We start from the raw sequence: 288,358 nt of genomic DNA on the forward strand, positions 1-288,358 counted from the left end.
AAGTCTTCATTTTCCTCCAAAACCCAACTCACAAATAAATATCAGCATTAGTTTTGAACGTCAAGAATTATCCACTGCGGGTTGTTTATTTGATGGAGGAGGGTTGGCAATTATTATGAGTATGGATGCATTATATAGTTGGGTCTATATCAAAGTAAAGTTACATTATAAAGGAATTAAAAGGACTGAAAAAAAGCATGTACTAAGTAGTATTCATAATTCTTGATGGTTATTCTATAATTCCTACCAATGTGGAAAAAAGTTTGAATTCATTCCCTCCACATTTTACCAAATTAAGTGCAACCTTGATGGTGGGAACACCAATATTGTCCCTTATCAATTGGACTAATACATTCTAAAGTTGACATGCTTTGAGATGACACAATTATGTAACTTGTGTTATCCATATAACCAATGTTTCATTTATCTGCCTAACCCATCTTTATGCATATGGCAAATAAAAAAGTTGATGATAGGGATCACACTATAGACTTCAACTATCACCTTCATGAATAAAGATCAGCTGTCTTAGAAGTGTGTCCTTAACCTAGTTTCATTCAATAAAACTTTAACACATATTAAAAAAAATAAGTAATAGAAAACAAAATTAAAATGATATATTATTTTTTTATTAGATATTAAAATTTTATTGGTTGAAACATACTTAAATATACATTCTTGGGGTAATCTATCTCCATTCCACCTCCATGTAAAGAAGAGACCATGGACCACATGGTCATTTAGGCTGGCTCTTAGCCACGTACTCACTTTGGAAGTTTGAAAAAAGTGGCTTTTAGAAAGTACAAATATGAATTGAGATATGATATGACACCATATAAACCAAATTTTAAAAATTAAATAAAAGCACGAAAGGGTAGTTATAAAACTTAGTTGGTAGTTGTGGGACACATAATAAATAACCATTAACCATCATAATGGGTTGTTCTAATTTAATCGGATCTCGAATCGAGTATTTGATAATACTGTTGCATTATATATTCGATTGAGAGTGTTCTTTTTTTGTTCATAGTAATTATATATGGTTCGAACAAGATCATATTTCTCTATATAATATATCTAGATGATAAAAGAGATAAGATATCGTTAGGATAAGTGTCTAAAATTAACACAACAATGGAGAAGTGTCTTCTAAATTTCAAACATGGATATGATAGCTATCTCAAAATGTATGTGATTGATAGAGTAGCTCATTTTTCTCAAAAATCTAAAGAGGGGGCCAAATTTTCTTCCTTTTTTTTTTATTATAGTTAGGCTAGATGCTCTTTTAAATTTGAGTGGAAGCAATTCTTTGTGTTGAAGACTTTTGATGAAAGCCCATATATTTCAAAACAACAGCAATATCACATTAATACGTGAGAGGTTGATCAGTTTTTGGTTCCTACACCTTTTAGAAGTCTTGTCATGTTTGGAAGTAGTGGAATGCTTAAGTGGAAGTTCATGCTTTCTCAAACTTAAACTCAGTCTTTTCATGCCAGGGTTGGTTATTGTACTTTGTGTTGCAAGATCATTCAAAGTATGATTTGACATTTTACTTAATAAGCTATAAGATATTTAGTATTATCACTTCAATTTACAAAATATCTCATATATTATCTTAACACAAGTGCATGACTTTAATAACATATAAGTAGATGAACGAATAGACCTAATATCTTAAAGTGGTTTTGAGTTAATATGTAATATGAAAAATCAACTATATATTTATTTCACTTGGTCCATAACTAAAGATCAACAACTCACACTTTTAAAGTTAAAATCTTAGAATAAATCCTCATTTTGAGAATGACTTTGTCCTAACTACCACTATTGTGACTCAATAGTAAAAAAAAATATTATTTTGATAACTAAATTGTAACAAAATTTAAGTTGCCCTTTAATTTTTATGAGTTCTTAGACATGTATAGAGATAAAAGATGAAAACTAAAATATATAGATAATTTGATCTATCATAAGAGATTTATGAAAGATCAAATTTGGATTGTTGAAATAATATTATAGCAATAATCACTAATCTCATAACTATAATATATAGTTGCTATTCATCCTTCCATAATAATATTGGTCTAATTTTAAGATAATTAAACAAATTATCATGTTTTAACTAAACATCCAATCATAAACCCTAAACATTATAGATTTGAATAATTTTCTATATGAAAAATTTGCCCCACCACCACCCCTTTGCTTTTTTTCAAATGCATCTGGTAGTCAGATTTAACAATACATAGTGGTCACACACATGGGTTTGGAAACTGATAATGACATATACATAGAAGAGGAAGGGCTATACCTATATGTCAAGCTTCCTAGAGGTATCATGTGAATTGAAAATATGGCATATACCATGTTCTAAGCTTTGATCATGTTCTCATAACTTTACCTTATCTGATCCCTAGACTAGAATGGCTACAATGCCAATAATGCTTGGAAATTTCTTATCTTTACTTCTTTAGGTCTCTTCAGGTTCACTATCAAGAGCTATAATCTCAATGTCATTGACTCTTGTGGCATGTGATCATGATCAACTAGTTAACCTCTCCACTAAGGACTTCTATATTGCATTTTTTGCTACTTTGGTCACACTTAATGTAGCACTTCCATGTTCACTCTATCAAGTTAGAAGAATGTTGCATTGTTGTTTATAAACCACCACGACTGCAATATTATGGTTTTCGTAATCTTTGTAATTGCTTCATGATTATAATTGTAGTTATATCGATCATATTTTGATATGATAGTTTGTGATTGCTTTACACACATTGCAACCACAACCAATATAGCCACAATTTTAAAAACTTTGATAAATAAATTTAGAGTATATGTTTTTTTTTATCTTACCAGTTTGGTCCCTCAATATTGAAAAACTCAAAATGGTCCACAAAAATTTCAAATATAGGGTAAATTAGTCATTTAGTATGTTTTACAACATATGATAAAGACTAATTTTACCCTAAAAAGTAAAAATGATTTATTTAACTCACATTTGAAATTTTTATGTTATTTTATGTTTTTCAATTTTTGAGGGACCAAACTGATGAGTTTGAAAAACATGAGGGGTTGAAATGAGAATACACTCATAAATTTAAAATGGATGTAAAATGTATTAAATATTGGCTTAAAAGAAAAAGAGAATGATGTGGCAAAAGAAGTGACTATGGTGAAACCTTCTTGTGGTCAAGTAAAATGAGTGGCTATAATGGAACTTTTTTTGTACCCAATGAGAAGAAGAGGTTGTGGTGAAGCATCTTTGTTTTTGGCCATACAATCCTCAAGGCTTTGGCTATAAATAGGAATGCTCCAAGCCATTGTAAGACACACCAATATTCTAGCCTTAATGTATATTCTCTCTTCTTCTCTTGTTCTAATATTGTGAGGAATATTTTAGTGTTTAAGATATACTTGAGTGAGAGTGATATTGGGTGTACTTGGGTTTTGGGAAGTGGGTGAAACACTTGAATGAACTTGTAATTCTCTTTTATCATAGTGATAATATCATTGTTGCTCTTCAATCGTGGATGTAGGCAAATTGCTGAACCACGTTAATTTCTCAGTATCATTTTCTCTATTATATTTTCTCCATGTGTCTTCCGCTTCAACAAAATGAATGTAGGCAAAAGTGATATTTTCTCCATGTGTCTTCCGCTTCAACAAAATGAATGTAGGCAAAAGTGATATAAGAATATGCTATATTAGTTTCTTCTTTGAGCAAAAGTGCCTTATGTTGTAATCAGTACTTTGAAGATTCTAGCCATTTGATGACCCATCTCTCTCTCTCTATAATAAGACTGGGACATGTATAGTTTGACACAATATATGTTTGATGTTGAACACTCAATGTATTGATAAATTGGTTAGATCATCTACACATGTGATATGCCAACAAAAACAACCATCCATTTGTTAGGTCTTAGCACTCATAACTCATATAGACTAAGTTTTAATAAAAAAAAGGCTATATACAAGAACTTGAAAGCTACAAGCACAAGGTTAACCTTTCACCATCACAAACTTAATTTCAGTCTAGAGACTTTGAATGTAAAGATGCATGTCATCTTCTCACAAAATTGATGTTTTGATACTGATATAAAGCATGATCTAAGTTTTGAATTGTTGTAGTAGTTGGGGTTGTGATTATGTTATAAAAGAGGTAATGACAACAATTGTAGAGACTAGCCAAAATCATAATATTGTTATCTCAATTATATGGTTGCGAATATTCTTACATAACTATGAAACTCAAATATTTTACGTTTATTTAACGTTTGATACCATATTTTAAATTGTGATCAGGATTACATTATGTTTACCACTTTTTATAGAAAATTACGGTGGATGCAATGATGATATTGTTGCATAGAATCTCAAAACTGCAATATTACGACTATAAAGTTTAGTGGTTGACTATAATGTATGACTAGCTAGCAATGCAAGCACTTGCCTGCCAATACCATAGGAGTAGTGTGGGATATATTTGCCAATTACTTTCAGAATAGGTATAGATAGTGCCTCAACTAATTCTAGTCAATTCAACACCTTACCATGACTTCAAACCTTACATATGAGTCATAAGGTCTAACCGTTAAGGTAAAATGTTCAAAAAAATTGAGTGAAAGAAATTGTGGATTCGAATCTCACTCACAATAAAATACCAACGTATTAATATTTACCTATAAAAAATGACTTCAAACCTTACATACAAAAATATTTCCACAAAGGATATATCTGCTCTTAAGTTTATGATTAAGTTTTATTTGCCTGTGAGTATAATACTGTATACGTTTATCATTGGACTATTGTTTTTTATTTTACCTATGGATGAACCCTAATTTAGTCAATTTAAGAAATGGATGAACCCTACCAAATGGATGAATAAGATAACTTAGCATACATAAAAGAATAAAGTATAGTATGTATAAGAAGATAAGTTATCTTCTTTCACTACTAAAATTATAATATGTTATATTTAATTATTTTCTACAATATTATTTCTAAAACTAACTAAAATAGTACACATCTCATACTTTTACTAGTTGTATGAGATAAATTATATCCTCATATGAGGAGATACTTTATGCTCTTTTGAAATGAATTGTCTTCCGTCATTCCCATTATAAAAAAGGTTTGCTTTATAACAAAAATAAGTATAAATAAACATAGGAGAATGTCAGACTTAACCTATTAGTAAAAATCTTTCCTAACAACATAACATATGCTGCATGCATGTAGCAATATAATCCTTTTGATAAAGAATTCAAAGTTTATGCCAAAAACAGTTTCTTTTATTCGACCATGTTGACAATAGTGGAGTAGTACTTCACATACATCACTTTGATTCAATATAGTTAGTGAAATTATAAGTATCTGATTGTTTTTTCAATGGGTGGTTGGTTCCTGTAAGGGATGGACCCAAAAATAATCTGTTCATTTTTATATAATTTTTAGTGTTCATTTTTAATTCTATGCTATTAAATTTGAAATTTTAAAGGCTGTATGAGTTATTGTTGTATTATTATCATGTGGTTATTGAAGATTCTGAAGTTTTTGGTCACTGTCATGCCATTGTTGGATCCACTTATAACCCTCCTTAGCTGTATAACATTAATTCTCATATTTATCCTAAACCAAATTTAATATATGACCTGTAAAATGTAAATATCTTCATAAATATTATTGTAAAGTGTGAGAAAGTACGTACTAAAATAAACATGTATCCATATAAGTAAGATGTGAATCCTTAATTTTTAATCATTCCATTTTTGATGTTCTTCACCTTTACTACTTGATCACCTTATGACTCCCTTTAATAACTTAGGTTATAGGTTATCAAATGGGTTTATAACCTAACAATTCAAATTTATACATTCATAAATCACTAAGGGTACTAGTTGAGTTCCGTGAAGGAAGAGAAATGAACCTCGTAAGTGTATTTTATAGCTTTCAAATTTTTATTTTCTTTTCATTTCTCTCCAAAAAATCAACTCGTAAACGGACTCTAAGTTGCTAAACCGATTTTGAATACAAGTTAAGGGAGCTAAATATAAATCAGCTAAGGATATTATTTTTATTTGAGTTACTCAAGAAAAAAGTTTATTATTATTTTACTCGTTTAACATATAAAATGAGTTACTCTTAATTATTCAATCTTTAGTGTTGTTCTGGTTCACATTTGACATAAAGAGTTCAAACAATCAACAAATAAGGGAGGTTTGAATATTAAGATGAATAAAAGGAAAAGGAAATGAGATCAAGAGAGATAAGAGAAAAAGATGAAAAAAGACTTGAGGGAATGTAGAAACTAAATACACTAAGAATGGATGAAAGGGATAAACTCTTATGTTTGACCAAAAGCTTAAACCTTACACTATTTCATATTTACTCTTTTTGTAATATATGTAATGGTCTCATTGTTTAATGTGGGTTTTTTTAGTACAGAGAAAAAACATTAAAAATTAATAACAACATAGTATTCTAATAAAACAAGATAATGAGATATCATCAAGAAAAAAAAATCACATTGTTAATGTTAATATATTAATATACAAATCACTCAAGCAAGTGTTATTAAATGAAAAATACTTTTAAAGCGTTGTTGAATCTAATCATATATTTGATTGCGCTTATATAGACAACGTCCGAAAGCACTATTAAATGATAATTTTACACGTATTTTATTTTGCATGACATGATGATATAAAAGCAAGCACTTCCCTAGAAGAAGGACCTAGCTTGACTAAAACTCCAAAGACAATAAGCTATAGTAGGGGCCAGAACCTGCAAACACTCTTCAACACCAAAATAAATTTGCTTTCACCTTCACTATGTTCATGCTTCATACTTTTTATATATATAAGCATGTTGATCATAATGGTGGTTATGATTTCATTTTTATTTATATGTCATTTAATCCTTGCAGTTAAACTCTCTAATGAGGAAGGTTTGGTTGTTATTATTATACAGTTTATTAAGTAATTCTTTAGATTTTTTAAGTGTTATTATACATATGTAAAAGTACTTTTAAGCATTATTAATACAATTCATATAATTTTCGATCTTATATATGTCAAATAATATAATAATTTAAGACTTTAAGCACATATTATATCAACCTCAAAAGTCAAATGGTCCTAAAAATTTCAGTCTATGCCATGTGCTTGAAGTGATTGATTCTTGACGTAAAAGGGAAATTGCATCTATTATCATGGACCCTGAATTGCACTCACTATCTCTAAACTTGTCATTATCAAACATATACTCCCTTTAATTTTAAAAATGATATTGACTTCCACAAAAAGATATATGCATTGATAATGTAAGAAATTTTACGCAGTACATTATTTATTATTCATTTTTAATTATTATTAATTTTTAAATAAAAATAATACAAAAGAATGATAAATAATATACTGACTATGATAAATTTTTATAGAAATTATACTAAAAATAATGTTGAAATAATTTTTTAGTCTAGCCACATATATCTTTTTCATGAGTTAATCATGCTCCAGCTTGGAATATTCATCTTATAATGGGATTAGCTCTTCTAGCAATGATTTTCTCTTTACACAACACTCAAACCAAGCCTTATTACTTGTAAGAAATCAGGTGAATATGACTAAAAATATAAGATGGAAGACGTTAATGAATGTAATATCTATACATTAATAGTATAATATTATTTCAATATTAATTTTTAGTAAATATCATTTAATAAATAAACTCTTGTACTCTGATTAATAAGAAATCGATTTATAACTTATCAGTCACCACCATCAATATAATAATATGGTGAAATAAATTAGTTGAATGATATTATTATAAAGTGTGATGAGGTTGGGTGAACCAATTTGAGTGACTTGTGAAGTATAGACAATAGTTGGGAAACTTACAAATGCTTGCTTTAAGAACTCAAGGGGAAATCTATCAACACAATAAAATATATCCTCATTATATAAAATAAATTATTTCTTCCGATTACTAAAATCATGACACGTGTCCTATTTTTTATTTTAGTTTTCATAAATACTTTTGTAAAAAAGGAAAAAATAGGGTCTATGTCATAATTATAGTGACTAAAAAAATAATTTATTTCCTTATATAAAGAGATATTTATTTTCATGTATGAACTAGAATCAAATTACTACTCCATGTTTAAATTAAGAATGAAGTTAGGAATAAAGATGCACATGATAATCATGAAAAACAATTTAATCTCCTTGAAACTTAAGTGACAGGGGAAAGTTTAAATAATGTTAATATATTGGTATATGTTGGGGATGTTTGAAATATGTTATTATATGAAGTCTCACATTGCCTAATATTATAATAGAGTAGAATATCAATATTATATATTGGACTCAAGTCCTTTGTTGTAATGTCCATCATATATAAGCACCAAATAGAAACACCACATGGGCAGGTGGGTCCATGAATGTGCTAGGGTTTGTAATCCTTATTATCTAATAATATATTGGTAGTCGTTCAACGCCTCCGGGGACGTAGGCACAATTGGTTGAATCCCGTTAACAAATTCTCTTGTTTCTTCTCTTCTATTTATTTTATGCCTTTATTTGATTGCTTGCGGCCAATGTTGTGCAACGATCGTTTCCGCTGCACCAACAATTGGTATCAGAGCCAATTGATAGACGACTCTTAACCCAAATGTCAGATAATGGCTAAGAGGTGAAGGCGTGATGGCTAGACAAGGTGCGTCAAATGTAATGGCAAAGATAAAGTAGATGAGTTGAAGGAAAAGGAAAAATGACGGAGTTGTGGTGTGGGCGATGTATGTGTTGATCCAGAACCCCAGAAGTTCATGTATTGGGTTAGGATCAAGGTGTAGATAGGGACTCATGTGTTGAGTTTGACCCAGAAACAAGTGTTGACAATATCTCTCTAGATGTTGAGAGACTGTTCTCATTTGAGATGATAAGTGGAATATCCTAATGGCGTGTCTGGAACGCCATAGTGAAGAATGTTAATTGTTAGCATATCCACAAAAGCACAGAGGCGTTGACTGACTTTGATGTAGGGTGTAACATGGGCATTAGCTTTGATGCAAGTTGTAACACGAGCATTGGTAGAGATGCAAAGGTGTGACATGGGCATTGGCTTGAATGCAAGGATGTGACACAGACATTAGTTAGTATTAATGCAAAGTGTGTTGTGGGTATACTCCTTATGGTGGAATATGATAGTTCTTTTGAACTAGGATTGTCAGTGTAGACAATGGTGGTAGCGGTTGAGGCTTTCCAAGGAAGCTCCAAGGTTCAGTTTGACTAAATATTGAAGAGGACAATTGTTTGTGAACTTTTTGTGTAAATGTTCCAATATATCGAAAGACTTCCTAGCAATAGGTGACTAGGCAACATGTTCCATTTGATGGCGGTACGGGAAGCTCCACTACAAGTTTAGGCTCTTGGTAACATCGTCAAGGATACTCAAAAGGTCTATGTTGTAGGGGAGCAGTTAAAGTGAATTAGACATTGAGCAAGGTGAAGTCATATATTCGTTAAGGTGAAGATTCTTGTATAGATTTCCTAAGGAGCGAGATATTCGTCTATTTCAATCAAGGTGAAGATTGTTGGGGATGTTTGAAATATGTTATTATATGAAGTCTCACATTGCCTAGCATTAAAATATAGTAGAATATCAATGTTATATATTGGACTCAGGTCCTTGTTGTAGTGTGCGCCATATATAAGCACCAAATAGAAATATCTCATGGGCAGGTGCGCTAGGGTTTGTAATCCTTATTATCTAATAATATCTTGGTAGCCGCTCAGCGCTCCTGGGGACGTAGGCACAATTGGCCGAACTCCGTTAACAAATTCTCTTGTTTCTTCTCTTCTATTTATTTTATGCCTTTATTTGATTACTTGTGACCAATGTTGCGCAACGATTGCTTTCGCTGCACCAACAATGTAGTTCTCCAACAAAAACAAAACATATATTACAACTCACCAATAAAAATAGAGAAAAAATATATAATTTTTTTATATATTGTCAGTCTATCATCCACCATTCATTTTTAATCATATTTGACTTTTCAAAAAATAATAATACAAATGAGTGTTGAATAATGCAGTGACCGGATATATATCTTTACACTAACAATACATATTACACTCATAAAAATATAACATATAACTATTATGCCTTGTTCTTGTTGAAAATATGCACAACAAATATTTATAAAACATAAGCTAAGTATTGTGCTGAGTAATGTTGACTAAGTAATAATCCAAAATGAACTTAACCTAATGAATCTCAATCATGTTATTCCCAGCTATAACAATGTAATCAAGATGGTATTCACACTTCAAAATGTTCAGAAAATACACAACAAGGTTATTGGTATCAATATCGAGCATAAGAAGAATGGTTGGTGCTAATATGAGAATCATACTTCCATGCGAACTATTTATTAACCATTAGATAAAAATTGGTAATCAGTCGGATGAGAATTCCTAGAAGTCGTAGTACCATTGACGACTTTTGCACATTACTAATTTTGCATACATAAGTTGTGGAACACTTTAACGATTTCTAAGCCAAGAAGTTGATTACCTCTTTTACAACTTCCAAGTAATTTTTTTTAATATACAAAAGTCGTGTTGCCATATATGACGAGTAAGTTTAATAAACAAAATGCCTTGTAGATCATTTGGTAAAGAGCAAAGCTTTTACGTGTTTGGTTAAGCACGGGGCTCAAACCCACAATCATACACTTCAAAACTTTTTATGTTTAATTAACTTACTCAGAAGTCATAATATTGCAACACGACTTTTGTACATTGAAAAAAAATCACATAGAAGTTGTAAAAGAGGTAAATGACTTATGAGCATGAGCTTTATTTTCACACAAAAGTCGTGGATGTCTTTCACGACTTCTATGTATGAGATTTCTATCCAGTTATCAGTTAAAAATTAATGGCTGAAATTTCTAGGCAAATAATCCAACTACTGGTAATCAGTTCGCATCCATGCGAACTATCTCATAGTTCGCATGTTAACTTTGACCAAGAAGAATATTAGCACCTCTATGGTATCCAAATGAATAAAATTATAAACTTAGGAGATGTGTCTATAAATACTATCTCTCCTTCTTCACTATACCAAAATAAATAATGGAATTAAAATTGAATTTATTCAAGTGTGAAATCTTATATTGGATATAAGATGATAAGTGGAAGAATTTATAAATAAAAAACTCATAAAACCAATATCTTAAGATTTTAGTTTAAAATATAATATATATTTTTATGATTTTTCATTCTTCCCACGTCTCAATAACAATAGTTGGAGCCTCCCCTCTAGTATGGTACAACACTTTCTTTACCTCTCATAATGGTGTTTAGAGTTCCAAACAGATAATAATTATATTGAAATAAAGTAGCAAACTATTTGTAATATTATTGGGCCTGGGCTGAGTAAGAGAAGGTTGTAGCATGGACTGTCATTGTCAAGATGCAAGGTCGTTCTAATATGGAATTTATCACCGCGGACAAAAATCGGTTGCTCTAAATTGTATCCCAAATTATGTTCCAGATTAATGAAATTAAATTAAAAATAAAAAAATAATAAATATTTAATTTTGTAAAATAATTTATGATATATTTTTATTAGTTCATGACATGATTTGGAACAATATATCTTTTTGTTCATGTATAGTTCATCTTTTGTTTTTTTATTGAGTGATTGTACTAAATAAATATCATGAATATCTTGAAATATTTGAGTATGAACATGCATTTCAGAGTCTAACACCAAAAATAAAATAAAAGGCTATGTTGCTAAAATGTCAAACATTAGAAGTGTTAGAGAGGCAATCATTGCGCAAATCATCTTTGCTAAAATGTGTGCCAGTCATGAGAACTAATTGGTTTGGAAAATGATATATTCTCGTACTAAATCTTCATATTAATCTTTATATTTATAAAAAAGTAACATATGTTATATGATGATGCTTTATTTAGTAGTAATTGATTTACAAGTGACATATATCACTATCTTATAAGTAAATGAATTAATAGGAAGATTTAGTAAGAGTAACATTTATTCATTTATTTTTCTTTATTATTGTTTTAGATTTTGGGTTGTTTTTCTTCATTTTCCTATGCAAAAATAATCTTCTCACTCTAATGATAATTATTAGAAAAGTCATTGGTGTACAGTTTTTAGAGCTATATTCATCAGAATCAAAGTTATAATTTTGTTATAATTTTTCTGACAATACTATACGGAAAGTTGTCCCCAATTTAGTAAGAGAAAAAATGACTTTTATGTTTTCTTAAACTAATATTAGCATTTTTCTTCTACCATTCCTCATTTCTTAGCAAAAAAAGTTAACTCTAAACTACTCCAATTTAAAACATATACCACTTAAAATGGGACAAAGATTTGTAGTAACATATCTTGTCTTCTACCAATAACAATGAATTAAAATGCAAGACTTCAGTTATGATATGTGATCTCCTAGGCTATGAATATATTGGAGCATGTCACCAATAACACTTAGTTCTAACATGCGACCTCTTCGACCAATGAATATCTTGATTGTATCATCCTCCACCAGCTTAAATACACGCAATAGTATTTTATTCTCCACAAAGGCAGCCTTCCGCGACTCGAACCGTGACCTCATGGATAAATAATCACTTTACCCATGAGTCGCTATACTCATGGATAAATGGTAGCGACTCACGGGTAAAGTGACTATTTATCAATGAGGTCACGGTTCGAGTCGCGGAAGGCTCATTTGTGGGGAATAAAATACTGCAAGGGATATTTAAGCTGGTAGGTGACACGCTTAGTATATATTCGGACCGAGGAGGGGAGGTCGTATGTCAGGACTGACATGTTACTGGTGACACACTCAGTGTATATTTATGGGCCTAGGAAGTCGCATGTCAGAACTGAAGTCTTACATTAATGGTAGCGATTCATGGAATTAATTACTATTTGTCCCTGGGATCACGGGTTCGAGTCACGGAAGGCTCCCTTTGCTTTGTGGGGAATAAAATTCTACAAGAGGTATTTAAGCTGGTGAGTGGCACCCTTAGTATATTCATGGGCCTGAAAGGTCACATGTCAGAACTTTGGTGTTACAAAAAACTGAAAAAATAAAATAAAAGTTTAAATTTTTTAATTGACATGATAGACTTTTTATTTGTACAAACATGATCTAAGACATAGTTTGGGTAAACAAATATGTCACCTATGAAAAAGTATAGATCGTTTATAAAAAGGGGTCACCCCTTCAAATAATCTTCTCAACCTTCCATTTGTCCATTCTCTTCTACAACTCTCCTTCTACTTCTTCTATACCATCCCTCCAAAACAGTATTCAACACCCTTATCTCCCTTTCTTAAACATCAATTCTCATAACCAAAAAAAACCATGGTGTCAAAACATGCTCATTTATATGAATATATAAACTTTTTATCCTTCAAAATTTTCATAACCATACTAGTACTCCTTAACTTCATTCATAAATCCAACACACTATGCAATAACTCTACATTCACTTCAATAACTCCACCTTATGAGATTCTCTCATCACTTCAAACACTACCTCTTGAAGGTTACTTTAGCCTAAGGAACAATGAGAACACTGCCAAAGACTTTGGCAACATATACCATTTTCCACCTATAGCAGTTCTTCATCCAAAAACAGTTTCTGATATTTCACAAACCATAAAGCATATATATGAAACTGGCTCTTCTTCAGAACTAAAAGTTGCTGCTAGAGGCCATGGTCATTCACTTCAAGGGCAATCACAAGTACATGGAGGGTTGGTTATTAACATGGAGTCACTTAAGGGTCCTGAAATGAGAGTTTATGGTGGAGAATCTTCACCTTATGTTGATGTTTCTGGTGGTGAGTTATGGATAAATATTCTGCATGGTAGTCTTCAACATGGGTTGGCACCAAAATCTTGGACAGATTATCTGCACCTTAGTGTTGGAGGAACTCTATCAAATGGTGGAATAAGTGGACAAGCTTTTAGGCATGGACCACAGATCAATAACATCTTCCAGCTACAAGTGGTCACAGGTAATGCTTATGGAAAATCTATTCCTACACCTACCTAATAGGACTTTCTAGTACTATGGTATTGGCCAAACCCAAAAAAAACTTCTCAATTATTTTTGTTGATCAAATTTCGGTATGAGTATAGTAGTGAAAGTAACTTTCAGACCGAGAGTAGTGGTTAGATAAAGTCTTTCACATAGTGGTGATTTTTGGATCTTTGGCTTTGTAGTTGAAGTTAAGTTGAGATGAGTCGAATGAATTTTAGGAGAAGTAATAAAAAGGACGGCTAGTGATACAAAATTTTCCGTATGGGTATAGTAGTGAAAGTAACTTTTAGAGAGTGACGATTAGGTAAAGCCTTTCCAAAAGTGACGATTTTGGATTCTTGACCTTGTAGTTAAAGTTGAAATGAGTCGAACGAATTTTAAGAGAAGTAATAAAAAGTACGGCTAATAATACAAAATTAATGGTCATAATCAATCACCATTCTTTCTTATATAGAAATAACCATTGGTACTTGTGCATTAAATTTTGTATTGTTAGTGGTATTACTCAATTCTCATTGATTCTACCTTGGATTTTTATGAACCAAATGACAGTAACATTACCCTCTTTTCAGTGTGAATGCTGCAATCAATCAACTAAGGATTTTGTTTCACAATCATTGTTGACTTTTTACACTACAATACATTAATATAGCATGCAAAATGCTTCATTGTAGGAAAAGGAGAGGTAGTAACATGCTCACAGCATCAAAATGCAGACCTTTTTCATGGTGTTCTTGGAGGACTTGGTCAATTTGGCATAATCACAAGGGCTACTATTTCTCTTGAACCAGCACCTAAGATGGTAACTACAAATTCATGTCCATGAAAATGAACACAAATATATACTACAATATTTGTTTATGACATAATCTCTTAACTTTTTATAGGTGAAATGGATTAGAGTGCTATACTCAAAATTCTCTATGTTTGCAAAGGATCAAGAGTATTTGATATCACTTGAAAACACATTTGATTACATTGAAGGATTTGTAATCATAAATAGAAGCAACATTCTAAATAATTGGAGTTCATCTTTCAGTCCTAAATATCCAATTCAAGCAAGCCAATTCAATTCAGATGGAAGGATCTTATATTGTCTTGAGATGGCAAAATATTTCAATCCAGATGAAGCTGAAGTAATGAATCAGGTATAGCATACCAAGGAACTTATTTAATTGCATGTTCATCACTTATATGTTTGGCTTTTTTACTAAAAAGCAGAAGCTGCAAAACAAAACCAAAAAGCTGAAAAACACTTTTTTGATAAGCTATTTTTTAAGTTTCTCTGAAGAAGCTCCTGATTTACTTTAAAAACTTTTACTAAAAGCATTTTTTGTGATTATGGCCAAATAGCAAAATAGCTTCTGATTTACATAAAAGCTATTCAACAAAAATAACTTTTGTACAGTATTTTAAAATCATTTAGTTTTATGCTTAAACAAATGGCCTAAAAGTACAACAAAGTATATAGTCTCCACTTATCAAAGTTCTGATTTTCTCTTAATCAAATGCAGAGTGTTGATCACCTTCTATCAGGATTGAGTTATATTCTACCTACACTCTTTCTATCAGAAGTTCCTTATGTGGAATTCCTTGATAGAGTGCATGCTTCTGAGAAAAAGCTAAGAGAAAAAGGCTTATGGGAAGTTCCTCATCCTTGGCTGAACCTCTTGGTACAAAAGAGTGAGATTCATGACTTTGCTGAACAAGTATTTGGCAAAATCCTTAAGGACACAAATAATGGCCCTATACTCATTTACCCTCTCAACCAAACAAGGTAACATACTTACCAATTATACACTTTAAGTCATATTCAGCTTATACATGGTTCTCTTTGGTACGGGTACGTAGTACGTGGTATGTTACTTTGTGAAATATCGGTATGCTAGCTAGGGGTATATTTAAAAGGGTTTCTATAGTTCTTTGCACAATCGTTTCTAGTGTTGCATCCTGTAGGTTTGAATCAACTTTTGTTTCAGCATAGGATAAAAAAATTTCTTGTTTGTTGCAACTCATTCATGTAAATGAGTGTACATTGCCAATTATTCTTCTTTTCCTTTATTTAAACTGTAGGTAAAAATCTAGTTCTTCCATTAAAGGGAACGAATTTACAAAAGAACCATAAATTAGAGTACGAGAGAACCAATTCACAGTTCTCTACCAAAACGAGAGAATTGTGTTTCAATCCTGTTTAAACTTTAAACAAATAACATTGTATTTGTTTTTTGTACTTTTACTATAAAAAGGTGATATCTTTTTTCAATAATTCAAACAAAACTACACACTTGCTCACTTTTATTCTCATGATCTGAGTCCTTTTCTCTTCCTTTTGTTGTTCCAGATGGAACAGTAAAACATCATTGGTTACCCCAAAGGAAGATGTTTTCTACTTGGTAGCATTCCTTTCCTCTGCAGTCCCATCTTCTACAGGTCCAAACAGTTTAGAATACATTCTAACACAAAATAAAAGAATCCTAGATTTCTGCAAACATGCCAAACTCAAAGTCAAGCAATATCTTCCTCATTACACTACTCAAGAAGAATGGCAAACCCACTTTGGATCTAGTTGGGAAGCATTTGTGAAAAGAAAAACAACATATGACCCACTTGCACTACTTGCCCCTGGTCATAGAATCTTTCAAAAGGCAATGTCTACCGAATAAAGATCTGCTGTCCTAAATCATGTCTCGCGTCAATGAAAACACGTCATGTCAATTAAAAAAATTTAAACAGTCATTGTTTCACTATTATTGGTCTGAGAATACAGAACATGACTTGGGACAACAGATCTTTGTTTTAGTTTTAGGTTGTAAATTATTGGTAAGTAATCATATGTGTTTCCTTGCTCTCAATAATTGTAACCATGCATGGCCCTTGCATTCTCTTTTACAAGAAAATTGATGCTTTCTTTATAGGCTATGATTGGATAAAGAAAACACCAATAATGAGTGAGTGGTGATATTTAAAGTGGTTTACTTATGAGTTTTAAAGTGTAAATGTTAGTGCCATCCTTGTAAGATAAAAACATTAGGATAAATGATCATTAAAAGTAAAGCAAAGGTTACATATTAATAAGTGTTGGGTGCAGTGTGAATAAGTTGCATTCTAAAAGTTATAAGTTGTATTTCTTGCTAGCACTTCACATTTCCATTCACCTAGACTTAAATCATTTCTCCGATACATTGTCGAATGATGCAGTAATAATATATAAAACTCATACATTGTTGGTGCATCCATTGTTCTCTGTGTATTTGAAGATAGAGAAAAATGAATTATTTATTTTTCCAAGCATTTCCCTTTGAAACAAAAAAGATACTCTCTCTTTACTACTTTTCCTTCCTTCCCAATAAGTGAAGCAATGCAATGTCTTTTTCATATTTAAATGTTAGCCAAAGCAAAAAGAGATGTCAAAATTCAATAATAAGTTCATATAATTCAGTAAGAAGAAAGAATGTTTTATTATAATGTAACATCCCACTTCACAAGGACAAACTAATAAGTACTAACCAACCAACCATGCATTTTACAAGAAAGCTTTTAGAGTATATTAGTACCAAAGATTTTTTCCTTAGCATCCCTAGTTACTTACCTGCTTCATGTATCCTACATATTACATATCGAATTCAGTATATTATTATCACACTATATATAATGGGTTCGTCATAAAAAATATCTCATAAAAAGCGCGAGCTGAATGAATTATGTACTCGTACCGCGTATCAGGTAACTTCACCCGAGATAGATCCGTTTCACTGACTTTTGAGTGTCCTAATTTTTTTCCAAACATCTTTGTCTTGAATATAAGGATGGCTAGAGATAGTTCTCTACCATGTATTACAAATTTACAATACAGCTTAACAGGTATGAACATAATAAATTGGTCAAATACATGTCAAGGAACCCTTACTAAGATTACAAAAGGCCAAAACAATGATGAAAAGTTTGGAACTAGTGCAAAAACATTTCCATGAAAAACATGAATAGTCTCAAAGAAAGTTAGCATGCCATTGGCATGTTTTGTGGCTGTATTACATTTTTGTGCTAACAATTGTTCATAGTTCCACGAAAATGAAAACATCTTCTATCCCAAAAAGTGTGTCATTTCATCTACTATTTTTTTGATTGGCTGAAAAATATTTTATTATTAATTGTTTAACTTAAATATAATTTTTCAGCCCATAAGAAGAAATGACACATGAAATATCACATTTTTGTAAGATAACATATCTAGACCATCCAACAAAAGTGAATTGTTTGACATAATTTACATTTCAAAGTGTACTATCAACTTAACATTGTAATGATCAAATATTCGACATGGAAAATGATCAAATTTTGTAAAGTGTACTATCTAGAACAAGATTTGCCACATCATTACAAACTAAAAGAGTTAGTAACACTTAAAAAAATAAAAATTAAAAATTTGGGGTCTATTTACGAGTTTATTTTTAGAGGAGAATGAAGGAAAATGGAGAATTTCAGAATCCTCTCATAATTATATTTCATGCTTTGAAGTGTATCCATTTTCTCTATTATCCTCCGATAACCAATTCGCAAATAGTCTCTTACCAAATATAATCAAATAATTTAATTTTTACTAGAAGTCTATTATTTTCTAAGCTACAATTTTAAGAAAAAATAAATAATTACAATTTTCCATTTTTCTGAAATATATATTTGTCCTAACTAACTTGTCATCCCCTTTCTATCTCTTCCCGCCAGCTATATCAAATATACCGCAAAAGATAATATACACGATAGTAGCGTACGTTAACCTAACTGTCACCTATAGAGTGCACGTTAGCCAACCTCAATGCTTACATACACCGTCTTAGTTTATCATCCTTTATCTTTTTCCTCTCTCTCTCAAACCTTATCCTACGCACACTTCTTCGCTTTCTCTCCAAACTCCTTTTTAGGGTTCGCGTTCTTCTTCATTTTCTTCGTCACGCAAAAATTAGGGTTCCTCTCTTTGCATTTTAGTCACATCACTCTACATGGATCATAGAACTCTTTTCAATCTCGAGGTTTGTCGCGTTCATTTCACTCGATTTTATTTTGTGATTATGCATGTTGCGTTCATCTTTTGTTGAATTCGTGTTTTTTGATTTTTTTTGTATGATTGGCTTGTAGAATTGGTTTGAATTGCTGTTTAGTTATTTGCATTTTAGAAAAATAGATTAATTATATGGAATTTGTTATAGTTTTTCATTTTTTTTGTTTTGTTTTTTTGTTGTTGATTGCATTGTTTTGTAGTCTTTGATGAACTTTCAACTTCCAGAACAAGATGATGATTTTGATTATTATGGAAATAGTAGTCAGGATGAGAGCAGAGATAGCCAAGGTAGGCACTAATCATTTTTTCTTTTCTTTTTGGGATTGTTGTTTGTGCTTCTTTTAGCTTGAGAGGTTCTTATACTATGTAGCACTGATTCTGGTTGTAGTACCTGTCTACCTATTAGATACGTTCGTGCTCTTTAGATGCTATTCGGCTATATATATTTCAAATATTTTGTTTTTTTTCCTTTTCATATCAGCGTATCGGTATTGTTTCATTGTACCTGTATCCGTGCTTCCTAGCTCTTAAATCTTGGGTTTAAGGTTGAGAGACTCTTAGCAACTTGGATTTTTATGATTGTGAATGATGATTCTATTGTAGAAATTAGTGTTTGGCTAGTGGATAACTTTTGTTTGAAGGCATTTTCATTGAGTTATATAAGTTTATTTTGTATTTTGGGTTGCTTGTTTAAGTAGGTAGGACAGATGCAAATCACAGTAATGGGAATATGCATGGAAGGGAGGTGAATTTGCTAAAGAAAAGGAGGTGGTCTCAAAACAGTGACGACGAGGAAACAAACACTTTTAACAGGACACGCATGACAGAGGAGCGATATCGATCAATGCTGGGAGAGCATGTTCTGCAATACAAGAGGAGGGTTAAGGATGCCTCATCTAGTCCTGCCCAAAATCAGGTTTCTGTTCCACTCCTCAAAAGTAATGCTGGCTTAAAAGCCCGCAAGTCTGGGAGTGAGCGCAAGGGAGGATTACATGCTGCAGAAACTACATCTGAATGGATGAATGATTCCAATTCTAAGAAAGTGGGAAATCACCGTGATGCTGATTTCGTGCAGCGATATGGCACTGATAGGTTTCCTTTTCTGCTTGCTTGCCTTTATAGGGTTGGAGTATTTTAGTAATGAATTGTTTGTGTAAATTATGTCAGTTACATATGACCTTACCTTTTGTAATCTCCTTGCAGGACTAACTATGAACCTGCTTCTTTAGATATTGGGGATGGAATCGCTTACAAGATTCCTCCAGTTTATGATAAGTTGGCAGGAATGCTGAACCTTCCAGCCTTCACGGATATCCATGTTGAGGACTCTTATTTAAAGGGTACCTTGGATTTGGGATCCTTGGCTGAAATGATGACATCTGGTAAAAGGTTTGGGAATAGAAACCGAGCAGGCATGGGGGAAACCATATGCCAATATGAATCACTTCAGGCCCGATTGAAGGTCATGTCATCATCTAATTTAGCTCATAAGTTCAGTCTGAAGGTTTCTGATATTGATTTGGATTCATGCATTCCGGAGGGGGCAGCTGGAAGCATAAAGCGATCTATTTTGTCCGAGGGTGGTGTGTTGCAGGTTTATTATGTCAAGGTTTTGGAGAAAGGTGACACCTATGAGGTATCTATCATAACATGACTAAACTCTTTTCTCTTTTATATTTACTCTCTCCCCCGTCCTTTTTATTTAGTTGTCTTTTTACTGCTTCAGATCATTGAACGAAGCCTACCAAAGAAGCAAAAGATAAAGAAAGACCCTGCTTTGATAGAGAAAGAGGAAATGGAAAGGATTGGCAAGATTTGGGTGAATATTGTAAGAAGAGACATACCTAAGCAACATAGGAACTTCACTACTTTTCATCGAAAACAACTCATTGATGCCAAGAGGGTCTCAGAGATCTGTCAGAGAGAGGCATGCCCTGTTTCCCCCCTTAATATGTTGTTTATCTGTTAGTATTTGCATTGGTTTGTGCTGCTTAATCTCGCCATATAGTCTAAAGCTTTTGATTGTTTGTTTTGGATTGCTCTTTTGTAACTATTTAGATCTATTTTTTCTTTCAGGTTAAAATAAAAATTAGTAGATCGCTTAAGTGGCCAAGGACTGCTGGTATGCGCACCCGGAAACTTGCTAGAGACATGTTGCTGTTCTGGAAAAGAATAGACAAGGAGATGGTAATTTCTAATTCCTTGCTGAAGTTTATTGATTATGTGGTTCTGGTTATTGAACTCTGGAAGACATTGTATTTCGAGGAGCAATCCTTGTATAGTTGTATGTGATTACTGATTATGATGAAGATTAGGAACATGATGACTGCAAAGTCTTCTACAGACATGATAGGATTATGAATGAATACATTAGAGAGAAAGTTGAGATATGATAAGAGTTATAGACAAAGAAGACCAAGAAAAACTCTAAACAAAATTACTAAGAATGAATTATAGGTTAATGGTTTGTCTATACAGAGGATAGAATTACTTAGGATTAGGAACGTATGCAATAGAGAGAAACTGAGAAAGTTGAGGTAGCAATATCGTAGAGAAACTATAGGTGAAACTATTGGGGGATTTAGAGGTTAATGATTTGTCTATGGACATAATTTCTGATAGAACATTATGGTGTTGTTTGATGCATGTAGTTTACCCCACTTTGTGGGAAATGGCTTGATTGTTGTTTATAAAAATGTTTGGGTGGTATTGTGTACTTGTTTAAATCATGGACACTTAATTTGCAGAGCCTGATCTGTTCCATTTAAGTGGTTCATAATATTCTCATGAGAAGAATTGTGACAATACTTTGTTGGTTTTGTTGGAATGATCTGTTAAATTGAATATTGTCACGGAGGTGTAAATTTCATTATTACATTAGACTTGAATATGCTGTAATCTTTCAATTCCATCCCATGCAGGCAGAAGTGAAGAAGAGAGAGGAGAAAGAAGCTGCTGAAGCTTTGAGGCGTGAACAGGAGCTTCGTGAAGCAAGGAGGCAGCAGCAACGGCTTAATTTTCTTATACAACAAACTGAGTTGTACAGTCACTTTATGCAGAACAAGTCAAACTTACTATCTTCAGAAGGTTTACCCATGGTAGATGAAAACACAAATGATCATGATGCACTGGTTGACTCTTCAAATGCTGGACCTAACGAGGAGGAAGATCCTGAAGAGGCTGAGTTGAAGAAGGAAGCTTTGAAGGCTGCTCAAGAAGCAGTCTCTAAGCAGAGAAGTTTGACAAATGCTTTTGACACTGAATGCTTGAGGCTGCGCCAGGTTGATGAAACTGATACGCCTCCACCAGAAGTTGCTGGAGCAAGTAATATTGATTTGCAAACCCCGTGAGACCCTCTTTCTCTTTATTTTTTGTACTTAAATGCACATATCTACACTACATTGACATGTATAAATGTACATTTTTTTTAAGTTTTTGGCAATTTTTATGTAGTTAGTGTGGAGGATTGTGACGTAGGAAGTTGTGTTCATTTAATTATGTGTTCATATTGTTATATTGCAGTTCAACCATGCCAGTGGCATCCACAGTTCAGACACCGGAATTATTTAAAGGTTGTCTCAAAGAATATCAGCTCAAGGGTCTTCAGTGGCTAGTTAATTGTTATGAGCAGGTTGTTCTGCAATCCTAAATAAAATTCCACTGATGTTATATTGTTATTTCTTTTGGTTGTTAATTTGAAGGCTTTTGGTACCTTACAGGGTTTAAATGGTATACTTGCTGATGAGATGGGACTTGGAAAAACCATTCAGGCTATGGTTTTTTTAGCTCATTTAGCTGAGGTAGCTATTGACCATGCTGTTTTTGGTAATTTTTTTATAACTTTATTGTAACTTGTTAGTCTTCTGCAGGAGAAGAACATATGGGGACCTTTTCTGGTTGTTGCACCTGCTTCTGTACTCAACAATTGGAATGAGGAACTTGAGCGCTTCTGCCCTGGACTGAGAAGACTTCCTTATTGGGGTGGGATTTCAGAGCGAACAGTGCTCAGGAAAAGTATTAACCCTAAGGATCTTTACCGTAGGTAATGTTAACTTCTTTTGCTTTTTATTTACCTTAAAAAATACATATGACTGTAATAACCTTGCAAATGGCTGTCATAGATGTTTGTGACAGATGAGACTTATTTTAAGTGTTGCTAACTACAAAGATACTTCTATGTGCTTTATATTTGTAGAAAAATTGTCAGAGTAATGGTTTCCTTCTACAACTGATTTATGAATAAAATGGAAGATGATTGGTATTTTTGTCAATTTTTTTACTTCTGTGACTTTTGATCTTCTATAATTTTTGTGAATGGACTAATTAGTAATTAGTAATGATATACAATTAGTGAGGCAAACTTGAGAAAAACATGAAAGAAATAGAATATAATGGCTTCAGATTGCAATGTTATGGACATGAGAGCAAATTCAGATCCAACCCTACATAGTGAGTCAGTGCGGTATTAAGATGCTTTTGAAGGAGTAAAACGTTGGGGGCAAAAAATAATTAAGAACACTTTTTTGTTTATTTTTTATTTAAACAGAACTAGATGATGGAATTGTGTTACGATGCAAGTATTTTTTTCAGATATGTTTATTGATATGGTTGGCATGTTAGTTGTGTTTTAAATTTGCAAACTGAACCTAAATTGGATTGAAATACGCTGTACATTTAAAAAAAATTAGAAGTTCCTAACTGTTAGGAGCTTTATTAAGTGGTTAACATTTGTGATTGAGATGAAATGATGACTTCTCACTTTTCGGATGTAGTTAAGCTAAACAATTGGTTTTTTTTTAGGAAGTAAACAATGGATGTCAAATGGGGGAATCCATATTATAAATGTTCCATCAATGCTAATGCATTGTTCATCTGATTAGTGTCGTCTTGATTTCTAACATATGAAATCGTGAGGTTAATACAATATTGTGCCCTCAGCTCCAATTAGTAAATTCTATTGGCAGTTTATCTTGATTTCTAATCCTATTGTAGATGTTTGGTCAATGTTAATGCATTATTTATTTGCATAGAGTCTTCTTGATTTCTAACTGTTGGAACTGTGAGATTAATACAATTTTGTGGCCCTCAGCTGCCATTAGTAAATTATATTTGCAATTTATCTCTATTTCTAACCCTATTATTAGATGTTTTGGCATGTATTAATGCATTAGTGATCTACGTAGAGGTAACTTGATTTTTAACCCTCAGCTGCCGTTTGTTAATTGTATTTTCCGTTTATCTTTCTGGTCTTCTATTTTCACCCCTTTAATTAATGTTGTTTCCATTACTATCTCATTAACCAGGGAAGCTAAATTCCACATTCTCATTACAAGCTACCAGCTATTAGTAACTGATGAGAAGTATTTTCGTCGTGTGAAATGGCAATACATGGTTTTAGATGAAGCCCAAGCAATCAAAAGTGCAAACAGGTTTGTTATAATCCGTACTTCTGGTGTGCAATGGCTTTTATTATTAATTGGTCATTGTTCCTGCCATTTGTTTATTTCTTGTAGGAAAACTGATTAATTTAATATGGTGCAGTTTTTAAGGATGGACTACTTGTTAATTGTGGTGTGGGGTGAATGAAAATATTAAAGTTATTTTAACATTTTTGTTTGTAATTGCTGCCATTTTTATTTTTTATTTTCCTTCCTGACAGTATAAGATGGAAGACACTCCTCAGCTTTAATTGTCGGAATCGCCTACTATTGACTGGTACACCTGTTCAGAATAATATGGCAGAGTTGTGGGCTCTTCTTCACTTCATTATGCCAACTTTATTTGACAGCCATGAGCAGTTTAATGAGTGGTTTTCAAGAGGGTATGTATTCCTTATTGAAGTCCGTGTTCATTTAGCCAATTAAACTATGGTCTAACTGTCTTCTATGACTTATTAAATGCCAGAATTGAGAACCATGCAGAACACGGGGGTACTTTGAATGAGCATCAACTTAATAGATTGGTAAGTATGTCTTTCCTATCTTATCTTAGTTGTAGAAGATGGTTAAGGTGTGTTACTATATTCTACATAATTCCTTTGTTGTGTAATCTTTGATGTGAAATGAGAGCCTGCTCTGGTTTTTACATTAAGGTAAATTGTTGGTGGCACTAGTCCTTTGTTGGATGTTATATTTTTTCCCCATCTTTGTCACATTCACAATTTGTACATCAGCTTATTACTTGTGTTGCATTAGGAGTATGATGATTAAAGATTTATAGTAACAACAAGATGTCTTTGTCCAAAAGTAAAGTAGTAACAACATGTATTATCATGTTGTGTTAAGTAATGTAGGGAACTAAGTCCTACATTGTTTGCCTCATTCTCCTAGGCATAGTTTAAATACCTGTTGGGCTACTCGTCTTGTTGCTAATTGGTTTTGAGATGGAACCTTAACATGATATTAGAACTAGAGCTCAACTTCTCTCCGATTGTCATGGGCCAAAAGATGCCCTTGCATAATGGGTCAATGGTAGCCCATTGCCTGGTTTGGCATGCTTCTTTGGAGGGGGCATGTTGAGAAGTAAGTCTCACATCGTCTGCCTCATTGGCTCGGGAGTGGTTTAAATACATGTTGTGCTACTACTCTCACTGCTGATTGGTTTTGACATGGAACCTTAACAACTATCTTTATGCTCTACCATGTGAGGACTATGAGGTATGACAGATAAAACAGCAGAAGACTGAGTATAAACACCCCGCATATTAGGTGGAAGTGGAAACTGGAGCAGGATATTCTGTTAGGCTCTTAGGGAGGAGAGGTGTAGGAGATAGGGATAGGAAAGAATTCAGTAAAGGATTGGACTATTGGGAGTGGGAGAAGGGTAGAAGGCTAGTCTAGTTGTTATTATTTTTTCCGTTTGTTATTTTCCATTACACTTTCTGTAAATTCTAGGCTGATTTGTCAGATATCTGTAGTAAACAAGGTGGTTCCTATCATAATGTGACTTCTTTTGATTAAAAAAATGACTTATTTTTGTCATCGATTCTAATTATTGAGCTGGTTTTTGTTAATTATTAAGCTTGTTATAATTATTATCTTTTAAACTTTTCTACTTATATTTGGTTGATCTTCTCCTAACAGCATTCAATTCTAAAGCCTTTCATGCTAAGACGTGTTAAAAAAGATGTAGTTTCTGAGCTGACTTCAAAAACTGAGGTTACAGTTCATTGCAAGTTGAGTTCTCGGCAGCAGGCTTTTTATCAAGCAATTAAGAACAAGATATCTCTTGCAGAGCTATTTGATAGTAATCGTGGGCAGCTCAATGAGAAGAGAATTCTGAATTTAATGAACATTGTTATTCAGCTAAGGAAGGTAGATACTGATATTGTTCAGGCTTTCTTCCCTCCTTTGTTTTTAAATTTAACAGTATAAATTCTGTATCAATCAGTTCATTTTGGCTTACATATTGTTGTGTTTCAATTATATGATGTCTTTTCTTCCTCCCAAGATTGCCCACAACAAATTTTTCTCTTTAAACATGTAGGTATGCAATCATCCAGAATTGTTTGAGAGAAGTGAGGGAAGCACATATCTTTACTTTGGAAATATTCCAAATTCCCTTCCACCTCCTCCATTTGGGGAGTTGGAGGACGTATATTATTCTGGTGGTCACAACCCCATAACATACAAGGTACTTCCTTGTGCCTAATATACTAATAGTTCTCTCTACTTCATTTTTAGTGATGCCCTAGTACTTCTTATTGTTCATGTTATTTTACCCACAAATTTTCAGATACCAAAACTTGTCTATCAAGAAATTTTGCAAAGTTCTGAAGCTCTCAGTTCAGCTGTTGGTCGTGGTGTCAGCAAAGAATCTTTTCAGAAACATTTTAATATTTTTACACCAGAAGCTGTATATCGATCTGTTTTCTCAGATGATATGTACGTTAAAAGTGGAAACTTTGGTTTTACCCATTTGATGGATTTGTCTCCACAAGAGTTCACATTTCTGGCTACCGGTTCTTTTATGGAGCGACTATTATTTTCTATGATGAGGTGGGAACAAAATCTCCTCGATGAAGTAGTAGAATTTCTCACGGAGACCATAGACGATCCAGAATGTAGTCACCTTGAGCAAGGAAAAGTGAGAACTATCACTCGTATGTTATTGACGCCGCCGAGATCTGAGATTAAGTTGCTACAAAGAAAAATTTCAACTGGCCCTCGCTATGCTCCTTTTGAGGCCTTGGTTGTCTCACATCGGGATAGACTTCTATCAAATGCAAGGCTTCTTCACTCTGCTTACACATATATCCCACGGAGTAGAGCTCCCCCGGTATGTTATATTTATTATCAAGTCTTAAGTTAAAATTATCGATATAAGTCGCCTATTTTTTACATAATAATAATTACTCGGTGCTGCTTCTGTTCATCTTTATAGATTGGTGCTCACTGCCCTGATAGAAACTTCTACTATAAAATGATTGAAGAATTGCATGATCCTTGGGTTAAGAGGTTATTTGTGGGATTTGCACGTACATCTGACTGCAATGGGCCTAGAATGCCAGATTCTCCTCCTCATCATTTAATTGAAGAAATAGATTCTAAACTACCTGTCTCTCATCCTGCTCTTCAGTTGACGCACAGTATTTTTGGGTCCTCTCCAGCTATGCGGAATTTTGACCCAGCAAAGTTGCTCACTGTAAGTGTTGTAAATTGTAATTTATTTCTTGTGTTATTTCTATCTCATTTGAGTTCCCCCTTTGCCCTCAACTTTTGTATTGGATTAATTTCTATTTTATGTCATTTTCATATAGGACTCTGGGAAGCTTCAAACACTTGATATATTATTGAAACGCTTGCGGGCAGGAAACCATCGGATTCTCTTATTTGCTCAGATGACTAAGATGCTGAATATTTTGGAGGTATTGTTGAACTTGTCTTGTCACACTGTTAAACCTTTTGATATTGTGTATATAAAAATTCTGGTTTCATGTTTCTGATGTGTTCAAAGAGCCCCTTGGTGTACGGTTTCATTTCCCTTCAATGTAATGGTGACATAAAACCAGCTTGGGAGGATACCTGGAATTTTCATCGTATAATTATTCATTTTTGTTGTAAAAGCAACTAATTGAGTTTGTTCTGATTTTTATTGCGACCTGGGGCTGGGTATAGTCAATGATTGGAAGTGGAAATGTTCCTACCATGTTGAGGATCTTTTCACACATCAACATAGTTCTTGTCTTGGCTCCTTGCTTTAACAATATTTTTTTGTTTTTAAATGCTGATATTGATTTAATCCTTCTTGCAGGACTATATGAACTACAGAAAATATAAGTATTTTAGACTTGATGGATCGTCTACTATTCAGGATCGCAGAGACATGGTTAGAGACTTCCAGCATAGGTATACTCTACTCCAGTTAGACTCCTAAATGTTTTTTTCTTCTGTTAATTGATTTATGATAATTTTAATTGATTTATTGTAGGTCTGATATTTTTGTGTTCTTACTGAGTACGAGAGCGGGTGGATTGGGTATCAACTTGACTGCGGCTGACACAGTCATATTTTACGAGAGTGATTGGAATCCAACATTGGATCTACAGGCAATGGACAGAGCTCATCGTTTGGGTCAGACAAAAGATGTTAGTTCCATCACTCTTCCTCTCCATATGCACACACCTTTTAATTGTTCTAGAAATGCCATATTCCATGAACTGTTGAGATCTTAGCAAATGGTCTCTCTGAATTTTCCATCCTTGCATATCTGGAAGCGTGGCATCTTCTTGCTTTCCTTTCTTTTTCTGAATCTTGCACATTTCTGCTTACTCAGACATGGAAGTACTCATTTTGAATTTCTAAATGCTTAACTTGTTTTAGTTCAAAACTAACTTCAAATGTATTTTAAAACTTGTAGGTTACTGTTTACCGACTTATATGTAAAGATACAGTTGAAGAGAAGATTCTTCTTAGAGCAAGTCAGAAAAGTACTGTACAGAACCTTGTCATGACTGGTGGTTCTGTTGGTGGTGATCTTTTAGCTCCTGAGGATGTTGTATCTTTGCTTCTGGATGATGTTCAGTTACAGAAGAAATTAAAGGAAATTCCTCTTCAGGTTGGTTGTCAATCTGGTCACCGAAATTTATTATTTTACAATATGTTGAACGTATCCAAAATGCCTAAGATCACATAATTTTATTATTATATTTGACTTGATTTGTCATGTCAGGTAAAGGATAGGCAAAAGAAGAAACAACCTACGAAGGGTATTTGGGTAAATGAAGATGGTGATGCTTCTCTGGAAGATCTAACTAACTCTGTACCCCAGGGTGCTGCAGATCTTGATCTTTCCATGGATCCAGAGGGGTCCAAGTCTAGTAATAATAATAAAAAGGTATTGATTCTACTTCTAAACTTACTGAATCTAAAAGGGCTTGAATCTCATTTCAACTAGTTGCGTGATAATAAAAAACTGTTCCATATTGTAATGGAAGTTTGCTGGTCCTTGTCAGCAAGGGAATAAGTGATCTTGTTATTGTGGGTTTCTTGTTCAGTTTTGATCACACTATCTGTTTTGCAGAGAAAAGGTGCCTCAGATAAGCAAACATCAAGGTCAAAGAATTCTCAAAAGATGAATGAGCTCAGTAGTATCACGCCAATGGATGGCGAATTGGATGATACCCTCCTAACTTCCGATCCAGTAAGCCGGAAACCCAAGCGATCAAAGAGGGCATAGAAAATTGTGAATGAAAAGTTCGAAGAGGGTTTTACTGCGACAGCCGCCGTGGTCCCAGGGCACATCCAATCTCAACAACCGCGTGATCTCAGCACCGTTGTTTCTAAAGCATAATCTGGCCAACACACCTGAAGTAGTGACTGAGTCTTGGGTCACATTATTTTGCCTGAAACTGTGGATTGACATTTTTGGGGAGGCTCTGATCTACAGTTTCTAGTTCCATTTTTCTTGGATCTTTTTCTGACAATAGTGGCAACAAATTGAGGCAAGACAAGTGAAGCTGTATATCCTAGGTTGTACATGGTAGTCCTAAATATATCTAATTTGTACAGATTGGGTTATACTTATCAGTGCTGACTTATTTTTGTGCCACAAGCACCATTTATAAGATGATAATTAGTATACCACGTTGGTGCACACAAATGGGTATAACTGGATCAAACATTCATGGGTCAAAAATTTAGGACAAAGTTGAAAACAACTTTAACTCAATCTCACAGAGGGGGACAAAAAATTCATATCAGCTAGGTTTTTGATTGGGTCTAGTTTTTTAAAAGAATGATGCCCTAGACATGATGAGACTCAATTTTATTTAGACTTGATCATAATTGTATCATACTAGGTAAGTGGGTAGGGCTGGGTTTTGCTCACTCCTAGTTTCAGGCAAGTTAATTTATTAATATTCTCATCCATAACATACCATGTACTATTAGATTCATCTATTTTTGCCTCAATCTTAGGGCTAATTAAGAAAATCATATCTAAGTTGCATTAATATTTTAACATAAGTCCCTCTAAAACATGTATTTTGGGATAAAGAAGCTCGCTATAATAGAGATTTAGTGCAAATCACGATTAAGAAATAAGGCATTGCTATTAAGATCTTGAATGATAGTTTTAGTATATTTTTCAATTTAATATTCTATTGTTAACAAATGCTTTTTTTTTTAAGAAGCACACATGTTCCTGGCTTAATACCTTGATATGTATATACGGTTTGTAGGAACAAGTTTAAAAGTGTGATAAAAATATTACTACATTAAAAGAAGTATAAATTAATGCATGAAATATTACTTTGATATATATATATATATATATATATAAATAAGTGCATGAGTCAAATATAATTATGTGAAACTAAAATAAGATAGGGTGAATTAAATCAATGAACTCTAAACATTATTAATAAACTTTGTTAAATACTTGAATCTAATCACATTAGTTAAATGGTATAGATTTTCTTGAATAGGTGCACCTCTAAAGTAGTTGATGAAGCAGAAGACAAAAACTATTTCCTACATAAACACTAACATAATGTTAGATAGTAAAAGAAGTACTTTGAGCATTGATATTTTAGATAAGAAGAACAATTTGCATATCACATATTCACATGGCCAAAGTCACACAATATTAATGACCGATGGGGAAGTTGGCATCACCCATAAATCTTAAATGCAAATTGTGCCACCCATCTCAATTTGATTGTACAATGCATTCCACTTCATTACACCTTTCTTTCCTATATTTTTTTCGATTTAATATTTATATACTGACATTTCAATCATTTTTTTGACATGGTAAGTATATCATGTATTATTAATAAAAATAATATATAAATAAATTGTAAATAATATATTGACTATATAATTTACAGATGTATAGATATTAAACTTTATTTTTGGAAAAAATGTATTAAAACCTATAGAAACTTTTGGCCACTTATAAATTAGTATCATCTTAATTCATATCAATTGATCAGTAACAAAAATGCAAGTGTATACTTTCACTAACATAACAAAATCATACCTACTTGTTTTTTATTTATTTTTCTTATCTCTCTTCAAATTACTTATTTTATAATTGTAATAATTTAATGGTAAATTTGGATGATTTAAAATTTCATAGCGTTAGTACATTTTCCGTATGTCTTATTACAAATTTTACTGAAGGAAAATATTAACCAACTTGAATTCAAAATACAAAATGTATAATGAAAAAGTATACATTCAATATTTTAAAATTCAAAATCTTATCGTAGCTGTACTTTTTAACACATAATTTTTATGTCGGTACTCTTTAATCATTGCATGCATGACCTTTTCTATATTTTTTCATATACGGCCCTATTAATAAATGACCATATACTTTTATATCATCATCTATTATTTATTTTTATTTATTATTAATTGATTCTCGATACAAATAAATGGTAAATAAAATCAATCCTCGTTGAAGAAGGAACATAACCATGTAGTTCCCAGAAGCAAAGTTTTGTTTTTTATTGGTACTACTAGTCGTGTGTTATAATGGGTAGATGAACAAACTCTAGACGGAGAAAACAAAGTTCTAGTTTTGTTTGTTTTTCTTTTTCCCCAATATCTGTTTTTTTTTTGGCATAGCATATATATTATTATTATATATTGTCATGACTCATGCATTTCATGTTGTAGTTAAATTTGGTCAGAAATCCTGCAAAAATCCCAACTAATTTTCACCTTATAAAGCATCACCCACCAATAAAGATTTGATTTTGCTATGCATAATGTATATTTAAGCCAATCTTATACTAAAAATATGAAAATTTGGTAGTTGGGTAAGAAGAATGAATGTATAGTTTTCATACATTATATACATATTCAAAAACTGGACTCATACTTACCATTTGAAGTTCATAGAAAGCCAAAATCACTTAAGATTTTTAAGTCTTTTTTGTTTCTAGATTTTAGCTTTTATACATTTTTTGCTTTCTATAGCATGGTTGGAAGCATTATGGGAATGGTAAATGCATATTCAAATGGATCTGTTCACAATGGTAATGGATTAGAGGAAAAGCTTGATGAGTTAAGAGCACTTATTGGAAAAAGTGATGGTGATCCTTTGAGAATTGTGAGTGTTGGAGCTGGTGCTTGGGGAAGTGTTTTCGCAGCCATATTGCAAGATAGTTATGGCCAATTCCGGGATAAGATACAAATCAGGATTTGGAGGAGATCGGGGAGGGCGGTTGATAGAGGCAGTGCTGAACATCTCTTTGAGGTTATCAATTCAAGGGAGGATGTGTTGAGGAGGTTGATCCGGCGTTGCGCGTATCTGAAATATGTCGAAGCAAGGCTTGGTGATAGGACACTTTTTGCTGATGAGATTCTGAAAGATGGATTTTGCTTGAATATGATTGATACTCCACTTTGTCCATTGAAGGTTGTTACTAACTTGCAGGAAGCTGTTTGGGATGCTGATATTGTGGTGAATGGTTTGCCTTCGACCGAAACTCGGGAGATCTTTGAAGAGATTAGTAAGTTTTGGAATGAGAGGATCACAGTGCCTATAATAATCTCTTTGGCAAAGGGTATAGAGGCTGCATTGAAGCCAGTTCCCCATATTATAACTCCCACAAAAATGATTAACCAAGCAAGTAAGAGCTTTTCTTAATCTTTATTTATGTGTTCATTTATTTCCCATAATTTGGCAGCATCTATGATTATTTGTTGTATTGAGTACTAAATGATTAGAGGGTGAGTTTCGCGCAACGGTAAGATTGTTGCTTAGTAACCTTGAAGTCACAAGTTCAAATCCTGGAAACAGCTCATCTGTTTGCGGGGGTAAGGCTCGTGCACTAGGTCGCACTTTATTGAATACTTCCTGATTAAGCTTAATCTTTTGGTCAGTACTGCTAGAGATTCTCTTGTTTATCAGAGTGCATCTGAAATATATCAATCATCTTGGACTTCTTGACTCATCTTCCCATCCCCTCCTAAAGCATTGAATTTGAGTTTACAAAAAATCCGTAGTTCGTATTCTTATCGAGATATATAACAGATCAATTGTCTAGTACTCTGACTATGTTACTGCAATTTGTCACCTACAACTTATTTCATACCAAACAACAGAAATTTGAATACTACAGTTTGTACTCGGACGTCTTTATATTTTCGTGATAACTCTCTTTTGATTTATTTCATCAGATTTGATATTACGATATCCTGATTTGTTTGAAATCTATTTAGTTCTTCCCTCATTCTCTACTCTTTGTAATGTACACTTGACAGCTGGAGTGCCTATGGAGAACATTTTGTATCTCGGCGGTCCAAATATTGCTTCGGAAATTTACAACAAGGAGTATGCCAATGCTAGAATATGTGGAGCTGAGAAATGGAGGAAACCTCTGGCAAAGTTTCTAAGACAACCTCAGTTTGCTGTCTGGGACAACAGTGATCTTGTCACACATGAGGTCATGGGTGGCTTGAAAAATGTCTATGCAATTGGAGCTGGTAAGGTTCAAATTAGTTCTTATTTGCTTTTCATATTATGTGAAACATTCAGCAATCCATATGGTCATGTTTTGATATGTAAACCGTGTCGATTTCACTAATCGATTCGCACTACCTATTCCGTCCAATTATGCATATACTATGAAAGTGTTTTATTGTAAATTTAATCAAGACTTTTATGTATCCTTCATATGATGTTAGAGACCAGAAATGTTGCACAAACTTGGAACTAAGAGTTTAAAGTACATCTAATTTTTTTAAAGTTATTACTATGAATTACACTTGGTTTCTGATTTGAAATTTATGTATCCGGTTTTTCTTATCAATGCTTTCAGGAATGGTAGCAGCCCTTACAAATGAGAGTGCTACAAGCAAATCTGTGTACTTTGCACACTGTACGTCGGAGATGATATTTATCACTCACTTGCTGGCTGAAAAACCTGAGAAACTTGCAGGGCCATTATTGGCCGACACTTACGTGACCTTGTTAAAAGGTCGTAATGCATGGTATGGCCAGATGCTAGCTAAGGGACAACTCAGCCCCGACATGGGTGACAGCATTAGTGGCAAAGGGATGATTCAGGTATACTTCGTAGTTTTTTCGTATCTTGGTTTCTTCTAAATTCATGCTCTATGTTCCTTACCTGTCCCAAATGCTTCTTAATTTCTTCGAAATTCATGCATGTTCCATGTTCCTTACCTGTCTCAGCTGCATCTTTAGAATGTACAATTAAAATGTGACATTGGTGCTTCAAAGATAATTTGACAGCATCACGGAACTGTTGTTTATCGCATTCTTAGATGGGATAACGAATATGATTTACGATTTTTAGGGAGTGTCTGCGGTCGAGGCATTTTTCGAACTTTTGAGCCAATCGAGCCTGAACGTGTTGCATCCGGAAGAAAACAAGCCTGTTGCTCCTGTTGAGCTCTGTCCTATCTTGAAGACACTATACAAAATATTGATATCTAGGTAATATCCTTGAACATTTAACTACAATACTTTTACTATGTTTTCGAACACTTCCAATTTCATCTCTTGATAATAATGCACTAAACAAGTTTCACATGGTTCTGGTGCATGCTTGATTTCTCAGGGAACAATCATCACAAGCTATTCTAAAAGCTCTGAGGGATGAAAATATGAATGATCCTCGCGAGCGCATTGAAATCGCACAAAGCCATGCTTTTTACAAACCTTCACTTCTTGGACAACAGTGATTTATGTTGAAGCAACCATATATCAGAATCATTTATCTTGGGACATTTTGATGAGAATAAAAATGTACTATTTTGTGATGGATTTTGTATTACATTGTTGTATGTAGATATATATATATGTCAAAATATAAACCACTAAGCAATTGAATGAGTTAAGTTGAGTTAGTCTCTTTGAAATCTACATTACAAGTTCAATTATTATGCACTCTGCAGCAAAAGTTGAATGTCACACTTTGTATGGTTTTTTTCTATCCAAACTGTGTTATGTCATAAAGGCTTATTCAAATTCCAATTCAGTTCAGTCACATATATATACACATAATAATATATACATATTTAAAAACAACATTTTATATCATTATATACATTTTTATATTAATATGTGAATATAAGATTATGTATATTAAAATTAACTTTTTTATTCAAAAGTCACCTTTATATATATAATCTGAGATATAGGCCAGCCATTAACTTTGAACAAGAAGCTTTATTTGTTCACAGGGTTATAGTTCACAACTGCACAAAGGAGACTTAATCTCCAAAAATGAGAAACAAAATCACATTAAAAGGATGCTATTAACATCAAATATCAATCCGAAGTTTGAAGAATCTCCGGAACAATGTTGGCATATGTAACTCGGCAGTTGGAATTTCTTAACTGTTGTATATACTTCTCGACGATGGGTATCAGTTCAACGATCAACGCCTTCAATCTTGTCTTCAACTTCTGAGTACAACTGCCTTAGCTTCTCGATATTTTGTTCGGATGTCTCCCAATAGCCGCGCCCATTGGCTTCCAAGAATGTTTGGATCAGCTTCCGGAAGGAGTTTGGATTTGTGTTCATGAGTTTGTTCAGCATTTGCTCATCTTGAATGAAAGTTGTGTTGGCTTCTTCATACACCCAGTTGTCAACTTGTCCTGAAGTTGCACTCCACCCGACAGTATTAGTAAGTCTCTTCTCAATCTCGCGAACTCCCTCGTAACCACTAGACAACATGCCTTCATACCACTTGGGGTTCAACAATTTGGTACGCGCATCAAGCCTAACTGTCTCGGAAAGGGTACGTACCTGAAAGGAATATATCCATAAGGTAACATGAAATCTAATGACATCTATAATATAGTCAATACTCAATATAAGTTTGAGGATCGTTCTAGTTCGAGAAACTCGTAAACCAAGCTTGGAAATGTGAGAATTATGGAATAATCTATACCTGAGCATTAGCTGTGGTAGTGTCAGCGACGTATGCGCTAGGCTTCTTCCCATCTTTCCTTAGATTTTGAACAAGATTAGTTGGGTCCGAGTCAAAGTAATGACTAACATCAGTGAGTGAAATTTCTGATGAGTCGAGGTTTTGGAATGTGGCATCTGCAGTGCTCAGAGCCATCTCAAAGACTTTTCTTTTTTCAGTCATACCCACACCAGGAGCGTCGCTATCAAAAGCAAAGGACTTTCGGCTAAGGTACATGTCCTGGAGTTGCTTCTCATCATTCCATGAAGAATTCTCCACGGCCAGGTTTATGTTTGACGAGTAGGATCCTGAGGCATTGGAGAAGATCCTTGTTGCTGCTTCGCGAACATCAACTCCAAGGGCTTGAGCTTGCTCTAATGCATGCTTCCTCACATAGTTTTGCTCTGGTGGTTCATCTAATTCAGCTACCATCTTCACTGCTCTATCCAGAAGATTCATCTGCGGAAAAGTTATACAAAAATATGAGCAACCAAAGCAATGGAGAAACAAACATTCTAGTAAAATAAGATGAAAGATAGTTCTTATACGAAACTGTATCCCAAGCATCGTTAGAGTTTGTGATGAATCAATGAATATGCTATGAAGCAAAGATTTTAGTTTTTCAGATGGAGAGAAAATGATGAAGTATTCCTAAGCCAGTTGGAATATGAAGTGTTCAAGTAGCTATTTTGAACAAAGCTGAGAGTACTTCAATCAATGATGGAACACAAAGATTAGTCATTTATTGAAAGCAAAAGTTTACCTGATTGATGAAAAGGTCTCTGAACACTCCTGAGCAATTAACGACAACATCAATCCTAGGCCTTCCGAGCTCTTCGATACTTACAGGTTCCACCCGGTTTACCCTACCAAAGGTATCAGCTACTGGCCTTACACCAATCATCCACAAGACCTGACCCAAAGATTCACCATATGTTTTAATATTATCTGTTCCCCACAATACAAGTGCAACCGTCTCAGGATATTTTCCCCCATTATCGGCTTTCTGCCTCTCAATCAACCTATCTACCACTACCATGGCACTCTGCATTGCTGCGGTCGTAGGAATAGATTGCGGGTCAAGGGCATGAATATTCTTTCCTGTTGGCAGAACTTTAGGATTTCTAATCGGGTCCCCACCGGGGCCAGGCTCCACATATTTACCCTCCAATGCTTGTTTTAAACTTCCCAATTCATTATCAGCCACAATCAACTTCAAACATTCACCCAAGAACTCAAACAAGGTTCTTAGTTTATCCCTATCAGCTCGGTAAAACTTGGTGTCTGACAAGTACTGAATCCATGGCTCATTTATGCCAAATCCAAGGATTGAGCTAAGTCTATCAGCTACATCGACAACTTGACCCTTATCATTAGTAGCGCGCTGCACGAAGGCTGTAATTGCTCCACGTGATGTATCAGTTATTTGACGAAGAAGCTCTACATCCTTTAGTATTCCTTTGTCGCTCCCTCTGTAAAGATCCTCTATATCTCTTCCTTGAGTCGCAGCTAGTATTGCCGGGAGACAAGAAATTCCCTCTTCAGGACGATCAAGTGCAGCAATATTCACAAGTGTAGCAACTGCTTCCAAAGCTGAGGGAGGTTCCCCGATGACATGAAGTCCGCAAGGTAACAGACGAGACTCAATCTCCATGATCTTGGAATATACCTTTCCAACTACAAGGTCGCGCTCTTTGGCTGGGAGCTCCACACTCTCATCTGGCAGTTCCACGTCCTTGTCGAGATTACATTGTCTAGCTGTGCTGATAATCGAACTCACAATTTGTTGGCCACGGCCTGTGTCCTTGAGGGACTGGTATGAGGAGATGAGCTCACTTAACTGCTTAAGACCTTTGTATAGTCCGGCATTTTCTGCTGGAGGAGTCAGATAGCTAATTGTGTTAGCATAGCTCCTGCGCTTAGCTATGGTGGCCTCAGAAGGGTTGTTTGCAGCATAGTAATATACATTTGGAATATTCCCGATCAGACTATCCGGGAAACATACATCACTCATCCCAACCTGCTTTCCAGGCATGAATTCAAGAGAACCATGTGTTCCAAAATGAAGAACAGCATCGGCTTTGAAAATTTTCTCAACAAATGAGTAATATGCTGCAAACCCATGATGCGGGCTGGCAGATTTGGAGAAAAGAAGCCTCATAGGATCCCCTTCGTAGCCAAATGTCGGCTGAACACCTATGAAGACATTACCATACTGTTTCCCATATACCAATAGATTCTCTCCATCTGCATTCAGATTGCCGGGGGGTTTTCCCCAATTTTCTTCTAATGCAGTGGAATAGGGGGTCAGCTTTTGGTACTCGCGAACGTTCATTTTGTAAGCAACATTCAGATTTGGGCTGCTGAATTGAGCTTCTTTGTCATGTATAACTTCTTCGATCAAAGCTTCTGAAGTCTCTGGAAGACCATCGACATTGTAACCGTCCCTCTTGAGGTCTTTCAGAACAGAGTAAATAGAGGAAAAGACATTGAGGTAAGCCGCGGTTCCCACGTTTCCTTTGTCTGGAGGAAAACTGAAGACCGTAATTGCTAGTTTCTTCTCAGCCTGCACGAGTACATGTATTTATCATATGAGAATCTCAATAATCAAAGTCAGACTACTCTAACGGAATATGCTGCAAATGTAAAATGCAGACACATACATACAAACCGATGTTAGTGTACAATGAGAAATAGACGAAATAAAGGAGAAAAAATCTCAAATGTGAACATTTATATAAAAGATCATCAGGTTCGGCTAGATTCTTATAGTTAAGGAAGACAAAGGTTAACAATGAAATGAAAACACGAGTATGCTCCACATTCCACAACATAAAATGTTGAGAAGAAGCTTTTGTTATTCCCTAGTATTATGGTTGGAAAAGCAATTAGCGATATAACATTCTATTCAAAAAGGGAAGAGAAACATAAAGAAAAAGAAAGGAGGAGATTGAACTATTAGAGGTTCAGTCATATATAAGAGTTCAATATACAGCATAGTAGAAATTTTCCTTTCATTATTAGAAAATCTTGGTCCCTGCCTCTCTTTTGGATGCCAAATAAATGAACTAAAAGATTATGTTCTAATTCACTGTAATGGACTCCATAAAAAACATGGAAAACATAACACTATGTCATAGTGAATTTCAGCTTCAATCTTCCTTGTATTATTATTTCCATGTTGAATATATCTTTCCAAACAGGAAAATTAAACAATGAAATAAATATGTGAACAGGATTGTTCTCATTGATCTTTGACAGTTCAACTCCACGATTATCAATTATAATGTCAAAGAACGAAAGTCAAGTTGGTTCGGTTAAGATTGTATTTGAACGGGATATGTATATTTACTGAATCGAAAAACGGTAAAATACCTTTGATTTTCTTGTCAATTCAGCCCATCTGATTGCCCTAGTGCAGAGTTGTTCCACTCTCTTATGAAGAGCATGAGATTTTCCTAAAAACATATCGACAATAAACAGCATAGAATTTTGTCAAAATAAAGTGGTTACTGGCTAGTGTAACAAAGGGTGAAAAATAAAGAAGGATATGCATGCTGCTGAAAGTATGAAAAAGGAAAAAATATGTTGGATTCCTCTTTAATATAAATGTTTATTCGACAAACTTAAGACATTCACAATAGGAGTCATAAATTTAGTAAGTGCAGTTTGTATTGAAGGATGTCGCGTGTTGCTATTGACGCTCCTAATTATCTATTCATACTACTCATTAGATACTCATGAAACTAAGTTTTTGATTGGTTAGTAGGGAATGTAATGAACTATTGAGAATGCTTATAGCACATGATATAAAGAAAAAGCGTTATTGTAACCTGTTCTGGGATCGCGACCAGCAAAAACAATCGGCTCCATGCCTCCATCGAGCTCTGGAAGAGCAACTTGAAGAGCAACCTGTACAGGATGCAGACCAAGTGTACTATTCAGCCACTCTTCTGTTGTCTGAAACACAAGAGGCACTGCAACAATGTAAGGAACATCAAGCTTCCTCAAAGCCTCGATCGCTCTCGGATGATCCTGCCTAGCAGGGCCTCCAACAAGAGCAAACCCTGTAAGCGATATTACAGAATTCACAAATGGTTTCTTCGTCACCGGATCAATCAAGTACCTCTCGACCGGCCCTGAAAAATCAAGACCACCAGCGAAAATTGGAATAACCTTAGCACCTTTAGCCTCAAGTTCCATGATCACAGCCACATAGTGACCATCATCCCCAGTCACAATATGACTCCTTTGCAAAACCAAACCGATCACAGGCGTGTTCGGACTCTTCAGCTTCTCATTGGTGTCCCTTCGAGTTCCATACCAATTCAAATACTCCTTCACATCCTCATACATACAAGGAGCAAGAGGGTGCCAAATACCACTGTCCAAGTACAAAACTGGCTCCGAATACTCAATCTTTGTACCCTTCAGTGCCGGAACATAAGACCCAGTAATCATTTTCAGAAAATTCTGCAAGTTATCAGGTGACCCTCCAAGCCAAAACTGCAGACTCAATATATAGAGCCTAGCATCTTGAGCCTTATCACTTGGCAAATACTTCAAAACCTTTGGTAATGTCCTCACAAGCTTCAACATGCTATCAGCAAACCCTGCAGATTGCTGCTTATTCCTCTTGAAAAGCTGAAAAAAAGGGCTTTTGGATTGTCCAAGCTGTGACATGCTGAAAGAACCCAACTTGTTCAACCTCATCACTTCAGGCATTGATGGAAACACCAAAACTGCATCAAGCCTGTCCCTTTCTTTCTCCACTGCTTCCTTCACCTTAAGGGCAAGCTCCTCCACAAAAATCAATGACCCTATGAAGATATTAGCATCTTCCAAATCCTTGCAGAAGGACTCATAATTTTCTTTGTCTCTAAGCTCCTCTACCAAGTAACCAACAACCTCATATGAAGCATTTTTTCTATTACTATTGAGTGTTCTAACTGCAGCAGTGAGAGATGATTGGTACTGAGCTTCAAGAACCACATATACAATCTTCACTCTTGGCAAGTTTAGATCATTGTCTGGAACAATTCTTCGAACTTCTTGTGTGGTTTGAGTGAAGAGGCCATTGCCAACTGCAACACATTTCACTCCATGTAATGATTTGGAGCTGCCATGGTAATTTGCTTTCTTTGGAAGGAAAGAATGAAGAAAAATATGTTTTTTAGCAAGTGCAGAAAGTTGATCACCCTTAGAACTTGGAATAGTAAATGGTGAAGAAACTAAAGAAGCCATTGATATAATCAACTTTGCATACAAACCCAAGTAAGAAATCAAACAAATTACTCAGTTTCCAAATTGAAAAGAAGAGAAAGATAGAGAAAGAAACAACTTTTCTTCCCTAAGTTAAGCTACTACAATATAAGTTGCAGTCTTATTATTATTATTATGTTTCTCTTTTATGATGTTTTATGTGGTTTGTGTTGATGTTGGTGGAGAGAAAATGACCACATAAGTGACATGAGAAATGAAAAAAATTGGATTTTTATGGTTAGTGGTTATTATAGTTAATAAGTTTGAGGTTGTCTTAGTAGTGTGTATGTGTTGGATGATGAAGTTGTGTGAAATCTATATCTATCTGTTTGAGGTTTTTTGTGATGGAATTTGATGAGTTGTGATTGGTTGAATTGGATTTCATGATAGGGGAGTGATGAAGATCATGTTGATGTGGATCAGAGATATGTTTCAGATTTTGTTTTGGTTTATATGTCATGAAAGTGAAGGACCTTGTACCTTTGCTTCAAGATTCTTTCCCTTTTCAGTTTGTGCTCAAATTCAAAACAGTGTTTGGATATCTTTTTATGTCACACCAAAGGGGTCAAGTGGGACCACATTTTTCGTCATATAATATTGTATCATTTCATATGTCATGAGTTATAATTAGTCAAAAAAATATTTAATGAACTAAAATTGCTTGGAATAAAGATGATGAGATTGAACTTTATTGTTCATTATCTCATATACACATTATTCAACATTATTTATTCATCTACCTAGGATTCTTTCATAATAATGAGACATCAATGCTACTAAAAGCTAATGTCTTACTCAATTTAGAACTTCGTAGATAAAGTTTTATGTGTAGTAATTCTACCTATAAGATGAAAAACTATGATCCACAAAACATACCTATATATAGCAATTATACTTATGAAATTGAGATTTAATGCAATACATCAAATGTACGAATCGTCGTGTGTTGGTCATATTAGTAGCTTATTAATATAGCTCTATGTCTAGCCAATACACTAACAAAATGAAGATTTATGAATCATTAACATATTTCTATGTCTAGCAACAATGTTAACAAATTTAAGAGTTATTTAGTGTTTATACGACTCTATGTCTAGCAACCATACTGACACATACACAAATATGATAGATTTATACAAATAGGATGAGCTACTATATTCAAAATTTTGAATGAGAATTTCTTCATACATTCGTAATTACAAAATCATACAAAAAGGTATTGGTCTTAAAGTAAGCATTAAACATACAACAACTCATAAGAATCAAAGCACGACCAAATCAACATAAATTCGAATCAAATTGTATACATCAAGTTCATATTACTTACAATCTCAACAAAGAAACATTTAGCTACACATTATCATGGCAACTAAACAAAAGATAAAAATGAGAAAAATTAAACTCATAGAAGAAAAATTTACTTCCTCAATGAACATAAATTAGCTCCTCTAGTCTTTCTCATTTGCTTCTATACTTCTATTCCAACTAAATTACCCTAAGAATGAAGAAAACTCTACAAATGTGTTTGCCATATTTGTATATGTAAAATGATCAATTTGATCCCTTTTAAAGAGTCTGATTTTTGCATGATTCGCCTAGTGTATGAATTTTGTTGGTCACGACCTTTCGTCTAATTGAGGCTCGACCTTTCAGCTTGCCTACCTACATTGGGCGAAATTGCCTAATTTCACTCAATGCGGGTGATTCACTAGGAAAATTCAGAATGCCAAAATTTCTCCCCAATTTCTTCCAACGCAGAGGTTACGTTGGGCACAACTTCTGGTGTCTACTATTTTTGACGTAGGGATTGTATTAGGTATGGCTTCTACGATGTTTTTGTCCAGAAATTTGACTTTTTACAATGATTCTTCTGATTTTGGCTTGTTCAAACACTCCAAAAGGTAAAATCCTCTCATTTGCATAATATGTTAAGTTTAAGATCAATTTATCAAGAGTAAATTACACTGACACCCCCTGAGTTTTAGTGAAATTACACAAACCACCCCTCACTTTTCTAAACTTACACAAACCTCCCCTGGTTTTGTACTTTCGTGATAAATGCAATTAAGTTAAACAAAACATGATATATTGTGTAGACAAGTCTAAATAATATACAAATCAATGTATCTTTATTATTTTTTGTTACAAAATGCATCAAGAATTATAAAGAAATATTGTTTAAATCATTCTTATAATGTAGTGTAACGAACCAAAAATAATAAAGATACATTGATTTGTATATTATTTAGACTTGTCTACACAATATATCATGTTTTGTTTAACTTAATTGCATTTATCACATTTTTTGTTTAAAAAATTACACTTATTTCTTATACAGGGGTGGTCAGTGTAATGAAAGTACAAAACTATGGGAGGTTTGTGTAAGCTTAGAAAAGTGAGGGGTAGTTTGTGTTATTTCACTAAAACTCAGGTGTTGTCTGTGTAATTTACTCATTTATCAAAAATTAGACTAAAATACAAGTTAAAATACCATAAAATTGAGAGTTCAAATATTATATTTTGGCAGTTAATAATTCTCTTTAACTTGTAATTTTCTTTGTCTTGAAGTTACAATTTTCATTTTAAGTTCTTCAAGATGGTGATTTTGATAACCTTATTATATTACATATCTTTAACATCAATTCTTATATCTTATAATCGTGAACTTGGGTAAAATTTACAAGTTGGTGACTTTGATAACCTTATTATATTATAAGTTGAGTAAATTACTTATTTCATTCTCATATCCATGGTATGAGACATTTGATCAAACAATTTAAATATTCTCTTCATTTTTAAATTGTATTTTTGGGAAAAATATTTATCCCATTTAAATATCTTACTAGAAAATCAAGGCATCATCAATATGCTCCCATGTCAACAAAGATAAAAAGAAATTTGGAAAAAAGTCAAGAAAAAAAAAGTCAGGAAAAAAAAGGAACAATAAATATAACGTGAGAATGCGTAATTATCTATCACAACAAAAGTGTTGTTTACGAAAATTAAACTCTTAATCTTTCAATATTTTAAGAGATCTAGTAAAACTTTACCCATCTACTAGTTTTATGAATTCTCTTGTAAAAAAAAACTTTATTCACATTGGATATCTAATAGGGATAACAATAAAAACCGAAGTTGTGGGTACTCACCTGAACCACATCCGAATTTAACGGGGAAACCCAATGTGATTGGATTCGAGTTTTACCCGGGTTTAAATTTCGGGTCCAGGTTTGGTATAACAAAAACCCTAACCCGAACCCGCCCCGGAGTAAGGTAATTCAATTTAAAATTGAAATTTCTATCATTTGCCAATTATTTGTAATTTCTAATTTTACTTTACATACTATTGGATCTTTAAAGATAAAAGAAATGAAATAATGCAAGAGAAAATAGAAATGTTAGAGAAAAATTACACGAAAATAATATTATATTTTCCTTAATACTTTATCATTTTTGGGTTTTTTCGGGTTCGGGTTACCCAAAACCCGACGGGTTCGGGGATGGTAATTTTATTTTCAACCCCGTTGAGTTCGGGCTTTGAATTTCGGGTTTGGGTATGTGCAAACCCAACCCCGACCCGCCTCGTTGTCATTCATAATATGTAAGCTCTAATTTTAATTATCTTAAATATAGATTTTATAATTTATTCTCAACTAAAACGACACCGTTAATGCTCCATCACCGGTTCTCAAATTAGGGCTCCAAAAACGCCCAACAAAACTATCACCAGTTACAATCACTACAATCTCGAGCTCCACTAAATCGACCTTGATGGCGTGCAATGGCGACGGTTGCCAATCCACATGTTACAAAGACGAACAACCATGTTCTAAACCAACCGAATCACCGAACCCTAGTAATAATATTTGCATCAAGTGCAAGCTAAACGACGCCGTTTCTGGCTACGGCGGCGTTGACGATGGACGCTTCTGCGCCGATTGCTTTCGAAGCAACTTGTTTGGGAAGTTCAGGCTCGCTGTAACTTCAAATGCAATGATTACTCCCACTGATAAGGTTCTTGTTGCATTCTCCGGTGGCCCTTCTTCCAGGTGAACACGAATTCATTCCCATTTTTGTGCCATGTTGTAAAAAAATGAAAAATTGTTACCTATTTTTTTATATATAATTTAATGCATGATTTAGAATATTGGGTCAATTTAAAAATTTGATTTTTATGCTTAAAAATGATAAAGATGTATAATTTTTGTTGGATAGTTTCAGTTTTTGCATGACATGTATGAGAGGATATTTTTTTACTTTTAGTTTGATGGGTTCAAATCCGATAAACAGTTTCTGCATGCATTTACCATCCCCGGGTCCCACGAAGTGGTAGCCTTGTGCACTGGGCCACCTTTTTTGTAGTTTGATGAAGCATCAGCTATTTTTTGTTGTTGACATGTGTATAAGTGATTAAAAGAAGTATGTTTTTTAGGGTAGCTTTGCAGTTTGTGCATGACATGCAAGAGAGGGCGCAGAAGAACTTTGATGCGAGTAGAGATAGGTCATTGCCGGTGTTTGGTGTTGGAGTGGTGTTTATTGATGAGAGTGCCATTTTGTCTATTCCTTCTGGTGAAATGGAGGAGGCGGTTGAGGTTATTAGTTCGGTCGTGTCAAGCTTAGCCCCGCCAACGAAAGAGTTGCATATTGTTCCCATTGAAAATGTTTACTCGTCAGATTCTAGTGATGGAAAGGAGAAGCTTATTAAACTAGTGGGTTCTGTTAGTGATCCGACAGGAAGGGAGGATATGTTGCTTTATTTGCGCATGCTGGCTCTGCAAAAGGTTTGATTCTAGATATCATGCTCTAATCAGTCAGAAGATTACAGACACTTACAGAGTTGAAATTTGAAAGTGAGTTTGTTTGAAATGCTTTGTCTTTGTCCAGGTTGCTTCAGAGTTTGGGTATAACAGGCTTGTTCTAGGATCATGCGTTTCAAGGATTGCTTCCCATGTGATTTCTGCCACTGTGAAGGTTTGTTTGTTATTTAATTTGACTGAGTTAAAGTCCTTAGTAGTAGACCAGTAGTAGTAAATTTAGAATTTTCTGTCATGAGTGACGAATGAGCTTGCCCAATGAATAGTATATGTTCAAGCAAATTATTATTCAGTGTTGGTTGATTTGTACTCCACAAAGCACCAACCAGCTTATTTCAGGATTTTCTTATGAGCTTTGTCTGTTTTCGCTTAAAGCGTTATACTAGAATTGGTAGTTGCTTGCGAGAAGCCTTTTCTGAAGGATGAACTGAATAGGATGTAAGTCAAAATGCATGTGAACTATTTGAACGGAACAGACTGTAAATGTTTTGGTATGTGTATTTTAGGATTCATGTCACATTGCTCCCATATAAAATCAAGTCTTGTTGTCTTCACGTTATAGTAATCCATATCTGTTTCTCCCGTTTCTAACTCCGTTTCATTCAACTTAGATGATGACCTTATTTAATGGGCTTTTATATTCATGTTTTAACAGGGTCAAGGATATTCACTACCTGCAGATATACAATATGTTGATGCTAGATGGGAAATTCCCATTGTGCTTCCTCTGCGTGATTGTTTTGCCCAAGAGATTAACATGTTTTGCCACCTTGACGGGTTTGTACTTTTCTACATATGCAATAAAATAATTAAGTTAAAAAAATTCCTCTGTTTCAAGTTTTGTAAGGTTTTGCATAATTTTACATGTATTGCCAGGCTTGTGTTACCAAACTGAGTTACGTGATTCATACTGACTGGATGTCTCTGATCTCTTTGGCAGGGCAGTCTAAAGACTTTTCGGTTGTCTACAGGTCCTTGCTCTACCATCAATAGCTTGGTCTCATCTTTCGTAGCATTATTGCAGGTATAATTTGTTGTGCCATACCCTTTTTATAGATAGTGGTGACATATTTAATGATGGTTTTAAACGAAAGCATGTCATATGACCTGTTTAATGAGTTTTTTAATCTGAGCTGTTGTTTCTTATATATGCAGAAATGTGGTATATTACATTCTGATGACTAACTTTATGTACAATGACTTATTATGGCTAAAAAATTCATTTGAAGAGCACTTTTCCGCCCGAGAAAAAAAGTCTCTTCAATTCTGAGGGTAAGGTTGCGTACATCTACCCTCCCTAGACCCCATTAGGTGGGAGTTTCATGCACCGGGTCACCCTGAAGAATATTATTCTACTTCAGGCTCAGGAAGCTAATTGACTAGATATGATTTTATATATAATGTAATGCCTGCTTGTTTTTGGAATGTGATTTGCCAGATTACATGTTCAACTCAAAAGTTTAAGTATTCAATATTAGGGTTTGAGATAGAGTAACATACTTATGTTGATTAGTTTTCTCCTTTCTATTTTATTAAAGACTAAATTTGTTATTTTAAACTTAATTGGAAAGTCATTAATTGAATTCCAGTTTTACAGGAAGAAAATCCATCTCGAGAGAGCACAATTGTAAGAACAGCTGGGAAACTTATTCCTTTCCAATTCAATAGGATTCCCGAGATTGTTGACGGTAAGGTTCCTTTGGCAACTCGAAGACGCCAAAAGAGATATAATCTCAAACCCAATGATTCTGTTTCCTCAGAATCTTTCTGTCTTCTCTGCAATAGCCCACTTGACAAGTCTGAAATTGTTGATGCGAGCAATGCTGATAACAGTAGAAGCAGTGACATTTTTTACAGCGCCTGCTGTTCAAGTTGTCATTTTCAGATACTTCCTAGCGATTCCATATCAATGGAGCAATTTTATATGGATTTACCTCAATCAGTGCTTTCCCGAGCAAAGCAAGCCAACAATGGCAATTTGAGTCTGCTCAGGTGAGTGTTTGTTTTGCTGATCAATTGATTGCATTTCAAATTTTGTAATAGTCCAGACTAGGTGCCCCACGCGACCTTCGTTTTTCTTTTCTTTTTCGGTAAGGGAATAACTTTATTAAGAGAGAGTTACGAGGAGAGAGGGTGATAAGGTATATAAACAAAGCAAAAAAACATAAAAGAAATATGGAAAAATAGAAACTGAATCTAACAAAGCTTCCCAATCCCTCGATGTTCCTATTAGAGACCCATGAAAAAGGCCACGAGTTTTGCACCAAATAAACGCTAACAGCCTAATCTTTTCCAATCAAATGATGACGAGAAAAACCTTCCTTCCTAGAGTTCTGCTCTGACCAAATACACCATATTTGTAGCATAACACAATGCCACATAAGTTAAGCCAAGTATTGCACTAAATTGGTTCTGTTATGTTCAATTTATTGTGACTCTGGTTTTTCCGAGGTATGCTTGAAGTTGAAAAATCTACTTGTGCTGGTGCTAGGAACTTTTTGCTGGCATTCTGGCAACCTTCATAACATAAAAATTTACATACCAATATTCTTGTTTTCAGGGAACAAATCCAAGATTGCTTGCTTTCAGATTGTGAAGATTAATCTTAAATTTAGTTGCCTGCATTTCGACTCTTGGACGAGTACACAAATTCTGGCTTTGGTAATTATTTTTAGCCTCTGGCAACACTAAGAAAATGGTCTCCTTCAGAAAATGGTTGTTGTTGATGATAATTATCTGGGATAATATTTCAGAGCATGTTTGAGTATTAATAATGTGATAGATGACATAATAGAGTTTTTTCATGTTCTTGATTCATAAGAATCAGTTTTCAAGCTTTTTGATTAATGTTAAAGTGATTATACCTCATCTATAATGACATTGTACTCTAGATGACATATGTTATTGGCAAATGTTGGATCATGAAAGAGGGTTATGTTAACAAAGTTCCTTTAAGGATTATAAAGTAAAGATTCAACATTGGAAGCTAAATGTACTATTTTTTGTAATATTAAAACATCAATTTTGAAGACAAACTTTCCCTATTATTATTTCACAATGTTGGGGCACTCTAGTTTACTTCACAAATATATATTTTTTAAGCCAAAGTCCAATTAATACATAGGATGAGATGGAATATACATGTCATAGTGGCTAATTGCAATTCTTTTTAATAGGTTTCAAGTTATGGACACAAATGTGCATAATAAAAAATACATTTTAAATGTCATTATGGCAGATATATTTACTATTTGCTTATAAATATTGTTGTTGGGTTCAATATATATCTTCTCTAAAAAAATTTGTAATTCTCCCTTCTAACACATCTCAATAATAAATTTTGTACTAACATCCTTATAACATATGAGATGATTCTTTATTTGGTTCATTTTTTTAACTTCCAAGTTAATACAAATGTTATCTTGTTCAATTATTTTATCATATCATATTCAACTTTTACATATACCTAAGATGTGATTAAAGTTGAGGCATTATTAACAAATTTAAAGATATTACAGTACTTGTCATTTTTCAATATGCACTAATATATTTGAATTTACATGTTGCCAATTACAATAATTAAATGCATGTTAATATCTAAAATAATTAAAAATATCATATCATTAAAACTTATTTCAACTAAGGTATGAATGTTATTTTTTGTCCAAAAATCTTTGTGTACAATACTAACATACTCTTTCTAAAATACTATTTTACATACACTAGTAAATCCATTGACATATATATATAATATCAGAATCATTTGATCCAAAATAATACTTACATGCATTATTGTAACAAATGAGTAAAGAATAAAATTAATTATATATGTAAATTTTTAACAAGTTCTTGCAGCATAAAGTACTAGGCTGGAAACTACATAGTTTTTTAAAACTCATCTTTCTATGCAAACAAAGAAAAAAAATTCAAAAGAATATTTTATTTGCAACATTCCACACGAGGCCAGAGAAAAGTTGTAGGACAGTGTTTCTAAAATGAAGAAAGTAGAAATGTCATAATCCACATGATCTGTTCTTTGAGAGTTTTTTAAGCTACCATAGTTGCCCCTACCAAAAATAATTAAACATATAAATATATAATACTTTGGGTCACTATTTCATTGAAAAAATTCCCTTTTTTTTGTTGTTATCTGATAAGGAAAAAAAAAATATACACTAACAGTATATAAATTTTATACATTATTACTGCATTATCCACTATTCATTTTAATTATCATTGACTCTTAAAAAATAATACAAATAAATGATGTTATGTATAAATATTTATACTGACAATACATAACTCTAATCTAATTAATGATATACTTTGGTCAACTAAGCAATTGCTAGTAATGTTTTGGTTGGAAAGATATGTGAATGCTCATTTTATAATCATACAAATTAGAGAATGAATTGGACACACACAAAAACTAAATGGGGTGAAAATTACATAAATAAATAAAAATGAGAGACCAAAACTAATTGCCAAAACATAAGTACTATTTATTAATCATGCATACGAATGTTTTGATACAAAAAAGTATGTCAAATGATAAGAGAAATACACATGCTTGTAGTAGTTTAATGAAACCAAGATAATAGTAAGGATTATATTCATAAGTATGCTAGTAAAATAAACAACCTTTATTTACCTTCATTATTTCTTAGGGAATGGCTTGAAAATAAAGGTATCACATGCAAGTATTTCATGTGATAAAGCACCACACGTGTATTTTTTGTTAATATATCTTTTACAAAGTGTTAAAGATGTGAAGCTTTTAGCCTTCACAAGAAGCAAGAGAAATTTAAACAAAGAAAAGAAAATATAACTTTGATGGAAAATGAACTGCTTGTGATATTTGTCTTTCTGCCAAATATATGTTATTTGAGTTGGCATCATATTATAATTATAGTTTAAAACAAACAAAAAATTGATCTAATGTAAGGTTGACTTAATTCCTAAACATCATATGAGACTAAAGATCACAATTCAATTCTTGGGAACAATACTTGTTTGGAAAGGAGTTATGATCCTCTCCATTAATGGAGAGACAATTGTTTCAAAAAAACAAAAGGAAATCCAAATTCCGATGACACATCTATCATTTTAATTATAATAAAATTACATTTTTGTCATTACAAACAACTGCAAAAACATGCACTTGCTTCTCCATTAATGGAGAGAATCCTTGTTCCTTGGAGGGTAGTCATACATCCAAAAAATATTTATAACCCATTTTGTGAGAGTACAACCTTAATAACAAAGAAAAATTACAGTTTAGAGTTCCAATTCCAAATTGACCCACAATCATATTTATATTTGAATTTAATAGAAGATCATAGGATAGAAATATAATTCTAAATTCAATTCCTGTTAATTGATAATAGCAATGGCAATGATACCGGAAGTGGTGATTGATAATCGATAATAGCAATAGCAATAATAATGATAGTGATAGTTTGAGGCAAGGTAGTGGTGATTGTAACAATAACAACGTGATGGTAGTGTTGGTAATTATGGTTGAGGCAATGACAATGATATCGATGATAATAGTGATAAAAATGGCTAGGTGGAGAAGTTGGTGATGAAAATTATAATAGCAACAACAATAGTATATGATAATGTTGATCGGAGATTGTAACATTTGGTGGTGATGAAGATGGAAGGATGACAATGATTACACGGTGGTGGTCGAGTGGTGAAGTGACAACAACAGTTTGGTGGCAATGTTGTTGTTGATGATAATGATGATGATGGAGTGGAAGTATCGATAATGACCGAGGACGGCTGAAACATATAGTAATAATGATAGTGATATTAGCAAAAATAAGAGTGACCAACCTATACCATATGTCACTTGAATTATTTTCTCAATCTACAGAAAAATAATTTATGGAACCTCATTTGTTCATTTTTTATATGTATTAATTAGGTTTTATCAAAAGGTTAAAAATCTCTTAACCTCATTTATTTTTTTACATCTCTCTATGTCTACATTACGACTATCATATGTTTGAAGTAATTCTACATTATCTTAACTATTATCAAGTTCTTTTGATATAATAGGTCCATGTTAGTTAAATATCATCTAATTTTGGTCCCCTTATAATAAAATTTTGGCTCTATTAGATGATAGAGTAATGAAGTGCTTGGGTCATAGGGGTGATGGAGATGACGACCACAACAATAAGACAGAGATGTAAATGATAGTTACGACAATCAAAATAACAATAGTTATTGTGACAATTATGTTATTTTGTCCCTCACGATATTATCTCTAATTGTAATATTAAAAGGATCAAAATTAATAATTATTCGAGTTAATTATGTTATAATTCCCTAAAATTGGTCTTTGATTCCAATTTGAATTTTTCATCCAAACATGAGAATCAAAATTCCAAGACTCAATTCCAATTTCCAATTAGCAAGAGGGCAATACTTCTCTTTAAGTTTGAGTACTTCTTTCTTTCTCTTTTCTTGGCCCAATTAAATTAGTGGTTCAATTTTTGTTCACTCTATGAACTTTCATTTGATAAAACCTTATATTCTTTTTATAAAAAAATATCTCTATGCTCAAATTCATAGTAAAACAGACAACAAGTTCTAAGACCATGTGCCCATAAGATAGTTCCTTTTCATAAAAATAAATTATGTGACCTTAAATAGAAGGAAAATTATATGAACATCAAAAAAGTTTCCAGCTAGTAGATGTTGTTGTTGACAAGACAAGATAATCCAGCTTTTTCTTAATTTTATTCCCCTTTAATCAATTTTGCTACTTTTTATAATTCAGTGACTTGTGAACTAATATACATAGAGATTATATACACATGGCTTGTTTAGTGTTATGAAATTTTCTGAACTTAGATAATGTATCATTTTATAATTAAGATGTCTTTATTCAATACACATCCAATTACTATAAAACTTTATTTGATGCACTCCCTTTTAACTTAAAAAAGAGCTACATTCTTTTGACAAAAATCAAACATTCTCATCAGTGTCTTATTCTCTGTTTCAACCCAATTAGAAATCAGAATATTACTTATTGTATTTAAAAAAAATTCTTTTATTCATCTGTTAATATGTGATTAGTATGAAATATGAAACGAGATATCATTGAGAACATGTGATCTATGTCCACATTCTTTGCACCCTTGACCTTCTTTTCATTTTTGTGATCTAAACATATCTTCTCCCAACTTCATGGTAGACCCTCCATCTTTTTTTTTCTGTTTTTTTTTCTCTTCATTTTCTAGCATACTCTTATATCCTAAATGCAAATATGCTTAGTACGTTGTATACTTTTTTTAATTTATTTTTTGAGTTAACCATTATTTGTGCAATAAATATAAGAAACTTATCACTATAACAATAGAGCTAGATCATTGATATTTTATTGTCATTGTTCAATGAACAATTTCATCAATCAAATGTGATAATGACATGATTTTGAAGGCTAGAGAGAGTTCTATTAAAGTTAGTGTTGGTCCTGGACCATGTTGTTGCTTTAGATATATAATTCTAGCTAACAACAAAGTAACCTTTTTTTTCTTCTGTACCTTTGATGTAACTTGACAAGGCAAAAATAATCTTCAAACTCTTCTAGATTATTAAATTGGTAATTGCACCTACATTTGATTTTAATTTATGTTTCAATCTGTTCTAGTAGATTTCATTTATTTAATCTGAGACATTTATACTCATTTAATTGGCTCTCCACCAATATCCTAGCATTCAAATTAAGGACAACTTTTGTCCTTAAGTACCATTGATTCCCAAAAGAACAATGCTTGAAAATGAATGTTTTTTTATAGAGAGGAAATAGTATTACTAGAGTTTCTAAGGGAAAATGATAATTGAAATTAATAAAAATGAAGAGTTTAAAATCTGTGCATTGACAGTCCAAATTCCGATGACACATCTATCATTTTAATTATAATAAAATTACATTTTTGTCATTACAAACAACTGCAAAAACATGCACTTGCTTCTCCATTAATGGAGAGAATCCTTGTTCCTTGGAGGGTAGTCATACATCCAAAAAATATTTATAACCCATTTTGTGAGAGTACAACCTTAATAACAAAGAAAAATTACAGTTTAGAGTTCCAATTCCAAATTGACCCACAATCATATTTATATTTGAATTTAATAGAAGATCATAGGATAGAAATATAATTCTAAATTCAATTCCTGTTAATTGATAATAGCAATGGCAATGATACCGGAAGTGGTGATTGATAATCGATAATAGCAATAGCAATAATAATGATAGTGATAGTTTGAGGCAAGGTAGTGGTGATTGTAACAATAACAACGTGATGGTAGTGTTGGTAATTATGGTTGAGGCAATGACAATGATATCGATGATAATAGTGATAAAAATGGCTAGGTGGAGAAGTTGGTGATGAAAATTATAATAGCAACAACAATAGTATATGATAATGTTGATCGGAGATTGTAACATTTGGTGGTGATGAAGATGGAAGGATGACAATGATTACACGGTGGTGGTCGAGTGGTGAAGTGACAACAACAGTTTGGTGGCAATGTTGTTGTTGATGATAATGATGATGATGGAGTGGAAGTATCGATAATGACCGAGGACGGCTGAAACATATAGTAATAATGATAGTGATATTAGCAAAAATAAGAGTGACCAACCTATACCATATGTCACTTGAATTATTTTCTCAATCTACAGAAAAATAATTTATGGAACCTCATTTGTTCATTTTTTATATGTATTAATTAGGTTTTATCAAAAGGTTAAAAATCTCTTAACCTCATTTATTTTTTTACATCTCTCTATGTCTACATTACGACTATCATATGTTTGAAGTAATTCTACATTATCTTAACTATTATCAAGTTCTTTTGATATAATAGGTCCATGTTAGTTAAATATCATCTAATTTTGGTCCCCTTATAATAAAATTTTGGCTCTATTAGATGATAGAGTAATGAAGTGCTTGGGTCATAGGGGTGATGGAGATGACGACCACAACAATAAGACAGAGATGTAAATGATAGTTACGACAATCAAAATAACAATAGTTATTGTGACAATTATGTTATTTTGTCCCTCACGATATTATCTCTAATTGTAATATTAAAAGGATCAAAATTAATAATTATTCGAGTTAATTATGTTATAATTCCCTAAAATTGGTCTTTGATTCCAATTTGAATTTTTCATCCAAACATGAGAATCAAAATTCCAAGACTCAATTCCAATTTCCAATTAGCAAGAGGGCAATACTTCTCTTTAAGTTTGAGTACTTCTTTCTTTCTCTTTTCTTGGCCCAATTAAATTAGTGGTTCAATTTTTGTTCACTCTATGAACTTTCATTTGATAAAACCTTATATTCTTTTTATAAAAAAATATCTCTATGCTCAAATTCATAGTAAAACAGACAACAAGTTCTAAGACCATGTGCCCATAAGATAGTTCCTTTTCATAAAAATAAATTATGTGACCTTAAATAGAAGGAAAATTATATGAACATCAAAAAAGTTTCCAGCTAGTAGATGTTGTTGTTGACAAGACAAGATAATCCAGCTTTTTCTTAATTTTATTCCCCTTTAATCAATTTTGCTACTTTTTATAATTCAGTGACTTGTGAACTAATATACATAGAGATTATATACACATGGCTTGTTTAGTGTTATGAAATTTTCTGAACTTAGATAATGTATCATTTTATAATTAAGATGTCTTTATTCAATACACATCCAATTACTATAAAACTTTATTTGATGCACTCCCTTTTAACTTAAAAAAGAGCTACATTCTTTTGACAAAAATCAAACATTCTCATCAGTGTCTTATTCTCTGTTTCAACCCAATTAGAAATCAGAATATTACTTATTGTATTTAAAAAAAATTCTTTTATTCATCTGTTAATATGTGATTAGTATGAAATATGAAACGAGATATCATTGAGAACATGTGATCTATGTCCACATTCTTTGCACCCTTGACCTTCTTTTCATTTTTGTGATCTAAACATATCTTCTCCCAACTTCATGGTAGACCCTCCATCTTTTTTTTTCTGTTTTTTTTTCTCTTCATTTTCTAGCATACTCTTATATCCTAAATGCAAATATGCTTAGTACGTTGTATACTTTTTTTAATTTATTTTTTGAGTTAACCATTATTTGTGCAATAAATATAAGAAACTTATCACTATAACAATAGAGCTAGATCATTGATATTTTATTGTCATTGTTCAATGAACAATTTCATCAATCAAATGTGATAATGACATGATTTTGAAGGCTAGAGAGAGTTCTATTAAAGTTAGTGTTGGTCCTGGACCATGTTGTTGCTTTAGATATATAATTCTAGCTAACAACAAAGTAACCTTTTTTTTCTTCTGTACCTTTGATGTAACTTGACAAGGCAAAAATAATCTTCAAACTCTTCTAGATTATTAAATTGGTAATTGCACCTACATTTGATTTTAATTTATGTTTCAATCTGTTCTAGTAGATTTCATTTATTTAATCTGAGACATTTATACTCATTTAATTGGCTCTCCACCAATATCCTAGCATTCAAATTAAGGACAACTTTTGTCCTTAAGTACCATTGATTCCCAAAAGAACAATGCTTGAAAATGAATGTTTTTTTATAGAGAGGAAATAGTATTACTAGAGTTTCTAAGGGAAAATGATAATTGAAATTAATAAAAATGAAGAGTTTAAAATCTGTGCATTGACAGTGTAAAGTTTTTTATACTGTCAGCATATCATCCACCATTGATTTGTATTACTTTTGTTTGATAGTCAATGATGGTTAATAAATCAATGATGAATTATTGTCTGACAGTGTAAAAAACATTTATACTGTCAGTGTATACATATTAAATCCAAGAATGAAACTAACAAACATTTCATTATAGAGGTTGTAAAAGTATATCAATAAGGTATTGGTCTAGTAGTGTAAAGTCTCACTCGATCCTCAAAATGATCAAAAGGTAGATGGTTCAATTCATGTAAGTGACGTTTGTTGAGAGAGGTAGACACACACCCAAAAAAACATTAGTTTCTTAACCTATTATGAAGTAGTTATTGGTCATAGTATTAGAAATGTTGGGTAAAAAATATTAAGGTAAATGACTCAACACAATAAACAATATATAATTATGAATTAGTGTATTATGAAGAAAGTTGAGTTTCAGTGTACAAAAGGTATAAGATATCATTATAAGTTTGGCTAAGAAGAGTATATCAAATTGGAGTTAGCCCAATTTATAAAGGTGAAGAGATACTCGAAAAACAATATGCAAAAAGATAAATGAGAAGAGCAACCAACAAAATAAATATAAGTGAAAAATGACAAGTTTTCTTATTTGATATTGTTTACCTATTATCACTATCATGTATATAAAAGAAACTTGTTCTTACTAAAGACGAAATCAATTTTGATGATTTCTACATTTAGATGAAGTTTAATTTCATATGGTTCATTGGTGATGTCCTAATTATATATTAAAATATTACAATTATTATAATATGATCTTAATTATATATTAGAATATGATCATAATTATAATATTTTTAATTAGGACATGTGATAGTAATTAGGCTTTAATACCACACTTTTTTTTAATAACCAAAAAAATGTTAGTGTGGAATCATATGATAATAAAACGAATGTTGATGGATCAATAAATAATTATTAGCTCATATTTTAATGATATAAGTTTGAATTTCATCGTGAGAATCTTATTAGTTGATAATCTATAATTTTATTTTTGTAAGTACTATTCATATGTTAAGTCATGTCCTAATCAACTGGATACATATAAAGGAAAGAGAAAAATATATATATTTTACTTTATAGCTATAAATCCTAATATTCTTTATTTCATTGCATGCTCAAATAGTTTATCAAATATAACCTCTTCAATAAATTCCCTTACCAAAAACATTCTTCTTGTTATTTTTTTATTTTATCAAATATGTTAATTTAATAATATTTAAAAAAATTGTCCACATGAGATTTATTTACTATTGCATGGAAGGAATTTTCCTAAAGAGTATTTTTTTATTTTTTAGTAAAATAAAAAATAATCTCACATTTAAGGAATTAATCTTTTAGGATGTGTGACCATCTTTCTTAATAAATATTGCTAACATAAATTGAATACTTGATATTTTGGATGTAATAGCTTGTTGGTAAATATTTTTTTTTCCTTGTTTAGTTTTCTTCATAATAGTTACATTTTCATCCAGTGTTATTAAACTTGGACCAGTCAATGATTTGGTCAAGGCATTGAGTCAATGAGTCATTGGTTAAATGATGACTCAATATTTGGATCGATTGACTCGATTTACATTAAAAATTGTAAAAATCCATAATATTTATTAACATTATCTAATAACTCTATATTTTAAAATTAAAAACATTATCATTCTTAATTGAATAATGAATAAAAAATATTTTACTACTATAAAATATTATAAACAAGTTAAAAACATCATCAAACATATATATTATGCTTTAATTACAAGAAAAATACACATAAATTTAAAATTTAATTAAACAACATTTTTTTACTATATAAGTTAACACATGAAAATTATAATTTCAAACAAGTTTAAAGTTTTTTCATCACATTCTTTTGGTTGTCTTTAAAAAAAATATATTTTGATTCACTCGAGTAGTCTAACCGATCCAAGTTATCAATTTTAGGCTTAAATTAATTAAATTAAATCGAATTAATCCAATTTTAATATAAAATTAATTAAATGAGAGACTCAGTCGATATGATATCCGATTCATGTTTAAACTGGTCGAGTTTTGTACATGCATTGCCCCCTCTCTCATTTTCTAATCTTTCTGCAACTCCTTCTTTCTCTCTCTGTCTGAATTACAAAACTCAAAAGTCTTAACATATAAAAAAAAAAGTTAGAGAGAGAAGATCACGCACAAGCACTGCAATAATTCTCACTTTTTTTTGCCAGCTCTGCAACCTTGTCCTTTCACCCATTTCCTTTTTTTCTTATCTCTCTTTCACATAATCATCGCAATTCACACCCTCTCTTACATTGAGATCTCAGGTACCTTCATTCTCTCTGATCATCACTACCCACTTTTTATTCTCATTTTTCATCATCACAAGTTTCAGTTTTTCGATCTGGGTCGGCCTTATATTGTCGTAATTTTTAAGGGTTCTTCTTGTTTCGTGATCATTATGATTTTTTGTCTATTGGGTCATTGAATTTGTTTCAAATTTTTTATTTTTGAGGTGTTTGATCATTTTTGTGATGATCTCAAGTATGCAATGTATGTATGTATGTATTTGTCATGATTTGCATCTTTTGTTCATGCTTGGATTGGTAAATTTTCATTTTTTGTTAGCTTTTAATTTTAGAAAGCAATGGCTAAATGAACATTGGAAAGTAAGTGCTGGTAGATCTTAATATTCAACTTTGTTGCTGCAAATCATGAATTCAAGTTGATCCCTAGATTATTCTTAGAGTGTTCCTGTTTAGTGCTTATTATTTGATTATTAGCTCAGATCAAGATGTGCTGAAAGTTCCATGTTCATCAGTGAATAGCTCTTATCAAGTTCATCCATGTCGTGATCATAAACTATTTTCTGCTCTTAGAAGAGCTTAACAGATTATCTGCACTTAGGACAATCACTTGTTGACATTTACTTTATTAGTGACAGAAACAATCTGCACTTGGGACAATCATCAAGATATGAAAGGGACACTAACCTTATTCCATCTCTGCTTCTGTTTGTGAAGTTGTTCACCTCTTAAACCTTAGTGCTTTCTAGTTTTGTAATGGCGCCACATTGGATTTAATCGCATAGACAGCTTCAACAGAGGAACATATTCAAGAGTTGCTTGCCCATGTTGACTAGATTTGTGGACTATTTACTTGTTATTTTAATAAGCCTGGATCAGCTCAGCTTTAGGCGCTGAAACATGTTTGCACTAGATCTTGTGTGCATGATATGGTGATTTCAATGGATGCAATGCAACATGGAGAGTTTTTTTGGAGAATGTAAAAGATGCCTATAATTTCTGAGTCTGGTGACATATTTTGTTTGTAACTGCATATGATGATTAATTATATGGGAGTTCTGAATAAGTTGTAATGCAAGTTTAACAACCAATTAGCTACTTGGTAGATTCAGTAATCTTCATTCGATATGACTGAAAAATATGTGCTTGCTAAGCAATATATTCCTACAGATATCTATAATGTTTGAACTTTAGAGATGATATTTTTTACGGTAAATATTAAATATAAGTAAGTTGTTAGATTTTTCTTCTTCTGCCCAACATGTCTAATTGTTTCTTTCTTTTAATGAGAACATGATGCTATCAGTATAATGTGCTTACCTATTGCCATGAACCTACATATGTTTTGGTCTTCGATATGGTTATTTTCTAAATTTATACATCAGTTCATGTGTTCATGAAAGATACAGGGAGATTTAGAAAGTCAATTTATGGTAAATACATCTTTTGGAAAGTGATATTTTTGTGATTGTACTCTTCTAAATAAAAGAAAGTTGTTCTGCTTGATCTTTGTAATGACAATGAAAGATATAAAAAACTTATGTTTTGTGAAATGGTGTCTCATTGCTGCTGCTGCTGCTGTATCCATGCTTTATACATAATTCATTGCTGATGTGTGCATGATATGGTGGTATCAAAGGATATGCAATTCCTTTTTCTACTGATGCATGCTTATACATTTTAATTTTGTTTTCTGTCATAAATGAATTACTTTGGAATTTGCAGACGTGGTGTGTTTGCTGAAAAGATAGTACAGCCATGTCTAGCACTACAAAAGTTTTGGATCCAGCATTCCAGGGAGTTGGTCAGAGACCGTATCCTTAATATGAGACGATTTATGAAAGAAGTTGTGAAAAGTATGATTTTGTTCCTTCCATATTTGCTATAGGAATTTAGTAAAAGGGTACAAATTAGAAAGAAAAAATAACTGCAGAGAGAATAGTCAAACACTACGTAGCTAATCTTCAGCTATAATCGTGAATTTTCATGGTTGTACATTTATATGCTGGATATGTTATCTACTTTGAGCAGTTTTAAACTTAACTTCTTATAGAGGGACCGAAATATGGAGGATTGAGGACTTTCAACCTGTTCCATTGCCCAAATCTGTTTATGGGAAATTCTACATGGGAGATTCTTACATCATCTTGCAGGTGTGAGATATATCCAGTATTACCTTAGATGTATTTATATACAGAATATGGTTACACTTTGTGTCGCTTTGTGGTGACACTAAAGGCTGGATGTTCTGGAATCAGTTCATCTTTGTCTGTTTAAGTGAATCGAACCTTTGATCTTTTAGTTCCTTATTTAAAAAGGGTGAGGGGATACCCTTGGTTATACCAAAATGCAAGATAGATTTATACTTTTTGTTTAAAAAAAGCGAGTTAATTTCATGCGTAATTTCAGACAACACAAGGCAAAGGAGGCACTTATTTTTATGATATCCACTTCTGGATTGGAAAGGATACAAGTCAGGTAAGTCTAGACTTCACCTTCCCCTTTCTCCAACGTTGTTCTTGCCTCCTTCAGATTATTTTCTTGTAGAATGAAGTGGTGACTTAAATGCTGAATCTTGTTAAATTATGTGTTTATAGTAAATTTATCTTGACATTGTGATTTTGCCTCGTAGGATGAGGCTGGAACAGCAGCCATTAAAACTGTTGAACTTGATGCATCGCTTGGAGGACGTGCAGTTCAGCACAGGGAAATTCAAGGGCATGAATCTGACAAGTTTTTGTCATACTTTAAGCCATGTATAATCCCACTAGAAGGTGGTGTCGCATCTGGTTTTAAAAAACCCGAGGAAGAGGAGTTTGAAACACATTTGTATATATGCAAAGGAAAACGGGTTGTCAGAATTAAACAGGCAAATTGTTCTCTACTCATGAATATCATAAATTCAGTGCTAATTTATTGACTGAATAATATAATTTAATATTTTCTTTGTGCAGGTCCCTTTTGCTCGATCTTCACTGAATCATGATGATGTATTCATCCTTGACACTCAGGATAAAATTTATCAATTCAATGGTGCAAATTCCAATATTCAGGAAAGAGCCAAGGCTTTGGAAGTTATCCAGTTTTTGAAGGAAAAGTACCATGAAGGGAAATGTGACGTTGCAATTGTTGGTAAGGGCACAATGCACTTGTTTTCCTATCATTTATTGGTAACCCCGTTATATAATTTTGTATATCTTTCCTTCAAACATGTATTTTGATTTGTTTGTAACTATAAAATGTATCCCACATCGTAGATGATGGCAAGTTGGACACCGAGTCAGACTCGGGTGAATTTTGGGTCCTGTTTGGCGGTTTTGCTCCTATTGGGAAGAAGCTAATCAGTGAGGACGATATCGTTCCAGAGACCATTTCTGCTCAACTTTATAGGTATGTTGATTTCATCATCGTAGCCTCCCCCTCTGATGACACGTGTTTCAGAAAGATCATGTATCTAGAGATGGAAGGTTGTCATTTTTTACAATCAGAAATCTGTAGCAAAGGAATTTGTCAGCTACTTATTTTTGTAGTTGTGTACATCTTCTGGATTTACAAGTCAGATTAAAAAGGAGTAGAAAACTATGTATGATCAGTAATTTTTAATTTACTTTTAAAAAGGTTAGTTAGCTCTTGTTGGGTCAACATTGCGGTTATATATGTTTTTCTCCCCTTTGTGTATTTCATATCTTACCCTCCCTTTTCTTTATATTAATTGTATATAAATGTTGATTTATAATCACCTTTTGCTATTAAGCTGAAAATATTTATGGTGAGTTATGCATTTATGTACTTTGTCCTACCTGCATATGAATTTTTTTAGGAGACTTAAGAATATTTTGATTAAAATTAAAGGCTTTTGAATTGTTTGATTTTCTATTTTTAGAATGTGATGATGTCTTGTCCTTTCCACTTGTTACAGTATACTGTGGACGGTGATTATTTTCTGTTAAATTTATCGTAGCTTCAGTCTAATCTTTCATTTTTCAGATTTCTTTTTTCCTTAATGCTTTCTAGTGGTATAATTTTTTTGAACTTTCTGTTTTATTTCTATGTTCTATGATATATGCACTAAGCATTTAAGTTTTGTGTCTGATACGTCTATGTGCTTTTAGTATTGCCGATGGTGAGGTCAAGCCTTTGGAAGGTGAACTTTCTAAATCACTTCTGGAGAACAACAAATGCTATTTACTGGATCGTGGTGCTGAGGTATTTGTCTGGGTTGGCCGAGTAACACAAGTTGAAGAACGAAAAGCGGCTTGTCAAGCAGCTGAGGTAATGACATTGCTGAATCTAACTTAAAGGGTTTATTTTTTATGTACATTCTAAACACATACAACTCTTTTTGTCGGGGGCCATACTGGCAAAACTCTATGAAAAAGAAAACTAATAAACCGCCAGCTCTATTTTAGGAAATTATAGATCTGTCTCCTAAGTACACAACATTCACTTCTTAAACAGAAATATAATCAATTTAATTGTCGGGTTCCAACATTCCGTTTCTTAATATGTTGGTTAAAAGTGGATTCATTAATTTTACTATTTTTCCCAGGAGTTCATTGCAAGTCAAAAAAGGCCAAAATCTACAAGAATAACCAGGATCATTCAAGGTTATGAGACACATTCATTTAAGTCCAACTTTGATTCTTGGCCATCAGGATCTACCACTGCCGGTGCTGAGGAAGGAAGAGGAAAAGTTGCAGGTGGAAATCATTTCTTCGCACTTGTAATCGGGCTTGGTATTGTGTCTGATCAGCCATTCTGACTAAATATGCTATTTTTTTTGTACTTCCAGCTTTGCTGAAGCAACAAGGTATCGGTCTCAAAGGAATTGCGAAAAGTACTCCAGTCATTGAAGAAATTCCACCTTTGATCGAAGGCGGTGGAAAGATGGAGGTGGATTTATAAATCATTTTAATTTATTTATTGGCTTAATCAAATTAGTACATCTCAATACTAAACAACAACAACCAATAATATTTCTCATAAAAAATATTACTCAATATTTCCAGGTATGGCAAATCAATGGAAGTGCTAAGACTCCATTAGCTAAGGAAGATATTGGTAAATTTTATAGTGGAGATTGTTACATAGTATTATACACTTATCACTCCGGTGAAAGGAAGGAAGACTACTACTTGTGCTGTTGGTTTGGCAAAGACAGCATTGAGGTAATTTATGTCGCTTTGATTTTAGCTTCGAATATATTGTGAGAATTGTAATATCTTGTTTGCATCCATCCATTTTAAAGTGCTAAAACTATTGTTAAGACTGGCCTAGAATATCCATGCATGACCAAATAACACGTTATTTCTAATTAAACTTTAGTTAGTTGTGAATCTATGGTTGTGATTGACATTCTGAACGTGCAACAATCTCGGCTGGGAAATAGACTACAAGGTCTCGTGGCTTTAGTTAATTGTGGATATGTAACTCGGATAGAGGTGGTCAAACATATGCGTTGTGCCAATGAACATAATTTGTATAATTATGTCACAATGCTTGATATTCTATATCAAGCAATCAATGTAATTATATATGAATGATGTGATTGTGAGCTATGAAGCAATAATGTCTTAGACTGCATTTGGTTGAAGGCAGATATGCCCTTCGATAATTTGTTTGGAATAAAAATCTTCTTTTGTTAGGAATCTTAAATGAGGGCACTACACTGCATTGTAATTTTTTAAAATACATATTTCTTATTTAAAAATGGGAAACTTTCCAAAAGGACTTGTTGGTAAAATCGTTTCTAATTTTAAGAATAATTTATCACTCTATTGGTTAACAATTTGAAGAATGGTTATTGAGTCACCACTTATTGACTTAATGATTGATCATTTCAGTGGTTAGTTATTCTTAAACTTCAAATATTATACTAGAAATTTCCTTTTGCATACTCTTCCCTAGCGATTGGGTTCCAACTTAAAAGTGTTGACTTTTAATTTATTAAATTTCACGAACATTGGTTTTAGATTTAGTGACTGATAGTTGTTCCGTACATGTTTCTTAATACTTCACTTATTTACCATCTTCATTAATAATTCTTTGTAAAATGAGTAAGTTAGTTTTGACTACTTTTACCTTCATTTTTCATTTTGGCACAATGCAACATACAAATACATCATTTTGCCTTGAATTATATAACTTGTGTTGCTAGCCCTTTTGGTTACTTGGACCTTCTATGAATTTATGGCCATACAAGTTGACTTGGTTTCATTTTCTATTTCAGGAGGACCAAAAGATGGCTACTCGGCTGGCTAATACAATGTTCAACTCATTAAAGGGTCGACCTGTTCAGGTATCGTAATGCAAATACCAAGTCGGGGATGTTGCTTGGAAACTGTATATAACTGAAGTAGTTTCTTGCAGGGTCGCATATTCGAAGGTAAAGAGCCACCACAGTTTGTTGCTCTTTTCCAACCTATGGTGGTTCTCAAGGTACTATATACAAAATCCTATAATATTCTTATTAACATATATGTGCGTTGTGTGAAGTGAACTAATTTAACGGGCTTATTTTTTTATTTTAGGGAGGTTTGAGTTCTGGTTATAAAAAATTAATAGCAGAGAAAGGTTCCCCGGACGAGACATACACTGCAGAGAGTATTGCACTTATTAGAATTTCTGGAACTTCCATTCATAATAATAAAGCAGTCCAAGTTGATGCAGTATGTTCCCATTAAATTATATTTTTTTGTCCACAATAGTTTTGTCCTAGGTCCTCTACTAATCCTTGTAATTATTCTATTCTTATTCAGGTGGCGTCATCACTGAATTCTGCTGAGTGTTTTGTCCTGCAATCTGGCTCAACAATTTTCACTTGGCATGGCAATCAATGTTCTTTTGAGCAGCAGCAGCTAGTGGCAAAAGTTGCTGAATTTTTAAGGGTATCTTTTCTGCATGTTTTCTCCTTCTCCCTTTGGTATTTTGTTTCTTTATGTGTTTGTGGATTTCCTATCCTTTCCCTAGTTGTAGTTCACCTCTTATTTACTTGTATGAAAAATTTCGCCGAGATATTAAGGACATTGATTGTTACACCTCTTATTTACTTATATCAAAGAGCCATCAAAGCATTGACGAGTTGTCTAAATCTTTTATAATTCAAACACTTTAAGTTTCTCGTGTCTAGTGACTGGTACAGATTTTTACCTTCTGGGGAAGAAGTAAAACTCTTCTATAGTTGAAAATTAAGCAAACTCTTGGAAATGGATTTTATATTTCTTTTGTTAGCCATTATACTTCCAGTTATATAGCATTGGTTTCTTCAAGCTAAAGTCAATCAAACGGGATTGGGAGGACTTTATCCTTGTGGTTGTACCCAAAGTGCATCACTTTTTAACCACCTAACATGTGTCAATGACTAATGTTTTTTTACTTGTGGACTTAATGATTCGTGTTCACATGTTGATTAGATAATAGTCGTACCACATCATACATTATCTATTAAGATGTTATACATTTTCCAGCCAGGAGTTGCTGTAAAGCATGCAAAAGAAGGAACAGAAAGCTCGGCTTTCTGGTTTGCAGTTGGAGGAAAACAAAGTTACACCAGCAAAAAAGTCACTAATGACGTTGTCAGAGACCCTCATTTGTTCACTTTCTCATTTAGTAAAGGTAAAATTTCTCGGAACCATAGTACATTACTTATCCATCTAACATTTTATGAAATAGCATAACTATTTACTGATATTTGAATGTTCTGACCATTATTTTGTATTTTTGCATGCTCCGTGGATATACCAGGAAAATTACAGGTGAGCATGTGACTGCAACTTTCACACCATTGCTAAGTAACTTGTCAGCAATGTCTCATTATCTTCAGATTCTGTGTGTCTTCTAAACCTATTTTTATATTCTTCTCTTTAGGTAGAGGAGGTTTACAACTTCTCCCAGGATGATTTGTTAACGGAGGATATCCTCTTACTTGACACACATGCCGAAGTGTTTGTATGGATTGGTCATTGTGTGGACCCTAAAGAAAAGCAAAATGCTTTCGAAATTGGCGAGGTAAAAATGCTCAAAGATTAGAGTTTTTACTTTCATATCTCTTTTTACTTGATACACCTGATGTATAGTAGGAAATTTCCATCAGAAATACATTGATTTGGCTGCATCTCTGGAGGGACTATCTCGTCGTGTACCATTATATAAAGTAACAGAAGGGAATGAACCTTGCATTTTCACAACATACTTTTCTTGGGACCATGCAAAAGCTACGGTATGTGCCAAAACATTGAAGAACTCCATAAAAAAACTCCATTCTCATGCTTTTCGCAAACTTTACCTGTAGAGCTTTATTTTCTGCATGTCTGTGGTTAATTAAAAACTGTTCAATTCTTGGCTGGCCGGCTAATATAGTACGGAACATATCATTATTAAATTTAGGGATCACACTATAAAAGTTTTATAATCAGGTTCCATCTATAAAAATAACTGCACAAGTTCACATTCTCAGATTATATAAATCAATGGCTTCCTTGTATGAACCAGCGCTACACCGCAACATAATATATTATTTACTTTGTAAAGTATATCAGATGTAAGTGTGATTTGCCAACTCATATCCCACAACGACATGAGTTCAAATCCTGCTGCTGACATGAAGACCTCATTGGTGGGTAATCTGTAAGTACCTCTATAAGTGCTCATAGAGCCGTGAGGCCTGTCCTGGCTCTGGTGATCGCCCGGTACCCAACTCGCCTATACTTTTTTTGTACCAAAAAAGATGTAAGTGTGATTGAGATTTATGAGGGAATCTTGAGTAAACTTAACGCAATGAGACTAAAAGCTAAAGCCATGTAAATGTATGTGTTTCAAAAATAGCTACTTTAGTTTGTTGATAGACCCATGCATTATTTTCTTCATGAAATGCAGGTTCAAGGGAACTCATTCCAGAAAAAGGTGACATTACTCTTTGGGGTTGGCCATGCTGTAGAGGTATAGACCTGACTTCTAATTTCCACGAGAAAGTTGTTACTGTTGAACCATTCAAATCTAAGCTACTTTGTAGATTATCTTAAAGTGTTTTATGCACATTAAAATTAATTTTGAAACTGAACTTCTATCATGAACAATGTCTTTTTACTTATGTATATCCAACAATGGAAATTCTAAGTCATTCCACTCTTCTATAGCTCCTTTGATTTTTCTTACAATAGTGCTGTATAGTAAAGTTCTTTTACAGAATTATTTGATATATAGGACTCTTAATACATTCATCAAGACTAAGCATCACTCATTTCATAATATTATAAAACATCATAAATGCCTTGTAATCAGCAATAAACTTACGAGAAAATTTGTTATATCTTCTGCAACATTCTACTATAATATTTGTAACATTCAGTGTCAAGTCCAAGTTATTTAATTTTCATGTTGTGTTGTAAAATGGATGAAAATAGTTCACGCTTCAAGCCCAAAGGGCTATTGTGTAAGCGGCCTTCACTTAACAGCTTATGATATCGAAAGAGTTAGTTCATGGGACCAAAGGGCTATTATGTGATGGAGTGTGTTAAATATTTAAAACAATCCTTGTATCTTCATCTAACAACTTAAGTAAAAAGATCTACTTTTCAATATTTCTTTACTTTCTTAACATTTTCAATATTTTAGGTGTTAAGTATCATGTCTGAATTTATTATTGGAAGTTTTGCTTTGTTTTTGTGTGTGCCTCTATCTGCTTAACTAGATTTTGCTGAATATGTTATCAGGAAAAGTCTAATGGGTCAAATGGACCAAGACAAAGAGCTGAAGCTTTGGCTGCCTTATCTAATGCATTTAATTCATCTTCCGAGACCGCATCCAGTATGGTATGTCAAGTTGTTTCTAGACGATTTATTATGTTTTACTTCATTTACAGTCAATAAACTTTAAGGGTAGAGTAATTGCAAGGCATTCAACCCATATAGCATACTTATTCTTTTCCGTTTTGTTCTTAGTAGCAAATCGAATATTTGGGTTTAGGTAAGTATAGGTTAAGTAGGTTAAGTATTTTGCCAAAATATGAAAAATACCCAGTTATGTTAAATTGAATTTGATATCTCCAAACTGTTAAAAATACCCATGAATATGAAAATTTGGGTAGATGTCATAGGTTTAACCGACGCGGCGACGCCCAAACTCCTATACATCCAACTATCTGACCTAAAACCTATATGGCCACAGAAGCGCTAAATTTTAAGTAACATTCTAATATTTAGTGGGTCATAGGTAATAATTGAATAAAGGGAAAAAAGAAATTGGTGATTCTCTCTAATCATTCTTTTCCTACTCAGACACAGGATAGGTTGAATGGGTTGAATCAAGGAGGACCACGACAAAGGGCAGAAGCTTTAGCTGCCTTGAACTCTGCATTTAATTCAGCGCCCGGAACTAAACCTGTTACTCCTCGGGCATCTGGAAGAAGTCAAGGATCATCACAAAGAGCAGCCGCAGTAGCTGCTCTTTCTCAAGTTCTTACTGCTGAAAAGAAGAAAACTTCGCCTGATTCTTCTCCTCCGGCAAGTGCTAGTCCTACTGTGGAAAGCAGTGCTTTTGGTGAGAAATATAGCTCTCTTTTTTTCTTGAGCAAAATTTGCGGTTCTTGATCATTTGACAAGTTCGATTCTCTTGCGGCAGATGCTAAAAGTGAAAGCTCTCATTCTGTATCGGAAGTTCCTGAAGAAGTTGCAGAGGCAAAGGAGACACAGGAAACTGCCCCTGAAACTGGTAGCAATGGAGATTCAGAGCCAAAACAAGAAAAGGTGGAGGATGTAAATGATGATCAAAATAGTCCAAGCGTGTTCAGTTATGAGCAATTGAACACTAAATCTGGTAGTATTGTGTCTGGCATTGATCTTAAACGGAGAGAGGTTTGTCTTTCTTTCCTTGTTATTTTATTTGTTAATGTTAATTAATCTATGTATATACATATACACACACACACACCCCTCTCTGAAATTTTGTATTGCATAGACCCTCTTGAAATGGACATTTTACTAGACCCTCGAATTTTTTATACAATCGACTACCCCGCGCTACTAAATTTTCTTTACTTATGACCCTATTAATGTTATCACATTTTGAAGGGTATTTGTAATGTTTGAAAGCCTGAAGAGAGATATATGATTATGCTTTGTATTCACCTTATCCTTAACATGTTTTTTTTCTTCTTCACTTGATGCTGCTTATAGACCTATCTGTCAGACGAGGAGTTCGCAACTATATTTAAAATGACGAAAGAAGCATTCTCTAAATTACCAAGATGGAAACAAGACATGCTGAAAAAGAAAGTGGATTTGTTTTAGACTCATTCAAAGAGTGACAACATATGTGCTGCATTTGCATCCTTTCCTCAGTTATCTTGAACTACACAGTTATTATCTGTTGGATAGTGTGGCTTTTATTGGTATAATATAGTTATATACCATACTTGGATTCATTTGCATCATAGCAGTGGTTAGTGATAAAGTTTGAATGGAGAGTGATTTTTTGTTTCTCCTTTTGAAATTGATGCTTCTTCCTTTTCTTCTTGTGAGATTTCACATTATTGTAGCATTATTGAAGACAGTGGACAAGTCCAATTCTTTCATTTTGTCAGGTTTGTATTTTAAGAATGTGTTTTTTTTTTTGGTCTTTTTCTTGGTGTATATGTATTGCATGTTATAATGAATCTCAATATAAAGAATGAACTTGTTTGGTTTGTTAATTATGGCTGTGAAAAACACTCATTTCTCACCAATGGAACTTTCATATTGGATTAGAACATGTTCGAGTTTCGTGGTTTGGTGTCGTCGATGATGGAGGGTGACAACCGGTGTTTCGGACGTTAGAGGAGAAATTAGTGGTGGTGCGAGATAGGGACAATGGTGGTGTATTTATGGCCGGAGTGTGGAGGTTGTTGACAAATAGTAAAACTAAGAACTAGAAAAACTAATAATATGATTAGGTAAATTAAGATACAAGAAACGGTCTTATACACGATACTTTCACTTAGTAGAGAATTCATGCATAATAGATGTATATAATCTTACCTCGAAATGGAGAAGTTGTTTTCAGGATTTGAACCAATAATCTTTTGATTACTAAGTAGTAACATTATTTTTATATTGAGGCTTACCCACATTCTATTGTCTCGATATAACAAAAACATGTCATTGCAAGCGATGTTTATATTAAAGAAGTCTCAGTATAAAAGTAAATAAATTAAATAGCATGGACGTAATAACTAATACTTTAAGGTTCTGAATCAATATGTAGTGTTATGATTGCAAAGCCCTTCACCTAACAATGAAATTGAATGATATGATTATATTGTTTTGGAGCACATGATGAATCATCATTTCATGTAAAATGAAAGGACTATGTAAGAATAATTAGTTCTGGATTTTTCCTAAAGTTGTATATATAGAGGACCCCACTTAAGCTCAGTGGCTATTTGAAAAGCAATTAAATAATAAGCAGCTTATCCGGAATACCAACCAATTAATTAAGCTGATTGTTAATGACTAGCTTTTATTAAATTCTCTCTTTTTGATGGACCTATGAGCAAGTTCCTTTAGCTATTATATAAAGTGGGATAAATTATGGGTTCACCTTTTCTCATTATAATATGTAACTTTTGATGAGGAGAAACCTTTACTAAAAGTTTTTCATCTGAGACACATTCCCAATACATTAGAAGGTAGTGTCTTAATCCTATTAGCTCAAATCTTGGATTAATATAAATTTATATTATGTATTAAACTATACCCATATTCACAATTTTAGCTCATTATCATAAACTATATATATATATATATAAATACACTCATTATTTATATAAAATTAAGAGAAAACTATGTATGTTTATGAGTGTTATTCATTATTACTGTATCATCTACCATTCATGTTTAATTATCATTCAAAAAAGTAATACAAATAAATAATATTAACTGTGTGTAAATATTTATATTGATTAATGTATAGATATTACATTCAATTTTTATTTGCCTTTCTCACTTCCTAGTTCCCTGTATCATTTCCCTTTATTTCTAACATAATGAAAAATTATATAATCAATCCAATAAAGAATTGATTTAATATGTATACACTGATAGTGTTTACACTGTCAGTCAATCATCCATCATTAATTTATTAACTATCATTGATTCTTAAACAAAAGTAATATAAATCAATAATGAATGATGTACTGTCAGTATAAAAAACTTTATACTGTCCGTGCACAGATTTTAAACCCATTAAGAATCAATGAAGGTGGTAGAAACGTTATTGTTGCCTTTTGCTTTGACTTATGCCACCGAAAGAGTTAAAGCCACTCTTGCATGCGTTCTTTTTTTACTTAGTAATATTAACAATATAAAAAAGTTTACGTGCTTGCAACGGCGTGACATTAAGTAATTAAGAAGAGGAATTTAGAGTACAAACAAATAGTAATAATCTACTTAACAAGCTTACTTAATCTTCTAGCTCCCACTATATTCAAAATTTGCAAGTCCATTCACATATAATATAAAAGTTTTTTATATTGTTACGGAAAAAAAAATGAATGATAATATGACAATATAAAAACTCGTATTCTTAATTTGTCTGATTATGAGCACATCTGTTGTTCTACAAATTGTGTTATTAGCCTGTCATTGGTTGTTGAAAAAATTTATGTAAGTTAAAAAAAATTAATAGTTAATTATTTAATCACAATTGATGGCATATGCAGTGACACCACTTGTGTCCTCAAGATATAGTGTTGGGTATGTAATAAAAGCTTATAAATGGTATTAATTGAGTGACCAAGAAATTATTAAACAGGTATTCAATAGGGTATGATATTTATTAAACAAACCGGTTAAGAAATCTCAAAATCGGTGGAGCTTTAATGGTGGCCATGGTTGCAAGCGTGAAACGAATAAAACAACTATTGCATTATGTAATTAAAAAAATTAAATAATTAAAAGGAGCAAAATGTAAATAAAGAAGAGGATATATAATTGCTTATAACTCCAAGTTTTACTTTTGTTGTGCACTACCTTTGGTTCTTTTTGTCAAGGGGACCACGTACGTTAAAAGCCTTAGAATTATTCTCTAGGTATAAATGGTGCTTTCATGCATTTATATAAAATTGTAAGTTTTACTTCTTATACCTTCTTTTAATGGAAAAAAGAGAGAAGGGAATATTACTTTTTTCCCCTTTTATTTTATTACTTTTGATTGGTGGCATAAGTACAAAGAACTATAAGAGATATAGATGGAAATTAAAGTAACAAATTTGGTACCAATTTATTGTGACTTACTTTAACATTCATGCGTGTGCATTTTCATTCAAGAGTGGGAAATATTTAAAATAAAAGAGGAGGAATTTACTTACTCCATCAATTCTATGGACATTCAATAATCTAGATCTAGTAACTAATTCAAACTATTGTATTTCCCTATAATTGATGACTAGGATAATGAGTAAGTTTTTACGTGAAAATAAAAATGAGTACATTGCTAATAACCCTTTCGTAATTGACAATAAGTAGAGAAGAATATTAGAGGTTAAACATAACAAAACTCTTTCATGTTAGCACCTAAAGAATCTATATAGTACATGTAGAATCTAATGAGGGGATGTTGTAAATATATAAATAAGTGACTTGAATGTAATAGGTTTGAGTGGTGTTAGGTTCATTTTAGCAATAAATATTGCATATGGTATTTAAGTTTGAGGGTGATACGTTTAATAAATTCATGGGGTCGTATGTCAAGGCTGAAGTATTACGGATGTCAAAAATGGATATTACACTACAATGGGGAAGTATGGAAGTTCCTTATATTATGTTATGGCTTTTATAAGCTTAATGTTTTCACACTCTACAGGAATCTTAGCAACATTGAAACTACCCTATCTTCTTTATAGAATCTATCTTTACCCATTCCCCATAGCAAATTATGCTGGTGATGCATAATCTGCATTCTGAATTTTTAAATCATTTAGGAAAAACTACTATATATAGTGATGCGTCTGATGCAAATAAATATGAAAAATTAAAATTAAAATGGATGGAAAAATATGAAACAATGTAGTAATTAAAATTGAATGGAGCAATAAATAGGATAGCCAGAAACATGGCAACCATTCAAAATATCGGTGGTTTATAATTACTTTAAGTAGACACCACCTCTTGAAGAGAGAAGTCAACTTTGCTATCCCAAGAAAAACAAAATAACTAAATAAGCACTTAATGTACACTCAAATCACAACTATTGTTATTTTCTGGAATGAGAATACTGAATATAGATTATTGAAATTTATTTGAACGATTAAGATTAAAATATACAATATTAGGAGTCTCACATTGAGTAGAATAATAAATTCAATGTGATACTTAAGTCATAAGGATCTCACACCTAATAGACTAGTTTTTTGGGTTATGTTTCTTCTCATGAGTTTGAGTCCTAACATGTGACCATTAACTTGTAAGGTTCTATTTATTATTTTCACAATTTTTAATTGTTGTTCACTGTGTCACACACTTATCACTCATCTTTCCTCTTTTATCCATCCATCCAATTGATTAAATTAATTGCAGTATTGACTAATGAATGACTTTCCTTAATCTGATCAAACAAGACACACACAAATAAAGGTATTGTTTGGCTCCCAAAGCATGTTTTCATACACTTTCTGCCTTTAGTACATTGTTACAAACTTGAATTTGGTTACTGTATACTAGTACCGGTAATGACATAGATAGTGCCAGATCCATAAAGATTACAAGCACATGCACTAATCAATGCCCTTTACAGCTTCATCCTTCCCTTCTCAAACTTTTCTTTCCTCTTTCTTCTTTTTACATTCCATTTTGTTACCCATTTTCTTTTATGTTTCTACATTTGGGTGAAACAGTTATTCCTAGAATGAATCTAGATAGTTGATTCCTTAAGAATAATTTATGTAGTGTTACTCGTGTATATGGAGAAAATGTATTTGATAAGATAGGTAATACTCGATTTAATGATTTCTTTATCTTGAAAAGAATAAGTCACACCAATAAGATCAATATCCTCTTGTAAGATAAAAATATCATAAATTATATTTAAATGATAAAATTATTATGCCTTTATGTTTTTTTTATGGTATTTGTCTAGGATAACAATTCAACCAATAGATATCCTGGTGTACAACATAAAGAATTATGAATTTTACTTTAAAATATTTTATTCTCTCCCACTACTACCTTATTCCATCCCTTTATTAATAATTTGTTTTAGAATCTTTATTAAAAAGATTTATGAGATAACTCTAAAATCGTCTATTTTTTCTTTTACTTCAAAACTCTTTCACATACAAGTTATACTATATTCTCTTAGATTTGCACTTAAAAAAATTGTAATATCATAGATTCAATATATTTGAAATATAAAATGTTTTCAATACTTTTTATTTATTTAACTATTAGAAAAATAGATTTGGAGGATTTAGAGTCATAAAGATCACAAGCACGTGCACTAAGCAATGTCCTTTTACCGGCTCTCCTATTCAACAGTGCCACAACCCTTCAAGAACTTTAGTTCCTTTAACTTTTTTCATTCCATTTTCTCTCTCTTTCCTTATAAGTTAAGTGTAATATTTTACATCAATTTAAGTAGGTATCCTTATAATTTACTTGGAAAAAAGTTATGCTGAGAAAAATGTATATGTAGGGACAATTAATAAAATTTTATTAAAATATTAAAAGTTTAATTCTAATTATAATTTAGTCATTAATGATAGTATAAAAAACATAAATATATGTGTCTCCAAATATGACGTATTATATGTGTCTTCATATAAGTTTTTCTCATCTATTTCTAAGTTTGAATGAACAGTAAAAATACTTATATTAAATGTTAAATCAACTACTTTTATGTTGTGAAATTTTCATATGCTTATGCCAAATGATTAAAAAATGAACTATTAGTTACAATTAACAATCTCTATAAACTGAAGAATCCATATAGGAACATATTTGTTTCTTAATAACATAACTAATCTCATGATTATCAGCACCACGTTCAATTATTGCATGATTTAACAATGACGTGGCAGTACCTGAGTTGCGTCCAACGAGTGAACTCGCTTCCGTTATTGACTCACTTGAAGCAATAATATTAACATTATTACTACCCTTCCTCATAAACTCATTCCCAGCGAGTTGACTCAGAATTACCGAGTCAGACACCGAGTTCTTCTTCTTACTCCGTTGTATCGCGGCTCGAACAATCTCCACAACCACCGCATTGCACAAACGCCGCACGCCGCGAGCGCCGCCAATTACAACACCCGAGTTGACTCGCTTCTGAGTTTTGGACCGAGTTTTGTCCGAGTTTTTATTAGTGAAAAGAAAAACTGACTCAGGACTCCGATTCCTGACCGATCCAAACGGGTCTTTCAGAACCAGCATGTTCTTCACGTCAACAAGCATCACATGCTTGAAATTCCGCCTCACGCGCCCTAATAGCATTGGATAACACGCCCACCTTCTCAGACTCATTGGAACTCGGTCCAGAAACCCAGCCAGCGAGTTCTCCGGGTCTAACTCAGTTGCGTCAAAACTCAGAACCGATCCAATACTCAGTAATAAACCACCACCTTCAATTCCAGGTAATTCACCTTCTCTTTCTTCAACATTACTAAAATTTCTTCGAATTCTCTTTCCCCATAGCGTTTCCGCCATTTCAAATTTGTCGTTAGTGTAGAACAAACTTAAGTTGAAATTCGATTCAGATTCTTCAAACTCTCTATGAAGTGAAACGAGCGAAGAGAAAGCATTGTTCTCTTGTTGAATAACACGCGCGAATGAATCAGAAATTGAACGAGAAGAGAAGAGAAAAACGACGTCGCTTGTCGCGGTTAAACCAGAACGATGAATAAGCCTAACGAATAAACGAAAATCGTGTTCGTCGATATCATCTGCCACGTGGCATATCGTAAGGTCATGCATGGCTCGTGTTCCTCTTCTGTAAAGTGTTCCCATTCTTTGAAGAGCATGGTAGGTAGTTAAGGCCGTGTTTGGGTATAACGAAATTCGTGTTCTAGATTTAGTGATAAGTGGGGTTATGGGTTTAGGGGTAATATTGGAAATGGTGGGTTCAAAAGTGGAGAGAGTGAAGAGAAGGAGGGTGATGAAAAAAAGGAGGGCACAAATAGAGAGAGTGAATTGAGCTTTGGAGAGTATAAGGTTGTTGGTGTTGTTGTTGTTGTTGGAGTATGTTGTTTTCGAAGTGGGTGATTTTGAGTTTGTTGAATGGAACTTGTTGTCTTGAGGGAAGAAAACTAGAAGTAAACCCATGTCACTTTGATTGCTACTACTACTACTTGTGGTGGTTGCATTTGTTTTTGCCATTGATTATAGACCCATAACATTTTTTTGCTTCTTATATGCTTAGTGGTGAGTGTTGTTTATGCTTTGGAAAGGGTGTGACTTTGTCGAGAACATGTTTCAGATTAATGAAAATGTGTCATGTTAATTAAAAAAAATTAAATTATCATTAATTTTTTGTTTTTACTTCGATATTATTGATATGAAATATAATTCATATACTATTTGTGACAGCGGATCTTTGTCCAAGTAATTATTGATAGTCTAAACTTTTTTAGAATTTTTTTTAGAAAATTTGGAAAAATAAGAAAAATAAATACAATGATAACAATGGGGTATGATTTCACATCATTTCATGGGATTTCTTTCCATACCAATTATATTAGTATTCATTATATTCAATGGGGTCAAATATTTAGCATAATGTTTGCTTTTGTTCGTTGGGAAAAATCTAAGAAGATAAGTTATTGTCTCATCCCTTAATTAGAAAGTTAATCCCTAGTACATGGATACTTTTCTGATTTTGGGTATGATTTAAAAATGTTAGATTTTATATCTGTATGCACTTTATACTTTTTATTCTTCTAGAAATTTTAGTAATTGACTATTAATTTTTATAGAATTTTAATGTTATATATCTATACCATGTTTCCAGATTATTCTTCACCTTCAACCCCTTTCCACGTTTCTTTCTTCTCTAACATGAAGTCTTTGCCACTACCATCCACCTCAATCAACTCCCACTTAATTAAATCCCATTTGCAAAACATAAACCCAATTTTGTTGTGTGGAAATAACTGTATGGTTATTTCACAATTTTTGTAGGAACCAAATTGTAACATTACCATAGTTTTATACTTTGATGATAGAAAATTAAATCTTATACTTCATTTGATTTTTTTTTGTACTATTGAAGCTAGCCCTCATTTTTCTAGTAATGAACTAATCTCTGTTTATGGTTGCTCCTGCCAACAAATATCGCTTCCAGGAATTAAACTCTCAATATTAGAAATACAGTATAATTTTACACCACTAGGCTATAACGCCTTGTTGGTATTTTTTGGTATTTATTATAAGACAATTTCAACTAAGAACCAAATACTAATAAAAATGGTTTTCTCTTGATTTTAAAAATATTATAAGAGTACAATCTTACCATCATTTAATAAATATTATAGATATGGAAAACTTCTAATAAGGGCAAATAAGGAAAATAAACAAATGGTGTATTAAAAATGTAAATCATCTTCCAAAAGAGCAATATGTACATGAGGGTATATGTCAATGAGTAAAAAGAACTGTGGTAACAACTGTATGGACATAAAGCAGATATATATAACAATTATTGTCATGCACGGTTATAAAATTTGGTTCAAACTAGCCGGTCCAATAGGTTTAATCGTGAACCAAATATCTAACTGGTTTGAGCCTCTCATCTAACCAATTTTACATCAAATCAGGTTCACTTGGTTAGTTTAAGCCTAAAACTAGTGACTATTAGAGAATAATACTTTAGGATAATTAATAGTTAGTTGTTAGAATGTTCCTTGCCTTCTAACTGAATTAGTTGAACTAATGTGCACCACAAATAGGTCTAGGTTCATTCCTATTGTAAATTATAAATAAAGGCTAGGTTCAGATTGTAACAATTTCAATTTTTACAATTTAATAAAATACAAAACCGTGAAACACACAGTTTCTTTCTATTGCTCTCTCTTTCATTTCTCTCTTTAGTTTTCTCTGCAACATTCTTTTTCTTCTCTCTTTCATTACTTTCTTCAGTTCACTGTGCAACACTCTTCTTCCTCAAATCTGCTTATGTTTACATGGTATGATGCCGCCTATGGCCTTTGTTACTGATTCTGGTTCTAACGGTGAAGATTCTCCTCCTCCTCCTCCGGCTGCCATATCTCCTCTGGTTGCGTCGCCGCCACTTCAAGCATCTTCACCTTCGATCAATCTTCCGTTGCCATCAACAAAACTCACCGACAATAACTTTATGGTATGGCGTCAATTTATTCTTGCAGTTCTTCGATGTGACCGAGTTGAACGATTTATCTCCGATTTGGATCCTCCTCCTCAATTCTTAAGCGACGGAGATCGCATTCATCTTCGTCTCAACCCTGCTTTCTTAAGCTGGATGAACATGACCAATTGTTTTTGTCCTGGATCCTCAATTCACTCTCTGAAGAACTTCAACCAGTGTTGTTGGTTGCTCCACTTCTTGACAGTTATGGCTTGAAATCATTTAGCATTGTCAAGCTCAAACCAAGGCACGTGGACGTCAATTACATGCTCAACTACGATCGATTACGAAGGGATATAACACTATTTCTGAATATTTCACTCGAATTAAGGTACTCATTGACTCATTGATTTCCATTGGTTCCCCTATCATTCAAGCTGAGCATGTGGATTTTATTCTGGACGGTTTATCAGAGGAATTTCAACCTATTATCACAACTGTGGAAAGTCAACATGATCTTCCTACGGTAAATGAACTTCAATCCTTTCTTCTTACTTTTGAGTCACGCCTGGAATGAAATAGAAATCGGTCTGTTTTCGATGCTTTATCGGTCAATGTTGCTACTGGTTCACCGTTACACTCATCGAAAACGATTTCCTCTAGGTTTCCTTCTATGATGTCATCTCATGCTCGTTAATATATGGTTAGAGCTCCGCCTCATGGTCCTGGAGGTTTCCGTGATGGTTCTCGTGGTTATAGAGGTGGTTCCCGTGGATTTCGTGGTGGTGGAGGTCGTTTTTCCTCCAAGAACAATTTCTACTGTGTTTTCTGCAATAGGTATGGTCATCATGTAACTGTTTGCTAATATGCACCTCCTAATTATGGTGCATCCTACTCCCAACTCTATGGTCAACCATCACCTATTGGATTATCTCAATCTTTGTCACATCAACAATTTAATCCTAGTCAGCATCTTCATGTTAGTCATCAACCACATCACTCAGTCTATCCTAGTCAACACTTTCTACCTCATTCCTACATGGATCCACATTACCCTACTAATCCTAATTCACAATATGCGTTGCAACCATCCTCTGCTAAACACAGTCATGGGACTTCTTCATCTCATCAACATGGCTTGTATCCTCATGCCATGATTGCTGGTCTCTTGGTTAAGCCCTCCATTTCAGTTTGGTATTCAGACTCCAAGGCCACTCATCATCTCACTATTGATCCCTCACTGCTTGAAGAACCGTGTGAAAAGTTCAGTGCATATCAAATTTATATGGGTAATGGTATTGGATTGATATTAAGGCTTCTGGTTCTTTTACATTCTCTTCTCCTAGTTGCCCTACTGTTATTTTTTCTCTTAACTCTGTTACTGGTTCCCTCTATTACTAAAAATCTTCTTAGTGTCTCTAAATTCTCTAAGGATAATATGTGTTACTTTGAATTTCATTCTAACTATTGTCTTGTGAAATGTCAGGATTCTGATCACATTTTGCTTAGAGGAACTCTAACTCCAGAGGGACTCTATGTCTTTTATGATCTTCAACCATTGCATCTAGCTAAGCCTTTTTCTCCTACTGCAACTTCTCCTTTATCTTCATAGCCTAGTGTTAACAATGTTGTTACTAGTGTGTATAGGAATATTACTACTGCTTCTAACAATACTGATGTTTCTGGTCTTTGTTCTTCCTATTATCTCTGGCATTGTCGCCTAGGACATGCTCATGATAAAGTTGTCACTCATGTAATGCATCATTGTAATATTTCCCACATAAATAATTAAATTGCACTTGATTTCTATTCAGCTTGTGTGCTTGGTAAATCTCATAGATTACATGCCAATGCTTCTAACTCTGTTTACAATGCTCCATTTGAGTTAGTATACTTAGATTTGTGGGGTCCTGCTCCTATGGACTCTACTACAGGTTTTAGATACTATCTGTCTATAGTTGATGCTGCCACTAGACATACCTGGATTTTTTTGCTTAAACAAAAATCAAACACCTTATCTGTGTTTAAACACTTTGTTACCATGATTCATACTCAATTTGATCATCCCTTAAAGGCTACTCAAAGTGATGGGGGGGAGTTTAGTTCCTTTGGTCCCTACCTTCAATCCATGGGAGTAGTTCATAGTCACATGTCCTCACACTCACCATCAAAATGGCATAGTGGAGAGAAAACATAGGCACATAGTTGAAACATGACTTACTCTTCTTGCTCATGTTTGTCTCCCTATGTCCTTTTGGGATCATGCATTTCTTACTGATGTATATCTTATCAATCGGCTTCCATCTCCTATGTTGTCCAACAAATCACCTCATTCACTTCTATTTGGTAAGGATCCTGATTACACTTCTCTTAAAGTGTTTCGATGTTCCTGTTTTCCTCATCTCCGACCTTACAATAAGCATAAGTTGGAATTAAGGTCCTCTGAATGTACTTTTCTTGGTTATTCAACCTCTCACAAAGGGTATAAATGTCTAACTAAAGAGGGAAAACTTATCATTTCTAAGAATGGTATTTTCAATGAATATACATTTCCTTATACATCATTCTCTTCTTCCACCACTGATACTGTTTTGCCTTCTCCTTCACCTCCAGTCCTTCCAACTTTGTTTTTCCAGTGACTAATAGTTCATCTCCCACTATGCCTTTTGTTGACTCTCTTGTTTCTCCTTCCTCTCCTTCTGTCTCTCCTACTGTCACTATTGGTCCTACTGAGTCTGTACCTCCCGTTACAGTGTCATCCAGTCATTCTTCTCTCCTTTCTTCTAATCTAGTCACTTTGCCATCTGGTTCCATTATTGTTGAGTCTCCACAACATTGCTCTAATCCTATAGTTGTTCCTGACTTAGCCTCTATGCATCCTATGCAAACCATATCCAAGTCAGGTATTTTCAAACCAAAGATTCCTAGAATTCTTCTTACTTTTACAAAACCTTCCAGCGCCAAGATTTCCTTAACCATTCCTGTATGGAAAGAAGCCATGACTGCAGAATATGATGCTTTAATGCAGTTGGGTACTTGGTCTATCACAGCTCTTCCTGAAGGGAAACGAGCCATTGGTTGCAAATGGGTGTTTAGAGTTAAACAAAATCTGGATGGCTCCATAAACAAGTACAAAACTAAATTGGTGCCAAAAGGGTTTCATCAGAAGTTTGGAGTTGATTATTCTGAAAACTTTTCGCCTGTTGTAAAACCTGTTACCATCAGGATCCTGTTGACTTTGGCTTTGACCTATAGATGATCTCTTGAACAACTGGATGTCAAGAATGTCTTCTTGAATGGAGATCTAATTGAAGAAGTCTACATGCAACAATCTTTTGGTTTTCAACATCCTGATAAACGGTTGGTTTGCAAACTTCACAAGGCCATCTATGGCCTCAAACAAGCTCCAAGGCAATGGTTTGATAAGCTCAAACATACCTTGGTTGGTTTTGGTTTTTATAACAGTAGGTCCTACTGTTTCTGTTTGTAATGACTCGGGTGGTCGGACTGGTTGAACCATCCGAGTCAATCAAAAAAATGTTTTTTTGAAAACAACCAAATTGATGTCATTTTCTGATGAAAAATAAGTACTTTTAACTTATTTGTAGTTATGTTTGTCATTTGTTAGTTTACATTATAACAAAATTTTCATTGTTTAATTAAACTTTAAACTTATTGTATGTTTTTGTTGTAGTTAAAACATAGTTTATATGTTGTTTGATGATGTTATCAACTTACTTGTGTCATTTTATAGTAGTAAAATGTTTTTTTTGTTGTTTAATTAGGCATGATAATGTTTTTAAATTTTGAGTATACAATTATTAAATTTTTTTACTTAATATTATGAATTTGTAATGCAAAATGAGTTAACCGGTGTAACTATTGACCCACTGGTTGAACCAGTGACTCATTGACTCAGTACCCTAATCGAGTCATTAACCTATCCGAGTTTAATAACACTGTTGTCATGTAGAGTATATAGCAGAGTATCCAAAGAGGAACCTAATTTGATCTAGAAAGAAGAAAGAGAATGAGAAGCTCTTTGGTGTGGAAAAGAATGAAGAGTGGAATTGAAAAGCATTCTACTATAGAATTTTTATGTTAATAATAAAAAATTAGTATATAGTGACGGAACTAGACATCCGTAAGTATATACAATTTGTTGGACCAGACTGCTACTGGGGAGCCTCCAACCACTGGGGAGTTCCATTGTTACATGGGTATGGGAAGAGTGAAAGGTCACAAGTGAGACACCACATCTTGAACCAAAACCTTAAGACATTAGATCTATGGGCCTTTCCTTCTTATAAACTCTTTCACTCCTCCCCGCACACTTTCCAGTCCGCTTCCCCTTGAGTCCACCATGTCCCAGCCGAACCATCGACTCTGATACCACTTGTTGGACCAGACTGCGACCGGAGAGCCTCCAACCACCGGGGAGTTCCATTGTTACATGGGTATGGGAAGAGTGAAAGGTCACAAGTGAGACACCACGTCTTGAACCAAAACCTTAAGGCATTAGATTCATAGGCCTTTCCTTTTTATAAACTCTTTCATTCCTCCCCGCATATCCAATGTGGGACTTCACACTTGAATAAACCCAATAATCTCTCCCTCAAGTGTGGGTACCACACACATTCCGGTCCGCTCCCCCTTGAGTCCACCATGTCCCAGCCGAACCATCGGCTCTGATACCACTTGTTGGACCAGACTACTACTGGGGAGCCTCCAACACAACCTATACATGCGGTTTCGAAGTCAGTTAAAGCATATAGTTACTCATCTAGACATGTGTAGCTATATTATATATATACCTACGGTTTTAATTACTGTCACTATAAACGTCCCTAGGTATATGGCAAATTTCTTGTGGTGAGTACATGTGGAAATTAAGGGTGAAATAAAAATGCAGATATATAGATTAAAGAGAAACGTATAATATAACATATTAAATTTAAAAAATAAACTTTTTTTCATTTTAAATTTGATGGTTTAAAGTTTTTAAATTTGACTTTCGAGTAAGAAAGGATGGGAGAGACATGTGTTTCAAAAAACAAAAGAAAATGCAATTTTCAATGATATATCTACCCTTTTAATTATAATAAAATTACATTTTTATCGTTACAAATAAATGCAAAAACATACATTTATCTCTCCATTAATGGAGAGGATCCTTGTTCAGTATAAGAAGTGTATAAAGGTGTTTAAGTTCTTTTTTTACATGAGGTTGGTGAGAGTATAGGATGATTAAGATTCATACCATAATAGTGGAGCAGTCTATTTGGGTGAAAATTATGATGATTAGTTTCTATAATTGATGGGACATGGGTATTGTTTTCGCCCATTGCATAGTGTAATGACATTCATACCTTTGGTTTTGCTACTAGTTAGGCTTAATCTTGGATCTATGACTGGATATCTTGGTCTCACTCCAAGGGTAGTAAATAAGTCCCCAAAGTGAATGAGTTAAAAATATATAATTTGATGAATTCATATACATACTAGTTCAACTTCATTGATGTCTTAATAATTAGTATCAAAACTAATACTTCGACAAATTGAATGAGTATTGAAGTGATGAGTGGTTAATAGATTCATGTAGTATCTATGCGTCAAAAGTTTTCCAGGAGATGTATTTCGTTAATGATAACAGAGGCCAACAACAATACAAGTAGCCAATAAAAGAATATTTTGTGACAAAACATAATATTAAGCTCATTTATATGATTCATTCACTTAGTTCATAAAATAATATCGTCACCATAAATGAAGGTCATCCATTTTTCTTCTCTTAGGCTATGTTTGGGAGTATGGTTTTGGAGGAAGAACGATAATTTTGGAAAGTCTTTCCTTTGTTTGGGAGTTAAATAAAGGAGATTGGAAGATTTTGGAGGATTTCTCAAACCCTCTAAAACCTTCCACATGTATATTTTCTTAATTCTCCCAATTTGGGTTTTCTAGAGACAAAATATCAACATACATAAGTACTTTTAGTAAAATTATATAATTACATTATTGTTCATTTCACATTGTTAATTACATTTTAAAGGATAAATAAAAAATATTCTTACATAATCATTATTTTACTATTCTTCCATCTGAATTTCATAATCTTAAATAAGGGAGATATTTGTCTTCCTTTCTCCTTTCCTTCTTAGCTCTTTGATCTTTATTTTTTTTTCCTCATAACTCCCAAACATTCCGGTAAGTATGGGAAATTGATATTGTTTTCCTAAGAACATTATCATGGGCTAAAATGCATATGAAGGAGCATATTAGATCACAAAATTCCTTGAAGTTGTGAAGACAAAGGTGAAATTAGAGAAGATAAAGTCTTTACATGAGAAATAGTTATATGCTAATGGAGTAGCCATGGGATGTTGTTATCCTAGTGAGACTATTATAGAGATATTGTTATCATAGTGAGAGCCTAGACAAGTATTATTTCCTAGTAGTAAGATATTAAAACTATATTGTATTATATCTTGATTGACTATTATTCAGTTAGAGTTAGTTTGGGAGTTGGATTTTGGAAGGGAAATAAGGAAAATAGAAAACTTGTGATTCATGAAATACACTTGTGAGATGACTCTAAAACCTTCATTTTCCTTCCAAAATTCATCTCTCAAACTAACCTTTAGAAAAAGATATGTTGGGATTCTATTTTTTCATAGTGAATAAATTTTATGCTTCCTGAGTTGGAAAGGTTAAGTTTTTGTATGTTAAAATTTTCATTTTAATCTTCTCTTGTTCTTTCTCTATTTTATTTGTTTGTATATCATTTGTGTAAGTGTCCATTTTACAACTAAGAAAAAAAAATGATACCATTTTTTTTTAACATGTTGTATCTCACTTGTTACCGATTGTAGTTAAAGGATTGAAATATGTGACCCAAAGTAAAAAGGATTTGGTAATACTAATATATGTTAAACTTACATGTTAACCGAGTACTAATAACTATTTTAAACTATGTCTCAAATCATGTCACATATCTATTATCAAATATTACATTGCCATCTTAATTCTTAAATGCAAAAGCATGAGATCTGAGAGTTTGTGAGTAATTCTGCTCGTGTATCTATTCATATTTGTATTGTTGGGAGTAGGTGAAATAAGAGAGTTATTTAATGGTAGGAAAGAAAGATCACGGTATTGAAAATGGAGGGTCCCAAATCTGTATGGAACATGAGTTTTTGTGCCACAATTAGTGACCAGTGGAACCTTCCATGAAACAAACCACACGTTGTAATAGAGACAACCAAACCTTAACATTTTCTTGTACTAAAGTACTACAACTTTTATGTGTCGGTTCCTTTGGAAAGTGAAAGTTAGATACTTATATGTGTTTATGTAACTCTTGTTTGTTTATACTTTAACAATTCATCAAAATAGTACTTAATCACATTCTCTATTTCTGAATCAATCATATTTCTTTTTGAAGTATATATTAGATTTTGTTTTTTATAACCAAGGGTATTTTTTTATTCTAGAGTAAGAAAATAATCTCTTTCAGAGTGCGTGAATCCTCTCTCAACAAGTGTTGCTTAGAGAAATTAAACATTTGACATTTGGTCTATTTTGGATTCATTGAGGCCTTATACAACGGGATCAACTTCTTGCTAGTGCCTGGAAACATAAGGAGACGTTGGTCTAATACTGTAAGGTCATATTAGACCAAAGGTCAAAGGTTCTACTCTTAGGCGCAATTTGTGCTGGGATGGACAATCACATACCCAAAAGAGATTAATTCTTTATTCATATGTTGAAAGGATACCCTTACTTATATAAAAAAATGTTGGGTGTAATTTTTATTTTGTTTTCAAGTCTGTGTTGGAGTGACATCTTCATACACAATAGTTTCATGTATTAAGTAAAGATTAGATTCATGCATAAAGAATGGTAATTCTCATGCACAAACATAGTGGCAACAAACTCAATTTCTCTTAAATAAAGTTCTAAGTTTGAGTCTGAAAATTTAAAAATTGAACTCCATGATTGTTGTCCTCCAAAAATAAGTTTTTTTCTGATTTGACTTAAATTAACCAAAGTCTAAAATTACTTTTGATAATAAATGTGTCATACCAATGCAAAGGGGATTGGTACTCAGAAAATAAAACAATGGTTCTACTAATAAATGTGACCATATTACCACTAAAATATATAAAAAGTATATTGATCAAGCATATAGAAATGTTAATTGTTTAAGGTAAAAAACTGGACATATTATGTTCCTGTAATTTAAATTATATATGATAAGTTATTGAAATACTTGGCTACCTTATCAACAGTTCATATGACTATTCACAATTCAATCATTGTGAATCCCTGTAATGGAACAGAATGGATGGTGGATTGTAATTTAATTGTTGGCTCGTGACCAGGAGCCTCCAACCTCCAACTATAGAGGAGTTTCATTGTTATCAGATTGTGAAAAGATAAAGAGTTATAAGTGAAATATCATATTTTGAATCAAAACCTTAAAGTAATAGTTTTGTAGACCTTTTCCACTTATAAAATTTTTCATTGCTCCCTCGTATCTGACGTCTGAATTCGCATTTGAAGAAACATAAGAATAATAAAATAGTGAAACATAAACAAAGCAATCATGTCAATATCTCAAAACAACCACACATGAATGAGATTTATCTCAAAGTCGATTAACAACGAGATAATTAGCATAATAAATATTTAAATCAGACTCAAAAAATAAAATATGTGATGTATAATTTACTTCCCAACATACTGTTCGAAAATGGTGCCAAGTGCACCAAATGGCTGTGAAAGTGACAATCTTCCTCACCAAGTCATTTAACTTATTGGGCTATTTTAACTTGTTGACAGCTAACAATCTGTTCCTTCATCCAGCCCTGTTATAGAAATAAATTTCTTGGTGTAATTTCCACTGAAAGTTTTTGTAATGTGCAAAGCAATAATTGCACTTACAAAATTGTCAATTTGATGATATGTTTGCACTGTTTGTGTAGTCACAAAATTAATTTGGCTTAGCATATATGGGTTTAAAACAACCAAAGAAGCATTGTTTAAAGAAAAAAAACTATAAAACCATTACTTTAGGAAGTGTAAAGGGAATTTGTCTCTTAAGGAATTACGTAATCTCGGAAGATAACTTACATTATCTAGCTAATAAAAGTATGATATATATACTATTTTGTTTAGTTTTAAAAATACTTTTATTGAAAATGATGAAACATGACACATGTCATGATTTTACTAGCAGAAAGAGATAATTTATCTCCTTATATACTTTATTATGTTGTTTGTTATTCTATTTCTTTAAGTGTTTTTGTTTTAAATCAGTATGAGAATGAGACTTTGCTGTTTGAACAATAATATAATTTGGTTAGAAATGGTCTTAGCCATTGAAAATGGCTTAGCCTTTTACTATTATGTTTTCATTATTACATGTCTTTTTTAGTAGATTTTGATGCCTTATTTAGTTACTGTTACTTGTTAATTGTTATTACTTCCTTATTTTGAACATTTCTTTCTTTCTTAATTTTTTTAGTTTTTTATGAGTAGTTTGCATTTTTTTAAACTTTTGAGATTTTTTGGTTGATAATCCTACAAGCACCAGAAAATATCAGAAGGAGAGAGTAAATCTGAATCAAAATTCATAATTTTGACTCATTTCTATATATTTTTGTCTCATACATATATTATTTGTTATATTGTTTTTTTAAAATAATAATAGTATATCCTAGTAAAAATATTGCTCAAATATTATGTTTTTATGGGCTATTAGAGTCATTATGGAGATAGGGGATTTTTCATTTTTTAAAATAAATAACAAAGAGGATAGATGTCTTTTACTTAAAGTTTTGATTATAAGTTGTTCTAGTGATGTAAGACTCCGTTAGGATGATCAAAAGTTTAAGAGTTGAATTCCTGACAGCGATACTTGTTAGAAGGGACAACCACAAACCCTAAAATTGATTAGTTCCTTACCTATATGGTGAAAAAATATCTTGGTACAAAAACCTGCTTTGATTATCATATTTTTTGTATGACATCTTCAATACAATTATTATATTTTTTAAGTGTAATAGCTTTGTATTATTAGTGGAAAGTTGTATACATAATCAATACATCACTAATCATTCATATGTATTACTTATATTTAAAAATTAATAATAATTAAATATAATTAGTTATGATATCTATGCTATATATAAAGACAAAACTTGATGCAATTCCACCATGGTGTAATTTTAACTTCATATTTTGCCATTCATATTATTTAATTTTTACAAAAAGCCCACATAATCTTAATTAACCACCACCAACACATTAGTTAACCACACTTCTCATCTTAAATTAAACATTATCATAAACGCACAAAAATTATAACATAAAATACATTAGTACGATATAATATTGACTGACAAGCATGAAGTGCCGATACACCCTAATATATTGATAGAGTAAAAAGCTCTTACATATATTTATTGTTTTCCTCATATTTTATTATTATATTCCTTTTATACGAAATGTGTCTTTTATCATAAGATTAGAAGATAGCTGTTATGATTAAGTACATAGAGCCTTCACTTCTTGGCCCAGCCTTCATTATATTTGGGCCTATTCTAAGATCAGTTTCCAAACACCTTATATTTGAAAATGGGCTCCAATGTACTTAAGATATCTAGTTTTCAGAAGTTCCCAATTTAACTACTTTCTTATGTGATAACATACTTACATTCAGTCATTGTCTCAATCCAATTAAAAGTTATCATATACTTAAAAATAGAAAAAATTAAAATATTTTTATGTTATTTAGTGGATATGATTGACTTAGGACATAGGTACAAAAAATTTTGGGACAGATGATCTTAATTCGTTCACGATATCTTTTATGACAAACAGCTTAATATGTATTGTCTTTTTTAGATGGATGAATATTTTGCTTGGCCTTAATATACTTTTTCAATGGTCTAGGACATTGGTCCTAGACACACTCACATCATTAGTTTTATAAATATTCATATAAACTTATGTGTCTTGAACTATTGATTCCCAACTTATCAATCATTTCTCAAATAGAGTCTATAAAACAAAATAATTATTTGCAGATATCCCTATAAACATTATAGATTGATATGAGTACTAAAATATCTTTCACTGATAGAATTTGACATAGTCTATGGGAATATGTGTGATCATTCTATTCATTTTAGTTGTACAAACAACATAATTTGTGTTGGCTGACTCCGTTAACAAAATTTCTTGTTTTTTGTCTTCTATTTATTATTATATCATTTATTTGATTGTTTGTGACCAATGTTATGCAACGATTGCTTCCGCTATATCAATAATTTGTGAAACAATTACTTTGAAGTTGTAAGTCGGCACCGTAAAAGAATAAAGCTACTACTATATGAGTCCTGAAAATGTTCTAAGAATTGACCGTTACATCAAACTTTTGACCAAAGTTTTGCATGCAATCATGTGCCATATCTTGAACTTGAAGATTTCAGACATCTCTCTTGATTTACCAAAAGTAATCAAAATTATTCCTCCACGCAATAGTAAAACAAATATTCACTCAAAATCCTGAATCAGACAGCTATACTTCTTCTTGCTTTTATTATTCCAATCACTTTATTTAAACTTTGGCAAAGTGAATAATTTGGCTTACTACCTTATTTTATGTTCATCATTGGAAACTAGTCCGCTACAACTCCTAAGGTTAGTTTGAGAATTAAATTTTGGAGAGGAAAAAAAAAAAGAAAAAGCTTATAAATTATCTCACAAGTGTATTTCATGACTCTTAAGTTTTCTATTGTTCTTCAACCTCTTCTAAAATTCAACTCACAAATTAGCCCATAAAAATATACCATAAAACAAACAATACTCATTATTACCATAAATATACATTAAACACATACATAGAATCTTTAATTTTTGAAATAGAAAGATTCCATAGTAGGTAGATGGTTAGTGAGTATCAATAACGGATATTCCAAAAAATGTGTTACTTGATTAATTAAAAAAATACAGAAACTAACACTTGAAATAAGACATTCTTATGATATAACTCAAGGTGGTGTCATCATGCGTATGCGTATGAGTGAGTATGACATGATTCTACCTACTCATTCAGTATAGTCTCATTATAATTGGACACAAATATGATACGATTTCATCGGTCTAGGGTTAGATTTAGTTTTAAAAATTTGACCCGACTTAATCTATCTCATGATCCAATTCATTATGTTTGTATGCTCATATGATATTCTGTTAAGAGTAATAATATCTCTTCAGCCCAAAGTACCATTGATTTTCTAATTTCTCATTATATATATTTATGTAAATGATTAAACCCATGTCTACTAAACAAGGAGACAAGTAACACCCAACATGCACCATGCACACATTAGTCATAATACATTCAAAACACATCAAATGACACTATTACCCTCACAATTCCTAGCCGTTACATTCCTCAACACCTCATTAACCTCGAAGGGTATTTTCGTAACTCCATTCACAACTCCCGTTTCTCTTAACATCGTATTCCACTTCCAATACTTCACTGTATATCAAAACACACTCAACTCTCTCTCTCTCTCTCTGTTAGGGTTAGGGTTTTTGGTTTCATCGCTATGGCTTCTTCTTCTTCTGATCCTAGCAAGTCCGAAATTGGCGGCGGTGCGGCGGAGACATCGGAGGCGGCGGCGCTGGCGGTTGCGGTGATGAACGATCAGGCGTTACTGTATAGAGGATTGAAGAAAGCGAAGAAAGAGAGAGGTTGTACTGCGAAAGAGAGAATCAGCAAAATGCCTCCTTGTGCAGCTGGAAAACGTAGCTCCATATACCGTGGTGTTACCAGGTACACTCAATTTTTTTCTATTTGCTGAATAATAACTTGGTTTGGTTCTAATATGATATCGTTTTATTTGATTTTGTGTTTATGGATCAACTTATTTGGTAAAGAGCTTAATTAAGTGCTAATTCAATGAGCTTCTCTTTAAATAAGCTAAAAATAGCTTATTTCATTGAAGTCTTCTGACAAGCTAATTGAAGTAAGCTAAAAAGAATTCCGGTTTTGGTAAGCATTTTAAGTAAGTGCTAGTTCAGAGTGTTTTTTTCAAAGTTAAAAAGAGATTATTTTCACAAGCTTCCTCGACAAGCTAATTGAATAAGCTAAAAGGAGTTCATATAGAGTTCTTAAGCTGTCCTTCTAAGCTCAAATAAATTTTTTACAAGGTCTTCCGAAAGCCCCCAATAATCTCAAATTAGTCCTTTTAGGTCAATTTTTTTAGATACATCAGAGGTTACCAGGGATGACTTTGACAAATTCTTAGGGATCTAATTCAGATTTTTCATTATCCAGTTACTAATATGGGAGGTGTATGTTTTCTCAGGGAGGAATTTGAGTGTTTGATCTAATAAAATAATAAGCCTTACCAAACATGCACAAATAGTGGTGCTTTTTCGCATTGGATTTAATGTCTTGGATTGATTAAAACTCAATTTCTAGTGATTGATACTATGTTGTAACTGCCATGAATTATATTTATTAGGCATAGATGGACTGGTCGTTATGAAGCACATCTTTGGGATAAAAGTACATGGAACCAAAATCAGAATAAAAAAGGAAAGCAAGGTTCTGTTCTAGGCTTTGCCTTTTTTGTTTCCTAGTTTCTTTCTAACTGTACATATGGAAAAATATTGTTGTTGAACATGTTTCAATAATTCATAATTCCTACAATCCTGCAGTTGCTTATGTGATATGTTTTTGTGTTGTTTTGCATGAATTGATTCGACAACAATTCATTTATGATGCCAGTTTACTTGGGTAAGTTGGCAGTGGTTTCTCCTTTTTTGCTCTCTTTTTTCTTTCGTTATTTAAATGAAGTTGATGTATCATTCGAATTAATGTACGTTGCTGATGGCTTTTCAACAGGGGCATATGATGATGAGGAAGCAGCAGCTAGGGCATATGACCTTGCTGCTCTGAAATATTGGGGTCCAGGGACTCTCATTAATTTCCCTGTAAGATAATTGCTTGCATTATGATATTGATTTGAAGGACAATTTGTCAAAAAATGTTGTGTAGTTTTCTGCATCCCGTTCTCCTATAACGTGATGAAAATGAAGTTTTCTATGTCTCGTTATCCTATAGCTAGATGAAAATTATGTCTGCTTGTTTCCTGCTCCAGATCAAAAGATGCTTTTCGTTCCAGTCCACTTTTGTTTGCTGACGATTGAGTATAGTATCTGCAATGCCTTCTTTGCCTAAGATATCAGTACATAAGATGGATTTTTTTGTTGGTAATTAGGTTTTTAAGGCTATAAATACAGTGCTCTTTGATAAGAAAAGTGCATTAGCTGCTCTTTTCTGGTTAATAGTGATTTTTGTAGTAAGTTTGAGCTGTGTGCTGCAGGTGACTGATTATACAAGAGATCTTGAAGAAATGCAGAATGTCTCAAGAGAGGAATACCTTGCATCTTTACGGCGGTGTGTATATACTGCTCCAAAATATTTTCTAACATGTAACCATGCCACTGCTTACGTGCAATGCTTTCTGCAGGAAGAGCAGTGGCTTTTCAAGAGGAATATCAAAATACCGTGCACTCTCCAGGTGTGAATCCATCAAGAGGCTACCAAATGCATTCAATAATATAGACACATACACACAAACAAATTTGTATCAGTTGCCTTTGTGCTTTGGTACTCATTCTCTACTAGAAAGATATTACATTAGTCGTCATGGAAGTGTTGTTTTAGGTTTCTATCTAGCACACATTTTGATTGTAATGCTCCGTTGTACTTGATATTAAGGAGTTCTGCACTTGTGAATAGCTATTATTCTTTGTTGAGTATTGGGGAAGAAAAAATCACTTCAGAGGTTACACATAAAATCAGTAGTAGTGCACAATATTATTTTATACCTCACTTAAACTAAATCAGTAATTTAATGTTTATTTTGAAATCCAATTTCTTTGTTTAAACAAATAACGTCTGGCAATCAATTTTTTAATCTATATTCACATCATTAAGTTTGTGTGGGTAAACAGACAGTCTTTCTCTGCTTTGCTTATGCAGCTACAGTTCTTTAAGATCAGGTGCAGCTGTCATCCAAATATATATAGATTCGGACATGAATTTGATTGTTAACTTAACTCTTATTTCACTTTGCATGTTTTGGTACTGAAAATTAGTCGATGGGAGCCATCATATGGTCGTATTGCTGGATCTGATTTCTTCAATAGTATGCATTATGGTATGTACTAATCAGACTTTTAAATTCAATCTAATCTTCTATTTTAAGTCCAAGCTATTCCTCTATTGAATATGAACAGCATTTGTTTGGGCATGACCTTTGGCTATTGAAAAAAGTATTCAATGAATTTCGGCTGTTTTGTCAGTAATATTACTATGATCTAACTAGTTTTCAACATTAAACGCACAGGTTACGATTCCGTTGCAGAAAGTGAATATGCAAGTGGTGTTTGCATAGAAAGAAAGATCGATTTAACAAGTCACATCAAGTGGTGGGGATCTAATAAAAGTCGACAACCTGATGCTGGAACAAGATTATCAGAAGAAAAGAAACATGGTTTTGCTGGAGATGTTTGCAGCGAACTTAAAATGTTGGAACAGAAAGTCCAACAGACTGAACCATACCAGATGCCAGAGTTAGGCAGGTCCCACAATGAGAAAAAACATAGGAGTTCTTCAGTCTCTGCCTTAAGTATCTTATCACAGTCTGCTGCCTATAAGAGCTTGCAAGAGAAAGCATCAAAGAGACAGGAAAATAACACTGATAATGATGAGAATGAAAACAAAAACACAGTCAATAAGTTGGATCATGGCAAGGCAGTTGAGAAATCATCAAACCACGATGGTGGCAGTGATCGTGTTGACATTGAAATTGAAACAACTGGGGCATTGTCTCTTCAAAGAAATATCTACCCACTGACACCATTCTTGTCTGCACCGCTTTTGACAGCATACAATACTGTTGATCCATCATTGGTAGATCCTGTTCTATGGACATCTCTTGTGCCTATGCTTTCTGCTGGCCTTTCTTGTCCTACTCAGGTTGGTTTAATTGCTACAGTGTGGTGTTTTCCGTAAGAGGATTTAGAGTACATTAAACTATGCAAGTTAGTGCTAAAAAAATCAATGAGTTATAGTACTCCTAAATAAGTTCAAAGTCCAAACTAAAATCATGTCGCCGATATTGAATTATAAGTTAATGAATTAAAAATAAAAATGTTCTATAAATAAAATAAAATAATCTACTTGTGTTTGTATGAACATTAAAAGATTATCTGAATTACCACCTCATAATTTTTTTTGGAAGTCTGATGATGACATGGTTGCAAAGGCTGGTCCACAAATTTATTTTGTTGTATCACTTGCATGTCTCTTGGATCTATATAACGAATGTTTTTTTTAGCAAAATATTGTTTATAGTAAAAATTTCTAACTCAAAGGGTCTTCTCTTTTATTATTTTTTCCTAGATGTGGAGAAACTGTATGAAGTTTAAAATTATATACAGATCGTTGCAATTAGCTTGATCACTAACATTTTAAGGCTTCTGTTACTTTTGGAGATTGGTGAACAATATATTTGTAATTCTCATTTAACTTTTTAATATTTATAGAATAAAAGCCAGCACTTTTGTCAGTAAAACATCTAACAATAATAAGGTGGCAGGGACAGTAATTGTTCAAAACCATCAGTTACACACGAAACAATTGATATATCTCCCTCAACCCCATGTGACTGTGTATATTGTAAGATTAGGATTGCTTAACACATTTTCATAGACTCACCTCACCTAGAACACTTGGATTGATGTGCAGGTTACAAAGACTGAGACCAGTTCATCTTACACCATCTTTCAGCCTGAGGAATGATGTGGACATTCGATTATCTGACAGTAGAAAAGGCAAACACCTGAAAGAGCTGAACTCCTATATCAAACAGCAACATAAGCATCTGCATCTGAACTCTGAAGAACTCAAGCAGGTATGAGAGAATGCTCCCATGGCTTTTTTTTTTGCAAGCTTACATGGGTTTTAGAGGCCAGAGAAAAGAAAGTAGTATTCTGTGTTTTAAGTGATAATATATATACAGGAATAGCATAAATCTTTTCAAGCCATACATACATGTGTATCAGTTGATATCACCAATAGAAAATTCTGTACAGAGCAAGATGTGAAATTATGCAAGAATATGTTTATTAATTTATTTGCATAGGAGTTTTTGAGGTCCTAGTAGTTTTCTTTTATCATTGATTATTGCTATATATGTCCAGGTCTTCTATTAAGCATTGAGTTTTCTTACAAGGGCATGTGTCTTGCAAAACTTAAAGCACATTGAGCTACAAATTAATCAAAAAATATTTTAATAAAAGTTGTTATAGGACCAACTTAAAAACATTAAGGAATATAGCTCACAAATCTATTAGTTTTGGTGCCAGAAATAATGTGCATGAGAGTAACACACACCTCAGTATTATAAAGACAAAAACTTGGTAATAGATATTTTCTCACCCTTTTATTTGCTTGGATAGAGAATCAGAGTAGAGAAATAATATTATTTTTGAACGGACAAAACACCCCTAGAATAAATATAAAAAGATTATGGGCTAAAGGTAATCAGAGAAAAATGCTGTGTTAAAATCGTATCGGTTATCAAACCGGTCAGGGTACTGGTATAGTGGTACAATGGTTTAACCAGTGGTTTAGTAATTAAACCGCATGCCGGTTAAACCGGATATACCTACTTATATTTATATATACATAAACCCATAACAAAAAAAAATTCCAAATAGGTAGCTCAAATTTATAATCAATATTTATAATGTACTCAAAATTCACATAAATAAACAACTTTAAGTCTTTAACAAATTCAAAGTCTAAATTAAAAAACATATATCAAACCAAAAGTATCACTTAACAACCGCAAAATATAAATAAATGACATAAGTTCACAACTCATTCTACAAAATAAATAAATTTGGAGTTTTAACATTACCAATGAGTCAAAGTTGTCTCATATGAATATTGTACTTTTCTACTAAATCCTATCTTCAGACAGTACTCCAAGATTACACAAATGTCACGTTAGGAACCAAAATGTGTAATCTAAGTATGTCTTGGAAGTATGTGCCTTGAGAAGGGTTGAAGAATGGTTGAAAAGATGTGTCACATTGTAATGAATTTTTAAGTTTTTAAGTTTTTTTTAAAAAAAATATGTGTATAAACCGGCCGGTTTAGTAAAATACCGGTCGGTTCACCGGTTTTGACCGGTTTTGATACTTGGCCGGTTCAACAACTGTACCGTACCGGTTAGAGGCCTAGTTCACCGATTTTTCGGTTGAACCGGCCGGTACGATACGGTTTTAATAACTATGGAAAAATGTCATGTAGAGATATTTTTGTCCTTGTTTAGGGTTTCTCCCTTTCCTCCCCAATTTCACTCTGAATCATAGAGAGAATTAGAGTTGACTTTTGTGTTATTTGATTATAGAGAAAAAGAAGAGAAAGAAATTTGTTGGTCTCACTATATTTTTGCCCCTACTTTTCAAAATCTCTTCTAAACCAAAATAGAGAAATATACTCTCTTTAACTTCTTTCATCTCTTTCTCTTTGCCCCTGTTTCTATGATACTAAATCTAATGGTAGTTTTTTAATGCCAAACGTCCCAACAAATAAATGTTAGATAAAATAGTGCAAAACATTAGTATGATGCTGATGCCTCTTATCTTTAATCAAGAGTTGTTTGGAATCACATAAACTTATGATCAAATGATTGGGTACAACTTCCGAATGATGTATCTTTAATGAATGAAGATTAGTTGTCCCAAAATTGTATCATCAATCTACTTACGGGCGTTGGTTCAAGTGGTACATGTTTGATTCCCCTTAAGCAAGAACTCGGGTTCGAGTCTTGTGGATGGAAAAAATACATGTTGGGAGAGTTAGCTCCATATACCTGTGGATATTCCCAGCTTGGACATGATTGCCTCGAGTGCGAGAATACCTGTGGGAAACCAAAAAAAATTGTATTATCAGTCTTGTCTTATTCAATCAGATTTTGACACATAGTAAAAAATATTATGCAATTTAAACTTTATTTCACACTACTTAATTTTTTAAATGTCAGAATATGATTGGATGGTACTAAATTGGAGATATAATTTTGGAGCCCTAAGATTGATGTTAAGGATTATTTATTTATTTGTGAAAAATAGAAGGAGAAGAATAACTAATAAGACAATCAAATAACTAGTTTCAAGAAATTAGTAACTAATGTTGTACCCTAATGTTGTACCCTACTTTTAAAAGATATCATATTTTACAAATGAATGTTGTGTCCTCCAGAAAATAAGATATGCTTAATATCATATTAAATGTGTGTTTACTCAAATGTATGTTTAAGAGTTTGTTTATTTTTTAAGCAAAAAATAAATGAAGGATACATTTTTAAAATTTAAATTAAGAGTGTTGTATAATATTTTTATAAATAACTAAATGATATTGTCCTAAGTTTCATAACAATTTACGAAGAAAAAGTCGAATATATTGTCTACATATACATGTATATGAAAATGAAAAAAAGTTGTGTGTGATCGGAAGGAGACAAGACATATATAATATATAAGTGAGAATCTACTTACTTCAACTTTTAAGTTTTTTAAATTTACTCTTTATCATAGTTATCAACTCTATGAATATCTAATGGTTTAGATCTATTCACTAATTGAAAACATTCGATTTCCTTAGAATCGATGACTATAATAAGAAATAAATTTAAAAAATCTTTCCTCGTAATATATAATATATGTTTTCATTTCTGATATTGTCATGAAAATGGTACTAATTGCTTGAGAGACAGCCAATATTGACCACGACAATTGTAATACTAATACCTATCACCATTACCCTTAAATTAATGAAACGCTACAAACACATAGGAGGTGATGTGAATAAATTAGAAGCCCATAAAACCCTATTTAACTAAATTATTTATTTTTCACACCTCTATAGCTTCTAACAATTCAATAAGGAACAAACAACGTAACAATTTCTAAATGAGATAAATTGCTAATTTATACTTAAATCAAAATTAATATCTAAAAACATTAACATAGAATAAAATTTAAGAGTGAAATAGACCAAGACTGGTCATGTTTTTGTCCCTTACATGGGAATCCCCACAACCTTAATTATATTATAACCGACTAAAAATGTCATCCATGTTGTGAACCTCTAGTTATATTTTAGTTATATTGAGTTTTATGAAGAAAATAAATTAACAAAAACTTAGTCAACATATATCTTCTTCATGAAAATTCAAACTTTGCCCCACAATTAAACAAAAATATCATGTTTTATTGGTGGATGATTGCAATTTGTAGCTAATACTTCCTTTATATTTTATATATATTTTATTTTATTAATGCCACCAAGTTTTGTGGGACTAAGTCAATGTTATTACTTAATAGTACTAATCACTTGAAAGTTGAAATCATCTACAAAGCATAATATAACATTGTGCTTTCCATATATAGAAAGGGAAGATGAGTTCCATAATTATTATGATGCTAATGGTTCATTATTGTGTTTATAATTTTGACCACATGGGAAGTTTCATAACAATAAGCAAATATTAGGGGGGGTGATGATAAATAATTTGAAAAAATGTGTAAAATACATCAAAAGTGATCCAAATAAATAATGGATAATACAATGTCTGTATATAAATCTTTACACTTATATGTGTATAGATTTTACACACTTATCTAAAAGTCTTTGAAGAAGGTTAGTAACCATTGTTAAATCCTAATGTGACGAACAATCTTTCCTCAAAGGGCATTTGTATGAATATCAAATAAAGACTTGAATAGCAAATTAATAACACCTTATCATTTGTTTTTATTTTATAAAAAAAGTTTGGTGAGTTGTGGTCCAAGATCATCGAAGACTAAGCCAACCCTATAATTTAGAGAGACGTATGAAACAAATTCTTATTGTTGTAGACCATTTGTTATTAATAGTTGATAGTATTGCATATATGTGCAATTGGAAATTTTTTAATATAAGAAGATAAGTTATCTCTCTTAATTATTAAAATCATGATATATGTTTTATTTAGTCTTTTTTTTTTTAAAAATCTAAAATTAAACAATACATACATATGTCATACTTTTACTATATGAAAGAAATAAATTATTTCCTATTATAAGGAGTGGAATTCCACTTGTGTGTTTGGGTCATATGATATATTCAACATATTATATAAAAATAATCAAAGCTTAAGTTAGAGAAAAACGTTTCCAATCCAAATTCAAGGTAAAAACTATTATTCTGATAAGAACAAATGGTTTCTTGTGCATGGATAGTGTATATAAATTACGAGTTTTTTTTTTGTAAATATAAAAAATAGTGATATAATTATATAATTTTACTAATACTTATGAGTTATTTGTATAATTTACTCAAAACTTAATTCTTCAAATTTGCATATGATAAGCTACTTTAAATATCCTGCTGGTTTAGCGGAATCTATTACTGTGTAGCGTTGGTCACACACAATCAAGTAAAATATAAGAACGAGGTTCAGCCAATTGTGCTTACGTCATTGGGAGTGTTGAGTGACTACCAAGGTATTATTAGGAAATAAGAATTACAAACCCTAAAACAGTCATGGGTCCACCTGCCCATTGAGTGTTTCTATTTGATGCTTATATCTGATGCACATTATAACAAGAAAATTGAGTCCAATATATAACATTAGTTATTATACTTTATTTCAATACTATACAATGTGTGACTAACACAATAATATATTTCAAGCATCCCAAACAATCTTCACTTTGATTAAAATAGATGAATATCTCGCTCATTAGGAAATCCACACAAGAATCTTCACCTTATCGAATATATGACTTCACCTTATTCATTGTCTAATTGTTTTTAACTGCTACCCTACAAATAGACCTTCTGAGTATTTTGAGTATCTTTGATGATGTTGCCAAGAGCCTAGCTCTCAAACTTATAGTGCAACATTCTCGTACCGCCATCAAATGGAACATGCCGCCTAGCCACCTATTGCTAGGAAGTCTTTTGATATATTGGAAACTCTACACAAAAGTTCACCAACAATCGTCTTCTTCAATACCCAGTCAAATTGAACTTTGGAGCTTCCTTGAAAAGCCTCAACCGCTACCACCATTATCTACTATGACAATCCTAGTTCAAAAGAACTACATACTCCACCATAAGGAGTATACCCATAGCACACACTTTGTGTCAATGCTAACTAATGCTCGTGTTACATCTTTGCATTCAATGCTTATGTCACACCCCTGTATCTCTACCAATGCTCGTGTTACAACTTGTATCAAAGTCAATGTCCATGTTACACCCTACATAAAAGTCAGTCAGCGACTCTGTGCTTTTGTGGATATGCTAACAATTAACATCATTCATTATGACGTCTCAGACACACCATTAGGATATTTCACTTATCATCTCAAATGAAAACATTCTCTCAACATGTAGAGATATATTATCAACACCTGTCTCTAGGTCAAACTCAACACATGAGTCCCCATCTCCACCTTGATCCTAACCATTACATGAACTTCTGTGGTTCTGGATCAACATATATCGCCCCCACTACAGTTCCACCATGTTTTCTTCTCCTTCAATTCATCTACTTTATCCTTGCGCATTACCTTTGACGCACCATGTCTAGCCATCACGCCTTCACCCTCTTTAGCCATTATCTGTTGTTTGGGTTAAGAGCCATCTACTAATTGACTCTGATACCAATTGTTGGTGCAGCGGAATCGATTGTTGCGCAGCGTTGGCCACAAGCAATCAAATAAATGGCATAAAATAAACAGAAGAGAAGAAACAACAGATATGCCTACGTCCCCGAGATTGCTGAGATATGCAATCAAATTAGTTGGAAAGCATACCAATTTGGTAACGATATTCGGCCAGTTATGCCTACGTCCCCGAGATTGCTGAGTGACTATAAAGTATTATTAGAGAATAAAGATTACAAACCATAACATACTCATGAACCCACCTGCCCATGAAGTGTTTCTATTTGGTGATTATATCTGGTGCACATCATAACAATAGATTTGAGTTCAATATATAACATTGGTTACTCTACTCTATTTCAGTACTAGACAATATGAGACTAACATAATAACATATTTCAAACATCCCCGACATATCTCATGAACACTTGTAAGAAATGAGTTATGTCAATTTACATATATTACAAAACTTATCAAATAATTTTAATTGATTTACTTGTTAGTTTCTAACTTTCAAACTTCTAATTTTAATGCTTATAGTTTATGTAGTTTATAAACTAGTCCTAAATAAGCTAGTTCGATAAAAAAAACTCACAAAAGCTGCATCTTTACCCTTACCGATTTATAAAATAAAAGACTTTTATCCTGGATCCCTATATCACGTTCTATCTATATAAATATTTATGTTACATATTAACCTAAAAATGAAAATACTATATTTGGTATTTCTTCAATATAGTAGCAAAAGAAGTGAGCCATATATACTTATATAATTTGAATTATTTATATTTAACAAATTTACATACATATATTATAATGTCCTATTTTACATGTACATTATAGTTTAGCAAATAATTTTATTAGCAAACAACTCCAATTTACCAAATAATATGCTTTCCAACTAATTTATCAACGAGCTGAGTATATAATTTTAAAGTATGGAGACAAATGTAAAAAATATATGAGCGAATTTCGAGTGTTCAGAATTTCTAAAATTTGCAGTAAATAGTACAAAATAGCATAAGTGCAAAGCTACGCACGTATAAGAGCGCGTGGTAACACACACCGACGCCATGGCCCGCGAATCCTCATCCCAAACTTGTGACACTGACCCAAACTTGTGATACTGACCTCCACCCTCGAAAATAATTATTTATAAAATAACATAAGAATTTTTAATACTATTATTATATTATTTATTTTTAATTATTATTATAAAAAGTAATATAAATAAATGGTAAATAATGTTTTAATGTATATAAATATTTATATTTTTAATTGTAGATATCATACTTTTTTTCATATACTTATATTTCATTTATCTATATTACTTAGAATTTAATATTTACATACCAACTATTTATATTGCTCGGACAAAGTTGCCTCAAGTGCAAGGATATCATGAGAAACCAAAACTATTTATATTGCTTCATTCATCGTTTACATATGAGAGGAGATTCATTTACTCCAAAGGTAAGTTAAAAATTACTCCATAGTTTAGCTATCTATTTTATATATGAACCATTAGATTTTCGGATAATTAATGACTAAGACATGTATGAATTTTGTAGAGTAAGTGGATCCTTCATTTATATATAATAGTTTATTGAATAAAGTAATATAAATAAAATATGAATGTATATTAACAATTATATTACAAGAGAAAAAATGTATACATTCAAAATTTAAGAGTTTTTTATATTGTTATTGTATTATTTACTACTAATTATCAACCAACATCAACTCTTAAATAAAATTAATACAAACAAATGATAAATAATACAATACATGGATATTACACTCATACTACAAATATTACACTCATACTACAAATATTAAATAGTCACTTAAGTTTAACATCTATGTCTCATAAATGTAAAGTTTTTTAATTTCACCATTTACTTTTATCTTTCAACATTCACATTTAATTATTATTAATTCTTAAATATAAATAATAATAGTACAAATAACTGTATAAATATTTAGTCCATACATATTAGAGTCATTATAATATCAATTATTTTTCTGAAAAATCAATGATAATTAAATATGAGTAGTAGATAATACAATAATAATGTATAAAACTCTTATATTACAATTTTTTTCATGCATTTTTTTCACTATTCATATGTTAACTACCATTGACTTTCAAACAAAAGTAATTTAAATAAATGTTGAATGATGGACTGACAGTATAATACATAGATTTTAAACTATTTCTCTATATATATTAATCGATAAATGAATGATAGATTATAGCTGTGCACAAACATAACATCTCTTGTCCCATAAATTGTATCATATATAATTGATTAAAAAAATATTTTGAAGTTAAAAAATTAATAAATAATTATTTTTTTAACCAAACACACTAACAAACAGAAAACAAAACATGTATGTAACCCAAGTAGAGAAACCATATTCTCATATTCGGTGGAATTGTCCATTCTTTGATTCCGTCACCGCTACGCATACGACAATATAAGTAATAATGAAAGAAGAAAAGAAAAAGGCTAAAACGAAATACGAAAAAGAAATAAAGCAATAAATAAAAAGAAACAATGAGTTGAAGAATAACTAACATCATATTCCACTTCACTCATCATCTTCTCCACAATCGCTTCTGGTTATAGGGTTTTCTCGAAGCCATGGGAACTGCTTCGAACCAGTTGAAGATTATGCTTCGCAAAAACTTTCTCCTCAAAATTCGTCATCCTTTCGTTACTTCTGCTGAGGTTCTCCTTTCCTTTTCAACCTTCACTTTCTTATTCTTCATTACTTCGCTCGTTCCGTGTCATTTATTGTTTTCTTTATTTCAATTTCATGAATATTCATGAAGCTTTGCTGAATACTGGAATTCTATTGCATAATATTGATTTCTACATGTACAAATTATATATATGTGTGTGTTTGTGTGAATTTGATACACATGGATTCAATTGCATTTGAATTTGTGAAGCAAGCATACATACACACATTAATTCACTTGCATTTGAATTTGGTAAAGTAAGTTCGTTAATGCTGGAATTCTGATGCATGTAACTGAATCTATGGCAGATTTTGCTTCCTACGGTTGTGATGTTGCTGTTAATAGCTGTAAGGACACAAGTGGATACTCAAATTCATCCAGCTCAACCGTCAGTCTTGCTATTCATTGATAGCTATCTCTTTTATTTCTCGGTTTGATATTTCGGTGTTTCTATTTTTGGCTTATATTGTATGGAGCTGATAAACAAAGATAGCGAAACATTATAATATTCTCACTTGAATTAAGCTTGTTTTAAGAAATTAAAAGTAATTTCGGCTGGCTTTTGATTACTGTTCGAAATGGACGGAAGTGGAGCTTAGTGCTGTTTCTTTCTGAACTTTTTATTTTCCCTTCATTTTAATAATGTATGAGGATTGACAATTATGTGTAAATGAGGCAGGCACATTCAAAAGGACTTGTTTGTGGAAGTGGGGAAAGGTGTATCCCCTAACATCCAACAAGTTTTGGAGTCCTTATTGGAAAAGGGAGAGCATTTAGCTTTTGCACCAGATACCAATGAGACAAAGCTGATGATAGATGTAATGTCAACAAAATTTCCGCTGTTGAAGGTAGCTCTTTCGTTGCCTGCTAGGAATTAGTTGTCATTCACTGTTTTTCTCTGGAAGACAAATTTAGATGGACATTGTATTTATCAACATTGATATTTTAAGTGAATTTTGATTTAAGCAAATAATTTCTAAGAAAAGTAATTAAAAGATTCAAATTATGAGTATCTGGCTGATCCATCACACAACACATTTTTTGGTGCATTTTTATTTTAGACAAATGATACTGTAAAAATTAATCTTGGCATTGACACAAGTAAAGTAACGAGTGTTGTTTTAACTAGTGATTGTTATTTCCTTAGAAAAGCTTGCTTTCTTAGAACATCAAAAGTATTTTTTTTTTCTACGTATAAATTTTAATAGTATACCACTTCTACGAATATATGCAACTTATTAGAGTATAAGCATAGTTACTAGTATATAGTTTGTTTAGTAAGTTATCAGTCTATTGAGAGACTCGTTTGTCAAGTAGTTAGTCGTTAAGAGAGAAGCCAGCTGGCATTCAGTTCACCCTCCTCTACTGTACAGTTAACAAATCATAATTGCAAGCAACAAATTTTAGATTCTCTCTTATCCTCTATATAAGCTTCACTCTCCTCTCTTGTATAGTTAACAAATCATAATTAAAAGTAACAAATTTCAGATTCGTTCTTTCTGGGTTCTCTCTCTTTTCCTCCTTCTTAGTTGCTATCTCTTACACAACTAAATGCAGATACTCTTGGAACCTTTATTCTTTCGGAGTTTGTATGTGTTCTACATTCATCTTCTGAAAAACTTGTCATGACACGATCTAATTAAAATTTGGTTTGTATATGCAGCTTGTTAGTGTAGTATACAAAGACGAGGTTGAGTTGGAAACCTACATCAGCTCAGAAGCTTATGGCACTTGCAATCAAGCGAGGTAAAATCCCTTTTTGGCAATGAAAAGTTATCATACTCTTTCTCCTCTCCCTCATTTTAGTTACCTTTTTCTCTTCATTCTAGTAAAATTTATTTTTATATAAGGATGGAAAATATTTATAGAGTGAACACCCAATTTGGTCCCTTAAGATATTCGCATGTACCAATTTGGTCCTGAAGAATTGAAAATTTCAAATTGGTTCTCAAAGATCTCAGGTTGGGGTCAAATTAGTCCCTCTTGAGACTAATTCTCCTAATCCACCCCTCTCCATAAAAAAGACTAATTCGATTCCAACTTGAAACCTTCGGTGACTAATTTCTATTTTCCAAATCTTCAAGAACTAATTTGGTTCAGTTACCAAATTGGGTGTTCACTCTTATTTTTATGACTAGCTCTTTTAGGTTGTAACTTTATTTAGTATTGGCAATGTCTTTACACTTGTTTTCATTAGCTAATGTTTGCTCAACATGTAATATTCAAGTTTTGTTTTTTTAGTAATTTGAAATTCTCTGAGACGCTGAAGTGTGGGCCGTTTTAATGATAATTTTTATTTATTTCCCTTATAACTGTTCAGGAATTGTTCAAATCCAAAAATTAAAGGAGCTGTTGTATTTCACGAACAAGGTCCTCAGTCATTTGATTATAGCATACGCCTTAATCATACATGGGCTTTCTCCGGTTTTCCAGATGTTACGACAATAATGGACACAAATGGCCCATTTCTTAATGACTTGGAGCTTGGTGTTAGTCCTGTACCAACAATGCAATACAGCTTCAGTGGGTTTTTCACTGTATGATTGCTTTATTCTCATTCTGATGATTTCTTTTTTTTTTTCTGGTCTTTCTTCCCCTATTTTGCTACCTCTAGTATATATATATTGGAATTATATCTGGTGTATGAGTAGTATGTTCTGTGTATTTTATTGTTAAAATGTATGTCAAATTTACTTTAGTATAGTTGAATTTGGCAAAGGGATATTACCTTGTCAAGTTTCTTGCTTACATAAAATAGATAGATGGTTATGAACTGCTTCATATGTGTTTTGAAATATTAGTGTACATAGGTTTTGTGTGAAAAGATCATCAGATTATTACACTTTTAAAATTTCTTCTGAAAGCTGTAGCAGACTGAAGGTCTTCCTGAGATTGTTCAAACCTTCCATATACATAGCATTATGAATTGACAAGAGCAAGCATATAATCTTTTCAATGGCATATAACTATAATAAGTTGCAGGAGGCACATTTTCACTCCTAAAAGTATGTTCAGAAAGGCAATCCCCTTGAAAAGACCATGAGCTGAGCACTAAGAGAAGCCAAAAACTGTATTCTATCCCACAACATTTCTAAAGACTCTGAAACAACAAAAATCCGAGAATTCTTCTCCAATCATAGGCCCTGTAGAATAGCAAACACTGCTGACTGCACAGTTTTACTGAATCTTGACCTCTTTTAACAAAAGAAAACAAAATGTCTAGAAAGTTAACAGAAATCCACTAAGTTACATTTTTCTTCATCATTATATTCTTTAGCTATTCACTTTTTGACAAGTTACTGCGAGTAAATTAAAGAGTGTTTTGTAATGGATAGCACACAAACTCATAGTCTCATATACATTGTAATCTTTCTTTCATTTGTCTGTTCTTGCTTCTTTCTTTTCTGAGTTTGCATCTTCATCATTTTCATTTCTGAATTTGATATCTATACTTTGTTGAAGTATTGATGCATAGACATTTCCTGGTTCTGTAGCTCCAGCAAATGGTCGATTCCTACATAATATTCATCTCTCAGCAGTCTGATTTAAATTCCAGTATCAAAAGCGAAGATCTTCCTCTTCCAGGCTTTTATGACACCAATTTCTCTTCTAGAATTCCATGGACTCGGTTTAACCCTGCTCACATACGAATAGCTCCATTTCCCACTCGAGAGTATACAGATGACCAGTTTCAGTCAATCGTAAAGGAAGTCATGGGAATATTGTGAGCTTGTCTTTGAAACTTCAATATTGTATTTATTTTTATCTCCAATAAGCTATATTTGCTAACAAGGATGCCAACCTGTAGGTACTTACTGGGGTTTCTCTATCCAATTTCTCGCCTGATAAGTTATTCTGTGTTTGAGAAGGTTTGGTAATCCGATATTTAGTATTATCTTTCTGATTTGCTAGGTCCTTCATTATTTGTGTACTTTCCTTTTTTATTAACCTTATTTCTAAATTTTATGGGATGTAGAAAGCCAACTCACATATGAAGTTCTTGTCTCCTACTTCATTGATGTAATGTTTCAGGAACAGAAGATTAAAGAAGGACTCTATATGATGGGCCTGAAAGATGGTATCTTTCACCTCTCTTGGTTTATTACATATGCTTTGCAGGCAAGTCTTTCACTGTTCCATCTGCCATAGTTTATGATTTTGCTTTTTTTGCATCTTGTAAGAAAATAGAAAAACAGAGAAGAAATATTGAAGAGAGGGATTTATCGTGGAAAGAGAGAAAGAAGAAGAAGAGATGAGAGGAACTGTTTTTGTGATTTTATTATCTTGAATAAAATGAAGTAACAAGAGTTACTTATATAGAAAAAGGACAGAAGGGTAAAATAGTAAAGTAACTGCAGTAACAAACTCAGTTACTTTACAAACAGAATTTCAGCTAAACTAAACTAGTTATAACAAAACTAGTTATAACAGATTCCAATATTCTAATACATCTAAGTTTACACAGTTGCTGTCAGGGTGAATAAGGTCCAATTATCAATTAGGGGTTGTCTGAGAATTGAACTTGAGACCTCATACCCAAATGAAAGAATATTCCACTATGGGAGCGTTCAGAATTTTTCCTCCTGTTTTGTGTTTTGACTTCTCATACTTAACTGTTCATCGTTTTCCTCTACTTTCTGCATTTAGGTTGATGTCATATCCTCTACCTGTCAGTGCATTTTCTCTTCTTTTCTTTTTATTGTCACTGGCTCATGGTTTTCTGTAGGTTGAATAAAATGAAGTAATAAGAGTTACTGATATAGTAAAAGGACAGAAGGGTAAAATAGTAAAGTAACTGCAGTAACAAACTCAGTTACTTTACAAACAGAATTTCAGCTAAACTAAACTAGTTATAACAAAACTAGTTATAACAGATTCCAATATTCTAATACATCTAAGTTTACACAGTTGCTGTCAGGGTGAATAAGGTCCAATTATCAATTAGGGGTTGTCTGAGAATTGAACTTGAGACCTCATACCCAAATGAAAGAATATTCCACTATGGGAGCGTTCAGAATTTTTCCTCCTGTTTTGTGTTTTGACTTCTCATACTTAACTGTTCATCGTTTTCCTCTACTTTCTGCATTTAGGTTGATGTCATATCCTCTACCTGTCAGTGCATTTTCTCTTCTTTTCTTTTTATTGTCACTGGCTCATGGTTTTCTGTAGGGTAGTTTTTTCATTCAGATTTACAGAGGGATTGCTGTTTTTGAGCTAATGTTTTATTATCTTTGTTTTGCTACTTACCTAGTTTAAGAGGGATTTCTGATCCTCTTTTCTACTTATCTTCTTTGTAAAATAAATTTGTTCTTTAATTAGAACACAGAGGGTAAATGGTAAGACATCCTGTTCTCCTCTTAACTGGACAAAAATCAATCAAAAGGAAAATGCAAAAGCAAGTCGTATAGATAAACCAAAGCTTTTCAATATTTCTGTATACTTGAAAGTGCCATCCTTTTGAGAAGCCATCAGCAAAGTGCCATAATAAAGACAAAATTCAGAATCCGTCCTGTTATAGACATAAGATGATTCCTTGGCCTAGGTGGGGTCAAGTGCATGAATCGAACGACGCCATAATGCTCTAGCATAAATCAATTCTCTAATTCTTATTAAGTAAATTAAATTTCACTACATAGTATAATAGTGAGTAAGCTTGTCTGTTGGGTAATCTCTCTGTCAGTATGTATGTTCGCAGTATTTCGATGTACCTTTTCAAAAAACCACACAACATAAAAGCTGAAGCTATTTGCTAAGAAACAAGGAGTGAATTTTATATTGTATGTTCAACAACAACCTAGTCTTTTTCCACTAGATAGGATCAGCTACATGGATCAAATGTGTCATGATGTCTTTATTGTAAGTCACACTATAGACAAATCATTTATGTCTAAATTCTCCTTAATGGTTTCACATCTTGACTTCTCTCTGCCTCTAGCTATTGGACTAACCTTGACCTGATCCACTTTCCTTACTAGGGCTTCTATAACTTTTCCACACACGCCCGTTCTAAAGCAAAATTTATCATATTTTATACAATAAGCGCTCCTCAACTTTCTCTCTGAAGTATTTTTTCCTAATTCTATCTTGTCTAGTGTGCCCACTCATCCAACTCGATCTCTACTATATTAAGTTTATTTTTTGTTGGTCTTATAGTCAGTGACAAACCCCAAGAGTTTTTGGTTGTGAGGGCAACACATATATAAACTGTTACATAAAACATAACATGTCATTATTAGAGATATAAATGTACTCATAATTCTTGTTGAGCAAATTGGTGGTGGCAATTAGGTTGAGAATGGATAAGTTTCTAAGGTACTGAGAAGTGATGAACCCAGCTAGTGTTTGGTTCATCAAATCCTTTAAATGAGTATATGATGTTTGGTAAAATGTTAGGAATTCTTTCCCAGACAAATAAAATTGTAAAATGGTTTCTAGAAATTAAACTCAAAGGGAGTAGAAAATTAGCATTCTCACATTTTCAGGTAAAATTTTTTTACATTTCTAAGAATTTATTCAAGTTCATGCCTTCAGCCAAACACTAGTTGAATACTTAGTGAGATAAATAATTAAGTCACCTATTATCAAATAATGGGACACATACTACATGTAATGTATCAAGTAGATCACTCCCTGCTTAGTTACCTATCTATCTGATTTATTTTTCAGAAGCTACTTGATCAGCTAACACTTTTTTGGATTTGAATTATTGAATGAATTATGATGAATCTTTTCAAATAACTGCTCAACTTATAAGCTCAAGCTACTAGTTAAGAAACAAGGAGTGAGTTTATGCCTAAATTTTGTATGTTGCCATTGTTACTGGTGTGATATAAGCTATAAAATATAAGAAATTGCTTGGGTGCTCCATTTCTTCCTTTTGGAATTCAATTCCTTAAAAGTGAAGTAGCTTTGCAATTTGAAAATTAATGTGTAACTAACGCTGTGATGAGTTGTTCTTTCCTTTTAGATAAATCGATCGTGAATCTCATTTTGTATAATTTTATCTTTTACAGTTTGCAATATCTTCCGGGATCATTACAGCTTGCACCATAGATAGTTTATTCAAGTATAGTGATAAGACGCTGGTGTTTGCATACTTCTTCACTTTTGGGCTTAGTGCAATCATGATGTCATTTTTTATATCCACGTTTTTCAAACGGGCCAAAACAGCTGTAGCTGTTGGAACTCTGTCTTTTCTTGGTGCCTTTTTCCCTTATTACACCGTCAATGATGAGGGAGTTTCTATGTGAGTGCTTGCCCTCCAATAACTAATACTTTTGTAGTCTAAATTTTCCTATTTGACTGTAGATTTTATTCAATTGATATTGGTTCCTTCAGGTTCTTGAAGGTTATTGCTTCTTTTCTTTCACCTGTAGCCTTTGCTCTGGGGTCAGTCAACTTTGCTGATTATGAGCGTGCTCATGTTGGACTTCGATGGAGCAACATATGGCGGGTGAGTGTCTTCAGTATAGCCCTGTCTTTACTATTTTGACATACTTTGTCCAAATTTTCTAGTATATTTCTCCTGCAGGAATCTTCAGGAGTGAACTTTTCGATATGTCTTCTGATGATGATACTTGATACCCTTCTATATTGTGCAATTGGTCTATATTTTGATAAGGTATGTCTTCAGTTATTTGAATATATCCTCTAAACTTCGTTTAACTGAAATAGAATGAAGCGTATAACTCTACAATGTCTTTCCTTTTTATCTCCTAGTTGGTAGCCTGCATCTCTCTAGCTGAAGTCTCTCTCAACCCTTTGTTGCTTACTAGACATCAATGTTGAAATAGAATGAAGAATTCAATAAAGTTCCCCCCCCCCTTAGCGTTTCAGTTGAAGTGTATATTTCACAAGTCTCTTTCTCTAGACATCAATGTTATATACACATGTTTACATGAGTGTGCGTGTCACACACTCATGTGGAAAACTGATTTAAACTGTGATATATACAAAATAATTTATAGAAAAGTTCCTGGTAATGACAATTCCATCTTCTCATTTCAGTTACAGTAAATTATTATTTTTGGGGGTGGGGGGCATGAGTAACTGTTAGATCAAATTATTGTTTTATTTAGAAATTTTAACACTGTAAACATAGCACTGTCTTTTCTGGATATAGGATAGCAACAAATTAGGGAAATTCTCTTTCTATAATAGTATATCTATTTAGCTGTTTGTCTGAAGACATAGGCTGTATGCTAATTTTGGGATGTACTGATGGAATATTGAACAGTCTTGGATTAGTATGGTAATTTTTTGGGATAGAAGTTTACTAGATAGAAAAAGTATAGAAGGAAAGAACTAGGTGACAGTCATCCTATAGAGCTGTGAATGTTGTAAGAATGATTTTGTTTTAAACTCAGCGTCAACAGATTCTTACACTGTCTTTCACTGTGTGCTCGTGTATGCTAATTTTTGGACGTACTGATGGAATACTGAGCTGTGTCAGATTAGTATTATAATATTTTTAGATATAGAAGTTATAGAGAGGGAGAGTGTAGAAGAAAGAGCTGCGAGAATGCCATCCTAGAAAACTGTATAACGTGGCAAGAATAAATTTCTTTCACACAGGTGTCAACAGATTCTTACTACTGTTTTTCACTGTGCATGTGTTTAAATGTGTACATATTTAAATTTGGAAGTCTCCCCCATGAATCAGTGTTTTGTCCTCTTCCTTTGGTATTCCTTATTGGATTTTAATTCTTGCAATTTGTTCCAATCATGTTATGATTTGATCATAGGAATGCACCTAAGAAAGTTTAGTATATACATTAATTACATGCCTCTTCCAAAAGGGAATATCTCTATCTGCATGTATTCACATAGAAGCACTCACTATTATTGCTGGAGTCTGGACAATTTAGCTTGCAAATATTCTTTTCACCAGGCAACTTCCACAAAATGCTTACTTTTTTTTGTAGTTAATTCATTTTCTTTTATCGCACAGCATTCCATTCCAATTTGCCTTGTGAATGATAACCATTCTGCTCATCTTGAAGGTTCTTCCTAGGGAGTATGGATTGCGATATCCATGGACCTTTCCTTTCCAAAAAGACTTTTGGAGGAAGAAAAAAATTGTAAAACATGGTTCCTCCAGTTTTGAAGTTAAATTTTCTGGTGATAATTCTGAGTCAAAAGGGAATCTCTTGGGGAAAGATATCTCCAAATCTGCTATAGAAGCAATAAGCATAGACATGAAGCAACAGGAGCTTGATGGCAGGTATGTATATGTGTGTGGCTATATATATGACAGTTTTTCTAATGTTTGCCTTAGGGCACCTTTGAAGTTATCAAGAAAGGGTAACTTTGTATTGGAAACTGATAAATATACATTTATTGATGCACACAAATTTTATAAACCAATCCCGAATGCAAACTTACCCTTTTTGGGTAATTTAAAATGTGCCATAGAGCACAAAGTAGAAAAATCCGATATATAATTCATGTCCTCATATGATACATCGTCCTTTTTTTCTTCTGTTTTTTTGTTTTAAATTTTTTAGGTGCATGCAAATAAGGAATTTGCATAAAGTATATGCTACTAAAAAAGGAGATTGTTGTGCTGTCAACTCATTAAACCTTACATTGTATGAAAATCAGATTCTTGCTCTTTTAGGTGAGTACATTTATTTTTCTCTCTTCAGTTTCTGACATAGTCCAATTTTTTTCATCCCCCACAACAAAATAATGTTTCCGCACCTAATAAACTACACCTTTTTACATTTTCTTAGTTGAAAGTTTGAGGCAGAGACAGTATGGTGGATAGGAATGTATAGCAGAGGGATAGAGACGTGAGTTAGATTCTTGGAAAACTTGATTATTGTTGATAGAAGCTGATATTGTTTAATGTTTTAAAATATTCAAATTTTTTAGAAGTAGTGGATTTTGTTTTTTTCTCCTTTAAATGTTAGTGTCTTTTGTCTTTGCATAAAATTGGTTGCCATTTTTAGGGATGAGATTTCCTTTCTTTTCTTCTTCTAAATGCTTAACCAATTTTAACAAGGGACGATTTTGATAGATGCTCAGAGAGATTGCAGTCCCATTTCTGTCTTCATTTTTTTCTTGCTATCATCATTACTATGACCCCCCACTCTTCTAATTTCTTCTTATGTGTACTATATAACCTTCATCTACATCTGTTGGGGAGAAAACATTATTGCTCATTGATTTTGTTTTTGAAGGACATAATGGAGCTGGGAAAAGCACAACAATCTCAATGCTCGTCGGTCTTCTTCCTCCAACTTCAGGGGATGCTTTGGTGTTCGGAAAGAACATTGTATCAGATATTGTAAGTTTAAGTTCTTGCTACACTCTGTTCTCTGCATGTAGTCCAAAATAATGCAATGAGGAATATAAGAGAATATTAAGTATTATCAAATGTCATGTGATTATGGCAGTGGTAATTAAATGTAGTGCATGTGCCATTATGCATTTATTGAATTTAATATAATAGAGGTATGGGGATAAAAAACTCTGACAGTTCTTTTTGTTTTCTCCTTTTTTGTTGTTCTCAAGCGGCGTAGATGAAATGGTAGAGTGCTTCAGGTGTCATGTGTGATAGAAAGGCGCTACTCAATCTTAAGGGAAAATTTTACTCCACAACTATAAGACTCATAATGTTTTATGAGATTGAATGTTGGGCAGTAAAATTTGAATGAGAGAATAAAATTAATGTAGCAGAGATGAGAGTATCGTGTTTGGTGTGTGGACACACCATACAAGATAGGTTAGGAATGAATGTGTTTGGGATAAAGTTGTGGTAACTCCTATTGTAGAAAATATGGTAGAATCACTCCTTAGGTGGTTTGAGCATGTGTGAAGGAGATCGTTAGAAGCCCCAATAAGGAGAGTAAATCATATGGAGATTAGTCTAATTTCTAAAGGCAGAAGGAGACCAAGAAAAACCATGAGCAAGATGATTAGGAAAGATTTAAAGATAAATGTTTTGTCAATGTACATAATTTATGATAGAGCATTATGCTGTCATTCAATCCATATAGGCAACCTTACCTAGTGAGACTAAGGCTTGGTTGTTTGTGTACAGAAAGTGGAGCAATAAACATGCAAATCTATTTTGTTAAATACAAGGTTTCAGATGTTGTTTGCTACTTAGTTCTTATGCTGTTACAAACTGATCCAGCTTGTCATGCCATGGTGTCTAGGGTTGTCAAGGTTGTACATAATGTTTATATTGGTAAACGTGAAATATGTTTCAATTTGGATTTGGTTTTTTGAGAAGCTCTAATTGATATGCAATTTGTTGAAAACTTGCTTGGTCTTGTATTTATTCTATATGCAATTTCTTGGCTTGTAGGATGAGATACGGAAGATTTTGGGTGTCTGCCCACAGCATGATATACTCTTTCCTGAATTAACTGTAAGTTTAAGCATGCTTTTATTTTTATTTGCTGTACTTGGACTAATTATGGTCAGCATATTTGTTGGATGCTGATTTTAGAGTATCAAGCATTGTTTTTTATAGCTAAATATATGTCTTGTATTCCACCTAATTCAAATCTGAAGTCTAGTGAGTATATTCTTTTTGTTTCCTTTTGCTGTGCTAGAAATTTGAGATAGCAACGTTTAACACATTTAGCATTAATTGTGTAATATTCTTTGTAACCTTTTCTAGTATTATAAATACAAGAGCGTGTTACCTGAGTAAAAACACAATTACCAATCATAATATAGAATCAGAATGTTACCATCCTCCATTACCTATCTTGTCACTTTATGTTGCCGGGTTCCCAAAACTTTGGAACTCCGATTAGTCAAACTTTCCTATGCTAGCCATTGATTCACCACTGTCCACCTCCGTCGTCCTTCTGGCAACCATAGATTGTTGTTCGCCGGTCTACTAACCCACACCGGTTTCGGCTTCATCCGTCAACCAAAGCTCCCTCACACTGTTTTAGCCACTGCAACGGAGCCGTACAAACTCTCTCATTGCGGTGCATCCAACCTTCTTTTGTATGACATCATCATCCTATTAGATTATTAGTATAGATATTATTAGAGAATGGTTAGTAGGTTAGGTTATTAAGTGTGTTCCCTTAATCAGAGGTGTGGTTAAAGGCAGTGTTATGCTCACTGTGCTGAGCTGTCAAGTCTTGTGTATAAATATCTTTCTTCTCTCTTGTATCAGATTAACAATTCATTAATAACAAATTTCGGTTTCTCTCAAACTCTCTCTTCTCTCTATTTTTCTGTTATTATTACATGGTATCATGACTTCAACTGTTCCTGGAACCTTTCGTTCTTTTCCTCCTCCTTCTTCATCTCCTCCACACTCTCCGTCTCCGCTGCAAACCGTCGCGTCACCGCTGGTTCTTCCAACGTCGGCAATGAAGCTTACAGAACAAAATTTCCTCGTGTGGCGTCACTTTATGATTGCAACACTCACTTCCAACCGAGCTAACAGATTCGTTCTAGGTACAGAAATACCTCATCGTTTTCTCAACGATGATGAACGGTTAATCAATAAGGTAAGTTCTGCTTATCTACGCTGGGAGAAGCAAGATCAGGCGATCTTCTCCTGGATCCTGAACTCATTATCAGAAAGTTTACAACCTAGAGTTGTTGGATGTCAACACTCGTGGTAGTTATGGGAAGAATTACATAACTTCTGTAGCTCACAAACAAAAGCGAGGAGTCGACAACTTCGTTCTCAGTTACGCTCCATCACTCAGGGTTCTTTGTCTATCTCTGAGTATTTTCGCAAGATTAAGAACTTAGTGGATGCACTTGTGTTCATTGGCGCACCAATTTCAACCTCAGAGCACATCGATTATGTCCTTGATGGTTTAAATGAGGAATTCCAGCCTGTTGTTACTTCAATTGAAACAAAAGACGATCTACCAACACTACATAGTTTGGAGTCATTTCTCCTAACTTTTGAAGCAAGAATGGAGAAGAATAAATCAAAAGTTCTTGCTGATGCTCTATCTGCAAATGTTGCTGCTGCTCCATCTTTTTCGTCTTCCTCTGGTCCTCATTCAATGCACCAATCAGTTCCTTCGTCGACTCAGTTTCATGACTCTGGTCATTTTTCACCAATGCGCCCTAATTTTGCTACTGGTGGTTATCGTGGTTTTCGTGGGGGTCGCCGTGGTGGTCGTTTCAGAGGTGGCCGGAGTTTTCACCGTCATTCACAGTTGTATTGTGAATTTTGTAACCGTCATGGACATGAGGTGTCCAATTGCTACTATGCACCTCTTGGATACAACTCCCTATCTCACATCCCTCCTGGATCTGGAGCTCTTACTCGTCCAAGTGGGCTTGGACCTCAGAACACTCTTCATTTTTCCAATGGGCCTATGAAACATTCGGCCCATTACAACTCACCTTATGCTGATCACTATTATTCTTCTTCTCATCTATATCCTCATGCTTCTTATTTTCCTCCTACAGCTGCTCACTATTCCTTTGGGCCTCCTCCTTCTTCATCTCTCATTGGGCCTGACCCAGTTTCTTCACAATACGCTTTTCCCCCATCCTCACGGGACCAATATCATCATCACTCACCTTACACACCATATGCCATGACTGCTAATGCTCCTCCCTCAATACAGAAGCCTTCCACCTGGTACCCTGACTCCGGTGCCACCAATCATTTAACCTCAGATGCTGGACTCATTCATGAACCTTAAGAACACTTTGGTCCTAAACACATTTTCATGGGTAATGGTCATGGTATTCCTATCACTTCTACTGGAAATTCTTGGTTTAATTCCTCTAACTCATCCTTTTCCTTTTCTCTAAACAATCTTCTGCATGTTCCTAATATTACTAAAAACCTCATCAGTGTCTCTCAGTTTGCTAAGGATAACAATTGTTATTTTGAATTTCATGCTAATGATTGTTTCGTTAAATCTCAGGGTTCTAATACACTTCTCTTGAAAGGGAATCTCACCAAAGATAGACTGTATGTCTTTCATGATATTGTTCCTAGCTGTGTTCCAAGCTGCTCAATAGCTTCGGATTTGAATAAGTCTTCTGCTTACTCTAGTTCTCATACTTTGTGTAGTTCTTTTCAATCGTGGCATTGTAGACTTGGTCATCCTCAGGAGGCCACAGTTTACAATGTTTTAAAACAGTGTAAAGTGCCTTATAAAAATAAATCAATTTCTGATTTCTGTCAAGCTTGTTGTTTAGGGAAAGCTCACAAATTGCATGCTCCATTGTCTACTTCTGTTTATCATAATACCTTTGAACTTGTGTATGTTGATTTGTGGGGTCTTGCACCCATTCATTCTTACTCTGGTTTTAGATATTATTTTACTATTGTTGATGCTCACTCTAGGTTTACCTAGCTATTTCTCTTAAAACAAAAGTTTGAAACTCTATCTTTGTTTCAGTACTTTGTTAACCTAGTTAAAACTCAGTTTGGAACAACCATTAAGGCTGTCCAAAGTGACTTTGGTGGTGAATTTAGGCCTTTCACCTCTTATCTAGGGTCTTTAGGCATCAGTCATAGGCTTTCTTGTCCCCACACTCACCACCAACAATGTACTGTGGAAAGAAAGCATCGACATATTGTTGAAACTGGTCTCACACTCTTAGCCCATGCTCATTTACCTATGATTTTTTGGGAATTTGCCTTTACTGCTGCTATATTTCTTATCAATAGGATCCCTACTCCTACTTTACAGCAGAGGTCCCCCTTTCAAGTCCTCTTTGGAGAGATACCTGATTACAAATTCTTCAAAGTTTTTGGTTGCTCTTGTTATCCTCTTCTTAGGCCTTACAACAAAAATAAACTTGAACCTAGGAGTACTGAGTGTGTTTTCTTAGGGTATTCACCTAATCACAAAGGTTACAAATGCTTGTCTAGGCATGGAAAAATTTACATCTCCAATGATGCAGTGTTCAATGAACATTCCTTTCCCTTTGTTCACAATCCTGGTTTTGGTGATAATGATTTGCCAACAACCACTTCCATTTCTCTCTCTCAGTCCTCTGTTCCTTTGAATGTGTTTAATCCCCCCACCTCTGTTTCCATGTCTGTTGATCCTGAGTCCAATGATGGTCCTTTATCCTCATCTTCTGGTCCTACTAATTTGTCTCCTGGTCCTATTAGTCAGCCTAATTTCACCTCTGGGTCTTCTAGTGCCATTTCCTCTTATTCTTCTGGTGCTATTTCATCTTCTTCTTCTTCTCTTCCTCTGTCCATTCTTCCTGCTCAGTCTACTCACCCAATGCAAACCAGATCTAAGTCTGGAATTTTCAAGACCATTGTGCCTAGGGTGTTGCTTACTCATAGTGAACCAATCAATGTCAAGTCTGCTCTTGCTGATCCTGTTTGGAAACAAGCAATGCAGGAAGAATTTAATGCTCTCATTGCTTTGGGAACTTGGTCATTGGTTCCCTTACCTCCTACTAAGCAGGCCATTGGTTGTAAATGGGTCTTTAAGGTCAAAGAAAACCCTGATGGCTCTGTTCTCAAGTACAAAGCTCGTTTAGTGGCCAAGGGTTTTCATCAAAAACATGGCATTGATTACACAAACTTTTTCACCAGTTGTCAAACCCATTACCATCAGAATTCTATTAACCTTGACTGTTACCTATCAGTGGCCTCTTGAGCAATTGGATATTAATAATGCCTTTCTAAATGGCATTCTTGATGAGGATGTGTATATGCAGCAACCCTCTGGATTTCAACATAGTGACAAGTCCCTAGTGTGCAAACTTCATAAAGCAATTTATGGTCTCAAACAAGCACCAAGACAATAGTTTCACAAACTTAAGGCCACTCTTATCACTCTTGGTTTCTTTGTCAGCAAGTGTGACAACTCACTGTTCATCCATACCTCTACAAAGACTCAAATATTTGTTCTTGTTTATGTGGATGACATTATTGTCACTGGCTCTTCTCAGCCTCTTGTCCACAAAGTCATTAAAGACCTCAGTGCATCCTTTGCTCTTAAGCAACTTGGCAAACTTGATTACTTCCTTGGTATTGAAATCAAACATCTCTCTAATGGCTCTCTTCTTATGTCTCAATCCAAATATATTAGAGATCTTCTTGCTAGAGCTAATATGGAATCAGCAAAATCTGTCACTGCCCCTATGACTACAAGCTGCAAATTGTCCAAACAGGAGGATGATGTCTACACTGATCCTACTTTCTATGGGTCAATTGTTGGGGCACTTCAGTATGCAACCATAACAAGACCTGACATTACCTATAGTGTTAAGAAAGTTTGTCAATATCTAAGTAACCCCCTTAACTCTCACTGGGTTGCAGTCAAGAGGATATTAAGATATCTCTAAGGGACTTTGTCCTTTGGTCTCTTCATTCAGCAAGCTTCTTCATCTATTCCTCTTACCATATCAGCATTCTGTGATGCTGACTAGGCATCTGACATAGATGACAGAAAATCTACCTCTGGTGCTTGCCTTTTTCTTGGTCCCAATCTCATTACCTGGTGGTCCAAGAAGCAGAATACCATTTCCAGATCTAGTACAGAGGCAGAGTATAGGAGTTTAGCTCTTGCTGCTCAAGAGCTCATGTGGGTTGAGTCCCTTCTCCAGGAAATTAAGTTTCAATACACAATTCCTACAATTTAATGTGACAATCTTAGCACTGTAGCTATGTCTCACAATCCAGTTCTTCACAGCAAAACAAAACACATAGAACTTGACTTGTACTTTGTGAGGGATAAAATTCAGAACAAAACTCTAAAAGTCACACATGTTCCCTCTTCCTTGCAAACTGCTGATGTCCTAACCAAACCTCTCTCCACTGCCAAGTTCATTGGTTTCAGGCACCAACTTCAAGTCAGAGACTATCTTAACATGGGTCAGAATTTTCAAAGCCCAGAAGTTCAGGGGGGTATATTAGAGAATGGTTAGTAGGTTAGGTTATTAAGTGTGTTCCCTTAATCAGAGGTGTGGTTAAAGGCAGTGTTATGCTCACTGTGCTGAGCTGTCAAGTCTTGTGTATAAATATCTTTCTTCTCTCTTGTAACAGATTAACAATTCATTAATAACAAATTTCAGTTTCTCTCAAACTCTCTCTTCTCTCTATTTTTCTGTTATTCTTACATATATCAATCTTATATTACTAAAATATATTCTCTTTCCCTTCTTCCCAATCCCAACCTAAATAACGGTTACCATAATCAACTTATTCTGATTTAGGTGTACCCTATATTTAATGCAGTTGCTAATTATAACTTTATTTTTAAGCATTTATTATTATATATGTTTATGTTCATTAAATGCTATATTTAATGTGTGTATATATTTGTCTTCTTTTTTTGCCCCACTGCCGAAAATTTCTCAATTCCTCACTGCTTTTGCTACTGGCGTTTGTACATGATTGTTTTTCTTGTTAGAAACAATACTGAGGCAACAGTGCCATACACTTAGTTATTCACATAAATAAAGGTTATTTCTCTAGAATTCTCTCTCTTCAGAGCAATAATTCTATTGAAGAATGTCCCCTCTTGTACTTGTTCACTTTCCAAATAATATTGTTCTTTCATGAGAACCTACACAAAATTAGATATAAACCTAGCTTTGATTTTTTATTAGATTGTCATGTCACCTTTTTCTAATATTTTTTAAACACATGCACAATGTGCTGAATTCATCTACTTACTTTTTGCAGGTGAGAGAGCATTTAGAACTATTTGCCACATTGAAGGGTGTGGAAGAAGACTCATTGGAGGGTGTTGTTACTAGTATGGCTGATGAGGTAGGGTTGGCAACTCCTGTAACTTATTTTTACCGCAAACATACATAATATGATTGATGGCTAGTTGATCATTTCTGTGTAAAAAAAGAAGGCTAGTTGATTATTTCAAGAAAATTGAGTTTGTTGAAGTGGAAGCTCATCTCATCAATCAATTGGGATATTGTTCTTAGTCTTATTTTTTGAAGTCTGAACCTCTAACAAAATCCCTGCTATAAATTAATTGCAATACATTTTACAAAAAAATACCATAAAGTTATGCTAAAGTGTGACTATTAAGCTTGATTTCGCTTGAATTTTTTCCAAGGCAATACGTGCTTAGGTTTCTCGCTTACTGATGAAGAAAGCTCATGTACCCTCCTACTTCCTGTAACATTTATATCTGTTATGAGATATGAACTAGATAACATTGGAACAGTGCCTTTCATGTATTCTGGGAACATGTTGTTTCCATGTCCAATTATAACATTTTCTTAACCATTCCTAATTCTGGATATGAAATAAAATTAAACCCAGTTGTCCCAGCATCCTTTTTATTTTGCTTGGACAAGAAGATCTCTAGCATTATAATAAAACTTTAAACTCTTACTATAGGCATCAAACTACAAAATGTTACATTTGTTTGGACTTCTATTTTTCTATTGAAAAAGTACATGAATTTCTCAAATAATGTGTATTGCGTTTGGTAACTATAGAACTGAAGAAGATCACGGTGTCCACTTTTGTGTTTAGTATTGGAAAAACAGAACAGGAGACTATCACTAGTTACATATATATTCTCCTTTCCTTCCCTGGAAGGAGTTTGGTTTGGCGGTATCCACCCACCCATCGTTGATGTCCATCCCCATCATCTTCATTCACTTCTTTTCATGGTAAAATTTAAGGGAAAGCAAAGAAAAAAAAATAAGAGAAAAGAAAAAGGAGAGTTGAAGGGGAAGTTGAAAAAGGAGATACCTAAATCTAGTGACAAATGAGGAGGTACTAATACCATTCAAAAAGTAAACTATTCCAAAAGCTTAGGCTCTTAGGAGGCAAACAAATGTTTCTTATTAATATGTTTACACTTCCTCTCTAAGGCTGTGCTATGCCTAAAGCGGAATCTTATATTTACTCTGGGTTATAGTCTGACACCCTAGTAATGGATATTGGTCAATGTACATGATGAATTTTTATAAAACGCCTTCAAGTAGTTTATTCCCATTGTTTAATGATCAACCTTGGATGCTAGATAACTTCTATTGCATGAACAGGTAGGCCTGGCTGATAAAATCAATAGTGTTGTGAGAGCTCTTTCTGGTGGCATGAAGAGGAAATTGTCTCTTGGAATTGCATTGATAGGAAACAGTAAGGTAGTACACATATCAAAAATACATATTTTCATTTTCATATGTTGAAGAATAATGGAATCCCTTTGTTTTTCTGGCAGGTTATAGTCCTTGATGAACCTACTAGTGGAATGGATCCATACTCAATGCGCTTGACATGGCAGTTAATAAAAAAAATTAAGAAGGGAAGGATAATTCTACTAACAACACATTCTATGGATGAAGCAGATGAACTAGGTGACCGGATAGCTATCATGGCCAATGGTTCTATAAATTGTTGTGGAAGGTTAATTTCAAATTCACCTTTTCTATAAAAATATATGTGTTGGAGCAATTCTGAACTCTGAAGCATACCTGGTATTTAAATTTTTATAATTTTCCATAGAGAGGTGTTTAGCATTTGAAAGCAACTTCCTCTGGGTCCTATGACTTGAAGCATAACAACCAAGCTATTCGTGAAACATAAGAATGTTCTCCTGGGTCAATAGTTTCTATTTTGGCAGCCATCAGCGGAGGGAGGGTATTGGAATTGAAGTCCCATATTAGTTGAATATATGAGCAAAGTACCATTAGATTTACTTGTGAAAGGCTCCCCCTATGAGTTAGCTTGTTGGATGGAGTTAGATTCAATTATTTTAACATTGTATTAAAGCCCTATTGACCAATATCGCACCCTAGATGTTCGGTCGGGCGTGAGAATTTATAATAACTTCGGTAATCCCCCTATGAGATAGGTTTTGTGAAGTTAGGCCCAATTAACCTATGATAGTATTAAAGTCAGTGCCCAGCTTAGTCATATCATTATTTATCCCTGGATGACGAGTCATGGGCATGTTGGGGGTGTGTTAAGTGTTAAATCCTAGCAATGGTTGAATATGTCAAGAACCCATTGTAGTTAGTATCGTGAATCGTACATGAATTATTAGGCCATAACACTCATAACAACAAAAATAACAAATTCAAATCATACCGGTCAGAAACCACGATATTTCAACCCATTGTAGTTTGAAGGATTCACGATTCAAGTCACGATTCTGACAATTCACTCTGATTCAAGTAATTCTAGTCGCAATTCAGGTGCCAAAATGATTCCCCTTGCAATTTACATCACTGGCCATGGAAACTGCATCATATCACTGTTTGAATCACACAATTTGCTTGATACTAACTACACTGCAAGAACCAAATCTCCCAACAACTTAAGCTTTTGAGTGAAGGAACATGGATGATTTTATATGTTCAACGTGCCCTTTCATGTAGTAGCCCTTTGGGTTAGAAGCATGGACTATGCGAAGTCCCACCATACTGTATGCTGACATGTAACTTCTTTTATTTATTTTATTTCGAATACATAATTAAGTTTCCATCTCAAAACCAATTGTCATTTGTCAATGAGAGGAGTAGCTCAACATGTATATAAACTACATATTGAAGAATGGAGCAGATGATGACTTACTTCCCAATATCCTCCTTCCGTAGAAGCTTGACAAAAATCTAGACAAGTTGGACTCTAGCTCTAATATGACGTCAAGAACAAATCTCCTAACAACTTAAGCTTTTGTGTGAAGGCACATTAATGGTTTTATATATCTTACAAAATATTTGTGTAAAGGGACAAGGCTCCTCTAAAGTGGGCTTGCTCGTAAGGTGAGAAATTAAGAGTGTATCTTCCCTTGATTCCTTAAAGTGTATTAAGATCTCAACATACTAAATGATCCAAGGGTGGATACAACCTCACTGTCACTTTACACTCAAGTTTGTGCTAGGCGTGAGAGCTGAGTTTTAAGTATTTAAGTCCCACGTTGGTTGAATTCATGAGAAAAGAATGATTTGTAATAACTTGGGCATCCCTCGCTTTGTGAACTAACATTTGCCCAAATTATTCTAACAATATCCATTCATCAACTTAAGAGGGAGTCTTGAAATGTCTATATTAAATTATAATATCTTGTAATTTTTGTAGATTTTACAATTATTATGGTAGACTATTACTTACCTTATTTTTTTGTTACTATTTTTAGATAAATAGTTATTTCTCTTTAGTCTATATAGTGTAAATCCTTGTAATGGGTTGTTCGTATACTCATAATAACATTCAGCTTTTTCCATTCAAGTCTATACATTTCTTCTGTCCCCTTATTTTGTAATTATTTTCTGACAGCTCTCTTTTCCTGAAGCATCATTATGGAGTTGGTTATACTTTAACTCTTGTGAAGGTTTGTTTATTCTTAATCATTTTGTTTTTAATTTATATAGTCGCTGATGTTTCATAGTTGAAAGGCTTTATTTGTTTTTATTTGGACTTTTTTCTATCCTTGTCCTTTCAGTCAGCTCCTACTGCTTCTATAGCTGGTGATATAGTATACCGTCATGTTCCATCAGCAACCTGTGTAAGCGAGGTACTTAACTTGCTGTATAACTTATTGAGACTGATATTAATATCAGGGTCATGTAACGTTCATTTACTTGTCAATTTGATGAATACAAGTATATAAAAATGCAAATTGGTTTGATTGAGTTCCTGTTAAGTTTCTTTTTGCCTGCTCTTGTGTGTGTAAATCTTCCTACATGTATGAAGGAGGGTTAGTTATCCTACTCTCTTTGTGAAGCAAAGATATTCCCTGTAAAACAAATATGTGCTGTTACACACTTACACTGCAATAAGCCTCACAAACTATTTTGTTCCTCCAGTTTTTTCTAGGCAGAAATTAAGCCCTAGTTTTTCTCTTTTCCTTTTATTTTTTGTGAAGGCTTAATTGTCTATTTCATTTGATATGATACCCATAAAAAAATGAACTTTCAATTTAAAATAATTTCTCATTACAAGGCTTTTGTTTTAAAGCTGTACATGAAATTACTGTTGTTGATTCCATTTTATACCGTCTTAACGGGTTTGCTTTTACAGGTGGGAACTGAGATTTCCTTCAGACTTCCTCTGGCATCCTCGCCAGCCTTCGAGGGGATGTTTAGAGAAATTGAAGGTTGTATGAAAAAATCAGGTTCAAACATGGGATTGAGTAGTAGTAGTGACAAAGACAGTCTTGGTATAGAAAGCTATGGTATATCTGTCACAACCCTGGAGGAGGTATTCTTGAGAGTTGCAGGATGTGACTATAACGAAGCTGAATGTCTCGAGGAAAATAACCATTCCCTTCTATCAGACTCAGTGGCTTCTCTTGCTTCTTGTGATCGTCCATCAAAGACAATGTGTTATCCTGGAGTTTTTGGAAATTATAAGATCTTTGGTTTCATAGCTTGTTTGGTGGGAAGAGTTTGTGGTTTAATTTTTGCTATACTCATAAGTTTCATCAACTTCTTGGGCGTGCAGTGTTGTAGTTGTGGTATCATTACTAGGTCAAGATTTTGGCAACATTCTAAAGCTTTATTTATTAAGAAGGCCATAACTGCTCGGAGAGATTCCAAAACAATTATTTTCCAGCTAATGATTCCTGCTGTCTTCTTGTTTTTTGGTCTTCTATTTCTCAAGCTCAAGCCACATCCTGATCAGCAGGGGCTAACCCTATCAACTTCTTATTTTAATCCTCTTTTGAGCGGCGGGGGTGGGGGGTGTCCAATTCCTTTTAATCTATCTTTGCCAATTGCTGAAAAGGTTTGTCATCGACTGTTGATTTTTATTTCATTTTTTCTTTATCATGAAATTATGTTTTATCATGTCTCTATAGTCTTAGACTTTTTCTGCCCAAAAACTGACGATGTTAATGGAGTTCTAATGGAAATTCTTTTATGTTCAAGGTTGCACAAAATGTTGAAGGAGGATGGATTCAAAGGTTCAAGCTAAGCTCATACAAATTCCCGAATTCAGAAAGTGCATTAGCTGATGCAGTGGAAGCAGCAGGGCCAACCCTAGGACCTGCTCTAATTTCAATGAGCGAATATTTGATGTCTAGCTTTAATGAATCCTACCAATCTAGGTGTGTAAACTTGAATATCCTGCTTCAATCTTGGTTTTTTTGTCATTTTTTGGAACTGTCATGCAATTAAGGACACATAATAAATATAGGAAGTTTTTGCTTGTAGTGCAAATAAAATCAATAATTCAATATTAATATTGGCGTATACATCAGAACAACATTATACCTCTAAGTTAATACTTGTCTCTCCACTTATCCCTCTTTACTTACTATAGAGCAAGATCAGGATTTATTTGAAAAGAAGAAAGGATCACACAATAAAGATAAACAATTTTGTCAAATACAATAAAGTTCATCTTTTGTTTTAACCTGAAGTTCGTTTAAATTGGTGGGTCTGGTTTTGTTTGTTTTTCTTTGCTTAAGGAGGATTCCTGGTTCTACTGCCATGTTTTTCTGGTGCTTGGTGAAGTCTTTTTACGAAACTATGTAAGGTTGGCATTCTTTCTCTTACAGATTTCTGTTGCCAACAACCACAGAGTGCTAACTGGCAAGTTTGAGAAAGGTTTATGCCTTGCCCATTCTAAATTTGACATTTATGCTCAAGTTGTTTTAGTAAAACCTCAATTGAGCCAGTTTATTTTCTAGAACCTTCAATTTTTCTCTGCTGGTAGTGGTTGAGCTTGGACTACAGTGTTGAACTTTGGTGTGTGAGCCATTAGCTATAGTGAATCCCAGATAAACTCTATTTTGTGAACCATAACCCACACGAATTTAAAAACGGTAGAGAGTATAAAGATATATTGGCAGAACAAGGTTGGATAAGAGTGATTTGACCACCCAAGAGATAGGCACCCTTCCAACAATAGAGAAACAATTCAATATTTTTCAAAAATCAAATTTGAAAATATCTGTGCTAGTTTAATAATATTATACTACAAACTCACAAAAAAGACAATTACATAAAACTTTAATGGTCACAACCAAATGTCGCATACATTTCTATTCCAATGTATGTTCATATGCAGATATGGGGCCATTGTGATGGATGATCAGAATAATGATGGAAGCTTAGGCTACACTGTATTGCACAACTTTTCTTGTCAACATGCTGCTCCAACCTTTATCAATTTGATGAATGCTGCAATTCTTAGGCTTGCCACTCAAGACGTAAATATGACAATACAGACACGCAACCACCCTCTACCAATGACACAAAGCCAGCGTGTACAACGGCATGTAAGCTACCACATTCATTTTATTTCTCTTATAAAGCATTTTCACTTATAAGTTATAAAGCACATACTGGGAAGTGATGGCAAAGATCCATGGCTTGTTGCTTGGTTGCAGTTTTAAATATTAATTACATGTATGCTTGTTCCCCTTTCTTTTTGTTCTATGTGATGATGTCTTATCCTCTTCTTCTCTTCTACTTTTGTATTCTATTCTAATGAAATTTCTTTATCTATAAAAATAATATTATTATTGGGTTAATATAGCAAGAGGGTGAGCTTGCCACAATGGTAAGGTTGTTGCTTATTGACCATGAGGTGACTGGTTCAAATCCTGGAAACAACCTCTCCTCTTGTGGGGATAAGACTACGTACATCTACCATCCTCAGACCCCACTAAATGCGAGCCTCGTACACTGGGTCGCCCTTTTATTGGGTTAATATAACAATGTCCTTCACATGTATGTCAATACCCTGATTTTTGTGCCTTTGTATTGATTTTGGTTATCTGTTCTGAGGATTCCTTGTCTTTCATCTTTCTGTTCTGCTTTCTCTTTCTATTTTTGTTTTTTCATGATTAAAAGTATCAATACTTGATTTATAATTCCTCCTATACATTTCAATGAAAATCAAAGAGCTAATGAGCTGCATATTGAATTCTGTAGGATCTGGATGCCTTCTCTGCTGCAATTATTGTCAATATTGCATTCTCTTTTATTCCTGCTTCATTTGCTGTTTCCATTGTTAAGGTAAGTTGTCTTACACCGCTTCCAGCTTATCGATTTTTCATTGGGTGGCCCCGCGCATAAGGCTCTCACCTAGTAGGTCTAGGGAGGGTAGATGCATATAGCCTTACCCTCTCAAGTGAAGAGGTTTTTTCCAATAATTTCAACCCATGACCTCTAGGTGACAAGGCAAGCAACCTTACCGTTAAGCCGAGTCTATTCTTTATATTTTTTCTTCTGTTAAAATATTAGAGTCATTTCATTTTAGGTTATTAGCCTTATGTTGGTGGAGTTGGACATGTACTGCCATTACTTGTATTTGATCTAGCTATAGGTATAAATAAATAGGGTATTATTTTTCTATCAGATTACATTTATCAGTAATGTTCTCAGTTTACAACTATCTTTCTCTTTTCCTTTTCAAAATTTAGTCCATATTTTCTATGTTATTATGATTTGCCAAAGGAAAGTATTGCTAAATATTTGTACATTTGCTAAACATAGTGTATTAGACTACGATATTCTCTACTTGTTTTAGGCTACACATTTGTAAATTTTTATTTGGTGCAGGAACGTGAAGTGAAAGCTAAGCACCAACAATTAATCAGCGGGGTACTTTAGTTTTTCAAAAGAAATAGCATTCATTATTTACTTATCTATATCCTTTTGACTTGTCCGATATTTACCTTGGTAATCAGGTTTCTGTCCTTTCGTATTGGACTTCTACATTTATCTGGGACTTTTTGAGCTTCCTATTTCCGGCCACTTTTTCCATAGTTCTCTTTTACATATTTGGTATGTTTTCCATTCCTTATTAATGATGATTAGTTTTGTGAACTTGCTTATTTAATTTGGTAGGATGATAGAGTTCATAATCTCTGAGAAAATGTGAGTGAGAGCAAGAAAATGAAGGAAAATGATGAAGAGAGAGAGAATCTGAGGTCTGAAACTGATCTCAGCTGTTTTATATAGAGGTCTGGGAGACTGGGACCATCATCTGAATCTAGAAGTGAAGCCTATTAGAGGCTAGTCTAGAAGCTACTAACAGAATACACTAACATCATACACCTTTCATAAGCTGTCATAACTGACTACAGAAAAATAACTCAACAGCATAACATACTATAACACAGGAAAATGAACATTTATTATGAACCCAAGTCAAATAATAGCTTAATTGCAGGGCTCCACAAATGGATTTTTTATTAAGTTTCTTTATATGTATAAACAGAGATTTGCAAGCATTAACTTGATATGTCTTTATTGTTTATTCTTATTACTCTGTTTCTTTTTAGGAGGAAATCTTATTTACTGGCCTTGTAAAGTCGCACTTATCTCTTTCTCTTAAATACAATTTCCACTTTTAACAATAAGAAAAAAGTATTCTTTGGTATTTTATTTTTTTCATTGTCTTAGATATATTGTTAGGCAGATTTATATGAATTCTGTTGTTAATCACATGGGAATCTCCATGTGATTAATGTGTTTCAATTCTGCATTATAGAGCTTTACAATATGACTTTTATTGGGTTTTGTTATTCTGTTTCCTAATTTGTTTTGTAACTTTCCTCAGTGATTTCAGTTTTAATTTCTGATTCAAAAAGGTCATTTGATTGACGAATAGTTACTTAGGCCAAGGTCCTTAAATTGGTGTTTCTTCTTGGACAGATTGTCTCCAATAGGTTTAAGATTTTGAAATAATCAACCATTTAAATATTAAGACCTTTGAAGTTTCAACCTCCCCTTCTTTCATACTTTCTATTTCCAGAAAAAAGATATAGTAGAGCATTTCCGACCACCATTTTTCTCGGGTGGATTGAGTAGATACAACCAAGCCTTACACCATTTTTCTCTTAGTTGGGTTTTATTTTACACTGTCATTGTTTTCAATGCTAATCTCGCCTCTTAAATATTATTATAGGTCTGGATCAGTTTATTGGAGGGGTTTCTTTGTTACCAACAATCCTTATGCTTTTAGAGTATGGACTTGCAATTGCATCATCAACTTATTGCCTTACATTTTTCTTTTATGACCATACCATGGCTCAGGTATGGGGAAGCTTTAATTTCTCATTGGTTACTTATCACTGGTATGAATGCTTAGGTGCCTCTTGTCTTACAGAACGTGGTTCTCTTGGTCCACTTTTTCACTGGATTGATACTAATGGTTATCTCATTCATTATGGGACTCATACCATCCACAATAAGTGCAAATTCTGTTCTTAAGGTAAAAACCTTTTTTCTTTAGGAGTTACCACACTAATTGAATGCTTTTACTCTAGCTAATATTTTCCCCTCATCCACTAAGAACAGAGGGGAGAACATTTTAGGCACTAGTTCTCAAACTTTTCACTGGATTATTTAAAAAAAATTAGCCCCCATTGTTGTGTTCCCTGAACTGGTTATGACTGTCACTTATTTCTAATTTATGCATGGGATATTTCCACTATGTGGATACTAAAAAGTAGACAAGTCACTTTCTGTCACATGTGATCAATGCCTCTATTAGATATATAGAGGGAATGGAGGGAACTTTCAGTCTAAATAAGTTGGATTGCCCCTCATTGTAATTCTTTCTTTTTATCTTAATAAATTTCTTCTTTCATAAAAAAAGTTTTATGCAGTTGGGCTGAATATTAGCCATTTAGATTTATATCTATAAAGGGAAGATAATTAAGAAAGGAATAGAGAGAGAAAAGAGAACTTATGTTTTCTGTTATTGCTAAAATGATTAAATTACCTCATTACAATGATTAGGAAGTATTTATAGTTGAGTAGCACAAAACAAGTGTACGACACTGTAATGCACTTCCAATGATTAGTACACTGTTCTACTGGTACAATCAGTCAGTAAGTAACTAACTAACAGTACAGTTGTAGAGCCAACGAGCCTTATAGTTATAGAGCTTCTATGACACATCTCTAACAATATCTATACAAAATAATGATAGCTATTGGTAGTGATGTGCAAATGCCTCTAGTGTTTTATTTAACTGTTTGATTTGTTATTGGTTCTTTCACTGTGGTACACGCAGCACTGCATTCTGATTTTGAAATTTTCGCTTTGTCTTAGTTTTTAATATTTCTTGTTCTCTCAGAACTTTTTCAGAATATCTCCTGGGTTTTGTTTTGCTGATGGTCTTGCTTCATTGGCTCTTCTGCGACAAGGAATGAAGGATAAAACAAGTGATGGAGTGTTTGATTGGAATGTTACTGGTGCTGCCATTTGTTATCTTGCTGTTGAGGTGCAAATGTTTATATTTATTAACCTTGCTGCTATTCTGTTCTTAGTGATTGATTATCCATGTTTTGATCTTTAAATCGGGAAGGACTGTCTTTAAGTAGTAATATTTTAGTGATTGTATATAACAAAAAGCATGCGTACACATATATGCTGTGACAAAATTAAATTCTTCACTATCTAATACAATTCATCTTTTATGCAGAGCTTTATTTACTTTTTGTTGACACTCTTGCTTGAAATTTTTCCTTCTCTTAAATTCACTCCATTCATGATCAAGAAGTGGTGGGAGAATATTAATATCTTCCAGCATAATACTACATATTTGGAACCTCTGCTAGAACCTTCCTCAAGAACTGTTGATAAGGACCTTGACGAAGATGTAGACGTGAAAACAGAAAGAAATAGAGTACTTTTAGGTTCCGTTGATAATTCCATTATCTACTTGCGTAATCTTCGTAAGGTATTTCCTGGGATTATTTACTTCATCTTCTTTTCTCATAAGAAATATTTATCATTTGAAATCACTGCAACTTAGTGCTCAATCATAGTGGCGTTTCTAAATTTAAGGTGTATTCTGAAGAGAAGTATCATGAGAAGAAGATTGCAGTAGATTCATTAACCTTCTCAGTTCAGGAAGGAGAATGTTTTGGCTTTTTAGGAACAAATGGAGCTGGAAAGACTACAACTCTTTCTATGCTATGTGGTAAATCATATTTCTGTACATGGTTCGATACTGCATGTGTTGCTTGTGTTACACCTATCTTTGGCTATCTTAGTCATAACCTCTCTAACCTGGATTGTCACAGAGTATCTATGACTAACTTGATTACTGATAACATTTATGCCCTTCATTTCTCTTGTGAATATATCTGCTGTTATTATTTGTTAGAGTTTACGACCACTGTTCTCTGCCAGTTTGAAAGAGCAAGAAAGTGAAGAAAAATGATGAGAGAAGAGAGAGAATCTGAGTTGGAAAGTAAAGTTGAATTTGACTCACTGAGATTTGAAACAAATCTTATCTCTTTATACTGTAGTTTAGACTCTATGATGTCTAGGAGCTATGCTCTACTGACTGAATGACTGTTAATTAACGAACTACACATATAAGCAACATATCCCCTATCATAGTCTAACATTATTTATTGCACAAAGTGTAATCTTTTAGTTTATACAAACCTGATGTGATGAATTGACCTTAGGTAAAGTTTTCAATAGTTCTTGAACAATTACAGTAGTAGAAACTTTTTGTAATTATAATTGCTCGCAATTGGATAGCTGTGAAGTTGACATTTCTCTCTGCTTCTTATGGGTTTATTACTAAAAGTTGTGTTTCCCTTTCCATACAGGGGAAGAAACTCCTTCTGATGGGACTGCTTTTATTTTTGGCAAAGATATATGTTCCAATCCCAAGGCTGCTCGCCAATATGTAAGCATTTTTTCTTCTACATATACACTATAATATACAATCATATAATGAAGGTTTACCTAAATCCATCTGACCCTCTGTTTATGTTATCTTTTATTCCCAGATTGGGTACTGTCCACAATTTGATGCTCTATTGGAATATTTAACTGTCAAAGAGCATCTTGAGCTTTATGCTAGAATAAAAGGTGTTCCAGATTGCACAATAGACAATGTAAGTATAAGCTGTTTCTAATCACGTTAGTGCTTGTTGTGTTTGGGATGATTTTGGCGATGACTTTGTTTTTTGTGAATATGTGATAGCTAATCAGTTTATAATCTAGACTACCAACCTTGGAAACAAGAAAGGCCTTACTTTTCTCATTCATGAGCTAAAATTTAGTTCTTGGAAAAGCTAAGAAATTACATCCCATGGAAATTCTGTTCAAATGAAAAATGATCGGAAGCAAAAGGTTGTGCATAAATGTCCTTTTCTGCTGCTGTGACAATTTCTAATAATCAACCCAAGCATTAATGAATTTATGATGCTAGCAGTTAGTCTTTCTAGACATTTTTACTCTTACAGCAAACTTCTTCACGAATTCCATTATATCAAGAGAAAATTATTCATTTTCAAATGTGACTGATTTGCCACCATGTTTCCTTAATTTGTGCACCATTAAAATTTAAAAAGTTAATGTAATAAATACAATACAATTAGCCTAATTACCATAATAACATGAATTGGGTAGCCTATAGCCCCTATACAATGAGTCTAGAAACTATTATATAGTTTTTGACACATGAAAAAGCAGCTATTCAAACTGAATAAAAGATGCGTGGAAGAAACCTTTGCAACAAAATTTATGTCAATTTTACTCCTTTCGTCACCTCTATGTATAGATCATCTAAGGATTTAGAGACAAAAAAAAAAGGTATACAAGGTACTCAACTACTCATAAACAATACTAAAAGTACTGAAGGGCTAACCACCATTAGTCTAAAGGTAGATATAGCTAACAATGCAACACTAAATTGCCAACAAGTGGCTTCCTATTATTAATTATCTCCTCCAGAGACTAGTCATCTTTGTTCAAATTCATCTTAGACATGAAACGAATTCAAATGAAGGAGAAATTTGGTTTTAATGTTTTGTTTTCTTGATTGCCATCAATAGTTCAACAACTTTAGAGCCTAGTAAAGATGGGCTCTCAGCTATTTGATGAAAAGAAAAATCCACATGATTATGCTTGCTCATCTTGAGCATTGAAAATGAGAAGAATTCAGTGTGATGTTCATTGTTAGGTGTAATGTGTTGTCCCTTATTCTCTATATGATCATTGGCATAGGTTGTTATGGAAAAGTTGGTGGAGTTTGACTTAGTGAAGCACGCTAATAAACCATCTTTTTCACTTAGTGGAGGGAATAAAAGAAAACTGTCTGTTGCAATTGCAATGATTGGAGATCCTCCTATTGTAATTCTTGATGAGCCATCCACAGGTATAATGACTACATTATTTGTTATGTATCATATTTCTTTAAAACATAGGAAGATTTGCCTTTCTCCTTTTTAATTTTTTAAACTACAAAAATAAAATAAATTTGGGCCTTTGCTTGAAAAGACTGAAGTTTTTGGTGCAATTAGTTCCTAGACATGTTATGAAAACCCAGTTCACCAAGTGGCCTCGAGTTCAATACCTCATGCCTTCAATTCTATGATCAAAATTGTTTTAAAGTGGTTTTAGGTTTGTGCATAATATAGTTGTTTATCCTTATCCAAGCCCAGTGAGCTTAACAGATTAAGCTTTTAGGTCCAGTGATTTTTTACATAAGCAACTAGATCCCTATCATTTGAGGCAAAACCGCAAGAGTTTCTGAAGCTACATGTAGGCTAAGCATATTGCATATTTGATTATACTTGATGAATTTCAAAACACATGTTGTGGGGCCTAACCTTAGGTATTTTTAGGTATGGATCCCATTGCCAAAAGGTTCATGTGGGATGTAATATCTAGGATCTCAACAAGACGAGGAAAGACTGCAGTAATTCTTACTACTCACAGCATGAATGAAGCTCAAGCCTTGTGTACCAGAATAGGGATAATGGTATAAGCTTATTCTTATTTTCTTTGCTTCTTACATTCACGGAGCCCTAGCATGCACCCTTAAGCATATCCATTGATTTATATTAATTGTGTGTGTTTGAAGGTTGGTGGACGATTAAGATGCATTGGAAGCCCACAGCATCTGAAAACAAGATTTGGGAATCATCTTGAACTAGAGGTATTCATGGGTTGCAATGACAAGAAGCAGATTTTCTTTGTGCTTCCTTTCCCTGGATGAAAGCACCTTCATATATATAATTCTTTGTTTCCCTGTTTCCAGGTAAAACCTACTGAAGTGAGTTCTGTGGACTTACAAACACTCTGCCAAGCTATTCAGGAAAGACTTTTTCATGTCCCTTCTCATCCTAGAACCTTACTTAATGACCTTGAAATTTGCATCGGGGGAACCGACTCCATTACCTCAGAAGACACCTCTATTGCGGAGATTAGTTTGACACAAGAAATGATAGCCTTAATTGGGCTTTGGCTTGGCAACGAAGAAAGAATAAAGACACTAATCTCTTGTACACCTGTCTCTGATGGAGCTTCTCAGGAACAGTTATCAGAACAATTGTTTCGAGATGGTATGTGTGAACCTTCCATTATTGAAGCTTTGATTCTTCCCATCATTGAAATATTTGTCCTACAAATTAATGACTTTTTTCTTTCTAGTAAATTCCTGTGTAGCTAAAAATGGACATAGATCTGGTAAACAATTTTTTTGAATCAATTTTCATTTTGTTGACTGCGTGTCCATGTTCATTATTTGCAGGCTTCCTCTTTTACATGTAAATACATGTATTTTGTTTCACATGTTTAATGCTCTGATTCTGTCAATAAACTTTAGAGTAAATCATATAGATCTCCCCTCAGGTTTATCAGTGGTACAATGATCTAGTTTCATGTTATGAAAGGGAAAATTAAATGTCCCTTGTCTTAAATTTTCACATGACATTAGTCCGCTCTTGTTTTCAATATTACAGATGCCTGTCATTTTAAATTTTGACATAAACATCCCTTTATTTTGCATTATAGACTAGGTATCAGAGAACCTATGACCAGGTAGTTTGGAGTTCTATTCCTGCCCCTCCCATTCTTTAAAATAGAAGTTGGATTCTGCACGGGGTAGAGTTGTCATGTGCATTATTCATAGTTTAATCCCCAAGAGCTCTTGCATGAGGAGGCATATTAGTTATAATATTGCAGTAAAAAGATGCATAAGTAATAAATTCTCTTCCAGTAATTCCCTTTTTCTACTGTTGGTAATCTAGGTGGCATTCCATTGCCAGTATTTTCTGAGTGGTGGTTGTCGAAGCAAAAATTCTCAGAAATTGATTTATTTATCCTGTCTTCATTTCGTGGAGCAAGATATCAAGGGTGCAATGGTTTGAACATCAGATACCAGGTACTTGAGTTACTACGTTATCTTTTATGGCATAATTCTACATTATGGTTTAAAAGTCTTCACCTCTTAGTGTGTCTGCTTAATTTAATCACTAAATTTGAAGTTGAGTAATTTCACATTTTAAGTACTTTGCTACATTTTCAGGAAATATTCCTGACAGATGTGATAATACAAGCTGCTCAAAACTTAAGATATATGCATCATTAATACCCATAAGTTATAGCTTACGGACACAATCATCACCAATCTAAGACAACTAGCCACTAATAAAGGTTGGGGGGTAGATCTTGCCAAACAGAGGCCGAAGAAGTTGCCAAAACAGAAAATATCCAATTTAGGTGACAACATAAGCTGCAAAATAGTTGACCTTCAACTTTTAGGCTTGTTTGGGAATTGGTTTTTGGAGGGAAAGAGAAGACATATCTTTCAATTCTTAATTAAGAGTTCTATGATGTTTTTTATAAATAAATAAGGAATGATAACTTGATAAGGTAGATTTTTAATAATCTATCATTCCATTCCTTATCTATTTATAAAAATAAATAAACTCTTAATTAAATTTGAACGATATGTCATCCATCTCCTTTCCCTCTAAAAACCAATTCACAAACAGATTCTTAGGCTTTGTTTGCGAGTTGGTTTTTAGAGGGGAAGGAAGGGAAAGAGAGGGCTTAACAACCATCTCACAAGTGTATTTTATAGCTTTGAAGTAATGTTCACACATGTCTTTTGTCTAACAACATAAATCTTTGTCGAATTCCAATCTTATGGACAAACAAAGTAATGTTCTGTCATAGTTAGTCACCAGTTCCGTTAATCTTCACTTTGTTCTGCCATTCATAGAACATGTATGTATTCTGGGCTTGATCTGACATGGCATATAGTAATTAGTAGCTTGTTTACTGCAGTTACCATATGATGAAGATTTGTCCCTGGCAGATGTTTTTGGAGTTCTTGAAGGGAACAGGTATAGAACAAGTATCTGTTATCTATTTTCCTTGGTCTTGTTTAACAAAAAGTAACTAAACTCTTCCAAATTCTTTTTGCAGAAATAGATTAGGGATTGCGGAATACAGCATTAGCCAGTCAACTTTGGAGACTATATTTAACCATTTTGCAGCAAAATCATGATATGTCCTCTTTTCATCTTTTTCTTTCACATATCGCTATTGCTGTAGTTGCAGTGTGTTAGAAAAGTATATAACATTTCTGTAATCTATGCACAACTAAGGCCATGTATATATTGGAGAGTCGAGGATTTATAGTGCCATTGAGTTGTAAATTGATTCTCAATGAGAGAATTGTGGGACTAAGGCCCTTCTTTTTGTTCATTGTTGATTGCAACTTTGAATCATACTCTGCTTTAGCAACTTGGGCATTCTTGTTCCATTAAAAGAAGTGCATGATAATGTACTTATTTACAGATATCTAAGTATTAGAATGCCAATATCAACAAATGAAAAGAACAAGAAACATAGATGATTAATTGTCATAGGTTGGAATATAATGCTCCCTTATTCAATAAGGAGGACTATATAATGAGCCATAATTTAGTTATGTGAAGAGCAATGATTGCAAACACATTGGGGCCCAAGTTTTTAGGGTGTGTGAAGTTAGAAAAAAATGTTAGAATAGTATATGATGAAGTATTATGGAATAAAGGCTTGGGAGGTAGAATGATAACATTAGCAACATGAACATGAGAATTTCTGAAACTTTGGTTTGAATCAGAGAGAACTTGCTACCTTCAAAAGGTGTATAGGTGTTTATGTTCTACAATCCTGAAAGAGGGTTGTCTCACTATTTACCCTACTTTATGACAGTAGAAACTTTTTTATAGACCATTTTTAAGGGAAGAGAGTATATAGTTGTTGGGGTTTGATTCATTTTTAATGTCTTACACGTTGAGTCTTAATTCCTACATTTTTAATAGAAACTCGATTCCTACTATTGTAAATTAGAGCATATTCATTTATATAAGGTAGGTTTTGAAATAGAGTTCTGAGTAAGGAAAAAAGCTGATGACAATAAACCAAAATCGAGTCCACATATTTTAAATTTTGGTGGCCAAATGATTATATAATGTGACAAATACATAATTAGATGTCAATATAAAAACTTCTATATAACAAATTGATTTTAAGGCAATGTTTGGGTAGAAAAATTATTTTCGATATTGCGATCTACTCATTCTAAAAAAGTTGTTTTATTATCTAGGTGTAGTTGGGTTTTGTCTTGTATCCCAGAAAGGGAAAGAAAAAAATTTCAAAAGGGAAAATAATAATTATTGCAAAAATATGTTTTGTAATTTGCCTTTTGTTAATTGCCTTCTTTATATAAACCAAAAATAAATGCCTTCTTGATTTTAAAAATATATATTTCCCCTATTGTGAATGACATTAATATTTTGTTTTATATATTTGAGTCACACCTACTCAAAAGATGATTATATCTATTATATATCACGTTGTCTTCGGTTGATCCTTCATTCTGTGTGTTCATATATGTATATGCTCAAATACATATTTTAATTTTGACCTTACCCAAAAAAAAAATTTCATTTATATGACGGAAGGATATTCTAGAAGCATAAAATATATGTACTCAAATGATTATATACTATACTAACAATGTATTGGTTTAGTAGTGTAAGATTTCACTGGATCCCCAAAGTCGAGGGTTTAATTCCTGAGTGAAATTTGTTGGGAGGGGCATCCACGAACTTCGAAAGAGATTAATTCCTTATCCAAAAAGGTGAGTGATACTCTTGATAGTACTAAAAAAATGTGTATATAGTATATAGTATTTTAACATAGGCTCTGCAATCTTTTTCTAATATGAAACAATCCTATTATAAGCAATGGTGATGGGCGTGTAAATTAATATAATAATGGTCATTTATCAACAAAAACAAAAATTGTAGAGAGAAAATTGTACAATAATGGCTGCCTTGGACCTATTTTAATTATATATAAAGAGGCTCGGTTTAAACCATATTTAACTTAAATTATAACCATTACATTAATTATTAAACTTAGATTCTACATATATCTAAATATTATAAATTATTGGAGGAGATAAAAATGAAGTAGGTGTTAATTCCCATTTATTTTGGAGTTATTATTAAAATAAAAAGAGGTAAGGGTGATGAAGAAGCACACAGCCACGTGCTAGAAAGGTGGGGCAATGAGAAATAAAGTGAAATGATCAAACTACACATTTTTTACTTTAAAGAAATGATATATCATCCAATACATTTTACAAATTATGATACTCATAAGTAATGTTTCACAAAGTCATACTCATTTATTAATAATTAGTTTACGATATATTTTACTTTATGTGATTAAGAGGATTTTTTATGTGTATTATCAAGAAAATTCTCTTACCTTTTGAACAAGAAAACCAATGAATAATATTTAGGTATTATTTATATAAATTAAAATCTTGACATTTTAATCTTTTTGGTAATGGATCTTACACTACTATAGTAATACACTTTTAATTGATGAAGAGGATTTAGTAAGAAAAGTTAATTTTGTTATGAAGAAATTGTGAAAGAAGTATTTAATGATTTAATTTTTTAAAAATAAAGTAATAATTAAAAAAGGGAATTTTGAAGAAGTGATCAGTAGTGAGTTCCCAATTACATTGTATGGTCCTGAAACAAAGAACCAAACCAATGGCTGCTACGACGATAGGACTCGGTCTCGGACTCGGTCTCGGACTCGGTCCCTTCCCAACTCGCCGAGTCACTTCTATCTCCTTCAATTCCAACTCGCTTCCGACTCGTCCCTCTCTCCTTAACCTCAACCTCAGAGTTCGAGCCTCTTCCATTGATTCTCCCTCCAATTCAGGTCAGCTCACACTTCTTCACATGCATTGTTTTTTCTTCTTTCTTACTTCAATTTCCCATTTTCACTTATATGATGAAAGTAAGAACTAGTTCAAGGAATTTGTCCCATAAAGGGCGGCACAGAACACGAGGCTCCAGATTATCCTCGAGACTGTGTCTAGGATTTGAACTCATGACCTCGATGTAATAGTCCGGGAGTTTTAACCCGAGAGTTCATACTTCATGTTTCGTAGCTTAACCAATTGGGTTGACTCTAATCATATCAAAGTATTTTAAAAATCAAATTTTTACATGTAATTTACTCTACTTTGGCTTCTCCAATAAAAATGTTATGGCATTGCCCTTTGATACACCTTTACTTGTTCATTTTATTCACAAGCTAGTGTTAGTGGAGTGTTGTCCATGTTGTTCTAGTAACACACTTGTGCAGAGGTCTTACTTTTTGTTAGACTTGGTACTTTTTGTTTTGATGTAATTTTTGTTATTAGTCTTACCTTTTGAATTTTAATTTTACAATTTGGTGTATATAGGTAAAGCAAAATTGACGTTGGCTTTTTTTTGTTATCGTAGGAGATGGTGTTGAGAATTTGGTAATAGTAGGGTCAGGCCCTGCAGGATATACAGCAGCAATATATGCTGCACGTGCCAATTTGAAACCTGTAGTGTTTGAAGGGTATCAAGTCGGTGGTGTCCCTGGGGGACAGTTGATGACTACCACAGAAGTGGAGAATTTTCCAGGATTTCCAGATGGGATAACCGGACCCGACCTGATGGACAGGTTTTTAAAACAGACTATAGAAAAAACTTCTTATCAGTCGTGTTCTTTTGTAATTTGTTCACATAAGGATCTTGGGGTTTCCACGTTTTCTACCTATATAGGATGCGACGGCAAGCTGAACGTTGGGGAGCTGAATTGTATCAAGAAGATGTTGAAGCTATCGATGTGAAAAGCAGTCCCTTCACTGTCCAAAGTACTGATCGTAAGGTGATATATTTGCTAGCTGCAAGTGGATTTTTACAACTCCATGATTGCATTGATTATTGATATCTCTTATTCCTCAAGATTGTATCTTCTAACTTAACGGGTTCTCTGAATCTGCTATTGTGCTCATCTTTTATGGAGTTGAAATACTGCAATTTGTTTGTCACAAATGTGGTAACAACTTTTATTTAAACATCAATTAATTGAGTATCCTGGTCGTAATGTGAGTCACTGAAGTTGAAATTGTGGAATACCTGTTGAAATGATTGCCATTCCATTTTAATTCTGAGATACATACATTGTGATCAATTTACTTGGTTAATATCTTTCCAATTGTGTTTCTTTCAAAGAAGAGTTGTTGTAGTTATATTAGGTGTTCTTGATTATATTCATGTTCAGGTTAAGTGCCATAGTATCATATATGCCACTGGAGCTACTGCAAAAAGACTTAGACTACCCCGGGAAGATGAATTTTGGAGCCGAGGAATTAGTGCTTGTGCAATTTGTGATGGAGCATCACCTCTCTTTAAGGGTCAAGTTCTTGCTGTCGTTGGAGGTGGGGATACAGCTACAGAGGAAGCATTATACTTGACTAAATATGCTCGTCATGTTCACTTACTTGTACGTCGGGATGAACTAAGAGCTTCTAGAGCTATGCAAGATAGGTGGGTCAGATTAATATTTCCAAATTCTTTATTCTCGTTACTTCGTTGTTCTTAAGTCACTGCTAAGTTTGCAATGCATGTTCATGTATGCAGTGAACTTTATCCGATATTGTTAATATAACTTATAAATTAGAGTTCTCCTTGAGGTCCTAAATATTTTGAAGCTCATTTGTCTTTCACTCGGTTTCTAATAACATAACTACCTGGATCCTATACACTTGAATATGCATTCCTGTTTATTCCTCTCCGGTCTCTGTCGCCCTAAATTACTTTTATTATGGATAGTTAGATTTTTGAACAAATTTTGGTTGATCAATATTTTGTACTCATGAAAAGTTGCTAGGTTTTCCATTGTTGAACATTTATATTCTTATCATTATCCTTAACATGTCCTTTCATTTGTCACCTCATACTTTTGTAGACGTTATGCTACCTTTTTTTCCTATTATATAATTTTGCTGGTTCCCTTTTTTTACTGTCAGAATGCAGTAGATTGGTGATGACTGATGAATATTTTTTAACTGTCAGAATGCAGTGAATTTGCTGGACATTCTATTTGTGTAAAAAAAAAATTTATCAAATAAATGGTAGCTATATGTTGAAGGACATTAATACTGTGTAAGGATTGCTTGACATGTCTTACATTTTGTATTACAGAAAAAAGAAGTTAATATTATGTTTCATTATTTATTTTCTTCCTTGTTAATCTATTATAATCTGGAGTTTCTCTTGGGATTTTTTATTGTGGTGAATTATACACTAATAAACATTTGGTATGTGAGTTTTCAACTCCCTGAATGTTTGTTTAACAGGTTGATTATCACGAATGTTTCAGAGTGTATAACAATCCCAATGTCACCGTGCACTTCAATACAGAGGTCTTGGATATCGTGAGCAATACAAAAGGACAGATGTCTGGCATTTTAATTCGAAACGTTGATACCCGGGAGGAATCTGTGCTTGATGTAAAAGGGCTATTTTATGGCATAGGTCATTCACCAAATAGCCAACTTTTGGAAGGCCAAGTTGAGCTTGACAACACTGGCTACATACTAGTTGAGGATGGTACTGCAAAAACTTCAGTCGAAGGTGTATTTGCTGCTGGAGATGTACAGGTAACCTGATATAGTTTTTATTGTTCCAGGCTTCCAGCAGATTTATATTGGCTAACATAAATGTAAAATTAAGTTGAAAAAGAAAAGGAAATAATTTGGCAAGTTCGTGCTAGTATGCAATATGCCATTTTTAACAGTAATTTGTTTCTCCGCTCCTCTCATTTAGTATTCTTTGAATGCCATGATGGAAAGAAGTCTAAGGTACAGATGAAATAGTTTCGTGATAATATTAACTTTGAACCATCATTGTAAGAGGCAAAAGTTTGACTTTTTCCCTACTTAAATTAGTTATGGTTGCTTTTAATATAAACTCTGAGCCTGTGTAGTAACTCCGAAAATCTATCAGGAAGTTTATTTTCTTAATATATCACGTTGTTTGATATTACCTCTTGTAGGAACTTATATAGAGTTTATTCCTTCTTATTATCATAGGACCATGAATGGAGGCAAGCTATAACTGCTGCTGGATCTGGATGCACTGCTGCTTTGCAAGTTGAGAGATATCTTGTGAGCAACAATCTTCTTATAGAGTTTCATCAGGTATATGTCTTCAAAGAACTGTGTTTTATGCATGTAATTTTCTTTGGGTACATAGTACTTTAGAAGTTTGGGTTGAGTTGTAAATATTACATTATCTTTCTTTATTTTTTAGGTTCTTATTCTCATAATTCCAATCGAGGCAGCTGCAATTGTTTAACATAGAATTGGTTGTAAAAGCTTGGTATTCCATAAATTTGATAAACAATAAAATGCATAGTCTATCTAATTATCATTTGATAACAAAGTTAAGCATAAAATCTACTTAAAGTTCCTTAGATTTTTTATCTGTATGAAATGTTGGTTAAATATGTCCAATCTCATGGGCTTCTTTTGTCTCAACAAGTAATTGCCTCCTATTTTAGCAGTAAAAGTGTTAGATAGCGGATTAACATAGAAGCATGAGTGTGTCGCCCATTCTCTTTTTTATTTATTTATTATTACACTGACCACCTGAGGTTTACAAAAACAACTTAAATACCTCCTGTAGTTTCAAAAGTTAAATTGGCCTCCTCTATTTTACATTATCAATAGGCAAAAGCCCCATGTTTTTAATTTCCAAGTGAAACCAACACATGTTAATATTTTAAATTTTCATAAATGGTCGACCGTGGTCCGAGGATAAGGTTGTGACTTTGTGATTTACTGATCTAGTTTTTAGGGTGTCCGGTTTTGAAAACATCCTTTCAGCTCATGACAGTAAAGCTGTGTATATGTAAATCTCACCGAACCCCATAGCACAATACTGGGATCCTTGTTTCATATTCTACAAAGACCTATTTGGTAGTTAACTTTTAATGGAGTACGTGTTAAAAAATAAAAACAAAGATCAAACAGGTGCCGTGTCTAATGAAACTCTAAAGTAGGAGAGGTCAGTATACAACAACAACAACAACAACCAAGCCTTTATCCCACTAGGTGGGTCAGTATAATTGCTTAAAATAATGGGTATGGTTGCATTGGTTTTGACAGGTGCTAGTTTACCTGTAAGCTACACTATCAATTCAGAAGTAACTTGTGACTTCTCTAATGCTCTTCAAGTTCTTTCCTACGGAAAGGTGATAAATACTAGTATTAAGTATTCACTGTGTGGTAGGAAAACCAGGGATCATAGCTCCAATTCAGTGATGGGAAATAGAAAATTTAGCGACAAATGTAGCACTAGAAGGAGAAAGAAAAAAATTAGGGAATCAATATGCCTTTCTAAGCCACCCCACTCTACCCAAATGACTTAATCCCGTCTTCACTGTCCTCTACTCTCTTCATATTCACTTCCCTTCCATGATTCCACCATCTTTACCATTTCTAAGTAATATTAGGGAAATCTCTCCACAATAAATCAGTTGATTTGTGCAGAACATTCCAATATGAGTTGCAACTTTACAATTTCATTACTTGCATTGTAACAGCCCAAAACTGAAGAGGTTAAGAAGGAACTTACAGACAGGGACGTTCATGAAGGCTTTGACCTTTCACTTACAAAGCATAAGGGACAGGTATGTGGTTCCTTAACATGTGATAATGCTAATACCACTAGTCCTAGCATTTGTTATATTCAATCAGTCCCTTTATTTATATTTTTTTGGTTTTTTTTCTCATGTGATTTCCTCTTTACAGTATGCTCTGCGAAAATTGTACCATGAAAGTCCAAGGCTTATATGTGTATTATATACAGCGCCAACTTGTGGTCCATGTAGGACACTAAAGCCAATTCTTAATAAGGTATGTGAAAAAATGAGGACTTGAAAGTTATGTCATAATCCTTAAACTCATCGGGATAGGTTGCATACATCTATCATTTCTATATCCCACTAAGTGGGACGCTCGTGCACCGAGCTACCTTTTTTTTGTAAATTTCGGACATAACATAGATGCACTTACTAGGAATTAATAGTTGAACATAAATGAGACTACTTTACCTTCCATTTTTAATGTCATTTATTTTGAATGATAAAATGAACAGTAAACAATGTTTTAACCTTTTTTTAACATCTTGCTACTTAAATTAGTTATGGTTGCTTTTAATATAAACTCTGAGCCTGTGTAGTAACTCCGAAAATCTATCAGGAAGTTTATTTTCTTAATATATCACGTTGTTTGATATTACCTCTTGTAGGAACTTATATAGAGTTTATTCCTTCTTATTATCATAGGACCATGAATGGAGGCAAGCTATAACTGCTGCTGGATCTGGATGCACTGCTGCTTTGCAAGTTGAGAGATATCTTGTGAGCAACAATCTTCTTATAGAGTTTCATCAGGTATATGTCTTCAAAGAACTGTGTTTTATGCATGTAATTTTCTTTGGGTACATAGTACTTTAGAAGTTTGGGTTGAGTTGTAAATATTACATTATCTTTCTTTATTTTTTAGGTTCTTATTCTCATAATTCCAATCGAGGCAGCTGCAATTGTTTAACATAGAATTGGTTGTAAAAGCTTGGTATTCCATAAATTTGATAAACAATAAAATGCATAGTCTATCTAATTATCATTTGATAACAAAGTTAAGCATAAAATCTACTTAAAGTTCCTTAGATTTTTTATCTGTATGAAATGTTGGTTAAATATGTCCAATCTCATGGGCTTCTTTTGTCTCAACAAGTAATTGCCTCCTATTTTAGCAGTAAAAGTGTTAGATAGCGGATTAACATAGAAGCATGAGTGTGTCGCCCATTCTCTTTTTTATTTATTTATTATTACACTGACCACCTGAGGTTTACAAAAACAACTTAAATACCTCCTGTAGTTTCAAAAGTTAAATTGGCCTCCTCTATTTTACATTATCAATAGGCAAAAGCCCCATGTTTTTAATTTCCAAGTGAAACCAACACATGTTAATATTTTAAATTTTCATAAATGGTCGACCGTGGTCCGAGGATAAGGTTGTGACTTTGTGATTTACTGATCTAGTTTTTAGGGTGTCCGGTTTTGAAAACATCCTTTCAGCTCATGACAGTAAAGCTGTGTATATGTAAATCTCACCGAACCCCATAGCACAATACTGGGATCCTTGTTTCATATTCTACAAAGACCTATTTGGTAGTTAACTTTTAATGGAGTACGTGTTAAAAAATAAAAACAAAGATCAAACAGGTGCCGTGTCTAATGAAACTCTAAAGTAGGAGAGGTCAGTATACAACAACAACAACAACAACCAAGCCTTTATCCCACTAGGTGGGTCAGTATAATTGCTTAAAATAATGGGTATGGTTGCATTGGTTTTGACAGGTGCTAGTTTACCTGTAAGCTACACTATCAATTCAGAAGTAACTTGTGACTTCTCTAATGCTCTTCAAGTTCTTTCCTACGGAAAGGTGATAAATACTAGTATTAAGTATTCACTGTGTGGTAGGAAAACCAGGGATCATAGCTCCAATTCAGTGATGGGAAATAGAAAATTTAGCGACAAATGTAGCACTAGAAGGAGAAAGAAAAAAATTAGGGAATCAATATGCCTTTCTAAGCCACCCCACTCTACCCAAATGACTTAATCCCGTCTTCACTGTCCTCTACTCTCTTCATATTCACTTCCCTTCCATGATTCCACCATCTTTACCATTTCTAAGTAATATTAGGGAAATCTCTCCACAATAAATCAGTTGATTTGTGCAGAACATTCCAATATGAGTTGCAACTTTACAATTTCATTACTTGCATTGTAACAGCCCAAAACTGAAGAGGTTAAGAAGGAACTTACAGACAGGGACGTTCATGAAGGCTTTGACCTTTCACTTACAAAGCATAAGGGACAGGTATGTGGTTCCTTAACATGTGATAATGCTAATACCACTAGTCCTAGCATTTGTTATATTCAATCAGTCCCTTTATTTATATTTTTTTGGTTTTTTTTCTCATGTGATTTCCTCTTTACAGTATGCTCTGCGAAAATTGTACCATGAAAGTCCAAGGCTTATATGTGTATTATATACAGCGCCAACTTGTGGTCCATGTAGGACACTAAAGCCAATTCTTAATAAGGTATGTGAAAAAATGAGGACTTGAAAGTTATGTCATAATCCTTAAACTCATCGGGATAGGTTGCATACATCTATCATTTCTATATCCCACTAAGTGGGACGCTCGTGCACCGAGCTACCTTTTTTTTGTAAATTTCGGACATAACATAGATGCACTTACTAGGAATTAATAGTTGAACATAAATGAGACTACTTTACCTTCCATTTTTAATGTCATTTATTTTGAATGATAAAATGAACAGTAAACAATGTTTTAACCTTTTTTTAACATCTTGCATGGCAGGTAATTGATGAATATGATCAGAATGTACATTATATTGAAATTGATATAGAGGAAGATCCAGAAGTAGCAGAAGCAGCTGCAATCATGGGCACACCATGTGTGCAGTTTTTTAAAAACAAGGAGATGATCAGGTTGGTTTTATTTTACCTTTCATCCTCTTATTCTATTTCATTATTTATCATCATTACTTGTATATATGGTTCATGAAAGAGTTTGTTTACAGTTCCAATGCTATTTTAATTTCTCTTAATTATCATGCACATGTCATGGGTCTAGACATATTTATTGTCACTGTGCTTGTTGTCATTGTCTGTTTTGTTCTTCTGCTTCCATAAATTACTGCTATTGGGTTTTATTTGAACAACACTTTTTTTTTGTATAACCAAGGGTATCCTCTCACCCTATGAGTAAGGAACTAATCCCTTTCAGGATGTGTGGCTGCCCCTCCCAACAAATGTCGCTCCCATGAATCAAATCTTTGACCTTTGGCCTAGTTCGATACTTGGGGATCTAGTGGAGTCTTACACTACTAGACCAACGCCACATTGGTATTTGAACAGCACTGATGCTGTTGGAGTTACTACTATACATCTTGGTTGCTAATTGCCCATGTGACACATTTGTTGCTATATAATCCAAAAGAAACATTTTTTAAGTTGCTTTTTGGCATCTATGAGAAATTGGAACAACTAAAATTATCACTGCAATCTCAGATGAAATGGCTTATCAGTTATCACCATGGATATTCTTCCTGACTTTTTTACTGACTGTTGTGCACTGATTTTATAGGACTGTTTCAGGAGTCAAAATGAAGAGAGAATACAAAGAATTCATTGAAGCAAATAAATAGAAATAGCTAAAGCATTCAAGGGTGATTCCCTCATTCTGTGCATCAATTTTGTTTTTCAAATTAGCCAGCTGAATAGTGCTGTCAATTTTGACAACTATTCCATGAACTAATTAGCAACTTCATTTATTGTACATGTATAGTTTTGACTCCCTTATACATTTTTCTATTTGGGTTCTACAAGTCTTAGCTATGAACTTGTTGTCAACAATAACAGCATTATGAAGAGTAAAATAACACCTAAGAGGTTTACATAATATAATTATCCAAGCTGAAATGACTATTCTATTTATTATTATCACTTTTTAGCCTTGCTTCTATTTGATTTTCCATAAATGTGGAAGGTGGTAGCAAAATAAATTCAACCAGCAGCAGGTAAAAAACTGGTAATAATATCAATGCATTATATAACCCTTAAGCTGTAACATTTCATTATCCACAATAATAACACTTAACTCACATCACTATGATATTAAAGCATTATATTGCAAAGTTTGGGGACATAAGTCCCTCTTGTGATGATAATGGATGAGGAGCTGCTTTGTTCTTGGAAGAGATATATCTCTTGTTTGTACTCATCAAACATCTTTTTGCCAATTGCATTCTTTCCTTGGCATAAAACCACAGCATTGTTGATTTTGGTCTTTTATAATACCTAAGTACTAAGAAAAGAATCAATCTGTGAAGTATTAATAAGGTAATCAATGCTGTTAAGTCCCACCATTTTCCATGATTCAATGGAACCCCAAATACTATTGTAAGGACTTGTTCTCCACTAAGTTTTGGGTCCCCAGGTAGCAGAGGATCAAATTCAAGACCCAGCATGTCATTCTTATACTGTCCCTGTAGTTGAAAAAACATGGCAATGTATTACTAGTATTATGCAGCAAAAGAGGGAATTTCTACATGAATTGGAGAATGTTATATCCTAGTCTGTTCATCTTTTTTTGATGTGGCCTTTTAATAGGTGTTACCTCAAGAGGACATAGAGAAAAGGAATTGGAAAACTTACTTACAAATCATTAGGTAATTGTGATATTTTTCCGAATAAAAACATACATGTAATAATAGTTCGACATTTTATGTTTTCGTAGATGCAACACATGTTTGATTGCTGGTCAATGAAAATATCACATGTGTTCCAATTTTTAAGTATGTCATGTTTTAATTAGAAAACAACATTCCAAGCCCTCAAGGAAAAGCACCTAAGTTTTCTCTCTTATTTATATGAAAACACATTTTAGATTCTTGAAGAAAAAACAGAACAAGCACATAGAAAAACCATATCCAAGTTTTGTTCTTATCAGTTGAGTCCCTAACATGGCATTCTTAGTTTTGGTTTTGGTTTTGATGGATTTCAGAATTAAATTAACCAAAACACTGAGCATTGTACCTGCATTGCCCAAGTAGTAAAACTGAGGTAAGACATGGGATATCTCCAAAAGAACTTAGGAATATCAGGTAAACGTCTGAATATTTGAGAGGGCATCATCATGAAAATCTGCATCAAAACCACCAATAAAATGGTCAAGTTCTTATAGTAAATTATCTATTTTTCAAGTGTATAGAAAAAAATGATTTGCTTACTAGTACACCAGTTCCTGTTCCTATGCCCATCAAGACATTGGGAACCACTGAGGCTACAGTCATGATGCATGTCTCAGCAACAGAAAGACAGCAAAACAAGTTGATGCAGAAAAATGCAAGATTAGTTGCACCAGCATGAAATTGCACCATGAAGTATATAATTACTCCACAGAAGATTGATATCACAAGAAGGAAAGGGAATGATGATATAATGTTTGCTAAAACAAATGCAGCCTCTCCATAATGCCCTTTGGACCTTTCAACATAGAACAACTGAATTCTATTGTGATTAGATAGACAAAAAGAATGGACAAAACTTTGGTTTTGTTCCATAGGTGCTTGTCATGTTGTGGTGTTTCAACACATATGTTGTCACTCGCGACTTACGAATAAAAATATAACATGTGTAACAACTGCTAGACGTGTTTTGTTCTTATTGAAAAACGGAAACTCGAGCACCTATAGAACAACTTGTAAGTTTTGTCTATGAATTTTGTAGTAGCTTTTTAAGTGAATGGATAAATTCATTTTTACCTTCAATTCTTCAATGAAAAATGGTAGCCCTCCACATGATAAACAAATCATGAATCCATAGATGAATGATATACACTTTCCTCTAGACAATATTGAGTTACTGTCTGTGCCTATATGAAAAAAGATGATACCAATAGTGATTGACACCAATATGTAAAATATGATCCTTAGCGAGTAGTAACCAATGTCCCTAGACATGTTTAGGAAAGATCTCTGGGTCACTGTCCTTAGTTGCTTCCACCAGCTGGTACTTCTTCTAACCTTGGACTCAATTACTTGCTCTTCCTGCATCTTTGAATCTCTAAGCTCAGTAGGATATAGAACAACGATTTAATATGAATACACTGACAATATAAAAGTTTTTTACACTGTCAGTGAACCATCCACTGTTGATTTGTTAACTACCATTTACTCTCAAACAAAAGTAATACAAATCATTCTTCAAAAACAAAAGTAATACTATCCATTTCGGGGTGTGTGGCTACCCTTCCCAACAAGTGTCACTCAGACACTCCCAAGAATCGAACCTTTGACATCTTGGTTGTTCTGAGGATCTAGTGGAACCTTATACCACTAGACCAATGACTTGTTGGTGTATTTTAAATAGTTTGGTGCTTAAAATAAATTGATGGATTCTATTGATTGGATTCATTCTTCAAAATCATTATTGAATGTCATACTCAAGATTCATTCAAAAGGAACACAATTTCCCTATGTAGTTGTAGGTAACCATAAACTAGTTTTCAAAAGTAGATACATGCAAGACAATGAAGGTAGAATTTGTATATTAAATATAAGAAATACTATGGATAAGAAATATTATACTAAAAAAATATTACATTGGGTTGTAGCATTTGAATTCTTCTTCTTGTATTGATCATTAGTTCTGAACATTTGAAACTCTCAATAAGTTTTGCTCTAATTTGTGCTGTTCTCATCTTCACAACAAAATTTGATGATGTTAACTGTCAATGATCAAATTGAAAATTCACATTTAGAAGCAATTTCACCAATTTTGGAACCATTTAATAAAAGTGAGTCATTTTAGTCTCTCGTGTTTTTCGACCTATCAGTTTGGTGCTCCAAAAATTAAAAAACTCAAATTGGTTAAGTCAAATTAGTCATTTTTAGGTCACTATCAAGTGTTTTAAAATATGCTAAAAATGATTAATTTGACCCACATTTAAAAATTTTGTAGACCATTTTGGATTTTTTAATTTTTGAAGGACGAAATGGATAAGGTCAGAGAACATGAGAGACTAAAATGTGTATTTAGTCATAATAAAAAAATAATCAAATTTCATACTCACTGTACTTAATTGTAATCTTGCTAAAGTTTCAGTAATCAAGTCAAAGTCCAAATTAGTACACATAAGGAAATGATCTGAAGGATTTCTTCTAGTAGGACAAGGGAACCCTGCATCAGCAAAAAACTGTTCCAAAGCTTTTATTTATGTTTAGAGACCAAAAGTTTCAAGCTTTTTAGGTTTAGTCCCTCAAATATTTCAAAAAAATGTGCTTTAGTCATTAATGAGACTACAAAGTAAAAGCATGCTATTTTTGGTAAAATGGGGGACTAAAGATTAATAAAATTTAAATAGAGACTAAACAATAAAAAATCATATTGTCATAGAGTAACAATATAGATTAATATCGCGTTTTTCAAACTTATCAGTTTGGTCCCTTAAAAATTGAAAAATCCAAAATAGTCCCCAAAAGTTCAAATGTAGGTCAAATTAGTTTTTTTTAGCATGTTTAATAATACCTGATAGGAACTAATTTGATTATAAAAATGACTAATTTGACCCACATTTAAAATTTTAATGGATCATTTTAGGGTTTTTAAATTTTGAAGAACCAAACTGATAAGCTCGAACAAACATAAGAGATCGAAATGAATATTTACTCAAAAATATATTTAAGCCAAATTTCAAGAAACTAAACTATACAGGAGAAACTAATTTACCTTAAGAGCCATCTTTGCTTCTCCAAAATAAACAGTTTCCCCATTTGAGAGCAAGAGCAAATCATCAAAAAGGTTAAAAACTTCACTACTTGGCTGATGAATGGAACAAATAATAATCTTTCCACCATTACAAGCTATGTTTCTTAGAGCTTGAATTACATAGAATGCTGATGCACTATCAAGTCCACTAGTAGGTTCATCAAGAAGTAAAACATGTGGTTTTGTTAAAATCTCAAGGCCAATACTAACTCTCTTTTTTTCACCATTACTTAGACCCCTTAAATGCCAATTACCAATAGTATTATCTGCACATTCTTCAAGACCCATTTTCATTATTGTTTCTTCAACCACTTTCTTTATCTCTTCTTTGCTCATTTTTGAAGGAAGCCTCATGTTTGCAGAGTAAGTGAGAGTTTCTCTTACAGTCAAAGTGCCCAATAGAAGTTCCTCTTGAGCAACATAAGACTGAAAATGCAACAAACATACATCACCATAATATATTCGAGTGTTTTTAACTTAAATATATTTTTCTTCAACAAAACATCGATATAGTAGTATAAGGCATCACTAGATCCTAGAAAGACCAAAAGGTCGAGAATTCTTACCACTTCTCTGCAATATAAGTTTCTCTTCTTCCTGTTCATTAAAATGCTACCTGTCACTATAACATTTGCAGAAACTCTTCCTGCACAAAAATGTGCATATTAAGATAGGGTGTTGTAATTTATTCCATTGACCCTTGTAAGAAAATAAATCAAAAGAGGGTCATTTTTATTAGGGAATAATTAATTTATGCAATGAATCATATAAAGGAACTAATGCTTTATTCTCCTAAAATCTTCTAAGCCTTAATATGTATATATCAAAATAAAATTTAAAAATAGATACATTATTAGTTGATCATATGATAGAAAACATAGGTGAGAAAAGAGGAGTGGAATAAACCTAATAATTTGGGGTGTATAAATGGAAGGAAATAAAAATGTAGATATAACACTTATTGATTAAAAAAATATTCGTAGGTATAGATTTTTAAGGCTAACAGTTTTTTGTCTTTTACCAATAGATTTTTGCTTTTATTATATGACAATTTTTTTGTAGTGATGGACCATATATCTAAGTACATCATATATAGATAATATATAATAACTTATTTCACATATATATTTTAGAGAATTTTCATTTGGCAGGTTATGGAAATTGTCTATAATATCTTTTTGCCATTTTCGATAATATGACATGTGAGGGTTAAGTTTTGCCCTCATGCAACGATTAAGTTGTTTGCTTTATAACTAAAGTTCATATATTCAAATCGGAAGATAAATCGAGCTATTTCTTATAATATAAAGAAACATATTAAAAAAGAGAGAAAGACCTGCTAAAGAGTCGAGTAGGGTAGTTTTGCCGCATCCAGAAGAACCCATGATAGCCATGATCTTACCAGGTTCAGCAAAACCAGTGAGTCCATTAAGCAGCTTCTTGTATTGAGAAGAATCTTCTCCAAAACTACGAAGTTCCACTGTTAGATCTTCCCAAACCATTACCATACCACCCATTTTCAATTCTGTGTTCATATATCAGTTAGTGCACTATCACTTCTCTATATATATAATCAATGCAACTTCTCTATTGTATTCACGTACTCTATAATTTATACATTAATATAATGCATGTGTTTATCAAAGATATTTCGTGTTTATTACAAGTATAGTTAGAAGGAATAATACCCATAAATTTCATTTTTAAAGTTTTCAAATATTACTTTTATAATAATATGTTTACAAAGTTATAACTCTCACCTCCTATCACTCACTATTTATTATTGTTCCCAACCTATTTTCCTTTTTTTTCAAAATTGTTTTATATTGTAAATAATATTTCCTATGTTTTACTAGTTAACATATCACATTAATGGTGTTGACCTTCCCTATTTTTTAGATATTCTCGATTTGAGCAAGATTATTTCCCATAAAAAAGACTTGTGACTTTAATAAAAAAGAGGTTATTTAACATTTACTTTTGGTTTAGAGTATGTGTATCTTCCAAGTAAACAATATATCAATTATTAAAAATATGAATAATTTGTGTGATGTATTGAATGGACTATTCCGTCTAGCTAGTCTTATTTATAAGTAGTACTCTATAATTTCTTTTGATTCTTTTAAAAAATATTATATATTTTTGCAGTATTATTTATTGTTTTTTCTCTTATTTTTCATTTGTTAATAATGGGAACATTAAATTTGTGAAAATTACAAAAAGAGAATAGAAGATGCCATAGTATCTTATTAAAAAATCAAGAAATAAAGGTACCTTAGTTGGTATATATAATATAGTTAAAGACATCTTATGATAGGGACTAGATGAATTGCTCAAAAAGTATTCAATTTGGCCCTCTTTTTAAAACCATTTTAGATAATTTTACATGGAAAACATTATTAAATTTGTCAATAATTATATATATTTTATCAAAAAAATTATTAATTAATGAAACTAAAAGTTTTGGGTTCAAGTCTCATGGATAGAAAAAATATTTGCTGGGAAAGTTAGTCTCATATACTTTAGATGTTCTTAACTCGGATAGGATTGCCTTCAATGCGAAGATATCAGTGGGAAACTAAAAAAAACTTTTCTCTTTATACTCAAATTGGTTAGGTAAATAAGAATTCATTTAGTACATATAGAACTTTGAATGTAAAGGATCATCTTATTTGCTTTGTTACTAAATGAGACCGCACAACCACATTTGATTCTTAAATCAAAATAAAAAGTGTCAACAAAGAGATAAATACTTGATATATATGTTTTTAATGACAAAAGTATTATTATATTGTATATAAAAAGATAAAAATGTTTTATCATATTATTATGAGTAAATTACACTGACACCCCATGAGTTTTAGTGAAATTACACAAACCACCCCTCAATTTTCTACACCTACACAAACCTCCCCTATTTTTAAACTTTCATTACATTGACCACCCCTGCATAAGAAATAAGTGTAATCTTTTAAACAAAAAATGTGATAAATGCAATTAAGTTAAACAAAACATAATATATTGTGTAGACAAGCCTAAATAATATAGAAATCAATGTATCTTAATTATTTTTCGTTACAAAATGCATCAACAATTATAAAGAAATATTGTTTAAATAGCTCTTATAATATAGTGTAACGAACCAAAAATAATAAAGAAATATTGACTCATATATTATTTGGACGTGTCTCAACAATATATCATGTTTTGTTTAACTTAATTGCATTTATCACATTTTTTGTTTAAAAAATTACACTTATTTCTTATGCAGGGGTGATCAATGTATTGAAATTTAAAAAATATGGGAGGTTTGTGTAGGTGTAGAAAAGTGAGGGGTGGTTTGTGTAATTTCACTAAAACTCATAGGGTGTCAGTATAATTTACTCTACTATTATTTCCTTTAACTTTTTGTAGTATTTGTCTCTTCGTTAATAGAGATAATACTTACTATTTACAAATATGTTTGTAACTCTTTTCAAATACAGGAGTTAGTAAGAAATTTCAGCTTATCCTTCTCTAGTTCCATTTATGAGGGGACTCATATTTTTTTCCATCTTTGTCCATTCCTTTTTTTCATGTTATCTCTTCCAATTTCCCATTATGGTTATGTTCTTGCTATTTCTTGCAGTATAAGTTTTATGCTTCTTTGAAAAAACTTTCTTAAATATGAACATATAGTCACATATTCATATACCTTATCTTTTTAAAAGTTGATATTAATTTATTTATATCTTTAGTAAATAAAGTATATTATATTTGTGGTAATGTAGTTGTCCACGTACACGCTGGTCTTGTCGTTGTTTGGAAGATTTGATATCAAAACATGATCTACTGAAATGATTTATTATTATTTTTAGAAGCATGCTGATATATTCAACAACGAAAAATGATTTGATATACAACTTTAATTCATTTATATGTAAAATGTTAATTTGGTCCCTAATATTGACCAACATAATTTTTTTTTTAAAGAAGGTGGTTATTAAATAAGTTCTCGAAGTTAAAATAGTTTTTAACTATAGTATAAACTTTAGTCCTTAAATGATTCACATGACCACCAAAATAAGTCTCCGGAAAGATTAATCTGATGATCATTTTAACATATTTGGTGATCATTTTATTTGGAGGACTAAATTGGTGACAAATATATTATTGAATGACTAAATTTATGTTTTATTCTTAAATTTATTACTTCATCTATGCTATTTTAATTGTCACCTACACATTTTTAAGTTCTTACTATAGTTTGTAACTTTGGACAATCATATTGACTATTTTTTTTTCATTTTCACCCATTTTCATTAATATATGTAGTGATTGTCTTAGTCTGTATGTTTTATTTTAAAGTGACAATTATAAAATGGGGAAGTATTGTTACTTTGGAATTAATCATCTAGCATTTTGGAATATTGAAAAATGAGAAAATAATTTATGCAATAATATTATAAGAGCTTCTTACACTTTATCAATATATCGTTCATTATTCATGCGTTAATCATATATTGTTAAGTTTTAAATAAAAGTAACACACATGACAGTAGATAATGTATTAATCATGTTATACTTACAATACATGAATATTAAATTCTTGTAATATTACTTAAGTGGTTATTTAATTATTTAAATGTTACTATAAAAGTAGTTAATTAATAAACATTTAAGTACCACTACAACAAAAATTCAACAACTTCTATCATGAATGTATCTTACCAAATAGCTCAAGTTACATCAACACAATAATTCTAATGTTGCCATAGTATATATCCTAATTAAGTATCATCATAAAGTATCATAACTCTCAAATAATATTCTAATAATTGAATCATGATCAAATTATGGAATTACTTTCCATGTACCTTTCTCTGAGATCAAACAAATAATCCAATATTTGCTTAACAATTCCATCTTATATTCCAAATGGTGTGAAAAAATCCCTACTTTTTAATCATCAAAGCAAACACATATTTCAAACTTGGGTTCAATATGGAGTCATAAATTTGAGATAACCTTGAGATTTTGATGCTACAAGTTATCAATGAAGGGAGACCCATGCCCCATTCTTACAATAAATTTAAAATTACACATATGATAGCTAGCTATAGTTGAATAGATCAAATATATTCATGACGATGAAATGGATATAATTCTTCTACCTGTGCAATTGGAGGCTTTGGAAAGTGCCCATACTTGCCATAATGATCCAAGTGAAAGAATATCTTTTGTATTTTATAGAATTACATACTTACATGGACTCTCAAGTACCGAAGAGGATTCGGGTCATATTAGAGAGTGAAGGTTAAGAGAAATGACGAATTGTATATTTTAGATTTAGGAAATAGATGAGTTTGTGCCAAGTAGTAGTTATTACCCAAGAGGAATTTGTTCATAGGGAATCATATTAACACAACCATATTGCACATAATCTTTCATATATTAATGGGTTTAAAATTATTTTTAATTAATTTTGATTTAACTATATTTTAATATATTAGTATAAATACAAATGTGAGGTAGATTATGGAGTTTATTACTAGACAAAATGGTTGTCATCTATTGGAGGTAACAAATTGTTGAGTTGCATAATTTAATGGTAAGTACAAACAATCACTAACTCCATTTTTATTTATATGATTTTTTTTTTCATTTTTATTTGTCTCCTTTAGAAGTTCGAGATAGAGTTAATGTCTATTTTCCATGTTTACTATTACATAATACTTTTTCATTCACATAACAAGAGAGAAATAGAAACAAATATAAAATAAGATGTGGAGTCAATTATCAACAAAAATTTCGTCCATGAGTGTGGATGCTCTAAGTGAATGAACTATAAACTAAAATTCTGAAATTTTTGGGACAAAATATGTTATCATCTTACTTATTATAATGCTTCATTATTCTACAGCTATAGCTTGTGATATTTTGGAGTTTTGGGCTCTCGATCATTGATCCATATTTTTAAAAAACATGTTATGTTACAAACTTACAATGTATATTTAAAAAAATTGGCCCCTCTAATAATAGAAGGTAGTGGATGAAATTAAAGAGAGATGGAGCAATAGAAAATAAATAGAAGAGATATTGGGTAGATATAAGAAACAAATCTGAATGAGAAATGAAAGATCGTGTGTTAATAAAGTTCAGGTGGGTAGGACAGTGTATAGGTGAGTCGTGAGAGATGATGGAATTTATTTCATTTACGTGTCACTGTTTCAGAAAAAATACACAATCATGTGGCTTAAAAGATTATAGAATGAATGTAATATCTATGTATTGTACCATAAAAATTTATACAATCAATATATTATCTACTCTTCATTTGTATTACTTTTTTGAAAAAAATCAATGATGATTTAACATAAATGTTGAATTATATAGTGACAATGTAACAAACTTATATATTATAAGTGGAATACATTTTTTGCTCTTATATGAAAAGAAATTTTGGGTAATAAAATGTTATTAAAAAAATAAACTCAATATTGATGAAATAGAAATGTTGGGTAATAAAATGTTAATAAAATCTTCACTAAATTGCATTCCAAGTTAAGCAAAAATAACATCTCTTTTTTAATAAAATCAACTTGCAGCAAAACTTAGAATAATCATACAGCCGTGGTTCGTTATATGAACACTATAATAATCTATCATAAATCATATTCATTGATAGCAAAATTTAGAATAATATATAATATATTATTATATAAATAAAGGTAGGAGATCTTATACAACAGAAAGGGAGAGTAACAAAATTGAATAATCAAGATATCTTTATGATACAGGCTTGATATCAGGGACATCATCAAAAATGAAAGGTCCAAGTTTACCGGTCCTGAATAGAGTAAGAAACTTTTTGGATACCATCAACCGTGCTTCTGATTCTGAAGCCTTGTGAGGTATCTTTAATGCCTTCTGCAGTGCACCAAACTGCTTGTCAATAAGGTCCTCTAAGTCACTCTCGTCTTCTACATTGCGACCGTATTCTGTTACTGTCGAATAGAGTGCATGCTGAACATCCATCACAAGATCCTATAATAATGGAATAAAAATATAAGAAAGAAAAAACCAAAACGATAGCATAGTGGTTCTGTTCACACTGATATTCAGTTTTAGTGCCAAGTAAGAACAACACAAACTGCAACCTCAAATGTGAGAAATGTAAATCAACAAAAACCTTTCTAGGTCTTGGAAACATAAAATGCATAACATATAATTACAGAAAGGAGACAACCAGTCGTTCTAAAACACCACAAAATATTTACAATTGCAGACAAGAGTAGGAATATATAAATCAAGAGTATCTTCATAGTTTCAACATGACAGGTGTAGTTATTCGCCAATATAAGCAAAAGAGATGCCAGATCGGCAAATTACCCAACGTAAGTAACAAAATTATGGCAAGGCATTTGTCATACAAGTTTCTTTACTAGTAGCAAAAGCTTGTAATTGTTTTTCAACTGTAGCACCATATGGTTCACTAAATGGTGTAACTAAAGGGTTACTCATGCTAAACCACAATCAAATCTCAAAACATCTAAAGCAAAAGTATTTACAATCAAATGGGTTTAAATTTTAAAGCGTGTGGGAAAGTGTGACAACATTTTAATTTTAACAACCAACAAGGTGCACAAATTTCCAGCAACAGAAGTTAGAAGTATAATATTCCATTATGCATAGAAGAAAACTAGATACAAATATTATTACCTGAACATATACCAAATCAGATCTATTTGGCAGATTTTTTCTCTTTGGCTTAAGATTTTTCAGATTATATTCATGTTTTTCCTCAGCATCATATTCAATCCCATCTATTCTCCGGTTATTTAGGTGCCTCCAGTGAAGTGGAGTCCCCCGGATATTTAAAACTGCTAGTAAGTATTGAGCAATACGCTCCTCACCCACCACTGAATCTTTCACAGACCCTGTCAATGCAACAACCAAGTTTACATGACACAAAATATACCAGGACATATGCTAAAAAAGATATCAGAAACTGAACAGATTAATGTTCCAGCCAGAGCCCTTTTGAGATAATTTGTACACCTTATACTCAATAAGCACTCATTAAGAGATGAAATTTCTAATTCACTGATTGCCAGAAATACTGAGAGAATGTGGAAAAAATAATCTGATGGAGAGCAAAATAAAAACCAAGTGAAAAACTAAGATCTAATAACTGCTAGATATGGTTAATTTTTAAAAAAAATGGCAAAGTAAGCCACATTCAAAGTTCAAACGCAACGCAGTGATTGCAGTCCAAGATTATCCCCAACATATTAGCACTACAACAACATTCAAAGTCTTTTTCCACTAGTTGGAGTCAAGCAACACCACTATGTTCTGTCAAAAACATCACATACACATTAGTGCTCCGGGCAAAAAAAAGGATCATCATAGATTCATAATTATTCAATGCATTACTACCTTTTCAATTGCCCAAAGTTGTTTGAAACTTCATGATTTTGTTTTTCTTCATCATTCAGTATGGTATTGGGTAAAAAAAGTCATGGATAAGATTTATTAATATTAGTAAAATAGTATTCAAAATTTATCCATGGATCCCCCTTCCCCCCAATTTTTTTACTCCATACCAACAGACCCTTAAACTAAAGTTTTACCCCATTGTTCTATGCCCACCTCATTCAAATTCTTTTCCCTGAAGTGCCCTTCAATAATGTCTATTTACATTCAAGACGGTCAATCAAATAAATCGACGGCAATGAAACATATGAAGATGAAATAGATGCAATTTTAGCACTTAGACTCCCTGAACAAAATCAAACATTTGAAACATGCCATATTTTATTACTTAAAAGAGTAATAAACACAGTATTAACTGTAAATAATTTAATTGAGATATAGTACCTGCAAGAGCTAGCTTTAAACCAGTTTCTATGTTTGAGATGCTTGGAACCAGCACCCCTGGGGTATCAAGGACATATATGCTTGGTTTCTGTGCTATCTGAAATATCAAGTCAAGGTTGGAACCTTACATCAGGAATCCATAAGTTATAACAGAAACACATGGCAGACTAGTGATAGCAAAAAATGCACGACATGGATCAAATAAGCATTATAGAAGTCATAGAACTTCCAGAAATAATAAGGTAATCCTATTTTCTCCCTTTACACTTTAGCAAACATGATATCATTCATATTCAAAATGTTCAGTGCTTCAGTCAATCACCGAAAAAATTCAGGATCAGTGATCATCTGGAATATAATCTGTGACGTGTATATAAAGATAACTACTTAAAAAAAACTGTCATTAATATTTAACACCCTAAAAATATGAAGCCCTTAAATCAGGTATAGTTTACACAAAATCCTTAAAAATATGAAGTCCTTCAACCATAGACTATAGTTTACAGAAAGGCCCGAAAAATAAAACCAGCAAACCTTAAATCCTGCAATATCTTGAGTAACACCAGGTAGTGGACCCACAGTAGCTCGCTTCATCTTCTCCTGCACTACGAAACCATCAACAAATTATCAAATCAAACTAAAATTCCTAACGATAAAAGAAACAATTGCACGTCATTAATTGCAATTGTTACATGCAAAAGTGTTTACCAGGAAAGCGAGACTGTGCAATTTGATGAATAGAATTAATCAAAGCAGACTTCCCCACATTAGGAACACCAACCACCATAACAAGGAGTGTAGGTTCCCTGCAAATTAGTTCCTTCAATTTGAACTCTACCAGCTCTAGAAGCTTGTTGACAGAGCTCTTGCTATGCGCATTTATAGGAATGCAATCTTGCTTGCATGTCTCAAAATAACGTACCCATTTCTACAACAACCAAATCAAAACAATTCAAATAACATAAATAAACAGATACATTGTCAAAATAAATAAAGAATAAAAAATGAAACTGTAAACACCTGTCATATTAACCCCCTAATTTAAAAAAAAGGCTTGTTTTAGTTCCTGCATTTATATACATCAGTCATGTTAATCCTGAGTTTGTGATACATAAGTTAAGCAGGTACAGCTTAATGCACGAGACTTCCATGTTTCCGAGAAGGACACAGTCTTATATGTATCCATGATTTAAACCTGAAGGCCTAAACTCATTATAACATATAAAGTCACTATAACTTCAAATGAATAAACAACAATCAAGTCTTAATTTCAATAAAGTGAGGTCGGCTACATAGATTGAACGATGTTCATCAACAAAACATTGATATTTGAATCTTTCTTAACCATTTCAACTATGTGTGCCGGATGCTATACATAATTCGCAGATAAAAGCTGAAGATTGTGTTACTCAGTCCACAGCCAGCATAAAATTTTGTCGAATCTCTATGATATAAATTTCCAAGCAATAATGAGTTTATAAAATCAGAACCTAGTATAAATAGGAAATGTTACATGCATGATGTTAGGGTTGGCCAAGTCTTTCTTATTGAGTGCAACGACGCGTCGTTTTCCTGCAAGCAGTGGCTGTAGATCAGCGTTAGCAGAGGACAACGGAATGCGAGAGTCTCTGACTTCGATTACGAGGTCGGCGACCTTAAGACGGTGGCGGATGGCTCGCGTGGCGGCGGCCATGTGCCCCGGGAACCAGTTGATGGCTCCGCCGCCGGTGTTGAATGCCATCTCACCTAAACCTTTCTTCAGAAAACCCTTCAAACCTTCCATTGTTGAAGTCACAAGAAATGGATGCTTCAACTTCAACTTCAGCTTCTGCTTCTCCGAGATTGATGAGCTGAAGTATGAAAGTAGCTTTGAATTTTTGGGCTTAATAAGCCCATCAACCCAACGGCCCAATGAACCAATTTTTGTATAGAGAGATACATTTTTTTGGTACGAATGTTTTCATTTTGGAACCCAAATTTTTTTAGAAACCCCGAGATATTTAGGGGTGACAAAAAATATATGTCTGGTAGTTATTTGCTAAAATATTCGCAACGGGTACCAATAAAAATAATTTATGAACGAGAGTGGGTATCATGATATCTGCCTCGCAGATACACTTATTTATAAATTTATTTTTAATTAGATAATTTATATATGTTACATTATTATTATTATTTTGTAATTATATATTACCTAACTTTGTATTATTTTATAATGAATTTTAGTAATTGAAATATATGATAAATTTAACATGTACATAAATTCATGTAATAATTATTTTATATGTATTTATTGTTATAAAATATATAAATATATATTGGAATTAAAAACTCATGGGTACTTGCAAATACCCGCTACTCGTACGAGTACACGTAAATAGTACATATCTGGGTACGGGAAAGCATTATCCATGTTCGTCCCGCCTCGTTGTCATCCCTAAAGATATTCTTCACTTTATTTATTTATTTGTCACATATATTGAATAGGTCAAACCAAACTTTACCTTAAATAGGCTAAGCCAATATAACATATATTAATTTAGGCTTTGATTATTTACCTTTTAAAAAAAGCAAAGAGCATAAACTCCTAAAACTTGTGTATTTTGTAAATAGTTGTCATCGATTATTTTTTCTCACTAATTAATCTTTAAATTTCATCTCTTAGTGAAATTGGTTTGTTAATAAAATAATATTAATTTAATAATAAGTCAATAAGAAAACCATTGCCACCAGAATTACAACAGTAACAATGCAAACATTCCATATTAGTTAACAATGATGGTAATGGGAGAAATCCACCGTCAAAGCATAGATTGATTGAGAAAAGGATAAATAAATTTCAAAGTTAAAAGGAACAATAAAATAATATTTATATATAAAAAATTTAAGTTAAATAATAATGATTTGGCTGTTGAAATTAAAATAGAATGCATAAATATGAAATTTCTTGTATTTAAAATTATCTTTATTATTAATTATTAATGGAGCACTCGACACATTAGATAAATCACATACACCAAAATTGTTTCACACATTAAATTAAGTTGGAGTAGAGTTTATTTGAGTTTTAGGCATTAAATAACAATAGGACTGTCAACTTGCTAGGAGGCATTGCAAATATTTGCCACCACTTATTTATATAGGGAAATTATTTTTTTTGGTTTCCCACATGTATCCTTGCATTATAAACAATCTTGTCTGAGCTAAAAACATTCACAGGTATGTGGGGCTAACACTCCCAGCGATCATTTTTTCCATCAACGAAACTCGAACTTGAGACTTTGCTTCATGAAAATCAAGCATGTACCACTTGAATTAATGTTCATTAGTAGGCTGATATTAATTTGGTGAGAGATATTTTTAAGTATAAAAAAAAGTAGTTAATGACACATGTTTGCAAAAGACACAAAGGGATATTTTAAAATATTACACTGATTACTGATGCAAAAGTGAATATTTTAAAACAAAAAGTTAGATAATTATAATTATGTTTAACATAATATAACATGTATATGATTGTGATAAATCCAAATAATATAAGAGCTAATGTATATTATTTGTTTTTAGTTTGTTATAAAATACATCAATAATTCGAAAGAAAATATTATTTAAATCAATTGTATATTATTTTCTGACGAATTAAAAATAATGAAGACACATAGACTTTAACAAACCAAATTTTGTTTAACTTAACTACACTCATCATATTTTTATTAAATATTAAATTATCTCTCATTTCAAGGTAGTCAATGTAATTTATGAATATAAATTAGGAGTGTCTGATTTATATAATTTGACTAAAACTCATAGGATGTGAGTATAATTTACTTAAAAATTAAAACTTGGGGTTGACCTAGCTTTATTGTGTGCATTAAAAATAAAGAAAACAAACTACACTAATAGAAAAAGATTAATATATGTCCCGCGCAATATCATGATTACTTATTTTAAGTTTTGACAAAATGTATGCATGCTACCATATCTCCTATCCTTAAGCATGTGTTGGGTGGAAATCCCAATTTTTCGTAAGCAAGTTACAAATGTTGTGTATAACCCTCTAAGATCATGAAATGCATATGCAAATTCTAAGATTGAATAAAGAATTTCTCCATACAATCAATTCCATTACTAATCTCCTCTCACCCAAGCTTCATGCCAACTTTACACCATATTATATTGATAGAAATTAAGTTGAGAATCCAAAAATCCAATGTTCGTTTATGATTGTAAATCATTATGCGACTCCTAATCAAGTTTTTACCCATAGAACAACTACCATTCACATCGAGTTTCAAAACTTCATTGATTGGCTTGCACCAATTAATTTAAAAATCAAACTCTTTTATAGAAAAACAATCTAGTTGGCTCCAAATATTAATATCTTGCTAGACATTCTTTACAACATAACCTAAATCAGAAGAACTATTCCTAAAATGGTTTTATTCCTCCACTTATACGCTCACCGAATACCTGCTAGAAATAAGTTCCCATAAGCCGATATAAAGTGTTCTAATTGTTGCCAAAACATAGTAGATTCCTTAAAATCATTAAAAAATATGCATGATATTTTCTACATCATTAAGTGTGTTTATATGTCCCTCACATGGGTCTAACAAACATTTACCGTTAGGCCATTATTATTTTTTATTAGGGAGATAAGTATTAACTTTTTTAGCCAACAATTGTTTTGACCAATGCTATTTATAGTAAGGTGATTAAGACTTACTTATATAATAATAGCGGTTGTACAACAATTTTATTTTATGATATTAAGTATTCAATTTTTATATATTTTTATTTAAAAATTATAATATAGTGTATTAGAGTATTTTATATTATAATTTTCTGTATTTATTTATTATAATATGTAATTTAAGGTAAGATATATTGTTATTGTGTTAACGATGATTACTTATGATTAGATGATTTTCTTTTGTAGAAATTAAAGATTATTAACAACAAAATATGAAATTGGAAATTAATTTATGGTGATAATTACATTATATTTTATCTATATATATATATAATATATATATATATAGGAAGTCAGTATGAATAATTGTTATTGTAAAAAATAACAACAATTAAAGGGTTCAGATTAAAAGAAAAAGTTATGTCAAAGATAATTAACCTTTAATTTTAACTCATAATCTTAATAGTTATATGGAATTGAAATCCACATTAACTAACCAGATTACAACTTTTGCTGCTTTAGATTTCTTTATAACGTAAATATAGTATAATATCGTAATTAAAATCACAACATTAATTTTTTGATGATTTAACTACAAGATATTGTTTTTTAACAAGATTTTATTTCCGTTAATTAATATACCCACAAATTTGACCTGATTCTTAGCATTTCCACATAAGATAAATCTCCACCGTTGATTAATTGACTCAGTATGCAAGATCAACGGCGCATAATCCTTCTTTGCTTCGCTAAACCCTAAACAATTTAAATTCAAAACCAACAAAGTAACGTTATGCTTCCGAACCTAAGGTTCGGAACCCAAACCACCACTTCCTTCACTAATCCGAACCAAAACCAAAGCCACACTATGAACCAAACCACTTACTTTGCTCCTCTCATTTCTCTCTTTCTTCAATTCTCTGTATTTTTCATAAGCCCCACTTCAAAAAGTTTCAGTTTTTATATTATTCTCTATTTTTTCTTATTCAACATGGGTATCTAATTTGGGTTTTTGAAGAAAACTGCTATATTGTTCTTTGTCACTCATTTTTTGATGCTTTGCATTGCATGAAACCTTTTCAGTTTACAAAATTTGCGATTTTTTGAAAATATAGAAATCATGGTGGATTGTTCAAGAAATGGGGGTCATGATTTCAATATGGCTTCTAGAAAAGCTGAAGAAGCAGGTTAGTTTCTGTTTTCTAATTCAGGGTTTTGTTAGATTACAATGTTTCTGTTTTTTTGTGTTTCAATTTGTATGCTTGTTATGGTTATTTACTTGATCATGATGAAAATGAAGAATTTTTAATTTGAATTTTATTTATAGTTTCATTTTCATGTGCTATTGTGATTTTTCTTAGAAAATCTCTTATGCTTATTTACTTGATTATGATGAAAATGAAGAATTTTTAATTTTATTTATAGTTTCATTTTCATGTGCCATTGAGATTTTTTCTAAGAAAATCTATGTTTTGTGTGGTGTAGCTTGGAGAAGATATGATGCATCTCAGTGGCTAGAAAGCCAAGTGGGCCCTCTTGGTATATCCAATCAACCCACAGAGAGAGAACTAGTTTCTTGCTTGAGAAATGGTTTGGTTCTTTGCAATGTCATTAACAAGATTCATCCAGGAGCAGTGCCTAAGGTATTATGTCACATCTCGATTTTCGGCTACACAACATCTTTTGGAGTCGCCACCACGTTGTTGCGGTTAAAATGTAGAAAACTCTATTAAGAACCCAATTTGGATAAAACGTTCGATTTAGAGTTTTTTACGTTTTAAATGCAAAAACGCAAAAAACGCAGTAGCGACTTCGAAAATATGGTTGCATTACTAAATGATGGATTAACTATTTATATATGAAATCAATGCCTAGGGTATTGCAATAATACAATCATATATCACATGCATGTTTATACTCGCTGGGAGAGTTAGCCCCACCTACCTCTGGATTTTCACGTCTCGGACAGGATTGCCTCCACTGCGAGAATACCTGTGGGAAATAAAAAATAAATCACATGCATGTTTCCTTATCACCAATCTTATATATGGTTGCATTAATGAATGGTTTATTAATTATTAATTTATGTAACCATTAATTATTTTAATCACTTAGTCAGAGAAGAAGTTCTTTACTTTCTTAAATTGCAGGTTCAAATTGGGAAGTTTGAGTTTTGCACTTGTAGTTTTTGTTTTGCTTCTCTCCTTTCTTACTACAAATGTTTAGCTTATTATACGTTTTTATGTTACTATTGAAGGTGGTTGATATTCCAGTAGCTTCACAGCCGCTTTCCTGGGATTCCCAACCTTTGCCTGCCTATCAGTATTTTGAAAATGTTCGAAACTTTCTTGTTGCCGCAGAAGAATTGAAGATTCCAGCTTTCGAAGCTTCTGATCTCGAAAGGGTAAGTTGATTATAGTTTGCACATTTTGGACATACATCTCTGAATGCCACTGTGCTTGTTTTCATGTATTTGCAAATTTTATAATCTAAAAGCATTGTTTCTATTAGTAAGTTTGTATGACTAGTTGCTTTCAAGCTTGTCATTAAAGATGAGTATGTGTGAATTAGTGAATGGGTTATTTATTTTCAGGATAGCGTAGACATGGGATCGGCGTCAAAAGTTGTTGAATGCATTCTATCACTTAAGTCATTTCAAGAGTCGAAGCAGATAAACAATGAGAATGACTCCAACAAACAGATAAAGTCTCCTTTACAAATGCAGTCCGCTAGTAGAATGCATTCAAAAGCCACAACTGCATATCCCTCCGATGCATGTAGGCCCTTGGATTTATCTGCCACATTGGAAAAAACGCCTCCTATTGAGAGTAATTTTCAGCAACGAGAAGGTTTAATCTCTCAATCTTGCTCGTTTATGTTTATCTGATTTGCATCTGTTAGCTGATAGATACCTGTGTCGGGTAATGCTAATTACCAGAGTTTGGTAGTTTGCAATTTGCACATTTAGAGAAATTAGTTTGGAATGATGGGAACCTTAATATGATCCTTCACCGTATAAAGCATGTAGAATTTTGTTTAAATCTTAAACTCAATGGTTTTTTCTTCTTATTATGTGAATCACGAGCTAATTTACTTCAGTAAATTGCAGTAAAACTCCAACACATCAGCATTCATTACTTGCTATTGGAAAATAAAGATATTAGCATACTCTAATTGACGATAAAGAATATTTACGTTGTTTTGATTGCATGCGATCGGATAGTTGTTACTATATTATGCATTCAGACTTTGATAAACTGTTCCTATATTCTCAAATGCAATTGGATGATTTTATTATTTCTACTCGTTGATTGGACGCAACAGAAAGTGTGGAATCAATTGTCAGGCTACTCGTTGACCGAATGACGTCTAATTGACGATAAAGAATATTTACGTTGTTTTGATTGCATGCAATCAGATAGTTGTTACTATATTATGCATTCAGACTCTGATAAACTGTTCCTATATTCTCAAATGCAATTGGATGATTTTATTATTTCTACTTGTTGATTGGACGCAACAGAAAGTGTGGAATCAATTGTCAGGCTACTTGTTGACCGAATGCTTGATGCCAAAGAAAATATTAATGGAAACATTCATGCTTCTCTATCCAACGGACTCCTGGTAATGAAAATTATGATCATGTAAATAAATGGTTTTAATTAAAATTTAACATGCCGAAGTATATTGGTTTGACAGTTGAGTACAGTAATTTATGTCGTCTCTAATTATTTAGTCTTTACCGCAGGATCCAATAAAATTATTTAATCAGATTCTGTCAAATGGTGGTGGGGAACAGCCACTGAAGAAGCTCCCAGAGGTTAGTTTGAGATGATCAATGTTTTTTGTATGCTAATTCTTAATCAGTCATTGTTATATTGTCTTTGTGCTGTAAATTGTGTGAGAATAAGTGAGTAATCGAAAACAATCATCCTTGGTTCTTTATTTTTTTGGCTGAAGAATACCCTAAGCCTCAAAAAACTTCCTACATTTTGCTGCCAAATACTTATAGGTAACCTAACACTAATGTGCAGGGTGACAACTTTTTGATCTAGAAATCACGGTTATCGGTCTTTTAAAATTTGAACATGTGAAAGACAATTAGCATACACTTTATATTTTGGGTTTTTTTGTTATGCTTATTTCTTGGATGACTTGTATGTTGTATTAAGATAAAACCGTTTAAATATTTTGAAAATGGTGATTTCATTTACTAATGTCAATATTCTCATTTTCATTCTTTGCCAACGCTTTTGCTCTGATATTTAACAAAAGTTTTTTGACCAAACACAATTGTCATTAATGCTATAGGATATTATAAAAGAAAGGACTATCTCACAACCTGATTCCACTTCCACACCCGCCTCATCCTATGCTTTACCCGCATCTAAATGTCCAAAGGTACCTTTATTTTTAATGTATTATTACTTCATAAACATACAAGAATTCTTACTGAATGATGGTTAATACATAAAATTATTTTATAGTTTGATATATTCTATTATCACCTACATGCATCTTATACAGTGTCACAGAACTTGCATCGGAAAGTGCACTTGCAGTCAGCAGCAACTCTTAGAAATGCAGAAAAAAGAACTTCTGGTAGGCATTCGTGCAGCTTATTTGAATTACCTTCAACGAATACGTTAAATCTTGTTTAATTAGAAGTTATAACTACGTCCAGTTCAGGAGGGAAACAACAATTTAACAGACAACAGAAAAGTAGTTTATGAAGTACTTTTATATAGCCGAAACTTCAATATGCTTATATTGCATATATGTCGATTCTGTTCAAGAATCATTTATTTTCTCGAGTTATTCACATGTAGCACAATGTAAATTATTGTGGTTTTCAGGATCTCAAAGCTTTGAAGTTGAAACTTAAGGTCGAGTTTGAAGAGATGCAATCACAGTTTCAGAGATTTTTTAATGACCTTGGTATGAATAGCCATCAACTTTGCAAGTTTCTCATCCTTTACATCAAGTTTATATTGTTTATGTAATGACATATTGTCTCTCACAACCAACAAGATGTTAGTCTAGTAGTATAAGATCATGCTAGATCTCTAGAAAGACTAAAATGTCAAGGGTTCGATTCCTGCGAGCGACACTTGCTGGGAGGGATAGCCATACATCCCGAAAGTGATTAGTTCATTACTCGTAGGGTGAGGGATACCCTTATTAGTGCCGAAAAAAATATTGTCACTGACAGCTATACTGATGGTCTAGTGGTGTGTTGTTTCATGAATACAGGAAGTCAAGTACAGGAGATGTCAGTTAATGCTCTTGGATATCACAAGGTGGTAGAAGAGAATAGGAAACTGTATAACATGGTCCAAGATTTAAAAGGTTGATTTACTTTTAGTTTTAAATATATTCATATGGAAAGGGTTTACTTCTTTATTTATATTCTTGATCTCTTGGTTAATTTTGCCAACCATTTCAATTTCAAAACTCAGGTAATATTCGAGTGTACTGCAGAATCAGACCATCGTTCCGGGCCAACACCAAGAGCATTATGGATTTCGTTGGGGAAAATGGTTCTCTATTAATTTTGGATCCATCAAAAACACTAAAAGATGGAAGGAAACATTTTCAGTTTAATGAAGTTTTTGGTCCTACAGCTAGCCAAGGTAGAGTTACTAAAAGCCACTAATAATGAGTAATACAAATGTATTTTTTGTGCATCAATTTTTCCTCTGCTTTTTCTTTCTTTCCACCTCTTTGTTGAAATTTTCTTCTGTGTACTCAGATGAGGTTTTCGAGCGCACTCAGCCTTTAATTAGATCAGTGATGGATGGTTACAATGTTTGTATTTTTGCTTATGGTCAAACTGGATCCGGGAAGACTCACACTATGGTAAGAACCATGAAGCAAGAACTGGTAGTTTACTATATTTGTCAAGTGTGAAACCAATGCTTTTTTCGATCTAATATTTCTATATTGTGGCAGAGTGGTCCTTCAGGTGGAACATCTAAGGATATGGGGATCAATTATCTGGCCCTTAACGATCTATTTCAACTGTCTAATCAAAGGGAGGACATTATAAAGTATGACATTTGTGTGCAAATGGTTGAGATATACAATGAACAAGTAAGAGACCTACTTGTTGAGGACAAAGCAGACAACAGATATCCTTTTCAAGAAACATTTTTACAATTTTCTTAAGAGACAAGGCACAGAAAGTTTCTTTATTTCTAGTATTTTGATTGTGTATATGCAAATTGTTTGTTTCCGTAACTAACCACACAGTAGAGATCCGGAGCTGCAATGGCGATGGATTGAGCCTTCCTGATGCCACATTGAGATCAGTGAAGTCTACAAGTGATGTTCTGACCCTCATGAAGCTTGGTGAGGTTAACCGTGCTGTCAGTTCCACTGCAATCAACAATCGGAGTAGTCGTTCCCATAGGTGATTGTTCACTTTTCCGGATTTCTAGTAACTGCAATCCCTTATGTAGTGCTTTCACTACAGCAAAGAAGTAGTTTAGTCCTGATAAGGCTGTTTCATGTGTCTCAGTGTACTTACTGTGCATGTTCATGGCAAAGATACATCTCGGAGCACCATCCACAGTTGTTTGCACTTGGTAGACCTTGCCGGAAGTGAACGAGTAGACAAGTCCGAAGTTACAGGGGATAGATTAAAGGAAGCACAGTTTATAAACAAATCCCTTTCTTGTTTGGGGGACGTGATCACAGCCCTGGCTCAAAAGAATTCTCATATCCCTTACAGAAATAGCAAACTCACGCTTCTCTTGCAGGACTCCTTAGGTATACTACACGCTAGTGTATTCAATGAGATTATGTCACTGAAAAGCTATGGAGAAAATATCTTCATTTGTTAACCATTTGTCAATATGTTAATTGTTTTTTTCGTGGAAAACTCTGCATTAGGTGGACATGCTAAAACGTTGATGTTTGCTCATGTGAGTCCGGAAGCGGATTCCTTTAGTGAAACAATGAGTACTCTAAAGTTTGCTCAGAGGGTTTCCACTGTGGAACTAGGTGCAGCCCGTTTGAATAAAGAAACCAGTGAGGTTATGGAACTAAAAGAACAGGTGATAATGTCAACTTTAAGCTTCTTCAATGCATGCTAACTTTATCTTTTCTTGAGCCTGATAATTTGGACAGTTACTCAGTATCGTCGATTTTTTGGCAGTTCTGAAAATAGTGTTTAGACATTTAAGAATGATGATTTTGGAGTTACTCTGTTCCAAACTCATGAAGTTACACTAAACATGTTTCCCCTTGTTTTATGTGATGTTAGTTGGAGAACCTTAAGATTGCATTGGCAAATCAGGAAGCTCAGAATGCAATGTTCAATAGAACTAAAGAGCCATACACTCCATCGGAGGAGCCAGCACTAGTGTCTGAGAAAACTCAAGTTCGCCATCGAAGACGTAGCATTGAGAGTTGCAGTTCCCCAAAGATTGACAAATCCGTAAACCCTGAGGATAAAAGTGGAACTGAGTCATCTTCCACACCTCGTTCACTAGTGTCTGAGAACACTCAATTTCGCTATCGAAGACGTAGCATTGAGAGTTGCAGTGCCCCAAAGATTGACAAATCCATAAACCCCGAGGATAAAAGTGGAACTGAGTCATCTTCTTTCATACCTCGTTTACTAGTGTCTGAGAACACTCAATTTCGCCATCGAAGACGTAGTAGCATTGAGAATTGCAGTTCCCCAAAGATTGACAAATCCGTAAACCCTGAGGATAAAAGTGGAACTGATTCATCTTCTTCCATACCTCGTTCAAGAAGGTTAAGCTTGGAAGGTCCAAAAAGCATCAAGAAAGACACTGTGCAAACAAAAGTAGCAGCTGATGTTAGCAAAACTTTGCGGTATGAGTCAGTGTCTCTGCAGAGACATATTTCACTTCAAGATCCAGAATCAGTGTCCAAGTCGTATGGCCATTTCAGCAATGGCAATTCCAGGTCAGAGTTGCTTGCCAACGCTCCTAGCAGTCCTACGAGCATTACCTATCAGAAGAGACTAATAAAAATAGACAGTGAAGTCCAAATTCATCCTATTAAACTACCTCAAACACCTGAACTAGGTCGAAAAGATGCAGATAGAGCTACGTTTAATGACCTCGCAGCATTTTGCAATGATTCCCAGAAAACAAAGGTGACCAGTAGCACAAATGGAAAAGAATCGCATATAAGAAGATCCTTAAGAACTATTGGAAAATTGATTATTGGCACTGATAAAAGGTGAGCGTAGCAAGCTAAGTGTTTTAAGCTTCACTTTGATGGTAACACTAGTGTGTTTATTCAATCTTCTCATGTGAAATTTTGCAGGAGCCAACACAATGTGGCTGAAGTGAAGTCACCTATCAATGTTACTAGCCACACAAATGATGTAAAAACACCACGAGCAACTACCCAGAGGACAAAAAGGAGGCATTCTCTAACGGGGATGGAAGCGCCTAGGCCGAACTCGCGCAGATCTTCATTAGAAGGGAATCCAGTAGTACCAAGTAAGTTAAAATTACAGAACTTCCGTTTTGTCCCCATCTCGCCGTGCTATACATGATTATATTCATCCATCCTATAATATTCACCATACTTAAGGTCCTTATTTTCGTGTCATATATATATGTAGATGTCAGGGACAGAAATGCTAGAACTCCTCCTCCTGTCCGTCCAACTACCAAGATTTCAGCACGATGGGCATAGTAGAAGACTCAAGCCAGGGTCATCGGCAATGTCGCTTCGACTCGAAGCATGCCAACAAGGCTAAGTCTAGTTTAGGTTAGGGACAAGCTCCATTTTAATTCGAGTTTTTGCTTTCAGAGCAAGAAACATGTCATTCTTTTCTGCAAAGTTGGCCATCCCGTGCCTGATGTATTCTTCAGTTTATCCTATTAACTTAACAAGGACAAGAAGTTTGTGTAGAAATTAGGCTTGTCTGTAGAGCCTAATTTCTACACAAACTATCTTGTTCATTGCTATATTTGTATAATAACCATATTTGAAGAATCCTAGATGTTTCTTAAACTTGAACAACATTATATGATGTTGGTTAAGCTTGCAACCGAGTTTGAGGTCATATTCGAAGTTAAGTCCTTTCGAGTCCAGAAGTATATTGTAGGATGTTGAGTAAACCAAGTTGGATGATGTTAGCTTGACAATATATGCAACGAGACTTGGAGTATATAATTTTATATAACAACATCGATAACAACTAAGCCTTTATCCCATTACGTGAGATCGACTATACGAGTCGAACAACGTTATAATATTTTATCATGAATTATGTTATTTTTAATATCGGTTTCAAGAATATTTTAATATTATTTTGGTTGTAAAATATAGGGAGCAATGTCACAAACATTGCCAATATTTAAAGAGGATTGTATTTTTGGTTCCATTTTTTTCATTTAAACCATTCTCTCTAATCTCCAGAACACATACCTTACTCTCTCAATCTCATAAATACTATAACACATTCCTCTATTTTCTCTCAGAATATGTATTTTTTGAACATCATGTCTTACTTTCACTTTTCTTCTTCTTCATCAAATTTCAAACTCTATAATCCAGAACTTCACTATCATATTAGTCCTCATAATTCCAAATCTTATAACATAAAATACAAAATTTTATGATAACCTGCATTTTAAAAGGCATACATTTTTCATTTAATAAATTTAATGTTAAATAAGTTAATACTTTTATAATGGAAAGATAGATATAGTATAAGGATATGATGTTTGTAAGAAAATAGAAACATTTTAATTCCTTCAATTAATAATACATTAACTATGTATAAATTTTTATACTAATAATATATAGATATTACACTCTACAATTAAATCTTATGAAAAGTTTCCATGACATTAAATGGTGACATATCCTCATATTAATTAAACACTGCTCGTGCAGTATCAATCCGAGTGTTCAAATTTAATTAAAAACAAAAATTAAATTTAAACTGGATAATTTTAAATGTTTTTTGTTTGTTGTTCTTAAAAGCCAAAACTAAGTGAACTAAATATACTTTATTTTGGTGAACCTAAGTTTCTCATCAGAGATCTATATCAGATCTATTTCAAACTACTCAATATTATATAATATATAATATATTTTGTTATTATGTTATATTTATATTTTTAGAAACTTTTATTTTTCACATGTTCTTATCATTTATGTAATAATATGATACTTAAGACCCAATGTCTATTCTTTGTATTAGTAATTATAAGACATGTGATGAATGTGCAGAGTCTTGGAATATTGAAGTTTATTTGGAAGCTTTGGATATTTTTGGCTAGGTATCTAAATTGTCCAAATTCATTTGTGAAACATATGAAACAATGAACATGCACAACATTTACATATCCTACTATTTATTTTTATATGCATAGGCATGTTGAAGACTTCAAAATTATACTTTTTTTAACATTTAAGAATGAACATAAAGAACATGATTAAGCAATTGAAGTTTATTGTGGCTTTATTAAGAGACTTCAATATCTTTCATGTATTCATATGTGACACGATTTATCTATACATATTTATGGAGTGTCAAAATTATTTTTAAAAATAAATACTTTATAAATATGATATTTTCTGAATATTCTTAAAATGCTTTTCCGATACCTCTCCTAAATCTAAACTAGTGAAATTATCACACCTGAACGTTTTAATACAGAGAAAAAACATAATACACAATTATAAGTTAATGGGAGAAACATAATATTTAATATACCAAGTGAAATTATAGAAAAGATAAAACAGTACATGATATATAAAAGAATGGAGAATCGTCTCTCTCCATAATGATGATAAAGAATTAAACTACATCAATAACATTCCTATTTATGGATAATAAGTAATGCCCTTTATGATAATATGATTTTGAGTTTATACTCAAATTCTTTATTTGGAACTTCAGAATAAAAATCATATGTTTTATGAATTTTATGTACATGTTTTATACATATATATCTTAAACATATTATATCCTGTAATTTTCAAGAATATACATATGGACACATCAGATACTCGTATCAGTATTGACACTTCATAGGTGTGGCTTGTGCTTAACATTGATATTTGATTTAGACATTTTGTACTCATAAGCTTGGAGCAACCTTTTTCTGAATCTTCCAAGGTCTAATGTTACATTTTGGCTGTTAAGATAGATCTTCTTAGTGTATTCCCAACCCTTCTTGTTAATGCTTTCAGGGTCTATTAAAATAGGATCATTTTTATCATATTTTTCATATAAAGAACTCTCACTAACTTCAATTTCATAACCAATGTATTTCAAACCAAGCTTCTTTGATGGCTCACCATAATAAGTTTCTGCAGCCCATGTTGTTCCAATAGGAACCACTTGAATGAACACAGAACCAGGTTTCAAGAACAAAAAATGTGTCATTGCAGCACCATGTACTCCAATCATTACATCACTTTTAATCAGAATCCTATAAATTTTTGCCAATTCTGTTTTACTTTCAGGCCTTAAAACTTTAATTTGAAATCCAATGTTTTCTGCCATCTTCATTAGAAGATTCTCATTAGTTATAGCTCTTGATCCACTTCTTGATAGAATAACCAATTTAAGCTTCTTCAATTGATTTTCTCTCAAATTCTCTTGTGCTTCATTTTCGATCCGGCCTCGAATTCGAGGCCTATAGGCTTTATCCAAAATGTTTCTGAAATCAACTATGCTTTTGTTACCCTCCATCAAAGAAGGATCAATAGCTAGCTCATTATGGATTCTAAGACCAATAATAGCTTCTGGAAAACAATGAGTCTTGTTATCTCTTGTAAAATCAATTGTTGGAAAATCTGATAGATGAGAAAGAATGTCTCTATATTTCATGAACCACCAATTATGATATTCAAGGATAACAAACACAACCTTCTTATTGAAATGTTGTGAAGTTATGTATAAGGGTATGATTCCATCATTGAATTCATGATAAACATTTCCAGTGTAGCCACCATTGGAGAAAAACACTGCTGGAACATCATGTTTAACATCACAATCATGAGTAGTATCAAAGTTCACAACACTCTTTGAGATGAGGTTTAGTTCATGAATAGTGTTCATTACACTAGTTTCCCATTTTCTAGTATAAGGTTTGATTTTTTCATGTTGGAGTTGCTTATTTTTTTCACTTTTTCTGGCATCAAAAGTTCTTGAAAAATTGTTTGTGATTCTTGAATTGTAGAGAAAGATTGAAGAGGAAGATGGGTTTGTTCTTATATCACCTTTCATTACACAAATATCAGAACGATAACCACTTCTATCACAACATATAGTTCCTGCATTTACCAAACAAGTATGAAAGATTATTAGGAAAGAATAATATGGAAAATCACAAGGATTTTTTAAGTTAGAAATAAATCTCATAATTTTCAAACATTAATTTTGTTATCTATCAAATAAATGAAGGAAAATCTGTGTGTGATTTCAACCCTTTTCATCATGCTAATAATACTATATGAATGAACATCTAAAACTGAATAATTTGTTTGTTAAAGCTTTCTTTTTACAGAAAAGTGATTGTTTTGATGAAAAAATCACTTCTGTCTGCTGTAACACTTGGTTGGGCTTTTGCTATAAAAGCAAGAATCACTTTTGCAGAATAAAAAACAATATTTTGGAATTATAAAAAAAATAAAAACAAAACTGAATTCAGCATTTTGGGAAGCTATATTTCACAGCTTCCAAAAAACACTTTTGCTGTAATCACTTTTATAGAATCACTTTATTTTTAAGCATGAAACAACAGGCCAAATTAAAAAAAAGAACACTACACAGGAATACAAAAAAAGCTAGAACAAAGGGGAACAAGAACACTTACCTCTAGAAACTGAAGAGCACAAGGGAACAATAACATTTACATCAGTCACATCTTCAGTTCCATTAGAGTCTGAAAAAAAGTTAGAAAATAAGATCATCACACATATAAATAAATATTCACAAACTAATAAAACTAAAAAAATGAAAATTTTCTTCATAAGATACTTACACAAGAGAAATAAGCTGAAAGAAGAGCCAATGAAAAGTGGAGCCAAAACATAACAGAAAGAAAGAAAAGTGATAAGAAACAAAAAGGACAACAAAGTTGGTCTATTTCTCTTGTAGCAAACAGAGTTTGAACAATCCATTACATGGTTCTGTGATTCATCATCTTTGTTTATGAACTCTGAAGCTTTTCTGGATTGATTGAAACGATGGTAGTTAACCATTTTTGTGGTCTAAAGTTAAGATTTTTATCACTTTTATGATAGTAAATACAAAAAGATTCAAATGGGTGCAACCAAATGTGTACTTGAACTTAGTTAAGAACAAGAGGTGGTGATGGGTATTGGCTTCAAAATTATGATTTTTAAGGCATCGAAATGAGAGTTGAAAATGAAGGATTAAAAAAACGTTATATACAATCTTATTCAACCCGTTTCTTTATGGAGATTAAAATAATACATTTCATACACATCATAATATATGGTTATAAAAGAATTTGTTTTTCTATTGTGAAACATTGTAGACACTAAATACTAAATATAATGAAAGAAGATACAATTTTTCTTAATATTTATCTAGTTAGTATAATGGTGTAAGACCTGTAAGACTCTACTAAATCTGTAAAATGATCAAAATGTCAATGATTTGATTCATAGGGAAGAACAATTATATATCCCAAAAGGTATTAGTTATATATCAATAAGATAAGGAGATATCATTAGTAATATAAAAAACAAATGAATAGAATGGTACTCTAAATCCTACAATCTTTTACCTAAAAGTTAGGCGTTGAGACAATGAAGTTTTCAAATTCGTTGTGCCTATCTTTTTCAAAACTTGTAAGTATTAGAAGGTAGTTCCAATTCTTATTATAAACATCGGAACAATGGGGTCTTTTATTTTTCTTTCATTTGTTTGAGTTTCATTCTTAATCAATGTCTTTTACTCCCAAACTAACTCTTAATTATCGGGGTTAGGATCCTCTCTATTAATAAAGAAATAAGTATATAAAAAATAATATAAAAAAATATAAGAATATAACACTTTTATTCTTTAATTATAAAATTTTTATTCTTTGTTACAAGTGTAAAAACAAGAATTTGTGGATCCTGGTTCCCAATTATTGGATTAGTGGCAAGGTTCTCTTCAACTCATACTTGTGTTGAAGTATATCTTATAGTATAGAAAACTCCATCTAGTGAAAGAAATATTCCCTCCCCACTCAAATATAAAAATAAGCTTGAACTAATGTGTGGTTAATTAATTTCACCCCTTATATTATAATCTGATTATCTATGCATTATCAGTATAAAAATATTCATACACACGTTAATATACCATTAACTATTTATTTGTATTATTAATTTAAGAGACAATAATTTTTAAATATAAATAATAGATGACTCACTAAAAGCATACAAAATTTTGAATACAATTTTTAGTATCTTGTATTATTAATATTGTTGAGAGTGATTTGTGAGAAGTTGATATGGGAAGTGGATAGATAACGTATTTCATTTGATTGGAGAAGTTGGTTTCATTCTTCTTCATAGAGGATGTCACACCAACTGTTTATGTTAATGTTTTTTTACTCATCACTTCATTTTTTTAAGAAAATAAAAAGTCATTCTAATTAAAACACTTTTTAAAAAACAATATTTTGTGAGTATAATTTTATCTAGTTATAAACTATTGAGTTTTGTTACAATTGTAGAATAAGTAAATTTTATCCATTTTAAGGGAATGATGGAAGATATGTTATTACGACAGAAATTACATGTCTCAAATAGTGTTCAATATAGGGGACATATAATCTCTATGTCGTTCATATTACTAATTTGAAGTTGAACATTAATACGTGAAATTATTATTTTATTTTTTATTTTTATTTTTTTTTGGTTTCCCACAGGTATTCTCTCACTAGAGGCAATTCTGTCCGAGCCGGGCATATCCACAGGTAAGTGGGGCTAACTCTCCCAACGGGCATTTTTTCCATCCACAAGACTCGAACCCGGGTTCTTGCTTAAGGGGAATCAAGCATGTACCACTTGAACCAACGCCCGTTAGTATACGTGGAATTATTTGATCCATTAGATTACAAATTTTAAATAGAAACCAAAAAATACAACAATATAAAGACAATATAAACTTTATGTCTATTAATAATCTGCATGGATAATTACGGACAAGATAATGATTGACTTTCACTATTTAAGTTATGAATCATGTAGTAACAAGCAACCTTGGGATTGAAACATCTCTTAACAATAATATTATTTTTATGATTGTTTATCAATATAAAAGTACACATTAAATTTACGTCATTATATTTTTATATGGTGTTAAAACAAATATTATTATTAATTTATATTAACTTGATGTACAAAAAAAACATAATCTTGTAACCAGCATGTACTCCAAAAGATAAGAAGCATGCTTCTTCACCAAATAATATTTAAAATTTCAATGAAAATTGACAATTATATATATATATATATATATATATATATATCATGCAAGCCCCACAAAATAAGTTGAATTGTTATTGGTCAATAATGTCAAATATCGTGTATACGTAGATGAAGTATTTGAATGGTAGTTAGAAAAGTTAAGAGTGATTTTTTTATAATATTTCTTAGATTATACTCATACAGGGTTTTACTTACAATTGCCCAATTATACAAACTTTCCATTTTAAATAAGGAGAAAACAAAAACAAGAACATCATTCCGAGTTAACATGATATTTGATATTGAGTGTTTGAAGTTTTCAAATTTTAAGAATGAGTCATGATGTTTGATTTTGTTACAAAATAGTCATTTTCTTTTCAAATATAATACAGAACTTTGAATAATGTATGATTTGGACCTGAATTTAAAACATGTAAAAAAGGGATTATAAATTATATTTTTGCTATGTAATTTTTCATTCAATTTAACCATTATAGACAGGAAAAGCTCAAAACAAGGTTTAAGAATATTAATTTCTGGATATTTTCAAAAGAAGAGACTCAATTTATGTAACACCTCAGTTTTGCCATGCAATGATAACGACTCAGTGGTAAAGTGACTATTTATTTCTGGGGTTATGGGTTCGAGTTGTGGAAGGCTCCCCTTAGAGGGGAATAAAATACTGCAGGAATATTTAAGATTAATATGTAGCATGCTAAGTATATTCATGGGCATGAGAAATTGCATGTTACAATTCATGCCATAGAAAATTAAGAGGGTGTTTATGAACATTTCTTTTTAGAATATTATACTTTCCTTATATAACTTTCCTCACTTCAGCAAGAAGAAAAGAATATATACATAAAAGTCTACACTCCAAGTTAAGAATTATAGGGTTATATTGGATATGCTATATGAAAAATAAAACTAATAAATATGAACAGAATAAGAATAAGGATATATAAATAGAGGTATATAACCTTGATTTTCCAAGTATTTTAAAAAATTAAAATGTAATCACATACCCCACAAAAATCAAAAATCCACCAAGTATTTACAAAAGAATGATATGATGGTATTTTTCAAATTTTAAAAGACTTGTTTTAAGATAATTTCTTTATAATCAAGTTAATATGATTTATATGATATCAATTTGACATTTTACTCCATTTTAAACTAGAATTTGTTAATTACCTACCTTTCAAGTTAAACATCAATCTAGTTTTTAAATTTTATATTATCTAGATTGATGTTTTAATTTAATTTCCTACCTTACAAAAATGTCAATTTAATTTCAAACTTTGAAAATATCAATCAATTGAATCTCTGATAAAAGAAATTAGATTTTATTTAAAGTGAATAACTTCATTAATGATGTGTAACCTTAAAAACGAAATTAGTCATTAATATCAATCTCAAAAGACCAAAAAGAGATGATTATATCAATCCACCCCCATAACTGATATGGATTGTGGTGGGAATTAAAATTGTAAATAAAAGAAAGAAAACATACTACATAAAGAAGTGATTGTATATTTTTATGAAGAAAAAAATGTAAATATTAATAGAGTAAGAGTTTTATAAACTATTAGTCCATTATCTATCATCCATTTTTAATTCATTGTATCAATAAAAATATATCATCTCAATTTTATTTTTGATTCATTGTCATTGGTATAAATATGATATGAGATATAACATATTTTTGTTCACTTTTACATCCCAAACTATATACAGTATGTTAGTGAATAGGGAAATTCATGCAAAAATACAGAAAGCGGCATTCTTCACTTCCTCACACCTTTTTCTTTACTTTTGTCCCTTTACATATAGACATACTTCCAAGTTTCCAATATGTGTCACATGGAAATGTTTTTGTGTATGGAAATCATGCAAATGTTATGCATTGATGGTGTAATTGAACAACCAAATATTCTTATCCCAATGACTATTGTGGTTATTTATAAAGGAGCAAATCTTCATGAACAAGTTAGAATTAAGTACAATTTAGTCATTTCCAAAAGTTTTGAAGGAAGCTTTCCAAATTCCAACACTTCCTTGACTTGTGAAGAGGTTGACATATGTATACTCTAAATGACATTCTTTTTGCATTGGTAAGGCATATTCTTGGAAATGTGGCTAATAATACTTCTCAAATTTACACAAAGGGGTATGGAGAGAGATAATGAAAACAAGAGCTTCAAAATGCTCAAATCATTATGTGGAAGTAATGAAAACAAGTAATTATCTTTCCATTCTATCCCTTCCTTTTCACTTTGGTTTCATTATGTTCCATTTCATTCCATTTGCTTTAAACTCTCAAACATAAGAGTGAGTCCATGACTAACAAGACGTTCGTCTCACTAGATTTTAGGATGACTAAAATGTCAATGATTTTATTTCTTGTGAAGAGTTAAAACTTATGAAGATAGGACCCAAAAACCCCATCAATGAGTAGAGTTAGAAGTTAGAACATATCAATATAAACCCTTTTCTAACCCAGTGCACCTCTGTCATAATTATCATTCTTTGTAATGAATGAAAGTATCAAACTTTGTTGCTAAATGGATACATTTATTTGCAGTTTTGCCCAACAGAGAAAATAGTCATTTATGTTTAAACAAAATACTTGAGCATGAAGGAGGCTTGAATTTCAAATGCATTGATAAACAAAGTACCAGGCTATTAAGCATGTGAATAAAAGTGGAAACATCAAGAACTATTTTTTGTATCTAACAAATTAAGCAGAAAATTATGGCACAAAACATATTCCAGAATTCAAAAGATATGCATCATTTTCACATAAACAGCTGTGAAGTGCAAAGCAAGGCACATAAAAATACAGTAAGAGTATAACATTTTCATTAACTTGTAAAGTTTTATGGGATTACAAGACTTCAGATTTACATACTCCAAATCTGTACCTGACAAAATAGACTTTCCAAACATAGAACTCTTGTTTCTAAAATGAAATTATATATTTGAAAAGTAGCTCATACGATCCGATTGATCCGATTGGTCAATTAAACATGTCAAGTGGAGACCCTGGGTAGTTTACATCCATGCTCTGGTAAAAGATTATCAGATGCTGCTCTTTTCGGTTTCAACTGCAATGAGAATGATCATTTGCAGCTATTAGATTCTTGTGTTGAAATGGGTGGGTGTAGGTATGTGTACAAGCTTGTGCATAGCTAAATGCACCAAAATATAGAGTTTAAGACTAACCTTGTCCTCGGCACGCTGATAAATATGTCTTAGAAGGATATTTTTGGCTTCTGTCGTTATCACTGTCAAAAGAATTTTCATTAGTAAACCCTCAAATGAAAAGCACTAGTAACCCTATACATGGAAACAGAAAAGCCATTGAGTTTGACAGAAAATGTGGAGTGTATGTCTATGTCAAAATAAAAACTGTAACCGATATTGATCATCTTTCGGTCTTTCCTCATTTTCTCGCTTTCATGATAAGCTATACTTTACATCTTTAAGTAACAGATTCAATGCATCCAGTTTGGGTACTCCTCCAAGACATGATTAAGGGAGTAATCCAAAGAAAAGATACATTTGCGAAGCTCGAAAAGATTATCAATCAACTAAGAACGGGAAAGCATTACTACGAATAAGAAGAAAGTTCTGTTCACTACCTTGATCAGGTGGTGGAAGGGTCTTGTTGTGAGTAGGATGGTAAGTGGCTGGTGTCATTTTCTGCATGGGAATAGAAGTTTCATATTAAGAAAGCAAATGGAAATATATGATTACGTGATCTATCATACACTAATGAACAAAAAGAGCAAAAACAGTGACCCATGCAGTATCTTCAATTCTTTATCTTTGGAATCATATTGTCATATTTTTACAATCATACACACTCAAGTCAAATGCAATTGATTGGGCGATCATTTTTCGTATTGATAACAGTGTCAAAGAAGTGGCACATAACACAAAGCAAGAACTCTGTACATATCGTGTACGCAAACTTTTACGCTTCAGAAAAGGTATCAAATGAACTCCATCTTTTGCTTGCAATTTCATACATTAAAATAGTTAACAGGACAACTTATGCAAGTTCAAAGAAAGGACAAGAACAATTAAATTCATCAGTGGTAAAAATTGTGAAGACAACTACATTTCGCGTTACGCTATCATGGAAACTGAAATGGCTAAAAGATACAAAGACATCTTTATACTGTAAAGGGGAAAGTAAGTGTTATTCTAGTGTTTCAATTAAATTCTTCTTTTAATGAAGAATTACTCAAACATAAGTCTTACATGCAAAGAAATAAAAGGAAAAATAAATCATCCCATTCTTGAAAAGTTTAAAACTTACAATTCCTTTCTGGTTCTTTAGGGAAAAAATTCACGAAAATACAGAGAGAAAAAACTAAACAGCAAAGCAATTATTGCAATGAAAAGGAGATCTTCCCAGAGACAATGCTGCATATAACAATATGCTAAAGAGTTCAACCTTGGGCTCAAAAAGTTTCTTCACACTATTAGTCTATTACTTTTATCTGTATTATGAATTATAATTATTCAAGTCAAACTAACAATTACAGTGTCACAAGATACTTCTCCATGTTAACTCTAAAGCCTAAAGATCGCAATATCAGATTCCCCCGATTTGAAAAGTGGGACTCAAATAATTGTTTTCACCTAGAAGACGGTCTTATTTTGATGGTTAACAATTTAACATAACCAAATTTGTACTAAAGGAAAAAGGGGTTAGAAAAAAAATCATTCCTCGTCTCACAAAAATTACAACAAGAATATATGTAATGAATAGTACTAACACGAAAACTAAGTATTCAATTACCAATCAATTCTAATTTTTGCATACTACAAGGAGTTCCACCAGGATTGTTAAATACTTACAATTTGATTTACTTAAAAAAAAACAACTTCAACTTACAGAAGAACTAGAAGGATCCGAGGGTCGATGCTGACTGAAGTTGTGAGGGTCATACGATGGCAAATTCTGGAGCATGGACTCCATAAAGTACTGGCTATTGCTCCAAATTTCAGATAGACAGATTAGCAGCACGAAGAAAGCGGAATTTTAAGAACACAACACACAGCACTCCACACCAAAAGCAGGTGTTGCAAGTAGTTTATTGAACTTCAAATGCACTCAGTCATCATATTAAAAACCACTTTTCCTTCTCCTAATTCCAAACTCCTAACCTATTCTGAATTGATAAACTGCAATTTATAAAAAGGGGATAAGAGACTTTTCAATTTACATTGCATAACATGGATCAGTGAAATCAATTAGTATTATTATTATTATTGGTACTACAAGGGTATCCCTCACCCTTTTAGGTAAAGAACTAATCATTTTTGGGTTGTATGACTATCCCTCCCAACCACTGCCGCTCCCAGAAATCGAACGCTTGACCTTTTGGTCATCCTGGGATCTAGCAGAGTCTTGGACAACTAGACCAACACCTTGTTGGTATTATTATTATTTTGAGAAAATACCCTAAAATTAGAGACCTACAAATCCCAGAAACAAGTAACTTCACAGTGAATGAAAAATCACAAATTTATGAACAATTAAATGATCAAAGAAGATTATTAGAATCCAATATGCACCATCAATTCATCACCAAATTCACATTAACAACCAAAGCCAAATGATATAAGCAGGTAACATATAATCATAAATAAACAAATCCACTATACCCAATTTGCAAATCATGAAAATAATAGAGAGGAAAACAAGAACATTGAGAGAAAAAAATGAAATTAGTTGAATGAAGTAAAACCAGACATATGAAATCCTTTTAGGACAAGAACATGGTACTGAAAAACCCAAAACAAAAAAAGAATATTTTGATATGTTAGAAATGAGACAAGTATAGATAGAGCATGTTTTTGAGATCTCTGTGAAGGTGATGAAGTTCTTAGCATAGATATAAAGTATGAAAATGGCACCAAATTCTATAGAAACTGGTTTGTTACAAAATCCACATACCTGTAATACAGAATCCACCTTATACTCTTCTATTCACCGCTATACTCTCTCTTATCAACACACCAACTTTTATTTTTTTCATTCTTTGGTCGAGTATTTAGTAATGGTGTTATAAGTTTTTCCATTTCTCATGTATTTATTCCTATTACATTATTATTGGCATACATTTTTTTATATTACCTTATGAAACTAATCATTCAAAGTATATTCCTAACAAGTGTTACTTACTATTATCGATTTTCTAAACTATTAGTCTTAGACTCTTAATCGATAGTCTATTTGAAGAGATTTAATAAAACTTTACATCACTACACCAATATTTTAATATTTGTCTACTCTTCTTATAAATAATTGGTGATGATCTATCCATCATATAATTGCATGTATATTACACTTGTTTAAGTATTTTTTGCAATAATTTTGTAACTAAAGACTTTTATTTTTGAAAATAGCAATTAGTTACCATTGGTAATTTTTTATACCAAATATAAGTTTATGCTAAATTGAGTGAAAAATATCAATTTAGATCAAATTGTGCGTAAATTAAATTAGATTTAATATATATATATATATATATATATATATATATATTTTGACATTATTAGCAAATCATATACCATTGATTCATTAACTACTATTGATTCTCAAGCAAATGTAATACAAATCAATGATAGATGATGTGCTGACAGTGTAAAAAACTTTACACTGTTAGTGCAGAAATTTTAAACTCAATTAAATTTTAATTTTAGTAATATCATTTCAATTTCAGTCTACATAATAATTACGATAAGTTTGTCTAGTAGTATAAGCTCTCATTAGATTTCAGAATGACTAAAATATCAATAACTCGATTCCTGATAGCAACATTTGTTGAAATGAGTAAACATACACTCCAAAATAGATTAATTCCTTACCGTGAATGATATTCTTGATAGTTCAAAAACTACCCACTTCAATTGATATTATTTGACTGGTTTTCCCTTATTTTATTTTGCTTTTTAATTACTTATAATTATTCAAAATTAAAAACACAATCGATTTAAATACCATCCTTGATTATTACCCACTATTTCGACCTTATTTTATTTCTCTTTCTAATATTTACATTTAGTTTATTTATAAGAAGCGAATGTTTCACATTCTCACTTTTTTCCCTTCGAATCTTCTTGAAGTTTTAGTGATTGCTACTACCTCAATAAATAGTAACTAATATATTCCTAATTTTCAATACATGTATATTACATTCTTCTTTCTAGCAACTTTCCTTCTTCTATGGATCGAGTTTAATATTTTTTTTAATAAATTAAAGTTGGATAAGTAGGTTCATACTCCATGCCACATTTTAAACTCATATCCACATAATTATAATTCATATTTATTACTTCAATATTTTTTTTTGTATTTTGATATTTTAAAAACTTAATTCACATTTATATTATTTTTGAGTTTTCATATTATCTATACCTCATGACATAAACACGTAAACCAATATTTGTAACTATAGTGTATTGAGAAAAAATGTGTAGGTTAACTGTGTATAACATTACATTATTCAATATTCATATTTAATTATCATTAAATTTTAAAAAATAATTCAAATAAATGATGGAAAATATAATAACTGTATATAAAATTTTACATTATCAATGTATAGATATTACACTTTAATGTATTATCTATATATTATCAATGTAAAGATTTATACATAATTAATGCACCATTCAAGATTCATTTTATTATATTTAAGAGTTAATGATAATTAAATAAATGAATAATATATAGATAATGTGAAAAAACTCATACAATATCACTTCATACATTTTATAATGCAGCTAATTCCCATTTGATGTTTTCTGTTATCCATATTTATCAAACATTTATCATCTTACTAATTATCTATGTATTGCTATAAATGGAATTATTGATGCTAAGGGCATAAATAGAAAATCAACTATTAATGTTTTTTGAACTTTTAAATGAACAAGGAAATATAAAAAATCTACAAATGGGAAAATATTGGTCAATAAAAGGGTATTTTTTGTGCAACAATATCCTTATTTATTTCAACTATATCTTTATTTTCATTCCATAATCCTCTATTTCTATTTCATTGTAGGTTCCCGTACTTATAAAAAAATTAGTTTCTAATATGGATTACATGATTAATTTGGTCAAATTACATGAAACTTTTATATCATTTAATAAACTATTTGACTATATATAATCTTTGAAATGGAATGGAGAATACTTATATAAGTCGCATGTATTTATTAGGATCAAAACAAACTTTATAACTTTATGAGATCTACAAAGATATTAACAAGATTCTCATATTTAGAGCCAAATTTAAATTAACAATCTTATAAATCAACTACTTTTAATAAAATGTGGTCGAGTAAAGTAAATAATAATAATAATATCCATCTTAGTTGATATATGATAAAATTCTTTGAACATATCAAAGGAAGTTTGATCCTTGTTCTATTTGCATAGAAAAGACGTTTGATCCTATTACAATATGATAAAAAAAATGATAGATAGACACAAAACTTATTTTAATAATCTCACATCTATGAAAATGACATGACTTTGTTAAACCAATATTCAAACCACTTTTCTTTGTAACTTCCACTCCTATAAATACCGAACACGAACACTCTTCCTTTCTCATCAATTCATCGTTTTCAGCTCAAAAAACACAACTAACAAAACAAACACTCATAACCGAAAAAACAATGAAACAATAAACGACAAGAATGTCTGACGCGTTTTGCAGCGACTGCAAGCGCCAAACGGAGGTCGTTTTGGACTACTCAGCGGGTGATACAGTGTGTTCAGAATGTGGACTCGTTCTTGAATCTCACACCATTGATGAAAAATCTGAGTGGAGAAAATTCGCTAATGAATCAGGTGATAATGATCCTGTTCGTGTTGGTGCTCCTTCTAATCCTCTTCTCACTGACGGTGGTCTTTCCATTCTCATTGCCAAGCCTAATGGCGGCGCCGCTGATTTTCTCTCCTCCTCGCTTGGCCGCTGGGAGACACGTGGAGCTAACCCTGATCGTGGCTTCATTCTTGCGTTTAAAACCATTGCTACCATGTCTGATAGGTATTCAACTTAATTATGTGTTTTTTGGACCAGATATTTTCTCTTATAACTCTCACTCGTTAGAAGATATAAACTTAATTTATATTTGATTCATGTTTTATTTTTCTGGCGGATGAGAAGCAAATGGTATAAACTTTGGGACAGAAGATGTGACTCATTGTGTGTGTTTAGGATTTTAATTCAATTTCATGATGAATCTTATCAATGGTGATAATGTACTGAGTGTATAAAATATTTACACCTATACTTAATGAGTTGGAAATGGAATAAATTTTATTGAATGAAAATGTTGTGTATCTTTAAGCAAATGCAAATTTAGGTAGTCAATGAATACTGACATGAGTGTGGGTAGCTATTGAGGTATTTGCATTTACTTGAGTATCTATTTTAGTTGTACAAATAAGAGATAAAATGTATTCAGATATTTATATACTGTCATTGTATCATCCATCATTTATGTTTAATTATCATCGACTCTTCAACAAAAAAAGAAGAGTAATACAAATGAATAGTAAATGATGTAATAACTGTGTATAAGTCTTCACACTAATAGTGCATAGTTATTACTCTCATAAAATAATAGAGTTTTTTGTTATTTGTCTTTGGTCATTCAGTTGTGGTGGTGCTGAAATGGTGGACTATGAGGTCATTTAGTGTTTGGGTATTTATGATTGGAGAGTGGAAAGCTTTATATGGATGTCATTTGTGGCTTAATGAAATGTGATTAGTTGCCATCCTTTTCTAAAGTGAAAAAATTGAGAATTTGACTGATTCTGCTGTATAAAATTTCAGGTTGGGACTCGTTGCAACCATCAAGGTATGGAGTGTTCTCATGTCGGATATAGCTTCCTTACTCCCATATCTTTTTAATCGTTACAGGATAAATTTCATGAACCTGCATATATGTGTATGCATTGCATATGTCACTGATTCTAGACGCCGAAGTTCAAACACTAAGTGTGTGTTTGAGAGGGTGCTTCTCGGCAAACGTGTATTCGATCATTGCAAACACTCAAACAAACATGCACTAAATCAAACACAAATATTCTTTCATGAAAACTATATGAATGGTGTAAAATTTGTCCATTTAAGTTCGCATGACTAGAAGGTGGTGGCATTTGTTTGGGCATGCTGTTTAAACAAGGATCTTCAATGTTTATATGCATCACATTGTGTCAATTGCACCTTGGAACTGTTGTTTTAGTTTTGCTTTCTTATCTTCAACTTCAGTTTTCATGTGAAGTTAGTATTTGTACTTCTATTACGTCGCTTTTGCATTTGATTTGAAGGATCGGGCCAATGAGATATATAAGCGGGTTGAAGATCAGAAGTCTAGCCGAGGAAGAAATCAGGATGCACTCTTGGCTGCTTGCCTCTACATTGCTTGTCGCCAAGAAGACAAGGCACGCACTGTAAAGGGTACTAGTACTGACTATGATTCTTTTAAAATATCGATGCTTCCCGATTTATCTTTTACTGTATGAATGAGCTTCCCTAAATCTATGGATTTCAAATAGAAATTTGCACTGTCGCCAATGGAGCCACAAAGAAGGAAATTGGCCGAGCAAAAGAATACATAGTGAAACAACTTGGTCTGGAGAAGGGTCAATCTGTGGAGATGGGAACAATACATGCAGGGGACTTTATGGATAGTTTTTTCTATTGACTCTCTTGCTATCTTAATCAATGAGTGAGCTTACTAACATAAGTCTTATTTTTGTTTTGCTAACATTTGTTCACCTCAACTCTCAGAGGCGATTTTGTTCTAATCTTGGTATGAATAACCAAGCTGTTAAAGCCGCCCAGGAATCTGTTCAGAAATCAGAGGAATTTGATATCAGGTAAATCGTTGTTCGTCCCGTATTTCCTAGAGATTACAAAATAGATGCCCACTTTAAGAGTTTAGCTTGTCATATTGTTTGCCTTTTCATACTAACATAAGATATATGCCAACTGTTATTGTTGATTATGAATTCAAAAACCTGTTGCCTTTGTGTTTTACATGATATGCACTCTGCACTTGTGTGAGAAGGGGATGCTGTGACATGTGTGAGAGAAGTACAAACTCTTAGGAGTGTGTTTTTGTGATCTGAAGACTCCAGTAATACACGAGGATATCGTTGAGGGCTGTGTAAATTTGACGTCGAATTTAAACTCCTTCTTTAATTATGAATAAGGAAAAAGGTGACTATGTTTAGAACTTCTGTTTGGACTCGTATTCACTTGTATCCATGTTACACATGCAACTGGATCACCGGTGATCGTATAATTTCTGACGAGGACTTTTGAAGTGCATAATTATTCCATTGTCTTTGGCACAAATCCATTCTCACTTTTATAGGTTTCATTATCATAATCTTGTAGTCTATTCTACCCCATCTTCAGATTATATTTTGATGATTGATACTAACAACATCTTTGACATGCCAGGAGGAGTCCCATATCAATTGCTGCAGCAGTTATCTACATCATAACTCAGCTTTCATATGACAAAAAACCTCTTAAAGGTTTGTGCCTCTTCTTAGAGAGTAGCATGAGATTTGGATACATGAAATATGTTGAATTTTAAGTTTGGATCTAAAAAAATATTTGTGATGTAGCTGTTTTACTATACCAGTTAGCTACGGTGTTGTTGCATATATATATATATATATATATATATATAGAGTGAGACTCTTCTCAAGTAATGGAGAAATAAGTGATTTTTCCTTTGTATTTTAAGGGTAAAAGTGTAATATCATTTTGAATAAAAAGGACTTAAATGTCAATGTGTGTTACTTTTTCTTGACTTTTACACAACACTTTTCTCTCCATTAATGGAGACGACTCTCACTCATATACAGGAGATCACTCAAGTGAGAACTATTCTCATATACTGTTTTACTATACCAGTTAGCTACTGTGTTATTATTGCATACATGACTCAAATGAAAACAATTCTCATATAAAAACTATGAAAACAGTAAATCTGAGTCTTACAAACAATGATGGATGATTAAGATTAAAAGTTAGTTATTGGTCACATGATAGTCATGTACATGTATCTTTTAATCTTCTGTTCTGATAAGATCCAACGGTCGAGTTATTTCTCACGTGAGTATCTCCCTCTATATTGAATGAAACCCCATTTACAAAGATGGACATAAACTGACTTATTGTGTTGGTGCAGACATATCAGTTGCCACAGGAGTTGCAGAAGGAACCATTAGGAACTCATACAAGGATCTTTATCCCAATGTTTCAAAAATAATACCAAACTGGTACGCAATGGAAGCTGATTTGAAGAACCTTTGCAGCCCTTGACATTTGTAAAATAAAATTATATACATGTATTAATAGTGTAAAGATTCATAAACAGTCGGTATTTATATTCATTTGAAAATGAATAAATGAATAGTGGATAATACAACGACAATATAAAAAATTCTTACATTGTTAGTATATACATTTTTTTTTTCTTGCGGTCGGATGCACCATGCATATTGGCTCAACCTCTCAAATTGAGTATTCTAGGGGAGAGGGCACCATTTTTATATAAATTGCTCATCTTGATGAAATGATTTATGTTGTTAGAAGTGTTTAAATAAAATTGTCTATGTTGTAATTAGTTATATACATAGGTGGCCGTAAACTCAGAGAAAAGACGAAAGCCGTGTTATTATCAATAACTAACATAAAACTTTGTCAAACTTATGATGATATGAAGCCTTCTTAATATTGTTGCGACCTCTTGAATTGAACCCTCGAATATGTTTAAAGATCTTGAAATGATTTTCCATTTCTGAGGAGAATTCACAAAACTCCGTTTCCATCGAGAATTGAATGGAGTTTTCCGGTATCGACCGGAGAATCTAAAGGAGACATTGAGTCTTGATATGGACTGGCTAGTTAAACTTCAAACTCCTCCTCACTAGAATATAACTAAGCATTATTTACAAGTCAATAGTCATTTTGATTCTTAATATTATTATTCATCACTTTAGTCTCGGGGATAAAAATTATATGTTGAACTCTTGAAAGTTTATCTCATCAATCAATATATTCCTTCCTCATAGACTAAATTATTTTTTGGGACTGATATGTAAGTTTCTCAGAAATTAAACTAGTAAATGACTACATTGTCATGCCAAAATGAAAACACAACATTTTGTTGTTTTCAGATACATAAAGAAATTTGTAATATTTGTTAATATAAATATTCATATATAATTAATACATCATTTATTATTCATTTATATTTCACATATTTAAAAATGAATAATGTCATTTTCTCTTTTTTCCTCCCATTTATATTTCCTACATATTCTTACTAGATGGAGAAATAAATCTATAATGAAGGTAGTGTCTGCATATTAATACTGTTCCAATGGCGTCATATGCATGACCACTACTTGTTTAACTTTAGTAGCCACCAATGGCGGCATATCCTTCTAAACAACATTTGGGTCCTATCATCACTTCATCACTACAACTTGTCTTGCCCCACCTCCTTTACCACATCATCATTCTCAACATATTATGCATCACTATACAAATCTTAATTCAGAAAAATATATGTACCGACTTGAATGTGTAAGAATTCTTTACATTATCATTGTATTATTTATCATTCATTTTCGTTCATTATTAACTCTTAAAAAATAAAAATAATGCAAATAAACGATAAATGATATACTGATTATATATAAATCTTTACACCATCAATATATACATATTATACTTGAAATGTAACCCTATCTATTATCATGTTTAAGAATTGATTTATCAATCATTATCTAGCTATAGATATATTTTATGGGAGGTAATTATATGAGTCAAAATCATCTTAAATATAATAAAGTTAGCTATTAGTGGATTTTTTTTCCTTCATATTATCAATGTATTATAATCTCCTTATGAGTGAAAACGTTTAAAGATATATAAATGAGAAAAGACTCTTCAGCTATGCAAAACTTTTTTTTTACTTATTGGTGAAGAGTGGCTCAATAAAAAACTGGACTATGTATTTTGTGGAATGGATAAACGATATATTAAAAAGATTTAATTATAAGTATACTTCATGTAGTGGATGTGATGTTTCCTTTTTATATTATTTGATTTTGATGGCATCCAAAGTTGATGGAATGGAACAACATTGAATTTGGAAGACTGCACAATACTACAATGCAATATCAATAATTAACTATAAATTAATTTGGAAGTGCATTAGGACATTGCCAAAGTCACTCTTTTCATTGTCGGCACATCTTATATTCATCCAACTATGGATAATGGAAAAATGTTATTTGAAAATAATAATGATAATTTAAAATAAATACATAAAGGTATAAATTTTCTCAAGCCTTTCCCCGTATCCATTGTGATTCTAAAATTAACTATAAGTAAACATATAAAAAGTTTAATAATTATTATATAAAAAGTTTTTCTACATTTCAAACGAAATAGAATGTCTTAAATTTATTTTTTAGCAAACATATATAAACCATTATGATCATCTATTATTCAAATAACTTTATTGTCTTAGCTAATTGGAGACACACTTAGAGATTCACACTATCTCACATGTTTGGATAAATTAATTCAATTTCATTGTAAACATGTAATGAGAGTTGTCTCTTGTGAAAATTTCATATGGGTAGACAAAAAAATTAAATACTTTGATTGGAAAGTAGGATGATATAAGTGTAGTATTTGATCAAAATAAAGCTAAAGCAACAAGTTATGATGAATACAAAGAATAAGGATATGTTGTGTCAAATCATGTTCGAAATTTTTTCACACTAATGATAATTAATAAAGTAAAAACAACAAAAATAAAAATTGTTTAATTTTTTTTAATTAACGTAACATATTTTTATTGATATAAAATAAGATTTGGGACATGCTTTAGAAAAATATATACTTATTCAGAATAAGTTTGAACTAAAAGTGATTACTAGAGCATGTGTACAATTTAACTAAAATTAAACTAGTTTGTTACATGCAAGGAAGCTATATATTCAGCTTCTTTGGCTTCTCATCCTTCACCAACTCTTTTCTGCAATTTAATACTAAAATGATGAATGATGGACGTTTGAATATTCATGCAAGTAAAGGGTATAATATTCAAATTATATTTATTTCTTTGAAGGGTAGTTGTTTTCTTTAGTTGAAGAGAAGAAAATGAGGGAAAATATATAGAAACAAATTTATGTATTATTTTTTTTTATGAAATTATTTATGCAATCTTTAGTATGAAAGAAAAAGAAAAGACAAAGGAAAAGTATTTGGTTATCTCTCTATTTTTGGTTGATTAGATAAAAAAGAAAAAATTATTAATTTATATAAAAGATAAACATGTTCCAAAATTTATGTTTTTTTATATAATAAACAATTTTGGGTGAGTTAGGTGTGAAGGGGCCACCATGATAGCCCTCGTGACATTATAAGCGACTACAGAGATAATTACAAATTATCCATTAACAAGATATTTATCAATAAAAAGTTGGTCTAATAGTGTAAGATTTAACTGAATCCTTAATATTGATAGTTCGATTCCTAGGAATAACACTTATTTAGAAGGGCAGTCATAAACCTCGACAAAAGAGATTGATTACTTATAAAAATTTGAGGAACATTCTTAGTAATCTATTTTTCTTTTTGTCTCACTCCCAATTTTCTTCCGTCTCTATTCCTCTTATTCCATACATAGTATCCCAATTTTGTGCATGACATAGCATCCTATCTTATAGATACCTCATTCGGAACCTATATATTTTATATTGGGCAATTATGTAGCAGCTTTTTTGCATAATATAGAATATTTCCATGTGAACAATTGTCACTATTATTTTATTAGAAGCAAAATCGAATTAAAACTCTTAACTAGCACCATTATTATCCAAGTGGAAACGTGGATTCTTCATCATAAAGATAGAGAGCCACTAGAGAAGTTTGCATTTTTGGCTGAAAAAACAACACCACTATATATGTCTTTTTCTATCATCTCTTACATTGATATAGATAAAGGATACATGCAATGCACCTAAGAATATTAAAAAATATTCTAGGCACGTAAGGACCATTATGTACAAATATAGTAGAATTTTCTTCATAAGCCATTAGTAGATTCATATGTTGCATATTTATTTAAGTAAAGCAATTATGCAAAAACCTAGATATAATAAATTAATTATAGTTGTATATCTGCCTCGATTTCCGGTCGAACACAAGTTACATGAATTTTATTATTTTATTTATATTATTTTTTATATTTTTTAATTTTAAAGTATAATACTTTGTGATAAATATGACTTCTCTTATCTGATTTCGATCTCTAATGTCAATCAACCTCAGTTGCCAACAAAATTATATCATTAACCATCAATTACTATACACCAACCATCCTTGTGAATGGACCCTCCTTGCTTGTTTGATTATGGTCCAAATCTAGTCCTTTGACTAGAAGAAAATAATATTGTGCTTGAAAAAAATGTGAAAATAAATGAGATAGATTATAAGATCTTATGTGACAAGAATTTCCAATAGTCACAAATAAACAAAAGTGATATGCCAGGTGGCGAGGTACATGTAACAAAAACACTATCTTTGTCACAATAAGATGATTATTTCTTATTGAAGAAAAAGATAATAATATAGAACATTGAATACAAAAGATTTATGTTTTGAATTCACAATATAAAACATGAATGAAAATAGATTTTCTATGTAGCGGGGATCTTGATATAAAGTTTAGGGAAACAATAATATTTAATTACAATTTATAGTTAAGATTAATTGGGTAATACAAAATATAAAGAAGTATGCATAATTCTTTTAAAGTTCAAAATGTACATTTATTTAAAGGATTGTTCTTCATTCTTTTGTTGTATATTAAAAATCATCTTTTTATAGTGGTTAAACCAAAATAGTTAAGATTAGACGAATAACTCGATCAAATAAATAATATGTCTTTACTTTCTCTATATTGTCAAAGTTGCACTTAACTCAGAGATGGTTGAAAGTTTTTCAAACATAAATGATTAGCGATATCAACAATAAAATGTTAAAATTGACATCTCATATTAATTTTCTCTTATTCATTGAAAGGTTGATTTTTGAACAAAAATACATATCTTACCAATATTAAATGATTTACAAAAATTCTTAGGACTTTTGGTGTAAAATTTGACAAAAGTAATATGTGATCTCCATAATCTATTTCATAAGTGTAAAATCGTAATGAACTCAAATGAATTAATAATATTATAAGTAATATCAACATATATACATGTAAAAGAACTTGATTCATGTATGATTTTTATAAATTATTTTAATATTAATAGTATAAAATATGAGTTAATATCTAATTTATAATAGTATAAGAATTTTTACATTGTTAATCTATCATCTATAATTTATACTTTAAACTCTTATTACTTAAATAATAGTAATATAAATGGATGATAGTATAAAAAAACTTGACGAAACTATTTTGAAATGCAAAAAAGAATGTATTAAAAAAAGTTAAATATTCAGTACAATAATTACTAATTAGGAAGAGAATTTTAGATGATTGTACAAAGAGGATTTAAGTTGATAGGTGAAACTATAGTAATAAATGAACAATGATCTACTATGATAAAGTATATCTAAATTATGTTTGCTACCAATAAAAATATATCATGTTAATTAAAAAATTATTATTTTTTCTATTTTTATTTCAATATTATTGATACAAAATATAATTTGTTATAATTGATACAAAATATAGTTTTTTTGTTTCTGACGTCTATTATCGTATCAGAGACAATCCTGTCCGAACTGGGAACATCTACAAGTATGTGAGACTAACTCTCCCCTAGCGGATATTTTTTATCCACAAGACTCGAATCCAATACTTTACTTAAGAAAAATCAAATATGTACAACTTGAACTAACATCTGATTTGATAGAACAAATTCTGGGTTAATAAATAGGCTACTTGTTGCATGTCATTTTCATTTCATAATGGCAACAAAGAGCGTTGCCATATATCACAGATCCAGGCAACGTGGGTAGTAACCTTGTAGGGTATATTTTTTTAATGTCATTTTCATGCATCTCAATACACATCACATATGGATCTGGTCGCACTCTCCTTTTATATCCTAAAACAGTTTTAATATATTTTAAATCTATATTAAGTGTTGATCTTGATTTTGGTTTTCCATTAATAATATATTATTTTTTCTTCAAAGTTTGAATTACATCTTTTTGTCCCTGCCATTATTAATAGTTACTTTCGTTAAGTGGTAAATTGACTCATGATGATGACAAATAAGCATTGTTATATAGTTCACTCAAGGTATTGGTAGTCACTAATTTTATCTTTGCAAGAATGTAAAACCAAATTATTATTATTATTCTTATGATGATCAAATGAAAATTGCCCTACTTTATATGAAGGAGATTTTATGTCCCCATTTTTGTTTCTCATTAGTTAAAAAGAAAAAAAATAAAAACAAAAGTTCATATTTTAATATTATTGAATAAAGTTTGACTGATTAGGAACATGATTTTGTTAGGACAAATAATCCTTGCTCAAAACATATTAAAACATTTATTTAACTCTCAAGTAGGACATGGATATTAGATTTCTCTCTCAACAATCACAATCTTGAACAAAAAGAAAAGATGGAAGAGTCAAAAAGCTAAGCAAGTTTCAGAATCATAACCAGGAGATATATAGTGTCGAGAGGGTATTTTCAATAAGTTCAACTTCTTGTTTATATGCCTCATTTAAACCCAAAAAATGACATAAAAATGACACCTTCTTCATCTCTAGTGATGTAAACATATGAGGAGAGCCTAATTTAAAAAATTAGTTAATGATGTTAGAAAACATGATAACTTAAGTATCACATTAAATTTATTATATTATTTGATTGAGTTGAAAATATATTTTATATTTCAAAATGTATATTACTTCTTATATTCATATTATTCTTATTGATTAATTAGAAAATATAGGTAAATGTATATTTTATTTTCCTTATCTTACAAAAAAAGAGTGACACGTGAAGTATTATAGGACATCAAATATATCTCCAAGTGAGTTAGGTAAGTTAGGTATGAAGCAACACATTAATATCAACAAGCTATTTTTTAAGTTTACTTCGGTACTTTTCTTTAATAAAAAATATGTAAACGAGAGTTTAAAAATAAAAAAATTGCTAATCGTATATATTAAGAAGGAGTTATTACAAACTTATTCACATTCATGGGTAAGATACAATCATTGTTATTCACCTAAAAGACCGTATTAATCTCAAAGTTAATGTTGAACTATTTTATTATATTTTGCTTTTTATAAGAATATTTTGGACCATATTTTTAAGTTAATCGAATAATTTGAATAAATTTTATCTTACTAGATGAACGTGCGTTGCTTTGCGCACATGGAAACCGACAGAAATATAAAATAACATGCATGATATAGAACTGGTAGAAGTTCCCATCAATCATAAATAATGTATTTAATTTTTTTTGTAAAGACTAATCTCTTTTAGAGTGTATAATTGTTCATGACAACAGATATTATTCTTAAAAATCAAACATTTGATATTTTAGTCATCTTATAAATTTAGTATAATTTTATAGCACTAGACTAACAGTTTGTTGGTAAATCTTGTATTTAATTATGTCATCACCAATATATTTTTCTAAAATACAAGAAAGAGAGAGAGGGAGGGGGAGAAAATCAGTTTTCAAAATTTAGAAGCTATTATAAAGTTTAAATTTACAACTTGCTTATTTATGCAACAAATTTCGAGATTGTATAATTGTATATACATTTATCTCAAACTCACATCAAACATTTTATATCTCTTCTTTATATGATTTCTCCTTAAATCTTAGTGGCAGTGAATAGATGAAATATTTTGTTATAAATGTAAGAGATTATGAGTTCAAGTAATGTGGAATCTCCTTATAGGGAATAAATATTATATAAGTACTTAAACTTGAAGAGTGTTACATCGTATGTCTAAGACTAGGGTATACAATTATATTTTATATCATTGTTCATTTTGTCTTAAAATAAAAATATATATCGATAATGTATGAGTTTTATATATTGTGAGTATATCATTTATTATTATTTTCAATCATCATTGACTCTTCAAAAAATTAATTAAGATGAGATGTGAATAATCCACTAACTATATATAAATCTTTATGCTATCGATGCAAAAATATCTCACTATTCTAAAAAACATTGAACACTATTGATGTTCATTTTTGATATTTTATGCTAATTGCTCTCTTAATAATTGACTTGGGTGAAAATGACTATCAATTAAATATTCACAATAATTCAACATTACAAAATTATTTAATATAATAGTTAGCAATATTTAAGGATCAAAATGGAATCCAGCTAGATACCCGGTTCTATAAATAACGATCATACCTACCCATTGGCACAATCCAAAACACATTGTCACCTTAACACTCGTGGTGCTAAAGTTCTACAATGACTTTTAGCTACGAAAATTCAACAATGGCCTCAAACTACAATAGCCACACAAATAGCCACACAAATAGCCACAACAATGGCACCAAAGGCTTTAATCAAACACAAGTAGTTGTAGTTATGGTTCCTTTTCCAGCACAAGGCCATCTAAACCAACTTCTACACTTCTCACGCTTAATCTTATCTCACAACATTCATGTTCATTTTGTTGGCACTCCCACACACAACAAACAAGCCATATTTCGTGCCCAAGGTTGGAACCCAAAATCCGTCGCTAATATTCATATTCATGATTTTGAGGTTCCTAGTTTTGCTTCACCTCTTCCCAATCCCAATAATGCAAAAACAAAATTCCCATCTCATCTTTTACCTTCCTTTGAAGCTTCCTCAAAGCTTAGGGAACCCGTGGCTAAACTCTTACAATCCCTTTCATCCGTGGCTAAAAGGGTCGTGGTTATTCATGACTCCCTCATGGCATGTGTTGTACAAGATGCTATTCATATAGCAAATTGTGAGAGCTACACTTTTCATAGTGTCTCTGCCTTTACCATGTTCTTGTATTTTTGGGATGCAATGGGAAAAGGAAAAGAAAATGAAAATGAAAAAGCTCTTAGAGGAAAAAATTCTCATGATCATTATAATATCATCCCAGAAGTTCCTTCTTTGGAGGGTTGTTTCTCAACCCAATTCATTGATTTCATCACTTCACAATATGAGTTCCATAAATTTAGCAAAGGTGCAATTTACAACACAACAAGGGCAATTGAAAGTCCTTATATGGAGTTAATAGAAAGTATAGTTACTACAAAATCTCATTGGGCTTTAGGCCCCTTCAACCCTTTATCTATAGAGCAAAAAAGCTATAAAGGTAAAAAGCACTTTAGCATGGAATGGCTTGACAAGAAAAGCCCAAAATCAGTTATATATGTGTCTTTTGGAACCACTGTAGCATTCTTAGATGAACAAATCAAAGAGCTTGCAATTGGGTTGGAACAAAGCAAGCAAAATTTCATTTGGGTCATAAGAGATGCTGATAAAGGTGATGTTTTTGATGTTGATGAAGTGAGAAGAGTTGAACTTCCAAAAGGGTTTGAAGAGAGAATTGAGGTAGAAGGATTTGGGTTAATTCTAAGGAATTGGGCCCCACAATTGGAGATTCTAAGTCACCCTTCAATAGGTGGGTTTATGAGCCATTGTGGTTGGAATTCTTGCATGGAAAGCATCACAATGGGTGTGCCAATAGCAGCATGGCCTATGCATTCTGATCAACCAAGGAACAGTGTTTTGGTGACAGAGTTATTGAAGGTTGGTTTGGTTGTTAAGGATTGGTCCCAAAGAGATGAGTTGGTGACAGCATCAAATGTTCAAAATGCTGTCAAGAGATTGATGGCTACAAAAGAAGGTGATGAGATGAGAGAAAGGGTAATGAATCTCAAAAGTGTTATTTTCAAGTCTATGGATGAAGGAGGTGTTTCTTCTGTGGAAATGAATTCTTTCATTGCTCATATAACTAGATAGTTTCGTTTTATCATACTTGATGCAAATATATAAGCTTTATGTCTAGATATAGTTTACAACTATTGTATTCTGGTTTAAACTTATTTGATGATTTTCCATTATTTTATGATCATGTGAATCTTAGGGAATTATAATTCATACAATGGTTATCAAATAAGTTTTGGAAGTTTAAAATAATCACCACAGTAATAATCATTTTAAGGACTTATTCGATGATCATGTGAATCTTTGGAGGAGAACACAGTTCAAACCCTCATAATAAAGAGAAGTCCTTTATATGAATATTGTTTGCACCTTCTTTTCTCTCGTCGGTATGAACAAGAATCCTCTCCGGGGAGATATGTGATTATTTTTACTCATATTTTTAATGACAAAAATGTTTTCATAGTAAACAAAGGGATAAAAGTGTCATTACAAGTTGCATTTTATGTGTTATTGTGTGTCACTCGCCTCTCCATTAATCCTTACTTCCTTCATATGTATAGCATTTGTTTCATACTAATCAAAATATCATACCAGTTGAAAAATTATTTTTTCTTTTGACTTCATTATAATTGGTTGAAGACAAACTTTGAGATATAATTGGGGATAACGTATCATTGTCTCATTCATATAAAAAATGATCACATGTCCCAAAAAATTCATATCTCATGTCCTATGTTCCAAAAAATTCATGTCTCATATCCCATATCTCAAACTATTCACATTCCACCAAGTAACATACAAAAATTTATATTCTATTTTTATGTTTTTTATTAATTAGTTAGCATTTTTTGATTGAATAATGAATGAGACACAAAATATTGGAATGATCTCTGTCATTCAACCATCTCACGTCTAAAAATTGTAAAGTCTAATCTCATAAATATTTATATAGACATGTTTTTTTCATTCACACAAATCTCAGTTTGTTTTTAGTGAAAACTACATTTTCAGAATCCTGACAATGCAATAATTTTCCAATGGATAGGAGTGAAGTATATAAGCTACTTTTTTCACTATAAAAAAAAAAAAAAGAGTTCAACTCCTCTTCACTACCGGAGAAACCAGTACTGGAATATGAGGATGAGATTTTTCTGAAGAATTTTTATTTATTTTTTAATAGAAAATAACATTTAATCATAACTGTTAAAAGAAAAAATTTGTCACATTTCTTAATTCTATCCAGTACTGGACTCTCCGGTATTCGAGATGGTACCCTCATAAAAAAGGTAGTGCTATATTTGGTAAAGCTTATTTTTAGTTTATCTACCGCAAAATGGCAATAACTAATAATGATGGATGAATGGTTTGGTGGTGTTTTGATGAGGCTTTAATGTGTACGGTCACTATAATAAAGTTGAGTTGAATATTTGTGAAAACAGATTCACCAAAGCAACCATAACTCATATGTGACCTACATTGTGAGAAATTATTCCATGGGTACGTACCAATGGTTGAGAACATTTCAACTCAACTCTCAATAAATACATGCGTTTTAGACTATTGTTGATAAATATCTAAATCATAACAACTGTCTCTTCGCTTATACTAATAAAGTTACCTATATTTATCATTTCATTCCTATACCTTAGAGTTGGAATCTCGTGCACTAGGTTGCAAAAAAAAAAAAAACTATTATTGATGTATACAATATCATATAAGAAATTCTCTTGCTAAGATAGTAAGATGTAAGTTTGCGTTTTTGAAATTAAATCCTTTAAACAAACTTTGCAATTTCACTCTACCCAAAACTCATAAGAATAATGTCCTTCAAGGATATTAACGAGGTATAAAAATGACAATATGGACTGACATTTTTAGCAGGTCGGATTGGAGATTTGAGCCCTTTTAGCAATAAAGGTTAGGTCGGATTAGCTCTTATTTTTGTAAGCCAAAGGTGGACCGGGCTGACCCGTATTGTTATTTATGAGGTGTGATGATTACTTTTTTTTGAAATTATGTTTGAGTTAATTAAAAATGTGTGTTTTAAAAAAGGGACAATCTGTTGGCCTGCCAGCCCTACCAAATATGGGTCGGACTGATATTTTGAGTTCTTTTATTAATAAATATCAGGTCAGGTCAACCCATATTTTGACGGACCGAGCAGGACCGGACTAACTGTTATTGTCACCCCTGGCGAACTGCCATGTAAGACCTTGTTTTAGGAAACAAAAGATTTAAAACATGTAACTTCCTAAATGCATCATTTTCAAAAAAAAACTTGTTTATTTATGTATCCTTATCCCGAGCAAAGTTTATAAAATCTATGTAAACAGTAGTAATTATTTAATGTATAATGGGACAGGTGATCCCCATCCTAAAATCTAAATGTGTAGTGTTAAGTTATCTTATATCACTTTATTCTATATAATTCAACCATGTGATCCACTCATTAAATAGTGAAACAAAGTACTTTAGTAAATATGAAAATTTTCAACGATTAAGTTGTAAAAATAGAGACTGGTTAACTCCGACTTGTGAATAAGTGCAAAGCTTTAATAATGTTTCTTGCACTTTTTGTACTTCTTGAAGGAAAGATATAATAAGTATATAGAAAGGTAAAATTATCAATGTCATTTGTTTTACTTTTATATTTTATGTAATAAATACTTTATTTCCCATCAAAGCTTTGTATTTTTGCATCACTCACAGAGTATATATTCATATTGATTCTAAAAAATGATGATGTCATTAATCATTATATTGGATGATAACTTCTCCACTATTGTCAATGTGGCCAAATGAAATGAGGAGGCGCAGTATACATAAACATTCAAAAATTGGTGCAGTTTCAGTTAACAGTTAATGTTGTTGCTCTTATTACCAACTTTGTTTCTGCATGCATCATTGCTTTGTTGGTTATGTAGATTTTGTTTCAAGTAACATGATTATAGTCAACTTCTTTACTTTCAGATGATCTGTCTCTTCATTAATCTGGTCAAGTTCATCACGGTCCGACTCTTCACACACTTGGAACATTTATTCACAGCTACTTAAACATGGCTCATTCTTGTTAAGTATTTAGGGTGATTATCAAACATATATTACTATTTTCATGAAATCTATTGATATAATCAAATGTCACCAAATGTGGATAACTTTGAGTGAAGGTACATAAAGTGAGAGATAGAAATACGCTACTTAACATGGTGTGAGACATTCATCTTATACGGTAGTTATGTGTCTTAGTGTTAGAACTTAAATACATGAAGAGAACCCAACCCAAAAGACTAGTTTATTAGGTAGTAGAACCTCGTGACTTAAATATCATATTGAGTTTGTTATGCTAATCAATGTGAGACTCGTAACACTCAGCTTGTACAAAAGAGTTCGGCGGGTGCATGTAGAGTTTCCCTCAAGCTTATGCCTTTGAGGTCTTTCTAACTTATATGCTTCAACCCTCCAATCCAATGAAAAGTCTAGTCACTCTTAGAACAAAATGTACTAGTATGAATACATATTTATATGTGATAGATACAACAAGATAACATTATAGAAATACTTCCCTTGTCCCTACTCCTAGTCACATTACAAAAAATCTTGTTCATGTGCATATAATAAGGTACAATAAGATACATGAATATGACAATCGGCGAATGTGAGCGGCCGTTCATCTGAACCTCCGTTTGGTTTCTCCGTATGCGGCTACTCCGAGTACAGTTATTGAGTAGCCACCCATGCCAATAACAGTCACAGGGTTTCTGAATATGAGTATTGAGATAACTACAGCCACAGCACCTTTCGCATTGCCTAACACCTGTTAGTATGAATTGCACAAAGTCACAAAAAAAGCTTGATTGTTAACTTGATTTTGTGTCTGCTTATGCTATTAAAGTCCAAAGAAGCAACTTTCACAATCAAATAGTAATTAAAAGAACCGGATGAAATCTCGATTTCGTCAACGCCCTTTGGTTCTTGTTCCGAAAGTCGACAACTAAAAGAGAATATTTATAAACTAAAGGAAGTTTCATCTGTAGAATAATCTGTCAACATTAATGTTCTAACATCAAGTGATTTTCTTCCTTCTTCAAGAAACATTAGCATAAAAAATATCATGTGAATGAAGATGAATGGTATGAAATATTTGAAACCTATCAAGCATAACATTAAGGGAAATCATTTGAATCAAGACTTAGTAATGTGCAACAAGAGACAAAGGCGAACCTGTAGTGTCAGAGCGCTAGTATGTTTAGTGACCAAGAAGTTTGTTAAGTTTGCTGCATATGCTGTGACTGAGTTAAGCAAAAGTAGTAGCCACATAAATTTATTTTCCCTTCCAAGCTCTAATGTGACATCTACAACATTAGGCTCCATGATAAGTGCGGCCGGCAACAAAAATATGACGGCCATTGGAGACATATACAGGAGCAAATTCATCGAGTTCAACTTTTCCCTGTTAAGTTGAATTAGAAGCAATGTTATAATATGTTTGTTGCCACTAAAAAAAGATTATCTGATTTTGGCATAATACTAGTCCAAGACATTAAGGGGAGTGAGGATTCCCAAGCTGTGATCATAGTTAGACAATAAGATAACTCGAAGGAACATAAAAATATCCGATATTGCGAAGAAAATAAGAAAATGTTCAAGGAACATTGTGATTCAGTCACCTTGTCGCTTATTGCAACAAACCTATCATATGAAATGAATCTATGAAAGAAACTCTGTAAATCTCTCTAGATAAAGAATCGACAATTCTCAACCACGATCTTCTATCTATGCAAGCTAATATATGCAGATTATAGCCTGGTGAAAGTTTCTTAGTTGCATAGTTGCAAACACCTTGTTACTTATGAATGTTTTGACCGATAACAACACCATTAAGACTTTCCATGAAGAAATCTGTCTATTGCATACCCCATGAGTACTTTTAGATGGCTAGTTCCCCATCAATGCACAAGATTTAGTTTCAAATAAACACTAATATAACTAAAAATGTGACAGGATTCTTATTGGATATCATTTTTCGGCGATCTTAAAATTTAGCTGGATAATTTTTGAAGCGAGATAACAAAGAGGAAGTTAGAAATCATAGATATAGTGTAAAATATTTTACCCTTCAGATGAAAGCAAAATGCCCTGAAGAACAGACTTGAAAGCTCTCGCAGCGGTTGCACTTAGGCACATAAGGAATCCAAATAAGTGAAAATCTGGTTCACCCTTCAAGAACAAAATATTGTAACTGAACAGAAGAAAACATAAAAAAAAGTATGGAAATTGGAAGCAGATATGCACCATGCACATCAAAAGGCACTACTATTCCTTGCCAGACATATAATCGATTATTAAATTAGGCCATCTAATATAACAACAATAACCAAGCCTTTATCCCGTGGGGTTGGCTACATGGATTGAACAATGCCATAATGTTCTATCATAAATAAGAAAATTAGAAAAGAAACGACACCATCTGATATATGAAAATAAATCAGAAAAACACAGATTTCCGGTTCTTAAAAGATTGAGATCACATTAACTTTCAAGCAAGTTGCATTTCTTAAATAAGGTCATCAGAAATAAAATTAGGCTATCTGGTATATGCAAACAATCTAATCTGTTCAAAGGATTCCAGATCAGTATTATCATTTGAAATGTGATGTTGCAATGACATGTTAACCAAAACTATATATGTTCATATGATCATAAAAACAGACACAAACGTCATTCAGAACCATTCCACAAAAGCATAGTAACACAAAATTATAAATCAAATGAATGCAAAAATTAGATAAATAGATAAACATACCCCACTTGCAATGACAACTCCAGTAACAACAGGAACAAGAGCAGCATATGTGACCCAAGCCTCTCTTTTAAGGGTAGCCAAATAAGCAAACACAGCAGTGAAAAATGGTGTAGTTGCACCCACAGCTTGATTAAATGACACAGCCAAATACCTAAGTGAAATGTTGCCACCAACCACAGACCCACAAAACACAATGCTCAAAGTTGCAATCTTTATGAACTGAAACCTTGATTTGATAACTTGCCTAGGCACCACCTTAAAGAATGCAATGGAAACATAGCTAAGAACAGAACATGCTGACATGTGACACATTGTGAGGAAGATTGGGAACTTGAAACCATAGTTTGATAACAAATATTTGTTTAGAAGAATCACACCAATGTTTGATGAGTACCAAAGGGTTACAAGGAAACATATGAACAAGAATTCCTTGCTGCTTGGTGACACCATCTTTCCAAGCTTCCCTGGACTCTCTCCCTGTATTTGTTATTATGCATATCAAACTTTCATTCTTTTCAAACTATACAACATAACATATCACTCTCGATTTCTGAAAGCGACACTTATTGAATAAAACAACTATAAATTCATTATTCATACATAGATACATTTGGTTCTACCAAAAAACTATACGATAAAAATAAAAGTACAAAGTATCATTTTCTTATATTTGTTTCATTACTTACCCCACTTTCTTTAACTGTGTCTTTGTTGTTTTCACTTTCATATGATGATTTGGATCTCATGTTATATGAAGCATGTGAACTCATTGTAACTTTTGTTGTTGTTGGTAAAGTGATCCTTGTTTTTTTGTTTGTGCAGTTGTTTTTGTAACAATTAAGGTTCTAAACTTTTTGATTGTTTATCATTCAATGCAATTCAAGAACAATGGTGAATATCATTTGAAAGCTTGTGGAATAGAATTAAGTTAGAAAATTGTTGATGTTTATTGCTAATGAATTTTGACTAAATTAGATAAAGGACTATTTATAGAAAAACAATTTGTTTGACCCATTCAAAGGAGCCTATAAAAATTTCTAACACTTTTGAGATTTTAATTTGCAATTAATCCAAAATTAAAAATTGGTGAAATCTTTTAACCAGTAAGTTATAAAAAAATGTTCCAAATAGTTAGCATTGATTAAAATATAGCAATAGTTTTAAGGTTTAACAATTAATTAAAATAAAAAAGTAGGAAGTTCTCTAGACCAATAATAAATTATGAAAAAAATGTTAGAGATATATGTGTCTCTCATATTTATGCATACAGTAAAAGTAGAACCAACAAGGAGTTAGTCTAGTTGTGTAAGGTCTTATTGGATCCTCAAAGTTAAGATTTTGATTTTTGGGAGGAACAGTCACAAACTCCGAAAATGATCACTTCCTTACTTAAAAAGGTGGGGAGAGTTGATATTACCAAAAAAGTATATAATAAAAGTAAAATATAAGATAGTAGAATTCATAAATAAAAAAATCAGACAATGAAGAATATACACAAGTACTCATAATCTAGTTATGATTTGTGTTAGTATTGAAAATGAAGGAAAAATTGTATGTAAGTGTTGGTATCATGGTTAATAAGTTGTAAGTAATTAAGTATGCTCAAAATTTAGCAATAATAACATAATAAAAAACATTATTTATATATCAAAATAGTGAGTATGAAATTGAGTCTCAAATGACTATGGCAAAAATAAGAAGGAAAAAAAACTAAAGGTTTTTAGAGCATTTTCAATCATCCATTTTTATCATATTTTTGTTGAGATGAGAATATTCCCCTTTCATTTATAGGAATGAGATTCTTACTTTTTAAGGATACTATTTGTAGAACATTTTTGTGCCTATAATAACAAAATGTGGACTTGAAATGTAGAAAGAATGGAAGAGAAATGATTTTCTAATATATAAGATGATCTATTTTGCTATAGGTGTTTCTTGTATGAGTGAAAGACCCTCCAATTAAAGCATTGATGATTTTAGTGGTTCTTTCCTTGTTTTATTGCTTACTTTTTGGGCTAAATATCATACATTAAATTTTAAATAAAGAAAATAATGGTTTATTTAAGTCAACAATCAATGTGAAAATGGATCAATTAAATAGTAATTTATAATAGAGTACTATAGTCTTTTTATAGACTAGATAACTTCATATATTTTTTAGATTAAGGTCTGGTTTTTATTGTTTAAGATACATGACATTGTTTTGTTTATGAATGTGAAGAATGGTTAGAACTTAGAAGTAACAAGTTGACAATAAAAGACAAAGATTTAAATTTAATAGAGTAAGAATTACATATATTTTTAAGTTGGCATAAATGTACTTTCAGTCACCTATATATTTTGTTTGACATTTTTTGAGATTTTGGTCCCCATGTTTCTATATTTTGCAATTTTGGTCATTATATTAAAATAATAATAATTTGACGTGATAAACATGAGGATAAACCAGAAAGACTAACATTACCAAATATAACAATTTGAAGGATCAAAATAAGAAATTAAAGATAAAACAAAGAAATCAAATCGAAACAAAAAATTATAGATGACTAAAATTGTATTTAACACTTTTGTTTTTTTCTCCAAAATAGCTTTAAAGCATTCTTAAAAAAATAGTCTCACCAACAATGTATCAGTCAAGTGGTACAAGAATTAACCATACATCACAAAATGAATTAATTTCTTATATATAAGATCAAAATATATCATTGATAGCAGTGATTTAAATAGCGGCCGCAATATTCTGGTTGTGGTGACTGCCGCAACCGCATTATATCGCAATTGCTATATGATTCCGAATCACCTTGATGCGGCAACATTGAGCCGCAATGTACCCGTATCGTGTTACAATGTAACCGCATATGGATTACATCAAATTAAAAAATAGTTTTTAATCACAAAAATAATTCACACTATAATGGACACAATCCACGTCACAATAGCCACATTCACAATAACCACAATCGTTAGCACAATGGCGACTATGATCACAATTTAAAACAATAGTATAAAAATAATAGTGGCCAGTATTAAATAGTTCTATAAAAGCCATCAATCTACCGATAAAAAAGAATACCTGAAAATCAATCAACGGTTGAGAAGTTTCCAAACTGAAAAAGCCCGGTCCCACATCACAATCCAGTAAAATCCCCAAAATACCCTAAGAAACCAGCTGATATTCCAAAGCAGCCACCATGGCGTGTCACTTTCCAACTGCGTTCAAAGCTCGTCGCTTTCAATGGCAGAAACACACTCACTTCTTCAACATGTTCTCTCTCTGATTTCAGAGCCTCTTACAAACCCTAGAAACTCAAATTTCCTTACTCCCTTTTCTGGGTACCCTTCTTCCTCTTTCTTTCAACGCCAAATGTGGGTTCTCATAAAGTTCTCAACTTTATAAAAATATTTTAGTTTTTTTGTTTCTATTTTTTAAATTGTTTGCAAAAGAAGAAAGGGTTTGAATGATAAGCATTTATTACTTCATTGTTTAATTTAATGGCTGTTGTTGAATATAATAGTGATGTTATTTAATGGGGTTGGAAGTGTAGTAGTTGCTAAGTACTAGTAATTGTTAAGTCAATTTAATTTAGGGTTTTAAATACTATTCCTTTCTTATTCTTCTTATTTATTGAATGCACTTGTTGTTTCTGGAAGCATTATTTGAAGTTTGCAACAATTTCTTTCAGTGGTTTTCATTTAAGATGATGGTTTATTGATTCTCCTTTATCTTTCTGTTGATTACATTTAATTGCTTATTTATTGTATTTTCACATTTGATTTGTAAAAGAAAGATACTTGAATGAGTTTAGGATGGGTGTTATGTATAATACTAGCAATTTTTGCATGTGTTATTTTCATAAATGGTTTATGTTTCTATTTGTTAATTGTTAACTCAATGTTTTGTCTTCAATACACTTGATAATTGTTAACTTACTTTGTTTTTGTTGTTGCTATTTTTATTTGCAGGATATAGTTGCTGTTCATCATGGCTTGGGATTTGGATCCTTGGAGTTCATCAATTAATGAAGGTCTCAGTTTCTCTGTACACTCTCTCTGTGATTTATCTATGAGTTGTGGTATTCTTTGAAATCAGTATTTACTGAAGTTGTATTGATTTTGCATGTAATTTTCGGGTAATCAGTTGTTGCTAGTGATGATAGCTACTATGAAAAACCTGAGTGGCAATGTAGTCTCTACTTTGGCCGTGAGCGTGGTACTTTTTCTTTTACTCCCTTGCCATGCAATTTTATGGTCTTTCTTTGAGTGTATCAATGTTACTACCCTGTATTTACTCGGGCTTTCTTTTAAAATGGGTAGATGTGATAGAGGAAGATATCTTGAATGAGGAATCTTGTATTCACGTCTTGAAAATTTTGATCACCAAGGCTGATACTGAAATCGAGGGACTAGAGAAGGATCTCACGTCCCTTCAGAATGAATTGGCCTGGGCTGAGTATGAAAAATGGCCTGAAATATGCTGTGGTACTTTGACTGAAAGAATCAAATTGCTTGATGTTGCTATTAACACCTTGAAGAAGAATGATCATGCCAATGATACAGAGGTACAGTTGCTGCTAGACAAACCTGCTGAGACAGTTCATGAAATTGTTGAGGCTTTGCATAGAGATCACTTTGAAGATATACATGGCCAGGTTTGACTTTTAGAATCCCTTCCTCTCCCCAAGTTCATGAACTTTAATTGTTTTCAGTTAATAGATTGAAAAGAAGATGCTGCATTTATCCTTTTCACCATGCAAACTCTGTATTTGCCAACTATTCTAGAGTTTAAATTTTTTGAGACTGAGACCTTACTTACTCTAGACTTCGACTACTTGGTAGACTCGATGAAAGGGGCAAAGCCTGCCCAATGTCTATTTTTTATATTTCACCAGAGTCGAACATGAAACCTTGCTTAAGAGGAATTTAACTTCTTACCAGTTCGGCTAACACATTGGTCCGTCCTAGGGCTTCCTATCTTTGATTCACAATATTTTTTTAAACCCCACAAAATGATGCTGTTCCATAATTTTGTATTGCTTTGGGTAGCAAAAAGCTTTATTATGACAGTTTTTCCTTTAAAATTATGTAGCTCAGGATGTGACGAGAGAATGCTAAAAGTGCCTTTGATACTAGGGCTGAACTGGACATTGTATGCTTAGCACAAGAGGTCCCCTCTCCTACAAGTAATAAATAAAAGGCTTAATTTCACTATAGCCTCTCTGGAATCTAGATAGCTAGTGTATCAGAGCAGTTTAGTGTGAAGCAACTTAGTCCCTTCACTTTATTTTTCTAATGTTTGGAGAAATTCACTCCTTACAGATAATATTTGGTTTTATCTATTCTACATGAATAAGCTTCAGCATGTTTTTCCTGTATCAGACTTTAGTTAAGTTGATGCATTAAATCTAATTGGTTTCTTAGAATGTAATCAATGATAGAAGCTTCAGAGTCCTTATTAACGTGGATGAAAATGAAGAATCCATCAGTCCAGTATCAATTCAGGTGGAAAATGAACTTAACATGAATTAGGAGCTGCAAGAGAATAAGGTAGAAGAAAGATTGGAAATAGTTGTCTCTTAGGAAGCACAAAGCACCAGTGTATATGTCTTAATTTGTATTACTTGATACTTGCACATCAATGTTGTGCATGAGGATGATGGGATGTTTTAATTTCACAAGTAATATGGGTTGTGTATAAAATGATCGCCGCAATGGTTAATATGTGTTTAAGTCCTGCTTATTAAAATATTTATACAGGGGCCAGTAACTTTTATGACATTAGAGTGTATAAATTATACTACCGTATTTTTATGTTTTACCTTTTAGTTTTAAAGGTTTAACTTATGGATCATTTCCGTGTCTTGAAAGTGCTGATGATTGTGCAGAAATATCTTTTAAGTTATTCCTTGTTTGCCATTTAGCATATAATTTCCTCATGTTTTGTTGGCCACTCATTTTTTTTAGAGAGTATTAGTTTGTCATGCAGTATTTAACCTTTAACACTTGGTTTCGCACGCGACTGATATATGGTTTATTTTCCTTCAACTTGAAGCAGCATATAGAGATGGTCATCTTCAATCCAGTCTTGAATGATGCCGAACATGCTCTAGACAAAGGTTGTAGCAGTATCGGTTCAAATATAATCATAAAGGAGGAAGGAAAAGAACCCTGTGGAACTCCAGAAAATTCTAGAACCTCAGAACTTCTTTTGGAGCTTCATGGAAAGAGTTCAAATGATCCTGAAAAGGAAGAAGGGAAAGAACTTCGTGGAACATCAGAAGATTCCAGAAGCTCAGAACTTCTTTTGGAGCTTCATGGAAAGAGATTAAATGATGCTGAAAAGATTCAGGTCGATAAATCTCTATTACTATTTTATTTTTAGTTTAAACAAGCACTTATTTTCTCTTCCTGCTTGTCTTACCTTAATGTATTAATTTTAGAACTTGAGGTAAACGTATGCTTATTTTATGCGTATGTGCAATGGTTGCTTAACATGCCTACTAGCTGCACATGCAATTGCTTTTAATTATATATATTTAAAACATGATTGTTGTACAGTAATTTTATGCCTCTAGAACACATAGAACCTTGTTTTAGGTACTGAATATGATATGATTTATATGGAGACACAATTGATCACTAATAATAGCATTTATGATAGGGTTGGCGATATCCATTTAAAGATTTTGGCATGTGCTGTAGACTTGCAGGCATAGATAAATAAGCCTAGCACATGATTCTCTGCTCTTGGTTTTAGGGTAGGCCTCTCATAGTGTTACATTGAGTCATATTCATTTCCTCAATTCTGTCTGTTATTTCTTTTCCTTCTGTTTTGAATTTCAACAAATCCTGAACATGCAAGTCTGGACAGAATAATACAGTCTATTCCATCAGCTCTTTGGTTTTCCTGATCTTACATTCATTCAGTTATATATACACAATGAGTGAAAAGTTTAAGGGAGACAGTCATATACTGGCCCCGACTGTACGAACCCGTGTTTAGCATTGAAACCTAAGGAAAATAGAGTAGATAAAGGCCAAAGTGATAGCAGGTCTCTAACAGGTCTCTAACTTTGCATTTAGCTGCATGATAAATTTGAGGTAAGGATCAAGGGCCATACCATTGTGGAGAGTACTATTTATACCTTCTTAGGTAACACCTTGCCTTTTATACTGTACATGATGCCTTGAATCTGTTGTATTGATTTTCCTTGCCAAGCTTGTCCCAGCCAGTGGACCTGCTACTGGTCCTGACTATATTTTTCTACTTTTTTATAGGAACTGGTCACAAAATCTCTTGTGACATGTCCTGGTTTGGGGTCTGTCAGCTGTGCCGCTGATCATTCTGAAGTGGTGAAATTATCCGGAACAGCAAATAATATGCTTACCAAAAGTGAGGAGGTCAGAAGCCAACTCATTGCAATTGGCGCCAAGGGGAGGAAAATGTATCTTTCTTCCAGATTAAGTGCTTCACAATTTGAAAATTATGATCTAGACATAAAAAATTGCGATCTTGCTCGTAAACCTGCACGAAGAGCTTGCAAGAAAGGTTCCAAGGTCGCTCCAGATGAGGATCTGGACTCTATGGAGTTAGCTCTACAAGTTGTTTACCCTCAAGAATTGTGTCTTGCTGATACTGAATCGTGCTCCTTTGAAGGAAGTTATGGTGATAAGTCCCAAGATACCAGACTTATTCATGCTGAAAATTCTGCATTGATTTCACTGTTAAAGAAGCCAACCCAGAGTGCCCTGTTTCCTGGGATACAGCTGATAGATGAAGAGAAACAACCACCACAAGGCGTTAAATCCAAAATTGTTGCAAAAAAGTCCAATTTGAGCTTTCCTTCAAAACTAAAATCTCAGGGAAAGAGGAAAGCGGATTCAGAGGCATTTTCTGACATAGAAGCATATGACAGTCCTACAGAAGTTGATCCAAATACACGCATTGTTGTATCAACCAAGTGGAAGCAGGCCAGTACTGGTACTGCCAGTTTAAATGAGTCCAAGATTACTGAAAGAGCTGTTCAGCCTGTCCCAGATGAAACTGAATGTCGTGCTATTGTTCCTTACATCATTGAAGCACATGACAATCCTACAGAAGTTGATCCAAGTACATTGTTAGTAGCATCAACGAAGAGGGAGTGGGAATCTAAAACCAGCAGTGGTACTGCCAGTTTAAATGAGTCCATGAATGGGAATATTACTAAAAGAGCGGTTCAACCTGGCCCAGATGGAAGTGAATGCCGTGCTATTGTTCCTTACATCAGTGAAGCACGCGACAATCCTACAGACGTTGATCCAAGTAAAATGTTAATAGTATCAACCAAGAGGCGGTGGAAATCTAAAACCAGTACTGTTACTACCATTTTAAGCGAGTCTATGAACAGTAATATTACTAAAAGAGCTGTTCACCCTGGCCTGGATGGAACTGAAGGTTGTGCTATTGTTCCTTACATTAGTGAAGCACATGGCAAACCTACAAAAGTTGATCCAAGTACATCCATAGTTGCATCATCTAAGAGACAGTGCAAATCTAAAACCAGTACTGGCACTGCCAATTTAAATGAGCCTATGAACAGGAAGACTACCAAAAGAGCAGAGCTTGGCTTGGATGGAACTGAAAGTCATTCAGTTGTTCCTTACAATAGTGAATTTTCCGAGTTACAAAAGAGAAGACTTTCAAAGTGGCCAATCACTGCGGAAATAGAAAATTCTACTGTTAACTTGGACTCACCAAATCCAGATAGGGTTTCAATGGACAATGGAAGCCAGGTAGATCTTCATATTGTTGAGTCTTATTCCTTGGAGGATTCCCATAATGAAACCACAGCTTCTCAGCTTATTACCTTGGAGAAGCTGAATTTGCCTGCTTTGAGGGCCATGGCAAAGCAATACGACTTGAAAAAGTACTATAAGCTACGAAAAGCACAGCTGCTTCAACAATTAGTTGAACGGATGAGTAACTGCTGAGCTTGCTATTGGGCTTAATGGTGGGTAGTGGATTTATGCAGTGCTTTTTGGGGTATCTTTTTTGGTTTTGTTCAGTTCTTGCATGGAATTTGGTATAGGATGCTGACAGTTATGGATAATAGATAGGCAAACCAAAAGGGGGGTTTTGTGACAGGATATTGTACAGCCTATAGATAGTAGAATACTAGGGGTACTTTTGTAAATGAAAGGAAGTATAGGTTTTCTTCCTTGTAACTCTGGTTAGCCTTGGATGTTTCATGGGAAGACTCAGAAACTTTGGTGATTACATTCTTGTGTTGCTGAGATCCATTATGGTGAATGATGATACATATTTTTAAATATGCGAAACAAAAATCTCCGTCTAATGGCATATCACTTGCTATGCTAGATTGTGTATGCTTCATGAACATGAAGAGCGATGAGATGTTTAACTTGGGTAGTTTTGTGTTCGGGATGACTATCATATATGTGGAAATTCCATTTGTCCAAGTTCAATGTTGATTGCATGATGGTAAACTCTCAAATATTAGCTTTTGAGTAAATTTCCAGCACCAAGTTCTACTCTGTTTAGTTGATAAAGTCTAACATCATTTTTTTGCATAATTTACTACATCTAAATGATGTTATTGACCATGTTGTAAGATTTCTCCTATGTGCACTGAACATTGCACAATTTATCAAAGCTCAAATGCTAAACAAATAATTGTGTAGTAAACTGGATATTCAAATGCATGCAGTATGTTCCATATTGCATTATAGAAATGTTAGTGAGGAATAGTTGAGCCGGTTAGGTGACTGTAATGATGCATTAACAGTACATGATACTTACACATTTGTGTCAATGGTATCTGAAACTAGACAGGTTGTGATAGGATCTTAAGGTGTGTCAGTTGTTATTAGACCTGTACCAAATGTTAGGCATAGCAGATGGGTGAATGTTGATCCCCATTGCAACATGTGTTTGGGTTTGGAAGCATAGGTTCTACAAGTGCTGCATATCTTGGCACCTAAGTTCTGATTTATTTGGTGAAAGTAAAGCCTCTTGGCAAGTGCATGAGGCTAGAACAGTAGAACTAGATCATCATATTGTTGAGTCTTATTCTTTGGTTGTCTTTGTTTCTTCATCTCTCTTCTTACATTTATCATTAATATCTACCTCCTTCTACTCCATGTATGTATATTAATGGTGATGTTCATTCACTAAGGATTGAAACCCATTCTACCACAATATTTTGTTTGCTTTATTACCAAGTTAATAGTAGAAAATAAATATCTTCTTACTGTAAAGAACATGGTCTTAAAACAATGACTTTATAGTTAACCACTGAGTACACTTTTTGTAATCCTTACCCAAGATGCAATCTGTGAAGTGATCAACTCAAGCAATTGTGATAACATGCTAAATCCAAGTACTTTATATAATGGTGAAAACAATGTGCACAGGTTTTTAGATGTAGATATCTATATATGTACTTAGCTTTAGTATTGCTCAAGCACACTCACTAGCACACATATGATACCCCAGTTGGAGGACACAGCCAGTAGAAGAAACAGCATGCATGGACACAGTTCAGTTCAGTTCAGATGCACATTCTACTGTCTCAACAAAAATAAACTACAACTTTAAATTTTAACAGGAAATAACAATTTGATGGGTGAATGCATATCCCAAATGAGTAAAAACAATATGAAAGGTGAGGACTAGCTCATATACAATATTAGCTGATATATTCTGTGTCACAATCTCTTCTTGCATGTATACTCCCCCAACCTTACCAGTGTCCAATTCAAATAAATATGCGCCGATTTCACCTTGGACAAACTAGAATGGTAAAAATCTAACGACGTCAACGGCCAATAATTTACTTTGAAACACCACCTTCACCATGTACAACAATTCCTGATACAAGCAAGACTACGATTTAAAGTTATAAGTTGCTACTCGTAATCACCTCCATCTCATGAGTTTCGGATACATTAAATCTTCATGGTGTAGATCATGACACAGAAAACTCTCCTCAGTTTTGCTTTATCTCTTGAAGCATTTCTACGACATTCTTCATTTTCGGTCGTTTGGCAGGTGTGTTGTCAGTGCATAGCAATGCGACCTTAAGAGCAGCAAGCATGTCCTTCCTCCAACCAAACGAAACTGTGCTAAGCCTTGCATCAAGTATCTGCTCTGGAGTTTCATCTCTTATTGGAGCACTATGAACCCACTTCACCAAATCTATGCCTTCACCAAATTCTTCATCAACTGGTTGACGAGTTGTAAGGATTTCCAAAAGAACAACACCATAGCTATAAACATTTCCTGGCGCTGTAACTTGCATTGTATATGCATATTCTGCATCACAAAAGAAGTGTGACATGAAGCATGCAAAAGATGTTAACAGTAAAGAGGAAGAATAGATGAGAAATTGCATGCCAGAAAATGGTAAAAGTATACCTGGTGGTATGTAACCAAAGGAACCAGCAACTGCACTAATGCTTCCAGTACCTTTGGTTGGATCAAGAAGTTTTGAAATCTCGATCTCCCCAAGCAGCGGCTTAAAATTTGCATCCAAAAGAACATTGCCAGAAGAAATGTCAAGATGGATAATCGCCACATGATGAAGGAAAGCCAAACCTTCAGCCAATCCAATGGCAATGGATAGCCTCTCAGGCCAGTCAGGCTGATAATCAGGTTGTCTGGTAGATTCATGAAGAAGCTGAGCCAATGTTCCATCGGGAAAATAATGATGCAAGAGAAGAGCAACATCTTCATAAATAACGTAGCCAATGGGTTGCACTATATTAGCATGAGAAACTTTTCCAAGCCTTTCAAGCTCTCTAATCATCTTGTTCTGGTGCTGGATTATTGTCTTGTCTATGGACTTCAATCTCCTTACAGATAAGACCATCCCAGAAGGCATGACTGCTTTATAAACTGTGCTGAAAGTTCCGCTGCTGACTTTATTAGAGTCTTTAAGAGTTGCTTTAACAACGGCATCAAGGTCTATCGCTTGTCTTAGATTATCAACAAAAACACCCCCTGCTATTACAGTTGGTTTGTCATTGGCTCCGTCATCAACAATTCTGTCGGCCTCTTTGGCTACTTTTTCTTGCCTTTCTCTGATCATAAACAGCAAGACGACTACAGTCACTGACATAAAAACTGCCAAACCAGAACCAATTACGGCCAGTATGATTCTATATGAAACCCTGTGATGGTAATTCTTGTGCTCATCATAAATATCACCACATGAAGAGTTTAATGGCTCTCCACAAAGCCCCTTGTTGCCCAAAAAACTGGAACTAGGACACTTCTGGAATGGTACAAATGTTGGTACAGGACCTCCGAAAAGATTATTTGAGAAGTTAACCTCAATCAAGCTCAACATTCCCTTAAGCTCATCTGGGATATTACCTGAGAGCCGATTGTTTGAGACATCGAGAGAAACAAGTTTGTCCAGTCTTCCTAATTCGGGAGGCAATGGTCCATGAAGATGATTGAAGCTCAAATTTAAAGCTATCTGTAAGTTCCGGATATGGCCAATCTCAGGAGGGATAGTTCCAGACAAATAATTACTGCCCAATTGTAACTCAAGAAGTTTTGCACAACTTCCAATTTCATGAGGGATCTCTCCTCTCATGGAATTTTGATCCAATAGCAAGTACTGCAACCGAGTGACACTGCAAATTTCGTTTGGTATTGTACCATTGAATCTGTTGTTGCTAATATCAAGCTTGTTAAGATTTTTGCAGCCCAGAATCGAGTTTGGAATATCACCGAAGAGACTATTTCCAGAAAGGATCAACTCCTGTAGGTTCATAAGCTTTCCAAATTCTGGTGGAATTATACCAGTAAATCCATTTTCAGCTAAATTCAGGAGAGTCAGATTAGAACACCGAGAAAATTCTGACACTATCTCACCAGAAAGGTTGTTATTGTCGGCTTCAAAGTAGGTTAGGCCACTAAGATTTCCAATCGTCTTAGGAATACTACCCACTAGATAATTGTTGCCAATTCGAACATTGGAAAGGGCTCGACAATTCCCAATTTCATCAGGAAGAACACCACTAAAATTATTCTGGGTGAGAACCAGAATTTCCAACTTCCCTGGAGCAAAAACGCTTGCTGGTATTGGACCTTCAAGCTGGTTAGAGTGCAGGTTAAGTATCCGAAGCTCAGAATTCATGCCGAGACTATCCGGAATCTTACCACCTAAGCTATTCTCATAAGCAGTAAAAAGTCTCAAATAGCTCAAGTTTCCCACCCAAGAAGGTATCAAACCACTCAAATGATTACTAGAAATTTGAAAATCCTGCAATTCCTCTAGGCCTTGAAGTTCCATTGGTATCTCTCCCACAAGGACATTATTGGAAAGGTTCAATGACTTGAGGCTTCTAAGGACACCCAATTGTGGTGGAATTGACCCTCTAAACTTATTTGAAGACAAATCTAGAACTTCAAGATGAGATAAATTTCCAAAAGCAGTAGGAATCAAACCATCAAAGTTATTGTTTGAAAGGTCAAGCTTCTTCAAAGCTTTGAGCTCAGAAATTAAAGTTACATTACCTCGAAGATTCCGGTGAGCTAGATCAATCTTCTCCACCATTGAGTGATTACCACATGTGATTCCTTGCCAAGTGCAGTAATTTGAGGTGTTGCCATCACTCCATTCAGGGACTCTAAGCTCTTGATTGATAGCAAGTAAAATAGCTTGGTCTTGAAGCTCAGCAGCACCTACAAGGTGAAAAATTGACACATACCAAGCTAGCAGCAACAAAAAGCACAAAACTTCCATCACTTCACACTGTTCTATGCTGAAGTGAAGTGAAATGTTAGTGCTTCCACTCCTCTCAACAGTGTTAGAGGCTCCACAACATCAACAAGTTTTGCTTCTTTTCACTCAAAAAATAAAACTTTTCTTCACAATGAACTTCCCCCTTTTCTTTATTTTGCACAAGTGAGGATTTGGAAAGAGATTTTCCAATTAGGAACAAAGTTTCACTTGCTTCAATGAAGATTCATAGCTTCAAATAGAGGCCCCTGAAAATGCAGAAACCACAGATCACAAAACATATCAACATTTTGAAGAAAACCCATTTGAGATAATCTGAAATGAAAAAAAAAAAGTGCTGTGCTACTATTATAGACATAAAGTAAAGATTTTTTTTAATAATAATAGAAAATGGGAACTACCCAAAAGTTTAAATTTATTTATTAAAAAGGGAAGATAAATAAAAAGAAAGGAAGGGTGCATTATGAAGCATGGGTTGGTTACATATGAAAGTAAAACAAAAAGCATTGCATAATAGTTAGTAGAAGAAGTGTAGAAGGAAGATAGAAAGTGACCTTAGTAAGGAATGAAGAAAGAGTGATGAAAATGAATGAGAGATTGAAGGAACTAATGCTCTTTGGTACAGACAAGGTTCACGGACCAGGTGTTTTCATGTGTCACAAACACAGAGAGAGAGAGAGAGAGAGAGAGAGAGAGAGAGGTTGAGAGAGATGAATTTTCCCAAGTAAGCTGGGGTGGGTTGTTCACGAGAAATGGGCAGTGATGAGTGAATGAAAGCTGCATAAAACTCCTGTCTCACTGCATGTGGGGCACACTCAAACATCAACTGTTTCAGCTTCTGAGTTGGACCATAAACCTTAAAAGTCCATGTATTTTCGATATAAAAATTTATACACAATCAATTTATTATTCGTCATTTTAAATATGAATAATAGATGATGTAAGATGAGGTGAGTGAGATTAGTTAAAATTAGATAGTTAAAGTTCTGTAAATGTGAGTAGTGTATCTGTCTATATTTAAATGTTTAAGTGCTGTGTTTGTGAACTTTGAAAATAGAAACCCCAAGTGAAAATGTAATTAAGGAAATGCATGTTTCACTCATAAAATAATAAGTTTAGTTTTTTTAAACTAAACATTGGATTAAGTAGGATTCAAATGCATGATAATCATTAATCAGCTTCTATCTTTAATCATATGTTATTATTTTAATAAAATAAAAACAATAACTAAATAAGCAAAGAGAAAGGAGGGAAAGTGGGGCCTAATGAGAAATGAATTTGCAATGGCCATAAAGCATATTGTGAAGATTATCATTGATTTGAGGAGGCAATAAAGTTGTATTGCAAATCTCACAATACCTAATCCTAGGATTCCTTTCACATGGGCTTATTTTAATATTGGGGCATTTATTATAAAAAACACATTTAAATTTATTTGTTAAATAAATATATATCCAAACAAATTTTCTTGATTTTTGGAGGTGTCTATTTTTTTATTTGAGTGTAACATCTATGTACTAACAGTATAAAGATATATACATAGTCAATGCGTAATCTATAATTAATTTGTATTACTTTTATTTAAGAGTTAATGATAATTTCTACTTAACTAAAACATACTACTCCACACTCTTTCTAGCATGCATGAATTTAGCCTCTCTAATCATGAAAAGGAAATTATAACAAGTATGCATAGAAATGGATTTGAGGTATTATCAGAAAGATAATTTGTAATACTCACTTAAAGTCATAGTTTGGGTATACCATATAACTTCAATGGAACCATGCTGATTGCATCACCAAGTTACAATGTCAATTATAAGGTGCTTAGATGTATTTTAAGCTTAACTAATATATGAAGCTTCTAATATCAATAAATGTTGACCCAATTCTTAAGAAATTGATCAATAACACATAAGTTAAGGTTATAAATTTAATTGTGTTGTCAGCATATGGAACTCGTTGACGAATAATCTATAAATATATTTGTAAGTGCTCGTAGATAAATGAACCTTACCATATTCATATTGAGTTTATACATTTGAGGTATACGGATGTATTTCCTTACTACAATTAAACTTATTTTGTTGATAGGTTAGTGCATGATTGAGCCATCAAACTACCTAATTAGTCTTCCCTATAGCTCTTGATTTCCACCCTCTCATTAAGCTTAGAGCAAAGGATATGATTATCTTTATTCTTGAAGAAGACAACAAAATATACATAACTCTCATAGTTTATTGGACTCTATGCACTATAGGGAAATCCAAATCCGTTAAATGGGGTGAATAAAAGTGGCATTATTTTAAGTTATACCTTCTCTATCTATGTGTGATTTTTTAAAATCATATTTAATATATCATCACATTAACTACGTAAAACATTTACTACTACTAATGGTATTTTCTCATCTTTTTGGATAATGAACTAAAAAATTTTGAGGTTCGTGACTACCTCTTTCAACAAGTGTAACTCTCAGAAATCGAACTCTCGACCTTAGAGATATAATAAAGTTTTACACCACTAAACTAACGCTTTATTAGTTACTACTCATGTTCAGAAAAACCACAATATAATTAGTGTTGAAAAGCATACTTTTAGAAAGCATATTTTGTCCTTTAATTGTTCCATATGTGTTATCATTGCTTCCATTTATTGTAACACAAGATACTAGTATATACTTTATGGTAGGTGTTGTATTATAATATGAATGAATTACACAAAAGTTTTCTACAAAGTCAATTACAATGAGTATGGTTGTGGACCATTTGCCTTCAAAGACAGCGTAGAAAGGGGAATGTGTTTTTGTTTTCGGATGTATAATTTTAATAACTTCTTATATCACAAATCAAAGTATTATTATATTTCTATTATTTTAATTTTTTATCCATAAACAAATATCAAATAATTCATCTAGGAATCACTTTGCTTGTAAGGTATGATAACATCATAACATACTCTCAAAACTAATGTTGAAATTTCAGCACTTGAAAAAAAATGTCACTCTTCTAACTTTATTTTAAAAGAAATCATAAATCCAATTCTTATATTTAACTTTGTCCAAAACATCATTTTCAATTGCTATCAACACTAATTATTTAGTCTTTCTCCTAACATTATAGAATGCAAGTATGACTTCAATAACTTTAGTTTAGAACTATAGATAATCATCTTTTTCCATATGCAATATAAATAGGAATAGTCAATAAAATTCAATATGAAATTAGTGCTAGGCAAACAATATATACATTTCAAAAACTTCAAGTAGTTCGAACTTGACACATAATTCATTTTTATCGATATTAGATTGACTATTTTTCCTATTTATACTTTCAAAATAACTACAACAAAACTTTATATTCATCATATCATCCAACGAAAACAACTTAAAGTTGCCCTAATGATAACTATGAACAAAATCATTTAGAATATAAAATTAATGACTAAAAATAACTATAAAATATTGAGATTTGAATTATAATTAGGAAAACTTGTCTATCATAGCATCAATTTGAGCTTTGAGAAGGACTATTATAGAATTTAAATAGCAACCAAAACTCGGGAATTAATCTAGTTTCAGTCAAGATAATCATCACTAAAAAAACTAATAATGTAAATCAAGAGCAAGGAATTGATCCAACTTAATTAGTTAATACTCTTCAATTCAACACTTAGGCATGTTATTAAGTTAAATACTTGAAAAGGGAATTTTTCTATTTGAGTCCAAGATATTAATCTTTGTTTTTATAAGAATACTTGCATCCCCTTCAATACAAGGAAATTGAGTTTTTAAGTACATTTAAGCCCAATTAAGCATGTTGTATGGTACAAATGGGTATGTAGCTTTGAGAATAATTATTACAAAAGTGACACTTCTTTATTACATACCTTTGGTCATTTTACCCCACAAAAGCAAAAGAATAAATAAAAAAGGATTCCAAAAAATGAATTATTGCATATAATGAAATGAGTGGGGCCTAAGGAATGGGCATGAAGGGGAAGCATCTTTGAGACAAGTAGGGCCAAAACATGTTTGTATGGCTGTAAGGTGGCCCCCACCAATCCACCATACATAATCATAGTTTTGATATATAAAGAAAAAAATTTAAACAAAGTTGTAATTTGACATTCTTCATTGACAAAGTTTCACACTATATTAACTTTAGTGAAGAAAAAGCAAGGACAATATCATGGGTATCTTATCATTCTTTCCTTTTTCCATTACTTTTCTATTTAGATAACAAAATTCCTTGGAAACTTCCTTCTATTTCTGTGTGAAAATAAGTACCTTGTAGGATTTTAGTTTCTTTTATAGAATTTTATTTATTTACTTACTATATTTCCTAAATTTTTTTAGCATTACTCAAATTTGATTCTTAATTTTAATAGAGTTTTGTTAAATTTAGGGAAAAGCATAGACATATCACTATTTTTATTCATAAAAACTATTGTTTTATAACCATTTTCCTAAGTTTAGAAGAAAATTTAGAGTTTTTTAATTGCTAGGTTGAAAATCCACTAGGAAAACACCAAGTTAGAGCTTGAGTATAATTGTGCTATTTCAAAAAAGAAACAAACCAATGGAATTATAATTGTGCTATTCCAAAAAAGAAATTGAATTTCAATGCTAACAAAATTTCAATATAATTTCTCAACAAACATAATAATATCACAAACCAATGAAATTATAATCAGTGTAATAATAAATAAATATAACTAAGCACATGTAGGCTCTTAATATCGACCTAATAAAACTTGAATTTAATTTATCTAAATAATAGGCTTAATTCCATGAAATAGATAAGCAGGATTTGATTTTTGGAAATATATTGAGTTATTGCATATGCTATATGTTAAAGAACCAAGCATGTAAAATCTTCAAAAATGGAGATTCAAATATTGTACTATAAGTTAAGTGCTTATTGAGTATTACTACCGAAAGGTACTACTTCATTTCTTTGTCTTACTTTATGAAATTTTATGAATGATTATTAACACTCTAGGGTGCAGAGTTAATATCACAATGAAAAGGATTACTTTCAACTTTTCAAGAAGAAAAGTAAGAAAACAATTTTAAATGTGCAAAGCAAATCAATGCCATGATTATGAGCAAAATGGGTATCATATATCTACAATAATGAGACCCTTAATACAAATTCTAAAGTATAAAGGACCCTACTTGTTAGCCACCTCTATGACATAAAAAAATTGGAATAGTTTCATGCATCAAGTACAACAAGAAAATGGATGTAACCCTGAAACCTTGATTCCTTTTCACTATTTTCTCGAATATTGATCTGTTATCTTAAATCTCATCTTATACGTTGTTTTGCACTAATAAAAACATGACATATCAATTAAATTTCATTCTTATTTTTATTTTTAGTTTATTATTATTAATGAGAGACAACGTATGAGACAAGATCTGAGACAATAGATCTCGTTTCTTTCTAATCAAAGACATGACTCCACTATGCCCACCTTGTACAAATTGCATGTGCATGGATGATGGGTGTGAGAGAAAAGTGATTTTGGTGATTGTGATAAATATGACCCAAATGTTGAAAAGCATATTGGGATTTCAATGTGGAATCTATATTGATTGAGATTGGGCTCTCCCTTTGGTAGACATGCATCATGAGCTTTGTATAATTTCTTGTCTCACCTCTTTCATGCATTAAATCACTTTCTATGTCTCTCTCATCTAACCTTTCCCATTTGGATTTTTCTTAGCTTCCTTCTCCCACTCTTACATTGCCCATTACCAATTTACCCCATTCTTTCATTCATTATTGGTATTTTACCATTCTCCTTTTGATTTCATAGATATTACAAATTCAAGATTAATTATATTTTTCTCCCAATAATATCTTTATTTATTCTATTATTTTTTCACCCCATGTTTTCCCTTTTTTAATTATAAGGAATAGATAATGATTAAATGATTGTATTTTAGTCAAAATATACTTAATTAATTATGATATTTAAACATTTCTTAATATATGTGTATAACCTTAAACATCAACGTATAAGGAAGTGTAGACAATTAATTATGAAAGTAAAATGAGTATATCTTAACCATACAAACATTAAAATTTAAAGTTTTTATTCCAGACTACTTTAAAAAATTAGGTAACTTTATATTTTAATTATAGAGTTCAATCTCTACGTATTTTCAATGTAATATTTTTTTATATAACTAATATATCATCCACAATTAATATTATTTTATTTGATATTCAATCATTATTAATACAAAAATGATAAATGGCATAATAATAATGTAAAAAATTCTTATAATATCATCACATAAACTATTTCCTCTTAGTTTATACTTTTCATAACCATATCTATTAGTTAATATTGATTCCTTTGGTTGTCACAAAGGAGTCAAACTCGTCACTCCATGTAATATGAGTTTATGATTAGTTAGACAAATATTTAATAATTAAATTTTAACTTAAATATATTTTTCTGATTAATCGCATGCCCATGAGACATGGAGTGACACAGTATGGGATAACATATGTGTACCTGTCAACCCACACTCAATTACCCAACCCTAACAAAAATCAGATGCTAGCCCAATAGTTAAGATTCGGCCCATTGTTTACAACATAAAACTGGCCCATTTAATTACCAATTAACCAACTAATAATCACTCAAAAGGACTCAACAAAAAAAATATGGGAAAAACAAAATCTAAGATATTGCGAGTTTAAATTAAAACCTCACAATACATGTTTTGAACATCAAATTCTACTCATGACAATGTTCACGTATTCATAAAAAATACATTCTTGGCAAAGTTGTGAGTATTTTTTAACATATTTGTAACCTTAATTATGTTATGTGTGTTGTTTTCCAAAAAAATTAATTAAACATGTTAATGAGATTATATATGTGTTAACTTATGTGATTCAAAAATATGTATTGTAAGATTTAAAAGGAAAATCCGAAAATACATAACAGCATAAAACTAAATTAAAACTCAAATAATACACACTTATATGTTAATCTTGACTAAATAAATCTTGATCTAGAAAACTCTTGAAAAATTCTCTAGTGCAGCACGTAGCATTCATCATTAGTTTATGAAACAGTTTAATATAATTTTTATGAAATATAAATAAATAATTGATTATAATTATTACCTAAATCATGCAATCAAAGCTTATACCAACATGTATTGATTTAAGTGATATATGTTTGATTCCCCTTAAATAAGGTTTTAGGTTTGAGTTTTGTGTATGAAAAAAATATCCGTTGGGACAATTAGCCTCATATACATGTGGATATTTCCGACTCAGATATGATTACCTCTAGTGCGAGGATACGAGAAATAAAAAAAATTCAGCTAGCTTATAATTTTTTTCAAAACTAACTTATTTCAACTAACATTCACCTTCTATTTGATACAAAGTACATGGTAACCTAGCTGTTACTGAAGTGTGTACAAAACAATGATTATATTAGTCAATTTTTTAGCCAAATGAAACAACAATTTTGCTTTTACTGGTAAAGGAAGGAACTTTATTGGTGAAAGTTGATGAGTGTTGAACTACACCCATGAGTGTGTGGTGAAAACTGAAAAGGGTGAATATTGAAGAAGAGAAAGGAGACTTTCCCTTTTCATTTTTAAGTTATGATTAATGTGTAAAATTGCTAACCGCGTTACATCATGCGGCCATAATATTATCTTTATGTTAATTTCTACAACCATAATCATATATAATTATGATGTGACACTAAATCATAATGAATAGTCGAGTTGGAAAAAATCATCTAAGCAGTTCTCTGAACCATAAAGGTGACTTTTGAGGTCAAGATGGAGGAGGTGAGAGGCAAGAGTGAAAGGTCTTTCCTCACACTTAAGGCATCACTAAACATTCATATGCATCAATCATTTTATTTGAATATTTTAGTTGAACACAAAGTATGAAATACTTCATTGTTCTACGATTTAACTCTTGGCTTTTTGATCTATGAGAATACTTATTAGAAAAATAATGTCAATATCTCATATTGACATATTTGAGATAATCATTCAATTCACAATCTCTTCACTCAATCAAGAAACACAAAAATACAAGTTACATATGATAAATGTATCTTATTTTACATCAATCTCATCTCAATAACATCTCTAATATCCATCTACATGTTTTGTTATTATATTCAAGCATGGAGTTTATAATCATTCAATTATAAATGACATTTCACTATATTAGAATATAGAACTCATGTTGAAAATTGTTACATCATAATTCACATGACATTCATATGGCATATCAATTTAACACATCACTTAATGTTACATATTTATGATTGATGAGATGTAATTACCACTATATCACATACAAATCTCCATATAATTATTATCGTTAATAGTTGAGTAGAGATATATTTTTATATCCTATCACATTGATTCTGCTATCCTAAGTACTTCATTGCTTAATCTGGTTTATGTCAATTCCTAATAATATCCAAAAGCAACACGATTCTGCTATCCTAAAAACATTGGTTACCTAGTTATATCGCCAATCTTTTATATTCGAATTAAACCACGATTTACAAATGTCTATCATAAATATGTTAAAATGTCAAAGGTTCGATTCCTGAAAGCAACACTTATGAAAATGTCTAAATCATACAAGTGAATGAATCTCGTTGGTCAGCAATGTCTAGTAATTTATAGGATATAACACGTAAAAATGGTGGCTGATGAGTCATAAAATTTGTTTTTGGAATGCGAAGGAACTTAATCTTGTTATTCACTATATCACCTAAACATAAACCAAAAACAGCCACATTCAACTAAACAATTAAAGGTGATTGAGTGAAAGAGTTTATATGTGATAGTATCCTTAATAATTCCTAAACAATGTTTCATACAACTTTATACTATATTTCATAAGCCAAAATTATTTGTGTAATAAAATAAAATTGAAGTTGTCTGTAGATGAATCATCTTTTTTATGAGGTGATCTAAGAATTTAATAATTTATTTTGCTTTTGGGGTGTTAGTTTGAGATTTTTTTGTTTAATTAGGGATATGAACTTAATTGATTTTCTACTTTAATACTGTGGGTCATTTATGTTTATATCTTTTAATACTTGCAATTTATTTACCTGACAATTATTTATAAACTCTCATTACTCTTTTTTTTTTACTGTAATTAATAGTATCCTCTTACATTTTGGATAAAAAAATTAATTTCTTTCTGGTATGCAACCAGTGGTAGATCTTAACCTAAAGTTTAAGGAATGTAATAATATTAATTATAATTTAGAAGAATATATATTTGTTTTAAAGTTTCATTATTAATAAAAAATGATAATAATTAATAATAAAATATATTAAATAAAATTTTACATTCATTTAATATATTTAAACTCACTGATAATTGAATCAGATGCAAAAGTTTTAATTATTTCATTTTTAATATAAATCATCACATTGTTTACAAGAAAATAATCATTCATATTGTTACGCAATCTTATTTTGACTATCATTATTGGTGAAAAAAATCTTTTTTATAGTACATGCAGAAACCAAAAAGTTTAAGATAAAATAGACAAGTTCAAAAAACCCTTGTTTTTTTTGTCAATTAATTAAAGTATCAACTAATTATATAGGAAACCAGAAATTAGGAAACAAAAAGTTTGATATTGTACACAAATTATCTTTAGCACATCTTTTGAAGCTTTACAGTTTCTAATACTTCAACACTTGATTTAAAATGCTACAAATTGCACGTCAATAAAAATTCTTAGATATTTAAATCGGGAGTGCTATGTTTCAAAACAAATTCTGAACATAGTTTTACATTGTTTGGTTGCCACAACAATTCTCACTTTCAGGTTCAATAAAAACACAATAGGAACACAAAAGATGTTGAATTGTTGAAAAATAAAAAAAAATGGACCAACATAGAATCCACTACTATTTTTAACTTCTAATTGAGGAATTATGACTATGAGCATGTGAAGATTATCATATTATGTCAAAAACCACAAATCAATACATGTGTTCCTTCAAAATGATTATAAAGGATGCAGTCAATATCTTCATGACCAAAGGGTTCACTTTATGCACAAATTACTAATGCACCGGAAAATATGATAATCCTCCCCATAATAAAACTTTAAAAATTTCGGCAGGCGCAGTTGCCCCCACCTGTCCTACCGGTAATCCACACCAGAACATATGTAGCAGTTCATGCTTGCATCACGGAAAGCTGATGCACAATACTGACAATGAGGCATAATTCATCAATTGTGAATTCCAAACATATTTTGCAAACAAACATTTACCAAAGCATTAGGTTCAGGTTTTCATTGAATACACGAAGAATACATATCACAAACAATACAAGGTTGCTTCAGTAACATTTTATTTATACATAAAAACAATGACATGGTAACTTCCATAGCTAGCTGACCTCAAACATAAGTAGTATTTATAGAGACATCACATGAAAAAGATGACCTGATTAACTCTGAATCAATTAACAAGATTCACTACTCGGAGCGAGTCTTCACGATGAAATTTTGGCGGCTTATGGGATTCATGACCACCGGTGGACCACCAGTACGAGGCCATGACTGAAACTTTTTGTCAGTCTCTTCCCACCAATCCTTGTTTGAAACAGTGCCAGGGGTGGTACCTGGAGAAAGAAGTCAGCAGTTACATGCCGTTGAATCAGCGACAAGAAAATTGAATCAAAGCACAACTTACCTCCAAATATCTTGTGGTCTGAAATGATACGATCACAGACATACGCAACTCCAAATGATGCAACTATAGCAGATACGATATATTTGCCTGACATGGTTAAAGAACAAACTGCACATAGCAACAGCGAATTAATCAGTCATAACTCAAAGGAAGAGCTAAATGGGAGAGACCTCCCTATACCAAAAGGATATTCCATGAAAAATTGCAAAGACAACAACGATGAAAAAAGGAAGTGCTATCAAACACAAAAGCAAAAATGACACGCCATAGCACTTTTACCCTTAAAAGCAAAACAAAAATAAGAATTTGTCTCTCCAGTACCGGAAAGGATCCTGATTCATAGGCAGCTAGACGCTAACGGCGTGTAAACATAACAGTCGGCATGGCAGGGAAACTACAGCCCAATAATCCTACTCATTTACTACAAGTGTGACAATTTGACACTAAAACTTCATACTATAGATAAAGGCTAAATATCCTAACAATTGGAAGCACATGGATATTTGATTGATACCCACTCCTGAACTAATACAAATAGATCCAAAAATATCAACTTTATGCAATATCTACATCAATTATTATGAATAACTGCAGAAAACAATAACGTCAAGCAGAGTAAAGGAAATGGAAATACATCAATAGAAAATCATCAAAAATCAAACCCCCTCTATTTGCATGTTGCAGCAATTCTAAAATTACGTACTAATACAGTTATAAGATGGTGAATTATGTACTAAAAGCAGCGCTAAAAACTCATAAAGAAATGAATCAGAAGTTTCTCAAAAGAGCATCTTTGATAATAAAAAATAAACACAAAATTGAAGACATTTACAGCATAAAATGAATATGAGAAAAATTAAATACGAAAAGAGAGGTAATAGAATCGGAAATTGGAATTGAGAATGAGAAGAAAAAGGTTAGGGTTAAGACCTGAGAGAAAGAAGCAAAAAGTGCCTGAAACTGGTACCTAAAAAATAGGGGTTTCTATCTTTATAATAGCTCATGATATAAGAAATATTCCTAAATTTACTTTTTTTTGGGGGTATTATTATATATCATAAATTTTTATCATTTTGAAATCATATATCCAACAAAATATATTATTCCCTTTGATATGTGGGAAGTGTTTTTTTAATTTTCATGTTTAATTCTTATTCTCGACTTTAAAATAATATGAATTATTTTTATGGAAAAATAATAATTGTGAAATTAAATAAGAAAAAGAATAGTTGAGAAAATAGCATGATAAGAATTTTTTTAACATAAAAAAAATCCACTAGTTTGTATAAAAATACTTTGACTAACACTTAAAAAGAAACATTGAGTATTTCATAATAAACTTTAGCTAATAAATTATAGTGACAAAAAATTGTGATATATAATTCACATAATATATATATATATGATTTATAAAATAAATAACAGAATTTGTAAATATTTGATTACTCGTGAATACGACCCACAATCCAATACAAAAAGATATAGGTGTAAGCATATATATTTTTGGTCCAAATTCTTTTTTTAACATTTTAATCTCTTCATTTCTGATGTTCTAATCTATAACTTTTGATAGAAAAATAATTGTTGCACATTTTCCCCTCACATCTCTACATCCATGTGAGAGAAATGTGTGTATGAGAAAGTAACATTGTTGGTATCAATATTGCAACTACACCATTGTTAAAATTCTTCAATATAATTCCTATCTTATGAAATCATTAGATTTATGCAGTGTTGTAAGAAAATAATTCTGTAAATATAGAGAAAACCATAGTTCAAAAGTCAAAACCCACTTTTCTCACATGTGTTGAGTCAACATTACTTCTTGTAAATATTTCTACCATTAAAAACAAATATGTAGTTTCTTTATATGTACATGGAAAAAGAATGCAATAAATTAAACTATACAAGTGCTGCATAGCATGTACCTTTTTCTCAGTCATCACATACTGAGATTAAGTGAATAATAACATTATAAACAATTGAATATCAAAATTTACAAACTCAACACATTATGACCAAAACAGCAGCAGCAATATTATAGTTCTTAGAACCCTTTCCCTTATGATTTCTTAACTACCCGGTAATGTAATTTCACTAAAACTACAGGATCAACAACCAGCAGCTTTAAGAAAGTTATCGTAGGGACTCGTTGCGGGCAGTTTGAATAGGTAAGGAAGATTCTGATATTCGGATGCACACAACATCGGAACAGGATCAGAAGTTGGTTTGTAAAAATCCACAGCAATATTCTCATCAAGGAAAGGATTTCCCACCTGCATCTTATATAAACTTAGTTAGATATTCCATTTAAAACTTGTATATGTAAACAACAATGTGATAAAACTTGGTAACAAACATGGCATAATGTGGATATATTTTTATGAAATGTTTAATACACGTATGGAATATAAAACCGACGAATTACCTTCTGAAATTGATAACTCGCATCTATATGGGATGATAAACCCAGATTTTTCGATTTGGTATCATGATTTGGTAAAAAGGAGTCCACCAAACATTCTTGTTTCAGTTGAGTACTCATCAATCTCGACATGTTCTGCTTTCCAATCAGAAGTACCTCACAGTTATCAGCCATATCCTCATACGACATATTATATGAAGTTGATATAGAAACCCTCCCAGGTTGATGAGATGGGTCCAAAACCTATACTCATAAAGTGCAGTGCAACTTTTAGTGTAAACAAAAGTGCTTGAAAATAAAACCCAAGGAAAACAAAAGTGTATAAGGGTAAGAAATGGGTTACATACTAAATCTAGAAGTTGATTAGCACCGATAATACTAGGGATATCCATGAACAATCCTGGATTGTGTTTTGTTTGACTTCCAAATGAGCCGTGAATAGACTCATCGTCAATTGAAATTACCGAAGCATCCTGTAAATGTGAAAGTGGCTAAATCAGTCACAGCTCAAAAGCATAGGTAAAGAAAATACAAACATATAACTATTATTAGCTCCACCCAAAATCTGTCATTTCAGAAATCCACTTCACACACCTTTTCTGGCATATTCATGGCCAATCGAGATCCAAGTTGACACATATCATCTGGTGAGAATTCTTGTAGCAGCTGCTCCCTTATTGAGGATGATCCAGTCTGCATACAAGTCCAAAGGTTCATATTGCAAAATATTTTACTTTTTCACAAAAAAACCAAAAATTACTTTCAGGAAGTCAGAAGTATATATAACAAGTGAAAGATTTACTTTTGAAAAAACTTCCAAGCTCCTAATGATTTCAGGAGCAAAGACTTCATGTGGTTGGTGTGTAAAATTAGATAAATCCGAAAGTGTGTCCAAGGCCCGGTGATCATCTTCTTTGGATCCATACTTGATGGTCAGATTTTCAGGTGCAGAGCTGACAGCTTGCAACTTGTAATCTCCAATCAAATGAAGGAAGGGGTCAACCTGAGAGTCCATAGTATGAAGACATTAAGGATATATAACAAGCTTTACTTTCAAGAATCCCATAAAGAAAGTTACAAAAAAGTCAGGAACGAAAATACAGGATTATTTCTTTACAGGCAAATTACTTTCCATTATCGATCACCAATTAATTGCCATGCATGATATTTCATTACTCGAGTTGAGACATCATACATGGTTGAGATTAAAAAATATGCTCTTTGTTTAAATTTTTAATCTATTGTCCCTATGAAGCACATTGAAAAGAGTTTTGAGACGTCCATAATGGCTTACAATGAGGGGCAAGATGACGGAAGCATTCATAAAAGTCTCACCTTCCTTTCTATAAGCAATGCATTGGCACTATGTGCAAGAGGGACAATGTTGCATGCTTTTGAAGAAAACAGAATCATTGAAGTTGCCAAAGTAAAAAGTGATCTTCGACGAGATGGTGGCAATTCCCCTGCAACAAAATGTAGGAATTAATAGCTAAAAGGCTTGACGTTCCAATACAACAGTTATTTTTTACTTTCATAGGGAAACAACATGAGAACTTCATCAAAAGCACTGGCTTCCTATCAGTATATCAATCACAATCCAGCATTTCACAACCAACTGAATGGCCATTATAGTAATTCACGCATCCTTTTCACTTCAAGTTTTTTAGGGAAAAAAACTAAGAATACGCACATCGCAGTAGATATTTTCCCACCCTCCCGAGAAACTTACAGGAAATCTTCTAATCAAGAGGGGAACACTATTGAAGCTTTCTAAAAAGTACCGAATAACCTACACCAGAAACCACCAACTCCAAGCCTTTGATCACTGTAAAAACAATTGACTAATGTGCCTCGTAATCACACTAACACGTAACAGAACGTAGGAAAGCATGCCTTACGAGGTCTTTTAAGTGCACATGATTAACCAGCACTATCATGCACTAAAGTCCAAATAAATTTGAGTAAGAAGAAATAATTATGATGGGATTTTCAAATAACAACATGGGATATGTTGGATAATCCATGCCTATCATTAATAGATCCAAGAAATAGTAAATCAAGTGTCATTCCATATCAGACTTGATTCTCTGCCAAGGACAGTTATGACTTATGACCGAAAGCTCACCTTCTTTAAAAGACATATTCCACAAAGAAAAGGCAAGCTGAAAACTCCGAACTATGACTTCATGAAATGAATTCTGAAAAGACAACATAAACTTGTAAAATTGTTTTAAAGGAAAATAAAATCCCACTCATTAAAAAAAGAGATGTAAAAGAAGTTGGTGCCAATGATGATGTAAGACAGCCTTAAACATTTTCTCTACTCTAGAAGTATAATACTAAAACAATGCAAAAACGTACACTGCATCTTAGCAAAAATAATTTAAAACTTCAAGTCGGATCATGAATGTTCATGTTCCATAATACATTCCTAAGCACAACATGATAATGTAGCATCATAGTCGATACGGAAAATATAAATAGCAGCAGAAATTAGTCCAGTGGACACTTTTCAGGCAGTAGAGTAGTATTACAATTATAAAAATAAAGATATTACATCAAAGTTGTGGATCACAAAAATACGGTCAAGGGACTTGTAAAAAATTTCCTGACACAGACCTCAATACTATCAAATATCAATAACCAACCCACAAAATATGCTGCAATGCTAGAGCTGCTACAAAAATTAAAAAGCATATCATATTTACAGCTAACTTTGTTTTTCTGAATGTAACTATTGACTTGTCCCTGAAATCATTGCCCATCTATTCTCTCCTGCATTTACCCCTTTTCTTTCTCTCTTTTTTTGTGTGGAAATTTGAACATTAAATACCATCAAGCACTAGTAATAATGTAATACTCTTGCAGGTATCATTAAAAAAGAGAGCAACAATGGCACGATACAAATAGAAGGGACCTGTAAGGAACCCAACAATCGAAAGTGAGAAGCTAATAGAAAATAGAGAAGGAAGAACAACTTTACTAATTGACTGACAGTGGACAGAATAAGGAGAAAGAACTCTCCACCAAAGGTTACTCCTTTCTCAACTAAGCAGAAGTTATATTTACAACTTCACAAATCCAAAGAATGCTAAATCCTATACAATTTTACGTATTTGACCATCAATCCATTTGTCTAACTACCAGCCCAACTAACTCAACGACCCACTAAACTAACTATCCGTACTCTAGCCTTATTGAGCCTAACAGGACCCCTTCAAGAAGAAAAAATATTGGGAGATCATATAAGAAAAAAGAGTACAATCAACATGACTGACATTAGTACCTTAGCTCTAGAAAAAAGCAACACCAAGCTGTATGTATGAGCAATTGCTTCATAATTTTCAGGCATATTTTCAGGAGAGAGAGACTGTGCCCAAATTGATGATAGCAATCGAGTTATCTGATGGCTATTCAGCCTGAGGCTTGCAGAGTCCTGTATTCAAATGAAAAGAAGATCAATAATGCTAACCGTGGTAATAAAACAAATTCAAGCTAATTAAAATCAGAACACTCGAGTTAGAGTAGGGTTTATATCACCCACATTGATATATTTGAAGCATGAGAAACAATCATCTAACTATTTGGGCTTCTTAGTAAGTCAAAGACAGCTAAAACCATAAAACCACAACCAAACCTTTACTGGACACTCGTCATTGACTCACCAAGTTCTTATTATCATTGTTTGCAGTAATTTCATCTTCCATCGTCAATAGAGGGGGGTTGTTCACACTACCCACCCGACTATAGGTTGACTTCAATTTGTTTAGGATTCCACCCTTGCTATTAGCTGGTTCAATCTCTCCACTAGTATTTTCTTTGTTATATTGATGTAATTTTTCACTTGAAGAGCGCTTCTCTAGTCTTAGCTTTTCAAATAAGGCAGCTGAAGAAGAGAACACAGAGACTGCTCTCGAGAGTGTCCGTGGAAGGCCCAGTGTCTTGGCATATGGCCGAGGGAAAAAAGAGGTTGGCACAAGAACAACAGAAAAGATGCGATGGGCCACCGCTCGCGTTTCATAATCTGGATGGACCATAGCCTGGAATAGTTGATGAAACAATGCCTCAGGAAATGCCTGAGGAAGGAAAGAAGAGTGTTAGTACCAAATTTTTCCATGAAACACAAAGTAGCAAACCATAGAGGAGAGAACTAAACCACAGATATTCATTCCTTGCCTTGTTCTGATAAGACAAATTTGGTAAGGAAGCTACAATTTGAGCAGTCCGATAGACAGCATAAACTGTGCTTCTGGATGTTGCCGTGATAGTTGAGATATTCTCCAACATCACAGCCATAACATCAAGGATTGGACCTGCTTCTCCAACCTGTTCACGAGTAGAAGCTTAGATCTCTTCTTTTCGAGTAAATCAAATAACCAATTACAGTAGTAATACTATATCAAAGTTTGAAAGACAGCATAAAACCAACAAGTTAATCATTCAAAGTGTTAAAGTATAAACATGATTGAAAACTGGGGGAAAGGAACCTTATTTGATAACTGAACAAGGCATTTATCCACAGCTTCTCCGAAATTCTTGTTCCAATCGATCACATCAGTTCCCAGATTTGACTCATCTAGGGAACAATGGATGCTCTTCCGCAAATGTCTCATCGCATCACTTAATGCACCAATTATTGATATAGAAGATTGGACCTTTGCATATTGGGCAAGCGAAGTGGTCACCTCAACTATGTCTAACTGCATCTTTGGTTCTTTAAGGACAGTTTTATTATCCAGATGCTTAATTAACATTGAAAGCAAAACATGTGTATTTTTGCCTGCAACAACCATAATTGGAGAAAATGAAAACAAAAAACAGAAAAGCAGGAGTAACTAACTAAAGATTATATGACATCAAAGAACTCTATGGTCAAATAAGAAAAATAGTATACCAGAATCATCCATTAAAAAGAGCATATCCCTTAAAACGGAAAAGGCAAGGCCATGGTTTATAGACCATAAACTTCTATCATCGAAGTATCTGAATAAAGATTCCATTATACGACGTATGGTAGTGCCCTCCTTGGCTAAGTTGGCCATATTATGTAGGCAAACCCCAGACCAAAAATGGGGATTCTTGGCATGTTCCCTGCATGAATTTATGAAATGCCGATCATTGAAAGGTGATGAAAATATAACAGATAACATAATCCATTTCAAATATTTTCAGCTGATAAGAACTGTTACTCTGGGACAATAACTTCGCCTTTGTCGTTAACAATTGTACTCCAGGATGGATTCCTCTTCTTGATATCTAGCAAAGGTGAGATTTGATCCTCATTTGTCATCACTTCTTGGACCCACTTATTTTCAGGACCTTGTTCCTCATGATCAAGGTTTGATGAATTTTCCTTAGGACCTCCATAGTTTTCCAAGACAACAGAAACAATCTGTTATGAAACAGATAATTTTTCACTATGGTCAAACTAGATATTTAATATATTAATTAACACCGATAAAAAATATATACGAGGATACAGTCACAGAAAAATCAGCCACACTTAACTTATCAAGAAGTAAGGAATGAACCAGTACATAATAAATTGATATTAAGTTATTCGAGGGAGAATATAGATATGATTCGAATTGGAATAAAGTTCCCTTACTCTTTTAAAGCTCTGGCATAATAATAGTGTGAAACTTTGCCAATAAGAAAAAAATGTCTTGTTGGAGAGATATTAAAGAAAATTCACAGAAGATTAAGTATAAGGAACGCCACATGGTGTAATAGAAGCTCTAGACTCCTAAAATTGATTTGTCAAATATAGTTTTGGAAATTCAGGAACTTAGATATTGACTGATAGAAGTGCAATCATATGTAGTAAAATTTTACAAAAGATGGCCACAGACCAAGGCATGGTGCAAACTATTCAAAAAGCAATTGGTAGTAGTTCCTACAAAAGTATTTTCTCGATTCTCCAAAAAATAGTAATAATAAAGGTCATTTTCAATTCCCAAGTGAACTCTACCCTCATATTCATTATAATTTCATTATGTGGCACACCAATAAGTAGGAAATATTTGCAGAAAAATAAGCAGATGACACAAAATAATACGTTCACAAGTTGCTGAAACTACTTAAAAAAAATCTCTCGGAGAGAAAATCTCAAAAGCCATCATCAGCAGTTATGATAAAAATATATAAGTAGTCATAAGAGCGAGGAAGCTAAAAGGATACTTACATTATCAAACTCAACTGATATGTGAGAGTGTTCACCCATAAACCTAACCTACAGAGTAAAGTAGTTCATTAATTATAAAGGATATGTATACAAATTATACTTACGTTGAAGAAAGGAGGTAACTTTACTAAAAAAGCAGGAGACAATACTACAATAGAGAATGTAAAATCAATTTCATTCCAGATTTTTCACATGGTAACTTAGAGCTACCTAATCTCAAAGCAAACAAACAAAATAAGAAATTACAATTTAACATGATCACCATAAATGACACAATCAATGACCCGAGCTTTCCGGAGAAAAGGAAAAAAGGCATTGATCTAAAAACAAGAACTTCTGATCGACAAAAATGTAAATGCAAGAACAACTAACAACTTGCTCACAATTTTCATACTCTTTACCTCTCCTCCCTTCTCGTTTTATCCTACTCCCGCTACCAAAATTTTGTTTCCTGCCATGTAGGCGGGTTGTTACAATGCACACTCGCCAAGTGCTGGCCACATTTCCCTTATGCTACTCACACTAGTTTCTTCTCCACTTCTGCAATTCCCTTCCTTTCTTGTACTCCTTATTACCACGGTCCACAGGACCTCTCTAAAAAACAATATCTATACACAACTATTTGAAAGTATGCAAAAATATCAAAATAATACCCATGGAAATTAATATATTGGGAACCGATGAAAGGTACAACTCATGCCAAAGAAACAAATAAAAACTCCAACTCGTGTTGTACAAGCACAAAGATCATTTGGTTCCTGACAAATATGCAACATGCCGTTGTCCAAGACCAATTTTTTATACAAATATTAAAAACATTGATAAAATCATGAAATACATACCATTGATGAGAGGGATTGCAAACCAGCTGAACGGCTAGCTTTTGCCCTTTCATCATCCCCTGTTTCTTGAGCTAATTGACAAAGCTTTGGGATAATACCTTCTAAGTTGAACAGGTAACTTCCATCAGTCTGAAAAATTGAAAAGATATGCAACTCATAAGTGTTTCACCAGTCAGAATTTATAAGGATAGTAAGAAAGTGCAGTCAAAATTATATATGTTTAATCCACTGGGCATGCCAGTAAAACCAACCTGATTATTTACAAAATCAAAAAGAATGTGACATCCTACAATTTTCATTTCGTCCTGCCGCGATTGATCGAGCAGTGTGTGAATAATAGTTAGCAGGCTACTCGCAAATAGTGGCCTAAAAATAAACACACAAATAATTAATCCACCACTTATTTTAAATCGCTTAATTCTAGGAAGTTAAGCAAAGATCCCAAAAGGAACTGAAAGTAAAATTAGAACCCATTAGCCCATTACCACCCAAAATATAGAAAAGTTAAGAAGGGTTTGTTACAAGAAAGAAGAAAACCAGTTTTTCAATTATAATAATAGAGAGAGTGACGAGTTAAGTAACCACTCTTCGAACAAACCTCAAATGGTTCAGGCATCATTAGTGGAAAACTTCTCAATAGACATATACAAAGCCATCTGCGTGTAAGCATAAAGGTAGGAGAGATATGAACTCACATTTGTTCTTTACAAGAAGACAGAAATTTCTGGTAAATGCACATGATTATTTTTGTTGAACGGAAATTCTCATTTCGTAGTTCCTTGTAACACCTTTGCTCAAGGGCCGTCACGATCTGGTCACAATTATATAATTTTAGTGAGCATTGCAACAACCTTTTAACTTTAAGGACTTGGAAACTGGAGCTTTTCTTAATAAATTAATCCGACGAAATTTTCAATTTAGTTACTTGAAAGGATATGAAAATTGTTATATAAGAGAAATCAAAGAAACATATAACTAGAGTAAAAAAGGGTGCATAAATAACATTCTTGATTTCCACTGAAGGTTTTGTTTTAAAGTTGTGTCATTCAGAGTAAAAAGGCGAGGATTTTTATGTCTGGTATATATTCGAGACATATTTATTAGTTAAACCCATAGGAATGAAGAAAGTTGTGGCAGGTTGACGAGTATATAAATACTATAGCAAACCTAATGAAAATGGATTCCACAAGAATTGCACATGAGAACAGAGGAGAAGTTTAAGTTGTAACATGGACATTATGATTACCATAAGAGGAAGCATATTTATATACAGAACTACCTTTCCTGTAATGTTTAAGCTTCTCTAATAGATCTCTAAGGTGATCTCTCTCCAATGGTTTAATTTGGATCTTCATTGTAACAATCTAAATGGACAAGAAGTTTTAATTCCCCTTTTACCTTCTTTTTTTCTTTTCTGTCAAAAGGATTATTCATCATTTCACTCCGTAACTTTCTTCTATCTTAATAAGTTTCATATATAACAAGATATACAATTTCATTGTGTAGAACTACATCTAAGTAAACATACGTGAGAATCAACCTAAACTCTCAATTCACACAATACATGATATATCAACATTTCTTAGTGCTTTTTTGAAAGATTCTATACCTTTGGGATGCGTAAAGGATTTCTGGCTGCATAATCACATAGTTTTGATATTTTCCTATCATTCAGACCTTCCTCCTGTCAACTCAAAGTAAAAATAAAAATAGGATCAATATGGAACAGTAAGAGACATCTTGTGACTTGTGAGACAAATACTATGTATGACGATGATGTAACCATGTATCTTTCAATTAGTACATATCATGCCTGTGTTGTTCAGCTACATGGAAGCAAAACAAGCATTTCCATTTCAAAAACATTAGAAACATGTAAGATATATAAAGGTGAAGCCATTATGACCAAGTAGTATTTACCTAACAACTTAAGCTTTTAGGAAAGATGGTTCGTGACATGGTAGCATAGTGGCATAGCCTCAAATCTCTATGAACAAGTAGTATAAGTTCCAACATTGCTGTTTCCATTCTACTAATAAACAAAATATAAATTTATGCACGAGGTACATGGACCTGTGCAGGGTACACGACTGAAGCCCAAAGGACCCTGGCATGAGGCATCATGTTAGATAAATAAACCATTCATTTGCCTTCACCTAACAACTTAAGCCTTTGAGGGAGATTATTCATGACAAAACGCAGAATGAAAATTGCTTCAGTCCTTTAGTATCCTCGATATAATGCTTCCTAATCTTCAGTAATAGATAATGTATGACTTCAAATTCACTGACATACTTAAACATCAAAATTGAACATTAAAGATTAAACTAACATGAATTACAGTTAACTGAAGTTGCTTCCTCCTGCAAGGCCTAACTATAAATGTAAGGGCCGGAAAAGCAACTACTCTTGCAATGACAATGTGACATAATTAAAGAAGCATGGAACAAGAGCAAAAGAATTAACATAAAACCGAAATACATCGAACCTGGTTTCGAGGAAAAATATCAGCAATGAGCCTCTTGTACCTCTTCACTGGCTGTCTGGACCTTGCCCTCATGGCAGGGCAGAAGAAACAAAGAGTGCCACAAGCAGGCAGAAGTTGCCGCGAAACTACACCCGAAATTGTACTCATTTTTTCAAATGCCAAAATCAAGCAATTTGATAAAGGAATTTACAACAAAATATTTTATCAAAAAAACAACAACTTGGGTTGAAATTGTGTGCCTTCTTTCCCTTCCAAAAATAAAAATTTGATTTTGATTGCTAAGAAGGGAAAGAAAGGCTAAAACCTCAAATGGGCACCCTTCAAATTCACCAACCAGGATGCAGATAACAAAATTTGAAGAAAATCAAGCTAGGCCTGAAAAGGGAAAACAATGTAGGACCAAAAACAATGTCATAAACATTGGTACCAGGTACCACCTCGTACCAATGTATGCAAGAAAATGAGGGAATCCCTTAAAACTCTTAAGAATGTTTTGTATTGTTGTGGCTTATAACAATAAAATGAAGAGAGAGAAAAGTGGAAAATGGGAAATTGAAGAAATGATGATGATGGTAAGAAGTTGCAGAAAGAATTGTTTGTAAAAAGGGGGGAAAATGAAGGTCTGGCAATGGTGTTGGAGGCTCCCAAATTAACAAAGATGGTTCAATTCAAACAATAATTGTTCACAGTGCAAACTGTTTTTGGGTGGCCATTTTCCACCATCCTTCTCTCTTCCCCCATTGTTTCTTACTAATTAATAACTTGATTATTATTATTACTATTATTATTATTATTATTAGCATTCATATATTTTATGTTAGGAAGTATTTATTATTAAGTATTCAATTTTTATATATTCCATTTTAGATAATCATAATGTTTCTTTTGATTTGGTGTACTTTATGTTAAGGTGAGACATAGATGATTATTGTATTAATAGTAGTTATCTATGATTATATGGGTTTTTTTGTGAGAAAAAACAAAAAATGTTAAGGACAAAATAAGGGATTGGAAATTAGTTCATGACGATAGTTACATTATGTTTTGTCTTTATAGATTATTTGCCTTTATAGATTATAAGTGTAATATCTATAGAAGTATATATATAGATTATGAGTGTATTACATGTTATATTGGTATGGAACCAACATTGGTTACTTTTAACACCATTGTTAATGGTCTTTTGTGTTCAATGTATAAACTCAGACATGACATATGATAATTTTGGTTTTTTAAATTTAAATATTTTTGCAGTCTTTGTTCTTTCAGAGATATAATCCGTAACTTTAGATATATTTCTACAACTCGAATCCGTAACTTCAGAAATGTATTGCGTATTGTATGAGATTTAATTGAGTCACTACTACTGGCTGCAAAACTAGTGACCAACATGATGCAAAACATAATATTTCCAGAGGTGCAAACTTTTACAATTTTAGTAAATGCTGCAAAGAGGGATTTTTATTGGGGGCTAAAAGCATACTGGATAGGTTACATGGTTCAAATAGGGGTAGAGCCTGATGTTGTCACCTATGACTCATTGATTAGTGGTTATTGTTTGAAAATCAAATGAATGAAGCCATGAAAGTATTAGATTTGATGGTTTGCAAGGGTTGTGTACTGGACATTGTAACTTGTGATCCATTAATCCATGATGCTGCAAAGTTAAAGACATTGATCAGGCTATCTATCTATCTCTTGAGTGAAATAGTCAATAAGGATTGCATCCAAATGTTATCACTAGGAGCATTGATGGGGAATTTCTTTATGCTCTCTTCTCATTTTCTTCATCTTCCATTCTGTTATGTTGAGGCTATCAGAAGTATAACATATCTGGAAGGGGGCAACAAGGTATTTGGACACTCCAAAAGATAAAAAGTAGCTAGAGCCTGGAGTATATACAAAGGCATGACTAATTTTAACAAAAATAGTTGATATATACCTATATGGGACATCATGTCACAAGTATAGCTTAATGTTCTGGTATACCATATAACTATATAAGTCACTGCTGCTCTTAACTATATCTGCATGTGAAGAAAGTGGTACAGTTCATTATGTACCAGAAATTAAAGGAACCACATTTCAATTCTAAAAGGAAAATGAAATAATTCAAGCAAAGGTTGGCAACAAAGAAGATTTCATATTGTTTGAATTAAGGTCACAAAATACTGGCAAGTTGGAAAGTCTTGCTAGACACATGGCCTTGAAACAGCTTAATCCTGAACTGAAACTGATAATTCAAACAATATGATTCTAAGCATGAAGGAACAATATTATAAAGAAATATGGGTGAATTAATCAAAGTCGCCAACAATTTGTTGTCTATAAATATAACATCTTCAAATTCATATTCACATCCTCTGGCTATAAAATAATAATGTGTATAAACTTCAATAATCCATTAAAGAAAATGCAATTTCTTCAACTTAAAATTCCACTCTGTTTTAACTCCATGCCTGCTATCTAGAACTACCACCGTGATCCCTTTCAACATGCTCAACAAGGGCCACTGGGTCTACAAATCCTCTACTACACTTAGGACATGCTGCAACAGGCACCTTCTTTACCTTTGATCGATTTCCATTCCTTTCATGAACCTTCTGCACATGATCCACCAAAGTAGTGACCGACGAAAACTTTGCACCACACTGAGGGCACTGCTCCAATTGATCGTTTCTGTTTCCACTGCCGCTGCTCTGTCCCACCCCATCTATTGCTGTCTGCCAGGCTTGTTCTGCTGAAGCTCGAATGTTAGAAGCCATGTTAAGAAGACTTGAAGTCCATTTAGAAGATGCGGCTGGGGTTGAATTGGGTTTTGACTCCTCATTTGCACTTCTATTAAAAGGATTCGTAAAAGAAAAGCTTGATTCCGACTTTTTGGGTCCAGGACATTTGTGATCAGGTCCAAACCGGTGCTTCAAACAATGGTCTACCATGCAGTCCCTGCATTTGATTGTGTTTGAGAATACTAAGATCTCTCTGCATCCTGTGGCAGGGCATCTTTTCTTCTTTGTGACTTTCTCGAAATTCGATGGGTCACAGTCAGTGTTAACATGATGCTCCCAAGTTATGTTCGGATCTTGATCTGGAATTAGGCGAACACTTTTGGCACAAAGAGGACATATAACAACAGTGACATCTTGTTTGTTGCCTTTTGTACACTGATGATTGGTATAACTTCGGTGATCCAAACAATATACCTGCAAGAGATTGGAAAGATATAGTTAAGCTCAAACAAAGAATTCTCAAACTGAACACAAGGAGAATAGTAATCCATAATTCCATACCATCAGTTCGGCAAATTCTCATAAAAACATCAAACGTAATCACTACTCAATTTTTGAAGCCTCGTGAACTTAAGAAATCTAAATACTTATCGGAACTAAGAAAATCGTTTGACTGATATACAACCCAACGTTAAATCATAAGCCAAATACCGCATGCTTATACCTACGATAAGGTATGTTATATGATTTATGAACACAAAAACAGTTTGTGAAAGTATAACTCAGCATGAACTGAATGAAACCCTAGGAATGTTTCGGTACACGATAAATGCACCTACAGCAACTAAATCATACCAGAATTTCAACTTTCTATCTAACAGCGTCAATTGTTACATATTTATGATGCAATGGATGACTATCTCAATTCCAGTTGAAAATTGAAATTGATTACTAATTGGTTTGTCCTTGGAGTACACTTGATCCACATTATAACAAATCAAATCAATATTGATATCAATAAAAAGATTATAGTTAGATCCTAAAGAAGTAGTATTTGAGTCTATATTTCTACTGCAATTGATATTCGAAATAATAATATATATAATTTTCAATTTCCGTAGAAAATCATAATATGTATATATATTCATTGAAAATCATTTTCACACGCTGTTTATTTGTTTGAAAGCAGAATCCGGTAATTGTATTCGGTGCAGCATTGTTTTGGAATGTGATTAAGATCGAAACAAAAACCTAATAAATGAAAAAGAGAGAGAGAGAGAGAGAGAGGGGAATGAAGTTACTTGGTTGCAACGATCGCAAGTGAAGGGTAAGAAATCGATGAGTTTGCAATGAGGAAGAGAACAATGTTTCCCTAAATCTGGAAATTCAGGAGTCCCCATTCTCTTCCTCTTCGTTTTCTTCTTCTTCTTCTTCTTCGGGTTCAGTTGACCAAACACGGAAAAGGAAGAGAATGGAATAGAATACAATTTTATCCTAACCCAACCACCACGACTACTAGAACCTTCTCTATTCACAATTTCACAAATTTAATTATTTAACCTTAAATATATTCCCCAAAAGAAAAAATCATAATATATTAATGTATATATTGATTAATACTCCGAAAATGATTATTTCCTTATCTAAAATGTGAAGTAATATAATTGATAATACCAAAAATTATTATTATATATATAAATATATGTTTAAAATTATAAAATCAAACAAATACCCTTCTTCATATGAGTATCTGAAATATTTAAAAGATAATGAATAGATTATGTATGTGTTATATAGTGAGGAATTATTTTATTGATTATATATTTACGTAGTGTATTATATATGGTGAGTAATTATTCTGAATCAGTTTCAACTTTCAATTTTGAGCTTCCAACTTGATGTACTAAACCGTTGTTTAGAATAATTTAAAAACATCCATAAAAATAAAGTATTTCGTCATATAATTCTCATTTATCTCTTTTAGACACTAAAGTATGATAGTATATTATTTTGTTTAGTTTTAAAAATATTTTTGTAAAAATAAATAATTAGCACACATATTATAATTTTTACTAACAAGAATCTTAACCATAAAACATACATAAGATAATTTTGGAACTTAAAAAAACAGATACATATAAATTAAGTGATATTATAAAATGTATTTTATGTGGCAGAATCACATAAAAGGAACTAGTGATCAGTCACTTAGTCATTTTCGAATTCTTCAACTGTTGTTGTCATGCTAAAATATCATTGATATTATTGATTCTCATAATTAATTTGCTATCATACATACATATATATATATATATATAAAAATATACATATAGAAAAGAAAATAATGAATGCGTATATAAATTTCATATATTGTAATTATAATTAATCATCATTGACTCTTCAAAGAAAATTCAAATAAATAATAAATGATATGTTGACTATATATAGATCTTTACACTGACAATTCATAGATATTACACTTTATATACGATTTGACACATCAATCACAGTATATAAAACTCTTATAGAGTTACAGGTACATTTTTTTCTCAAAAAAACAGCCAAGGATTGCATAAAAGTAGCAGAATACTTTTATAAAGAGAGTGACAATCTAAAATATTTACATCCACAAATGAAGACTTATCCAATGTTCCATTCTCTCATGTTGTCTCCTACCACAACCTTAACAAACCAAAAACAAAGACATCCTCCAAAACCACACATACACATTCACTGCTAGGACCATTATCCCTACTTATATCATCCAAAAATGGGTTCTTTTTTAAGGAATATATGATAAAGTTAGAGAAAAGAATTACAATGAAGAGGTTACAAAATAAAACAAGACTTCTTTATCATATTTTCTTTTCCACAAAGTAAAAATTGGCATAAATCTCTAAAGTCTTCTACTGTCATTGGTTTTCATTGTTTAGTTGCAATGAACCATCCTTGAATAATTTAAGGCTGAGACTGTTAAACCTTTCACGTGAATATTGCCTTGATGCTTTTCTCCAATCTGTGCCAGCCTTCATCATTGTAGCAAATTCGTCATAACTTATTTTACCATCCTGCAATTTCGTAGAGATAAGGTTAACTGTGATTCCGAATAAAACTGTAGATAATGAATGATTAATGTCAACTTCTTTATTTACTAAAACCAGTTGGAGCAATTCGACTTAACTCGGCGAGGGTTGTCAAAGTCATTACATATTATTATTTGCTCATATACTTGACCGGACATGCCCTTCACACTCGGACATTAGGAGTGTGAAGTTTGTCGAGTTGAACATGGTGTTCCAACATCATGAAATGATTTGATGTAAGATTCTTTACACATATGCTTAACTTCTGTGAGACTTTAAACACTTAACAAAACCCAAACTTAAATCACTATGTAGCACTATATAGGTGCAAAAATACTATATGAGAAGACTCACAACGGTTAAAGAATGCAAAAATGGTAACAAGTATAAAATATTTCTTCCATAAAAAAGAACATTGAGGAACATGTAGAAAATTAAGAATCAACGCAAAAAACAAAAAAGAAAATTGATCTAGAAGGTGAAAATATACGGACCTTGTCTGTGTCCACGTCATGCATAATTGCATTAACGACATCTTCACTGTCTGTCTCAACCTCACTAGATAAGGCTTTACGCAACTCCTCGATTTCAATATAACCACTTTGGTCCTCATCAAAATATTGGAAAGCTCTGTGAAGGTGTTCGTCATTTCCTATCTTTCTCAGATGAACGGAAATGGCTACAAACTCTCCGTAATCTAGGTACCCATCATTATCTACATCCCCCTGTATAAGCAAACCCCAAATATTAGAAGTTGAAGGCATATATGTTAATTAGTAAATAGCATATGACAACTTTTACTATGAAGCATTCTTGTAAAACTGAGGAAATGCCATTTTTTTTCATTTGAAGAAGGGAGAAACACCGGGACAAACGAGAATTCCTGGAGTTATACCAATTATTAAACATGCCCAAGTTTGCTTTTACTTTGACATATTCAAAGACAATATGCTGGAAAAACTAAAGACTCTCAAAATTTGATAAAGGTATTTCAACCTATCATTTGTGGAGCAAAGATTCAAGATAAAGGGTAATAATAATACTCACAGCTTCCATAAGAATTTTGATATCTTCATCTGAAACTTGATGGCCGAGTTTATGCAACCCTACTCGAAGTTCATCCATGTTAATCTTGCCTCTGTTGCCTGTATCCATAACCTGGAATCCTTCTTTTATTCCAGCAGCTTCTTCAACTGACAAATGTTCGGCAATCACCTGTTCACATTAAACAATAACCATTAAAAAATAATTACCCATGAATTAGAATGGTTGTATTGATGAATATTTCACAAGCGAATCTTCAAGGGATATTCAAATGTTGTTAAGAACATTACCCTTAAAGCTCTTTTCTTAAGCTTGTTCATTACAGAAAATTGCTTCAGCCTTGCTTTAACAGTTTCTCCTAATGAAACATTAGGAGCTTTCTTTGCATTTTGTATCCATGGATGCTCTGCATATCATTAACAAGTTATGTTATCATCCCCACATTTCAATAGTCCAAAATTTGAAGAATAAACAAAAGATAGTTTTCTGAGCAGAAAATGTTCCAGACAGTTTAAACTTTGTTCATCAGTCGAAAGCATTCTATATGAAGTAGATTTTACCTAACACTTCATGTGCAGTAAGCCGCCGCTTTGGATCAGGATCGAATTTAAGGCTGAGACTGTTAAACCTTTCACGTGAATATTGCCTTGATGCTTTTCTCCAATCTGTGCCAGCCTTCATCATTGTAGCAAATTCGTCATAACTTATTTTACCATCCTGCAATTTCGTAGAGATAAGGTTAACTGTGATTCCGAATAAAACTGTAGATAATGAATGATTAATGTCAACTTCTTTATTTACTAAAACCAGTTGGAGCAATTCGACTTAACTCGGCGAGGGTTGTCAAAGTCATTACATATTATTATTTGCTCATATACTTGACCGGACATGCCCTTCACACTCGGACATTAGGAGTGTGAAGTTTGTCGAGTTGAACATGGTGTTCCAACATCATGAAATGATTTGATGTAAGATTCTTTACACATATGCTTAACTTCTGTGAGACTTTAAACACTTAACAAAACCCAAACTTAAATCACTATGTAGCACTATATAGGTGCAAAAATACTATATGAGAAGACTCACAACGGTTAAAGAATGCAAAAATGGTAACAAGTATAAAATATTTCTTCCATAAAAAAGAACATTGAGGAACATGTAGAAAATTAAGAATCAACGCAAAAAACAAAAAAGAAAATTGATCTAGAAGGTGAAAATATACGGACCTTGTCTGTGTCCACGTCATGCATAATTGCATTAACGACATCTTCACTGTCTGTCTCAACCTCACTAGATAAGGCTTTACGCAACTCCTCGATTTCAATATAACCACTTTGGTCCTCATCAAAATATTGGAAAGCTCTGTGAAGGTGTTCGTCATTTCCTATCTTTCTCAGATGAACGGAAATGGCTACAAACTCTCCGTAATCTAGGTACCCATCATTATCTACATCCCCCTGTATAAGCAAACCCCAAATATTAGAAGTTGAAGGCATATATGTTAATTAGTAAATAGCATATGACAACTTTTACTATGAAGCATTCTTGTAAAACTGAGGAAATGCCATTTTTTTTCATTTGAAGAAGGGAGAAACACCGGGACAAACGAGAATTCCTGGAGTTATACCAATTATTAAACATGCCCAAGTTTGCTTTTACTTTGACATATTCAAAGACAATATGCTGGAAAAACTAAAGACTCTCAAAATTTGATAAAGGTATTTCAACCTATCATTTGTGGAGCAAAGATTCAAGATAAAGGGTAATAATAATACTCACAGCTTCCATAAGAATTTTGATATCTTCATCTGAAACTTGATGGCCGAGTTTATGCAACCCTACTCGAAGTTCATCCATGTTAATCTTGCCTCTGTTGCCTGTATCCATAACCTGGAATCCTTCTTTTATTCCAGCAGCTTCTTCAACTGACAAATGTTCGGCAATCACCTGTTCACATTAAACAATAACCATTAAAAAATAATTACCCATGAATTAGAATGGTTGTATTGATGAATATTTCACAAGCGAATCTTCAAGGGATATTCAAATGTTGTTAAGAACATTACCCTTAAAGCTCTTTTCTTAAGCTTGTTCATTACAGAAAATTGCTTCAGCCTTGCTTTAACAGTTTCTCCTAATGAAACATTAGGAGCTTTCTTTGCATTTTGTATCCATGGATGCTCTGCATATCATTAACAAGTTATGTTATCATCCCCACATTTCAATAGTCCAAAATTTGAAGAATAAACAAAAGATAGTTTTCTGAGCAGAAAATGTTCCAGACAGTTTAAACTTTGTTCATCAGTCGAAAGCATTCTATATGAAGTAGATTTTACCTAACACTTCATGTGCAGTAAGCCGCCGCTTTGGATCAGGATCGAGCATCTTCTTCACAAGGTCTTTTGCATTATCAGAAACTTTTGGCCAAGGGTCCCTTTTAAAATCAACAACAGATCGTATAATTGCTTGTGCAACTCCTTGTTCAGTTTCTTCATTTTACAAAAGGGAGAGAGAGAAGATTTAGAGAACAATATTAATAAAACAGGGGGGAGCAAGAAATGATGATGTAATAGAATAGCACTGAAGTGAAGGAGCAAAAATAAACAATTCAAATCATAAAATCTTGATTAATTTAATATCATTATATCAAACATAAAAATGTAAATACAGTGAGAAAAATCTAAAACAATAAAGTAACTAACAAGCCACACTTTCTTGACCAAAATGAAATACAAAAAAAAATCATTTGAACTTTATCCCAACCATTTCTATGGCTATTTTACACATTGCAGTACATTATGTGCATGAACTCCACAGAGCAGTGACTTAAAAATCGACCATTCAAGATTTTAGTCAATGCAATACCAAGAAACAATATTCACGACAAAAACTAACCTGCCCAAAAGGGTGGAACACCACAGAGTAATATGTATAGAATTACTCCAGCACTCCAGATATCTACTTCTGGGCCATAGTTTCGCTTTAATACCTCTGGAGCCATGTAATATGGACTTCCAACAATCTCATTAAATCTTTCCCCTGCATAAAATGGCAAACTTCAGCCAATTGGAAATCGATGGCAGCAACAAAATGTTGAAAATCAAGCAAGCAACAACATTGAGAATCAATTGGTAGCCAAATGCATTACCAGGTTTAAAGAACACTGACAATCCAAAATCGATAGCCTTCAGAGCTGCCGTTTCCTTCTTATTTGCAAACAGAAAGTTCTCAGGTTTGAGATCCCGATGCATCACACCATGTTTGTGGCACATCTGAAACCCAATAAAATACAAAACAATCATGCTTAATTCACCCCCAAGCACATCGGTGCATATGAACAGCAAAGAACACAACCCACATACAAACTAGAAAAAAGTACACAGCCAAGCACTTCGGAGGTTCCGGATTTAAGCAGCCCATATAATGCTTTTGTTGCACACATGATAATATGGTCTACTTGCAAAAAAGTGAGCTTCATAAACCAACTCTTTACCACTAGATACTATAGTAAGTCTCATTAATAATATAAATATCCCGTTAATCATGATTCTGCATCACCCAGACAAAAGTTGAAACTTGTATAAATTATTAAAAACTATACATAGTTTTGGATAAGGATCCTCTAAGGTGAGTTTGCCCTAAAGTTAGCAAGGTTGTATCCATTGTTAGTTCATTTAATGGATTTGACCTCAATGCTTTAGACCTCTATCCACCATTTACACATTTAATGTATCCACCAATCCACCACTAGATACACCTTAGGGTCTGTTTACGGGTTGAATTTTGGAGGGAAATGGAAGGCTTGAGAGCCATGAATTACATTTGTGAGATGGTTCTAAAGCCTTTCGTTTCCTTTCCTTCCCCTCCAAAACCCAACTCGCAAACGGACTCATAGTTGCTCACTCTAGAGAGACATGGTCCACTCTAGAGAAGTCTTATTATCCCCATAGTTTCCATGTACACTTCTCCATCTTTTTTGTCTAGGTAATTAGCTTATTAAATACAGATCTAACACCAAAAAACTCCTTATTCAGAAGCAGATCCAATCACCCCAAAAGTCAATGTCTGGTTTCAATTAAATGTTAGGAAAAAAATCACTTATTTTCCTTCAATATTACACAAAATATGTTAATCCAAACACATCTTATACCTGCACAACTTCAACAATAGTCTTGGTGACAGCAGCAGCGGCACGCTCCGTATAGTGGCCGCGAGCAACGATCCGATCGAAGAGCTCACCACCCTCACAAAGCTCCATAACAAGGTGAACAGCATTACCATCCTCATAAGTATCCTTCAAAGTAACAATGTTAGGATGCTTAGGCAAGTGCCTCATGATTTCAACCTCTCTTCTCACATCTTCAATATCAATAGCAGTTCTCAGCTTCTTCTTCGATATTGATTTACACGCAAATTCCTCACTCGATTCCTTATCAGTGCAAAGATACGTTATACCAAACTCACCCCTACCCAGTTCTCGACCAAGCTCATATCGGAGTTCGATTTCTTCACCCGTGGGGTTGCTCAAAACGGTGAGTTTTGTTGCTGTTGAAACGGTGCCGTTTCCGTAATCAATCGCAAAAGGGTTCTCTTTCTTGTTCTTATTCTTCTTTTTCGTTTCCCCTGGTGGAACTTGTGGTGTTGCACAACAATTACCCATGAAGAGAAATCGAAAAAGGTTTGAACTTTACGAGGTTTAGATCAATTGGGTATTCTGAAATCTGAGAAATTTGAGATCCAGCTGAAACTTGAATCAAAATATAACAAAACTTCAAATTCAAAAAATTTCCCCAATGAATGTGATGATTATTGAAGGAAATGATAAAGAACTTGACTTTACGAAATGGGTATGGCGAAATTGGAAGGGAAAGTGGTGAATTGTTTAGAGAAAGAGCAAAAGAGAGTGGGTGAAGAAGAAAAATGTGAAGAGTGAGAGGGTAAATTGAATTGATTTAAGGGTTTTGAAGAATGTGAATTAGGCGCGTGAGTGTTTAATAGGAAAAAAAGGGTCAAACTTGGTTGCAGAGACTTTGTCCATTATTATCACTACTTTCTAACTAGCTTCTCTCTCTCTTATTTTTAAGATTTATTGTTTTATTCTCTCTCTCTTATTTTTAAGATTTATTGTTTTATTTTCTCTCTCTTTTGAAAAAGGCAACTCAATGAGGCTGTTTTAATGAATAAAGTGGCATTTTTAGTATTTTCCAGATTTCAAATCTTCCTGCTAATCATTCTACTTATGTATTTATAAATGATTAGTTTATAACTAATTAATTTATAAGTGATATTTATTAATTTCTTATGAATATGCTGATTTAGAAGGATATATTATTGTTCATTTTCTTAATATTATCTCTAATGCTTAGAATAGGAACTCAAAAGAATTATATTTTCTTACAAAACATGTGTTTAAAGAATTTTAAGTAGTGTGTTTTTTGCTTCCTAAGTTATTACTAGAAACGAATCGAGTTGAACTACAGTTCAGCTCGATAAGGATTTGTTCCGTTCGAAATTCGATTTGAGTTTGATACAAACTATTTTTTTAGCTCAAATTCTATTCAATTAAAGTTCATAAATTGTTCAGTTCAGTATGTATTGGTTCATTTAGACAACTTAAGTAATTAATTAATTAATTCATTGTTTATATATATAATAATAATAAATATAAAAAATGCATTAGTCATGCTATTATAATAATAATAAACATAAAAAATAGTTATGTAGTTCAAATTCAGTTCATTTAATTCATGAATCAAGTTTATTAAACTACCTAATGAATCAAGTTTCAATTAATATCAAGCTCTATATTTTAGTGTTATATTCTCTTTTGTTATCGATGGGTTAAGAAAAAAATTTATCACACGATAATCGGAGTGACTGAGTGATAGTTTTTGTTGACTAACCCTTCTCTATGTATGTGGTTAGTACCATTCTAGAAGGTCAACAAATGATACAGCTGGAATTACATTAGTCAACATGAATAATTATTCCTATTTTTTACATGATGTAATTTAAGGATCCTGTTGACGAATTAAGAACGAGGGAAAAGTTGAATTGGAATATTATACAAATATTTTTTACAAAATTAGATTTTCAATTTTGTCTTTCTTCAATGTCCTTTAGTTCAAGCAAAACCAATAGTGATATCCAAAGACTTGAAATTTCTCAAGTTTTGTTGAGGATTGTCTCCTTACATTTTTTAGAGAATTTATGTACATGGTGATGCCAATAATGGCATGCATGTGAAGAAAGATCTATGACTAAAAATAAGATAAATAACAAATATAATTATTTTAATGTAATTTTTATAACTATTTATCTCATCATCATCCAATCATATCAACTATAGTCATATATTAAATTTGTCCTAAGCTGCTCATAAATAAAGTGAACACATTTTGTACTTTCTTATTTTGTTTCTTCTTCTTCTTTCTTTAAAGTTGACATTGGTCACTTTATTAAAATAGATTAATTTCAATTATACACAAAACATTAACTGTTTCCTTTCAATTATCTTTCTCATTATGTGGGAAAATAATTATTCATCATAATACTTAGCATCTCTAGCTACTACATTTGCACCTCTATGGCTTTTATTTATGAATAAATTAAAGAAGTATCTTCAATATTAAAATCCAACTACTAATGTTAACAAAAAATCCAACTAATAATTTTCCAAAATTGCAATCAGTGTATGGATTCCTTGTTGACTTTACAAAAATAATTAGGAGTTATATCCGGAAATAGAAAATGAATACAAAATTGAAATGCTATAGTACTCTTGCTATAAATAAAAATTGAATTGCATTTCTTTACTTAATTTTTAATTTATTTCATTGCATGTGAATGATTTCAACGTACGTTCAATGAAATGAGTAGAATGAAATATCTACTACAACTTGGTTTCTTTGAAAAGATTATCTTGGAGGACTGAAACTAGTCAAAGAAAGTTATAGAAATGAATTTTGTTGCTAATTAATTTTCTCTTTATTTCCTTTATTCAAAGTTCAAACCGGTTTATTTATAGGTTTTTTAATAGGACAAAATGTCTCATATTTTGTGTCATTTCATATGCTAAAATAATAAGACTAGGCAAAAACAATTATTGATAAATTTGTAAACTTGTCTATTTTATTTCAATCAATTCCTACACAGTAACAAGGTGGTGAGAAAGTGCTCTAATTTAACTAGAATTCTTAGGTTCGAGTTTGATACAAAAAGCTTTTAGTTTCTAATTCTACTACTTGACTCAAGCATAGCATATTATTGATTGAGGATGTCATTGTTTTAGATCAAAAAAATCATTTCATACATTTTGATGTATAAAGTGATACAAAATATCGGATAATAATTTAATCCCTATATTAATATGTGTCTTAGGGTACATTTTTAACTACTTTAAAAAAGTAACATGGAACTTGACAAACGCATATTTATGCACATAAATTTTATAATAGAATCAATTATCAATTTATTTATCTTTGGGTAAACTAAAATATGACATAAATGATAAATCATGTAGGAGAGGGAGAGCATTTGCTTAGCATGCCAGAGGCACAAGATCAATATCTACAAATGTTTTCACTCAAACATCATTGTTCTAAATTGTATCTTAAATCATATTTTGAATCAGTGATATTGAAACAAAAAATATAAAAATAATAAATATTTAATTATTTTAATTGACATTATATATTTTTATTGGTATAATATATAGTTTTAGGACAACATAAAAATAATAAAGATAAAGAGGAAAGATAAAAGATGGGTTGAAAGTAGACAATACAAATCCAGTGACTTTGGTAACAGACCAAAGACCAGTCAAACTCGACCATCTAAACTCTCAATTATAATATTTGAAATTGAAACATGCATGGTCCATTCCTCAAACAAACAAAAATGTTTTCATGGGTACCACACCATGAACAATAATTCCTATTTTATGTATAAATTCCATATCAAATGAACGACATAGAAAATAATATAATATGACACTTGGTTGTTGATTTTGGTAGATGTTTGCTTTTTGGGTCTTAAACATGAAATTGGGAGAGCTAATTTTATTATAGAATGATTAACTATATATTGAAGAGCTAAATATTTAATACTTTAAAAAATAATGAATATGATTTTCCATTAAATGTTTACTATTTTTTTTAGACCAAATTGATTATTTTTAAAAAAATGCATGTACTATATAGGAAAAAAATATATTGACTTTAAGGATACGGCATTCTTTTCCAATTTCTCAGACTAAATAATAAAGTCATATTTTCTATCTTAAAATTTGTACTATTCCGTATATCTTTTGTTTCTTATTGTTTAGAAAAGCATTAAATATAAATTAAATTTTTAAATTTTATGACCAATAAAAACGAAATGATACATGGAATGACACACATCTTAAGAAATTAAGATGTGTGCTTCCAAAATAACTATTTTGAAAGTAGAAGCAATCTTGAAATCCATTGTTTCTTTTATTAGTTTAGATTATACAAAGCCTATTCCTTGTTTGATGAAAATAATGTGGATAATGCAAACATTAAATAGGGACATGTTGGGGTAGTTGGTTGATGCTAACCGCTAATATAGATGTAGGTCACCTTCCTCTGCTGTACCATGTGGTTTCATTTAAATGTGCTCAGGGTATGCTGCATACCCTAGTATAAGTTGTTAGCTTTCATAAAAGAGGAAGGGGTTGATTTTTTTCACTTGGGTTGATTCCAAAATAATTGACTTAAGGGATCCATCAAGAATAACCTAAAAAGAGGAGGGATTCACTTGGACTGAGATCCTCTGTCCCAAAAAGTTATTGTCATCATGTCTCTATCCAATAGTATTCCATAAAATAATATAAAATATTAATTTTATTTTTTATAACTTTTTTTCCCCAATTAAATGATGCATTTTGATTGACTTGGAACAACATTTGGGACACCAATGGGGACATGAGATCTCCATCCAAATTCACTTACTTCAAGAGTAAGTTTTTTAAACTTTTTACTTCTTATCCTAACCATGAATTATAGGAAAATCCAATGGTTGGAATTAGTGACTAGATCTAAACTATTAAATGTCCATAAAATTGATGGATGGGATGAAACAAGGATCCTCTGTTCCAAAAAACTCCGTCTTCGTGTCTCTAACTAACAACATTTCTCAAAATAATATAAAATATTAATTTATATTTTTTATAATTTTTTTCTCAATTAAATAACACATTTTGATCTTGGTACACCATTAGGGATACCAATAGGTACATGATATCTTCATCCAATTGGATGAGGAGTAAATTTAAAAAACTTACTCTTGAAGTAAGTGAATCTTCACTCTTCTAAAAATGAATATGAAAACTTTAGTTTTGTTGATTTATCATTGATTGATTTTTTAATGATTAATCAGATTCTCATTGACCATGTCTATATTGACATGTGCTTATTATGAAAAGTTTAGTTTTGAAGTTTTACTCTTGATGAACATGCTAATGTGATTTCAAAGTACTTACTTTCATGTATGTTTTTAATTTGGTAAGACAATGGTGTAACTTTAAGCTAGACAACTAACTTACTTGACCAAAAATAAGATTTATGATTAAGTTTGGGGAGAGGGTTTATTTAATAAGCTACTAGTTCATAAGCTCATTTTAATAAACTATTTTATGCATATTATGACTTATAAGCTAAGAGCTTATTTTGCATTTGTTAGTTAGTTTATAGACTAATTTTACTAAACAAATCTATTTCAGTCAATTAACCTACCAACTCCTACTTTAATTTCTGCTCACAGCTTGTAAGCTTCAATTCCAACTACATCATAAGCTTATGGGTGACTTATAAGCTTCCATCTAACAAATAACTCCAACAAAGAGCTTATAAGCTAATCAACTAGTTTATTTGACCAAAAACAAAATACTTAATTGTGTTTTGCAAATGGGCTTTTTGAGAAGACTATGTTTTATTTGATAAAATATAATATGTTTGATTATATTTGAGAAAGTGACATATTTAATAAGTCACTAACTTAGAAAACTATGTTAGGTAAACTATTTGAGATAGCTTATAAATACATATATCATTTTACCTCTATTAGATAGCTTATCAACTAATCTTATTAAATAGTTTTGTTTTAATCAACTATAAGCTTTCAACTAACTTGTATATATCAATAAGCAACTAAGTTATAAGCTTGTATTTAATAAGTTATATATGATGTATCTTATGACCCCTAATGAATTATTTCATGCATACATATAGATTATGAACTCGTATTTTTCATTATAAACTTTTAAGTAACTTATCAAGTAATTGTCCTAGTATATAAAGTCACAGTCTCTTTTTAAGATTCCCAAACGTGTATGCTCCTACCCCATTTATGGTGAATCTTGTCCAAAATGGCATGCATTGAAATTATTGACGTGGAAAAATCCGAATTAAAGATGAATAATTTGATTATACAAAACCGTCATAACCATTAAAGTCAACTTTATTTGACTAAACCAATGAGAATAAGAATGGCATATCCCATGCATGTAGCTAATATTCATACACATCGATGCTATATATATATATATAAAATAAATATATATATATCCTCTAAAAAAATCTGAAGTGGATATTTGATGGTTCCTTCGTCTCATCCAAGTTCACCACACATTTACTATTTCATGGAAGCTTCTTATCCGCAAATTACAATTAAATAGAGTCCATTTTTCACACATTGTCGTTGAAATTCATCATTTTGACTTTTCTCATTAATTAAATCGGGTGTAGTAAACAAGTTATGTCATTAATTAACACATGGAATTAAGTAAAGTAATCTATTACTCATTTAACTAACCTTGTTATTTAATTGCATCTTGAAACATAAAGCACATACCAATTAGTGTAGTATGTTATTAATATATATAGTTAACACACATAAAAAATTATTTTTCTATATTTATCTTTTCTTTATTATCATTAATTTTAATATATTTAATCTTAGTGTTCTATTTGTGTGTGCATCAAAGTCTTCTCCAACCCACAATGAAGCGAGTAAGGATCATCTACATTAATAAAGAAGCAAATGTCACATGATAATACACAAAAAACAACATGTAATATCATTTTTATATATTTCTTTACCATAAAATCATATTTTTGTCATTAAAAATATGTGTAAAAATAATAACTTCTGATCATTCTTGTGATGAAGTATAGGTTAATCTTTTTCAAAGCAGAAACAATCATTGCTACAACATTCTTTTAATCAAGTCTTTTGAAGGCATAATATTTATTGAATTAGCTTCCTTAAAATGAGAATCAATTGTATTGTGACTAATGTTAAGATTATTTCCTATGGAAGTAGGCTTCTTCACATCAATGAGATAATTAAGATTATGAGACTGCATTATTACTGATTTAAAATCTATCAAATTTTATTGTGAACATATAATACAATTTATTTCATACCATATTTTCCTAACAATTTTGCAAGATACAGGCCCATAAGAAGCCCAACTTGAGAAGTGAGGCCCAGATAGCTCAAGCCCTCATGTCCATTTAGTTGGTGGCTAAATAATGAATATCCAGATCAACATGTTATATTTAGATATAAATATATTTATATATTTTGTATTATCATTTATGACTAAATATTAATTAAAATTAAATTTTTAATGCACTGTTAAGATTTTATTTATTGTATTTACATATATGTATTTTCATACAAATCTTTCTCCTATTTCAATCCCTACCTTTCAAATTGAAGTTTTTTTTTTAAATCTATTTATTTTGATTTTAGTTACTGTTTGTAAAAATTATATTTAATGATAGAGAATAAAACTAGATTAAAAAAATTATAAATATTTTGACCTTGTTTTATTGAGATAAAAAAGTAAAACCCCATTTCGGGTCTAAAAGGTAAAAACTATTTAAGTCAAGCTATACTAAGTACTATGGTAAAAATACTAACCCCACTCTCTCCTTTTAAATACTCTCTTACCCATTTGTCTTATTTTAAGCTTCAACCTCATCCTATAAAAATATAAATTTAATCCTTTATTTTTTAATTTTACCATTTTGCCATAGCAATTTTATTTTTATGACACTATATCATTTCGTCCAGATTTCTTTCCATCCATAAAAAAATAGGTTTTACATCGGAAACTATTTCTCATAACTCTTCTATTACTCTTTCTTCTTTCTTTTATTATATCCATCTTATTTATACTCATTATTTCTCCATTTTTACCATCCTGATTGCTATAATTCTCTAAATTTCAAATGAAAAACCGAGATTTTGTGGCTACTAGGAATGGATCTCTGGACGATAATTTGGTACATCCCAATGTAAATCTAAAATTATTATGACGATAGAATAAAATTGTCAAATATTAAAATGGTAGAAGATTAAATTAACACATTTTTTGTTGGAGGATCAAATTAAAAGTTAAAAAATAAGATAAAAGACCAAAATAGGTTGTCGGGTGGTTTTGGATTTCCTTCACCCTCTCAGGAAGTTTATATTGTCAAATTTTATCAAGTGGTTTAAAGTCTTACTGAATTTCCATATATTATACAAGGTTGAATGTCAATGTTTGATTTAGAAGAGTAACCATTATTGGAAGGAATACTTATACATTCAAAAGAGATTAGCTCATGTGAAATATCCTTAGTTAACCTACAACAATTGTTGATCCAAATATAATATGCATTTAAACAAAGGTACAAGATATCCAAGTAGTTGATTGTGGTAGAAGTGAAATTTAACCCTAGATAAAGTGGCTATTTCAAGAATATTTTTACTTAAATATCATCTTATCTCAATATTAACCTCATAATTAAATATATATATATATAATATGTTGAAGAAAAAGAAAGTGGAAGATGATAATATAACATAAGTTGAATAAAAATTATCCCAACTCTCACAAAGGGATGAATTTGATACTCTAACTCTACAAATTTAATTTACTCTTTCACAGTAGTGGTATAAATATATCATTAAATATTATTTACCATACATATTTTTTATTTATAAGCCTTTAATCAGAGTCTCTAAGACATTCTACAATACTTTCAAGTATTTTATGAAATAAATCGTATAATCAAATATTTTTATTTTGAATTCTTAAAAAGTATTTTCTTAACATTTTCCAAGTATTTTATGAAACATATCATATGACCACAATTGACATTTGTCCCCATGTCGGCAACAAATCCTTTTCTTCATTATTAATGATGAAAATTGCCTTCCACTGATTCACAAGTGTGCCGGATCAATGAACATTTTCTATTGTTTTTTACTGTCCTTTCAACAAATATTACCATAAGATATTGAACATTTGATATTTTAACTTAAAGATTCAATAAGACTTATACCATTATATCAATGCATTATTATATAATATTTTATGTTTTTTCACTATATGCTTCACAGTTTGGAATTAAAGATAAGAATTGTATAAGAATATACTGCTCTCTCCACCATTTAAGGTTGTCTTGTAAGGGCCCTATGTCTTAAATGTGACAGAATCCCACCTTTTATGGATTGCACTTTTAGCGCGTTAAGCATGAAATTTCTTATTTGTGTAGATTGATATGCAATTAATATGGTAAACATTTTTTCTTTGTCCTGAGAAAGGGTTCATTAAATTCTTATATGGTGGATTTGTGAGGGACAGTTTGGTAATGGTGAAATCTCACATTTTAGAGAATATCAATACAAATGTCGGTTGGCATTAGGTATAGTTAGGTGTGTGGTGTGGTCATTTTGCAAGTGATATGTACCAACTAATTCAAAGAAGCAATATATGTATACCTAAAAAAGTCATATACAACAACAATCTAATCCTAGAAAATGGAGGGTATAAGGTTGTGGATTTAAGTTCCACCATCAACAAAAAAACGGAGTTATAATTTGGTTTGATGATTAAGATGAAGGAGGTTGAAAGTGAAGTCTCACCAACAACAATATACTAACATACTAACAATTGTCAATAAAAAACAACAACAATCTAACCTAATCTCACTATATATATATTACATAAATGTACACATAAATGCCAAAAGTGTTTAACCAGCATATTCATTATTCCAAGCACACACTAATCAAAAACACTCCAATTGGTTTTTCACATAATATGATACATAATTACATATCTCCTTATCTTATCTTTTTCTGTATGGTAGTGTCATGCAAGCCCTTATGCACCCTTTAGTTAACTAAAAATGAAAGGTGCTCTTATATACTATGGCACTAAATGCCATCTATTACACTCATAAAACTCTCTCATTCTTTTCCTTTTTCTTCTTTTTGATTTGCCTAAAAATGTGTTTAAAATGGGGTTTCAAATATAAAATATTAATATTATACAAGTTTGAAGAAGGATTTTTTAGAAGGAGGTCTTCCAACAGCTTTCATGAGGTTAGCAATCTCAAGAACCCTAGCAACTTTAGTTCCCCTTTTAGCCTCAGCTGAAGCCCTTTTTTCCTCAGCTTTTCTACGAGCTTTTGCTACATTGTTTTGCATTTTCTCCAAACCTCTTGCTCTTTTCTCTTCAAGCTTCCTCTACACAATGTCACAGATTTTTTGGTTCAATATAATGTGAGTGAATATTATAAAATGCTATGGTTATGTGAATTTTTAGGTTGATTTTTTATAGAATAAAATCACTACTACTATACTTAATCAAAATTTAATTAATTATCACACCTTATTACAATTGATTATATAGCCCCTTTAAGGCATCCATTTCGGTGGTTATCATTTATGGGATGAAGATCACTTGTTCTAACTTGGTGTTTTCAACCCTGTCTCGCCTAATAATACAGTATCACATAATGTTCTCTTCTATTTCAGTAGAGGGAAGAAAATGTCGCACATGAATGAATATTTTCTATTAGTATAGTAAGCTGAAATTTTTAAATGATGTGACCCTATATTATTAGATGAGACAGGATTGAGGACACCAAGTTTAGACAAGTGATCTTCATCCACATTTATATTTATGTATGCATATGTACAAGTGGATGATTATTTAGCCTCAAATTGCCAAATCAAGAAAAAAAATATAAGAAGAAAAGAAGGGATGTTTGTTGAACAAGGAACTTAGTAGTAACTCAACTTTTCAAAGATTAACACATGTTTCCCGTGTGGCATTTACATCAATTTTAAATGATGATTTTAACCTATGCTATATTAATATATGATCAAGTCCTTAGCCTTGGAATTCAAGGGAAAAAATATCACACTAGCAAGATTAGAAGGCTATCTTATGGAACTATCACTATTTTTAAAAAAAAATAAAGATTAGGGAAAGGTTAAAATGAACCGATATATTAGGGTATAAAACTTTTATCCTTAAAAACAAAAACAAAATTAAGAGGATTGTTCTATCAAAGGTAACACCATTTTTACCAATATTAATGCATGTACAACTTTATTCTTAACAACTCTTCAATTTATTTAACTTGTAAGTTATCGACTACCACACTAATTTTCTTTCCCATCTCATTTGAAATCCTCAACAACCAAGAAAAATAATGTCCCAGCTTTTTATGTGTATAAACTAAGAAAAGTACTAATAATGATATGAATAAATCAATAAAGTAAGAAAAGTACTAATAATGATATGAATAAATAAAAAATCACGAGGACACTCACTCACTAGCTAACATTATTATTCATGAATTGATTTGACTGGAACAAAGATCAATGATCAATCTAAGACAGCTATAAACAGTGAAGCCTACACTGTTTCAAGTCTTGATAATAATCATAAACTCAAGGGAAATGGAGATTAAGATGCAAAATAACACCTAGAGAAAAGAGAAAACATTTTTTATAATATGTTTCTAACATATTGGTAAAACTATCACATGTTTGATATCAAGTAAATAAATATAAACTGTTGTACAAAGATATATTGTATAAATTAAATAACATAAGAAGATACAATTTTAAATTATCCATTCATAGCTTATGTTAATAGGATTGACAAAAGTATTGAGAAAATGTTACCTCAATTTTCTTCATCCATGAAGAAGCTTTCTGAACTTGCTCACTCTCCCACCCATTGATCACAGCATCTTCTCTTTTGAACCTGTTATTAATCTTAGCAATCTTAGCATTTTGCCAAGCTGATATCTTTGCATCAACCTCTTCCTTCTTCACCCTTTCAACTGATACCACTTCTTCACTACTATGACCTCCACTACTAGGTCTTATTGAAGATGGAACTGGATCAAAAGGGTGGTTATCTGCCACAATAGCCAAAGGGTTAGTCTCTTCCATCAAATCATCTTCACCAATTCTCCTCAAGTTGTTGTTACTATTATTATTGTTGTTGTTGTTGTTGCCTCCTATTACTTCATTTTCATGACCATAATTCATCATCATAGGGGTAGTGATGTTGTTATGTTCAATACTTGACCCTGCTATAACCAAAGCATTAAACTCTCTACTCATGCTTGTGAAATTCTCACTAGAAGCACCACCTTCTGTGCTAGCCAAGGACATAGAAGATGGCCTATGGCTATGTCTTGTTGGTGGTGGTGGAGGGGTCAAGGCATGGATTTCTCTAACTATTTCTTCATCTTCTTGATCATCATATTGTGTTCCATGGCTAGTGGAACCAAAGTGATTATTCAACATGGATAGGTGTTGTTGTGTTTTGATGTCAATAAACAATAGTCAAAAGTAGAAGAGAGTTAAGTAAAGGGATTTCATCCAATCATAGTAGTGTGTTTGTTTTTAATGAATCAAAGTAAATAAAGTTTACCACATTCATAGAGTTGGAGAAAGAGCTAGAATTCAGGATCAAAATCTTAAATAAATTAATGCCATGATAGCTTTTAGTTTTAGATGGTAATCTTCTGAAAGCAACTTTTGACTTTTTCCATCAGGTAAAAGAATTTTATGTTTGCTAGTGATGCCTTGAACTTCCATATATTCCTATTGTTAGGAAGTCAAAGTAAATATTAAAACATGAAACTAGTAGATATGGTTAAGTTTGTTATAAAATATATTTAACATATATCATTTATAAAATACAGGTGTGGAATGAGATAAATCTCTCAAAAGTCCCTCTTACCTCATTCTAATATGAAATAAGTGTAATATATATATATATATATATATATCGTCGGTATAAAAATATATACAGCCAATGTATCATCTATCATTTGTTTATATTACTTTTTTGAAAAGTTGATAATGATTGAAAATAAATGATATATGATAGACATACAAATAGTGTATAAAACTTGTATATTATTGGTGCATGCGTTTAAAACATGCATATTGAGGCAAATTAGATGCTTAATGTCATATAGTGAAATAGCCAAGCCTAATTTGGCAATAAGAGGGAAGGTACTCTCCCTTAGAGGACACCCTCAACGATGCAGATTGAAAGTATATGAATTCATGAAATTTTTATTAGGAAATAATGTTCAGATATTTTTTTTGGTAGGGCACTATTGTGTTCATTTGTTTTGTTATGTACAGCTTTTGTCCACGTACATATGCAATTATAATATATCTAATCCCACTTCATTATCACTTTATAACAATTGCCTTATCAACTTAAGTGATTATACTCTAATTTAGAGGGATGTCTATTTCATATTAAACTTTCAGCCATTGCTGAAGTGATTGAATGGAAGTATTAGTTGACCTATTGTTTATTTTAGTATTTAAAGTATACTTTATCATTTAATATAGGTGAGCACCCTTCTGTTCTTTCAATATATTTTTGCTTAAAAAAATGAATTGAATATTGGAATTATTATTTATTTTTCTTATGATAGGTTTTCCCCCTCTCATCTTAATTTGTTCATAATAAAAGTGGAGGAAATGAAAAGTTGCAAGATCATGAAATATGTAATATGCCTCATGAAAGGTGTAAAATGATATTCATAGATGATTTACTATGAAATGACCATGGTAAAAATTGAACTCATAATATTGCTGGAATATTAAGCTACCAACCAACAGATATTAGTTCAAGTGGTATATATTTAATTTCCCTTAAGCAAGGTTTCAGGTTCGAGTCTTGTTGATGAAAAAATATTCGTTAGAAGAGTTAGTCTCATAAACCTATAGATATTCCCGGCTCGGATAGGATTGCATCCAATGCGAGGTTAACTGTGAATAATTTTGTAATATCCCACTAAAGTACAAAATTATACAATATCATCTACAAACTTATTAATGTGTCTCTTGTAAGACTCTGGAATTTTCTTATATCAAACCGTTTATATTTTTGTCTTAGTCAATTAAGTGGTTGCAGTTTGGTATATCCAAAAATGAACTTATAAGTGGTGGGAGAATTTTTAAATTGTAATTCATTTTAAAAGAAGGAAAGTGAATGACAAAATTGCTGTAAATTATCATCATAAGTTAAGTGAAGCTATGAAAATTGATTTTTTCTATGAAGTTAATTTACTTGTGCTGTCGGCTAGAAAATCTGAGTGACCAAGCTAAAATATTATAGCACGAAATAGGCCACTGAGATTTGACACGTGTTATGTTTGACACTTCAATCTAAGTTGATCTCCCACACGTGGCCATAATTCATAGGTAGATCTCTCACAAAAGCACCAAATCCAACATCATTAAATATTCCCTTTGGACTAAGTTGTTGTTTCAATCACACAAGTTAATGAATGGCGTGGACCAGTCAAAATAATTCAAAATGTAAAAAAATGAACAAAAAATTGATACATAACACTATAAAAGTTTTATATCAACATGAGTTGATTTAGTGATATAGCTAGATTTTAGAATGACCAACATGAGTTAATTTTTTATAGCGATATTTGTTAAGAAGATCAGACACAAATCTCGAAAGAGATTAGTTCATTACTCTAAGATAAAAAGATACTTTCGGTAATATAAAAAAATGTAAAAGTTTTATACAATATCAAATGATTATTTATTATTATTTACCCGTAATAAAAATAAATGGTAAATTGTGTATTACACAAAAAATTAGGTTTTTTCTAATATGAAACACACAGCTAAAAATAATAGATTTTCAATCCGTGTAATTCAGTATTTTTGTTAATGTGTAAGTTCCAGTAAAAAAAATGATATAAAAGTGTTAATTAGATTATGGGATTACATTTCCTACTTATAATAATGTCATTGAATATCATTAACATCGATGACGCTATACTATGTCATAAAAGTAAATATTAGAAGTTGAATTCATAACAGACGGTTCAATTAGATTTACATGATATAAAGCATGAATAATTGGATTCAAACAAAAAAAATACCAAAGGTTTACTATGTCTTTTTTTGTGTTAATTGGACTTTTCTTAGAGTATATAGTAGTTATTATATTAGATGAAACTAGTGTGTGTAAAAATATATATACAAGGATGAAACAGCAATGTGGGTCATCCCATTCGATAACAAACAAATTTAGGTACATGACAAGGAAGGAACTTGGTTGTGTTGAAAGTGACAAAAGACTTTTTTAATGGAGTTCATGATGGATGAAATTAACCATATATTTTAATAATTTGGTTTGTGGAAGATATTAAACTATTAAAAAGGTTTCATGTCCACAATCATGTGGGACATTTTCAGATTAGGTTCTATCTTTATGAATATTAAAATAATTAATTTGATGAGTCATGTGTGGGGTTTGGGTCATAAATTGCACTAAAAATAAAATAGAGTTTATAAGGCATATACCTCGAGGCCAATCTAGTTCATTTTATTAGTGGTTTGACAAATTTTATTTTAATATCAACGAATTATTTCACCATAAAATTTAATAATTCTATAGAATATGGGTGAGTAGGATTCGACCCTACTCGTTCACCTAATTTGGACCGATAATTGGACTCAAATAGGACCAGGTTTTATGAGGTCTAGGGTTAGGTTTAGATTTAAAAATTAGACACAACCAATATTTAGGGTTGAGTATGAGACAAAAACGACCCAGCCTGGATCCGGTCCATGATTACTCATTCATCATGTTTGTATGTGTCTCTATTGAATTATATATAGAATAATGACATCTCTTTGGTAGAAAGTATCATTGATTCTCTATTTTTTTTATCATATATACATATTTAACAATATATGTACATATGTCAAATTACATATTCATAATAATAAATGATATTGAGAATATTTTATCTAACTGAGTATGCATTATATTTAATCGGATTTAGGGTCAGGTTTAGATCCATAAGTTGACCTAGTCAATATTTAGATTCGTGACTATAATTAAATTCAGATTCAAAAACAATGATTATATCAACGTTTAGGGTCGAGGAATAGACAAATCTTACCGACTCATGCTCAACCCTAATATAAAGTTTGGGTACCCAAAAGTTTAAGAACACTCCTCATCTCCTAGAGTTCACCAACTCCCTATAATGTTTTGTTATCCTAGACAGATTTGTATAGTGTATATTAAGGTTGTTTAGTGTTTTGTTATCTGCACAGAGATGGTGCTGTTCCCCACTCCCACCACTCCAACAAACAAAAAGCTTTTATGTGTATTTTTTATCAAACATGGAAAACTCTTGAACATATTTAGTAGTTCACTAAATTTGTATGAACTTAGTCTTTAAATGATTCATCTAAGTAATAGAATAAATAGTGAATTTAAATAAATAGTGAATTTAGTTTTAGTTAAACATGTTCAATCCTTTGAGAAATCTTTATCCATTAGTTAAATATTTTTTCCCCTTAATGTCAAACAAAGAAATTTATTTAAAAGACACAAATTTTCCATTAATTAATGTGTGGATATTTATTCATGAATAAGCAACTATTACCCAACCAGAGCTGTTTTTTTTCTCCTTTATTACTCAAAGCCCAATTCAAGCCCAATTACAAATACAAGTATAAATATTCATTCCACTATCTTCATTATCTATTTGACTGGGTCAAATGTAGTTTTCGAAGCTTCTAGTAGACCCAAACAAACATAAAAACTTGTTTTGCTCTGGTGAAAGCCCATTTTCTTTAACCTGTTTCCCCCGCACATTCACTGAGACAGAGTGTGGGATTATTATGAGACAAAAAGTTATTGAAGTTAGTGAAAACATTGAAATTGTGCATATCATAGGAGAGAAAGAAAGAAACATCTTTATAAAAAAAATTAGTTTCATTCCTAAGGATTGGAGATAATAAATTTAAAATAATAACAATGTATTGGAAAACGGATAATTAAACATTTGGAGAAATAGTGAAATCAGGTTTCCAATGCAAACTTATTTTATTATAATTCTTTATCCTTAGGCCTTAGGGTTGAGATTAATATAAAAATACCAAACATTTTTCATACCAAATGCAACTTTTTTTTGTCTATTCAGTACCATATGTAATAGACAACTACATTTTTTTTTATTTTTTTTAACTTTATACTCTAAGCTTGATTAAATACCTATAGTACTTCAATCTTATCTTTTTTTGCTAATATAATTGTTTACAACCTAAATTGCCTCCAAATATGTAAGTACATGATTTTCATACTTATTCAAAATGTCACATGCTTCTTTATAATTTTTTTTAGCGATTACGCATTATCAAATCTAAAATAAATAGGGGTTATTATTATTTACGAAAAGTTGTTAGGACAACTCTTTCTTAAATCTATAGTTCGATATTATATTTGACTCAAATTAATACTTGTGATGCGGCAAGGTATGCCCACTTTTTGATAGGTATTAAATCTACCCCGTTTATTTCAGGACATTAATCTCAATAATATCCCATAAATCTAACCTAAGTCATGTTATTATGAAAAGATAATTAGGTGAGTCATGTCACAAAATTTAAGTGACTTTGAAATGGATTATAAAAGTTAAAGTTTATATAGAAGATACAAATTTTAAAGTATGTTGAGTTAATAATTTACATGGTATTAACTTTTTTTATGATTCTGAGCATCATTAGGGAGAAGATTATAATATGGAATGATAATCCAGGTGAATTTAGGAACCAAAGAAGGGAGGGATCCAATCCAACTAAATAAATAATATTTGAGTATAATAAATATTTCTAAATATATTTTTTAAAGACAAATAAAAAATATAAGTGCACATAACTACTTGTAAAAAATATATGAGAAATGCCACTGCTCCTTTGATCCATCCTTGGTCTTATATTATACTAGTTGATTACTTATATTTTTTAAACAATGAAGAAAATGTCATATTGATTTTACAAATAAGTATCTCAAAGAATCAAGATTAAAGTGTGCCATTGTGTAGTGTAAAATTAAGTTTAAGATGCATTATCTGCTTAATATTTAATGAAAAGTGTTACTGATTATGTATCTCAGAACCAAGAAGGTGTTGTTGGTCTACTGTGTAAAGAGAATACGTCTCTTGTCCCACAGTTTGTGTCAACTCATGTGTGATAAGTTTTTGATTGGTTAGAAAAATATTTAATAATTAAATTTTAACTTAAATATATTTTTTCTGATCAATCACAAGTACATTACACACAGAGTGACACAAATTGTGGGGCAACAGACGTATACCCAGTGTGTAAAGCCTCCACTAGATCCTAGAATGATCAAAATGTCAATAGTTTATTCACTAAAAAATGATAGTCATGTATTCCAAAAAAGATTAGTTTTTTTTTACTAAGGTTGAACAGATAAACGATTAAACATGTCGTTGTGTAGTGCGAATTAAGTTTATGAGAGAATCATAGTAATGAATTTTAAACTTTCAAAAATTACTTAGTGACACATTTAAAGAATCACTTTATTATTGAATATATTACTCTTAAAAATTAAAATGATTAAAACTTCATTTTCCAATGACAAACTTGTTAGCATGTAATTCTAAATATGTAACGATAGATGACATTCAAAGAAAAAGTATAGAAAAATAAGTTTAAAGTATCATAAGTGCCTATGTAATTGAATTTTAGAATCATCAACTCTAAAATTTATTATTATTTTACAATTGAGAAGGCCCAGATTCATGCTCATCCCTATATGTAAATCTATTTAGAATCGTCAGCTCTAAAAATTAAGTATAAAAATTATTTTTTCCTTTTTTCTGTACAATTGTATATAAAAAATACTCTAAAAAAACAAAGGGGTACCATATGTTATCCCCAAAGTTAATGAATAAAAAATAATTTTGCTTTTAAAATATTAAAACAATGGAAGAGATTCATGTTACACATAGATGCTCTGCACCCAATTGGATGTATTGATTATTGAAGATGGACCCCTTAACTTATTAGGTATCCACATGGTTTCAGTCCTAGGCACGAGGCATGCTACATTTTATTCTCTATATATTTAATATCCATTTGGCACTCACTATCATCTATTTATTACCATTTTGTAATATCTATACAATGTTAGTGTAAAAATTTATGCACAGTTATTATATTATTTACATTTTTTTTTTGTGTTAGGAGCACATGTGTTGTCTCACAAGTTGTGTTATTGTATCAACTTAGTTTGTGATTGGTTAAAAAAATATATTTAAATTAAAAATTAATAATTAACTATTTTTATGAACAATCACGATTAACGATACATACATTAATATAACTTATGGGATAACATGGACTTTCCTTTTGTTAATGTGAATAGAGAAATCCTAACCTCTCTTTCTTTGGGTCCTAGTAGTGGAGACTATGAAGTTTGACTATGAAAGCCAAGTTGAGGGAAGAGATTGATAGAGGAAAGAAAAAGAGCAATCATAGATTTTTGAAGGATAAAAGGGAAACGATTCTTTGTGAAAGCAACAAATATAAAAAGAAGAGATTCTCTCACAAATATTTTGGGTCATCCAATTTGCTAAAGCATAAAGTTATGCAAATTTGTGAAAGATATGTTTAGTTATTATTATAGTAAAAACAATTCAAAGTTCAAATATTTTGGGTTGCTCCACCAATCATGGATAGAGCCACATTTGGTGCTTGCAAATTGTAAGTGTCATTTTGCTTATGGGCAAAACATATAATAAAAGGTTCTAGATATTTTTCTCTAAATTATTTTATTTGTAAAAGAGACAAAAGCTTTATTAGATTAATACCACTATTAAAGTAAAAGTTTATGTGTCAATGAAGCAAAAGGTGACTTTAGACTACACCCTTCTTAAGTGGAAAGATTAATTATTATTCATGAGAAAATCCTTGATTGCTTATGATGATTACTGCATGACACTTTCTCTTTTGGTGGATTTGCAACATGTAGAGCCATAGAGGTATATTATTTTGGATTATCTCTCTCATACGTTATATATCAATGAAAACATGTTATATTAATTTAAAATTTTAAATATTTATTATTATTATTATTATTTTTGTTTCATTATTATTGGTTCAGGAAAACATATGAGACATGAACTGAGATAACAAATATTTTTGCTGTTAAAAAATATAACTGTGTAGAGATAATCTATAAAATATTGATAATATATTAAAATTTTAATTCTAATAGCACCAATAAATATATACACACTTCTTTTCTGTTGAAGATAAACTAGTAGTAATCCTGAAAATTTTCAAGCTGAATTATAAAAACTCTCAACCTATTTGTTTGGGGAATTTGAGTTAATTCATTGAATTCTACTATAATGGATTTTTTAGTATAATATTTGTTTGGGGTATTTGACTTAATTATTAAAACTTCATTGACAATTCAACTTGGAATCTAATATTAGGTATTTGACTTAATTCATTCACTTTTAGACTAGACTTGCTAGATACTCCATATCTCTCCCACTTTACAATAGTGCGATTCATGTGATGAGATAATTATTGCCATAGATACGGCTCAAAATATTGATTTCAAAACTAAAGTTTTTTTTTGCATAGTGAATCATATTTAAATATTATTATAGGCTATATTTAGGATGGGTTAATTATCATTGATAATATATGAAAAATTGATCCCGTATTGATTAAGTACAACTTTTTACATTAATAATATAAAAATTATCTAATCTATTTATATTTAAACTTAAATGATAGATTATTATCCACCTATAACTCAATTTTCATAGGTTTCGATGACTGTATATCCAATTTATTAGATTTTTTATTAGAATTAAAAACACTTTTGAAAAAATATATTATTTTAAGAACCATATTTCAATGAAATATTTTTCAAAATAAAATTATTAAAAAATTACTTTTAAAAATCATTCAAAAACACTCTTAAAAATATTTATATTTTTGAAAAATGTATTTTTAAATTGCTTTATTTTTCAACTGTAAAAAAAATTATTTTCTATATTGTGATTTTAAGGTTGTGTGTAAATTTTCTAATAGATATTTGTATATATTATATATTTTAGTACAAAATTTTAATATTAACCATATTTGTATGTCCTCTAATTGATTTTAATTTAATAATATACATTTAATTTAAATTTGACTACTATTCAATTGGAAAAGAAACACAGCGAAAAACAAAAAAATCCACATATAATAATAATAATAATAATTATTATTATTATTATTATATCCTTTTATTTATTACAATTCATTTAATTGTGAACCTATAATTAGTGGGTGAAACATATTGAAATGATATAATAATATGTTGAGTGACACCGTGAAGTATCTGCTAAGAATTTATTCAGCTGACCGAGTCTGCCGACTTACCTAACAAGGTTGAATGCTTCTCTGTCTCTGCCTCAAATCATAAAACATAGATTAGTTATGCTCTTTTAACTATTAAAAAAACAGTCTCATATATAAAGGGAAAAATGTATTCATTTTTAATATTCAAATTTTGAATTAACATAAATCATAACGGCAATCTTTTCTAGTCTTTAAAAACAATATCATGTTAAGGGAGAAAGTTACATTTTTTCTGTTTTAAAATTTAATACTTATAAAATAGCAATGCACGGTTTTGATATGGTTAACACATCCTCTACTATTTATTTATTAACCTTAATTGATTTTTAAATACAAATATTATTTTAATAATAAAATTGGACACCTATCATGATTTAATTAGTAAATGATAAGTTAAATCACGATGAATTATAAAACCTATATGATATTGAATATGAAAATATGATAATTACGATAAGTTGTAAAATGAAAAGAATAATAATGAAAATAAATAGAAGAGATTGGAATTGTAGAAGGGTTGAGAAAAAGTAGCATAGAAAGAAAGAGAAGAAGGCGTAGAGAAGAAAACGAAAACCGATCCTTGTGTTTGTTTGTTTTCTGAATCTTCTCCTTTTTCGCCTACAAATATGATTTCCTTTCTCACTTTTTCTCCCAACCTTCTCTCCTTTTTTTCTATTTCTTCATTCTTTCTCTCTATTTTCCAACAACTCTAACCCAATATACACCATTTTAACCATTCAAACTTCTAACTTTCCTTAGGTATTATCAACATTCACACTCTCTATTTATTCAAGTTTTCACCTTTTTACCATTTCTGATCTGGGTTTTCTTCTTATTCTCTCTACCTTGCTTCATTTTCTTCTTACCCCACTTTTCATTTTTTTGTTATGCGGCTCAGAGAGATATATTGAATAGAAGCCAAGCTTTTTGAATTATTGTTATATAAATCTCTAGTTTTTTGAAAGTTAATGGAATCTGGGTTTGTCTCTATTTAAATCTCATTGGGGTATATTTGTTTTTTTAGAAGTTAAAGCTTGTAATGTCTGCTTATTTCAATGGAGTTTCTGTTCTCTATTTTATTTACATTTTTGTATATATGGGTAGATCCTATAGTATGATATTCATCATTGTTTATGTTATTTTACTCAGGATTTAATCCAAAATTCCAGGAACACATATATCTATGGTAAACATCCCTTTTTCCCATGCAATCTCATTAATGATTATAGAATGTTTACAATTTACAAAAATGTATTGTTTCAAGTAGAATGTAGATAGATCATGTTGTTCGGGTTTCGATCAAAATGGTTTTGGTTTAATGTATCATAATAAATCTTCTGTTGTGTTCACTAGGGAGAAGCACCAGCATTCTTTGTTGATGACTTGCAAAATGAGCCTCTCAATGGCTTTGAATTGAAAAATGGAACTTGCAAAACTAATACAACCATTGGTTACAAAACAGTAAGTGTATAATTTATACAACATGCTATGAAGATTATCTCTATATATTATATGTTCTTTGTAATTGATTAGATTAGTTGGTACCTAGTCAATCTTCTGCCTAAAACAAAAATGGGCCTCCATTTTTTTGACAGTATGTCATTGGTGGAGCTGATGATGGAACTTTGTCCATTGAAGTTCAAATTTTTGACCGTAACCGTGGCGAATGGTTAGTCTAAGGTTTCTTAGCTCCATAGCTGTTTTTCTTAACTTTTTGATGCTGATATCCATTTTTGAATTTCAGGGTTCATCCAACTGTTCATGGTACAAAACCTATGTCATGCAAAGGCCACTCGGCTGTTCTTTTGAAAGACCGAATATTAGTTCTTAAGAAGGGTTCTAAACCAGATGATCAGATATGGTTTTTGGAGGTTGTTTTTTGCAGATTAATCTAATAACAAAGGACTATTTTGATGCATGGAGACTTTGATACAATAGTAGATTTCTTCTATAGTTTTCCTAATAGGTGCTAAAGTTTCATTTTGTTTATTATCGGCAGTTTGATACCGAATATGTTAGGCAGCTGCAAAAGAATTTGGGGACTGAGGTTGTTGCTTGGAGTAAGGGTGTAACGGGCAATGCTGAGAAACCTATTGTTATTAGTGGTCCTTCTGGAGTAGGTAAAGGAACATTGATATCAATGCTCATGAAGGAATTCCCATCTATGTTTGGGTTTTCGGTGAGCCACACCACCCGTGCTCCAAGAAATATGGAGAAAGATGGGGTCCATTATCATTTTACGGAGAAGTGTTTAATGGAGAAAGAGATTAAGGATGGGAAATTTCTCGAGTTTGCTTCTGTCCATGGCAATTTATATGGGACCAGTGTTGAGGCTGTTGAAGTGGTAGCTGATGCAGGGAAAGTAAGTTCCTTCTACTTTAATATTGTTATAACACATTTTATCGGTAGCTTGGATATTCGGACCATTAAACAACCACCAAAGGGTTTAAATAACTAGCTATTCTTTTCCTGGAAATTTGTCTTTATAATTGATTGGTTTTGACAATTTTGTAAGATATGAAATGTTAAGTTTTTCTTAACATGGGTGGTTATTGAAATACATTTGTTTTGATCTTGTCAGATCGATTGTTATGTGTCATATTATTTCAATCTTGTAAGCATTGCCTTGCTCCATAAGTTAATTTTGATCTTTTGCATCTAAGATAATGAAATATATATATTTTTCATTCAGAGATGTATACTTGACATTGATGTTCAAGGGGCAAGGTCTGTGAGGGCTAGTTCTCTTGAAGCCATATTCATCTTTATCTGTCCTCCATCGATGGAAGATCTCGAGAAGCGTCTACGTGGCAGGTGAGTAATTGCTGCTTAGTATCTTTTTAATCCTCAAACATTATACAATTTCATGCTAAATTCAATGCTTTGAAACCAGAGGGACAGAGACAGAGGAACAGGTCCTGAAGCGATTACGAAATGCCGAGGCTGAGATCAAGGAAGGAAAGTCTTCTAAGATATTTGATTTTATCTTATACAACGACAACCTTGAGGAGTGTTATGAGAAACTTAAGGTATCTGGCTAAAGCAAAAACTTGCTCAATCTTTGAGAACTTTATCATTTTTTGTTTTCTTTGACCAAAGATATCCCTACAGGCACTACCATTAGACTAATCTGTGATAAGTTTATTAACTATTAGTTTATCCTGATACAAAAATATCAATCATTGCAGAAACTATTAGGACTTGATGGTTTCGTTGCGGCCGCACCGAAATCAGGTAAGATTTTTTGGGAAGTAGATAAATTTGTTCTTTGATTTCGTAGTTTTTACTTTTTAATGCCATGGAGATAGACTAATGTGTTTAATATGTCAATTCAGAACCTAAAGAGATTATTCTACCAATGGACCACTCATTGTCAAAGATAGATGACAAAATCATCATAAACTGCATGCCTTCAGAACTAGACAAAGATTCAAAGAATTTGTAAGTCTTCTTCTGAACACACAACTTAATTCAGCATCAAAGTGTGAGTTGATTAATGACTTCGATTACTATTTGGTTTAGCAGGATCATGTTGGATGTGTCCTCACTAAAAGGTGGTGCACCTGGACGGACAAGAGGGTTAGATTTTCAAGCCGTAAGCTCATTTTCTGAGTGCTTGACCGGGGCGAATCAGTTTAGCTAACATTGAATGAACTTTCCTCAACTAACTTGGTTTCATGCATTCATATATTACTTCAGAAAATAGGACATGTGATCATGCATTAGATTCATGTCTTAAACATGTTTTTTTTATTTCTTTTGTTCTTTCTTTCTTTCTTGTGGGGTTCTTTGATTGTTATGGCAATTCTATTGCTTTTAGGAGTGTTGACAATTGCTCAATTATTATTATTTCCCTACACAAGCAATGAAATGATTTTGATTTTTGCTTCTCAAGGTACAATTTGGTTCCAATTTATCATTTTGTCCAATGCCACCTTTCTTATTTTCTTTCTATATCACATCACCTATCCTATCTTATTTCTCTATTTTCTTTATGGTGTTGGCATAATTTATACCATTTGTTCTATAAGTGTGGTTTTCTTCATTGTGTCCCTTATGACACTTGACGTGTAGAAAATTTATTTGGAGATTGTTAGGCCATCAACATTTAGTATGATAATGATTGTACCTAAAACTAAACCATATGTCCTAGGCTAGGATGTTCTACCATATAAGGCACTTCACCTGTCACAAAGTTGGTGAAGACAAAATTGAAGATATTAATCATAATCATCATCTAACAATGAATTTGAGATTTTAATTAATGGGGAAATGATACTTGATTCTCACAATCATATGCACTCTCTAGTTGGCTTAGACCAGCCAACTTAATTATTTCAACACCTATATTCATATTCCATATATAGATTTTCTAAAATATAATTGTAACAAACAATGCTAACCATCGGTGGAACGAATCTATAATAGCCGAGTCAGATATCAAATTAGAAGAAATTTTGTAAGGTTCTAACTAGTGTAACAGACTAAACTGTTCGATTAAACCGAACAATGTCACATATTTCATAGGATTAAATCACAGTTGATTTAAACGTATATTTTCTTTTTGGCTTTTTATGTGAGTAAAACGACTGATCCAACTAGGGCTGGCAATGAACCGAACCAACTCGGTATTTGTTCGAAACTCAATTCGTTATTTAGCTCGATAAATTTGGTTCATGAACCAAATGAGCTGAACTTGAGCTAGAAATTGAGCTCGTTAAATAAACGAGCCGAACTTGAGTTGGATAAAGTTCAACTCATTTGGTTCATGAGCTTACTCAATATATATATTTAAACTAATTTTTAAGTTTATTATGACTCATACATTATTTCTTATATTTATTGTTATTATATATATAAATAAGATTATATTTATATAGATAAATTTTTTGAAGTATTTTTTATCAAAATTTAATTAATTATTTGAGTTGTTCAAATGAATTATTCGAACTGAACCGAATAATTCGTGAACTTTAACCGAGCCGAACTCAAGCTAAAATAATAACTCAGTATTGAACTCGAGTCGAGTTTTGTGTCGAGCCAATCCTTATCGAGCTGAACCAAGTTGAACTATGGTTCGACTCAGTTCGGCTCGTTTCCAACCCTAAATCCAACCATCCAACTTAAAGGAGTTTGACTGAGTTTTTAGTAGTTTAAAGTAGACTAACTAATTGTACAATTTTATGACCTATACGAAGTTGTTCCCCTTTCTGGTCTATAGTTAGACCAGTCCAATTTAATCAACATTACTTAGAACTCATGATTTAGAACCTATGGATTTAAATGATACAATCATGAATAATTAAAATACAAAATTATGAGCTTATATTAACGGAAACCAACATACCCACCAATGAAAATATGTTGTGTTTTTCTATACTAAACCCAAAAATGTATTTTCTAGTTATTATTACAATTTACAATATCTTATATTATATTTTTCAGCTGTGACTTGTGATCTCACCAGTGATGAAAAGTCATATCACATAAACTAGTTGGCCCTGACATGACATAAAAGGGGTGCTTCAGCATGCTGGGGGCAATGTTTTATTGGAGGTTGGCTCTAACTAGTGGTCCATTTGGTGGGTCACAGAACCATGTATTCCACTTCTTCTAGCATTTACTTACATGTGTAAGGTCTATGTTTTTCTACTTATTATTATCATAAATAAAAGAAGAATATAGTGTCTATGTCTCACATCATTAGATATCATTATTGAATTTTTACTTAATCTAAATATCAATAAAATATTTTAAAGATCAACTAATCAATTTTTAAGTTGGGTTTTTTATGCTTATTTCTTTCCCTTTTGAAAAAAACTGAAATTTAAGAATTTATTAATGTCAGAAATTCATTAAAATTTTGAATTTTCAAATATGATTAAAATATCATTATCAAGGAGAGCCTTAAAAAAGCACTAACTATAATGTTAAATGAGTTTGTTAAGAATTTGAGATCAAAGTGAATTAATGTGACTACAAGTTCGGATCAAATATTGAATGTCAGTGTAAAAGATGAGCAAAATTTAAGCTAAAAATAAAAATGGAATATAAACATAAGGTAATTGTCTTATGAGACATTACTATTTTGATTATGATAACATATTATTTAGTAATTTGCATAATTTAGTGGCTCTTAACAAATGTGAAAATATGAGTGTTGCAACTTGGCATCCCCACCAAACATTTTTATGGCATGTGGGGACCTTAAGAGAGGTTCACGGGACAAATTTGGGGACACACACAAGAATTGTCCTTCTCTGCTAACAGTAAATGTTATGGTGTGTTATAAAGTCTTCACATGTTACCTTTTATATATTCTTTTTTAAATTCTAAGAAACTGTGCTTATGCTGTATTTTGTTGCAAGTTTATATATAATCAATGTATTTGTTTTTATAATTATACTAAGTCCCACCACATTATTACTGGCTTGATTAAAAGCAAAAGGAGATACAAGTTAAATTTAACTACAGATAAAAATCTCTTTTAACATTTATATTTTGTTATAATTGCCTAAAATAATTTTATAGGAAATAATATGAACTATTTAAACAACCAAAGTTTACTCCTAGAAGAAGTCTAGAACAAAAGTACATAACTCCATGTGGGCAAAATAAGAAGACTTTGTTGGTGGGCAAAATAAGAAGACTTTGTTGAAGGAGCAAAATCGATTTTTGTGATATTTCATTTTGAAAGAGATTAATTTGTTAATAACTATCAAGTGGAGAATAATTACAACACTTCAAAAAAATGATGTAATTAAGTATTTACAAAAATTAAGTTATTTCCATATGAATTTTTTTAGATATTTATATTTTTAACATTTTATTATTTTCACAATTTATTTCACTTAATCTTTAAAATATGAAACAAAATCAAAGTTGCACATTGTTTGTATTAAATAATTAGTGAATGGAAAATATAATGTCAAAATGAAATTCTAGTGTTAGCTCTCTTCAACAACAAATCTGTATACCTGTTAAATGTTTTTTTTTTCATTCTTTAACTAAACATGTGAGCAAGTTATTAAAATCACTTATATCTATGTAATGTCACATTAGTATTCTTAATATCTTAGTTGGTACCTTAAAATAGAAATTTCAATACAATAATACCATATTGCTATACATGCTACACACCCACTACAACTCCATGCCAGCATCAAATTTAGTCACTGAGTTTATCTAATTGGGGTAGTTTAAAATGTTCACTAGTAGGAATTAAATTTTCCACTAGATAGTAGACTTTCCTCTACAATTGTGTATTTTTAAGTGACCAATAGATTTATCTTACGTCGTGTGAATTATAGTATCAATAATGTTTTTAATGTGACAGAGCATACATAGCTAAATTATGACTTTAATAATATCAAGCACATAAATTATTGTAGTTTAATCTTAATTTTCGAGTTTATGAAAATGAAGTTACATTATTATTCGTTAAGGAGAGTTTTGTGGCACTTATATTGTGCCCTTATTAAGAGATACATGATGCTTTATAGTTTATACAACGAAGAATTAAAATTTATGAAATCCAAATTACAAGGAAAATAAATAATTCACCTTCTCAAAGTATCCAAACAAAAACAATATTGTAAAATGATCACCACCCGCTCGAGCTTCTTCATAGATTCTCCTTATCCATGTGCCTTTCCCTCTCTCCCATAACTTTCTCGAATTGAATTTTTGAGAAGAATGAATGGTGAAAGAAGACTTCAAAGTCATCTTATAAGTATATTTT

The 288,358-nt window shown here is 32.2% G+C and overlaps 26 protein-coding genes and 2 long non-coding RNA genes across 58 annotated transcripts; 14 read left to right on the plus strand and 14 right to left on the minus strand.

The window, feature by feature from the left end:
- On the plus strand, positions 13,304–17,071 carry LOC109348201 (cytokinin dehydrogenase 1-like). Its single transcript, XM_019588485.1, has 6 exons — positions 13,304–13,334; positions 13,416–14,078; positions 14,779–14,906; positions 14,992–15,252; positions 15,619–15,881; positions 16,446–17,071. The coding sequence occupies exons 2-6, from the start codon at positions 13,421–13,423 to the stop codon at positions 16,765–16,767; spliced, it is 1,632 nt and encodes a 543-aa protein (XP_019444030.1). The 5' UTR covers positions 13,304–13,334; positions 13,416–13,420; the 3' UTR covers positions 16,768–17,071.
- On the plus strand, positions 18,801–30,241 carry LOC109348202 (DNA helicase INO80-like). 6 transcript variants are annotated; one of them, XM_019588492.1, is made up of 23 exons: positions 18,801–19,131; positions 19,361–19,448; positions 19,859–20,283; positions 20,364–20,796; positions 20,887–21,087; positions 21,237–21,347; positions 22,082–22,506; positions 22,683–22,791; positions 22,880–22,960; positions 23,030–23,202; positions 24,464–24,589; positions 24,820–24,981; positions 25,065–25,122; positions 26,243–26,473; positions 26,646–26,792; positions 26,895–27,437; positions 27,543–27,803; positions 27,919–28,026; positions 28,413–28,507; positions 28,590–28,746; positions 29,019–29,216; positions 29,331–29,495; positions 29,682–30,241. In XM_019588492.1, the coding sequence occupies exons 3-23, from the start codon at positions 20,183–20,185 to the stop codon at positions 29,835–29,837; spliced, it is 4,041 nt and encodes a 1,346-aa protein (XP_019444037.1). In that variant the 5' UTR covers positions 18,801–19,131; positions 19,361–19,448; positions 19,859–20,182; the 3' UTR covers positions 29,838–30,241. The 6 variants fall into 6 exon arrangements, with proteins under 6 accessions (XP_019444037.1, XP_019444031.1, XP_019444035.1 ...); XM_019588486.1 differs by having other exon boundaries at positions 18,802–19,131; positions 19,856–20,252; XM_019588490.1 differs by having other exon boundaries at positions 18,802–19,131; positions 19,386–19,448; positions 19,856–20,252.
- Positions 32,234–32,689, minus strand: LOC109348206. The gene is made up of 2 exons (XR_002107710.1): positions 32,573–32,689; positions 32,234–32,541 (listed from the first exon to the last, which is right to left on the minus strand). It is a non-coding gene; the product is annotated as an uncharacterized LOC109348206 (long non-coding RNA).
- Positions 32,473–35,504, plus strand: LOC109348204 (glycerol-3-phosphate dehydrogenase [NAD(+)] GPDHC1, cytosolic). The gene is made up of 5 exons (XM_019588494.1): positions 32,473–33,246; positions 33,881–34,102; positions 34,438–34,685; positions 34,936–35,075; positions 35,200–35,504. Exons 1-5 carry the CDS (start codon positions 32,592–32,594, stop codon positions 35,321–35,323), a joined length of 1,389 nt encoding a protein of 462 aa, XP_019444039.1. The 5' UTR covers positions 32,473–32,591; the 3' UTR covers positions 35,324–35,504.
- LOC109348203 (magnesium-chelatase subunit ChlH, chloroplastic-like) lies at positions 35,791–42,067 on the minus strand. Its single transcript, XM_019588493.1, has 5 exons — positions 40,390–42,067; positions 39,932–40,014; positions 37,320–39,122; positions 36,539–37,015; positions 35,791–36,393 (listed from the first exon to the last, which is right to left on the minus strand). The coding sequence occupies exons 1-5, from the start codon at positions 41,798–41,800 to the stop codon at positions 36,016–36,018; spliced, it is 4,152 nt and encodes a 1,383-aa protein (XP_019444038.1). The 5' UTR covers positions 41,801–42,067; the 3' UTR covers positions 35,791–36,015.
- Positions 45,481–49,590, plus strand: LOC109348205 (cytoplasmic tRNA 2-thiolation protein 2). Its single transcript, XM_019588495.1, has 7 exons — positions 45,481–45,867; positions 46,251–46,599; positions 46,703–46,789; positions 47,288–47,409; positions 47,578–47,656; positions 48,230–48,624; positions 49,193–49,590. The coding sequence occupies exons 1-7, from the start codon at positions 45,590–45,592 to the stop codon at positions 49,233–49,235; spliced, it is 1,353 nt and encodes a 450-aa protein (XP_019444040.1). The 5' UTR covers positions 45,481–45,589; the 3' UTR covers positions 49,236–49,590.
- Positions 59,481–71,300, plus strand: LOC109348208 (villin-3-like). Of its 8 annotated transcripts, none has more exons than XM_019588499.1 (25): positions 59,481–59,804; positions 61,411–61,499; positions 61,739–61,838; positions 62,095–62,163; positions 62,318–62,554; positions 62,640–62,817; positions 62,943–63,075; positions 63,798–63,957; positions 64,235–64,385; positions 64,478–64,578; positions 64,695–64,853; positions 65,915–65,983; positions 66,055–66,123; positions 66,216–66,353; positions 66,444–66,572; positions 67,152–67,299; positions 67,420–67,439; positions 67,552–67,692; positions 67,778–67,903; positions 68,560–68,622; positions 69,396–69,494; positions 69,960–70,221; positions 70,297–70,535; positions 70,857–71,014; positions 71,050–71,300. In XM_019588499.1, the coding sequence occupies exons 2-24, from the start codon at positions 61,444–61,446 to the stop codon at positions 70,968–70,970; spliced, it is 2,961 nt and encodes a 986-aa protein (XP_019444044.1). In that variant the 5' UTR covers positions 59,481–59,804; positions 61,411–61,443; the 3' UTR covers positions 70,971–71,014; positions 71,050–71,300. The 8 variants fall into 8 exon arrangements, with proteins under 8 accessions (XP_019444044.1, XP_019444043.1, XP_019444041.1 ...); XM_019588498.1 differs by having other exon boundaries at positions 70,857–71,005; positions 71,054–71,300; XM_019588496.1 differs by having other exon boundaries at positions 70,857–71,300.
- LOC109348209 lies at positions 76,587–78,107 on the minus strand. The gene has a single exon (XM_019588505.1). It carries the CDS (start codon positions 78,027–78,029, stop codon positions 76,611–76,613), a length of 1,419 nt encoding a protein of 472 aa, XP_019444050.1. The 5' UTR covers positions 78,030–78,107; the 3' UTR covers positions 76,587–76,610.
- LOC109348210 (AP2-like ethylene-responsive transcription factor At2g41710) lies at positions 92,426–96,869 on the plus strand. The gene is made up of 9 exons (XM_019588506.1): positions 92,426–92,821; positions 93,516–93,598; positions 93,782–93,790; positions 93,899–93,987; positions 94,380–94,453; positions 94,527–94,577; positions 95,158–95,219; positions 95,409–96,040; positions 96,812–96,869. The coding sequence occupies exons 1-9, from the start codon at positions 92,595–92,597 to the stop codon at positions 96,863–96,865; spliced, it is 1,281 nt and encodes a 426-aa protein (XP_019444051.1). The 5' UTR covers positions 92,426–92,594; the 3' UTR covers positions 96,866–96,869.
- LOC109348211 (ABC transporter A family member 1) lies at positions 105,354–139,880 on the plus strand. 2 transcript variants are annotated; one of them, XM_019588507.1, is made up of 40 exons: positions 105,354–105,527; positions 105,850–105,929; positions 106,221–106,389; positions 107,205–107,287; positions 107,862–108,078; positions 109,036–109,265; positions 109,350–109,410; positions 109,574–109,660; positions 112,555–112,787; positions 112,880–112,994; positions 113,073–113,162; positions 114,544–114,764; positions 115,048–115,160; positions 115,726–115,832; positions 116,859–116,921; positions 123,159–123,245; positions 124,493–124,591; positions 124,669–124,853; positions 126,729–126,783; positions 126,895–126,966; positions 127,473–128,177; positions 128,321–128,499; positions 129,465–129,675; positions 130,334–130,417; positions 130,964–131,005; positions 131,092–131,188; positions 132,315–132,442; positions 132,516–132,620; positions 133,492–133,638; positions 133,840–134,097; positions 134,205–134,340; positions 134,984–135,063; positions 135,167–135,274; positions 136,389–136,539; positions 137,009–137,145; positions 137,248–137,322; positions 137,425–137,728; positions 138,416–138,549; positions 139,458–139,516; positions 139,599–139,880. In XM_019588507.1, exons 1-40 carry the CDS (start codon positions 105,441–105,443, stop codon positions 139,678–139,680), a joined length of 5,676 nt encoding a protein of 1,891 aa, XP_019444052.1. In that variant the 5' UTR covers positions 105,354–105,440; the 3' UTR covers positions 139,681–139,880. The 2 variants fall into 2 exon arrangements, with proteins under 2 accessions (XP_019444052.1, XP_019444053.1); XM_019588508.1 differs by lacking the exons at positions 105,354–105,527; positions 105,850–105,929; positions 106,221–106,389; positions 107,205–107,287 and having other exon boundaries at positions 107,882–108,154.
- On the plus strand, positions 109,994–110,881 carry LOC109348212. Its single transcript, XR_002107711.1, has 2 exons — positions 109,994–110,267; positions 110,711–110,881. It is a non-coding gene; the product is annotated as an uncharacterized LOC109348212 (long non-coding RNA).
- On the plus strand, positions 142,149–151,090 carry LOC109348215 (thioredoxin reductase NTRC). Its single transcript, XM_019588511.1, has 10 exons — positions 142,149–142,406; positions 142,976–143,183; positions 143,285–143,390; positions 143,787–144,052; positions 144,888–145,167; positions 145,600–145,707; positions 147,114–147,200; positions 147,322–147,426; positions 149,967–150,097; positions 150,756–151,090. The coding sequence occupies exons 1-10, from the start codon at positions 142,205–142,207 to the stop codon at positions 150,814–150,816; spliced, it is 1,554 nt and encodes a 517-aa protein (XP_019444056.1). The 5' UTR covers positions 142,149–142,204; the 3' UTR covers positions 150,817–151,090.
- Positions 151,192–156,458, minus strand: LOC109348214 (ABC transporter G family member 15-like). 2 transcript variants are annotated; one of them, XM_019588510.1, is made up of 9 exons: positions 156,276–156,458; positions 155,506–155,585; positions 154,901–155,365; positions 154,245–154,367; positions 153,774–153,899; positions 152,935–153,219; positions 152,401–152,673; positions 152,207–152,314; positions 151,192–151,656 (listed from the first exon to the last, which is right to left on the minus strand). In XM_019588510.1, the coding sequence occupies exons 1-9, from the start codon at positions 156,454–156,456 to the stop codon at positions 151,294–151,296; spliced, it is 2,004 nt and encodes a 667-aa protein (XP_019444055.1). In that variant the 5' UTR covers positions 156,457–156,458; the 3' UTR covers positions 151,192–151,293. The 2 variants fall into 2 exon arrangements, with proteins under 2 accessions (XP_019444055.1, XP_019444054.1); XM_019588509.1 differs by having other exon boundaries at positions 152,935–153,225.
- LOC109348216 (short integuments 2, mitochondrial) lies at positions 161,600–165,610 on the minus strand. Its single transcript, XM_019588512.1, has 6 exons — positions 165,315–165,610; positions 164,510–164,729; positions 164,336–164,406; positions 163,802–163,898; positions 162,641–162,858; positions 161,600–161,965 (listed from the first exon to the last, which is right to left on the minus strand). The coding sequence occupies exons 1-6, from the start codon at positions 165,582–165,584 to the stop codon at positions 161,708–161,710; spliced, it is 1,134 nt and encodes a 377-aa protein (XP_019444057.1). The 5' UTR covers positions 165,585–165,610; the 3' UTR covers positions 161,600–161,707.
- On the plus strand, positions 169,385–177,323 carry LOC109348217 (kinesin-like protein KIN-14L). The gene is made up of 20 exons (XM_019588514.1): positions 169,385–169,681; positions 169,980–170,137; positions 170,752–170,898; positions 171,088–171,343; positions 172,018–172,118; positions 172,243–172,314; positions 172,806–172,895; positions 173,022–173,096; positions 173,351–173,432; positions 173,748–173,843; positions 173,954–174,127; positions 174,247–174,353; positions 174,447–174,625; positions 174,745–174,906; positions 175,015–175,265; positions 175,389–175,552; positions 175,762–175,840; positions 176,123–176,711; positions 176,799–176,977; positions 177,103–177,323. The coding sequence occupies exons 1-20, from the start codon at positions 169,615–169,617 to the stop codon at positions 177,174–177,176; spliced, it is 3,102 nt and encodes a 1,033-aa protein (XP_019444059.1). The 5' UTR covers positions 169,385–169,614; the 3' UTR covers positions 177,177–177,323.
- LOC109348218 (EGF domain-specific O-linked N-acetylglucosamine transferase-like) lies at positions 179,393–181,909 on the minus strand. Its single transcript, XM_019588515.1, has 3 exons — positions 181,490–181,909; positions 181,322–181,390; positions 179,393–180,779 (listed from the first exon to the last, which is right to left on the minus strand). The coding sequence occupies exons 1-3, from the start codon at positions 181,707–181,709 to the stop codon at positions 179,527–179,529; spliced, it is 1,542 nt and encodes a 513-aa protein (XP_019444060.1). The 5' UTR covers positions 181,710–181,909; the 3' UTR covers positions 179,393–179,526.
- LOC109348219 (DET1- and DDB1-associated protein 1) lies at positions 186,776–190,002 on the minus strand. Of its 4 annotated transcripts, XM_019588516.1 has the most exons (6): positions 189,910–190,002; positions 189,117–189,134; positions 188,845–189,085; positions 187,580–187,640; positions 187,161–187,222; positions 186,776–187,042 (listed from the first exon to the last, which is right to left on the minus strand). In XM_019588516.1, the coding sequence occupies exons 3-6, from the start codon at positions 188,926–188,928 to the stop codon at positions 186,968–186,970; spliced, it is 282 nt and encodes a 93-aa protein (XP_019444061.1). In that variant the 5' UTR covers positions 188,929–189,085; positions 189,117–189,134; positions 189,910–190,002; the 3' UTR covers positions 186,776–186,967. The 4 variants fall into 4 exon arrangements, with proteins under 4 accessions (XP_019444061.1, XP_019444062.1, XP_019444063.1 ...); XM_019588517.1 differs by lacking the exon at positions 189,117–189,134 and having other exon boundaries at positions 188,845–188,938; XM_019588518.1 differs by lacking the exons at positions 189,117–189,134; positions 189,910–190,002 and adding an exon at positions 189,433–189,731 and having other exon boundaries at positions 188,845–188,938.
- LOC109347219 (transcription initiation factor IIB-like) lies at positions 192,612–196,336 on the plus strand. Its single transcript, XM_019586925.1, has 7 exons — positions 192,612–193,018; positions 193,811–193,835; positions 194,308–194,437; positions 194,536–194,665; positions 194,770–194,859; positions 195,449–195,525; positions 196,188–196,336. The coding sequence occupies exons 1-7, from the start codon at positions 192,666–192,668 to the stop codon at positions 196,319–196,321; spliced, it is 939 nt and encodes a 312-aa protein (XP_019442470.1). The 5' UTR covers positions 192,612–192,665; the 3' UTR covers positions 196,322–196,336.
- Positions 204,453–206,115, plus strand: LOC109348220 (zeatin O-glucosyltransferase-like). Its single transcript, XM_019588520.1, has 2 exons — positions 204,453–206,046; positions 206,083–206,115. The coding sequence occupies exon 1, from the start codon at positions 204,513–204,515 to the stop codon at positions 206,028–206,030; it is 1,518 nt and encodes a 505-aa protein (XP_019444065.1). The 5' UTR covers positions 204,453–204,512; the 3' UTR covers positions 206,031–206,046; positions 206,083–206,115.
- On the minus strand, positions 209,416–212,705 carry LOC109348221 (probable sugar phosphate/phosphate translocator At5g04160). The gene is made up of 5 exons (XM_019588521.1): positions 212,445–212,705; positions 211,759–212,235; positions 211,069–211,172; positions 210,177–210,405; positions 209,416–209,769 (listed from the first exon to the last, which is right to left on the minus strand). The coding sequence occupies exons 1-5, from the start codon at positions 212,526–212,528 to the stop codon at positions 209,623–209,625; spliced, it is 1,041 nt and encodes a 346-aa protein (XP_019444066.1). The 5' UTR covers positions 212,529–212,705; the 3' UTR covers positions 209,416–209,622.
- LOC109348223 lies at positions 214,877–221,007 on the plus strand. Of its 8 annotated transcripts, XM_019588527.1 has the most exons (7): positions 214,877–215,091; positions 215,722–215,783; positions 215,897–215,968; positions 216,073–216,407; positions 217,808–218,104; positions 219,034–219,745; positions 219,776–221,007. In XM_019588527.1, exons 2-7 carry the CDS (start codon positions 215,741–215,743, stop codon positions 220,723–220,725), a joined length of 2,409 nt encoding a protein of 802 aa, XP_019444072.1. In that variant the 5' UTR covers positions 214,877–215,091; positions 215,722–215,740; the 3' UTR covers positions 220,726–221,007. The 8 variants fall into 8 exon arrangements, with proteins under 8 accessions (XP_019444072.1, XP_019444070.1, XP_019444067.1 ...); XM_019588525.1 differs by having other exon boundaries at positions 214,878–215,124; positions 215,900–215,968; positions 219,034–221,007; XM_019588522.1 differs by having other exon boundaries at positions 214,878–215,091; positions 219,034–221,007.
- Positions 222,323–226,226, minus strand: LOC109348224 (leucine-rich repeat receptor-like tyrosine-protein kinase PXC3). Its single transcript, XM_019588530.1, has 3 exons — positions 226,064–226,226; positions 223,172–225,757; positions 222,323–223,069 (listed from the first exon to the last, which is right to left on the minus strand). Exons 2-3 carry the CDS (start codon positions 225,510–225,512, stop codon positions 222,744–222,746), a joined length of 2,667 nt encoding a protein of 888 aa, XP_019444075.1. The 5' UTR covers positions 225,513–225,757; positions 226,064–226,226; the 3' UTR covers positions 222,323–222,743.
- On the minus strand, positions 235,765–250,406 carry LOC109348230. Of its 3 annotated transcripts, none has more exons than XM_019588536.1 (4): positions 250,362–250,406; positions 246,973–246,976; positions 236,251–236,358; positions 235,765–236,179 (listed from the first exon to the last, which is right to left on the minus strand). In XM_019588536.1, exons 1-4 carry the CDS (start codon positions 250,389–250,391, stop codon positions 236,034–236,036), a joined length of 288 nt encoding a protein of 95 aa, XP_019444081.1. In that variant the 5' UTR covers positions 250,392–250,406; the 3' UTR covers positions 235,765–236,033. The 3 variants fall into 3 exon arrangements, with proteins under 3 accessions (XP_019444081.1, XP_019444082.1, XP_019444083.1); XM_019588537.1 differs by lacking the exons at positions 246,973–246,976; positions 250,362–250,406 and adding exons at positions 237,181–237,204; positions 239,219–239,223; XM_019588538.1 differs by lacking the exons at positions 246,973–246,976; positions 250,362–250,406 and adding an exon at positions 237,115–237,204.
- LOC109348227 lies at positions 238,097–248,940 on the minus strand. The gene is made up of 19 exons (XM_019588531.1): positions 248,190–248,940; positions 247,311–247,385; positions 246,397–246,512; positions 245,953–246,067; positions 245,702–245,830; positions 244,860–244,907; positions 243,865–244,067; positions 243,570–243,766; positions 243,163–243,455; positions 242,852–243,001; positions 242,341–242,751; positions 241,962–242,111; positions 240,801–240,873; positions 240,011–240,138; positions 239,478–239,678; positions 239,270–239,368; positions 239,023–239,148; positions 238,679–238,918; positions 238,097–238,526 (listed from the first exon to the last, which is right to left on the minus strand). The coding sequence occupies exons 1-19, from the start codon at positions 248,334–248,336 to the stop codon at positions 238,362–238,364; spliced, it is 3,066 nt and encodes a 1,021-aa protein (XP_019444076.1). The 5' UTR covers positions 248,337–248,940; the 3' UTR covers positions 238,097–238,361.
- LOC109348229 (zinc finger AN1 and C2H2 domain-containing stress-associated protein 16-like) lies at positions 250,313–252,405 on the minus strand. Its single transcript, XM_019588535.1, has 2 exons — positions 252,220–252,405; positions 250,313–251,392 (listed from the first exon to the last, which is right to left on the minus strand). Exons 1-2 carry the CDS (start codon positions 252,316–252,318, stop codon positions 250,652–250,654), a joined length of 840 nt encoding a protein of 279 aa, XP_019444080.1. The 5' UTR covers positions 252,319–252,405; the 3' UTR covers positions 250,313–250,651.
- LOC109348228 (calcium-dependent protein kinase 32-like) lies at positions 253,487–260,036 on the minus strand. Of its 2 annotated transcripts, XM_019588532.1 has the most exons (9): positions 259,196–260,028; positions 258,194–258,317; positions 257,941–258,084; positions 257,382–257,534; positions 257,112–257,227; positions 256,825–256,992; positions 256,272–256,502; positions 255,674–255,762; positions 253,487–253,897 (listed from the first exon to the last, which is right to left on the minus strand). In XM_019588532.1, the coding sequence occupies exons 1-9, from the start codon at positions 259,703–259,705 to the stop codon at positions 253,831–253,833; spliced, it is 1,602 nt and encodes a 533-aa protein (XP_019444077.1). In that variant the 5' UTR covers positions 259,706–260,028; the 3' UTR covers positions 253,487–253,830. The 2 variants fall into 2 exon arrangements, with proteins under 2 accessions (XP_019444077.1, XP_019444078.1); XM_019588533.1 differs by lacking the exons at positions 253,487–253,897; positions 255,674–255,762 and adding an exon at positions 255,769–255,994 and having other exon boundaries at positions 256,228–256,502; positions 259,196–260,036.
- On the plus strand, positions 267,021–284,509 carry LOC109348231 (guanylate kinase 2-like). 4 transcript variants are annotated; one of them, XM_019588540.1, is made up of 11 exons: positions 267,021–267,054; positions 281,758–281,803; positions 281,971–282,078; positions 282,213–282,286; positions 282,362–282,488; positions 282,617–282,979; positions 283,310–283,431; positions 283,511–283,646; positions 283,806–283,851; positions 283,953–284,058; positions 284,140–284,509. In XM_019588540.1, exons 2-11 carry the CDS (start codon positions 281,801–281,803, stop codon positions 284,258–284,260), a joined length of 1,206 nt encoding a protein of 401 aa, XP_019444085.1. In that variant the 5' UTR covers positions 267,021–267,054; positions 281,758–281,800; the 3' UTR covers positions 284,261–284,509. The 4 variants fall into 4 exon arrangements, with proteins under 4 accessions (XP_019444085.1, XP_019444084.1, XP_019444086.1 ...); XM_019588539.1 differs by lacking the exon at positions 267,021–267,054 and adding an exon at positions 281,140–281,376 and having other exon boundaries at positions 281,767–281,803; XM_019588541.1 differs by lacking the exon at positions 267,021–267,054 and adding an exon at positions 281,140–281,376 and having other exon boundaries at positions 281,767–281,803; positions 284,143–284,509.
- On the minus strand, positions 269,099–271,811 carry LOC109348232 (dual specificity protein kinase shkE-like). Its single transcript, XM_019588543.1, has 2 exons — positions 271,048–271,811; positions 269,099–269,595 (listed from the first exon to the last, which is right to left on the minus strand). Exons 1-2 carry the CDS (start codon positions 271,678–271,680, stop codon positions 269,395–269,397), a joined length of 834 nt encoding a protein of 277 aa, XP_019444088.1. The 5' UTR covers positions 271,681–271,811; the 3' UTR covers positions 269,099–269,394.

The sequence above is a fragment of the Lupinus angustifolius genome, chromosome LG05 (assembly GCF_001865875.1).
Source record: "Lupinus angustifolius cultivar Tanjil chromosome LG05, LupAngTanjil_v1.0, whole genome shotgun sequence".
NCBI lineage: Eukaryota > Viridiplantae > Streptophyta > Magnoliopsida > Fabales > Fabaceae > Lupinus > Lupinus angustifolius.

Coding starts and splice junctions, on each gene's coding strand:
- LOC109348217 (XM_019588514.1), top strand. CDS start 169,615: ATGGTGGATTGTTCAAGAAATGGGGGTCATGATTTCAATATGGCTTCT. Junction 170,899..171,087: donor AAGCTTCTGATCTCGAAAGG/GTAAGTTGATTA, acceptor ATTTATTTTCAG/GATAGCGTAGACATGGGATC. Junction 174,354..174,446: donor CCGGGAAGACTCACACTATG/GTAAGAACCATG, acceptor ATATTGTGGCAG/AGTGGTCCTTCAGGTGGAAC.
- LOC109348228 (XM_019588532.1), bottom strand. CDS start 259,705: ATGGGTAATTGTTGTGCAACACCACAAGTTCCACCAGGGGAAACGAAA. Junction 258,318..259,195: donor CTATTGTTGAAGTTGTGCAG/GTATAAGATGTG, acceptor ATTGGGTTTCAG/ATGTGCCACAAACATGGTGT. Junction 255,763..256,271: donor ATGACGTGGACACAGACAAG/GTCCGTATATTT, acceptor ACGAAATTGCAG/GATGGTAAAATAAGTTATGA.
- LOC109348203 (XM_019588493.1), bottom strand. CDS start 41,800: ATGGCTTCTTTAGTTTCTTCACCATTTACTATTCCAAGTTCTAAGGGT. Junction 39,123..39,931: donor AATTGACAAGAAAATCAAAG/GTATTTTACCGT, acceptor GTACTCGTGCAG/GCTGAGAAGAAACTAGCAAT. Junction 37,016..37,319: donor GAGACCTTTTCATCAATCAG/GTAAACTTTTGC, acceptor ACTTTTCCGCAG/ATGAATCTTCTGGATAGAGC.
- LOC109348201 (XM_019588485.1), top strand. CDS start 13,421: ATGGTGTCAAAACATGCTCATTTATATGAATATATAAACTTTTTATCC. Junction 15,253..15,618: donor AAGCTGAAGTAATGAATCAG/GTATAGCATACC, acceptor AATCAAATGCAG/AGTGTTGATCACCTTCTATC. Junction 15,882..16,445: donor TACCCTCTCAACCAAACAAG/GTAACATACTTA, acceptor TTGTTGTTCCAG/ATGGAACAGTAAAACATCAT.
- LOC109348218 (XM_019588515.1), bottom strand. CDS start 181,709: ATGGTTAACTACCATCGTTTCAATCAATCCAGAAAAGCTTCAGAGTTC. Junction 181,391..181,489: donor TTTCAGCTTATTTCTCTTGT/GTAAGTATCTTA, acceptor ACTTTTTTTCAG/ACTCTAATGGAACTGAAGAT. Junction 180,780..181,321: donor GTGCTCTTCAGTTTCTAGAG/GTAAGTGTTCTT, acceptor TGGTAAATGCAG/GAACTATATGTTGTGATAGA.
- LOC109348220 (XM_019588520.1), top strand. CDS start 204,513: ATGACTTTTAGCTACGAAAATTCAACAATGGCCTCAAACTACAATAGC.
- LOC109348208 (XM_019588496.1), top strand. CDS start 61,444: ATGTCTAGCACTACAAAAGTTTTGGATCCAGCATTCCAGGGAGTTGGT. Junction 63,076..63,797: donor ATTTCTGCTCAACTTTATAG/GTATGTTGATTT, acceptor ATGTGCTTTTAG/TATTGCCGATGGTGAGGTCA. Junction 66,124..66,215: donor AACCTATGGTGGTTCTCAAG/GTACTATATACA, acceptor TTTTTATTTTAG/GGAGGTTTGAGTTCTGGTTA.
- LOC109348229 (XM_019588535.1), bottom strand. CDS start 252,318: ATGGGGACTCCTGAATTTCCAGATTTAGGGAAACATTGTTCTCTTCCT. Junction 251,393..252,219: donor CTTGCGATCGTTGCAACCAA/GTAACTTCATTC, acceptor AATCTCTTGCAG/GTATATTGTTTGGATCACCG.
- LOC109348209 (XM_019588505.1), bottom strand. CDS start 78,029: ATGGCAAAAACAAATGCAACCACCACAAGTAGTAGTAGTAGCAATCAA.
- LOC109348214 (XM_019588509.1), bottom strand. CDS start 156,456: ATGGGTGGTATGGTAATGGTTTGGGAAGATCTAACAGTGGAACTTCGT. Junction 154,368..154,900: donor AAGCAAAGATGGCTCTTAAG/GTAAATTAGTTT, acceptor GCTTTGGAACAG/TTTTTTGCTGATGCAGGGTT. Junction 152,315..152,400: donor GAACAGGAACTGGTGTACTA/GTAAGCAAATCA, acceptor GTTTTGATGCAG/ATTTTCATGATGATGCCCTC.
- LOC109348232 (XM_019588543.1), bottom strand. CDS start 271,680: ATGTTGAATAATCACTTTGGTTCCACTAGCCATGGAACACAATATGAT. Junction 269,596..271,047: donor CATGGATGAAGAAAATTGAG/GTAACATTTTCT, acceptor GACATTGTGTAG/AGGAAGCTTGAAGAGAAAAG.
- LOC109348223 (XM_019588522.1), top strand. CDS start 215,741: ATGGCTTGGGATTTGGATCCTTGGAGTTCATCAATTAATGAAG. Junction 216,408..217,807: donor TTGAAGATATACATGGCCAG/GTTTGACTTTTA, acceptor TTCAACTTGAAG/CAGCATATAGAGATGGTCAT. Junction 218,105..219,033: donor ATGATGCTGAAAAGATTCAG/GTCGATAAATCT, acceptor ACTTTTTTATAG/GAACTGGTCACAAAATCTCT.
- LOC109348202 (XM_019588486.1), top strand. CDS start 19,102: ATGGATCATAGAACTCTTTTCAATCTCGAG. Junction 21,348..22,081: donor AAAGAATAGACAAGGAGATG/GTAATTTCTAAT, acceptor CATCCCATGCAG/GCAGAAGTGAAGAAGAGAGA. Junction 28,747..29,018: donor GTTTGGGTCAGACAAAAGAT/GTTAGTTCCATC, acceptor TAAAACTTGTAG/GTTACTGTTTACCGACTTAT.
- LOC109348215 (XM_019588511.1), top strand. CDS start 142,205: ATGGTCCTGAAACAAAGAACCAAACCAATGGCTGCTACGACGATAGGA. Junction 143,391..143,786: donor TCCAAAGTACTGATCGTAAG/GTGATATATTTG, acceptor ATTCATGTTCAG/GTTAAGTGCCATAGTATCAT. Junction 144,053..144,887: donor TCTAGAGCTATGCAAGATAG/GTGGGTCAGATT, acceptor CGAATGTTTCAG/AGTGTATAACAATCCCAATG.
- LOC109348227 (XM_019588531.1), bottom strand. CDS start 248,336: ATGAGTACAATTTCGGGTGTAGTTTCGCGGCAACTTCTGCCTGCTTGT. Junction 242,752..242,851: donor ATTTGTCTTATCAGAACAAG/GCAAGGAATGAA, acceptor TTCCTTCCTCAG/GCATTTCCTGAGGCATTGTT. Junction 239,149..239,269: donor CCATGAATATGCCAGAAAAG/GTGTGTGAAGTG, acceptor TCACATTTACAG/GATGCTTCGGTAATTTCAAT.
- LOC109348221 (XM_019588521.1), bottom strand. CDS start 212,528: ATGAGTTCACATGCTTCATATAACATGAGATCCAAATCATCATATGAA. Junction 212,236..212,444: donor ACACAGTTAAAGAAAGTGGG/GTAAGTAATGAA, acceptor TAACAAATACAG/GGAGAGAGTCCAGGGAAGCT. Junction 210,406..211,068: donor ATTTTGCTTTCATCTGAAGG/GTAAAATATTTT, acceptor TCAACTTAACAG/GGAAAAGTTGAACTCGATGA.
- LOC109348216 (XM_019588512.1), bottom strand. CDS start 165,584: ATGGAAGGTTTGAAGGGTTTTCTGAAGAAAGGTTTAGGTGAGATGGCA. Junction 164,407..164,509: donor TGCACAGTCTCGCTTTCCTG/GTAAACACTTTT, acceptor ATGGTTTCGTAG/TGCAGGAGAAGATGAAGCGA. Junction 161,966..162,640: donor CTGATTTGGTATATGTTCAG/GTAATAATATTT, acceptor CCATTATTATAG/GATCTTGTGATGGATGTTCA.
- LOC109347219 (XM_019586925.1), top strand. CDS start 192,666: ATGTCTGACGCGTTTTGCAGCGACTGCAAGCGCCAAACGGAGGTCGTT. Junction 193,019..193,810: donor ATTGCTACCATGTCTGATAG/GTATTCAACTTA, acceptor ATAAAATTTCAG/GTTGGGACTCGTTGCAACCA. Junction 195,526..196,187: donor TGACAAAAAACCTCTTAAAG/GTTTGTGCCTCT, acceptor GTGTTGGTGCAG/ACATATCAGTTGCCACAGGA.
- LOC109348224 (XM_019588530.1), bottom strand. CDS start 225,512: ATGGAAGTTTTGTGCTTTTTGTTGCTGCTAGCTTGGTATGTGTCAATT. Junction 223,070..223,171: donor CTTTGGTTACATACCACCAG/GTATACTTTTAC, acceptor TTTGTGATGCAG/AATATGCATATACAATGCAA.
- LOC109348231 (XM_019588540.1), top strand. Junction 282,287..282,361: donor GACCGTAACCGTGGCGAATG/GTTAGTCTAAGG, acceptor TTTGAATTTCAG/GGTTCATCCAACTGTTCATG. Junction 283,852..283,952: donor TGCGGCCGCACCGAAATCAG/GTAAGATTTTTT, acceptor ATGTCAATTCAG/AACCTAAAGAGATTATTCTA.
- LOC109348205 (XM_019588495.1), top strand. CDS start 45,590: ATGGCGTGCAATGGCGACGGTTGCCAATCCACATGTTACAAAGACGAA. Junction 46,600..46,702: donor GCATGCTGGCTCTGCAAAAG/GTTTGATTCTAG, acceptor GTCTTTGTCCAG/GTTGCTTCAGAGTTTGGGTA. Junction 47,410..47,577: donor ATGTTTTGCCACCTTGACGG/GTTTGTACTTTT, acceptor TTGGCAGGGCAG/TCTAAAGACTTTTCGGTTGT.
- LOC109348211 (XM_019588507.1), top strand. CDS start 105,441: ATGGGAACTGCTTCGAACCAGTTGAAGATTATGCTTCGCAAAAACTTT. Junction 124,592..124,668: donor CATTGATAGGAAACAGTAAG/GTAGTACACATA, acceptor TTTTTCTGGCAG/GTTATAGTCCTTGATGAACC. Junction 134,098..134,204: donor ACTTGCGTAATCTTCGTAAG/GTATTTCCTGGG, acceptor TCTAAATTTAAG/GTGTATTCTGAAGAGAAGTA.
- LOC109348219 (XM_019588517.1), bottom strand. CDS start 188,928: ATGGAGTCCATGCTCCAGAATTTGCCATCGTATGACCCTCACAACTTC. Junction 187,223..187,579: donor CCTTCCACCACCTGATCAAG/GTAGTGAACAGA, acceptor TTCTTTTGACAG/TGATAACGACAGAAGCCAAA. Junction 187,043..187,160: donor ATCAGCGTGCCGAGGACAAG/GTTAGTCTTAAA, acceptor TTCTCATTGCAG/TTGAAACCGAAAAGAGCAGC.
- LOC109348230 (XM_019588536.1), bottom strand. CDS start 250,391: ATGTGTCTAGCAAGACTTTCCAACTTGCCA. Junction 236,180..236,250: donor AGACCACAAGATATTTGGAG/GTAAGTTGTGCT, acceptor TTCTTTCTCCAG/GTACCACCCCTGGCACTGTT.
- LOC109348204 (XM_019588494.1), top strand. CDS start 32,592: ATGGTTGGAAGCATTATGGGAATGGTAAATGCATATTCAAATGGATCT. Junction 34,103..34,437: donor TGTCTATGCAATTGGAGCTG/GTAAGGTTCAAA, acceptor CAATGCTTTCAG/GAATGGTAGCAGCCCTTACA. Junction 35,076..35,199: donor TACAAAATATTGATATCTAG/GTAATATCCTTG, acceptor TTGATTTCTCAG/GGAACAATCATCACAAGCTA.
- LOC109348210 (XM_019588506.1), top strand. CDS start 92,595: ATGGCTTCTTCTTCTTCTGATCCTAGCAAGTCCGAAATTGGCGGCGGT. Junction 94,454..94,526: donor TACCTTGCATCTTTACGGCG/GTGTGTATATAC, acceptor TGCTTTCTGCAG/GAAGAGCAGTGGCTTTTCAA. Junction 94,578..95,157: donor AAATACCGTGCACTCTCCAG/GTGTGAATCCAT, acceptor ACTGAAAATTAG/TCGATGGGAGCCATCATATG.